This window comes from Candoia aspera, chromosome 2 (assembly GCF_035149785.1).
Source record: "Candoia aspera isolate rCanAsp1 chromosome 2, rCanAsp1.hap2, whole genome shotgun sequence".
NCBI lineage: Eukaryota > Metazoa > Chordata > Lepidosauria > Squamata > Boidae > Candoia > Candoia aspera.
Window position 1 is genome coordinate 211513258 of NC_086154.1, and position 278719 is coordinate 211791976.

The following is a 278719-nucleotide window of genomic DNA, read 5'->3' on the forward strand; positions in this document are numbered from 1 at the left end:
CTGTTGGGATTCTCTGAACTTCACCTTTAGATTGAAAGCATTTTCTTATCCTACTAGGTAACATCATCAGAGCAGGAGTACTGGAGAAATGAAGCTCATTGGCTGGCAAGCAGTGCCAAGGGTACTAAGGGTTTGGGGTGGAGAAGAAGATGCACTTTTTACTGGCAGATTGATTCACAGGTATTTCTCTGGCAGTAGCTAAATTCTGTTCAACTGCAATCACTATCAGGATGCTTTGGCTTTCTGTCTCTCTCTCTCTCTCTCTCTTTCTCTGAGTCCAGCATTACCTAATTATTATATCTGATATCAGTCAAGGAAACGGATGACTACAAACAAACAATAGCAACAGATAGTCAGAAAGTCTGCTTTGTTTAAATAAACATTTTATATAAACTAACAAAAGGAAAAAGAAAAGAGTTATGTACAGTACATATTAGTATTAACTATGTGATACACATTACAAGAAATAGGAAAACAAAGGGAAAAAACCACAAGGAAAATTATATTACAGACAAAACAAAACTCCAGAAAGTTTGCCAAAATGGCTTAAAAGCCCTATTATTTGTTCCTCTGCTCAAAAAATCAAACAAAACAACTCCCCCGCCCACCCCCTGAAGCCTAATTCAAATTAAGGCAAACAACACATATCTACACATTGATACAATTCAGGTATAGAATTCTCCTTCCGGTGCTGTGTAACAATTCTTTTGGCAATTCCCTACGGAATGTATACATCCTTGAAATATAATGAACAGTCTCAAGTCATGTTAATTTCAGTCCAGAGGCTATCCAGACTATATAAATTTAAGTTCCAACTCTTAATAGCATAATAGCAACCAACTTCATTAAAATTCTCTGAGGTGTCCGGTACACACACACACATGCACACACACACACACAAATTCTGTTGCAACAGATCCTCTTATTGCCTCTTTTAGGCAGAAGGGAATACATCCCTCCCAAAAGGAGGCACTGATCACCTCCCATCATTATGGATCCTGATTTCAGCAGGAGGGCCAAGGGCCAAGTAAACAGGCGATGGCTCTCCTCTTTCCATATGCCTTGTATACATCCTTCACATCTACAAATCTAAATTTAACTGTAATCATAATTTCTTAAAGAGAAAAAGGTTAAGTGAGGTTACAATAGTAGCATGATTCAGTGACAACTGTGAAAAAGAGTTTATCTTATCTGTTAAAGAGAACTTAGCAATTTAGAATAAAATTTAATAAACCATTGATTAATGTATCTAAAATGATTTCCCCAAATGTATCCCAAATCGAGAATCCAGTATTATATGGGTAATTTGTTTAAATATAAAGATTTAAAGACCAGCTTACTAAACTACTCTCCCTTTTCTGAGTATTTTATAATAAATCTCAGTACAATTCAATTAATTTTTTGTTTCAAAGCATGAAACCTGTTGTGAAACCAGATATATGTAACATCTAGGAGATGAATGAGATCCATAAGGGGTTAACATTTCTTTCACTTTCTCTTCTAGGGATTTCTCTTTAATTGTTGCTTCTTTTTATAAGACATGTAAGTGATAACACATCCCAGATATTCAAATCCTTTTTAATGTGAAAAACTTCTATCATACCTTGTTCTATAGTACCTGCATAATAAACTATTTTCACTGCAACAAAGTTACATTTGAAAAATATTTGAAGTATTATTTAAATGGTCGGGACGCGGTGGCACTGCGGGTTAAACCGCTGAGCTGCTGAGCTTGCCGATTGGAAGGTTGGCAGTTCGAATCCGCGTGACGGGGTGAGCTCCCGTTGCTAGTCCCAGCTCCTGCCAACCTAGCAGTTCGAAAATATGCCAATGTGAGTAGATTAATAGGTACCGCTTCAGTGGGCATATAACGGCGTTCCGTTTAGTCATGCCGGCCACATGACCACAGAAGGGTCTACGGACAAACGCCGGCTCTTCGGCTTTGAAACGGAGATGAGCACCGCCCCCTAGAGTTGGACATGACTGGACTTAATGTCAAGGGAAACCTTTACCTTTACCTACAAATAGAGTAATGAATTTCATAAGAGTGTGACCCAAAACGTAACATCTCTGCCACATGAAATATGAAAAAAAATATTGTCTAGAGGAAAAACAGAATAAAAGACTGTATTTTCACATTGGAAAGGATTAATGAAATTAAATTATATTTCCTGCATAGCACCATCTGCAGGATCCAGCCATTTTGTCAGTCGTGAAAGCAGTGTCATAGTGTCATGCCAGAAGCTCCACCCCTTTTGGGCACATCCTTGCCACTCCCTCACCTCCACCCCTCCTGTGAATGCCAGTGTCATGCATATAACTTATAAAATATTATAAATGCAAGAGTATAACTCAGGGTGGGGTGGGAAGATATAGATTCAGAACCTATCCAACCACTGACTTGGTTTTATAAACACTGAAAACAGTTATGAGTTTGTCCTGGAAAGTCTATAGTTAAATCATATAAATTCAGTAATGCTAAACTTTGGCTTCCCAATCTAAGTACTAAAGACAGTTTCCTTCAACTGATATTTCTTCTTCAACCATTGGATTAGAAAAGGTACTAAATAAAGTCACAACACTGCTTACATGTTGAGAATTGCCACCTACACATCCCTTCTCCATCCAAGTTTCTTACATATTTTTGGAAGGATATGACTTATCTGTAAAGCAGCAATTTCAATTCCCATTTTCTTAGCTTTGATAACACACATCTGTGTTTAGATTCTGTAAACCACTTAACAATCCATGTTACAAAGGCAGACTTTCGATGCTCCTGCATTGTGTGTTCTCAGCAAGTCACAGCTCCTTGGCTTAGCTTGGAAAAGTTAAGGAGGCTTGGAATTTGATAGTAGGGGGATGGGAGATCATTAGGAAATACCGGGTCTACCTACTAAAGTTAAAGCAAACAAACACCAAGAGGAAGACAAGGACAAATCACATCTATATCATTGATGTACTGCAAATAATACAGGATGAATTTGATTTGAGGGAGTATTACCTTTTTACTGTTTCTCTCTCAACAATGCTTGTTAGTTAACAGACTGTGTTCACACTAAATCCTTGATCAGGTCTGTTACAGACCCAGCAGCGGAATAGTGTCATTAGAGTTTTATTTATTTGGCTTAGCATGTTGCATGAACTCAATCTATTTAGTTTATGGTTCAGTGTAGCATAAGCAATGGGTAATTCAGTAGCCAGGTTGAGCATGTTGTGTGAATGCAGCTGAACAACAGAAAATGAAAAAATACTTTTAAATGGAAGCAACTGCTAAAATAATTAGTCAGTATGGTGTCAGAGCTCAGCCACTGTGGTTTGATTTATATCTAGCACAATACACTAACTCAGTCAGTAACAAGCCATAGTTATAGAAATATGGCTTGATGCAATGTCAGAAGGCTTTCTGCAAAAACAAGTATCTGCAGGATTTGGAGCAATGATTGTATTGATAATACAAAACCAGAATATATTGCCAGTAAAACTACTTCTCTGGTGAGGGCCATAAATTGTGATATAATGGCTACACAGTTAGGAGGGGAAGTGCAGAAACTTCCACAGATGTTTTATAAATTGTAGGTGGGGGCAGGGGAGGGCATTGATGCAATTTGAGGAAGCAGCCATGATGATAGAGTTTGCCAGTTTTAAAAAGAAGCCAATACAAAGTTCAATTATAGCCTATAGCAGGAGGGCAATACCAGCCTGCAAAACATGTGCTCTGTCTGATTTGGATCACCCAGTCAAGGTCTCTTAGGATTGCTGCTGCTAGTTTCAGCAACTGGAAAGGAAGCTCTGGGCTGGAATGTAGTTATGTACTGTCATTTGCTAGGATGCAGCATCCCTGCCTTGCCAAGGCCCATGTAACACTGATCTTTGTGACTCAGGTCTTTATGGCACTAACAATGAATAAGACATGTCTGGCAGTAAATCTCATTGAATTCAGTGGTTCTTATAGGCATGTATTGATATAGTAGAGTTAGGCAGATTTCCTGAATACTACTTGGTTTGAAAAATGTAACCAAATCTAATCATTCTAAAAATCCTTTGTGCAACTTGATTTTAAATTACCTCACCTATTTTCTTAAAGAGAAAAAAAAGGCTCACAATCTATTATTTGAGGCAGGGTTTTATTTTGTTTTTTTGCACAGTTGTGCCTGTTGAATACTGTCTATTATGAAAATGTGGTTAATGCCCAGGAAAAATACTGTGTTAAGAGGCCAGCTTGTAGCAATTTCATTTTCTGCATGATTCAGATTATAAAGCAAGAGCATATTTTAAAACAAATGTTTTAGATTAAGATTCATAATAGGCAGTGTTTTGGTTTTGCTTTCAACTACAGTTTCCTATCAATTAGCTTAATATCATTTTAAAGAGTGGTTAGATTGAACTTGTTTTGGAAAAATGACAGCTCAATTAAATATATTTGCTTTGATAAATTTGCCAGCAATGTCGGTATAATGTCACCTGTTGGGAAGTTGTGCAACTGGAAAAGACCTCTTTATCCATAGTCTTATCTAAAATATTTTTGAGCTGATGTAACAGATCCAACTATTCCCAGAGTGTTGCTGTAAATAGACTTGGAACCAGGGCTCCCACCAGCTTTGGCCAGTTATCTGGCATGATGGAAGCTGTTATCCAAATATCTGAAGGGTGGCTTAGTGGGAAAGATTGATCCCTGGATTGAATAGCAAAATCCAGAAGAAAATGCTTGGAAAAGATGTCCTGATAAATAGCTACAACCTTGAGGGCTACATACAGCCTTGGAGGTCTGAAACACCACATCTTTCCCACTTAACATCCCATGAACTGGCAAACACCTGCGGAGCTGATTCATTGGATTGTGGCCATGCTCTGAAATGAATGAAATTCTCAACTGAAAAATAGATACAGCAAATGTAATAATTAAAATTAATATATTTTTATTCTTGAACCAGAGGCAGCTACGCATATGCCCATGCACGCATCCATGCACAGACATGCACACATACATATGCACACACCCATAACAAATGTGTAGAAACAGATGAATACTGACACCGACAATTTATCTGGAATGCCTACAATTCCGGAGAAGGATTTTGAATTGAATATGTACTTACGTTTTTAATGTAAGCCAAAAGGCTGAAAATCACATCCAGATATCTGATAACAGTAAATAGTGAGTTTTCAAAGGCTCCTAAAACATGGTTGGGATTGTCAGTGCATGAACAGTATTGCAAACAACTCTTGGACATTCACAGCAGTATGTGTGTGTGTGAAACAACAGATCACTTAACAAAAAAGGAGAATAAGACCTGAAGGTATACATTGGCATATTTAGACCTCTCTCCACATGATGGTGCTTTTTGAGATGTACAAATGAAACCTCAATTGAAACCGATTAGTTCCCTTTGAGAAGGAGTTGTAGCACAGATGGAGGACACATGCACAAAAGGATTATGTGAGCATCAAGCTGCCATCTCACAGACTGCAATTACAATTTGTAACTTTCTCCCAATAATGGGACTTGCATGGAATTCTTTTGAGATGTGAGATTATCAAATAAGATTATAAGCAAATATCCTAAGACCAAACTAGTCTGTTACAATAATAAAGCTGAAATGGCAACCATTTTGCTGCCCAAAAGGGTTGCATTGCCTGGGTATGAGAAAGAGACCCATGAATTGAACTTTGATTTTACTGCTAAGAATGCTTGCATTTTATATTTGGTAGTCACTGGAATTTTCTTAATGGCTTTCCTAGTTCTTGCATAAACGTATTTATCACTGCATGACTTTAAGTTCTACTATCAAGCAAGAGCAGCTTGAGAAGACCCTTATAAAACTTGCACATATTGCCAAATGCTGTTTTCAACTGGCAATGAGACCATTCCTCCCAATTCTTGGATCTCTCTTATGATCCAAGAAGGATTTTTCAACCATAGAAGCTGAGCTTGCAATAGGATAGCACATTATGAAGCTGAACATATAATCACACATGCAGAAGCATCACAACTCAGTTGGATAGAAAGAACAAAGAAAGGGACAAATCGTATCTGGAGAACAATGAAGCCCTCAGTATTAGCAATTAGAAGCACAGGATAGAGAACCACTCTGCAAGTGTTAGAGCATCAGGAACCATATGGTATCTCAATGGCAACTTAACGTAAGTTTTCCCAAATTAGTACACTCAGATTTGAATGATTCGTCAAGAAGCAAAATACAACATAGTCCACAAGACTATCAGTTTGGACAGGAAAAAATGAAAAGAGGAATGCCTTTTCAATTATTGTATATTGTTTTGACCATAGATCTTTCCTAGATTATTATAGCATGCTCAAGACAATAGTTAGATAAACTTCTGGCCAAGTTTTAACTGAGTGCATACATAGACTTATTGTCCTTGACAATAAGTCTTCACAGGCACTGAGTTAAAACTGGGCCAGAAAAGTGTCCTTGACAATAAGTCCATTTAGGGTTTGGGTTTTATCATCTTTGAATAAAGTTAATGTTTTGGTACTTCTAACTAAAAATAAGTTGCAGAATAGGTTTATGCACAAACTAAACTGATATTTCTAAATACTTCTTAGATTTTATACACAGTTCATGCAAGGCATGTTTTTTTTTTAAAAAAAAACAACCTCTCACCCCGTATTGAGTTAACTGGCTTAAATCATGCTTTGGAAAGGGATAGTGGGCTTGGACAACTGTAGATGTTTTGCAATTTTCCTGTTCAGTCCCAGAACTTCCCTTTTTATCCTCTCTCATGGTTTACAATAGCAAGAAAACTAAAACCAGAATTCATTGATAAGATCCAGCAGTGAAATTAAAACCAGCAAAACAATAAAATTAATAACAAGATAAATCTCAGGTTTGGGAACCTATGCACCTTGTGATCTCTGCCCAGAAGTGCCCATTCAACTTTCTTTCAATTGTACCTAATGACTAGCAAAAGGCAGAGGTTAGTTTTCAGATTCCAAGTGTGAGATTGGCTGTAATAATGATCTGGCAACTGATGTAGAAGCATCAACAAACAACCAAACAAGCATGACATCGTATTTATTCTGAATAATTTAGAATTACATTTTCACATTTAATTTCCAGTTCTTAAAGTCTCCCTTGATGTCCCAGAAATAATACCTGATGTCAATTGCTGTGTATGCATGCAACATACACAGCTTTTCATTGGGTTACAGATGATTAACTTTGTGTATTCAGTCTAGATGCCTGGTATGCATGGAAAACAATGAAACAACCTGACTGGAACTGTGATTTGATTTAAAAAAAAAATACCACAAAGCACACTGAAATGGCTCTACTTTGGTGATTTCATTTTTAGCTTGATGAAACTCAGATCACTTATTGGAAGGTCCCGGACAATTTCAAAATATTGTGGCAAATTGATGATGACATAAAGAGGGCTTGAATTTATCAGACGTTTAAAATAATCTAATCTACAAAGTGGAATGAATCAACATTTTGGCAACCCTTTAAAACACACAAACAGTACAAACTAATTCCAAAAGTTTGGTGTTGAACTTGCGGAAGAGGAAATTCACTTTTTCCCCCCTATTCTTAGTCCACAACAATGAATTTTACGAAGTTGCCCTTTCTTTACAGAGTCATTTTACTATCTCCCAGTAAGAATGCAAATAAGGAAATTGGCTGAAAAATATCTGGAATCAATGACTGATATTTTTGCTTTTTTGGGTGGCAATCCTCAGTGTACTTATTACAGAGTATCCATTAAACACACTGTAGAGGAACTCCGAGCTATTTTCTTAAAGACTGTGATAGTTAAAATAGAGTCACTATGAGAAAACTTGGCAATACTGTTGTGGAAATAATCCATGTAGATCACCCCCCCCCATAAATGTACTTTAAAAAAAAAAAATGTATGTGTATGTATATGTATATGTGTATGTGTATACACACACACACAGACACACACACACAAACATATAAAATGTCATGTGGGCCAGGGGGCTGATGACACCAAAGAAAGTGAATGTGGGAACATTAATATCCCTAGGCAAGATATTGGAGACCTCAGCATTGGATAGATTACATGAATAAAGCAGAAAACACTACTGAAGTATAATATACCATTAAGAAAGAATAAAAATGCAAATCAAGAAATGTGCTAGAACTAAAAATGAAAATAAGAGGAACTGGGAGCTGGATTCAAAAAAGGATTGGACCAATTCATAGAAGTCATGGAGATCAGTGGCTATGAGTCTTGATGGCAGCATAACTGCCCCTGAAAGCCATCTGCTGGAAGACTAGTGGGCTTCCTAGTGCAGTTGGTTGGCCACTGTGAGAACAGATGCTGGACAAGATGGACCAGGTGTCCAATCCAGGAGGGCGCTGCTTAAGTTCTTACATTCTAACATGACAGAGGAGATTTGGAAATAGACATGGGAAGCAAGTCTTTAATGATTAATAAGTTATTAGGTACCTTTAAGTTGAGTTCAAGTCCTCTTGACTGCATGGACAAATGCTCAGCATTCCAGTCTTGCTCCAGCAATAACCTGTAGCCTTCCAAGGACATTCCAGTAATGTGTTTGATCTCATCCATTCACCTTAACTGTTGTCTTCCTCATCTATTTGCCTCATTTTGCCAAGCATAGCCATTCTTTCCAGTCCACCCACCTACCCCTATTACATGCCCAAAGTGTGTAAGTTTCTGCTTGGTGATCATTGCCCATTGGGAACAGTCAGCCTTTATCTGGTCCAGGACTGATTGATGGGTTCTCCTTGGTCCATGATAACCATATCCAAATCCATAATTCAAAGGTGTCAATCCCTTTTACCTGGATTTTTCTCAGTCTAGTATCTGGTCTTCTCAGCTGTACATTGCCACTGGAAAATTATTAGTTATTCAGTTCTTTATTTTCATTGAAATATCCTTATCCTTAACAGTCTTGTCTAAGATTGTCATTGCCTTCCTCCCTAGGATTAATCTCCTCTTTACTTCTCTGGCACATTAACCATCTGTACCTATACTTGTGCACAAAAACCCCCAAAACATCTGCTACTTCATCTTTTCCATTATTAACTGCAAGACCACTAAGCATGCAAGTTGACATTATCTTTTAAATATTTAAACTACTTAGGTTTTTACCTTTCATTTTTTACTTTCATAACAAGCTTGTCTAAGTCTTATTTTTAACTGTCAGCTAATAGAATGATGCCCTTGTTTATCTCAAGTTGTTAATGTTTTGAACTTAAGTTTTTTATCCTAGCTGTCATCTCTTCCAATCGTATTATAAGAATGAGAGGATTGGAAAAGATGACAACTGAAATCAAAACTGAATATACTTGCTGTTTTAGTTGAATTCAATATACTGAACTACTCGGCTTTTACAAATTCAGTTCTTACATAACTTTTTGTTCTTTGTAAAAAAAAATCTTCAGAAGAACAATCTGGTGTATTGGCACAACCATGAGTCTTAATGTGTTCCACATTCTGTCATGATCTACACAATCAGGGGCTTGACTATAGTGAAGGAAATAAAAGTAATCTTCCTTTTTTATTCTCTTGTTTTCTCCATTACCTGGTTTATGTTAACTATATAATTTCTACCTTTGCTGAAATTGACTTTTCATTTGGCATTTCTCTCTTCATGTATTGCTCTATTCTTCCATGCATATCTTAAGGAAATCTTTGCTTCCTTATGGATTGAATGGACTGCAGTGGTATCTGTACATTTTCTAGGTACAGTACCGTATACGCACCAATGTTTTCTAATTTCTAACCACAAAGTTGTGTTGATATAGAGCCATTAGCATTTTAACTGCCTCATCTCCTGAAGCCTGAAACTGTTAAGTCATTTGCTCCAGGTACTTCCTTATTTGAGAGCTGGGCTGCTGTCTGCCATGCTTCATTTTCAAGTGCTTGGTTCCCAAATATATTTTCTCCCTACAAATGTTTCTGAATTTCTATAATCCTGTTTGTAAAAGGTTTCAATATAGTTTTTCATCTTCTTTTAATTGCATTTGCCTCTATCAGATCTTTTCCACTGTTATTCCTATTCCTACTTTAGCTGTATAATTTTTTGTGTGTGTGGAGGTGCATTCTCTGACTTTCTTAATGCATCTATCATTTTTGTTTTCTTGTGATTGACTTCCATATATTGATATTCTTGATATCTTTCCTTGTCCTTTCTTGCTTGAGGTTGGAAGTACATATTCAGCTGTCATATATTCTATTTCTTGCCTGAGGCTTTCATCTACCATCATTTGATGGCTATCTTGATAGCTTTTGCTAAAAGCCACTAGGATCTTTTCGTCTTTTAAATTTTGGGATTTTTTTCACCCTGTTTTCGTTTTAATAGTATTTCTTATCTCTTCTTATTGCTAAGCATACAAATCTGTTTCTTACATTATGTTGTGATTGCATTTTCATATCTTGCTGGTATACTTACTCTCTTTAACTTTCTAAGTCTAATCCTTTGCTGGACACCAGTAATTCACGACCTGTTTTACAATCTGTACCTGAAAGCATCCTGAATGATAGGATTGCACTTCTCTATTTTCTGCATTTTTTTATACAGTTGATATATTCCAATGTTGTACATCTGGTGATACCCAGGGGAGAGTGTGCATTTATGTCACTTGAAGCAGGTCTTGGCAGTAAAAAAATACTCCTTTGATTAAAACTCTATTAGCCTGCTTCCTACATTATTTTGTTTCTCTAATCCACATTTTCTTTTAATTCCAGGAAATTCCTCCAGTTCTCCAAGCTTTGCATTCCAATCATCCTTTATTAATACTACATCCTTTATCTTAAGTTGCATTTAATACCTCTTGCAATTTGCCATAGAAGTCTTCTTCCATTATACCTGTATACATTTGTGTAACACTGATGTTTATTAGGTACCTAGTAATTCGAACAGAAGTGATCCTATTTTTTATTGGATTATATCCAATCATATCTATATACTACTAAAACATTTGTGTCTGTCTGTTTGTAACCTTCAGTTGGGTGAAATGGTGCATCATAGGGCAACAGTTTTTCAACCAAGACACCTCAAATGGGCTAACTTACAGAATGTTTTTACAGAATGCATCCAAAATCCCATCCCAAAACTTGGCAAAGTTGTGGCCGCTTCAGCGCCACTACACTGCCGTTGCTGCAGCATTGCCACACTGCCATGGTCAGCCGCAGTCACATGGTCATAATTTCCAATGCTTCCTGACAGCTTCCCACAAGTCAGTGGGGAAGCTGGCAGGAAGTCTAGACTCAATTGTGATTGCTGACGCTCCCTGTCAGGTGGGGGAGGGAGTGAGCAGGTGCATGAGAGTTGCAGCGAGGGTTTGGGATGGTGTGCAGGGTTGCGCGAGAAACACAGTCTGGGTCAGGGATGGTTTGTGAGGATGCAGCACAGGTCGGGGAGGGTGCATGAGGGTGTGGGTCAGGGAGGGTGCACTGGGGTATGGTGCAGGCTGAGAAGGGTGTGTAAAGGGGTGGTACAGGTTGGGGAGGGTGCACAGGTATGTGTGAGTGGCCAGTGCAAATGCAGAGGGAGGGTGTGTGGGTGAGAAAGGAAGAGGGAGTGAAGGGAGGGAGGAAGGGAGGGAGGAAGGGAGGGAGGGGGGAGGGAAGGAAGGAAGGAAGGAAGGAAGGAAGGAAAAAGGAGGGAGAGAGGGAGGGAGAGAGGGAGGGAAGGAAGGAAAATTTCTGATGCTTCCTGTCAGCTTCCCACAAGCAAAGTCAATGGGGAAGCAGGAAGTTTGAAGTTGCTCCCACTCCCACTCTTTTTTGCCAGCCTGTGGTCATTCTGTTTCTCTCTTTAGGTATGGAAATATCTCTGAAAGGATAACCCAACAGGTCACAGGTTGCCTAGTACTGAGCAATAACATTTTCAAGTATAGTTGCCACTCCAGTTTTTCATACAGACTCATGCCATCTATTATGTAATTATATGAGTGGCCCAGTCTGGTCATCTGCCTTGTGGATGCATCTTGAGATAAATATGTATAATAGTTTTATCTTCTTTCATTCACATGTTGGACTTCTTGCTCTTAATTCCATCTGATTTCTCTTTAAGTGTATCTTGAATTATTTCTTTTTTCTTAAAATGTTCCTTATTTTACTTGATCTGTCCTTTATACTTGGCATGTATCCAGTTTGTATTTCATACTTCATTATGAGTTTTCTCTTATATCTACTTCCGTTTAATTCAACATGACATTTCATAAACCACATAAACCATTTCTTTTACTTTAGCCATAATTCCACATATTTACAACATAGTGCTTTACATGCATATTTTACACATTTATTTTTCAGTTTTAAATTTATCTCATTAACAATCTGTTCTTTTTAGAAAATGTCTGATTTTCTTAGCTTATACTGTTTTTAATTTCTTCTCTCAAGGCTATAAACTTCTTTAAAAGTGACCAGATGTCACAGGATAAAAATGCTTTAAGTGGAGATATTAATTATGGTAATGACTTATTTTATTAAAAGGATGGTAAATAAAGCAATGGGATTTGAAGAGGTAAGGAGTATTATTAATCTTCAGATATTTTGGTTCTAAAAGCAACTTCATAATATCTGATTTATTATAGCTTAACATTTTGCTCTACAAATAGTATATGGGTGTGTCGATAAAAACACATATATCAAAAACTCCTTCTTTCTATCTCTCTCTTATATACATGCGCACACATACAAAGTGTTTAGCCCATCTGATTTAATATTAAAAAAAATTTCACCCTCTTCAATTGAAAACACTTCTAAAGAAGCTACATATAATCAGGAACAACAACAACAACAAAATGACAGACCTTGCCTTTAGGCTTACAATCTAATGGACACAACACAAATATAGAGCATGAAATCAACAACCTAAGAGATGGCTTTATACATGGACTTCACCAGATGGACAACATCGAAATCAGATTGACTACATCCTTTGCAGCCAAAGGTGGCGGACATCTATACAGTTGGTAAAAACAAGGCCTGGAGCTGACCGTAGTTCCGATCACGAACTTCTTCTTGCACAATTTAGGATCAGACTAAAGAGATTAGGGAAGACCCACAGACAGCTAGATATGAGCTCACTAATATCCCTAAGGAATATGCAGTGGAGGTGAAGAATCGATTTAAGGGACTGGACTTAGTAGATAGGGTCCCGGAAGAACTCTGGACAGAAGTTCACAACATTGTTCAGGAGGTGGCAACAAAATACATCCCAAAGAAAGAGAAAACCAAGAAGGCAAAATGGCTGTCTGCTGAGACACTAGAAGTAGCCCAAGAAAGAAGGAAAGCAAAAGGCAAGAGTGATAGGGGGAGATATTCCCAATTAAATGCAAAATTCCAGAAGTTAGCCAAAAGAGATAAGGAATTATATTTAAACGAGCAATGCATGGAAGTGGAAGAAGACAATAGAATAGGAAGGACAAGAGACCTCTTCCAGAAAATTAGAACCATCAGAGGTAAATTCCAGGCCAAAATGGGTATGATCAAAAACAAAGATGGCAAGGACCTAACAGAAGAAGAAGAGATCAAGAAAAGGTGGCAAGAATATACAGAAGACCTGTATAGGAAGGATAACAATATCGGGGATAGCTTTGACGGTGTGGTCAGGGAGCTAGAGCCAGACATCCTGAGGAGTGAGGTTGAATGGGCCTTAAGAAGCATTGCTAATAACAAGGCAGCAGGAGACGACGGCATCCCAGCTGAACTGTTCAAAATCTTGCAAGATGATGCTGTCAAGGTAATGCATGCTATATGCCAGCAAATTTGGAAAACACAAGAATGGCCATCAGACTGGAAAAAATCAACTTATATCCCCATACCAAAAAAGGGAAACACTAAAGAATGTTCAAACTATTGAACAGTGGCACTCATTTCACATGCCGGTAAGGTAATGCTCAAGATCCTTCAAGATAGACTTCAGCAATTCATGGAGCGAGAATTGCCAGATGCACAAGCTGGGTTTAGAAAAGGCAGAGGAACTAGGGACCAAATTGCCAATATCCGCTGGATCATGGAAAAAGCCAGGAAGTTTCAGAAAAACATCTATTTCTGTTTTATTGACTATTCTAAAGCCTTTGACTGTGTGGACCATAACAAATTGTGGCAAGTTCTTAGCGGTATGGGGATACCAAGTTATCTTGTCTGCCTCCTGAAGAATCTGTATAACGACCAAGTAGCAACAGTAAGAACAGTCCACGGAGCAACGGACTGGTTTAAGATTGGGAAAGGAGTACGGCAGGGCTGTATACTCTCACCCTACCTATTCAACTTGTACACAGATCACATCATGCAACATGCTGAGCTTGAGGAATCCAAGGCTGGAGTTAAAATCGCTGGAAGAAACATTAACAATCTCAGATATGCAGATGATACCACTTTGATGGCTGAAAGCGAAGAGGAACTGAGGAGCCTTATGATGAAGGTGAAAGAAGAAAGTGCAAAAGCTGGCTTGCAGCTAAACCTCAAAAAACCAAGATTATGGCAACCAGCTTGATTGATAACTGGCAAATAGAGGGAGAAAATGTAGAAGCAGTGAAAGACTTGGTATTTCTAGGTGCAAAGATTACTGCAGATGCTGACTGCAGCCAGGAAATCAGAAGATGCTTAATCCTTGGAAGAAGAGCAATGACAAATCTCGATAAAATAGTTAAGAGCAGAGACATCACACTGACAACAAAGGTTCGCATAGTTAAAGCAATGGTATTCCCAGTAGTAACATATGGCTGCGAGAGCTGGACCATAAGGAAGGCTGAGCGAAGGAAGATAGATGCTTTTGAACTGTGGTGTTGGAGGAAAATTCTGAGAGTGCCTTGGACTGCAAGAAGATCAAACCAGTCAATCCTCCAGGAAATAAAGCCAGACTGCTCACTTGAGGGAATGATATTCAAGGCAAAACTGAAATACTTTGGCCACATAATGAGAAGACAGGACACCCTGGAGAAGATGCTGATGAGAGTGGAAGGCAAAAGGAAGAGGGGCCGACCAAGGGCAAGGTGGATGGATGATATTCTAGAGGTGACGGACTCGTCCCTGGGGGAGCTGGGGGTGTTGACGACCGACAGGAAGCTCTGGCGTGGGCTGGTCCATGAAGTCACGAAGAGTAGGAAGCAACTGAACGAATAAACAACAATTCTTAAAATTACCACATTTCCATAATGAAGGAATCACATTAAGTTGGTTTCTCAGCAACTGTCATAAAATTGTCCAGCTTTTCATTTGCTGCTCTGATGCAGCCTAAATTCCAGTACAGCTGCTTTTAAACTAGTGTTGAAATACATTTTCTTACATTCCATCTTAAACCTATACTTAAAAACAGATTAATAAAAATATAGTTATTTATTTATTATAAATCATAATAGTTAATATTTATTTTTGTAAGCCATAGAAATTCCTTAAAGCACTGTTTCATACCACATATTTTATCTGCATCCCTTACCATATTTCATTTGCATCCCTTCAAAAGGAAATACATTTGTTTAGAGATACTGTATATTTTATGTTTTGTAATATCGCTTTTCAGCCTTTTGGTTAAGATCAAGTATGGTATGTTTTGTAATTAAAGATACAATATGGCTAAATATCCTTTTTAAAAAAATCTCTTCTGCGACAATGAATTTTTAATAATAAAGCCAAAATTCACAAGTTTGGGTTCTCCATACTTAAGATTATAAATAGGTTCTAATCATCAAGATAACTTTATAATCTGAGTGTGGGGCCATATGATTCCAACAACATTTTTGATCTGAAAATTGGCACTATCCCAGAATAAATATCTTTTGCTACTCTTTTAAAACAATGCTCTTTTTCATTTTTGAGATGTTTTGTTTGAAAAAGAATGCATAAAAACATAATGCTTATGCAATGTGCATGTGACATTAAGCTAAAGGCAAGTTAAAGTAACTAATTCTCAAATGCAGGGAAAAATACCCGCAAACCAAAAATTAATGTTTCATGAACATAAACCAAAGCTTTTAGAAAATCAAAATATTGACAGATATGTTTGACATTTTTCTTAGGGTTCTAAAATATTCTGGGTTGAATCTAAGGAACCTCAAGCCAATTGAGAAATTATGTCAGTCATAATATTTCTCATATATATTTCCTAATATATTACGATATATTATGACTGACATAATGTTTCTCGCTGCAATATGAGATATATAGAGTACAAGGAAAAACTTTGGCAGTAGTATGAATTTAGTGAGCTTTAAATACTTGTGAACCATTTTGAACCAGACCTTACACAAATGAAAAAAGCTGTGGTCATTTCTTTTATCCAGTGTTCTTCACCTAGATACATACAGCCTTTCAATATGAAAGAACAGCTTTCAATCCAAGAAAATGGTTTTCAAGAAATAATGGGAGTTTCATGTCCAGACCATATTAAACTGCAAATTATTTTTAATATAATCATTGTATATCTGATTTTTCTGCACCAATAATCCGGATTTTATGCTAGCAGAGGGATATGAACAGAACATAAATCTCTGTTGAAAAAGGAAAAGCCAGATTAGCCTGTTTCCCTATGGTGAACAGTTGCAAGATTGCAGGGCAGTCTGCCCATTCTGCAATTAAGCTGGAAGAATAAGCATATCTGGCTTATTTCAAATATGCCTGTACACATTTATATGTCTCAAAACTCTGAAAGTCCACGAATGGCTTTTAACTTATGGTACATAAGTGTAATCTTTAATGGGTTCCAATGTATTATGATGAGAACATTGAAGTCACTGCCAATCTATATATTACTAAAACTCTTGTGTCTGTTTGTCTGTTTCTAACCTTCAACTGGGCGAAACGGTGCATAATAGGGCAACAATTTTTGAACCAAGGTACTTCAAATGGGCTAACTTACAGAATGCATCCAAAATTGTCAACCCATTACTCTCATGGGATTGAAATTTGGTAAAGTTGTGGCTGCTTCAGTGCCATCACATCTTCTGACTACACTTCCCAGAAACCCATAGATTGCATGGCACAAGGGAAGATGGAAGGGGCATATCCCTGCCTTCTTTACCACCTCCCTCTGGACCCTGTGCCCAATCTGCTGGCAGCAAGGCCTGATGAGCAACTGCAATTGGCTGCTTTGGAACCAAGGGTGAAATCTGAAACTCTTAATGGCAGTGGGTGGTGAGGGAAGGATAAGAGAGAGACTTGGATGCCTGCTGGCAAAGTAGGGCTGTCTGGGGGCTGCTGGCAGTTGTCAGGTAAGCCCTCTTGGACACACTGGGATTGGGAGGGGGGTGCAGTTTTCCTCAGCAAAGGTTCCTTTTGTTCGCCCTTACCCCAGCAAAGTGGCAGGCAGTTCCTCAGGTCAGCCAAGGAGGAGGAGGAGTGATACCCAACATTCCCTGACAACCTCCCACAAGCAAAGTCAATAGGGCAGGGAGTCAGAAGTCACTCCTGCTCCCACTGCTGCACCCAATTGGATGGTGGCAAAGCTGAACAAGTGGGTGGAGATTGGAACAGAGGCTGAAATTTTAAATCTCTTAGTGGCGGGGAAAGGACAAGGGAGTGACTTGGATGCCTGCTGATGAGGTAGGGCTGGCTGGTGGCCACTGGCAGTTGATGAGTGAGCCCTCTCCCTCCCTGGAGGGAGGGAGCCCCTGGGGACATGCCAGGATGGGGAGTGGGGGGTACAGTGTTCCTTGCAGTCTGCAAGTGATTTCCAATGCTTTGTGCCAGTTTCCCACAAGCAGTCAATGGGGAAGTTGGAAGTCACTCCCGCCGCCACCGCTTTTTTGCCCTTGGTCATTCTGTTTCTCCATTTAGGTGAGGAAATATCTCTGAAAGGATGACCCAACAGGTCACAGGTTGTCTAGTAACTAGAATAATAGTGGATTTTTGATTAGTAGCACAAAGTCCAAGCAATGATTGAAAGACAACTCTCCTCCTGAGTCAGGCTCTTCAGAAAGGAGAGTTACTTAATAACAGGCTCATTTTACAATCTAGTGTTCAAGTGTATCCATAAGAGTTACAAACTTGTCTTGAGATTGAATAAAAACAACAGTGGCTGCATGATTATTTGGAAATTTCAGATTATTTCTCAATTTTATTGCCAGTGGAGGAACTATTCAGCATGAAAACTCTATGACTGCTTAAACCTGATGTAATCTTAATTATATGAGGAAAGAACCTTGTATTGAAGAGAAAATTATTGTTATGATAAGCTTATTACTTTAGTACATTATTTAAAATGGATGAAGTAGTATAGATAAATAAAAACGGGTGGAATGAAAAAAGTAGAGACAGAAAACAGATACATTTTGCTCCTTTGGTCATTAATAATCTACTGTATCTTTACCACCTACCAAGCCCCATTCCCTCAGTAACTGTATTTTTATTAATGTTATCAATGATTATAAATCAAATTCTGTCGCAATCCTCTCTGTGTTGCTACTCAAAAAACAAGATTCTCAGAGTTTTACAGATTTCAAAAGACAACAGACTATTACAATACTTTAAATTAATTTGAAAGATATTTAATCTCAGTATAATTTCTTATAATTCCTTTAATCTCAGTAAAGCATCAAGAAAACAAAGATAATGACAACGGCAGAGAACGTGCAAGTCAATGTTAAGATCCACGGTGAGGTAATTGAAACAGCGAAGGAGTTTAACTTCCTTGGCTCTAAAATCGATCAAAAGGGTGACTGCAGCCCGGAGATCAGAAGATGTATAGCACTTGGAAGAACAGCAATGCCCAGTATAAATAACATCTGGAAGAATAAAGATATCAGCCTCCCAACCAAATGCAGACTAGTTAATATGATCATATTTCCAATAGCTATGTATGGTTGTGAAACTTGGACTTTGAGGAAGGCAGATAGGAGAAAGATAGGTGCATTCGAATTGTGGTGCTGGAGACAACTACTACGCATCTCAAGGACAGTGAAGATTACCAACAAGGAAGTCCTAGACAGAGTCAAACCAAAAAAATCCCTGGAAGCCAAGATCACCAAACAAAACTGTCATACTTTGTGAGCCGACTCACTCAAAAAGGCAATTATGCTGGGATTGGTCAGTGGTAAAAGAAGAAGGGGCTGCCCTAGGACTCACTGGCTTGTCACCATCAGAAGGGACACTGGAATGACTTTGATGGAACTAAAGGAAGGTGTAAGAGATAGAAAGTCATGGAGAGCATTAATCCACAAAGTGACCAAGAGTCGGACGTGACTGAACAGATAGACCAGACCAGTATAATTCCTACATTTTGTAGAGGCTATATAAGGAGAGTAGCATTTCCACAGGATTTTTTCCCCTGGTCTTAAAACAAAACTAGCACAATTATTTAAAAAATCAACAAATTATACTAGAGAAAATTAGATTACATACCTGATTGCACATGGCTTTTAGCGGTCACTTTGTATGCTCTATGGAAGCAATGGTAGATACAATTTTTTCTTTTCTTTTCTTATAAGAACTTTATTAGATTTTCAAAGTAAAATTAAAATACAGAATACAGAATACAGAAAAGCTAGAATACAGGACTAAAGAAAAAAGAAAAACTAAGAAAATGTAGAAATAGGAGGAGAATGTAAGAAGTGACTTCTGACCTTCTCCGACACAGATATAAATACAAATTTTTGCATTTATAGTTGCAAATTTTTCTGACCATCTCTGTGTCATCATGGGTAATATATAATAGAATCATAGAATTGGGAGGGACCTCAGAGGCTATCTACTTCAACCCCTTGTTCAGTGTACTATGATTGAAGTCACAACATGGTTTCCTAATGAGTAAAACTGTATGAGCTTTGGGACTAAACTAGTGCAGTTGCAGGGAGAAAATGATACAGTTCTGCAGGGTTGCAAATTCTACCTGCTTTAGTTCTGACTTTTCTTAGCATTGGCTGAATCATCACTTATATACTCACTCAAATCTCAGATATTTCATAGACAAACATCTTTCTGCTTCTTATCTGTGGCCTTTCAAAGTAGGGTGACTGTGTTTACTTTGTGTTCAGATCCCAAAACAACTTGGTATATGTAAATGAATTGGAAAGTTCTCATATCAGTTCCATAATGTGGACATATCGTATGATCCTTCCATCTGATATGGTTTTATTAATTACACATTATCAGAATAAAAACAAAATGTGAGTGATTAAAAAAAGTGTTATGTGATTAGTATTTTTCCACCAGCACAATTCAAATGCGCATATTTCTCAGCATCTTGTTTCAGGAGAGTTTCATTACACAAAACCAAAATAAATATTTTTGGTTAATAACCATTTTGCTTGCTAATGCTGAGAGAATTTAGTGCTAGCAGTTCTACATATCAGATTTAAAATGAATAAAATTCAGTATTGTATCTGGCATAAGAACATTTCTGCAATGTTCCTCATTTTTGTTTCTATTAAATTAATATGGCCCATTTGTAAGATAAACTTTGTCTATTAAACATTGAAAATAAAATCACATCCCCTTGTTCCTTCCTGCTCCCATGTTCAGGAATTCTAACAAGAAATGTTCCCTGGGTTTTGGTAGCCTTCAGTGGATGGGCTTTGTGTCTTTGTGTCTTATGGCATTCAACTGCTTTCATTCTTCTTTTTTTCAGCAGATGCATTTCCCATTTTAAACTCCCTTTTCCCTATTCTATTGCCAGGGACAACATTCCACAGGTTCTGAGATGTTGTTTTATCTTTTGTGTCAAAGAACAATCTGACAATCAGAAAACCTAAGACCAATTGCTTAAAAAAAAACTTTGCTATGAATCCAAACCGTCCCTAGTTCTGAGATTTAAAGGCTCAAATTAATCATGAGAAAGGAAAGGACTTAGTGCAACTTCTGTTATTCAACCAGCTATGTAGGCTTCCTGCACTTCATAATAATCCATAGTTATGACAATGTCTATTGAGACATAATAATTGGAATAATAGCAAAGTACTAATAACCTTTTATCAGTAATTTGTATACTCACTAGACTTTATTCTTATAAATTAAAACTATTGCTTAAAAGTGTTATTATATTCTAAGGAACAATTATAGCATAACAAAATATGAATAATCTGTATCTAATGTATAACAAAGACTCTGGGAGAAGAATTCTAGGTCAAGAAGTTTCAAGGTTATGACAAATCTCTTTGTCTTTAACATGTCACTAGACCCTGTAATTCTTAATCCAACTAATTAGCATTATTGTATATCAGGAACTGGCATTAGAAACTATGTCACTGCCTCATGCAAAAAGAAAACTAATTCTCAAGTTATAGATTAGATTTCATACAGAGAAAATAAAATCAACACCTAAACATTTCTGCCATTGCTATCAGTTTCTCAAACAAGGAGATACAAAAAATCTAACCTAATTTTATAGCCATTATTCATACAGATGAATTGGATTACATTCAGTTCTACTTTGTTTTTCCATTCATTGCTTTTCAATACATCTTTACTATGATGACACAAGCATATAATTTTAGTATACTCTTTTCAGATGATTGGCATTAAACAATGAGATAGAATAATGAGATTCTATTTCAGGTTATTCCAGAAATGCTACCAGTGTTAGGACATCTTTAGGAACAGACTGTTAATGAGGAATTGTGATATATGATATAAAGTATTGGCACATAAAGTCACTTCGTGTGTAAATATTACTACTATGGGAAGATGGTTTTGCATTACATTTTAAAGAGAGGAGCCAAGAGGTAAATTTTGAAGATGGTCTGAAAAACTGCACACATGAGGCCGAGTCCAAATGACATGAAAGGGGAATTCCTTAACTCTGGTGTCATCACTGCAAATGGTCAGCTCACCAATTTAACCCATTTTACTAGCGAGTACATGGTATGGATTTTAGCATATGTGTTTCAAATGGATGAAGATGGTCCATAAGGTAGTCTGTCCCAAATAATTTATAGCAGTAGAGGCAGGCTTTTGATAATCAGGAGCATCAAGGGAATAATTAGGACTGGAATTTCCAAAAGTATTTGCGCCTTTTTCAATAGGGGGATGTGGGGGTGGTAGGGATGTTTAAGCTATGCAGAGCCATTTTATTTGCATACATACCAATTTTATTTAGTTTTCTGCCAAAATTAGCAATAAATCCTATTTTTATTTTTAACTGATTTTTTTTCAGGAGACTCTGGTGGATAACAATAAGGGATTTGGAGCTGGAGGTTACCCATCCCTATTTTAAAAGTTATTATGGTCACCATTGGCCCAGAAACACAATTGTAACCAATGTAACTAGCATGGACTTAGTGCAGTACCTTAAGATTTTGTGGCCCTTGCTGGCATCTACCTTTTTGATATACTTTAATTTCAGGATGTTTTCAAGGCAGTGTCATAGTTATAGATAGCTTATAACTTTTGAATTCTTACTTATTCTTACATGACACTGTACCTCATTTAAGGGGGGGGGGACAACCTGTGGCCCCCAAACTTATTTTTATTCCTTACAAATTCTTTGGAGGTGCTATGTCCTCCCTTTTTGGGGATGGAAAACTTAACACCTGTGTGTGTGTGTGTGGTGGGGGGATGCCTTAAAAATATAAAACTATCCCAGGAAAAAGGGGAGGAATACCAGTGTGAATGATCCTGTTTCTTTTGCGCCAATTTTCTAATCTGTGATTGTTTTATCACCTTTTGTATTCCAACAGAGTAGCAGCATCTTTTGCTTTTCTACAAGGGGGTCAAATTAGTGTAGGGGGCAGACAAATATTTGCAGGAGTCACTTCTGTGACTTTTCTTTTGTGAGATATTGTATTAGGACAAATTTGTAAGTGAAAGCTGCATAATTCTTTTTTGGTAACCACAGTTTAAATTGTCTTACGAAGAGCTGACAGAGATGAAGGAACCTTTTAAAGAAAAATTTTGACAGTTCATTTTGTTCTCACCATTGGTATGAGTCTATTTCCTAATTAATGACAATATAATGTATTCCTTACTTAATTAAAAAACACAGTTTTGGAGGGGATGACAAATGTTTACCTTCCCTAAAGACACTGGTTGCTTAAGACATAAACATATCACCAGGATGTTTATGACGTGACTGGCAATTAGATCTCCAATTTCAAAAAGATTTACTGTATTAAGTCTGTGGATTCAGACTGGATAAAAAGACACTGCAAATAATAGTTGGCCCTACATGTATTGCATCAGCTCGATTTTATGATTCTCCCTTCTCATAACAATTGTGAATATAGACTGGTTTTACAATACTGCTAAGCTTTCCTACCAAGAGACAGATATAAAGCTGTCATTTGGCTGCTAATGTTGTCCAAGGTTAGTGGACATTGACAAAGAACATTGCTAAGTCCGAGAAAGCACTGGGTTTTCTTCCAAAGGACAGTGAGACAGGATCTAGACCCAAGACGGCAGAATAGAGTAATTGGCCAGTTTTCTTAGCAGTTCATCATAACCTCCCTGTCTAACAAGCACGCAGGACTGGCAGTCTTAAGAAGGACTTTTTTCTCACTTGTCAACTTGATGGAAGAAAAGATCTTAAAGAATGAACTCCGTAAAAAGCAAATCTGCTGGAAGTCTGTGCATGTAATGGGTGGAGTATGATGATTAGAATGCTAATGTTTAACAAAGCTTGAACGGTTTGAAACACAGTGGAATATGGACTTTATCAAGTTGATGTTTTAATGAGGAGAAGAATGCCACCAGTTGTCCTGCCAAGCCAAAATCTTCCTGCTTCTAAGAATATCATTGACATGTCCCTAGATATAATCAAAGAAACATCTGCACGGCTTTCAGGCTGCTTTTGCTGCTGTTAGAAACCAGGAACCTATTCAGACATATGCAGAAATGGATTTGAATAAATCATCCACAGGTAGACATTTAAAACCTGTGTTTGAATACCCAAAGCTATATTTTGAAAGGGGGAAAAAAAGATTTCTAAGACATCAGAGAAAGATAGTTCTTCTAAGCATATTTGATATGGCCATGATTGTCTAATGCTTTAACAAATGCAAGTCTTTTAGAGTAAAATAAAATTCCTCAGGTATTTTTGCAAACCTCCCATTTGTTATAATTAATTAATTGCTAAAGGGAAGGATGTTTCAGGGTTGCTAGAATTTAGTAAAATCTATAGGATTAATTGCAAGGTTAGCCGTTTATGAACTGCAACTGGTATACGCAATTCTTCAAGGTGTATTAAATTTTTTTATTAAATAGTTTTATGCCTGTCAGCAAAAAGGGAATTGTATCAACAGCTCTGATTTTGAAGTTCTTCATTTTAATGCATATGCTCTGTTAATCTGGAGAAAATCCAGTTAATGTGGAAAAAAAATCTAGTATCCCATTATGCCTCAGAGGATCATTACAATATAATAAACAATTATTAATGGTGACCAAAAAGCAAACATTTATAATGAGTTCCAAAATGCATAGCTGAGTAATACCTTTTTTAGGACCACCAAATTCATATAAAAGGATTAGTCCTAACAGAGTTATCACATCGGGAATTTTTCTTCCATGTACCAACATGGCTGTGATCGTATTTGATTTACAGTGAAGAAAATGTTGGAATGCTATGCAGTAAATAAAAATTGGATTCCAAGGCAAATCTGAGGAACAGGTCAAACAGATTTTTTTAAAGCACAGAATCATCTTTCTAGTTGAACTTGCTTGGAGTCAGAGGATCCTATTGTGAAGGGGTTAAGTCTATTAACAGCTGTTTGACATTATAGCTAATCTCCATGTTCAAAGGCATTTGAACCCAGGCTTGTACTAAATTCCTCTGGCACTAAGTAATTAGTGCACTTATTTATTTGTTGAATTTACATCCTGGCTCTCAATGGAGCTAACAATGAGATTAAAAAAAAATAAAAACACAAATAAAAACATATTGAACTCTTAAAATACTTCAGTAAAAGAAACAGCAGCCAAACAACTGCAGCCAACTACAGCACCAGCCTAGTTTATATACTAAAAGTCTGTCTAGATAAAATGCTTTGCCTTCTGATGGAACAGTATAAAGCTAAGCTGACCTTTCTTGGCAGAGTGTTTTAAAAACCTGGGAACAGCAGCCAAAAGAATTTGTTTATGCTCACAACAAAGATTTCTCTGTTGATGGTGGGATAGTGAAAGTCTGAGCAGGTTCATAGGAAAGAATACACTCTCTTTCAAATACCTGATTTGAATCCTAAAGGACTATGATTTCCTATCAGTTTTCTTTCAGTGTCCATGGCCTCAGGCATCCCTTGGATGTGCCAATAAACTTGGCATAATGCCTGGTAACCTCCTTTTCTTAAAGAGATGATCATTAACAAAAGCATTCTAAGATGCTAGCTTGTCTATGTGGAGATGCAATGTGGAAGCAAGGGATTTTAGACTGATTTTAAGACAGCCAGTATGGTGCAGTGGTTAAGGTGCTGGCCTAGGAACCAGGAGACCATGAAGCTCTAGGCCTGCATTTTTGTTTCCTTATATAAACCCATTAATTCAGTGTGTTATGCACAACCATATCATTAATTTAGTAATCAAGCTGAATATATTGTGCAACCCACCCCCTGGCCATATGGCAGAATCAGAGGTGTCCATAGGATCAAATGTTTTCATCAAGATGAAAGCAGCTCTCTTTCATGTATGTGTGTGTGTGTGTGTGTGTGTGTGTGACATCACTGTGTAGACACAAAAGCAGCTTGAGGTTGTGACACTTCTTTCATTATTTGCCCCTCTCAGCGCCCCTACAGAGACCTCTGGGCAGAATGGCAATGATATACTGGCCCGTGCATGTAAGATAAGCAGTAGTGAGGCCCACTTGCCTTCCACAAAGGTATGTTGATTGACTCCAAACTCCACCATCCTTCACTTATCCCATTATAGCTTTATGGAATGCCTGCTGAATAAGGGCTAGTAAAGGTTTTTGCTAAGAATATTTACAACTTAGCACTATGCTGGCAATGGTGGTGGCTGAAAAGAGCTAGAGAAGTTCAACAGAACTACTATGTCACAGTCATGGTATTTTTATGGGAAGGATATAATATATTACTATGGTTTGCCTTTGAAATATTTCTTTATTTCACAATAAATCACAGCACACAGACACGTTAAAGGGTTTAATGGAAATATTGTTTATTTCACACAAAACAGAACATGCCATCATTATACAATAAAACATACCTTTTCTTTGTACTTCATTCATATTTCAGAATTTTACAAAATCACTGAGAGTGTCAGCTGTTAAAGTGACAACTGTCAATAAATAATTATAATTTATTTGTATGTCAAACTGATCAAAAACTGCAGCAAAAAAGAGAAAAAATGTTTAAGAAAAAGACATCAGAAAAATATCTGCAAAGGAAATTACAAGATAATCCAGTTTTGCTTCCAAAGGCTTCAACTCTGTTTTTTTTGTTTTTTGTTTTGTATTCTAAGGGTTGAATTGCTTCTAGAGCGTGACCCTATGCTTCCATTAAACTTTTCAAGGCTTATGTTTTAATATTATGTAACACAATCTTGAATAGCAATGCTGTGTGAGTTTGCTTGTAACTTTATTGTCTGCCAGGCCTTGTCAGCGAAGGATAAAATCCTGAGAGAAGACCTATGACAGTCAACAAAACCCAAATCTGGCTTAAAACCATGACCCTCACTGATTTAGAAGGTACCATCTCTGGCTGACATGGATTTCTTTCAACATTTCCTAAGAAACTGTTTCTAAAATGTTACTCTGATCAATCTGGTAATCATCCTTTTGATTGTTCAGATCTGGCAAAATCCTACAGCCTTTTATATCCTATATATTAGGCAAAAAACCCAGTCAGTGACATTTATTTAATAATGTTTCAAGTACCTACCATCCATCCATCCATCCATCCATCCATCCATATATCTAGTGAATTCAGGTGCTGAATTATAACTATGTAGCCAGAATGATATTATCAAGAGATGGAAAAAAAGACATCACAATGTTGTTGTTGTTTTAAAGTTTTCAGTTGTACCTTGCCTTTGGGATCTTTATTGGATTTAAAGGACACTAACTGTAATAGAGAGCCAGTGAGGTATAGTGATTAAGGCATCAGGCCAGAAATTGGGAGAGAGTGAGTTCTAGTCCTGCCTTAGACACAAAACCAGCTGGGTGACCTTTGGCCAGTCACTTTCTCTCAGCCCTAGGAAGAAGGCAATGGCAAACCACTTCTGAAAAATCTTGCCAAGAAAACTGCAGGGACTTGTCCAGTCAGTCTCTGAGAATCAGACAAGATTGAACGGATATGTATGTAAGTGTGTATAAATGCTCTAAAGTTTGTAGCATGTGAGCTAAAATGCCAGAATCAATCGGGCAGTTTGGAGTCTGTTCATGGCATGCTGAGCTTCTTTTGTGATGTGTGGAGCAAATGAATGGAATATGCTGAAACAAGATAGGACTGTCTCACCAGGCTGGATAGGAACAGTCCACATCGTAACATAAGCCGCAGGCTTGTTTGTGAACTCCTATTTTGCACAAACCTACTTAAAAAAACAAAAACGTTTTACATTACATTAAAATATATTTTTTTAAAGTTACAGGATAAATTTACCGTATTTTTCCCTCAAGTCAGCTGCCAGCTGGATACCAATTTACCTGTACTAATATTCTAGTAACAAACAATACATAATTGCCTCTGAATAACATCTAACTTGTTTTGGCAAAAATAGGAATCATAACGCCAATTTATTTCATTTTTCAGTCCGGGGTTTAGTAACATCCTAGAAGTTCTCCTTCTCAGGTCCCCACTCCAAATGACATTTGCATGAGGCTCCACGCCCGGCGACCTTACTTTCAGCGCCGGCTCTCGAGCTCCGCATCCTCTGCGCGCATCCCCAGCGGGAGCAACCGCGACCCTCCGGGGGAGGCAGAAAACGGCCCACCCCACAGCTGATCCCGCAGCGAAAGCAGCGAGGCCAGTTTCAGCGCGACCGCCGGCCCCGCCCCGCCTTTCCCACCGCGCGGGTCCGCCCCTGCCAGAGTGTCAGCAGGGTGGGGTAGCCGCGCAGGCGCTGGGACGTCACGGGCGAACGACGGGGATGAGAGGATGGGCCGCCTCGCCGCTGGCTCGCTGCTCCTGTGTCTTCTCTGGGGCGTCTGGGGGCGCCTTCCAGGGGCCGAGGCCGCCCGGAGAAGAGGACCCACCGTGACCGCTAAGGTGACTATCGCCCTGAAGCGGGGAGCCAGGCTGCGGGGCGTGGCAGGCTTTGCTTTGGAGATGCGGACAGTCCGCTCCCCTCCCCACCTCCCCGCCCGCTGCAGAGGCTAAAAGTTAACTTCGGGAGCGCCACGCCTTCCTGCTGCGCGATCCTGTGCCTTGGCTGTGTCCAAGGCGTTTCTTCTGTGTCCCAGGTTGTTTCTTTTTCCGTTTGCTGTTCTTTGCTAAGAACAAAGGCTCTGCCTTAGAACTTCGATTTCTCAGCGTTCTGGCTGGCCATGCTGGGACTGCATCTGTTGCAATTTGACCTGTTGCTCTTTTGCTCAGAACCTTGTTGGCCTTTTTCTCATTCGTGACCTCTGGGGGTTTGCAGTGTCGTCTACAAAACCCTGCTTGGGTTGCAGAAACCTATACAGTACCGGCGAAAATGTTACAGTCCTCTTGCCAATCCCTCTTGTGCCTTCATTGATTTGGTTCCTGATTACTCTAGTCACCTGACTGCCCACCGACCCACCCACCCCTAATGGAGAGCACCTTGAGGCTGCCTTTGGATAGTGTCAGTACTGGGGTAGGGGAAACCACTTTTCAACACCAGTACAGCTAAGGACAACGTGAGACTGGCTCATGGGATGGGGACACAATAAGGGCAATGCCATTGGGACACAACAGGAAAAAGATGCTGCCATGGCATATTAGTACTGTGGTGAAATGCATACTTCTGGCACTTACGCACTTATTGCCACAGTGATAGTTTGGTGATGATATAAATCACTAGTGAGGAAATAGCCATTGTATCCTTCTGTGGGAGGGTCTCCAAGGGGGACTTAGAGAGCCCTTCCTCAAGGCTGTGTTAACATGCATTTTTTCACTCCTTGACCTGGCAGAAAAGTATGCAGGCATTTGCACTGCCCTGATGGCTGAACTCCAGTCTGCCTCAGTACTGGTGCTTGCATTGGTCCTACCTGACCTACTTTACTGTAGGACAATTTAAGGACAGTGATGGTTGGGGTCAGTCGGCAGGAAAAGCCACCACAGAGTGTTGTCTTTAAGGTGTGATGCGATGGGCTTGGATGAGTATGGGTGTCCAGGATGGAAGCTTTGGCCATCTTTCAAATTGCCTGAGAGGTCATCAGTATGGAGGTGATCTGCACCAGTAACCTGCCACTTGATGTCAGCCCTTGAGATAGGCCAGCTCAAGAAACAGACATCCAAAGGATTACAGGAATAATCCTTGGTGTTGTAAGGTATAGTCAGAGAACCTTGTAGTCTGCCAGAATTTTTCTTTGCCCCCTCTTACATCAAACAGAGTAAGGATTATTTTGATTTTCTCACACTTTCCCCTGTTTTAGGACTAAGTTGCCTTTTCTTTCTTAAGGGTTCTTGCATACCTTCATCAGGGTTATCTATGCATTCCTCTGCACCTGGGCTATTTCTGCACATGGGTCTACTGGTCTTGTGGAAGAACAGCAGAGATGTGTCCAAAAATAGTCTGGCTGACCAGGGCAGTGGAGCAGAGGTGGCGTGTGGGGTAAAGCGGGAGGGGCTGTGCTTGATGCATTAGGATAACTTCCGTTTCATTCCAGATAGGTCCTTCATACTGACCTATAGGCTGGGCTGTTTTTGTACCCAGGTCTCCTGATCTTCCTTTCACTAGGGCTACGGTGGGAAACTGGCAAAGCCCTTGTCAATTTCATCCATCCTTCCAAATAATCCTTATCGATACCTATTACAAGGGAATGACAGTTGGCAGGAACTAGCTATGGCCACCGGTGCCTGAAATACCCTGTGGAGTACGCAAAATGACTTCATCCCAAAAGTAACAAATAGAGTAGAAAACATATCCATGTGATGGTTGTCAGCAGGAACAGTAAAAACAGTGTAACACACTCACTAGGGACAGAACCAGCAATACACAGCTGGTACAACCTAGTTCTTCTTCCCAGTTTAATTCAACCTTCCTAGTGCTATTCCTGTTTCTAAAACAGAAAAGTCTACAGCTTTTCCAGTGACAACTATACTTGTGTTAAATGGTTTTCCAGAACACTAGACCTCTGTATATACAGAATCCACGCAATGCCTGAATGGAGCTTTGAAAAGTTCCAGGTAGGCATTACACAGAGAGATGCCTCTACAGAAGCCAGGGACTGGTTTCTTCTGTCGCTCAAGCCAAAATAGCCATGGAGGGCGGTGCCTAGTGACTAGAGGTGGGCGGTGTTCTCACTGCAGCTAAAATTGGCCAATAAAAGCTGGGCAGATCCCAGCCCACAACTTTGTCATCAACTGTTTTATCAATGATACGTTGTACAATGTTCATACATCAAGACTTATATCCAGAGAAGAAGAAAAACACTCCTTAAACCCAGAGCAGCTAAGGATAAATGTAAGCTGCGTCTGTAGTGTTTTTGTCCTGCAATTAGTGGATCAAGAGGATGAGCCCTTAGCACATTCTAGAGTCATTGAACCATCGTGGCACTGAAATTGCAGTCATGAGGACAGGTTTTGCATTACTTTAGTTATGGCTGATGCTATAAGACTTGAAGTCACTAGTGAAGATCCTGGTTGAATATGTTTGTGGAGGAAGGAACTGGAATGAACTTGATATAAACACTTCCATTTCTATAGTCAGGGGAAGACTCCATCCCTGTTGGATACATATCATTGATCTGTGTGAGAGCATCAGTCTGTTGTAGGCAAGTAACAGTCTCAATGTGAACTTAAAGTTGAATTTGGGTTGAAATACACAGGCTTTCTTAGGGCAATGTAACCCTGCAGGTGGTGACTGGAAGATTTACCCCTTAAATGCACATCCCTTAACATTTTAGAAAAACAAGATAATTATGAATGAATGAAAAGTAGGAGGGAAGAACAAAGGTAAATGTAAAATTGATAATTTTAAACTGACTGTTCTCAGATTATTCTCTGGGTGTGCATGTATATGAACTAACAGGAATCTCTATCAAGATCTGTCAATATAACTTGGCTTTTAATGGACATTGTTGAGTGAAAACTGCTTAAGAAGGTGAGAGGAACAAGCTTTTTGCTTCCATGCTTTCAAATTCTGCCTTAAGATGTGCCTCCTTCTCAAGATGTACTACTTCTAAGAATGTTTTTACATGTAGCATTAAAAACAAGAGGCATGGAAAAATCTTGTGCAGCCAAAAAAACTTACAGATAGGTAAGGATTTTCTCAACCTTAGAGGCTAGAAAAGTATCATTCTTTGTATTTCTTAAAGTTTGGTTGCCTTGAAAGAGTAGTGACCCTTCAATTTGTTTTTACTTTATGAAAGTCCATAGTGGAAAGGGAGAATCTTATATGAGAAGTCACTCTTGTCCTGTGTGGATAGTATGATTATTATTCATTTCTCTAGAAGGTATAGTTGCAAGAAACAGACAAATGAAAGGCACTACTGAAGCTATTTATAGCAGAGTAGGGGGATACTGTCTGATGCACAGAATCAGATAGTTTGGTATGTCTCCTCTATAAGTAGCAAGCATGCAGACATAAAAACATGCTGGTTTAAACACATGTCTTCAGCTTGTTGCTGTGTGTAAGCAATCTGCTTATTAGTGCAGAGAAGGCACCTTAGAGTTAAAGTTTGCAAAATGGTACTGGCGAAGTTAGTGTTACAGTTTCCAGGATTGTACTCATGACTTATCTACTTTGACTGAAATTGATTTTGAACCAGTTGTGACAACTTTGGACTACTTGTGACCTGTAACTATAATTGATATAAAGAAGTATCTAGTATTTTAGGAAATGTGCCCACAGCCAGGACATTTTAATAATAGTTTCTTGAACAAACCATAGTTACTTGTTTATTGGATCTGTCTCACCTTTCTGCTCAAGCAAGAACTTAAGGCGGCACACACATAATGGTAAGGCACAATACGTGAATTCATCAGACTAAGCCAAAACAACAAACTCACCACATAATGGTTTAGCATGTGGTGTGAACATGCAGTCCTCAATTATTGAGTATTTGTTAATCCAGAGTGTTGTTTTATGCTCTTTCACAAAATAAATTGTTTGTATACCTATTTAAGGAGACCCTGTATAAGAAATAAATCTATTGCCTTCTTATGTCTTCTCCTAGTACACCATCTAGAACACATGCAGGCAACTTGCCATCAAAATGTCTTGGATTTCAACTAGCAGCATGGCTGATGGCAAGGGATTGTGGACTTGTGGTCCAAAAACGCTAGACGGCACAAGTTGTGTATTCCTGGTGCAATATATATTTCCTTCCTTCCTTCCTTCCTTCCTTCCTTCCTTCCTTCCTTCCTTCCTTCCTTCCTTCCTTCCTTTCTTTCTTTCTTTCTTTCTTTCTTTTTCTTTCTTTTCAAGACTAGACATAGAAAATAAATGCATCAGACATGGTAAACAAAAAGATAACATGACATGAAAATCCTGATCTGGTTAATAGTGAGAAGGAGGTACCAGGTACAGTAGATATCTGGTAGGAATTCTGTAACATTCTTAGAGGTTTCTGATGATTCACACAAAAGAAGAGCAATGATTTCATAATCACAGGAACAATTAAAATTACTGATGATTAGGATGAGTTTCAATCATCATTGGGACATTTTAATAGCATGTGTGATACAGACTCAACATCCATATCTGATCACAGGCATGTATGACTTTTGTATGGGAGGTTAATAGATCTATTGATTGATGCCCTAATGAGTAGTGCCCCAGTTGTACCAAAGTACACATTTGCATCTTGTGGATAGCATGTAAGATATTTAAAAAATAGGGAACAGTCCAAGGAGGGAAGGGGTCTAGTATAATGAAATAGCCTGGTTCACATATCACATTAAGCCGTGGACATATCACACCCAACTATGGCTTACCATGGATATGTGAATCAGGGCACTATGGCTTGTTTAATGTGTCATGGTTAAACAATTCCATGCATAATGCTAAGCCATGAATAATATTGTACACAAATCCATCATGATTGGTTGAACAAGCCAGAAACCATTTGTAGTGAAGCCAAGTAATATTGGCTAGTTTTCTCTCCTTTTTAGCTGCTCTTGCCTTGCACTTCAGTGGATTGGCTAGAGATATGAGTGGAGCACCAAAAGGAATTCACAGATAAACCACGTGTCCCTATTTGTGTGTAATCAGGAAGCTGGTAACAAATATGGTTTCAAAATGTTTTAATATCTTAAACCCATAATTTATTGCTTCTGTTCATAAATCATGCTTGGTGAAAAATTTTACTTATTTGTGTGAACCATATGTGATACAATGCCATTGAATTAATTATTCAAATAATTAAACTAATGGCGTTCTGAATTAAAAAGGAGATATTAGTTAACACAAACATAATTGTTTTTCTTGATATTAACAAGTCTTGGTAAAGAGACCTGAAGTAGCACTAGCTTTTTACTAATTGTCTAAATATTTATAATATTTTCAAATATTGGGATCTTTATCTAGACCATTGGAAAATGGTTTGATTTCAGGTAGAAATATGGGATGTTGCTGTGCCTTGATTATTTAGTTAGAGCAAAAAAGAACAAAAGCCAGGTGTGTTCTAACATTTGACAATCTGCAGACCTTGGCGGGATTTATAATTCCCTTATAGAGATAGTCACTATAATAAATAGCAAGTTACAACAGGTATCAGATCAGGACCAATTGATGAGGAATCCTGATTTTTCCTTTAAATGGCCACTTACGAGAAAAGCATAAAAGAGTAATGGACATATTTATGTATCCTTCTAGTATCACTTAATTTTATGCCTGTTTTGTAGCATATGCAGGTAATGTAATAGTATAACCATCTGTGCTTCCAAGCTCAAGAGCCCCTACCTTTAACCCCAAGTTCCAGTTTTGGGGGAGCCCTGGAAGCTGGATCATTTCACTGCTTTGCCACCCCTCCCTTGTGTTCTGCTTTCCTAATATATTTCTGAAGGCATGCTTTGGACAGATGTTATGAGATCATAGCCCAGTAGAAATTGTGGTCTTAAAAAGATTGGCATTCTGGTATCAATTAACAAAGCTCGTCCATCATGGTTCAATATTCCTCTGTGTTCTGTTTTCCAGCCAATGGGCAATCACTGAAGCTTGAATCTAAATATCTGTATAATTTTATAAATACTTTAAAAAGTTCTTAAAGATGTATAGGATAGAAAAAATGATAGAAATGGTTCTCCCTCTTGTAGAACTTGCATCTTACTGTCTTTAAACAGTGGGTCAGATAAAACAATGAGATTAGATACACGTAGAAGAAAAGGAAAAATGAGATTGGTGAAATTTGGAGAAACAAAAAGGGGTAATTGACTGGTTAACCTTGGTCAGTTTTAAGCTTTATGTGGTCGTGCCTCAGGGCTGACCTAGATATGAAGTTAAACACATCCGTTGCAGTTGATCTTTTGTGTTTTCATTGTTCAGAGCAGACGCTAACTTCTTAACTTTTGTTAGGACCATGATATGTGGGGAAGGCAGAGAGTTTTATGAGAAATAAAAATCTATGCAACATCCTGCATAGTTGGGCAGGATGGGCATTGTTTTGATTGGGTAACTTTGCATATTTTTACATTTTTAAATTTCCATTCTTATTTTTTTTTAAAAGAAAGTTCATGTCATAGTGTGTTTCCCCTCTCCAAAGCATAGCATTTAATCTATGTGGCTGTTGTGTCAAGTGAAAAGTCATTATACATTTATTTTCTACAACAGTAACTGAGTGTTGCTTCCTTTGATAGTGAACTTGGATAGCTTTAATACTGATAGGAGCCAAAATGGAGCCACTGAGAAACACTGAGAAGTAGCTATGGCCATATTTGATGCAATGCTGAAGTTTGAAAAAAATCAATTATTTTTTTAAACTCTTAAGTGAATAAATCTAACACCCCTTACTTCCCAGAAACAGGCCAATGAGAACTGAACATTCTTAATAGCCACATAGTGTTGAATCTTGGCTAGAAAATTGTTGTTTATTCATTTAGTCGCTTCTGACTCTTTGTGACTTCATGGACCAGCCCATGCCAGAGCTTCGTGTTGGTCGTCGACACCCCCAGCTCCCCCAGGGATGAGTCCGTCACCTCTAGAATATCATCCATCCATCTTGCCCTTGGTCGGCCCCTCTTCCTTTTGCCTTCCACTCTCCCTAGCATCAGCATCTTCTCCAGGGGGTCCTGTGTTCTCATTATGTGGCCAAAGTATTTCAGTTTTACCTTTAATATCATTCCTTCAAGTGAACAGTCTGGCTTTATTTCCTGGAGTATGGACTCGTTTGATCTTCTTGCAGTCCAAGGCACTCTCAGAATTTTCCTCCAACACCACAGCTCAAAAGCATCGGTCTTCCTTCGCTCAGCCTTCCTTATGGTCCAGCTCTCGCAGCCATATGTTACTACAGGGAACACCATTGCTTTAACTATGCGGACCTTTGTTGTCAGTGTGATGTCTCTGCTCTTAACTATTTTATCGAGATTTGTCATTGCTCTTCTTCCAAGGATTAAGCGTCTTCTGATTTCCTGACTGCAGTCAGCATCTGCAGTAATCTTTGCACCTAGGAATACAAAGTCTTTCACTGCTTCTACATTTTCTCCCTCTATTTGCCAGTTATCAATCAAGCTGGTTGCCATAATCTTGGTTTTTTTGAGGTTTAGCTGCAAGCCAGCTTTTGCACTTGGCTAGAAAATTAAAGAACAAAAAAAGAAAGGATTTACAGCTTATAGCAGACTTTCTCAACCTTTTGACCCTGGAGGAAACCTTGAAATATTTTTCAGGCCTCAGGGAACCCCTGCACATTCAGGCTCAAATATAGGCCAGAAGCACAATTAAGTACAAGATTATTATATTCATTTCATGTGTAGGCCTGTATATATGCATTAACAGTGTTCTTAAACTAAAAATAAAGAATGAAACTTGCCTCTTTAAATGTGAAATTGCCCAAATTTGAAATAATGCTTTAAATAAATTGTGATCTCCCAGGGAGCCCCTAGTGACCGCTTGTGGAACCCGAAGTTTCCACAGAACCCTGGTTGAGAAACCCTGGTTTACAGTACGTGAAGTATGGTTAGATACTGAAGAGTATTTCTGCTAGGAAGTCAGGAAGTGCTACAACATTTGGTTCTATGACTTACGCATACAGTTGTATTTCTGAACTTCTAATTCCACTTGATACAGTCCTTCAGAAGTTTGATATCATAATATAGGAAGGTTATAAAAGTATAAACCTTAGCTTACATACTTGCATAGCTAGTGGTGGAAAACAGATGTAACTGATATTTCTTTACATTCAGGGGTAGGCAGCATGACAATTATGATTGGAAGTGAGTATTTCTGACCTCCACACTATAAATATAGTCCAGAGAAATGGGAGATAACATTGGAGAGAGGGGTTTGAATGTGGGAAAGGGAATTGACAAACATTGAATCTTCTCTCCTGCGCAAAGATCTTGTTAGAAAGAATGATTCCTTCTACAACCTGAAAAACACATTAGAATCCAAATGTTTTATCTTCTGGTAAGTAGCTAATAAGTAGCCTAGTCTAATGATGATATATCATATTGACAGTGATTCTTTTTTTATTTTTGAAAATTTCCAGGTTTTCTTTGAGATACAGATTGGTGACAGAAATGCTGGCAAAATTGTAATCGGCTTGTTTGGAAAAGTAGTACCAAAGACAGTTGAAAACTTCATTAAACTTGCAACTGGAGAAGTAAGAGCTTTGTTCCCATATTTAAGTGAAAAGAAATTTATGTACTTAGTAGTAGTAGTAGTTTGTTCACATGTCCTTCTTTATCTGATGCCATGTTTTAAAGTCCCTATTGTAGTGACTGATCCATTATTTTCTAGTGATGGGAAAGAGTTCAAGTTTTCCTTTTCAGTTCAGAGTTGGTGTCTTGAAGATCCTCCTCCAGGCCTGGTGGGTTTGGGCAAGGGCAGTAGAGCGAGCTTTTCTATCTAACCCCCAAACCCAAATCTCAGTCTTTTGTAGATAGAAGGAGAAACTGGCTGTTATGGCTTTGTAGTCATCAGAAAAACAGTAAGCCTTTCCCTTTGGTTCCAATGAAGGGATTGTGGCATTTGGTCATTGCACTGGGTGCCTTGGCAGGTTACTGTCAGAAACAATCCGCTTACCTTTCTTAAGTTTGGAGCTGTGGGTTTTCACAGCTGTTCTGAGTGCAGAACCCTTTAGAGAGATGATCTCCAGCCATACCTTTCAGCCTCAGATTTAGAGTGGAAAAGGAAAGGAGGCTATTGGCTCTGACCTCATGTAGAGATGCATGCACAGTCAAGAAGCCTTGGAAAGTGCAAGTGTTGGCTACAGAACCACAGCCAGCCCAAGCTATCAAGATTCTGCTCCTGTGAATTCTTCAATTCTTTTGTAAGAATTTCTTTGATAGCAGGATTCATTGCTCAGTCTGCAGTCCTCGTACCTGACTCAAAGAAGCAGTTGTGTATTAACCATTCAAAAATTTGAACTCCCTGGAGGCTGATCTTTAAAAAAAAAAAAATCAAAGGAGATCATACTTCACAGCCTTAAGCAGCAGTACAATTATATGTTTATAATCTTACAGATGTTAACTCTGGTTGGTTCTTTTGGCAAGGAACCCATAGATAAATTGCTCTTACTGGAAGATCCCTGCTCTAGATCCCTTTGAAGAAATAGTCTTTTGTGTCCGATGGCTGTCAGTGGCACAACATCCAACTGACCTAGTAACGGAGTCAAGCGGCCTTCCAAATCTAATAAAATACAATTAATGAGGGAAAATGGTGGACATTCAAGGTAGAAATCGGAAGCATGGTAGTCTTGAATATAGAAAGGGTGAGTCAAAATTAAGCTGGGGTTAGGTGTAGATCTGCCTATCAAATAAACCAAAGAGGATGTTCTGGTTTTCCTTTATTTAAATTAAATGACCACACACACAACAGTTATTTTGTTGAATATTTAATTGTATCCATTGTTAATTGTAGTAATTTTTCTGAACTGCAACTGTGTTTTAAATTTAGAAAGGATTTGGCTACAAAGGAAGCAAATTTCATCGCGTAATCAAAGATTTTATGATTCAAGGAGGTGACTTTACTGCTGGAGATGGTACTGGAGGTAACAGTGCTTTCTTTAGAGAATATTCATGTTGACAGAACTTTGTGATTGAGCCAATATACCAGGGCCAAATAAATATTGGCAATTAAATACACATTGCAGCTTTATTATATTTGCCACTTCTGATTAATAAAGTTTCCTTCAACAATAATATATAACTCTAGCATATTATACAAATAAAAAAAATCTCTTTAAATATATCACATTGCAAAATGTGTTGAACTTCTGTATTATCCTGCACATACATAATTTAGTGTGTATTAAATCACACACACACACACAATCTACTCAGTCTCATACACTTTAATTTCTGCTTGGCATCAACTTGCCTTAAACTAGCCTGCCTGTTGCAGACTGAAGACTGCATGCAATAGAACTCATTTGCACTAACATCAGAGTAAGCCTAGTTAAGTTGGTTCCTATTCCTTGCTACTTAATGTAATTAATCTGCATTAAAATTGGCAATAAGAATCTTCTTGATGTTGAATCTAGATTTAAACATGCTGAGGCAAAGAAACAGCCTTATGCCTTGATTCAGCAAATACTGACCATTTGTCTTAAACTAGCAGAGATTATTCATGAAAGTAGTGATCAGTCTATCTACTGCTCAGAACTGAAACTGAACATCTACTATTCACAGCTTACAATACAGCATTCTCAAATCCAGTTTTTCAATACATGTGGCCATGCCAGTCATCCTATCAGAAAGGTATGGTGAAGGTATGATTTCCCTTATCATGTTTGTAGAAAGTAATTTTTTTTGGCTCAGAGTCTCTGTTAAAGACTGGAGAGTTATTACATCTTAAGAAAAAGACTGCTTTTTCTTTCAAATAATTATGGAAGTATTTTCAAAGAAGAACATGCTGCAGCCTTACTAGCAGTAGTAGATCCTCACAGTGTAGACAGAAGTTCAGCAAATGGGAGTGATTGAAAGGGATCAGTACGTATCCTGCACGGATGAATCTTCTCATCCTCACTATCTGCATAAAGACTGCTGCATCATTTTGCAGGAAATTTAGACATTTTCTAGACACCATTTAGATGGTTTTGTATATCCAAACGTGCAAAACATTTTGAATTTGAAATTTTTTGAGCCCCAAATTCTCTCTTTCATTTAAGTAGTTGTCTGGGCCTGAAACAGGGTGATCTGAGCTTTCTGAAAGTGTTTGGTACTTGAAACAGTCTTGTCTCAGGGTCAAAATACTGCTTTCAGACTTGGAACACAGCTATTTCAAACAATGCGTTTCCAGAATGGTCAGAGCAACCCATTTTGACCTCAGAACAACTATTTCAGAATCAAATTGGGTAAAATACTTGAACTATTTAACATTTTGCATATCCCTCCAGAGAATGCCATGTTGTAAACCTTTCGAAACAACTTTGACTTTTATAGTCTTGCTTCTTCTAATGTAAACCAATATCTTGTCATCTAGGAACGAGCATCTATGGAGATAGGTTTCCTGATGAAAACTTCAAGCTGAAGCACTATGGCATTGGTTGGGTCAGCATGGCTAATTCTGGTCCAAATACTAACGGCTCCCAGTTCTTCATTGCTGTAACAAAGCCTGGCTGGTTAGATGGTAAACATGTAGTATTTGGAAAAGTCATTGATGGAATGGTAGGTGAAATCTACAATGCTTTTGTACATTAGAAATAGAACAGTATTCTGAGTGTATGTTTCCTTAGTTCTAAAATTGTACCAGTTGTGCACTCTCATGCTGGTTTATAGAATCTAGTTTATATGACTTTGATGGATATATAACATCTTGTATCTTATAAATGGGGAAAAAGTGCTAATATTTGCTTTTAAAGCCATATGAGGGATGCACCTTGAATGCTTTAAGGAATCTTCTTCACATCAGCCTACCTCCACATTGAAAACATTAAAATGATGATGCCTAGAAAAGCATCTTACTGATGGAACAAAGATTGTGTAATTCCCTAGGTGGTGAGAATTACCTTTGTTTTATTTTCAGATCGAGCAAGAATTCCTTACCCTTCTTGCTTTTCAAAATATAAGGAAAGGTTTTAGCTTTTGTTATTTGTCAATAGGACTGTAGTTGGTACAATATTTATATTCTTTTGATGATTCAGCAGTTTCCAAAAGTAAATTTTGCAGAACAAAAAATGGTTTGCAGGATTCTGGATATGGTCCAACCAGAAAACAGCCCTATCCCCAAATGGCTTGAAATGATACATTCTGAAACAGGTTGTTCTGGGAAACACCAGGATGTTCCATCCTCTAGAACTGGTGATTTTGTACATCTTTCACATTTAGGTCAATATATTGCATTTGTTGCAGTAAAACTGAAGACGGTATTTAATATGCAGATCATTTAACACTGAATATCATGTCTTTATTTAATTTTCATTTCTCTAAATGAAACTTCCTGAGTTATTTTTATTCTGCTTTCCTTCTTTGGTATACATAGAGTGAAGTGTCTTTTTAGGCACTGGCTAAAAAATACAGCTTTATGGAATGTCTAATTTAATATTACTGTGAATAAATTCCATTTTTAAGAGGGTTTTATTAATTGTGACTGGGCTTGGTAATCTATTTTCTTCTAGCCAACTGAATAAACAGAAATGAATAGGAGCTCTAATGGAAAAGAAGAGCATATGAGCTCTGAATCTCTGCACATCCCCCTTTTAGAAATGAAATCTGCTTAGCCTTTCCTCACAAATATTCCTACACAAGACTTTCTCAATACATGCAGAAAAATATAAGTGTTATATCTCATGTCTTATACATGATACACTTCTTGACTTTAGAAATGGTTGACCTGCAGCCCAGAAAATGCATATAGCCCCATAGCCTCTTTTTTGCATGCCCGAATCACATTGCCAGATTTTAGTGTCATGATTTTTAGCTATAATAAGGGGTCAAAATAGGTATGTTAAGTCCTATAAAGATTAATGCACTGTTTTATTCCTTCTCCAAACCCTGATGATTATATTTATATTTATATTAAGACTAAAAGTATTTGAGCCTATCTCTCTGGCCCCTGGAAACATACTTTTTAGAAAGAAAAGCTTGATCCTGTCTGATGTGAACCAGGCTTTGATTTTTGCACAGATTCATTTGTGTGTGAGCACAAGAAAACAGGGCACTTCCTTTACAATGCTAAGATAAAATGGCCTGTAGATATAATATATAATATTTCCTGCAAAGAACTCTGCTCAGTATTTCCTTTTTCCAGTGCAATAACTTTGTTACCTTTATCTTAAATCAACCTCTGTACAAGACAGAAAACAGTACCTGGAATGAATGTAAAGTCTGCTTGTTTTTATTCTTGGATATAAATAAGCTACAGAGATGGAGACAACTTTTTCTCAATTTGAGTTTCTTTGGTTCTGGAAGGCAAGCCCTATGATTACATCTGATCATTGCTGGGATGTATAGAGTTGATTTTTTTGACACTGAAAGGGCATTGTATGTAAACAACTTTGAAATGAGGAATGCCTCTGTAAAAGAACAGTTTTTGTATTTTTCTTGTCTACCCACTTTCCTTCTGTGTACTTTTGTTGTTGAAGTCACTAGGAGAGAAAAACAGATTCCGTCCATGGTGATTAACATGTGGAGATGCAAAACCTCTAAAGTGAAGAATCCTACAAAATTTTAGACTACAGTACATGCCTTTTCTGTTGGGTGTTTCATACCTAGTTTTTCCTTTTCAACAAAAGCCTCTCTCTCTTTTTAGTCAGTAGTACATGATATAGAACTTCAGGCAACAGATGAACATGACCGGCCTCTTCAGGACTGTGTGATCATTAACAGTGGAAAAACAGATGTAAAAGAGCCATTTGTGGTTGAAGTAGAGGATTGGACGAGTTGACAGAAATAGGAGCAAATGAGCTGCAACCACTTTTCCTCTGGTTAATACTGTGTGAGGCTTCTATCAGAAAATACTTTTCAGAGACTGCACAACATGAACTAGCAGGTAACAAATACCTAGGTATTAAATGAGGAAATATTAATGCTATGCTATTGCCTTCTGAGGTAAAACGTTTCATAGGTATCGATTTAAAGAGATTGACAGCGAGATGTCTTTATACACTACAAACATCTATAGCTCCTTGCTGTTTGTTTACTAGTATTCACCTTATGAATCTTTTTAATCTCTTTGTCTAGTAACTTTGAAATTTTGAAACTTTGAATGAAAACCCTTCTTATTCAATCAGCACTTCTCCAGCACATATTCTGCAGATTTCCTAATTTATGAATCTGAAAGTAGACAAGGAAGAATTACTACGTTATTGGACAAATTATACTGAATCCTCTACTGATGTAAGAAATACTTTACATAATCCTTTTCAATCACTTTCTCTCTATAGATATCATTTATTAAAAGACTTTACTTCCAACCAGACTTTTGGAATAAGTTTGAATTTGTCAAAATGCAAAATATGTTGTTATTATAGTTACTTATTACTTTTATAATTATCACTGAAAATCTTGTTTACTTTATGTACAAATATTAAACTGCTGATGAAATATATCCTTTTTTAAAGCAATGCTCTGTTTTGTCATGCATGATTTTTACTTAATCCAGACCAATTAGTTTTAAAAGATGTAAATATATTGTCATTTTCTATACCCAACACAACAGTAATAATATAAACCAAGACAAGAGTATTATTTATTGTTATGATTTATCTCCCATATTTCTGCCATAGGACATTCATTATTCTGCATATTTCTGTCATAGGACATTCATTACAGTTAGTAAGAAGCAAAACATAAAACTCAGAATCTCATAAAAACTGTTAACATCACTATTAAACTAATTCAGAGTAAAAAGGCCTGGTTGACCGCAAATGTCTAGACTCATTTCAAGACAGTGGAAAAAAACGGGCTGAATGAAACTGGGGGAATTGAATTTTGTTCAGCATTGGAGAAAGTTCTCTCCTGGGTGACAGACAAATGGACTTCAGAAAGTGAAGGTGTTTTTAAGAAGTTTCCTCCTGACAGGTTCACAGTATTTGGATCTGAGGCTGGAAAGCTGCTTTGAAGAGGATGTGAGTGTGCTCTCTGCACCTGCTGCTGCCTCCTTAAGCAATAATATCTACTGCTTGAGATGCTTTGACAGTATTGCTGACAGAGGAGATGGAAAATCCCCAATGGTGTTCAGGAAGTATTTTAAACACCGGTTAAAAGTTCATACCAGTGGCCAGCCTAAAGCTGGCCAGAGAATGATCTGTCTGTGACAACTGAGATACAGGGAGACACCTCTGACTGCAACTCCACTTGAATGGGATAACCAGAATATGCTCTGCTGCGTCAGATACCACTGGCACAGGTTCATAACTGTTATGGTAGACATGAACTCCTGAGCCACCTCAGTATAGACACTGAAATCCCCCATGTTAAGAAGCATAGTATGTGCTTAGTACAATTCCGTCCTCAATATTATTCAGCTACAGCACATGTACTCAAAATTGGCAAAGTGGTAGATGGACATGTGACCAGCAAGCTGGCATTTTTACAGACTTTCATTATTTCACCGTGCTTTTTTAAAAATTTTGGATTCCATATGTTGGAAAAACAGTATGTTCATTTAGACAGCTGATAGGATGGACAAACCTTTGGGGATGAGGTCAACACTGGAAGGTTTATATCATACGTTTGGGTGGAACCATAATTTTCATTTTTTCCCTGGGTTTGGTGATAGTTTCTTGTGTTAAAATTGTGTTTTAAAAACAATTAAAAACAACATATTTGAAGGGTTTCAACTACATTTTTCATGTGCTTTCATCTCAAAATGATGGGAAACTGCTCAATTTTCAGCAGATAAAATTAGGGGAAGTTCCAGGAGCTGCAAAAAGGATACTCAAGTTGCGGGTTGCCTACCTCTGGACTGGATGGTTATTTTTATTAATTGTGTTCATTCTTATTTCTATTACAAAAGGTTAGAGGTTAATGAACTTGGGAAAAGAACATTAAACAAATGTAGAGTAATAAAAGGATTGCAGCCAAGATCCTGACATAAATTAAAGCTACAACTGAGCCCAATTTCAAGCATATGCATATTTCTGTCCCTAAAACAATACTTATATGATATGACATCAGAAATACTGATACAGTAAGCTTATATTGCATTTCCAGTTTTGGCAGTTATTTCTTAACATTTACATTTTTTAGTCACACATGGTATTATATTTTGCATATCCACTGCCAGCAGTGGATACAATGTTGAGACAAGGATTAGGGTAATCATTTATCTCATACACACACACAATCAAATACACAATGAAACTTGTTAGTATAATTTGGCATTTGACTGCCAGCTGTTTTAAAATTTAAGTATTTAGAGTTTAGTACCCAGTTTCAACAGAGTAGTGTTTTTTTTTCATTCATAATCTTGAAAAGCAGCCATTTTTAGTGATACAATTAAAAAATCCCAAAGATTCCATTTTTGAACTTGGGTGTCTTGCTTCACTTGAGTTTTACTTTAAAAAAAGAAAGGCTCCAAAACCCTACATTGAGGAAAAGGATTTACTCTAATTATTTTCCATCCAAATCCATTTTCTATCTGGGCTGTAGGTGAGGAAAGAACAATCCATGGAGAATGCCTTCAATAACTACATTTGGAAAGTCATCTGGGGAAAAAAGAAGAAAAACTGCTTTCTTACATATGTCAATACAATATAAATGTTTTTGTAGAACCTAACAAGGCAAAGCCTGGTATAATTTAGGATACTGCATCACCACCATGTTTTATCTGTGCTCAGAATTTGCTATTAGTAATGCTGTTTCAGCAGGAAACCCACTTTAGTGTAGCACTGGGCATTGCTTGAATGCACTGCCAGATTTGTAGCTTATTGATTTAAAGGGATGTTCTAATACTTAATGCTGCTAGGCTCCAGCTCTTTATCTGAATCTTTTCTCACAAGGAAGATGGATTACACTGGCAATTCAATTTCTAACAAAATCTCAATACACTTGAAGGAATTCCAAGATTTCTACTGGGAATACTCCACAGCAGTTTTTCCACTGTAGTTTACAGCACGGTTTTGTCCAAGTTGACTGGAAGAGGCTTATGCTGTCGCAGAAAAATCTCTAGAGCAGGAAAACTACAAAGCTCCTAGTCAAAGTAATGGGATAGACTTCTTGGAAAAAGTCCTATCTAGAAAGAAGTTATTCCTAAAGCTAAGCAAGGTTAATCACTTCAACAGATACAAGAATTAAAACAAAATGCTAACAAGAAGGAAAGTTCCAGGAAAAAAAAATAAATGTGACTGAAACATGCTTATTTTATCCTTAGTGCTTAGAGATAATGTTTTTAAATATTGTATAAATATTTAATTTGTATGGCTAGAATGAAGAAATAGCCTATATTTAATATTACCCCAGTATTGTTGTTCAGTATCCTCTGCATGTTTAAACCAATGACCAATGAGTTTTGAATTAAGCAAAGTCTTTCCTGAAACGGAAAAACCACCACCACTACCATTCCATTCTCAAATAAGCTGGAGAAGGGTAAGCAGATTCTTAAATCTTTTAGCTCTAGTGAAGTTGTTCAGATTTTAATCACCTTCTCTCTCCTTTCCTGAGCCTGGCATCTCACCCAGTGCAATCCCATAAATGTCTACTGAAAAGTTACAGGCAAGTAACTGCTCCTACAAAAACAATTCTAGGGGAAACAGAATTACTAAAATGGTAGTATTCAAAATAATCTCTGATTCTTTCACTTCTGCACTGGAAATTAAAAGTACAAACATGGATCTTAGAAGGTGAAAGAAGTACCCAAATTTTCATACTGTGCTAGAGCTTTATGTTCTGTTTGAGTGTTTTCTTAACTTTACAAAAAGTGCTCAGTACAAGGTGATTTGGGAAGGGGCACCGACTTTACATGAGCCAGGGAATCAGTTATTCCAGGTTAACAGTCTCAATTCAAATTTCTGCTCCTTTTCCCAAGAATGGGAAAATATAATGGGCTTCACTTTCTACAGTTAACAGCAACTGGCAAGTTTAATTTGACCAAGGAAACTGCTACAAAAGTGAATAATTAGATCCCCTTTCTTTTGCACTACACCCCTAGCCCAGATCAATCACAGCAGCAAGTGTGTTTTATACCTTAAAGAGGAAGGGATTTTAAGAGTTTTTACACTGAGTTAGTTTGAACATAAACTGTACTGGGGACATCTAATTTTGCCCACTTCACTGTCTGATTCATGAAAACCGGATATCCGAAATATTTTGGGGAAAAAAAAGACTAGCAAAGGTTATGTGAAATAATGTAAACTATAATAAAAAGATAACACATATACAAACACAACAATATAAAATTATTTTTCATCCAACTATTTGTTTTTCTAATTCTTAGCAAAATACTATCAGTGCTACAAGATCCATTCCATTGGAAATTAGTACTGTTTCCAAGAGCTTTGCTATTGATGTAGGAGAGCCAAGATAAGAATGTCTTTGTAATTTTTATTTGTAGGAGGGCTGTCTCTACACAAATATTTCATTTCTCAGCGGTTACTTTAAATAACATTAAAATAACTCCTGGTGTATTGCCAAATTATTAGAATTTGAGCTCAACATATATTTATAACAATGTGGTTTTTGTGGTATAGGGTCAGATCAGTAAAGAGCTGTTAATAGATGACAGGTTTGATTACCATTGGCTGTAGGCAAGACATATGGATCCCTTAGGAACAGCAACACTGGCTGGTGGGACAGTTTGCTGGAAAGGTCAAGAACAGGAATGTCAGCATCGAGGGACACTAAACTGAATACACTACAAACTAGCTTTGATAAAGTAAGGCAGTATAACTGGTTAGGATTACTGCTTGTTTATATAAACCAGTTTTATGGGAAAGTGAAAAAACCCATCAATGAATAATGCTTACATGTAAAAGGTCACACATAATATGAGGAATAGGCATATTTATTCAGAAGCAAATCCAGCTGAGTCCAGTAAAGTTAATCCCTTGCAAGAGGAACAATGATCATGATACTAAAACTGATAGAGTTGTTACACAGTTTGCCTGGAAATAATCTCAGGATAAAGCAAGTAGGTCAAGATTGCATTTGTCAGCAAGTTGCAATGCCTTGTCAGCAAGTTGCAATAGTATAATTTTTTCCCCAGCTGTTACCTAAAATATGTAAATAAAGAAGGGAAACCCATATCACCATATATATCTGTGGGCAAGGAAATGGCACCACAACCTGATTTAGCCACAGTTAAATTTAATTTCTAGGCATCAAAACCAGAATTGTTATGACAGCAGACAGTCTATAGGGAAGTCTAGGTTTTTCTGGTTCAGAAATGCATAATGAGGAAATAGGACAAAAGAAATCTAAATGTAATGCCAAACTGTAAATTCACATAAGATAAAGAAACTGACAAATAAGAGCCGACAGTAACATACTGAGGTTTGCAAGATAAAAAAAAGATCTTTAAAATACTTGTTGGGCTCCCTCTAAAAAATTAGCTGTATGAGGATGAGTACATTTCTTAACCATGCAATGTTAAATGTCTGATTAACTTTAATATATGCAATTTAATCTTTTCCATTCAAAAGAATAATTCAAAACAGTGGCTCTTAAAATGTTTACTTTGGCTGTACTCTGCCTCCTGTTAAAAATGAAAAAAGTGGTATACATTCATCATATATCTTGAAATGCACACCAAAACATTTGCAATTTTGCTAGAATGCAAAGAATAAACCAGGCTTTTAAAACATTCTTAATTATCTCACATTATGTAATATTTATAAAAACATTTCTTAAGAATATATAATGGTGAACTTCTTACCTTGATTCTTCAGATTCTGTTTCTTCAAAAGAACTGAAATATAGTTTGTAAAAAAGTGTTATAATGTATACATTTAAAATATATATTCCACAGCAGGAACAGCAAAACTCTGCTCAGAATCTTTAAAACAGATTTTAGCACAGTCTTATGCCTTCCTGTAGTCAGCAGTCCAGGGGTGTCTGCAACACACATTAAAAAAGGGTGAGGCTTAATTGCACGTTATGGCCACTATGTGGACTTTTCTGATCCTCTCCCTGCAGACATCCCTGCAGCTGTACAAACTATTTTAAAATTATTCTAACGTAAATATTTTTAAAATAACTTCTATTTTATTTTAATGCCAACTGCGTTTCCATTTTCTATGGTAATGAACTTTTAACTCTGCACACCCAATTTCTTCAGTGTCATTTCATCACCATTTCAGAGGTCATGTGCATTCAAATGTCCATAAGGATTTTTAGTATGCATAATGGCATTTTTCAAAAGAATACAGATGTACGTATGCTCCTTCCACTGAAAGAAATGACGGCTTTCTAAGGAAGGGAGCTGTGTTGTCAGTAAAGGTTCTAAACCTGGAGAAACTATTGAATCAGGCCAATGAAAATTATACTAAATACTTAGATATGAAGTCAAATCCTCTCTGCTCAGCATGGTAATGCCAAAACACAATAGTTAAGAATTCCCATGTTTTATATGCAAAATAGTACCCCTGGAGGGAACTTGGCCTTTAGACAAGTTTGTTGTGTTTTGTTTTATTTTAAACTGTATGGATAAAACTCTTACCCACAACTTTCTGCTTTTGGGAGAGAAGGAAAATGACGAACGTTGAGGAAATCAAGAAACATCTTGGGAAGCTCTTCATTTTCTAAAACAATATTCTATAATAAAAACATAATCAAAATAATGCACTTGGTAACATGACCATGTCCAGCAGTTGTTTTGCTAGTGGAATCTGAAAGACATTCATCCATCACATTAGCCAGGAAGAAGTCTTCTGATTATCTGGGACTCTAGCTGGCTTCATCAATGAAAGATTTAGTGTGTGTTAACAAGGACAGGCAAGTGTTTGGTTTGATAGATCAGCATATAACACAGATTCATCTCTAATGCCCTGGCCAAAGTCCTGTAATGCAAGACCAAAACAGTTCTAATATGTGACAATCAATGCAAAGTTCAGTGGAGATTAGATTTGTATATTTCATAAGAAATTACTGATGGTGTAACCCATCATCATTTTATAAGGAAGTAATTAGCAATATATTTAAAGCTGTCTATAGTTGTTGAATACTCATTTATCAAAGAGTTCTATTTTAAGATCATAACAGAATTCTAATTTGGGAATGCTACAGTCAGTAGCTAGCCTTTTGTACTACTATTAATGAGAAGTATATCACACCACAAAGAATATAGAATTTGATATACAGTACAGATTAAATCCTGATAGACCAAGATTTTAACTCTCATCTAAATTTAATTCAAGGGCTAGGAACAGACAATAGAAAAAGGCCCTGGTATAAAGAAGAGATTAAAAAAAAGCCCAAAGGTTTTCATTAAGAGGATGAACTTTATATGTTGGTCTGATTTCCACCAAATTTATACATTTACTAGATTTATATCCTGCCTTCTCTTCAGGAGCTCAAAGTGACAGTTAGAGCACTCCTTTCTCCCATTTCTTCCAACAACAATCCTGTGAGGTAGATTAGCCTGAGAGAAAATAACTGACCCAAATCATTCAGTTACTTTCCATGGCTGAGGAGGACCTTGATACTGGACCTCTCTGATTGTAGTCCAGCATTTTAACCACAACCCCAAGCTTGGCTCTCTTCAGTCAGTGTAAGTCCAAGAAGAAAATATTACAATTTTTTTTTTAATAAAAAACTGAAACATGAAACTTTACAAAATGAACAGTTAATTCCAAGATCACAGAAAGGAAATCACCTAGTGAAAAACGTTAATCCTGAAGCATATCATATTGATTTTGGATGAGAAAACAAAGCCAAGAGCAATAGTAGAAGGCAGTCTTGACCAATACAGTCAAATTATACTGCTGCTTGTAGGATAAGAGCCTTGCAGGGCTCTCGGAAAAGTTCATTTGTTCACACTGCCTATAGTAAGTCAGACTATTATAACCATTCATAACAGCCTTGTTTGGCTGGGTGTCACAAGAAAGAAAAAACAAGTAGAAGAAAGTATACTCAGGAGAGAAAATACATTTCAAATTATTAAAAAAAGTTTTAAAAAGATGAAATCAATATGTTTTGCTTTGTAATGTCTTAGCTCTTGTTTAGATCTAAAATCAAGCCTATTTTTTTAGGAAGATCAGGTAATTATATCAAAATGATAAATTAGAAAGGACAGTGAATGAGTAAATTTTTCCCCAAACTGAAGCCCTCCAGATGTTTGGTCTACATTTCGCTGCCAGTTGGCCAATCTGGTGCTAATATGACTTGTTAGGTTTGCCAGAAACAAATGAAATTAAAGAAGGCAACAGGCAATTATGAAATAGATGTCCATGATGACATCTCCCATTTCTAGTCCCATCCTTAAAAATACACACACAGCCCATCCCGAACCCTAAAAACATTGGCTCTGCTGCTTCTGGACATGTCAACATGTTATTGGATGGCTTCTTGCAGGCCACCAGAGTGTTGGTTGGCTGAGTTGCAGCTTGTATTAGAAGCTGATCACCACTGACCAACTCTTACTTTCTGCTATTTAGAAAGCCTTTCAGTTCACCTTTACATGAGAATTCTACATTAAATGTCTTTTTCATTTGCATTTTGTAAAATCAGCACTCTACTGCTACAAAATTCATCTTGCTTTGCATTCTAGTTATTCATAGAAGGAGGGGTGATGGGGGATGCAAGTTAAAGGATATGTGAACTGAATAACAATACATAGGCTTTAACCCAAGCAAAAGAAAGTCCTAATAGTCACTAATCTAGGTATTGAGGGAAAATATTGAAAAAGCTCTGCAGGCAATTAAATACACTTTTAATACAGTGAGACAAAAGCTTTTCTCTGTAGGTCAATTAGACCTACTGGTGTGTATCTGGGCTACAAAGTCACTATTAATACTTTTTTATTGGCTGACTTCAGAGCTAATCCTAAACTGTACTTCAGAATTCCATGAATGGACTTCAGGTTTGTGAGCTTCCCTTTCTTCTCTTCCAGACGTGGCTTAAAAGCATAAGCTTTGGATTTTGTTTTTAATTAACTATGATGTTACAGCTAAACCTGGATCTATGGTTAATTTTTATGGTAAGTCAGGGTAGGGGAAGGGAACTCTTTTTGGCCTGAGGAAGATCAGCCTTGATATGCTAAGGATCACACCAAAAAGGACCAGAATTAGTCAAGGCCAAGAGCAAAATTAAATTAATAAAATGTAATTCAACTATATACATAAAATGAACATAATTACTATCCATATATGTAATAATGACTTCTATTATATTAAAAGTTGTGATTTGGCAGTCTTCGGAGGGACTGTGGAAACTGCAATGAAGCCTTTGAGGAGCTGTAGGCTTTGGAAGTTTGGAATGTTTGATTTAGCCCAACAAGCCAGGATCTAAAATTATGGATTTGATATTGGCTTGTCTCTGTAAGCAGAGGTGGGGAGGTGGGGAGTTGAACACTCTAAATGTTCTTAGATTTCAGTCCCAGCAGACACTGACAGAATGGCTAATGCTTAGATATTATGGCAGTTGCAGTTTGACATATAGACATACATTGCACATCAATGGTATTGTCAGAACCAAGCCTGCCTCTGACTAGGAAAGCGAAACTCTTTCTGAGTCAGAGGAGGAATTGGAAACTTACTGGGCGGAAACTGGGAAGATGAAACTCCAGGATGAGTCAGCAGCGTGGGAAGAGTCCAAGGCGCTGATTGGCCAAGATCCAGCCTTCCACCTCTCCATTGGCCACCCCAGTTCTCTTTGTCAAAAAGAAATCTGATGAGCTGTGTCTTTGTTGCGATTGTCATTTGAATGAAATCACTGTCAAAAATTGGTACCCGCTGCTCTTAATTTTGGAACTATTGGAAAGGATTAAGGGGGCATGATTTTTCACTAAGTTGGATTTACGTGGGGCCTACAACCTCATTCGGATAAAGAAGGGTGATGAATGGAAGACTGCATTCCACACTCAGTATGGGCATTACGAATACACAGTCATGCCCTTCGCACTGTCAAACGCTCCTGGTGTGTTCATGCACTTCATGAATGATGTGTTTCGGGATCTGTTAGATCGGAGTCTAATAATCTACCTTGATTACATCTTCTCTTTTTCCATGTCAGAACATTATCAGAACGTATGTGCAGTTTTGCAATGCCTTTGGGTGAACCGTTTGTATGCCAAATTGGACAAATGTCAGTTCGCCAAAGATGCCATAGACCTCTTAGGACATCGAATATCCCATGCTGGGTTGGCAATGGAACCAGGAAAAGTCGAGGCCTTGTAATCCTGGCAATCTCCTCGTAGAGCTAAGGACATTCAGAGGTGGTTAGGTTTTGCAAATTATTATAGAACTTTCATACCTCAGTTTGTGAAGCTTACAGCCCCGCTTTCGGACCTGCTCAGAAAAAGATCCTGGTTCCAATGGGGCGAGGTTGAGGAGTGAGCCTTTCAACAACTTAAGGCTGCCTTCCTGACTCAGCCTGTCCTTAGACATCCTGATCCAAACAGACCCTTCTTTGTAGAAACAGATGCTTCTGAGGTGGCGATTGGGTCATCCTTTTTCAAAAAGACACCCAGACTAGCATACAGTGCCCCTGTGCATATTATGAAATGATATCAAGAAAGTTGTCGCAGGTGGAAGGGTCTTATAGTATATGGGAGAAAGAACTGTTAGCCATTAAAGTTGTGTTCGAAGTGTGGCGGCATCACCTAGAGGGAGCATGACATGTAATAGAAGTGAGGACTGATCACCAGAATTTGGAGCACCTGAAAACAGCACGGAAACTGAATCAACACCAAATTCGTTGGTCATTGTTCTTTTTGCGCTTTAACTTCAAAGTCATGTAAATTCCTCGTGGGAAGAACCAAAGAGCCAATGCTTTATCTAGGAAACCTGAGTATGAGGAGGGGGGGCTCTCCCCCTACCGCCGTGTCCGGTAATTCTTGCAGAAAAATTCTCTGCAACTCAAGATGGTGGAGATTTGCTCGTACAACTCCAGAAACAGCAACAAAATGACTCCTTTGTAAAGAAACAAAGAGAAGAACTACCCAAACTTCCAGCTGTACAAACAGCATTATGGAATTGGAACCATGACTTGCTATGTTTCCAAAGTTGATATTATGTTCCCCCTGGGGAACTTTGTGAAAGAATACTTTGTTGGTGCCATGATAACCCAGCTGTGGGCCATTTTGGATTTTTCAAGTCTCTGAACTTCTTGTCTTGGGAATTTTGGTGGCCTCGCATGTTACATGATGTGAAGCAGTATGTTCTTTCCTGTCCAGAATGTCATAGGGCAAAGAATCAGACGGGTAAACCTTCTGGGCTTCTGATGCCACTCCCAATGCCAGAGCAACCTTGGGAGGCAGTATCAATGGATTTTATAACTGACCTTCCAAGATCCCATGGAGCCACAGCTATCCTTGTTGTCATAGATACTCTAACCAAGATGGTGAACTTTATCACCTGCCCAGGTCTATCTACAGCTCAAGAGACTGCACAATTGTACATACAGAACATATTTTGCCTACATGGACTGGATGAATGGATTATAACCGATCGTGGTGCACAATTTACAGTGAAATTTTGGAAGGCGCTTCTCCAGAACCTGAAAATTCAAGGAAATCTTTCATCTTCTCACTACCCCCAATGGGATGGAGAGACTGAACGGGTTAATGCCACCTTAGAGCAATACTTAAGGTGCTACGTTAACTATCAGCAGGACAATTGGGTGGAGCTTTTGGCTCTTGCTGAATTTGCTTACAATAACTCAGTACATTCCTCGATTAAGACCACACCATTTCTGCCCACTTGTAGTTTCCGTCCTAGAGTCACCACAGTCATCGGTTCCTGCTTCTGATTGATTCCTGGAAGAGCTCCAAGCCTGTCATCAGGTATTGAAGAATCAGTTGGAGCAAGCCAAGGACAGGTATAGAAGATTTGCTGACCGCCATCGGAAAGAAGGCCGATTGGCAGTTGGAGATTACATTTGGCTATTAACTCAGAATCTACCTTCAGTACGTCCTTCAAAGGAATTAGACCATTTCGTGAGGCCATTTCCCATCGAAGCAATCGTCAGTCCTGTGGCCTTTCGCCTTACTTTACCCAGACACATAAAAATACACCCCGTGTTTCACTGGTCTTTACTAGTTCCTGCTGTTGCTCCAAGTCCATTGCGAAGATCCAAGTTGGTTCCGCCTGTATACATTAACGGGGAACCAGAGTATAAAGTTTCACAAATTCTAGATTCTCAAAGGAGAAGAGGTAGACTCCAATACCTTGTGGAATTGAAGGGGTCTCCAGGTCTCAAACTGGAACAATACTAGAGCTGCTCTGGTGCTTGATCACTGCAGAGCTGGAAGCTTGCATTGGACTGGAAGCAACAACTGGAACCTCAAAGCAGGACTAGGAACTGGGAACAAGGCTGGACTTGACTAAAAACTCTGGACTAGGTTGAAGACTTGAAGCAAAACTGGAACTCAGAGCAAGGCTAGACTCGAGTGAAAGCCCTGGACTAGGCTGGACACTCTGGACTGGAGACTTGGAGCAAGACTGGAAACCAGGAGCAAGACTGGACTTGGCTGGAAGCCCCGGACTAGGCTGGATTCTCTGGACTGGAGACTTGGAACACGGCTGGGAACTCAGAACAAGACTGGACTCGACTGGAAGCCCCGGACTGGGCTGGAATCCAGATCCAGAACAAGATAGGTGTGAACATCTGAACACGGCTGAGCACATGAAGCACAGTTGGACGGAACCAAAGGCACATGATGGTGCTGGAGTTTCAAGGTACAAAGAAGCCACTTGGATGATCGCAGAGTTTCAAGATTGGAAGCAAAACTGAGACTGCTGGGCTCGGCGAGCAAAGGATCCTCGATGGCAGCAGAAGCAGGATTCAAGTCCTCTTCAGAGCGGAGCAAAGGTGCTGATTCCTCATCAGCAACAGACGCTGCCTCCGATGCAGGTAGGGACTGTTCCATGGATGCTGGAGGCTTGAAGGATCGGTTGTCTCTGGCAGCTCACTCTTTGCACAGCTGCCTTTTATCCCGATCCTTGGTGTGCTTGGACCCTCCTGCAGCCAGTTGGGCTGCTTTGTCCTTCACGCACTTCTCAGCCCATCGTTGGTGCACGCTGCTTGGTGGATTCAAATCCTTCCCCGAATCTTGGCCAATCAGTGCCTTGGACTCTTCCCACACTGCTGACTCATCCTGGAGTTTCATCTTCCCGGTTTCAACCCAGTAAGTTTCCAATTCCTCCTCTGACTCAGAAAGAGTTTAGCTTTCCGAGTCAGAGACAGGCTTGGTTCTGACACTATCCCCCAACTCAGGATTCCCCTCCCTCACAGGTTTGGGGCCTGGTTTCAGGGGCTAGCGTGAATGAAACTGAGCTACCTTTCTTGGGGCGTGTATGTCGGAAGCCAATTCCCAAGAATTCTTGCCTTCACCTTCAGCAGCACATTGCATTCCAGTCTCATCCAGCTTGCAGTTCCAGTTAGAAGTCCTGTTCCGCTGCCTTGTTGTGGCCCAGTTGGGCTCGTAGAACCCAAGTCTCCATTTATCAAGGACTTATTTATTGTAAATAGTTATTAATAAAGAGTATTTTTGATATTACTCTGCCTGGTTGCATAGTCTGAACAGGACAGGTATTTTGGGAATAACTTCTCTGGGCCCTGCCAACTACTCTAATGTTTTATTCTCAAAACATACCCCTGTTAAAGCAACTCACAGATTTATATCAATGCTTTAGGCTGTTTTCTTTTCTTTTTTTCTGCCTGAGACAATCCTTCTGATTCCATTCCCTAAACCATAGGAGCAGCTAAGTATCACAAAATGTGAGTCCAGATGTTAGTGAGAGAAAATAAAATAGTGTCTAGCCTTGATGATGAATAGCAGCTGATTGGGCTTTTTCTGAACTATCTAAAGGGATACTGCTGTAAATCATACTTTTTAAAACAAAGTGTGATGTTACTTAAAGAAATAATATTTAGAGAAGGAAAAAGCAGTAATAGAATTACAACATTTGCGGATTAAATCTGGCAGAACAGTGGGAATGAATTTGGTAGGGTACTATAGGTAAGCAAAAAACAAAAGCTATTCTTTCCAAAATACTCCTTTCTAAAGTTCCAGCTATTTCAAACAAAGCTTTGGGAGGGGCGAGAGGGGAGGGAGGGAGATGGAATTTCAAATTCTGTCACGGAAACATTCCTTTAGAAAGGGTCTGGTTTTGGTAAGTCTGGATCCAACCAAATAGATACATATAAAAATGAAATGAGGTGATTACATAAATTGGTACAAAGAAATCAAATTATAATTGTTTATGTGATATTTTCATTACTTGTTTTATATTAATTATTATTATATAATTATTGTACTTAATTAACTACACTGAAGGATTTTTTTTTAAATCTAGAAATGTTTACTAGAAATGGTGCTGCACAAAGATAGAATATTATATAACAAACCCATAATATCCCAATTTTTCTATCTTCTTAGGTTCATAAAAACATGCTCCCAGAGGATTTTTTTGGTCAGCTGAACATGTTTCCTAGTGACATTCTGAATTCTTAATTGTCAGTTATCCTTTCTCCTTCAGAAAGTGAAATATAGTCACAAAATTGCAAAGGGACTTGTTCTGCCTTAACCTTCGCTAGATACCATCATGCACTAGAAAACAGTGCTAAAATATCATAGGATAATGCTCTCCAGGATGGGAGACATATAAACAGCATAATGATTTCCCATGAGTTTCCTTTTTTTAAAAAAAAATGTCACTAAAGCTAGCATAAATGGTGACACATCTTCACAGAGGACACCATGAAATCGAACTCTGGCATTCTAGTTAGGTCCAAACCTACTCATCAGCCAATTATAACAGTAACTGAACAGCTTGCTGAGAACTTGGATGAGACCACTGTGCTAGCCTTCTGAGAACGCACCAGAGGACTGCATTGTTTTCATCAATTGATTTTCTTTTTAACACACAAAACAGCTGTAAAAATTCATGCCACCCTCCTCCCATCAGCCATCCTATTTCCTCAAGGTCTACAGCTATCTTTTGGGCAGAACAGCCAGTGCGGGATACAGTAAGAAGCCTTCTTTTTGAAGGCTTCAATCGTTATTGCAATCTTTTAGTCTGAAATGCCCTATTGTTAGGGTGAAAAAGTTCATGACAGTTTTTCCTGTCTTCACAAGGAAAGCTGCTTCACAATATCTAATTCAGTGGTGCAGCTAAAATGGGGGAGAAAAAAAATCAATACATTCTAGCTACAAAGAGAAGGCTGGCGCATCAGCCCCCCCGCACACCTCTCCCCCGGGACTTCAACCTGCAGTCTTTATAGAGCACTTTGTAGTATATATTCCTGTTTGCCTTGTCTCGGGCAGTCACTTAAAGGGCTTTAACAAGGATAAAAGAAAAAGTTAGCAAAAGAATATTACTCACTGAAAATCAAGAAGCACTCTGGACTGTTTTTTCCCCTAACCCAAGAATGAACCTTCTGCTGTGTGTGAGGATTTTTTTTTTTAGAAAAGGGAAAAATAGACGTGCCTTCCTAATTCATACCAGTTTTGTTCTTTCTCAGAATAGTGTTGTATTTTTAAAAAACGTTATTCTCATTTCTTCAACAGCATTTTAAGATGCTGTTGGTGGTCTATCTTCTTCACAGGTTAAAAAGTTGATCAAAACACTCACATAGAAAATATTATCACATGCTACCAGCCATGTGTTTGCTGAGTGATGGAACGGAGGGAAGGAAGGGTACGGATGTCCTACAAATCTCCCTTTAAAATAGTCCAGGTTACCCATATTTCAGTGCATATTTCTCCTTTTCTCTTCCTGAGCCAGTTCCTTCAGACCAGCTCCTGATAGATTAGTGAGGGTAGAACCTTTGGAATCGCTCCTTTAAGGTGTTTCCAAAGCCTGAAAGAACAGCTCTGGATGAAGTCTCTTCTGGCATGTGTTGGGTCTTCAGAGAGGACTTAAGGCAGTGTTCCTCAACCTTGGCAGCTTGAAGATGTGTGGACTTCAACTTCTAGAATTCCCCAGCCAGTCTTGCTGGCTGGGGAATTCTGGGAGTTGAAGTCCACACTTCTTCAAGCTGCCAAGGTTGAGGAACACTGCCTTAAGTTAAAGACAGCTTCTCTGCAAAACAAACCAATACAGCCTATGAACAGTTCCACCTAAGCAGGATAAAAAACAGGAAGCTCCTTAAAGTAGCCCTCCTTAAAGTAGCTCCTTAAAGTAGCCCTACTATTTGTTTTGGTAAAACACATCAAAGCCTGAAAAAAAGAATCTGCTTTAATGGGTAGCAGAAAGGTATTCTGCTTGTGTAAGATCCAAAGCATTTCTTCTGTATAATTTTTCAAGCGGGCACAGCCCTACTATTCACTGCCAGGCATTCTAATATCACTAATTCTAAATGTTGCTTAGAAAGGCCAAAACTTCAAACTAGATCGTCTTCAATCTATTTTGACTGTGTTTTGATTTTTTAGCAATCAAAAAATTATTGGTAGGTGAAAACTGAATCCACTTACCTGGATGGCAATGGTGTGAAATCACATATCATGTCACTAGGGAATGCTGAAAAAGATTAAGTTGTTTATAGCCTGGTTTCTCAAAAATGGCTATAAACACTTCATATTTCAGGAGAGGAAGGGAGGGAAGATTTGCATTAAAATGTAAAAATCAATAGCTGCATTTAAGAATAAGTGGCAAAAGTATTAATGTCATATACTGTATCTCATAATAACCAAGCTATACAAGTATGTGGAGAAAGTTTGGTGAAGCTATACCTCTAAACCCACTGCTCTGAGCACTGAGACAGTTATATCTATTGATGGCTTGGTACTGATATTTTAGGTCTGTTCTCAGTTTACTAAGCTTTAATGTCCATTTCCACAGGATACTCCTACTGGAAATCAGGGAAAGGGCATTCAAACAGGTACATAACGGTATGTATGGCTGCCACAGCACTCTGAACCTAGATTTTAGAACGGCATTTTGTGAGGCACTCCTCCAGATGGTTTGTACACTCTCAGTAGCTACACTAGTTTTATCAACATTTGTTGAACTAGCACCCTTCTATAGTACATCAATACATATATAAAAACATTACACCACAGAGAACCAGCATCTTTGAAATAATGAGGAAAGAGAATGGGACCAAACTGGACCTCTAGAAGAAAAATAAGTAAAAAGGTAAAGGTAAAGGTTTCCCTTGACGTAAAGTCCAGTCGTGTCTGACTCTAGGGGGCGGTGCTCATCTCCGTTTCTAAGCCTTGGAGCCAGCGTTGTCATAGACACTTCCGGGTCATGTGGCCAGCATGACGACTCGGGGAAGTAGTAGTAGAAGTGATGATGATGGTGGTGGTGGAGGAGGATCAGCAAGAGGAGCAATAGGAACTGGGGAGACTTTTGCAGTTGGCCTCCTCTTTCCTGAGGAAGAGGTTTTGATCAATGGTGGTAAGGGAGAGGTCCTGTCCTAGAATTGTGGGGTGATACAACCCACAACAATCTTGCCCCTTCTATTCAGCATCTATATGAAACCACGGTCAAAAGTCATTAGCTGACATGGGGTTACTCAGTCATCTAGACTGGGAGGAGCTACTTACTGTAACCCATGCTTTAGTCACTTCTTCTTTGGACCATTACAATGCATTCCACATGAGAATGCCCTTGAGAACCACTTGGAAACTTCAACTGATCCAGAATGCTGTGATCCAAGTAGTCATGGATGTGGCTAGGCATTCTGATGTAACATCTCTGCTTCAGGAGCTGCACTGGTTGCCAGTTATTTTCCAAATACAATTCTAGTTGCTGGTTGTCATGGTTTGGGACCTGGATATTTTGGGACTGCCTACTCTCACTGTATTTTGCCCATCTAATAAGATCTGGAAGAAAGGGTTCTTTTCAGATCCCTTATTTAAGAGAATGCCATCTGCAGGGATCCTGGGGATGAGCTTTCTCAGTTATGGCCACTTTTATTTGGGCCAGCATCATCCCCCAAATTAGATTAATTTCTTCCCTATTAACATTCTGGAAAGCCATTATGGCCCAGCTATTGCAAATGGCTGGGAGTGCGAAAGTATAATATTTGTGTTGTTAGCTTGATGTCCTATCTTTAATCTTCTTACTGAAGAGGGTTTTCTAAGCCACTCTTATTCCATGGATTAGAGCAGCACACAAACCTAGGTAAGTAAATAAATTGGAATTTAGCAGGAATAAGAAAAAAAAAAACCTTAAAGAATTATTGAATGGGGATCACTTTCTCCTTCTGCCTGAAATCTGATGAGCACTGATGTTTCCTATTTATTGGTTTTCATAGTGTGTGCTTCTTGTCTCTTCATATACCCCACAGCCTATATTTTCTTTGATGATGAGGACAAAAGGCTTTGCAGTCATGATAAGAATCATACAGGTGTTCAAAGATGTATGCCAGTTTTAGTACCATTGGATGTAAATTATAAATGCAATTGAAATATTATGAATATATCACAATGACATAGATGAAAGAATTTTAAAAGCTGATTTCAAGGAGAAGATTCTGCACCTTCTTTTTGATTTTCCCTAAATTACACTATAAGTTTGTTCCACATGTAATCAAACTTTATGATATCTTGGAAAACTAAGCAAATCAGAACTAAATGCTAAAAGTCAATTCATAATATTATTTTCATGCCAATGGACACTAAGATCAGGACCTGTTCTTTTCTTTTCTTGTCTGTAAGAAAGAACCACAGAAGATTAAATCAACAGAACTTGGTTAATGTAGCTCATAAGCATCATGACTGTGGTCATGGCCTTTCAGAAGAAGGATTCCAAATCCCATTGGCCTACCCAATATGGCCAATGGTTGTGGATAATGAGAGTCGAACTCAACTTTGGAGATCCGCAATTTCATGATACTTGTTATCTGAGACCAGATAATCATTTCCCAATTCTATTGCTTGCCATTCACTACATTACTCTCTAAAATTGGACAAATGAAGTTAGAAGAACTTAAGAAACAGCCACGAAACCTAAGCATTTATCAAGAATTTGATGGACTGAAATACATAGCTGGAAGCCATGTAAAGTTTGGCTGCTGCATGCCATGTGGGACTATCCTAATTGAGCAGATCTGTCAAATGACACTCCAGAAGCACAAAGGTGTATAGCAATCGCTGTCACATGCTCCCACCCGCATCAGCACACATATCTTGAGAATTATAGAAAACTAGCAAACCTAGGATTGTAATGAAATCCATCATATACACAAGTCAAAGAAGTGTGTGTGTGTGTGTGTTTAATACATTACAAAGGAATCTTTTCTTTTCCTTAAGGAACTTGATTATTGTTAAAATCACAGATGTAGCAATCTTAGATGATCATTTGGCAATTAACATTTGTATTCCTGGACCAAAATAACTGACACCTTCTGCTTTGCTTTTACATTTAAGCCAATTTTCTTTGTACAGCTAGTGAATTAATTTGCAAGCTAAATTTGTCCCTTTTTAAAAACAAGGACACCGTCCATACCCCTGTTTGTAAATGGGGGGGAAAAAGTGTGGTAGGAGCAGTGCACAACGACACCCCAAAACCCACCTGAAACAAGCGTACTTAGTTACGTGCTGTTCTGTAACTATAGGAGCCAATCAATAGCAGCTGAATGCCATCTGCTTTGGGCAGCAGAACAGCACCAAAAGTGTGAGCAATGCATCTTCCCTTATTGAAAGGTTATTTTATGCAAGTAAACAATTCATCGTCTTCTTGCACGCTTGACGCTCATTTACCACTTTTGATCAATAAAATATGCAAAACAACAAAAAAAATTGAATCCTAAGAGTAGTTCTGATGCCAGTGTGATAGCTAATCAATATTCAGGTCTCCACACTTAAGAAGGCAAATGGAGGGAGGACTTCCTTTATAGAAATCCATGAATTTAGGAAGTGACTACTGCTGTTTGTAAAGCAAGATAGACCCCACCGTTTAATTTACACTCAACAAAAGAATAAGAATTAGGATCCACCATATTGTTTCCTGTTCTTTGAATGATCAAGCGTGTATTCTCTGGGTTGGCTTTCAGGTTTTTGCTAAAAACAATCTCTGAGAGCATTTTCTTTACACTGTATTCTTTTAAAGACTACAAATTGCTTTCTTACATTAGGAGGCTTTTTTATAGTTGGTTAAAATAAAATAATTCTTACCTAATAATGGAAAAATATCATCTGATCTATGTTTTGGAACAATGCGTTCCAAAAGTTAGAACTCTTTCCTGCAATTAAGCCAAGCACATAAGAACTGTTTTCAAAAACAGCATTTTCCAACATACACAAGTTGACAAGAATGAGGATCAATTTATTTATGGCTTAGGGGATATATGAACTCAACTACTGTAGAAATCCTACTTAATGGCCTATCATGATATGTGAACACAGCCAATATGTTTTCATGCTAAACTAACATTCAGATGTAAGTCTGGTTGCTTGGGATTCACACCTATTCAGTTTCAACACCCTTGAATTACATGTAAGTTTAAAACTACAGCCAGGAATTGGAAATATTTGAAAAAGAAAAATGATCTGTTGAGTGATTCGAAGATAAATATTAAATATATTAAATATATTAAGACACCCTAGATTTCAAATAGTCTTGGAGTTTATAACAAATAGTTCAGTATTTAAAAATGAATACAAGGGATTGTTATTCTGTTAACCATGTAAGGTAATTAAATAAGAAATTATTAGCTTTTATATTATGTATAGGGTAGGGGGTGGGGTGGGGATGCGGTTTGCAATGGAAGCATCTAATATCAACCTCCAACGTGTCCAAGAGTAAATTCAAATGAACCTGGACAATATTCAGAAGAGTGAAAGTACAAATGATATTCCTGTCTAGAACCTGGTGAAATTAATGCCTCCTCTGATTCTCTGTAGCAATAACAAACATACTAAGGAGTATAAATCAATTTGTTCTATACAGCATATTGGTGTTGGAGGAAAATTCTGAGAATGCCTTGGACTGCAAGAAGATCAAACCAGTCCATCCTCCAGGAAATAAAGCCAGACTGCTCACTTGAGGGAATGATATTAAAGGCCAAACTGAAATACTTTGGCCACATAATGAGAAGACAGGACACCCTGGAAAAGATGCTGATGCTAGGGAGAGTGGAAGGCAAAAGGAAGAGGGGCCGACCAAGGGCAAGATGGATGGATGATAGTCTAGAGGTGACGGACTCGTCCCTGGGGGAGCTGGGGGTGTTGACGACCGACAGGAAGTTCTGGCGTGGGCTGGTCCATGAAGTCACGAGGAGTCGGAAGCGACTAAACAAATAAACAACAATACAGCGTATAGAGTCAATTCGTTTTATAACTCAGTGAACATTCTTTGTTATTCTCCTTCCAAGCCTTCAGTAATGCTTCCACATACTAAGCAAGTTGGCCTTATGCTTCCACATACACAGTAATGCTTCCACATACTAAGCAAATTCCATCCATCCATCCATCCATCCATCCATCCATCCATAATATACAGACACTCCAATATAAATGTATTTTACACATCACTGCTGATCAAATCTATGAAAAGCCTACTTCCTAAAAGATATGTTATACCTGCAGCACATGCTGCTTCACATCATTCTACTGTATCTGTTAATGTTGCTTACAATAATTTGGAAATAGCTCAAGCTTCAAAAATATGGGCAGCCAGCTTTTATTTAACAAGACACAGACCTTAACAGGATGTGTTTTAGCTATCAATTATTACTTCTTAAACTCAGAGCAAACTTCAGTGTAGCTTTGTAAACCACATGATTTTGATAAAATAAATAATATAAAACATGGTCACGGGAAATGCAATAGCCTCGAGTCAATGACCCAACTAGCAGGAAGAGTATAATTTAAAGGCAGAAATTTCCAGTGCATGCACCGTTAGGCACAGTGAACCTGTTACTACTCTAAGGGGAATTGTTTGCCTCTTATTAGATTTTCTACAGCACAGCCATAAGTGATAAATGTACTGCTGTACTCACTGTCAAGTTAATCAATGCTGCCAAAGTTTTGTCGACCTAACAGTAATCCATAAAGTGAGCGGCATTTTCTCTATCTATATGACATCTCAGTCCACAGTGGGAGAGGAATCTTCCAGCAGCTTTGTAAAAAGAAAATCAGACTGAAATAAGAGGCGGAAAAATAAATAAATAAAGAGGACACTTTCAAAATGTTGCATTTGCTTTTAGAGAAGCAGGATTTGTTGCCTACTTGACGAAAAAGGAATGCATAAAAAGAGCCTCTGTTTGTGGGTTCAAATTCTAACAAACTGGTAACTTCACGGAAGATGGACTATGGGGGTCTTTCTTTGTTTGCCAAAGCTGCAGAAATCTCAAGCATTATAGGTGACTATGAAATATTTTTAACTATGCTCACGTACAGAATGATGAACAGCATAAGAAAACTTGACTTCTGTTAGTGGATTAAGGCAGTCCATATAAAAGGAATATTAAATACCAAGAAGAATAACAAAAAAACCCATTCCTTTCTGTAAATAGGAATTATCTATAATAAAGAACTATTTTTATAAAAAAAACTGTGGTCTCTTCCACCAACAATTATAGGCCCATGAAATATGAACTGCAATTGATTTTCTTCTAGGGGTCACCTGGCTCCATGTTTTATGTGCTCTAGTCATTTATTTGGGTGACAAACTGATTAAGTTTTTACAGAGTGAACTGAGCAATGTAGTTCTTGCTCAATCAAAAGTATTTCATTGTAACTCTTGTTCTCTAAAACTTATCCTTCCTAAATTTGTATGTGAAGGATTTTGTGCTAAGTACAAGAAAATGAAAGTACCAATTTAAGAGATCCATGCAAGACTGTTTTTAGGGTACGGTTAAAAAAAAAAAGTCAAGATGACAGCCACAATGGTATGATTGAAGCAGTGAATTGCACATAAAAAACTAGCAGAGCTTCCATCATACCACTGTGGCTGCCATCTTGACTCTTTGGCCAACACCGTGCGGATGACCCTGGGCTGACATAATGCTGCCATCTGACCCTTTCTGTAGACAGGGTTAGACTGGCAAACCACAAATTACACAGATAACCAGCAATTTTTGCCTGATACCATCTAAACTCTTTCCCTATTCCCTTCCTTAAAATAAAACTAGTGAACTACTCTATAAAACTGGCTAATAACTACCTTGATTTAAGGTAGTTAAATTTAAGCTTGCTCTTCTATATACTAAACATTTTCTGTCTAAAAACAAGTAAGAAATTAATACGCAAGCTGGGAGAGCACACCAAGGCCAAAAAAACAGATCAAATTTCCCTTCTTTGCGGCTGGAGGGAATGCTGACTTTGATGGGGAACCCAACCTTAGCATCCTCCTCCTAGCTATTGCCCCTCCTCAACATTGTATTGAGGAAGAACCACTTGTGGGGAACCTAACTCCGAACATCTTTTTTCCTACTACTGTATTTCTTTGCAGCTTAGAATGATTTAATTACAAAATCAGCTGTCTTACAGAATTACTACCTTTAATAGTATTTCTAGAAATGATCCCCCAGAAATGTCCACACACCATGTTCCTAATACAAAAAACAAACAAACAAACAAACCAAAATCCTACCAATGAGAATGTATTGTATTTCATATGTTCTACTGCCAAGGTCTTCCATAGCTTTTCCCAACAAGATATAAATAGCCTAGAATTCAAGCTAAAATGTTCGTTCCAGATCAATGGGGGCTATAATCCTGCTATCTCGAGTAGGCCAAGTTTTGAGTGACCCTAATGACTTTACAGACACTGCACAGAAATCTTGAGACAATCAGCCAAAACACTTTCTTCCTAGGAAACTGCCTTGCTTTGCAGAATTTATGTTAGGTTCCATGCTTTGCAAATTCCTGGATCACCAGGAAAGGAATTGAAAATAAAACTGTCACCATTATAATGCCTTTATAGAAATGTATGGTACCTCTGCATCTGGAACACTGTGTACAGTTCTGATTGGTACATCTGAAAAATGACACAATAGGCCTGGGGAAAGGCAGAAGATGGCACCTGACATGATCGGGGTGGTGGTGGTGGTATCAAACTCTTCCCTGAGAGAAAAATGGGCAATACAATGCTTAATGATAGTAACTGGGACTGGCAACTCCATTGCTAAGTGACGCGGTCGCAAAGCACAACATCACTTGATTGCCATTTGCAACCTCCTGCTGGCTTCACCATTGACTTTGTTTGTCGGCAGCCAGCAGGAAAGGTTTCAAATGCAATCACATAACCACAGGACGCTGTGATGGCCGCAGCTACAAGGACCGGTCGTAAGTTTCCTAGTTCAGCATTGTAACTTTGAACAGTCACTAACAAGTGGTTATTAAATGAGGACTACCTGTACACTCTGGGTTTGTTTAGGATGGAAAACATCTGAGGAAAGAAATGACTGGAGTACATAAAATCATGTATGGAGAAAATGAACAGCAAGAAATTTATCCTTCTCTCAGAACTTTAAGACCATGGCACATCCAATGAAACACTGGAAGATTTAGAAGAAACAAGGGAAAGCACTTCCTGCAATGGGTCCATCACTACAAAGTATGGTCACAGGCATTACTTTGGATGGCCTTAAAGGTGGACTGGATATATTTATGAATGACAGGTTTACTAAGGACATGTTAAGAACAGCAAGAATTTAAATACCAGTTGCAGAGAAATCATGGCAAGGGAGGGGTATGTCTCTACCTCTCTGTGGTGAGCATGTGAGATTATCTGACTGGCCATTGTGAGAAACAAAATTCTGGATTAAGATGGGCCATGGCCTGATCCAGCAGGGCTATTATGTGCAGCTTCCTCTTAGCATGTGGAAATCTCAGTGGAATCTTTTCATCTGAGAGCTTCTAACTCTCACTCTGTGCAAATGTTTTGTACTATATCCTTGGAAGAGTTTTATGTAAGTGTGTTAAACCTATCCATTACTTTCTGATACTTTCATTTCCTTCTTTTTATCTGAAATTCTTCAACATCCAATAAGAATTTTTGATTTTCCAGTTCATACAAAGAAGCTAACCACAGCACAAGCTCTCCACCACTAACTGACTTTCATTTACACTGATTTCACACTGAGTGTGTTTACTTAAATGCCCTACTTTCTCTATATTTCAATTGTATATGTGTTGAGTCTGGAATGGATTGTTTCATTTCAAAAGCAGCTGCTGGATATGTGATTTGCTGGGTAGATCTACCAGGATCCACTGCAGTCAAGATCAGAAAACTCCCTTAACATACATTTTACAGTGTGACTGAGTTCAGTAATGTGTCTAACTGCACATGCTTTACAGTGGTACTTTGTTGTCAGAAGATAAAGAGAGCAGGCCTAGAACATGGCATGGCTACTATGATAAAGCCTTCCCTCCCAGCCTTGCTCTACTTCCCTGAACTTGGAAAGAAAGATTTAGAATACCTTTGGATTTCCTCTCAACTTCCCACTTTCTTCTGTCTTTCAGCTTGTCAGGATGAACCCAGCAGGGCTTAGTTTCTTGAAGTGTCCATGTTAGAAGGTTCTGATCATTCTGAGCTCTGCCCAAGTGGTAAATTAAACAGAATCAAATTTGTGTGCACATGCAAGTTTATTTTGATTCTGACAAGCTGAAACTGCCGAATGGCACCAGACCCAGGATGTTCTTGCTTCTTTAGAAACTTTGGAACTCTTTGGCCTAGGTCCCATAGTTTCACCCTACACCTGCAGTTCCCTGGTCTTTTCTTCATCTACAGAGATAAGGCCTCCCTCCCACTTAGGCATTTGTGGCTTTGACTGGGTTTACCCGAATGTGTCTATTCAAAAGCAAATTGACTCCAGTGAGGTTTTCAATCTGGGCAGTTTGCCCACAAAATCAATTCCCAGGTTCATCTTTCTCAGTCAAAAAGAGTTGTTTTAGATGAGTCTCCTGGAGGAATCATGGATTGGATACAAGTGGTATTACCGGGTTTGGGGGTTATACAAATGCCTGAAGTAGTCTGCATTTTGTCTGCTCACTTTACAAGCTATCACAAATTCCCTACAAGGTCTCCAATCTGAGGAAACTCTTTGGGGAAGGTACAGAACTGTAAGGCCCTAGATAATTTAATTGCAGTGCAGGAGGTGTATGTGCTTTGATTCATGAGAAGTGCTGTTTTTATGTTGACCATGGCAGTGAAATCCAGCAATCCATCTCTACAATCAAACCAGCTATTAAGGTTTTTCACTTCAATTATAACATCTCTGCTTCAGCCTCCTCTTGGGATTGATCTTGGTACACGTCTTGGCTTCCTGACCTTGGGGCTCTAGGGTAAAAGATTATGCAAGGGCTAATATTAGTATTGGCTCTCCTTTTGTTGACCTACGTACTTGTTCGGTTCTCCCTTTGCCTCCGTACTAAAGTACTGAAAGGGACCCCAGGAAAATCCTGGTGAAAGCCCCCCCCACTTATAACTTTTTGATTTCTCCTTATGACGCCAGTGATTATCTCCCCATGAAATCTATCCCTGCTTCCCGTACTCATGGAGCTTTGGAATCAGTTCCTCATTCCAGCTCTAAAGGGGGGGTTTGAAGGAAGAAATCAGATAATCAAATTATAAAAAAGGTATCTAATAAAACAAATCAAATAAGTCTACATGCCAGAGTGCTTGCTTATGAATGTCATAAACCAGCACATGTATTCTTGGGTGAGAACAAGGAAGTAGGTGACCACAAAAGCTGACTTGTGTTGACCTTTGCTATACTAACATGTTTATCCCTACTGTAAGCAGAAATATTTAACAAAATAAAATAAAATAAGTTGATTGATGTATGACATCATAATTAGCGTTTATTATACTACTATATAAAGATGTTTCTGTATCCTCAAGTGGGCAGAACCATGTATTCTGTCCCTAGCATAGCTTCACTAAACTTAACTCAAAGCAGATTGGGTGGTCTCCACTCATAAATTAGGCCTGGAGTATCGATTTTTGCCCCTTCACATACAATATCCTTAATTTCACATGCTAGCAAACTAATGCTTAGGATCATCCAATGCAGATTAGAGCCCTCCATGGAAAAAAGAGATGTCAGATGTTCAAGTTGGCTTTAGAAAAGACAGAGGAACATGAGACTTTATTGATGATGTCTGCTGGATAATTGAGAAAGCAAAAGAATGTCAAAAATAACCCAGTATGTGCTTCACTGATTAGCCACCCAGAGTGATTGGGAGTAGTGCAGCATACAAATTTAATAAAGAAATAGAAAGGTCTTTGATTGTGCTGATATGTCAAGCTGTGGAATAGACTTAGGAAAATGGAAACCCCAGAACATCTCATTGTCTTCATGCAAAACTTATATACAAGTCAGGAAGCCACAATACAGACAGAACATGGCAAAAAAGATTGGCTCCAGGTTGGCAAAGAAGTGAGACAAGGCTGTATACTCTCTCCTTATTTATTCAGTCTATGTGCTGAATATATATTAAAAGAAGCTGGACTGAAAAAAGATGAGAATGTTTTTAAAACTGGAGGAACAAACACAAAAAACCTGCAGTATGCTGATGACACCACTCTGGTAGCTGAAATGCAAAGGATCTGCAAACTTTAGCAATAAAAGTCAAGGAGCACAGTGAAAATAATGAGACTAACATTAAATATAAACGGGACCAGCTAATGACACAGGTGCAACAACCAGCATTAGAATTGGCAATGAAGATACTAAAGTAATAGATAGCTTCTGCCTTTCAAGTTCAAGCATCAAAGTAAAGGAACAAGCAGTCAGGAAATGTGCTGCAGACTAGCACTTAGAACAACCATGGAGGCCTTGGAAAAAGATATTCAGATGCAGTGATGAAAGATCAGAATAGTGCAGGCAATAGTATTCTATGTGATGCTCTATGGAAACAAAAGTTGGACTGTGAAAAAGGAGGATAGAAAGACTATTGAAGATTTTAAACTTTGGAGTTGGAAAAAAATTCCTTAGAATACCTTGAACAGCCAAGAAAACAAACAAATGGCTCACTGAACGAATCAATCCAGAATTGTGCCTCACTCAAGGTACAACTGACCAGGTTCAAATTATCTTACTTAAGATGCATTATCCAAAGACCTAGATCTCTAGAGAAGGCTCTAAGGCTGGGAAAGGTGGAAGGAAAGAGAAGAGGACAACCAGCAGCAAGGTTATATAGATTATAGGTTATAGTGGCAATAGGTACACTGTTGGAAGACCTGAAAGACCAAGTAAGGGACAGTTCATCATGGAGAAAATCTCTATGTGGTTGCTAAAAGTTGACACCGATTTGACGGCACATAATCAATCAATCAATCAATCAATCACTTAAATATATTTGGACCAAATTCTACATCTTTGAGATGCAGTGTCATAATAGTAACCACTAAAACTAAATAAGGGGACAAAAGATAATTTGCACAACCACAATACGATGTCAATGGAATTACAACATGCTTTCCTCTTTTACCAGAACTGAGGGGCTATTGCAGTTAAGGATAGGCTACAACTATGTGATCATTGTTTTATGATTGTGAAGCAGAAGAAAAATTATCTAATAAAGTTTTGTTGCTCTGCGATATCCAAAAATTATTGCATTTGACTACTTTTGTAAAAATACTATTCTAATATTTTTATTTCCAATAGCAATCAGTCAGTTCCCTCTGGGCAGCCTTCCCCAAATGAATTTCTTCCAGAGGTAATTCTCACCATCCCTGCAAGCCTGATTTGTTTGGCAGCTCACAAGTAGGAAAGGGAAACTACCTGCAATGAAGCTGCATGCTGCATGCATATCAATGGTTCAATCAGATGTTCTAACTAGTAGCCACTGATTCTTCATGAATTAAATTAAAACCATCTACAAAAATATAGTGAAACATGGTATCTTACAGAAATAAAATGGATTTATTTAGTGGTAGTTTGGGTTTCCTGGAATACTTTCACCTTTAAGTAAAACACCCATATTTCTATGTGTTCTGATTCATCTCGAAACCCTCCGTGTCCTATTTATGAAAGTTAGGGTCCTTGGAATTAATTAGAATAAAATACAGAAAACTACAAAAGGTGGGATATGGATCAGAGAAAACAAGAAGTATTAATTTAAAGTTGAATTTATGTCTGATAAAGCACTTCCATATGTGCTGGAATGTATCTCAGAATTTCCAACTGACATGGAAATCTGAGAATTCTGGAAATTGTAATGCCAACATATCTAGAGGCAGCAGGTTAGAAAAGTCACTGTTGGATTACAACAGACAACATTCATGAAATATTCAAAGCAATGTTTTTCTCAAAAGTAGCTAGTTGCCTGTCCATCTGCCTATGAATATGTGCATGCATCTATTTAGAGGTGTATACATATGGAGAAATAGCCAATGGTTTCTGTATTACCTTGACACTTACCCATCATTATCAAAGCAAACAGATAAAGAGTATAATTCTCAAACTACTCCTGTTGCACCATTGTCAATGAAGGCAACTACGAAGAGTTTGGCCAAAGTCAAATGTACAGGACCTACACTGGCACTGTAGAAAATTGACCTCTGTTCTCTTGTGTGCTTTGCTGACTAAGGTAATGAGATGGTAAGGGCTAAAATGTTTCTAATCCAAGAAATAATTTATTTTATGTCACATTTGTAGTCATTGACAGCATTGGTTTTGTCTGACTTTTATACTAAGCCTTGAATTAATTGCTCTCAATTAATCTGTTCCAGTCTTTGATAGCTTATTTATCAGACAGGGAAAGATAGATTTAATGGTGCTTGCTTGAAACAGATTCTTTAATTGGAAACACCAGAGTGTTTAGCTCACTTTGTGTTCTAGCAATTAAGGACAATTTGGAGAAGGGGTTCTCCTCCCACTCGCACTATTGTCTCCTTGATTAGATTTCCAAAGTAGTAGACAAAACAAATGACAATACTACCTAGCAATATTGGTTCAAATAAAAGCCAACAGCCAAATTACTTACTATGAGAAATGTGAGCCATCCCCATCCATTTCAGCATTGTCTTATATTTATTTCATTTTATCTTTGTCTCCTGAGCAAAGCACATGGCTACATTTCTTGCAAAATGCATATCCACCACATTCTTCTCCACAATTATGCTTCGCTCCAAATAAGCCAAATCAACAGGAGAAATTATTTTTCTTGATTAAGGGCCCACATTTCTCTTGGGATGAAATGAAACAAACAATTAATCTTTCCTTATTTGTTCTCAGAAAGAGCAACATTCTTTATGTGTACAATAGCCAGGTACCTGTGGCAGCCAGTCGGCAGCAATTAGGCTTGAGCTGAAAATGAATGGACTTAAGTCAGAGAGCCTAATCTGCTGAGAGTTTCTACTAGAGGGCAAGGTTACGCTGGGAATATTCCCCTGTTGTGGAAATACTGTTAAAAAATTACCTCTTGACTTCGGCATAATTAACCAGGCTTGGGAATTTATATGAACTAAGTAATTGGAAAGAATTAGCAAGAGATATATACATTAATCTTCACCAGTTACAAGGTGTTTAATGAAATTAAAGTGCCAGATCTACTTCATGCTTATTTTAGTTTATGCAAACTTTAGGAATTTCACCTGTAGATCAAGAATATGCAAGGAGGCAGCAAGAGTGGGGCACATGCAAGAGAAAAAAGAAAAGCGCCTTTCTTATTGGCAATCCTTCTCGCTATTCCTTCTTTCCCTTCCCATATCAAAAACAGAATCAAAGTACCTTCTGTGAGTTACAAGCAATGGAGTTCCAATATGACTTCAGCAAATCATACTAAATCCAAGTTAGTAAAATATTAAAATATTGAAGAGTTTTTATAATATAGCATTGGTACCATAGACAGCATTTAAGAAAGACAAATTGGATGACTAATTTTTCTCAACACTTGTAGATCCCTTCCACCTTTCAAAATAATTGTTCTATATTTTCTTGGCTAACATAGTGTGAAGTCTGACAACTGAAATTTCTAGTAGTGCTAAACCTGGCATTGTTATGATGCTCCTGCACTCACGTCATCTGGTTAGCCACTGTCAGAACAGAATCATGGATCCAATAGGTCTTTCTTTTTTCCAAGCTCCTGCTATCTAATTCTTATACACTACCAAGCAAAACACACCTTCATAATAATAAGGCTTTCTAAGTTGGCTACAACTTTGAACATTCAAAAGTTTCCTCAGGTAACTCTTGGACAGCAAACAAAGTTAATAACTTTCATGTGCTGACCAGTCAACAAAGAGAACCACAAAACAAGGATCTAATTTCACTTCAAATAGAATAAAACAGAATAAAATATTCTTTTGAAATACTACAGCTTATCATCCATTAAGTTATTTTTCTCACTAGTAGAGAAAATATGTACCTGATCATTTTCTAGCTCAAAGTGCAACACAGCGACACCATCTATCTGAATACAATATAATCTAGCTTTCAACTTAGCTCTGAACTGAACAGAAACTATGTTGGTTCAACCTCTTCTGAATGAGATACACAGAGAGTATAGCTTTGTTCCTTTTCTGGAGGTCTCATTTGCTTCCACTGACAATATCCGAGAGCAGTGTTTCTTAAAGTGTGGTCCAAGGACCCCTGGGGGTCCCCCAAGATCCTCTCAGGGGTCTGCAAAATCAAAAATATTTGCCAGATATTGAAGGTATTTGAAAAAAATTTAAAACAATGTCACTCTTCTCATTATTATTTTTTATTTGTTAAAAAAGTATAGGTTTTCTTTTCATGAAAAGTATTTTATTTATGTTAATATATCATGGGTTTAATACTGTTGTTTTTACATGATTCAATAAATAAATATTCTACAAATGTGTCAATTTTAATTTTTAATATGGTAAATATCAGCAGATATAACCCATACAAACAAAAGCTCTTTTGGGGTCCTCCATAATTTTTAAAAGTGGGAAGGGGTCCGGAGAGCAAAAACTTTAAGAAACACTGTCCTACAGGACAGAGTATCCTGCTCAGTAATTCCATTTCTACTTGGCAAGTATGTTGCAGATAGAAATGGCTGCTTTAACACTGACACTTCTACAATGTTCCAGAGGGTGCTTTTTTTTCCTCCCATATATATCACCTCAACCGGAAACTGCTAACAGTCAATGGATTTGAAATATTGTCATCTGTATGTACAGAAGATGATACTAGATGTGTTTCCTTTAAACCAGAATGAAATAAGGAATGGGAAAACAGATACTTATAATCTGTTTGATGGCAAAGGACTTATTGGTTTCCAGCATAGGCCCTTTTTATTGCCAAATATTTAGAAAAACAAATAACTTCCAACAGTGCTAAGCAAAAGTAGTTCATTATCTCATTTTTCAAGTTTACTTTATTTTCCAGTCCCTTGAGCCACAGCTCAGAAATATCTTATGTTTGCTAGAGATTCCACTATTTAATCTTTAATCCCTAGACAGCTTGTGATTGGTAAAAATAAAATAAAAATAAAGGCCATTTTAAAAAACTTAAAATTAAGAAATTGGAAGCAAAGATCTGAGCTTGGTTCTGCAAGAATTCTGCTCAGAGACAAGTAAAAATTATTGATATTTCTATTATTAATAGAAGTAGTTTACTGTTTCTCCTGTCAAAAAGATACCATTAAATGTTACCAGATGGTTAAAATAAATACTTAATAAAACTTTATTGATGCATTCTAGTGTGATGTGTGTGTGTGTGTGTGTGTGTAGTATACATACTCCACAGAATCTGAAAACAGCTCTTACAACAATGATGGATTTAAGTTATTAACAGATCAAAAAAGATGGATGGTCTTCTGCTTTTCTTAATCTACATCATCATCTAGATCTATTTAAAGATATGTGGTGCTCTAACAAAGTTAGTTAAGGTTTCAATAAAATCAGTAAAATAATCTGCCCTGTTACACTGAGTCTGCATTGATCAATAAAATCACTTGTACTAGGAAAATACTGTTAAACACTGACAATCCTAGTCATTAATATTATTTAACACACTCTTCACAATCTTTAATGAGGATAAAGAACATTTTACACTCTTTACACTTATCATACTGCCCTTTCCAGAGATCCGAATGAACACAACACAAAAGCGATTATTTAAAACTAATCAGGGCTTCATAGGGAGTAGGACATTGAATAATTTCTTCTAAGCTTTCTGTGTGATTGATAGATGTCCTCAGTGGCATTCTTAAAAAAAAAACTGATTAAAACAGAAGCGAAATATATTTGCATGTACGCTATTCTGGATGAACTTCTACAGTTTACACCATCAACATTTCCACAGTCTATATATTTATATTCTAAGACAACAAATACAAGCTCAGAAGCTTTTACATTAAGCCTTAACACATCTGTACGGCCTCAGGCTGAGAAAGGCTAATATATTGCTTGTTGAAACAGTATATTCCTAAATTCTAGGTTCAGTGACACAGAAAATTTTATGACCACAATATTCATTGGTGATAAAAGTATATATGGGATTTCATTGAGTTAGAGAATATAGGTATTAACAACCATACAAAATCATCGGAATCAGGGAACTGAGGTGTCTTAAGTGTGGATTACAACTCCACCTCTTAAACAAAGTGAGGAAGGTAATTTCTGAATAGTTCCTTCTATTCAGGTGGATAAACCTAAACATGATCCAGATAGGAGGAAAATAAATGCTTTTCTCAGATCCTTGAAGCACTGACCATGACTGATAATTTTTTCAGCAAGAATAAGAAAATCTTTCTATGGATGCTGAACACAAGTGAAAAAGATGGGAGATATGTGAATTTCCACATTTATCCAAAAAACTGCCAGTCTAGATGAACCTAGTAGCTTCCTAAGATGTGAGTCTGCAACTTATAGCTAATATGTACCCTTCACAGTGTATTTTGATGCCAAGAGGCTCCTTTTCATTGTATTTTTTTCTTTACCAGTTGTGTTTTTAAAATCTTTTTTAAAAATATTATCTACTTTTTCATTTGGGGGGATAGTGGAAGAATGGTTTTGCCCTTTATTTATTTCCCTATCCACCCACTATGGTCCTGCTGTTCCTATTAAAAAGGTAATGAAATCAAAATGGGATCTCCAAAAATATGATAGACTTAAACCTCAACATTCTGGAATGCATATCCTCTTCATGTATTTGAAAACTAAATGCTTTCAGCAAGAAACAGAATTTGAAAAAGTCATTCTAGCCAGTGTGTCTGAGAGTTATATTAATATTTGCCACTACCTTCCTCAGTCCCTTCTTTAAATCTAGTATGCTCCTATTTATATTGCTGACCTGAAACCGAGAATGGTCAATTGCTCTTGGGACATTTTTTAGAAGCTAACCAAAAGCAAATTACTTATTCAAGCAGTGAACATTTTTATTACATCTTCTGATAACTGCCCCTTATCTTAAAACAGACAGAAACCAATAATAGTGAGGTGTTTCTGCTAACTGAATTTAGTTAGTACCTATTATGTTGAGAGAATATAAACATAATTTAAAAACACAAAACTAGTTGATAACAATATATTATTTTATTATATAAACGTTATCTCTCCTAGCATCCAAATTCTTGTGTGATTACCCTATAACTGTGTTACAGCCAAAATCCCTTGTTCAAACCTTTGAATAATTTATACTGTACCATGACAAAAATTATTAGCTTTTTCCTACTCAAAAATGCCTTTCAGTAATGACTTCAAAGCATGAGGAGAGCAAAATCAGACTCTTATTTTTCAATTACTATATAGATTCACTTTATCAGAAAAAAATAATCTGACATTATATTATTAATTCCTCATATTAGATTGCATCAAGTATTTCCTTCCATTTGCAGTACCATCACTTGAACAGATTTCTGCTCAGAACACTTTCACTGATAGAAGGGGGACGGGGCCATTTTCACAAATTTCTTCTTCAGCTTGCAGGTTCCACCTCTGTTTCTCCCCCTCTCCCACAAGGTTATCCAAAGCATCAAAGATGAGTTTTGGAGACAGAGGAGGAAGGGGGGAAATTAAGAAAACTGCTTCTTCCCCCTTTCAGCACTGGAAATATTCAGCTCTAGTAACAGCCTTTCCCAGAAGAAAATGATGGTTCTTACTTATAATGCAAGTAAAGCTCTGAAAACTTTAATCAGAAGACTACAACAGATACTATAATCAAGTACTATAATAAACCCACTTTGAGATTTTATTCAAAAACATTTACAATTAGATTAATAATTAATGCTTTCAGTGGGTTAGGCATAAGCAGAATACTATGAAGGGCTTGAGCAGGTACCATTTCTGGCTTATTTTGTAGGAACTCAACAGAAGCTACAAATAAGAGTATCTTATTACAGAGAACACACAGACAGGCTAAAGTAAAGGTTAATATAGGGCTGGAGACCCAAAGTATTTATATCAAAGCAACAGTCCAGGAAAGGCTTGGCTGAAAATTTTTAAAAGCATGGCAAGTATATAGGATCTTTTTTTTTTCTTCACAGCAAGCACCTTGACCCTAAGTATAAAAATAAAGAAAGAGACGGACCTGAAGTGGTCTTAAAAGAATTCTTAAAAATACTGTGTTGTTGAAGCATTATTCACTTTTTGACCTCATGAATAAATAGAATACATCAGAAATGGGCTAGCTGATTCTGCCCTCCATTCAGCATATCTGGAGCAGGCCATAGTGGTGTCAGAATGACAACTTACGTATCTTAATGTCACCACACAAGTGACATCTAACACAAGAACATCAGACCCATTTGCATGACATGATGTACATACTGTCATTTCCTCCCCTGCAGATACCGTGTCCTAGTGACTTTTCGTTGCTTCCTACATGGCTGCAGAAGAGAGGTTCTTCTATCATCCAGACACTCTGTCCAAGTTTTTAAGAGTCCAAGAAAATCAGGATTGTACAATCACAGAAACTCTACAGTCCTTTGAGATAGTTATTGTCCCTGAATAGAAGGCAGTGAGAAAGATGAAAAGAAGTAGAGAAATGTTTTCCTTCCATACTATTTCCCCAGGTCCTCCAGCTTGTGTACATGTTGAACAGATTGTAATTTTAATGTTACAGTAGATAAAAAGTATTAAATATATGTGGAGCAATCATATTAATTATCCTTAAATAATATGTTTATTTAAATCAAGTTTAATTTTGCCATAACCATGTCTTTGTCCTTTGCAAATGTCAACCTGGAGTGTCATTCAAAAGCCATATTTATTTAAAAGATGAGACATAAACATTTCAGAAAAATACAAAGCAAGAAACATTTTGCTTATGTTTAAAGTAACAGCAGACTTTAATGATCAGTTTAGGCAGAGCTTAAAGCAGCTGGCATTCAATTTCCCTAATATTGCTTTTGGAGAAAGACTCTTCTCTGTTCATTGTTAAAAACAGCTTACCTGTAGATAAAATTCTAAACCCTGCCGACGCTGTTCCAAAACTTTGGGCACCCAGTTCCTCACATGCTTTGAAGGGATTTCTGGAGTTCTTATGAATTTCTTAAGCTAAAAATATGAGCAAAGAAATAAACTCTCCAATCAATATAACAGATTCTTTAGAAATAAAAACTTACAAAAAGAGAAATAAACAAATTGGGAAAGAAGACAATCAATAAGCTAAGTGTTGTTATGAAAAACCTCTATGACCATAAATGAGCTTATTCAATTACAAAAGAGATCGGTGCTGCACATTTGAAATAAACATTTGTAACAGCTAACAGATTGGGCAATTTCTTAAGTCAGGAACTAAACATTTTGGTATGTCAGCTAAATACTAACCAACCAATCTACAGCTCTAATACAACCTAAAGAATGGAGTTTAACTCCTATTTTAACATGTACTCTTGAGTATTAAGTTTAAAAACAAATCTTAACAACTGTATTATATGCTCAAAATGCAATTGACTTTTTTTTCCATGCAGGATGGGCAGTTTAGAAAACAGCAAATACAGGCTGAAATGAAATATCTATGAAAATACAAATGGTTTGGTTCTGAGAGAACAGCTTATGAACACTGACAAGAATTTCAAAATCTGAAAAATTAGAGCATAGAAAAAAGAAAATGAATGAATGAAGTTTCAGAGATTACAGGACAAGACAGACTGATTTAAGGCCAGCAATCTGTACAAGTATATGTGTTATCATCCCCCTTATTTTTTTCGGTAGTAGAAATTATCCCAATGAAACAATAATGACTTTCCTTTCAGTCTTCTTAATTTGGCAGACTTCAAAAAGGAGCTGGTTAGGTACAGGTGCTTGACAAGAACATAAGAGAAAAAAACAGGCCTGTACTTTATTGCAGGGATCATGTTCACAGATTTCAGATTCAAGTGATAGTCAGAATCACTAGCCAATAAGGGAAGTGTGCATTTCCAGAATTTGCTAAGACTGACACAATATATTATGGATTACAGAGGTGAACTATATTAATCTCCGAAACAAGGGGAAGTTACTCTTAACCAACATGCTATATATTCTTACTTTCCAGTTTTCTGGGTAGTATTTATATTTATTTTTGTAGATAACGAACAAGACATCTGCTTATTCTCCAAGATTAGGACTACCAAAGGTGCAAAAATTTAGACAACTGCTAGACAGCAGCAAAGAGGAATAGAAAACTCTAATGCTTTTTTGCCATCTAGTGGTTGTCCATATTTTTACAGCCCATATATTGTAGTTCTACTTCTGTGTATCTCACAGTGGTGAAGTATGATTGACTAAGGCATGAAAGGATTAATCTTCTGATGAGTACAAAGATATGGCTTTGTTTTGGCTGATTTATAGCCAGATTGATAAGTGAGTATGAACCAACCCCTGTCCACAGTTTATCTTCTTACATTGGGAAGACAGGACATAAATATTAGCAAAATCAATTCCTCTTCTCCAAAAAATTGTAGGGGACCTGGCAATTGTAACATGTCTGGACAGCAATGAGCATCAAGTGGCCTTGGATAAGTTACTCTCTTAGTGCAGATGAGAGACCTATAGTTCCTCTGCTCATTAGCAAGAATAATACCGAGCTGTCAGGATTCCAATAAAGAGTAGCTTGTTAAATATTAGTAAATCATTTTACATGCAAAACAAGCTGCATTAAAAATAAAAATTAAGGCAAAAAAAGATGACCAGTATGGTTTTCCTAGAGTTGAAACAAGGAGAAGGGGGTAATCTCTAGGTATAAGTTCAAAATTTGTGTGAAGGGGTGGAGATGGGAAAGTCAAAAGGACATTCAAACTCAAATTTGACTTTGACATGCAATGCCCACAGGGGTAGACTAATTTACATTTCATCTTTCATCTTGAGGAGATGTCATCTGACTAAAAGCTGTGTCAACAAATGTTTCAAGTCATGAAATTTGAATACTGAACAAAAGAAAGTCTACTGTTCAGGAAAGAGTTTACAGATGTTCATTTACAGTTGCTCATTTAAACCAGACTTCCATAATCAGGTGTTGTTCTACAACTACTAGTTCCGATGGACACATGGAAGGCTCCAATAAGCTAGGGTCCAATGTTCTGATAACCCTAACCAAATCTGAATTTGTTACAGTCAAGATCATGATTCAGCACAGTCAACCTATGGCTCTCTTTCAGTATGAAAACTGGTGAGACATATAGGGATTTGCACTTAAATGGGATATTAAATCACCAATAGATTTCTCAAACCATAATCCTACAAATGCTGGACAAATTAAATGTCATACACAACAGTAGCTGATATTTAAATTTATCTAATTAAGTCTTGTCTCGTTTTGTGTCAGAAGTGCATGAAATAGAAAGGGGGAATGTATTAATTAAAAGTTAAAAAGTTAAAAATATTTAATAAAAATATAAAATTTATATAACTCTAGCCCAATGTCAGGCCACATTGATGGCAGAGGTGCTTCTGATCAATAAGTCACTCTGTGTGCATGTCAGTCCCAAAGGGCACAGTAAAAGATGGGTAGTTGTTTGAATATTGCTGCATTCGCAGCAAATATCCTTGCCCTCAGGGAGAAACCCCCAATATTTCCATATAATCTTTAGTTCTGGTCAAACCAGTGTGCAATCTGTTTAAACATCTCCAAACTGAACCTCTGAACCACTCCTCCTCTGAACCTCCAGGCAACTCCTCAAGTGATTCTATCCAATTAAGATGTTTTACTTGAGATTTCCATCTTTTTAATCGTTCTGTTTGAGGTGTAGTAGCAATCTCCTCAGCGCAGTATAAAAAGCTCCTTCTTGACTTCAGTCTTTTTGTGGGAGGTACTTGGCCAAATAATGGGTGTGCCAGATCGTGTAACACCTTTCCATGTTCCACACCTTGTGCCACACTCCTTCTAATGCCTGCTGGGGCTATTCCTGCCAAGATATATAATTTATCAAGTGGAGTGGGGCATAAACATCCGGTAACAATGCGGCATGAGTCACTAAGTGCCCTATCCATCTGTATAGAGAGCGCAGAGCAGCCCCAAATGGGGCAGGAATACTCTCCTGCCGAGTAGCACAATGCAAGGGTGGCCATGCATAGAGTAGTAGGGTGAGCACCCCAAGTAGTACCAGCCAACTTCCTGAGAAGATTATTACAGGTGGAAATCTTTTGCTTTAAGTTGCAACAATGTCTTTTAAAGGTTAATGTTCAGTCCAGTGTTACACCAAGGTAACATGGTGTCTCACAATGTGCCAGACTCACTCCATCCCAGATAATAGCAAGCCTATGTCTGGCCTGCCTATTTTTGAGGTGGAAAGCACAAACATTAGTTTTTGACGGGTTAGGTTTTAGTCCATTCTCGTTATAATATTCAGACATATTCTTAAGAGCCAGAGTGAGCTTGTCTTCCACTTCCTTGAAGTTAATTCCCTGAGCAGTAAGTGCCAAATCGTCAGCATAGATGAAGGACAATGTATCAGGACCAATGGGTTGATCATTAGTATATACAGTATGCTGAATAACAAGGACATGGGAGACCCTGTGGGAGACCATGCTGCTGAACTCTCCACCGACTCTTTTTTCCCAGGAATTCAACAAAGAATCGTTGATTCTCCAGTATTGCTTCAATGCATTTAGTTAAAGCAAGATCATGTGTAATAATATATAATTTCAAGAGAAGCTTCCTATGATTAACTGTGTCATAAGCCGCAGATAATTTGACAAAAGCAGCTCCTGTGATTAAACCTAATTGAAAGCCATCATCTATATGCTGGATGAGATTAAGTATCTGGCCTGTGCAGGACTTTCCCGGCCAAAAACCAGCTTGCTGGGGAATAAGAATTGGTTCGATAGCAGGAAGCATTCTATTTAGAAGAACTCTATCATAGAGTTTAAAAAGATGGCAAAGGAGGGAAATTGGATGAAAATTCTTTCGGTCATTCAGTTCTTTTCCAGGTTTCAAAAGTGCAATAACCTGGGCTTTCCTCCAGATCTTTGGAATACGATTTGAGGCCACACGTACATTAAGAAGTGACAGCAGCCACTGCTTAGCGAAATCCCCAAATGTTTTTGTTTGTTTGAATATCATCCAATCCCGCAGCTTTTTCATTCTTCATATCTCAAATTGGTGTTTCTAGTTCTTCTCTGTCAAAGGGGAAGGTCAGAGCATGGGTCTCCCCTTCCATTGCCCTTGGAAGCCTGCATTTCTTAAGTCTCTCCTTAACCCTGCTGTTTAACAACAGCTGATGAGCAATTTGGTTTGCCATAATGTTCTTATATTGGCATGAATTAGTTGGATCATTATTTAGATGCTTTAAGAGTTTCCAACTCTTCTGGCTATTCTTTGTCAAATCAATTGAATAATTAAGTGAAATACATTTTAATTTGTAACTTCACAACTTAGGCCACATCCACACAGTAGTTTTTCTATGTTTCCCTGCCATCCTGGAGTTGGCATGAAATCACATGACCCTAAATCTTGCTGCCATCATGTGCATCCTTGCTGAGTTTCCAGGCCATGATTTAAGGACTTCCACATGAACTAGGTCAACCAGCTGACCAACTCACATAAAAAGGGAATAAAAAGTGGCTGTAGAAATGATAGTTTCATTCTTCCAGGCAGCCAAAAGTGAAATGAGGGATGCATAAAGACAAGACCCAAGGGGATAATCCCACAGGAAACCTGCAGAACCAACTGGAGTACCTAATCTCAGGCCCATCAACATGCCCTAGATTGTCTGGACACAGCACCTTGACATGGGATAGGGGAATCATCACTTCTAGAATGTAGCACATTAAGCTTTCCTGGGGCTGCCTCAGCTGTGGGAGAACATTGTAACATAGGCATGTAGACATGTTCTGAGAAAATAGGTAGTGAGCTATCTTTGCACCAGGGTAAGCAGGCTGTGTGGATTGGCCTTCTGATAAGGATAAAACACTGTTCAGAAAAAGGGGATTAGCAGCAAACCAAAGTAGAAAAGCAGAAGTAAAACCTGATGGGGAGAACTTCCATATAGCCTATTAAGTACTGGCCATGCTCAGTGAACATAGAACAGTGACTGCTGGGGAAGGAAGAAGGGGATTAAAATGAAATATCTTTAAACTGGGCAGGAGAACACTACATGTAGTGTTTTGCTGCACATCCCACTTCTTATAGAAACACCTGGACAATCTGAAATTTTTGTGTTGGTTGCAGGAGGAAACCTCAAGTGGCTTGCTCAAGATCAGTGCCTCTACTCAGTACAGTTTGGGCAAGTGGCATGGCACCTGAAAGGAACTCTCACCTCTACCTCACCTCTCAGATAGATAAAGGTACTTCTCAAAGTACACACAGAACTTTCAGCAAGTGACATTCAAAAGCATGTATCTTCCTGCTGCTTGGATTTTCCCTCAGAATGACTGGATAGAGGGAAGCACCAGCTCTCACTTACTGAAAATATGCTCTTCTTCTTTTCTGACTATTTGCTTGCCCCTTGCTTGATGCTTTGATCATCCAGTAGTAGTGAAGGCAGAGAGCGCTAGCCCCAAAAAGAAAGGTGGTAAAAAAGACAAAGACAAAAATAGAGGAGCTCCTTTGCCCATGTTTAGCCCAAATACCACCCACATTTGGCTGAGGGCATGGACTGAATTTTATCTGGGTCCGGGGCCTCTATATGAAAAGAATACCCCATGCTTGATCTGAAGAGAACTGAATGCCTTACTTTCTTTGCTCAGAAAGGATGTCTGTTTTTCAACCCTGCCTAACAATTGTTTAAAAGTGGAAAGCAATGCAAGTAAACTATGAACTTCCTCATTATATTCAGAAATAAAGTGAAGTCCATTACTTGGGAATGAATGGGAATTAAGCTACAGAGAGTATTATTTGAACAATTTACATACAGTACTTACTTTTTTATGGAGAGCATGAAATTCACTATATCTCTTTTCAACAAAATGCTTTCTTCCATTCATTAGTACTTCTATCTTAAAGACCTGTGAACAGAATTAAAAGATTACTTTTATGTATTTCCTGATATGTTTGCTTTGTGATCGATTTCTTTGCTTTAATTACTGTAGCCAATCTTTTCTACCGCTCAAAACCCCATGACACTCAGGAGATACCAAGATGCAACATTGATTAACGAGTACTCCGACTCCTTTAACCAAGTGTTTCTCTAAATCCATCTAAGGATTAAAATGTATAGTCCCAAAAAAGCTTATTTTATACCATCACTTATTCCTAGACATTATCTACATTTTGCAACTGAATATCCATGACTGTATATTATCTGACAAGCAATGTAGTGATGGAATTTTATTTAAAATGCAAAATAAGTGAGAAACATTTATGTATGTTCACAACATACAGTGATAGAGGTATATCCTGTAGACACATACTACTCTACTTTTTATAACTTCACTGCATGAGATATAAATGCAAAGACTACATTATAGGTTAATTTCTGCCCTAACCTACATACTCATCTCAGCTGGACCTTTCTCTAGCATTTAAACTATTTTTAAAAATGTGGTGCTGACTTGTTTTCTTAGCATGATGTGTATGACAGCTTTTGCTGCTGTCTCTAGAAGGTTGAAAGGCCAGAGGAAGCAGCTCTGTAGATCCACTAATTAGTAGCCACTAACATGACATTTTCTTGATTTTCAGGTCACTAGGTCAGATCTTTAGGGCAGGTGACAAGAATTATCTCACAATGCTCATGAAAACACATCCTAGTGAAACTAAGATCAGCAGAATTACATAATAATCAGACAATTTACTTACAATAAGTAAACACTCTTATCTTCAGAACAGAAGAAAAAAATGTTCGAGAGAGGCAATAATAGATACAGGAGAGATCTAAGTCTAAAACTGAGTTAAACATGCTTTTTTGAAAATGAATTTGTGGAATAATGTTGGATAGGAAATCTTTCCAAAAAAGAGATCTATGTAACTTTGTCTGTGACAGTTATTTAGGCATTTTGTGGGTAAAATCACATTTGCTTGGAGATGGAAGCCAGCTGAAAGATTGGCAGGCAATAACCTGCAATGTTACTTGGAATGTATTTAAGCTTGTGGTCTCAAGGAAGCGGACAGGGGTTTGATAAGGCTGCCTCCATCATCTGTGGATTTGATCCTTGGCCTGCATGACTGGTATTTCTAGCACAATATCAATAATTATGATAGGGACCAATTATAGAAAGACTGTATTTCAAGAACCTTTAAAAGAATGCATTTTGCTGCAATGTGCTTATGTGAAAATTTGCAACTTCATTTTTGTCCCCACATCACTCAACATCTGTAGCAAATTAGGCTTACACAATGTCATAAACTGTAATATGGTTTGATTTTGGCTTGGTGTATTCTATGAATCCATCCCAATTTGTAAATCATGGTTTATGACTTAACACTATGTATGAACCCAACCAGCTAGACATATTTAACAAACAGGGCTTAGTGATTATTTGTGAACTGAAACAATAAAGTTATCCAGTGGTAGTTAGGTGGCACCAAGTAATAGTCCAGTAAATGTAAATTCAATTTAGACAAGGCTGATTTTCTTTATATAGGCATAGTTTTTGAACCAAGAAAGTAAGATAAAACTTTTTTGGATGGCGATGAAGAACTCTCATTAAAGATCAAAATCAATGATCAAAGTTCATGAACATTTTTTAAGTTGGAAACTAACTTTGGATTTCAATATTGTACGTGTGGTCTGAAGCTTCTGTATGTCAAGTATTACTTTCCTGAATACATACGTCTTAAATACTACTACCCATATGCTCCTAAACTGTTTCTGAAGTATTTCACTTTTCAAATGCCACTTTTATAACTCTAAACTGCTTGCATTCAGCTTGTAGGGATCATATCCTATACTGAGTCATAATGTAATTTAATTGGCTTTGGTTAATGTGTTATATGAATCTAGTAATGATGAGTAGTTAACCATGATTTATAGTTCAGTGTGTTGTATAAATCCAGCCAATTGTGGTTTGTTCAAAAACCCAGGAATAAAACAAATCATGGGTTAGTGCGATATATGAACACTGTTCCTCTTCTTAGCTATACAGATTAGCAATCAGACCACACCACAATCTGTTTTTCAACAGACAAAATGTCTTTATTGCAATTTTATTACTCTAATTCTTCAGATTTAAGGCATTCTTCCTAGTCATTAAAATTAGCTTTAGGACATTCAAAATTCTTATACTACTGGTCATACTGAAAACTGCATGTTTAAAGAGTCTTAGACATCACACCAAAGCTGTTCAATTACCTGGACCTTGAAAAATAAAGATTCAGCAGTTTTCAACCAAATCACATTTTGTTGAGCTCTTTGTAAATGAAATTATATATTTTGAAGATCTGTACCCAAAAATTCTTTGTTTCTATTCTTTGAACACACATACACAATTTTATAAATACAACATTACGGGTTGCTGTTGAAGTATAAGTTGCAACAACTACTTCTCCAAATGACAAAATAGTTTATTGCAATTACAATGAATTATAAAAAAAACTATTTAGTTCTCTGAGAATGATATGAGAGCTGGAAGAAAATCCCACACTAAGGAATCTCAGACACAGTTACTTACTTACTTATTTATTTATGATATTCCTCTATTCTATAGCAATTGAAATTAATATTACAAATTCATGCAATGGGTCTTAGTAATGTTCACATAGTAATTGTTTAGCAGAAATAATTCGGATTAATTTGATAAAATTTGTAAATATACTTTTTTTCTTATGAGGCATGCACATTATTTCCCATATGAATGCACAATAGAATTACATTCTATTAGAGGTATTCATACATTTTCTGAATCTGCAATGAGAGTTGCATTTGCTCAGGGTTTGCTCCCTGCACACTACCATGCCTGAAAAAAGACAACATCCATATAGCAAGGCATAAAGACTAAGGATGGCTGACAACAAAGCATTCCCATTTTACACTTTTTGAACAACAACAACAACAACAACAACAAAAAGTTATGTTAAAAACATAACCACAGAGATTGAGTTGACACAGTGCACCAAGTTCTTACTTGTTAAATTATGCTGAATAACTGAACCTAATTGGCTAGGTTCTCAGAACACTGAGCTAAAGAACTAAGCCAAAATTTAATAAGCGATTTTATGATTCATATGTTTCTTGTGTTATTTGAATCTAAGCAGTGTGTTAGGATGGAGTGAAAATATTTTCCCACTGTATCAAAGCTGTTGTGATAGTTTTTTTCTCCTCCTTAAATCTGCTTTTTATAGCTTTTCTTCCCAAGAAAAATCACAACCTGAGGCAGGATTTTCATTTGGATAGTGGCAAAGAAAATCTATTAATATCATACACATACAAATGTATATTTCAAACCACAATCTCAGTTCATTTCCTCCTCCCTCAGTGAGTGTAACCTTAAAATTGAGGGGGAAAAAGATTCATGACAGGTATGTACACATTTAACCTATTATCTAATTTGGCTCTTTTAGCAAGGAATAAACTGCAGTTACTATATTCTGCCTTTTAAAGGTATAATTTGTAAATGCAGCAGCTAGAACAGGTTAGATTTATAACTATTTGGCAGTCAAATTATCTTTCTTTTTCTATCACCACAATAAAAGTGCATTCAACTCTCAACAATTTTTCCCCTACATGGAGCCAATAGTTGATAGGGAAAATAATTACCCATTTAACTCATATAAATTAAAAACAGATTGAGTGTGAAGATTTATACTTTTCTCAGACTAACATGCCTAGAAGATGACATTTTATCTCATAACTATCAAAAGATGGAGAAGAAATACTGGGGCCTATTAAATCAAAGTCCTGTTTGAAGAATACTTTGGGGGAAGCCATAACAAAGTTTTTCACAGTTTTGGATCAATCTACTTAACAGATGTCTTTGTTTAAAATGCAATATAATTATATATAATATAACAAATTTGAAAAACAATTTATCTCCCAACACTCTAGTACAAAACAAAATTCCTAATTTTTAAGGCTTTGTTTGGATTTAAGGCCAAGGGAAGAAAACCTGATTCATATGTCACCCTAAACTAGGATTAAGTGCTAAATGGATAAGCTTCTGCAAGCCTGGGAAAATCACAGGGTTGTATAGTCCAACTTTCTTTTCTTCTTTCTGCATATCTTGGAGCAGTAGTTAACAGGATTCCGTTTCGATTTTTACTATTCTACAATCATGATTTAAAACCTGACAACAGAAAAAATTAAATGCATCCAGCTAAATAATGAAAATATTGAACATTATTTGGAGTGAAAGTTTTAGCAGAGAAGCAACTCTGAGCTTGCATTCTCTATCTATCTATCTATCTATCTATCTATCTATCTATCTATCTATCTATCTATCTATCTATCTATCTATCTATCTATCTAATTTGTCATCGCCCATCTCCTCCCACCAGAAGGGCTTATAGCTTAAGATACTTTCAAGCTCAACACCTGGTGCTTGGATCCATGCAGTAGCATTACAGAAGTGATTTGTCCCTGCTTTTTTCTGGATCTCTCTCCCCCCACTCCACACAATTCCTAGTCTAAGAACCCATTCCGCATATAATACTAACCAGTACTAATCAGGTCTGATCTTGCTCATGTCTGAAACTGGCCAAACGGAGTAGGAATAAATGTTTCTTGTGCAGAATTTCAGCACTGGAATCAACTTACTAAAAAAAGGGAGGGGGATTTTAAAGTGTCAAAATAGCAAACACCGAGGTAGGTATGCAGTTACGGAAATATGCTGGAATTCTTAGATATACTGTATATTTGTGTAGTATATACAGTGCACAATTATATTCAATTTTTTAAAAAAAATAAATCTGTATTTCAAGCTAGAATAAAAAGAACAGGGAAAAAAGTGTTGGTAAGAATATAGGGGACACGGTGGCGCTGCGGGTTAAACCGCTGAGCTGCTGAGCTTGCTGATCAGAAGGTCAACGGTTTGAATATGCGTTATGGGGTGAGCTCCCGTTGCTAGTCCCAGCTCCTGCCAACCTAGCAGTTCAAAAACATGCAAATGTGAGTAGATGAATAGGTACTGCTCCGGTGGGCAGGTAACAGCGTTCCATTTAGTCATGCCAGCCACATGACCACAGAAGTGTCTATGGACAAACGCCAGCTCTTCGGCTTTGAAACGGAGATGAGCACCGCCCCCTAGAGTCAGACATGACCGGATTTAATGTCAAGGGAAACCTTTACCTTTACCTTTAAGAATATAGCTAGATGAACTTTAGTCAACTTTATAACATCTTGGCTGAATATCAGTGAAGCTAATCTGCATTTTTATTGGCCACCTGTATCCTTTGTCACAACTAATTCCCTTTAGACCAGAAATTCTCATGGACACTTAGAGAATGCTCCAGCACCAATACATTTTATATTATACAATATGAAGAAACATAGCAGAGTGTAACTGACTGGGAGCAAGCAAGCCTTTTTTAAGTAAGTTGAACTTAGTTATGGTACAACAAAAGGGATATCACTGTTTTGTACCATAAACAGATACATATTGCCAAATATAATACAAAGATAACTTTGTTTTTTTAAGTTAGTGAGTAATGAAATGTCTTGGAACAGACGTATCCACCAATGGAAAAGGATGCATCCAGTAAGGCAAAATTATGTTTTTATCAAGTTATAAACAAGAAAAATCTGGTGCTACTGGATTCATTTCAGAGAAAAGCATAGTGGAGTGATGGACATCTGCACAAGCCGGATTCACAATGGCTATATTCTAGTGACCAAATGAACTGCAGTCTGGATACACATAATACACTGAATCATAAGCTGACCAAATGGTCTGGGATAGCACAACACTTAAGGCCACAAAAACCCTAACTAGAATTAAATTTAACCAAGTTTGATATATTAGGTGAAAAGAGTACCAAGTCCCTAACTGATCTAATTTACACAAGTTGTGTAAGCACAGCCACACTTTTTAACATGGCTTGTTCATACCCAATAGCTGGGTTCATGTATTTCACTAGCTATTATGAATGTTACCATTACCTTAATAAATGTGTATTACCTTAACAGAGTGAAAGGACAAAAGTGTCATCTGCCACCCAACCTGGATATCACTTGGGAAAAAAAAGAGGAACATGAGTCTAGAGGAGGGACAATATGGAAGGAAAAACAACTTAAGTTTCCGCAATGTATATGGAATGACTGACATGTATGTTTCAAAGTCCCTGTTTACAAACAGGCACAAAATCAGAGGGGTCCTTAAAGTCATTTCTAGTTGATAGACAGAATGTGGGAAACTGTTTGAATAAGTCTATACAATCCTGAATCACTGTAATTTTAATTTGAACTCAGCATTAAATACAAAGCCCCTGGCACGGCATGTTAAAACTGGAAAAAAACAGCTGTGTGAGGTTATCTTTAATCTTTGTACACCACCCAGAATCACTGTTGTGAGATGGGCAGCCATTTAAGTTATTTGAAATATATATATTTTAAAAAACCCTTATTTACAGTTTTCCTGCCCTTAAACAGAACCTGAATTATACCAGAATTAGGTATCCTATGCGTCAAGAACATAAAACTCATTTATTCGTATGGAGTGCCCATACTCCACTTTTCCACCCAAATTCTTGAGATGGAAAATACTGTTTGATACAATGAATTAGGAGATGCATGGAAGACAAGAGAATATTGATACAATTTGCCCACCTGCACAGCTATTCCAATTGTCATTCCATGTGGATTTCTTGGCCAAAGGAAGCCTCTGAACAAATACCTCTGGCTCTGAAGTGGTTGCCGGAGCAGCTAGATGTTCATTCTCTTCTTCTGTTTCTGCCTCTCACAGGTTTAATCACTTCAAGATGTTCTAAAACTTCCTCCCATTGCAGTTCTCCAATTTAGCTACTATTTTAGAAAAAAACAGGTACTGATGCACATTGAGAAACTGCACTTCTGAAACTAAAGAAATATATTTGTCCTCTTCTTGTTCTAATTCAACCCAAAGCTTTTTTTTTTTTTTGGAGGGGGGAAAATTACACTTTTATTTGCAGAAAAATATTATCACCCTATTGAATGTCATATATACTTAGTAAGTGCAGATACTGTAATATGATATGTAGACAAATATTTTTAAAATCATAAGACACTATAAGTATTTAAATTAACATCTACTATTTCATTAGTTGTTTTCTTTTTCTATGCAGTTTTTTTCACTGAAACATTAATAAGAAGGAAAGGGAAAAACAGAAATTAAATATAAACAGCTATATTTAACCCAAATTTCTAAAACATCCTCCAAACAGGATTCAAGGTGACAAAATGCTTATTCAAATATAGAAAAAGAAATGCATTTTTCAGACCTCTAAACAACTGATGGAGAGTGTGTCCTAACTGTGTGGTATTAATTTTTTTGCAACCATAAGAGCATTCAATATCCATTTCTATTGTCCTCACAATAGTTTCCAAACTGTTGGCATATAATGGAAAAGAACACACGAATCTCCAAATATCAATGAAAGTTCAGGAACAAAATTAGTATATGAAATAACTTCTATCCAAAAAAGGAGTTATTACAGCACAAAATCATTCTGCATTTTGAGGACTACATCTCCAACTCTAAGCTGGACCCATCAATTTCTTCCTAAAAGACTCATGTTATGTCCAACACATACAACACAATATTCGTTGAATTAACCAGCAAAATGACATATAGATGCCCCAATGGTATTCCACTGATATTCATACACTGGACATTCCAATTCTTTATCCCATGCCTCCCCTTACTCTTGAATATCTAATTTTTCATTTTTAATTTAAAGACACAGTCACTCTATTAACACAATTTCTTGTTTTGTGACATGTCAAACAGAAAATCCTGCAATGCTTCCCACCTCACAAAGATTCAAATGACTTCATTCAAATTGGAATTGTATTAGCCTTTCAAGACAGCAATTTGCATGAAATCTCATATAGTTTCTCTGTTGGTATAAAATGTAGATGCCACTGCACATCAGGCCTGTATTTGACTCCTTGCGTGGACAGTCCAAAACAGTTTTCCTGATCTGTTTCAACTTGAAATGTTGTCAATATATGGATTGTCTTGCTTTCTAATTCAGTGAAAAATCTAGTTTTCCATTAGTCTCTGCCTTTCTAATTTTCAATACAGCTTTACTAAATGTAATTATTAAAGGCAGATTCAAGAAAGCAATTACTGAGCTACTGGTTTGTATCTCTGAAGTCTTAATAAGCAGCAAACCACCAAAGTGCCAGGAATGCTTAAAATCAAATTCTTCTTCATCATCATCATCATCATATATTTTACAAAACAGTTCTAAGTTCAGTTGACCACCAGGGCTGTAATCGAATGGCTGCTTCTGAAACTCTTCCTTTTTTTTTGATTTTTTTTTTGTTTGAGCTATATTTTGGGCTAGAGTGCTTGCTGCTGGAGAAAAAGGACATGAATAGACACTACTATGCAGTGCTTTGAATGAGGCCTTTAATTTTTGTGTATGTTTCAAGCAGACAGTTGGTTACTAGTGGCAATGTATTTTATTTACATGGGATTCAAAGAACTAGACAGTTAATTTCATGAATCTCTGTGTTAATGCAAAGCAGCTCTTTACACCCACATGGTAATCTACCTTTCAGATTAACTGCTTTTGAAACTGGGAGGTCTTTGAAAAGTGATGATTGATTTAATATGAAAATTTGGTTCTAAAGCAGGAGGAGGAGGGTGGCTAATCAAATAATCTATAATGCCATAATCTTAACACAATTCTTGAAAAACTTCCTTTAAGACAGACAGGAAAAATCAGATAAACTTCACTGGACTAAAGTATATGTTTTTTACAGTTTTAAAGTTTACCTCTTTAAACAGATTCTTTTGGGGCTGCTTTGAACAGATTTTGAAGTTGTCTTGCAACATTGTCCATCAACAGTAATCTTGCTCCAGATACATAAAGATGCCATAAAGTTAACAAACATTTTATCTCCCTGAAGTTTCTAGAGATATGCTGAATACATTCTCATGAAAATGTTTTGCACAGCCCTAAAAAAAAGTCAAAATTCTGGTAGGCACATCTAAAGTAATTCTCTAGACCATGTTTTTTTTATTATGCCACGAAGTTATTTTTCCATAAAGTTCTGCAAATGTTACTGATCTTAAGACATACAAGTAAAATTCTGCTGTTCTGCCACACTATTCCACCTCACTGCAGCCTCTGCATCATTCAACATGCTCTTTAAGAGCCACAGTAATATCTGAAATATCTGGGGTGCAGCCAGATATGGCAGTAGGGTGGGAAATTAGCTGAATTAATGCCTTCTATGTACAAAAGATTTCTGAATGACACATTACAGTTAAGTGAGAATAACTGTTGTGTCCAGTTAATGGCTATTAATGATACTGTTATCCTTATTTCCCAAGAAATCTTGTTGTATTGCTGTTGTTCATTCTGTAAACTTAAAGAAAATTGATAAGCAATACAACTGTGTTAAGATATGTGTTTGTAGAACAGATATTCTCAGCTATTTGCTACAGGCTGGTAAAGAGTCAGTTTTGTGGCCCCTGCTTCTGTCAGCTAAGCAAGAAATCTGTAAACAAGAAATTATTTTCTTCTCACTTCGCTCCCCCCAGGTTACTCAGTTGCCTCGATTTATTAATATGGAACATTTGTGGAAAGAAGTTCTAAAAACATGTGATGGTCTTTTGTAATCCCTGTATTCATCCACATTTCCATGTTAATTCAAGATATACTATAACTCTGGTTTTTAAAATTACTATTGGTCTGTAATTCAAAGAACGATGAAACTGAGAGAAATAAAAGGCAGCATGGAATAAGGTTTAATAGAAGTTCACTTCATATTTATCCCAAACTGATTCTATGTGGTTTTTATCTGAGAAATTATCTATTTGCCTTAGAAGCTGATATTTGAATCTATCTTTTACCTGAAGATATTCTTCCAGTGACTTCAACAAAATAGACACCTATGGTCCTCATTTTTTAAGTTGTCATTGAACAGATTCTGATAAAAGATCTTGAAAGTTGCATACTATTTTCCCTTCTTTTTAAAAACAGACTAACCAAGCAATTTAGAAAACCCTCTACATCATGCTGGAGAAGATCTTTTAGGGAATCTGAATTCTTGAAAAGTTCTTACATCCTTGTAATTCATTAGCAACACTTTGAGGAACACAGATCTAACAAACAAGTAATATTTCACTGAGTCCCACGGCTGAAATGCACAAACATTCACAGTACAATAACCGGATGGTAGCAATGAAGCTGATACTTAGATCTGTTCTAATCTAAGACTGAAACTATTTTGGCCATTGCAGGAAATAGATAGAAGGTTTCTGGACTTCTCACAATGGCTTTTGATATCTGGCATTTTTCTTGGGCAAGAGGAACTGTTGGTAAATAGATCAGAGAATGTAGGGATGAGAGGAAAGTACTTTGTCCTATGGTCTTTGACTAAAGGATATCATAAGGTTTAATTGGGTCTCGTGTGCTTTTTAAAGTTTACAATGAAGCTACTGAGAGAAAGCCAATTGCAGAACTGGGAAAAGGGATGGTTCTTCAACAGTTTGTGTGCTGTAAAAATCTGCTCCTAGAAAATTGGGTAATTCTCCAAAGTAGATTTTAAATGCATACAGGGAGAAAAAAAAGTCTGGTTCTGCCAACAGTTTTGCACTTGCATGATACTGGATGTTATCCAATAATGAGGCTTGAAGATCTTAAAGCTGTATCTATATGTTGGGACTACAATGAATTAGGAAGGTATGTAAGGATTATAATCCATGTGAATGGGCAGGATACTTCCTCAGTCATGGTTAGGGTGCCCAGAATCATTTCTACAGACTTTGTTTTGTATTATATACAACCTTCTGGCCTTAGTCTCCTCTAAACAAAATTAGTCTGTTCTAGTCAGTATGAACTGTCTTTGAAGATAAACCAGAAACTTTTTGACTCAAAATACAGTCACCAGAATTTTGATCTCTTAATAAATCAGACCAAATCTCTTCAGTTGCCAGGTTGTTTCCAAGTTCAATTCACTTTTTAAAGTCCTGAACATCTTGGCTTTAAAAAAAAAATCACACTGATTCATGTAAGTCTGCCTGACAGTTTTTCTCATCTTTAGACAAGTTGGTGCTGCTGTCTTCAGAAAAATGGTAGGTAAGAAGCAAATAATAACATTTCTTCCCCTAGGAAGGGGGAATCCCAGTATTTCATAGTTTCTACATATGCCATCTTAACTAAAACAGGCGGGGGGGAGAGGGAAGAGAAAATCTCAGCGGACAGCCCATTGCAACGTCCTATTTTCCCAGGATACTGTTAAAGATGATAATTTTACAAGAAAATAAATACAGCCAGAACTTCTTAGCTTTGGTATAAAAGACCTAGAACAAACTCCCAAGGAACGTCTGCCTGATGAGTCAACTACTTATTTTAGATAAGAAGTACTATATTTCTTTGCTGTTATTTTACTAAGGATGTATTGTTATCTTCAGATTGTTTTATATAAGTTTACTCCTTGATGCTTTTAAAGATAAGGTTATTTGTTTTAGTGATATTTTTGTTGTCAATCACTGGATTTTTTAAAAAACGTATAGCTGATTTATTAGAAAAGTGGGGTATAAGCACTGACATTAATCAGAAAAGAGAAAAATGAATTACTTCATTCAGCCAGTACCTCAATGGAAGAGGTGAAGGCAAGTGTAACCGAGTCCGTGGAACACCAGTTATCCCAGATGGTTGCAAGCACATTGAATGCAAGGACATTATTGATACTTCATCCTTTTGTCCAAAAGGATTAAGGTTTATCAACAGGAAGTGGTGATGGGGAGGATAGTTAGCTAGCCATCCTGCCATGTTTCTTCTCAGGAGACTCATGACAAACTAGTTATAACATTTTATTTAAAATCGTTTAAAATTCCACTCATTTGTTTTATAACAAAGTTAATTATTTAAAGCCAGCTGGGTGACCTTGGGCCAGTCACTTTCTCTCAGCCCTAGGAAGGAAGCAATGGCAAACTACTTCTGAAAAACCTTGCCAAGAAAAGTGAAGGGACTTTTCCAGGCAGTCTCCCAAGAATCAGACACAATTGAACAGATTTAAAAAAAAAATCTGGAAGTGTTTTGTAAACTACTGCTCAAAGTACTGATCCATAAAATAGTTTTAAAGAGTCGTCATACTTTTCTAAAGATTCCAGTTCACCACCTAAGAAGTTGTAACATTAAAAGATAAAAATAGTACATTAAACATAGAAACTTGTAGTTTCTGGAATCCAACTAATTTGAAATTCATTTCCCCCCCAAATAAGCATCAATAAAAGGTGATCCAAATGGCCATCTTGTATTTAAGACTTTTCCCAATTATAAATCAGCAATAAAAGATATAAATATTTATTGTTTTGGCTGGGAAAAGATACAATATACTTCAGGACTTACAAGGTAATATCTCCAGTTTCAGAAGAGTAGAAACTGACTCTCTTTGACAGGAATTATGTGAACTGGGCAGATAACTGAGACACTGCTTTGAGAACTGACTAGACTAAATTCTGTGTTTAGAAACTGAGACCTAATGGAGATTTAAGATGTCCCACTCTCAGTCTCAAGCAAGATTAAGGAAATGGAGAGTCCATACCATCATGTACTCTCATTGGGTTTCTCCTCTTTGCACTGTGCTAATCATGGGACAGTTTCACATCACAATGTTAGGCTGGGTTCATATATTGCACTAAACCTTGCTTTGCATAACTGTGGTTTATTAACTAAACCATAATTCTATGAATTTATACCACAGGCTTAGTACAATGCATGGTTTACAATTCACCACAAAATGCTTCATGGTACATAAAACATGCTAAGCCAAACAAACCACCTTCTGGTAATGTGTTGTATAAATCCAGCCTCAATCTTCGTATTAAAGATTAAAATAAATATGACAAAAATCAATTTTAAAAAGTGTGTTAGAAAACAAAGGAAGGATATTATAGTTAAGCGAGAATAAAACATACTGTATCTCCAGCAAGCCTCATTGCCAATTTCTACAGAAATACAACATATTGCATTTTTTAAAGAAAATGATAACATACTAATTATGGAGCTCTACACACTTTGTGCAAATACTGCACAGCTTTTGCTCTGATGGGGATTTTCACAGTATAACCACAATCTAGGCAATATACTTTTTGAAATAAATATTGCATAACAATTTTTTTGCAGATTGTGATTCATGCATTTGAAGAATTTAAATGTTAACATCTTGAATCATTATCAGGTCAATTTAAAAATGAAATATGTCTAGTGAAAGTCTCAGTATTTTTTGCTTCTTAATAATTACTACAATTCCCTGAATATCATATTCCCAAATGTTCTTTTTAAAAAATAAAACTGGTTAAGAATTTTGCAATACAATTATTACTTGCTTAGGCTTTTCTCAGGTAATGGCAATTTAGTGGCATTTTCACAGACCATAGGGCTCTCGTGTGTAGCAACAACAAATAATTTATACACAGCAGATGTCAACTGTCATCTCTGTCAATTGCACTGGTCTTCCTCTCCCTCCTTAGTCTGGGTGAGCTGTCAAGTTTCTAGTTTCTGATGTGTATTTACATCATTCAATGATACCTGACAGTAGTGAAAGGCCACAGAAAACTGCTTATTGATCAGAGCAAAACTAGTTGATGGAACAGATGATGTTGTATTACTGAATTGCAGCTACACTCAGGTGATGACATTTGGTTCCCCATATACAAGTGTTTAATGGCATACAACTTCATTATATCATGCCACTAGTGCTTAAAACATTGCCCAGATTTCCTGACTGCTTTGTCTATGTAGGACTGAGGACAATCTCTTTGTGCTGGTATCAATGTGTTAGTTACTACATTTGCTCATAAACCCTTGCAAATGGTTGGCTAACTTGCCAAGATGAATATATCAGACAGATACTGACATTGCAATCTTGCCAAAGCCTTATTGAGCTGACCTTTACCTCCCCCCCATTTAAAAAAAAACTCTTTCAACTTAGTTTAGTGAGGCACAACTTCTCAGAATGATACTTTTTAAAACTTTTCCACTGCTTACAGTAGTAAGTATGTTGGAAGTACCAATTTTATTGCCAGGTAGTAGCATCACCTAGGCATAATTCTCTTATCCTCTCCCATTTTTCCAGTCTTCTTACCTTGCACGGAAGAGTAAGAGCAAGGCTAGAAAGGGAGATAGTAGCCATTGGGAAGTAGGGGGAAGAACAGGCTTGCATCTCAATTCTTAATAATATATACATTTCTGAATTTTGGAAGCTCTTCAGGCTGTGGAAACTTAGAGCCAAGTCCCTGCCCAGCCTTAGTAGCACCACTGCTACCAGAAGAAAACAACAGGGTATAACAATGGTTCAGGCAAGCATATAAGTAGGAGAGAAGGCAAGATGGAAGGGACCTCATTCTAAGAAATGGTGGAGATTATAGTAAAATTAGGGTTGAGATAACAAAACTAGTTCTCTGGTTCCCCAGTATAAAAAAGGCTCCTGTTATCACAGCCTTCTCCAATTTGCTGTCTTCTAGAAAGGCTGGGATTATATCTCCCATAATCCCCAATCACATGGTTAGTGTCCATGATGCCTGGAAATTATAGGAACAGTAGTTTAAATGGTCTAGGGGCAGGCTATGATTAACACTACCATGAGATGCACCACTGCTGAATTTTGTTTAAAAAGTTGTAAAAGATCTTTGGTGAACCTCTAAAAGAAGAGGAAGAGAGAATTACGCAAATGCTTTTTCTTTTCTTTTTTTTTACTGTTACTTACTAGCAAGATTTCCAACAGTACGAAAGGCAACAAGCTTATATATTGCACATTAATTTGTGAAGATAAACTCTACTGTAGGTGTATGTACATGTATGCAAACATGCAAAATAAAATCAGCCACCTGATCAGCACAATAGAAGTTGGGCCTGTGTCCTAGTCAGCTCTGAAAAACTGAAGGCATGTAATGAGGTGGATCTATTTATCCCATGCTAAATACTCCTTCCAGTCAAGAGAGATTTTTCCCCCATAAATGAAAGCTGTTTCTGTTTATGGAACCAACCTTTGGATCCAACCTATATAAATTCCTTAATTTTTAATATTCACAGACAATTTTCCTTCTTTTCTGTTGGGATGAGAGTGTTTGGTGAATATGAAATGAAAATATCTGATCCAGAAATCAGCTTTGCTCCCCATCTTGAAAACCAGCTCAGATTTCAAACTTCTAAAACTAAAAAAACATAAACAGATGGTAAAAATAAGATGACAGTACTCTAGGTTGTCATACTTTAGGCCAGTCCAACTGAAAGATAAAACAGAATTATTTGCAATAGTTAACCGTACCATGTATCATTTAAAGTAGAGTTACCAAAATTTGTTTCTTATTTCCCTATTTGTTTTCTATTTTTGCTATTATCTTTTGTGGTGTTATTTTAAATTTCAAATAGCCTTGAGCTTTCAGTTTTTGTTTTTGCAGGATGACAAAACGTAAAGTAAGTCAGTATTGTTATCTCCTAAGCAATTTCTGCTTTCAGAACTGCTGTATGAAGAGACTGTAACGGCCAATAATGATCAGATTTAATGTACAACAGAAAAAGAACATGACTAAATATTTAGACTACATTAAAATTAATAAGCTAATAAGACAAAGATATACTCAATACAACTGTATGTTGTATCTCTGTATTATTAGTTGGAATTAGGCACAATTAGGAATAGTAATTCCAATAATTTCAAAAAACTTACAACACAGAAATGTTTATTACCTGAATCCCTCAATATGCCTTTCCACAGATAGAAAGTAGCATTGTATATTTTAATTTTTTAAAAAAATTACATACATGCAGTACAGTTGTTTGTGTGAAGAAATCTGGATTTGCAGTGGTTAGTGCTCAAATTTTAGCCAATTTTTATGAGCAGAAAGCAATATTTTTGTATTGGTCCGGGTCTTCGCAATATTTTCTATTGGGCAGATTCTGGGGTATGAACCAGGTAAGCAGTTTTTCCTTTTTTAGGGATTCCATCTGGAAAGGTGTATGAGGTGGAGTTGGATGCTGCAGATGTAAAGTGGGAATTGGCAGAAAACTGTGCCCCGATTTCCTCTTCCAGTCCCTCGTGTCTCTTTATATCTTGTCATTTTCAGATTGTAAAGTCTCCCATTGACAGCTTGAAGTTTCTGGGATCCAATTAATTTGTAATTCATTTTCCCCCCAAATAAGCATCAATGAAAAGTGATCCAAATGGCCATATTGTATTTAAGATTATTCCTGATTAATTGTAAGTCAGCAATAAATATATATAAATGTTTATTGCTTTGGCTGGGAAAAAACACAATATACTTCAGGACTTACAAGGTAGTATTCCAGTTTCAGAAGAGCAGAAACTGAGTCTTTTTGACAGGAATATGTAAGCAGGGCAAATAACTGAGACACTGCTCTAAGGATGCCTGTAGCACTACCATTATTTCTTTGGGGAAAAATTCGGTAACTGGAACAACTGAGTTTTTCTGAGACTCAAATGAGTGAAAATAATAGTATCATGTTTGCTATTACACATATAAGCAAAAATGGTCTATTATTAGTTACTTAATAGAAAATTAGTTTTGTAGAGTTTTGGATTTGGAAGAGGCCATGAGATCGCCACACCTGTATGTGGGAGAAAAACACCTCCCTAAGCTGACATGGTTGGACTACAACACCCACCATCTTTTCACATCTTTTGTTTTTGGGAACTATGGCACAAATATATCCTGGGAACAGTTTTTTCCCACATCCCCGTAAAATGGCTTTTCATTTTATCCCCAGCCAGTGAACAGGGTTCCTCATGGCAGCACTAAAGAATTCTTGCCCAGTTTGGGAGCCTACACGAAAATACCTTGGCTCCAGGAAGTGCTACCTGCACTTTAGACTCCTACTAAGCCTGAGAAACAAAACAGAAAAGGCTTTGTCTGTATCAAGAGCCAGTGAAGGATGAGAAGTGGAGAATGCCTCCTTTGGGGCCCCTTTCTCACCCCACTCTCCGCTTTCCTTGTCATGAGTAGCAGGTGAAGTGGGGAGGAAACCCGGGGAAGATGGGTCTACTCACCCTTTTCTGCTGCAGAGTTGCTTCACTGGCTCCCCTTCCCACTACCAAGTGGCTCTGCAGGCTGTCCATTGCCCTCAACCTCCCAAGGAGGGCAGGCTGTAACTGCAGCAAAAGACTTGGCTCTATTTGCTACAATCCCCCACCAGAGGAGTACAAGCTAAAGAGCTACTTAACTCCCCTCCCGCAAGATTTGGCCTTACGGCACTGAAGCTAGGGTGGGACATTTTAAACACATACCAAGCTGTCTACCGTGATATCAAGGTGACTTGTGTTCAGCAGACTTCTGAAAGACATCAGGACACATATTTAAAATGTCCCCCCAGCTAAGGCATTGAAGACCTAAGCTGTGTGTGTGGGGGGAATGATTCTGTGGGGGGAAATACTTCTGCAGCAGCACCCTTGCAGCAAAGCTGGGAGGGCCAGCTGGGAGGGCCTATGTCCTTCCCTTCCTCCTCTTCTCTCACTGGAAAGGAAGAACCCTCTCTCGTCTAGGAGTGCTATGGGCATGCGTTAGGATCAGTTTTGTCCCATCTCAGAATGAAATGGGTTTACAAATATGAAGATAACAGGTAAAATTGCCGAGAATTATTTCTTGCTGAGCAGGTTATAAAGTTTCCTCCTGTCCTAACAGCCAGGAACCACGCTGAGACAAGGAATTAGTCTCTAATGTTTTATTGCTTGTACATAACAGGAATCCTAACAAACTGAAGAAGCGTGGGAAAAACCCAGACATATAAACCCCAAAGGTTAAGGCGGTCCCGATCTGTGTCTCTTTGAATGGCTGCCCAATTCCTCAGTGCTACGCATGCGCTTAACAGTCTGGATGGGGGTCCCCTGCTCTCCATCCTTACTCATGACACTCCAATATTCCAATTGACGGGAAAGGGAATGAGTATATACCTAATGCTTTGAACACTAGTTTAGTTTTAGAACAAATGAAGCTGATACGTGTTTCTTATTTTAAAAAATCTTGCACATCTATATTTTAAAGGTCTTTGTTTAAATGGAAATAAAATCACCATTCTAAGTATAATGGAAAAATAGCTCATAGTGAATTATTAAAGTGGAATTGAAGTCTGCTCCCACCTGCCTATACCAAGTAATTAATTCACTAATTAAATGATAGACATACCTACTGCAGTTATTTGATTTTGCCCTCCTACTATATTTTAGGCTGGCCTCTAATTTTCTCTTTATCATTTTTTTTCAAAAAATGTTGCCTCCAAGTTTGTGCATTTACCCGTTCAATAAACAATCAAAATGTTAACTCTTCTAAAAATGCAAAACTGTTCTAGAGATCAGTCATGTTTTTGATAGTATTGTTGGGTGGATTTATCAATCACTGCTGTGAACTGGGATTGATCTTTTGAAATTACACAATTCCAGGAAGGTGAGAATATATCTGAACTGAACAGATAGGAAACACAGAGGATAATCTGATCTCAGCATTGTGATTTTCATCCTTCACCTGAAATGAAATATTTTTGGAGCATTTTTAATGATATTTATCTGCATAACAACCTTAGTCCAAGAAATATTTTATAAGCATTCCAGAGGCACTCCTTGTTGAATTCAGAATGCATCTGTGATCATAGTCAGGAACTATTTCTATCACTACAGTGCACTCTGTGGTTGAATCAAGAAAAAGGTTTGCATACTTGAATGTCTTCTCCAACACCCTTAAGGTGCTTCAAACTAATGCCTGAAGTATGAGTACTAGAAGTAAGCTCATCTGTAAATCTGATGATTTAGATCAGGGAAAACAAATCTTCAAATAAACACAGATGTCTTCAAGTGTGGGTTTCACCCAAAGGAAGAAAAGAGCCACCTCCAATTTCACCATGGAGTTAATTTTAGCAAAAGGGTGGGGCCAAAGTGCAGTTGCCATTATTTGAATGAGAAGCCACTTATTTGGATGAGAATGTAACAAGCCCTACAGTAAGCAATACAGAAAAAGGTTTAATAGATACTTTCCACCCTTGCTGCCATGCAATGTAGTGAAATCTGCTAACTCGGATGGCTTTAAAAAGAGACTAAATCAATTGAAAGATCGATGCTTTTGAACTGTGGTGTTGGAGGAAAATTCTGAGAGTGCCTTGGACTGCCAGAAGATCAAACCAGTCCATCCTCCAGGAAATAAAGCCAAACTGCTCACTTGAGGGAATGATATTCAAGGCAAAACTGAAATACTTTGGCCACACAATGAGAAGACAGGACACCCTGGAGAAGATGCTGATGCTAGGAAGAGTGGAGGGCAAAAGGAAGAGGGGCCGACCAAGGGCAAGGTGGATGGATGATATTCTAGAGGTGACGGACTCGTCCCTGGGGGAGCTGGGGGTGTTGACGACCGACAGGAAGCTCTGGCGTGGGCTGGTCCATGAAGTCACGAAGAGTCGGAAGTGACTGAATGAATAAACAACAAAAGACTATCAGGGCTACTTCTGCCCTTTGGATAGGAAGATACATAAAGATGCTTTTGACTCAAGCTCAACTCCTAATATGATCCTCAGGTTTCTTGGCAGTGTTACTAAAGTAGCTTCCCTTCTTCCAGGATGCTTGTAACTTCCTAATTTAGTCAAGAGTCTTGGCATGCCAGGTTGGTTTCCCACCCAAGTAGTAACCATTACCAATTCTGTGAAATCCCTGGTGCCAGAAATTCCCCAGCATTTTTGGATTTAGCTTGGTCTAGGATGCTCACAATTCCCCAGTTGAAACTATGGTTGAGTCTGTCCATGTGTTGTGAGTTTTCATTGTGTCTTCTAACTGTTAGTTGGTGTTCATGGATGCACTCTGCTAGTCTTCTGCCTGTCTGTCCTACGTAGTGGCTGTTGCAGTCCTTATACTGTATGTAGTAAGTCCTGTTTTTTCTTCTTTGGCTACTGAGTCTTTTGATCTGCTTAAGATGTTTTGGAGGGCTTTAGTTGGTTTGTGTGCCACAGTGATGCCATGTGGTTGTTAATAGTCTGTTGGTAGTTTCTGAGATGTTTTTGATGTATGGCAGTATTATCCTTTTCATAGCTTGTGTTGGTTGTGCTGTAGTGGGTTGAGTGGTCAGGCACTTTTTGATAAAGTTGCATGGGTATCCATTTTGTTGGAAGGTATTGTATAGGTCTTAGTAAACCAAGCTAAATCCAAAAATGCTAGAGAATTCCTGGAAGCTTGGCATTCAGACAAATCAGCCATCAATAGATACATAGAGATGGACCACATTTACATGCCATTCAAAAAAGACAATAAAATACCTAAGAAGAAACAAAAAGACCAGAACACATCCTCTCCAGCAGCCTACACCCAGAGAAGCAGGGATTAACACCAGACAAACAATCAAGTAGAAAACAATACCCTAATCAAGGAGTTACCAAGGAGAAAACCACACCCCCACCAACACTGGCAGGGCAAGCAACTGTATAAAAACAGGGAGCAAACCCCATACTCACTAGCATTGATGATGCTGCCTAGTCGGGAAATGAAATGTCTGGCAAACAACCAAGCTCAGAGAGGACTCCACAGTTCAACCCTGAACTACATATATTGTCTTCTATTGGAGTACCAATTCTGCTTAACTATTAAGAGTGGCCAAGATCAGCTAGGTGCTGCCCTCTGCTGAGAAATGATTATATCTCATCTTTTATTTGAGAACTCAGGGTGTGGACACTTAGGGGACCTTTCCTAATTTTATCCCTAGAAAAACAACAGTGAGTAGTTTAGGCTGAGAGATTGATTAGGTCAGCATTGCCTAATGATCTCAGTGGTTAAGAAAAGACTTGAATCTGGATCTCTGCCAATTCAACCACAAATAACTGGCTTTTATGAGACACAGGACAGCAGACTAGATAGGCTCCAATATGATTAGCATACCCTTCTTTTTATTCTGATATTTCATGAGAAAATATTATCACACAGATCAATAACAAGAGACCTATAAATGAATCCATTTTATGCATTATTTGCTGTAATATTACTGCATGTAACGCAGCATGAATCAAAATACGAAGATTTTGGACCAGTTTTCATTTTGTAGCATGCTGTCAAGGAGATTAATGCAACCATGTCAAGAAAAGGGAAGATTTAAATTTTTCAGCAGACTATAACAAAAGAAACTGGAAGGCCCTGAGGAAAAAGGAAGGGGGAAAAAAAACTATGATTCAGCTATAGCACTAAACGTCCAGAATAAATGCAGACACCAAGCACAGTGTCAAGAAGATACTGAATATATACTATAAAATACTTGTTAACTAATGTTAAAATCATTTGCAAAATGAGAATATTTGGTTGGACATACAAGAGTTACAATCATGTTCCTGTCAAACATCTACCACTTGCCATTTGAAGAGAATTATGAAGCTAAGCATGACAGAAAACAACTATCACATTCAAAGTGAGAATTGCTAACTCCAAAAAAACATATCCACAACTAAATGTTGCCTTCAGTAGCTCCAATTAAACCTTCTGCCTTTGATTAAGCCAGTTTATACTTTTATCCGTTGCACAATTTTTTCCTTTTCCCATTATTTTAGAGTGCTGAATCCTCATACCAATATCTTTGCATAGCTAAAATCATCAGTGTTAACCTATATTTTTTAAATGTTCCCTTTTTCATAAGGAAGTTATTGTGGATGAATCAGACAGTTGCACCAGATGTCAACAAGGTCATATGGAAAATAAAACTAAAATACATTGACTATATTTTTATTCCATTCATTTTGAAACAGCACGGACAACTTTATCTTATTTATTTAAAACTAACTTGGGATAACAAGTTATAGGTGGCTTTTTCCCCAAAAATCTTTTCTGAACATGCAAGTCTTTAAAGTTAATTTTAAAATGACATCTCGTATTAAATGAATACAGTGACCCCTACTGTTACACAAGTTGGATATCCAAGTAAAAGCAGTGACAACCCAACCTGGTAATTGATTCACTGTAGTGCAAAACTAATTAACCAGGTCAGTCTTGGAGTATGTTTGTTAAGGGTTTTGGGGGGGAGGGGAATTGATAAGTAGAAACGGGAGCATTTGCTGTTCATAATGAGGCCGACAGTAATTACCCAGCTCTTTCATTCTTAATTGCACAATTTTGAATCAGGATTCAAAATAATTGTTGGGGCATAAATTATACAAATTTATAGAATTAATTTTTTTATCACATTGCAAGATCACCAGTCAAATAACTGTAACAAAATTTAAAACGGCTAATGAATCATCCTTTAAAAATACTGTTCCTTAGGAAATTAGCATGTAAAAAAGACAGGTCCTTGGGGAATTGCAAATAAACACTTTACATTTAAATGAATGTTTTCCTTAGATATTTTTTGTTATGTTTATTACTATTTTTGTTGGTACTGATTGTTATCTGCCATGAATCATGATTCAGGCTTGATATAAAATTCAATAAGAAATTATATATAAAGGAAAAAAAAACAGCTTTCCCCCAAAGTATATTGTAGTTAGAAATATACTGTCTGCCTAATACCAACTGGGATATACTATAACATGGATATGCCCAGAATGCACAGATTGTACAACAGCTTCCAGAGAGTTAATCTTGCCAATTGCTTACAAAAAGAAAGGAGACTTGGGGGACCGTATAGAGGGAGAAGGAAGTGAGACACATCTGTAATGGGAGCAATCTTTCTGGATAACAGTCTGCTTCAACAAATACATAAAGTGCTGTCCTACATTGGCACACATGGCTTTGGGTGATTTGTGGGAGGGAAGAATTTTAAACAATACATTTGCTAGAAATAGAAGGATTTAGAGGGCAGTGATCATAACAGGAGCAAATATGACCATTTTAATAGACATACACATGAATTATATAGGCTGCTAGCTTCATGAAAAGTGTGCTGTTCTGCAATAAGGTTTCTAATATTTTTGGAGATGTATCACATTTCTAGTGGAATGAATTAAGTGAACATAAAATTGCATTCATACTGAGTATATTGCTTTAATCGTTTTTTTAAAAAATCAACACTCATACCATCTATCACTAAATTCTTATACAGGTAGTCTTCGCTCAACAACCACAATTGGGACTGGCAATTCTGTCGCTAAGCGACACACTCTTTAAGCCAGACATCACATGACCACAATGGGCTTTCAAACTCACTTCCGCCGCAGACATTAAGCAAATCACCCATGGCTGTTAAGTGAAACATCACATGACTGTGACATGCAATTTTACTACCAGCTTCTTTATTGACTCTGCTTGTTGGAAGCTGGCTATGACACACACAAATGGCGATCACATGACCGTGGGATGCTGTGGCAGTCATAAACACCCGCTGGTTGTGAACTGCCCAAATCTTGATCATGTGACCACAGGGACGCTGCGACTGGCAAAAGCGTGAGGACCAGTTTTAAAGTTACCTTAATAGAGTTTGAACCAATTCGTCTTGAGGAATTGAACAAGCTCCTCAAGGCTGTGATTGCTTGGCTTTCTGGAAGATGACTTCTGGTTGGATCCAGATGATGGTAAACATATCCTTGAGGGATAGGGTGCTTAATTTGGGTATTAAAGAGGTGGGTGGTCTATCTCTCCTCAAGAAACCATCCCTAAATCCAACTCCACTGGATAATTTTTGTCTAGTCTCTAACCTCTCCTTTTTGCACCCATTTCAGTCAGGTTTCAGACCAGCATACAGTACTGAGATGGCACTGATCACACCTGCAGATGTCCTTTGGTAGAACTGGGATGTGGGTGGTATATCCATCCCAGCTCTCTCAAAAGCTTTCAATACTATCACCCATGGTATCTGTGAGCCCTTTAGGGTAGGCCAAGTCAGGAAACTGATACCATGAGACTACTGGAACTCTTTTGTTGTAGAATATAGTAACAGAATCTTGAAAGCTTGCCAGAGTTTCCCTCTGTCCCCTTTTATATTGTATAGATTTAAGGTGGGATTATTTTGAATCTCTTTCTCACACTCTCCTTTTCCAGGGCCAAGATACTGTATTGTTTACTGTCTCTTTTATCTGCTAATGGTTCTTGCATATCTTCACCAGCTTCAGATGTTTTTTCTCTACAGTATCTGTGCCTTGTGGGGAGGTAAGGGGGCTGGAGGTGAGAAGGTGCTATTTTGCTTTGGTTTTCCTTCCTCTTCCAGGGCTGGTTCCATCAGTGTTGGGAGGGGAAGAGAGATCTAGCCCAAGATCTCTACCAAGACCCTGCTTTGTAGGATCCCCCAGGGTCCTACTCTCTCCCTGCTCTTATTGAACATCCACATGAAACAATTGTGTGAGGACCTCTATTGGTATGGGTTCAGTTTTATCGATACGCTGATAATACTCAGTTACACATCTCTACCTTGGGATGACAAGTAATGCCATCAAGTGTCTGGATGCTATGTGGGTCTGGATGGGGATGAATAGGTCTCAGCTTTATCCAAGTAAGACTGAGTGGTTTGGGGAACTTTCCATATTTAGTTCCGGAAGGGGCTGCACTCCCCTAGAGAGAACTGATGCACTATTTGGGACTCTTAGACTCACAGCTCCTGCTGGAAGAGCAAGTGATAGCTGTGACCAAGAGGGCCTTTGCACAAATAATCTTGTGTGCCAATTGCAGCTATTCTTAGATCAGGAAGCCCTGCTCGCAGTCACTTCTGCTTGTTTACCTTCTGTTTGGGCTATAGTAATGCACTTTATATGGAGCTACCCTTGAAGATCAAATGGAAGTGCAATTGGTTGAGAATGCAGTGGCATGGGTACTTATAGGCACATCACAATACAGCCACTTAACAACTTTGCCATCCTATAGTATTCTGGGTGCAATTCACAATTCCTCTTACTACCTATAAAGCCCAGGGACAGGCAATCTGTAGGACCACTTGTCTCCAATTGTATCTGCTTGTCCCATGAGATCTGGCAGAGTTGCCACTGGCAAATTGGGCAGCTAAATGAATAAATCAATGGAATAAGAAATAATAAGTCAAAGAAATTAATGGTATGAAATAGAAAAAGGAAATATAGCAATGTTTACTAAATGTCTACGTTTTACTCATTTACTCTTATTGTTTTACCACATACTTTATCCAATTTCATATTCAAGTTATTTTTATGTTTCTCCTCATATAAGCAACTTCCATGTAACCAAGTGGGAAGAAGCATGCCCTGATACCCAGCCATTTTTGCTACTTTTGGCAAATATTTATTCCTTACAACAGATCATATATAACCTACTATTTTTCTGCTAGCATTTGAAATCTTAAAATTTCTCCATTTTTGATGTTTAGTAAATATTCTACCAAGCTATACAAATTCAACTACTTGCTCTATTTTGTAATCATTTATACCGAAGTGTTCACTCAATTTTCTCTATTAAACAGAATTAGTTTTGTGTTTCCTAAGTTGATTTTTAGATTCATCTCCTTAATGCATCATATGCTCTATATATCATTTGCTGCCAAAAAATTGGGTTCTTAGTCTATAACACAGTATTCTACTCTTATCACTACTGAACACACTAAACACATTCAGAACTTCTCATCATCCTTTTATTCCTCACCAATTCTCTCAATCCTTCATTGTAAACAATTAAATCAATTATAATAATAGATCTATATTGCCATGGGTATGCATGACATGCTTAACCCATATATTCAAAAAGAAATATCTGTTTGGTGTATTTGGTGACTGTTCACCTGACAGCCTCATTCTCATTCATTCTTGGGTCTCTGAATGGCCCCATACTTTTTGCTGTACTCTCTCATCAAGTTCTCACTCATGAGCAGACTATATATTTTTCCTGACATACATTTTGGCCATTTGATAAATAATTAACCTAAATCTTCATTTCCCAACATGCATTTATCAGCGTCATTCCACAAGATCAGACAACTTTCATTCAGATCTATTACAGATTTTTCCTTTCTTTTAGTTTCACAAACATTCAATAAAATCCCCCCCATTTAATTTATTTAATGTTATTTACCATTTATTTATCTTGCACTGTAAGTCACAAGCTTCAATATACTGTGGTCATCACCATATGGCCCACAGATACTGATCTCTGCTGCCCATCAAGGCTTTGGTCAAGGCTTTGGTCAATCAAGGCTTTCACATAAGGCTTTTTAATAAGATAAGGCTGTAGACAAGGTTACAGCTTCAGTCATACCCATGCAACATTCAGCATTCTCTGCTAATGGTAACAAAGGTACTCATCAGTCCTGGAACATTTTTGCAAGTATGACAAAAATGCAACCAACGCCCAATTTCACCCAAGCAAGGGGATAAATTAAAATCTCTAAACTAGAGATTACCTTGCAAGCTCTACTGTTACCTACATCCCATTGATTTGGAATCGATGTTGTATACTGACATCACTCAGGATGCAATTATTTCCAGAAGGATGACTGAGGAAATATCTTGAAGGTTAGCAACATTTTGGAGCCTTAGGAATCCCACTCCAGGAAGACTCTAAAATCTTGCAAGGTTTCAACAATTTTTAATTTTGGAGCACTGTGGTACTTGTCTTGGAATCTGATGGCATCTTGGCACTCATGTGTATTGTGTTGTCAACTCTTGGCTGAGCCCTTAAAAGTGTCTGGGTTTGAATTTCTGTGCAGCTAATCACATATGTGGTGCTGAATTAATTGGCCATCTATTTTATTCTGATAGAAGTCTCATCTTTTAACTGCTACATGGCAGGCAGTTACAACATGGAGCCTTCTTCAAACCCCAGGAGTCCTGTAGATAGAACAATATATTCAGGAATAACAGGGAGAGGATATGTTAGCAGTTGAATCATCCCCATACTTCTTAATAATTCAGTGTATTTCTTGCAGTTCTCATGAACAATCCTAAAAATAAAAAACACTTAAATTAAGACTGAATACAACATATCTTCTCACCTAAAGAAAAGTCTACACTGTATTTGCTTGTGTGCATCTTCGTGTATACACGCCTGCATATAGGAAAAATGCTCCAAATAAAAGATGTTTCAAAACAGATAGTCCCAAAGGCTAATAAAAAGAAATAGTCTGTGTAGGCATACTTTTTTTGTAAACTTCATGAAGATATAGTTATGAATATTAAAAGAAAGTTTTTTTTAAAAAAAATGAAAGCTACAGTTAAAATATTAAAATCCACACCAAGTCAGTATACAATGGCTAGTTGCTTCCCCAAGTGCTCATAAATGCATCCCTAAACACTTCTTGATAAATCAACAGTATCTCAAAATATGATGAGTTTATGCTCTGACAGCTTTTATCTATAGTTTTGAATGTTTCTTAGATGAAATCACAAACATTAACTCCTTTACGGTAATCAATTAATGTCAGCAGAATTTTAGAGAGCTATGCTGCAGGCTCTGATATCACAGAAGTAATCAATTAAGGGGGTCAGTTAAAAAATGATGCAAAGATCAGAGATGTCAACAGTAAAACAATCTCATCTTAGGGTGTCAAAAGCAGAGTAAAATATGCCATTTATTTCATAACACAGCTGAATTATTTTGCTAAGGTAACCACACACCCACTTTTTCTAGACAGTAACATTTTATTTATGAACTATTAAATTACTGATTTTATGAGAGAAATATCTGTTTTGAATGATGTTTTAATGACAGTGGGATATCATCTGTAACAAGATATTATGTATTTCAGTCAAGATGTCTGAAAACCTTTTGAACTATTCAGTTAATATGAACAGCAGAATTCTATACATTTCAATAGAAAATGTACACTGAGGTTTGCAGAACTTCCTTTATATCACTGTATTTAGGAAAACAAGTGAGCTTTTCAAGATCACAATGTAGACAGTTCCATTATCAGAAAAAAATACGAAATATAGCACTAACTTCATTTGATTCTAGCAAGGGTTTCCCTTTTTCATAAGTAGAAACCATCTCATATTCATCACTACATTGTAGCAGAGGATGACAAAACTATAAGAAATGCTGAATTTCAGAAATGGGAATAATGAAGTCTTGAAATTTCTCTAGAAGATTTGTCACAGCTGATGCTGCATTTGTCAGTACAAGCTTTTAGCAAAAGTGTACACAATAGTTTCATTTCCTCTGTAATTTTTTTTAATAAGTACCACCAGCATGAGGCCTCTGTTACACAACACAGAAAGAGACACAAAGTGAAGCAAGCTATATGAATTCTTTACTCCCAGAAGCAAACCATCAGAATCTATTAAAATTACCTCAAACTGATAGCACTAGAGACATGACAAATCACAGGCCGAGAGTCAGATACCAAAGAATGTGTATCAGGGCTTTGGGGCCAGGCCGATTTGCAAGCAAATGATATTGTATAGAGTTGGCATGCTCGGCGCATGACAAACTGATGCAATTTCAGCACTGTCGAAGAAATGGGGTGAGATTTCTGAGATGCTGGCCAGGCTTAGCTTAGAGAATTGTGCAGAGTTCCCAGATTTGAATCACTTGGGGCCTGAAAGGGCGTCCCTTGACAAGCCACAAATAATTACACTGCACTCTTTCCATTGTACCTTATTATTTTGTCCTTCTTATCTCTAGACTTTGAACACTTGTGAACAAGCAAGGTCGCCTCTTATTTTGACCACAGGATAGCAAAACATTGTTCTTTTCTGATATGATAAATAAAACAAGGGCCAAGGGACTAGACATTTTTATCAAATCTATTTTCTACTTCTATAAGCAAAAGTAACTTTCCTTGTGACCTAGGAAGAAGGGCTGAGACAAGAAATATTCGTGGAAGTGGGTTCATGAGCTCTTCACTTAAGGGGGTTATGTAGTTATCTAGTAAACTGGGGAAAAAAGTGATATTTTAGAAACAGGGCATTGGGTTCACAGCCCCCAACAGATAAAGCTATCTGGAGATTATTTGAGTAGTGTTCCCTTTTCAAATGAGTGGATTTTGACAATTCAGACTACAAGTAATTAAAATAGATTGAGAATCTGCTTCTTGCTGTCATTTTCTCTCAGGAAACCAGTAATCTGTCTACTGAGCACTGTAAAACATTTCCAATAACTAACAGTAATCTCCAAAGGCAAGGTATACATACTGAAATTAATAATGCAGAAATTAAAATAACATTCTGATAATTCCTGAAGTTCAGAGTAATAGGAAAAGTCAAAACAAATACGATGACTTTTTTCTCCTGTTTTCAAACAGAAACACTATTTTTTTTCCCCTGTTTGCTTTATAATCTATTTCTGATTTACCTCTGGGACTTTCCAGATATGTTAAGATTAGAACTCCCAGAATTATGTGAACTGTAGTCCCAATACAGCCAGAAGATAAGATAATTAATGTTGGTCTATTCTTTGGCCTAAAACCAAATGTAAGCAAGTTAACTGTTTAAATCAACTCTGAGATTTCATGACAAATCCTTTATAAAATATCTTCTCGTTCTTTTGTACCATTTCCTGGTAATTGTCTATTTTTGGTCCCATTAAATAATTTAGGAGTTATGCAGGCCAAATTTATTTAAAATGCATTCAGTCTGTATAAAGATTATTCTTTTAATCCTAAACCAGTATTCTGAAAGACTCATTTATACTATAAAATCCAACTTATTCAAATAGAGGCAAATGTATGTACTGATATGCAAGGGTACACAACATGTGAAGTCTAATTCTAGTTTACATATCATAATTGGATCTGTAAATGGAACTGGTTCACTATTAGTCTAGGAGCAACTATCTGAATGGATGTAGAGCTAACAATGATGAGTTTATTTATTTTGTTTATATGCCCCCCATTCCTGAATGTTATCTCTGTTGTGTCAGTTTAAAAGGTAAGTGTGGTATTTAGACTGCATGGTTAATCCCACCTTAGTTTTGAGGCCAAATTCCAAAGAACTAGAGAACTAGTATACCCTTAGTTAAAAAAATGTGTATGATTTCCAAATAGCAGTTTTGAAAGCATCTGTATATTGCTTGATCAGGGGAAATTAAGCTATATAAATTATATATAGATTGTCATTATCTGTCTTCAAGTCTCAACTTTCAACTCTCAATGAAACTCATGTATTGTATACATAGAAGCACTATTTCACATCTAAGGTTTTGAATTATTTTGTTTTACACAATTATTGTTCCTCGAAGTCAGCAAGAAGATGCTGTATAAAAATAACACGTGCAAAAGAAATCTAAGCAACCTGAAAAGTTAATTTACTGCATTTGTTGCACAGACTAGATAATATAAATGCATACACTACTAACAGAATTAGCAACCTGGACGAAAAGCTTAAGAAAAACAAGTGTGCCCATTTAGCACTACAATTGCTGGTGTACCAGTGTGACTTTATATATGTTAACTCATATATAGCTTCTAAGACCTGCTGTAGAAAATACCGATAATTAAGGATGTTCTTAGGAAATTACCTTCCAAGGGAGGAGTTGCTACAGAAGTTTACCCCACTGATAAATACAACATTTTCATCATTCTTAATGGGTTTGGAGTTAGGCAGCACCTAAATTGAATTGAATGAAATAAGACAGAACACCTTTTCCACTGAAGGGAATAATCAGCTCATTCTACCTTTTTTGAATCCATTCCCATGAATATATTGAACACATTAGTGCTTCTAACAGAATGTTTTTATAGCTTTAACACAGATTTGTTCTAGATGAAATTCCAGTGCAATGTTTTTAATTAAATATTAAACCAGGACTAGAAAAATCTCAAGTTTGGCCTTGTAACTAAAAATTTAAAGTTAGCATCCATAACTCAGGATATTTTTGTCCAGCTCTTAGCTTTCCTGTCTCTGACACTTTCTCTTTAAGCACACCAAAAACAATAAGAGAAGTTAAAGCTAAAGCTAAAGCACACCAAAAGCAATAACTGCCCAGAGTCCCCTTTTCGGGAGAGATGGGCAGTGATAGAAATTTGAAATAAACAAACAAACAAACATATAAATAAACAAATAACAGAAGTTAAAGCTAGGACAAGATACTAAATTAAGGAAACGGATTATCCAGACCCGTTTCAGTCAGGTTTCAGGCCCAGATATGGGACAGAAAAATCATTGGTCACACTTATGGATGATCTCTGGCAGGAATGGGATGGTGGCAGTGCATCCATCCTTCCTCTTCTTGACCTCTAAGCAGCTTTCGATACCATCGACCATGGTATCCTTCTGGGGCGGTTCAGGGAGTTGGGCGTGGGCAGCATGGTTTTGCGTTGGTTCACTTCATTCCTCCAGGGCTGGTCCCAATTGGTGGTGATAGGGAGCGAGAGATCCAACCCTTGGCCCTTCCTTTGTGGGGTGCTGCAGGGTTTGGTTCTCTCTCCGCTCCTCTTCAACATCTACATGAAACCACTGGGTGAGATCATCCGTCACCGTGGGGTGAGGTATCATCAGTATGCTGATGATACTCAATTATACATCTCCATCCTGGGTGAGATAAGTGATGCTGTGACTGCCCTCTCTCGGTGCCTGGGGGCTGTGGGGGTCTAGATGGGGAACAAAAGGCTTCAGCTGAACCCTGGTAAGACAGAGTGGCTGTGGGTTAATGGCTCCTCTGTATCTGGGAAATTGTTATCTTTAGATCTGTATGGGGTTGCACTGCCCTGGACAGACCCGGTGTGTAACTTGGGGGTCCTTCTGGACTCATGACTCCTGCTTGAAGAATGGGTGGCAGCTGTACATGAGGCTACTGTTGAAAAGTATCCAGAAACTACAGCTGGTCCAGAATTCAGCTGCGCGGGCTATCCTTGGCGCCCCTAGAAGGGCACATATAACACCTCTACTATGCAAGCTACATTGGGTATCAGTTTGCTTCCAGGTCCAATTCAAGGTGTTGGTTATCGCCTTTAAAGCCCTACATGGCATGGGGCCAGGTTACCTGAGGGACCGTCTCATCCCCATGACATCAACCTGTCCCTCCTGGGCATACAGAGAGGGCATGCTGCAGACCTTGTCTATAAGAGAATTCCATCTGGCGGGATCCAGGAAACTGGCCTTCTCTGCAGTGGCACCCTCCCTCTAGAACATCCTGCCACCAGAGGTCAGGCAAGCTCCATCCCTTCTGGCCTTCTGAAAGTCCCTGAAGACTTGGCTCTGCCGCCGTGCTTGGGATGGGGAGGGGGGTAGTCATTCTTGGGGATGGCTGGCACCTTAGAGTGCTCCCCTCATAGTTATCTTTTGTAGCCATCTGAATTTTTATTTTTACTTTTATATTGTATTGTATTATATTTTATGCTCTATTATGATTATTGTTTTTAATCTTTTAACTGATTGACTTATTGTAAACTGCTCAGAGTCCCTCTGGGGGGAGATGGGCGGTAGCACAAATTTGAGAAATAAATAAATTGCTTTAATGTTCACTCAGTAATAATTTGAGTTCACCATTTGCAGTACTAGGAAGGATTTTAGTTTTGGTGTAGCAACTGAGGCAGGTGGAATGGAGATAGCAGCCCTCAACACTTTTACTGCTTGCTACTTTTAACATGAACAACATTTCTTTCCCTAACTAACGGAACACCTTGATTTTAAAAGTGCTTAGGACAGAGAGTGCTTAAATGATGCTAAGTGAATCTACCAAGATTGGCAGGTCTACCAAATTGCAGCAATAGCAGCAAAAAGATTCTTCTTCGCTATCTTGTACTATCTCAATGGCATCCAGAGGGATTCTGCAGGCAGTTCAATACTTATTGGCCCAAATGTAGCCTGCCAAACAAATAATCTCTGGCCCATTATGAAAGCTTTGCACAGCTTTCTAGATGAGATTTGGACAAAATCTTCCTTTCATATGAAAAGATGGGGATATACGGTAATGTAAATGGGACTATCTTATGTATAAACTAATTGACCCTACTGGTCCACCCAATTGTATGGTGGCCCATACAATTCCTCAACTGTATTGAATGTGTGACTGAATGATCATCACTAACTCTGTTGGCTTCATTTGTTAACAGCAGACCACAGTTTTGCTAATTCTGTATTAATGTATGGTACTTATTCTGACAATGCCCAGAAACTTTCACTTAAGAGTTTCCATTTTATTCAGGAACAAGTGGTTGAAACAGGAAGTTTGCACAACAGTTAGTCACAAGAGAAGTATTAAAGGTATTGTGATCATTTGTTGCCTTGCTGTGTATTTAATATTTCCAGTTTACAACAAGGATTGACCCTTGGACTGCCTGGTCTCAAAGTTTCTTTGCTACCCCTATACAGTTCTGTCTCTGCTTTTGTCTGGTTCCTAAGTCTCATTTCTATGATGAAAATCTGTTCCTCCCATGAAGAAGCTCGTAAGTGTTTCAGTCTAAAAACCGAAACACAACCATTACTGTTTAGAAAAACTACTATAAACCCATTGTGAGCCCATGTGGTAGAAAAGAGATATAAATCAAAACAATCATTGTTTGATATGTTCTTGAATATATCACGATACAAATAGATAACATGAGTTACAATTAAGACATAAGAGCATCTAAAAGTATTTGAAGATACTTGGGTACTATGGAAAGCAGCATTATACAACTGAGGCAATAACTTAGTAATAACTGAAGTAATAACTTTAGCACTGAAATCTATATATCTTGATCCTAAACACCATTAAAAGCAGGTTCCACTAATCTTAATGTATTTCCCAATCACAGAACCTAAGAAAACTCATCTGAATGCAGCAAGAAAGAAGAAAGCAAATCAGCTGGAATGAATTTGTTTACATTTTATAAAAGCAATTTTCCTAATCAATACATACTTACTGCTATCTTATTGATTATTTTACCACACAATCAAGCTCCTTACTTTGTGATTATGAAAGGAATGATGAGGAGGCATTGGATTTCATTTTTATTCAGTCTGAAGATCTATTACAGCATATGAACATTCTGTCTGGCTTTTAAAACTGTGTTTTTAAATAATAATTTTATTACTAAAAGAGCTAAACAGGAAATAATTGATCTTTTAAAGTGGAAATTTTATTTAAACACAGCAGCATATTTTGAGAAATCATCTATTTCAACTATATGGGAATGTCCAACAATTAAAGCAGGAAACTATATCTATGCAGTGTGTATATCTACTGCAGAATTCAAAGCAAATATTGGATTTTGTTTCAGGCTCAGAAATAGACCTTCACTTAGGAATAAGGAAACCTGACAATTTCAGATTCAGTTTGTTAGTTCATTTCGGCCTATTTCTAAGATACTTTGCAATTTTGACCCCAAGAACTGCAATATACATACATGTACATATGTGCATGTTCATGTACATGTACATTCTGTTATATCTATTTTGCTATGCATTTTTCCAGGTGGATATATTTCTGGAAGTGATTTTCCTTAGTACAATTTATTTTTATGGACTCTCTTTCATTCATTCATTCATTCATACATACATACATGTTGTTTATTCATTTAGTTGCTTCCGACTCTTCGTGACTTCATGGACTAGCCCACGCCAGAGCTTCCTGTCGGTCGTCAACACCCCCAGCTCCCCCAGGGATGAGTCCGTCACATCTAGAATATCATCCATCCACCTTGCCCTTGGTCAGCCCCTCTTCCTTTTGCCTTCAACTCTCCCTAGCATCAGCATCTTCTCCAAGGTGTCCTGTCTTCTCATTATGTGGCCAAAGTATTTCAGTTTTGCCTTGAATATCATTCCCTCAATTGAGCAGTCTGGCTTTATTTCCTGGAGGATGGACTGGTTTGATCTTCTGGCAGTCCAAGGCACTCTCAGAATTTTCCTCCAACACCACAGTTCAAAAGCATTGATCTTCCTTCTCTCAGCCTTCCTTATGGTCCAGCTCTCACAGCCATATGTTACTACGGAGAACACCATTGCTTTAACTATGCGGACCTTTGTTGTCAGTGTAATGTCTCTGCTCTTAACTATTTTATCGAGATTTGTCATTGCTCTTCTCCCAAGGATTAAGCGTCTTCTGATTTCCCGACTGCAGTCAGCATCTGCAGTAATCTTCACACCTAGAAATACAAAGTCTTTCACTGCTTCTACATTTTCTCCCTGTATTTGCCAGTTATCAATCAAGCTGGTTGCCGTAATCTTGGTTTTTTTGAGGTTTAGCTGCAAGCCAGCTTTTGCACTTTCTTCTTGCACCTTCATCATAAGGCTCCTCAGTTCCTCTTCGCTTTCAGCCATCAAAGTGGTATCATCTGCATATCTGAGATTGTTAATGTTTCTTCCAGAGATTTTAACCACAGCCTTGGATTCCTCAAGCCCAGCATGTTGCATGATGTGTTCTGCGTACAAGTTGAATAGGTAGGGTGAGAGTATACAGTCCTGCCGTACTCCTTTCCCAATCTTAAACCAGTCCGTTGTTCCATGGTCTGTTCTTACTGTTGCTACTTGGTCGTTATACAGATTCTCCAGGAGGCAGACAAGATGACTTGGTATCCCTATACCGCTAAGAGCTTGCCACAATTTGTTATGGTCCACACAGTCAAAGGCTTTAGAATAGTCAATAAAACAGAAATAGATGTTTTTCTAAAACTCCCTGGCTTTTTCCATTATCCAGCGGATATTGGCAATTTGGTCCCTAGTTCCTCTGCCTTTTCTAAACCCAGCTTGTACATCTGGCAATTCTCGCTCCATGAATTGCTGAAGTCTACCTTGCAGGATCTTGAGCATTACCTTACTGGCATGTGAAATGAGTGCCACTCTTCGATAGTTTGAACATTCTTTAGTGTTTCCCTTTTTTGGTATGGGGATATAAGTTGATTTTTTCCAGTCTGATGGCCATTCTTGTGTTTTCCAAATTTGCTGGCATATAGCATGCATTACCTTGACAGCATCATCTTGCAAGATTTTGAACAGTTCAGCTGGGATGCCGTCATCTCCTGCTGCCTTGTTCTTAGCAATGCTTCTTAAGGCCCATTCAACCTCACTCTTCAGGATGTCTGGCTCTAGCTCACTGACCACTCCGTCAAAGCTATCCCCGATATTGTTATCCTTCCTATACAGGTCTTCTGTATATTCTTGCCACCTCTTCTTGATCTCTTCTTCTTCTGTTAGGTCCTTGCCATCTTTGTTTTTGATCGTGCCCATTTTTGCCTGGAATTTACCTCCGATGTTTCTAATTTTCTGGAAGAGGTCTCTTGTCCTTCCTATTCTATTGTCTTCTTCCACTTCCACGCATTGCTTGTTTAAAAATAATTCCTTATCTCTTCTGGCTAACCTCTGGAATTTTGCATTTAATTGGGCATATTTCCCCCTATCACTGTTGCCTTTTGCTTTCCTTCTTTCTTGGGCTACTTCTAGTGTCTCAGCAGACAGCCATTTTGCCTTCTTGGTTTTCTCTTTCTTTGGGATGTATTTTGTTGCCGCCTCCTGAACAATGTTGCGAACTTCTGTCCAGAGTTCTTCCGGGACCCTATCTACTAAGTCCAGTCCCTTAAATCTATTCTTCACCTCCACTGCATATTCCTTAGGGATATTAGTGAGCTCATATCTAGCTGATCTGTGGGTCTTCCCTAATCTCTTTAGTCTGATCCTAAATTGTGCAATAAGAAGTTCGTGATCTGAACTACAGTCAGCTCCAGGTCTTGTTTTTACCGACTGTATAGATTTCTGCCACCTTTGGCTGCAAAGGATGTAGTCAGTCTGATTTCGGTGTTGTCCATCTGGTGAAGTCCATGTATAAAGCCGTCTCTTAGGTTGTTGGAACATACATACATACATACAATTTGTAAATGCACATTCCTTAATATAAGCATGTTGATAACTGCCATAAGTTTTGATGAAATGTAGTATGCAAGCTTTTAAATAAATGTTGTACCTATGCCCCAGGAATTTCTACAAGAACATCCTCACATAACCAATCCTGCTAGTTTGAGGAGGAAAAGAAAATTACTCTCCTCAACTGAATTTTGTGACAAGCCAAAAAGCTGCATATAAGCACAGCTGGATTAAAAGGTTATGTAAGTGCATTTGCAACAAATATACATTCTTTTAAAAAACAACAGATGACTTAATTATATTTAGAACAGGCCTATTGACCTCAATGATTACATTCTTAGTAAAATAATTGGCATTAATAATTGTAATGTTCAAGGGGTAATGTTTAAATATGATATTGCTAAGTAATTTTTTTTAAAAAAATAAGGCATATACTTAGCGATTAGTCTTTCTCTATCAGCGTCAGACCAGTAATTTTATGCTGTGTCCTATGTATTCCTTCATTCACAAAGGAAGTCAAAGGATTGGACCAGAAAATTTCAGAATTAGAAAAGAACAATTATAATATATACTATTGTACCACCTCTATAGTGGCAATGCAGGGAAGTGCCACAAAATAGAAAAGCACATTCCAATTACTTTTAAAGATATTTTGTTATTAATCTTTGCATGATCCATTAGATTTTGAACAGCTACATTTAAAGTATAATTAACTTGCTTTTATAAGACAAGGCATGTGGCAAGAGTAGGACTAAGGATGGTAACCTTATCTTACTAAAAAGTGTTAGAAGAAAGCATTACATGAAGGCAATTAAAAGCTAGCAGGAAAGGGGGAAAAACTTAATTAAGAACACTGTAAGCCTGTCAGTCAAATATGCCCTTTGCACTTTGATCTACTTAAACACATGTCACCTTGACCTATAACATACCAATAAATGTTTTTGGTCAATATAAATCAAGTGCAAATTAATTTATTCAGCTGGTTTCCTCATACTGGAATCAACATTAGAAATCTAACTAGTATTTACTCTTCTGTCATTAGCAAAAGAAGCATACTTAAATGATAACAAGTGCTCATGGGTGTAATTTTAAAGTTAAATTGTTCCCCAAGGATATGTTCACAAAATGTCTACATTTAAAGGTTATTCACTACCAAATTATGAACAACTGTTGCATTTTTAAGCAGAGAAATCGATAGTTTGGAGATCCACTCATCAATTTAAAGTGTTAGTAAAAAGTTTAAATGTTGACTAGTATGAATTGAAGAAAACATATCAATAAACCATCTTGCCACATACAATATAGGGTGAGCTTGATGAGAGGACTGTATGTGAAAGTTTAACTTGGTGCCAGGTTTTTAATGTTTGTGGTTTTAATACATATATATTTATGTTGTTTTAACTGTTGGTTGGGAACCATCCAGAGTTTGATATAAGATGAGCGGCTATATAAATGTTTTAAATAAATAAATAAATAAATATTTAATTTCCTTAGAAAGTCTGAATAAAATCCCACTGTCAAATGAAAAGGCACCAAAACCATCTCTCTAAAAAGTTATATTGCTGTAATGAAACTGAGAATGCCAAGGATTAATGCTTTGTTTAATAAAAATAGTAGAAAGTGGTGCACCCAAATCTTATACTGTATATCATTTCATTTTCAAACCTTGGCTTAAATCTCATTACCAAACAATGATAAAGTGATAAAAGATAGCACGAACTTGGATGAAGTCTTAAAATGGTCTGTATTCCCAAAACCTAATTAAAGTACTGGTCAGTATAACACAAACAAAAACAATGAGATGAGAGAGTTGAATGCATGTTACTAAATTTGGAAAATATTTAACTGTACAGTGTGCTTTTCCTGTAAAGTTAGTTTCTACTCAAGAGAATCAGCCGATAGGTAAACAATTTAACTTTAGTACTTAGTTTGGACTAGTGCTGACATGGTATAAGTCCTCTATTTGGGAACTCAAATCTACTACTCATAGAAACGTTAATGTCAGGTAGAAAAGAATTTACCTCTACAACCTTCTTCCTGTCATTCTTTTTTTAATCTGTTCAATCGTGTCCAATTCTCAGAGACTGCCTGGACAAGTCCCTGCAGTTTTCTTGGCAAGGTTTTTTTGGAAGTGGTTTGCCATTCCCTTCTTCCTAGAGCTGAGAAAGAGTGACTGGCCCAAGGTCACTCAGCTGGCTTTGTGCCTAAGGCAGGACTAGAACTCAACGGTCTCCCAGTTTTTAACCTGACGCCTTAACTGCTACACCAAGCTGGCTCTCACCCTTTCATTTTAGGGGCTAGTTTATGTTATTTTATTTTTATGAAAATTTATCTTACCCTTCTATCACAAGAGCTAACAACACTTGAAAGCAGTACAAAGTTAAAAATGTATAGGAAAAAAACATACAGTAAGATTTTACACTATGTGATAACGAATGTCTTCCTAAATAATAGGGCTACTAGATCTATGACCATGAGATGGCAGCCAAAAAGTTAGAGAAACTCTAACTTTTTCATGCCGCTTGTGGACATATGGATTTTGTAGCCCAGATCTTGTAGCCTTATAAATAGGAAGTTCTTAACCAATTGATGAAAGGCCACTGGAGAAAGTGCTGGCCTGGCTTCCTGAGGCGGAGAGTTCCAGAATTTAAGTGTAGCTACTGAGTACTCCTTTCTGTTGTCTTCATCAGTCATGAGTCTGCCAAGAGAAGGGACTCTCCATCAGATTTTAATGTACAGAATAATAAATAAATTTTAGGGAATATAATATGAAAGGAAGTGATCCTAAGCTATCCTAGAACTAAAGCATTAAAAGATAACCACTGTAACTTTGAACTAGTTACAGGCACTAGGCAGAAGGCACAGTAATCAGTGGAGTTGTATAATATGGTTCCATCTCAACACCACCCACCAGCATTCTCCTAGACCAACATTTCCAAAAAGAAACCCCAGGTAAAGCAGGTTGCACTAATCCAGTTTAATTTAACTAAGGCAAGAGGCAGGTCTAATTCTTTAGGAATGGATGCACACAGCTCATCACTGCCTTAAATCCAGTAAAGGCACTCCTGCCTTCAGAAGAGCCCCTAAGGGCAAAGCAGAATCCAGAAGTATCCCAACAGGAAATCAGATTTTTTTAGATTAAGCACCCCATCCAAAGCTGACTCAATTCCCACTGCAGCCTCCTGACAAGAAACACTTCTATCTTATTTGAATTATATCTCAGATTTAATTCATCTTCTTCATGCATGAGTGAGAATTCAGTGATTTTTTTTACCCTTCCCATTTAAAATCAGGATTCAGCAACAGCATGGCTTTAGCATCAGCTCACATATTACAGAGAGAAGTGAAGGATAGAAGTTTGATTAGTTAGCAGGGAACATTAAAACAGCTTCCTCTATGTTTAACACATGACTTGAGAGGAACCACCCAGCAGAATTTGTATTTGTAAGTTGGAAGTTTGGCAGGAACTGATGTTGGACAACAGAATATAATAATTAGGCTACAAGTAAAATAGCACCCTAAATGTTTCACTCCAGTAGAATCCATCCACTGTTTCTTCACTTAAGGCAAACAGCTGCAGCTTTCAGACACATGCACTGTGTGGAGCAGGACCCAGAAATATCAGGCCACAATTCAGTTAGTACGCTTCAGCAGACTACAGACAAGGGAAAAAGCATTCATATCATAAAAGCAGTTTACATCTGCTGTGGTACATGCCGTCTTTTGTGTGTATGGGTTCTGTGTATGTGTTGCGTTATGGATTCTCTCAGGAACATTGCACACATGTTCAGGTATAACTTGTCCTAAGACCCAGAATTGTTATCAAGAACAAAATCTGATCCAAACCTTCCAACATAGCCCTCTTAGAATCTAGCTACTCCCAGGTCTTCATGTAACTATGTAGCAACGAACAGGTACAGAATGAACTGTTCAAATGGCAACCCAACCACTTGCTATACTTACATTCTAACCCAGTGTTTCTCAACCTCAGCAACTTTTAAGATGTCTGGACTTCAACTCCCAGAATTCCCGCCCAGCAGGGGGTTGGGGAATTCTGGGAATTGAAGTCCAGACATCTTAAAGTTGCTAAGGTTGAGAAACACTGCTCGAATCAAGAGAAGCTTCGTGCTAAAATCTCTCGCCCTTTTCTCGGCGATTTGGTTCGGAACCGGAGCTCAGCGCATCACTACTGCAAACCCGTTCTACTTAGGAGCACTGCCTATGCGCTCTCTTTCTGGAGAAGGCAAGCGACGCCCGGCCCCGAGCTGTACCATCCCTTCCTTTTCGGGGGGAAGGGAATTAATAGCTTCTTCCTTGCCCACCACTCACCGTGTAGCCTCTCTCCAATTCGCTCTCCTCATAGCGGAACGAAGGAATAAAAACCTCCATGGTACGGTCGGTGCGCGAGCGCAGCCCCTGGATGGAAGCGCCACGGTGGGGGGAGGGGCATCCGTGGGAGGCTTCGCAAGGGGGGCTTTACGGTCCTTGGGCAGCGCAAAGCCTGGCGGAAGGAGCCGTGGGCCAGTGAAAATCACATGACTAGCAAGGGCAACCTTTTTCCTATCTCTATGGGAACAGCAGCCTCCCGCTCTTTCCCCACGTGATTCCTGGGGCAAGATGGACTGGGAAAGGGAGATGGAGGGGGAGGGGGAGGTTAGAGGGAGAGAGGGAGGGGCTGCCTCCGCTGCTCCCACCTCTCCTGCTCTTGGGCGATAGGGAGGGCGTTCTTTGCCCTTCTCTGTGCGCCAGGGGGACCGCCTTGCGGAAATGTTATCTGTGCTGCTACTGCAGGCTGCGGCACGGAGCCAAGAGGAACAATTGCTAAAAGCAGGGCAAGTGTATTCATAATTTTACTAATAAAGCGGTTGAGGTAGTGTTGCGTAAGGACAGCCCCCTAGGCCCCCCGCCCCTTTTTAATCGTAGGCTGACGCAGGGGGAACGCCTTTTTTGGAATGCGCAATTTGAAAAGTCACCCAATAGCATAATGTAAAGGGTGGACGTAAACAGAAGAAGAAAGAAAGAAAGAAAAATATCTGGGCTGCAAATTGTAAAATAAAATGCAGATTTTATTACGCAGACGTCAGCTGCTAGGTTGCTTGACATGCTTGAAAACGGCAGACTCCTCGACTCTGCGCTCATATTCTTTGCTGCCTCCTGTTTGCTTGAACTCAAATACTGCTCCATCTAAAGAGATGAAACCCTTTTTTCCTGTACACATGGCTAATTCTGTGTCATGATATAAAGCTAAATACATATGAAATAGGATGCACAGGGTGTTTCCAGATGTGTACAATCTGTAAAAGAAAGTTGAAATGCTGTTTCTGCTGCTGTGGACAGTATTGCTGTAGGAGAGAACATAACTGGCAAGATTTGAAATGCATTCAATGAGTTTATTCTTGGCACTACAGCAGGTCTTCACAGATAAATATCCATACATACCTACAATCTTGTTAATGTAATACTGTCAAGCTAATTTTTTAAAAAAATAATTAAAAACTGCATTTATAACATGTTATAGACATTATTTCTCAAGGAAGTTGAGATGGCCATTAAATACGCCTTAGTGCTGATCATACCCTAAGCAGAGAGAGGCACCTCCTGGACAAATTTGTCTGGCTAAACAAGTTTGGGCTTTGTTAGTGCTTGAATGGAGACCACCAAAGAATACCATTGTGTAGGCTAGATTGAGAGGTTGAAAAAAATATTTGAGAAGAAGGCAATGACAAATCATTCCAGTATTGATGCCAGGAAAACTCCATGGGTATTAGGACTCAAGCTTAGTTCAGAGACTTTGCTCTCTCTTCAGTGTTGATCATTTTAGCATAAAAAAATAGGGGAACTTTCAGCTAAGAGGATAATGGTTCACTTTCAGTGACCAAATCCATCCATCTACATCCTCCAGTCAAATACATATTTCATGTGAAATGGACCATTCTTACTTCCTAAAGATACCCTTTTAAAATAAGGACTGCTGAATACAGCTGTATGAAAGTATGTTCCCTTTTAAATTTTCTGAATGTTGCATTATCTTCACTACTGAGTATTATCAGAGCTGCATATTAGTTCTATTGATACGAGAATCACAGGGAACCATTAACACCATGGTTTTGTGCTTGCTTTGTTTATTTGATAAATAATGTCTTGAACATTGATTTATTCACAGATGAGAGGGCAGACCTGGCATATATTACTGAGATCTGGCTGGGTCTGGAAGTAGGGATGGGTGGCCCTTTTGCATATGTGCCCAGCTGGGTTTCAGGTACAGCATCAGCCAAGACTCCAGGGTAGGGGTGGAGGTGTGGCAATTGTCATCTGGGAGTCTCTTAAAGCTTTCAGGGATGCTTCTCCTCAGGCTGTGAGATGTGAGACCCTGTTCATTAAGCTGAGCTCTAGGGATCAGTTGGGACTTTTGCTACTGTACCAGCCTCCTGCTGTGGAGCAATCTCCTTGCCCGAGCTTCTGGTTTCCCTTTCTGGGTTGGTGGTGGAGTTCCCCAGACTTAATGATCTTGGGGGACTTCAGTCTGCCTTCTCTAGGTGTGGGGTCTGAGATGGCTCAGGAGTTCATGGCCTCCATGACAGCCATGGGCCTATGCTAGGTCATCCATGGCCTAACATGGGACAGTGGTCACACACTGTGTGATGGAATGTCTCCCTGAGGAGGGGGGGGATGTGATGGAACTTGGAGCTGAGGGGGGGAAAGAGTGCATTCCAGGAAGACAAGCATTCTCACAGCATTGGGAGGCTGGCAAAGAAAGTTAGTCTGGCCCCGCCTTAGAGTCCCAGGAGTATTTTTCCACTTAGATCAGTTAGAGTACCGTTAGTCTGGCAAGATCCTTCACTGGGTAGGAATAATAAAGAAACTAGAGTGTAACTGAAGCTCAGCATGGTTCTTGCCCATTTTCCTGACACACTGATTTGATTTTCCTGTCAGAGCAGTGGCAATATGATCTGGAATTGAGGGAACAGTTGGCATCCCCCTTGTCATGGTCAGATCATACCCTGATTACCATGAGGTTCTCCGGAGCCACATCCACTGCAGGGAGGTAGGACCTATTAGATCACATTTTTCCAGATTGAAAGAAATTTTTATGGAGATCTTCGCAAATTTCGTTTGGGTAAGAAATCATGTGGAGTCCTTGGTGCTCTCTGAGTCTTGTTGTTTTCTTGCAGACGTTTCATTTCCAGACTAGGCAACATCTTCAGTGTGAAGAAATTGTGTAGCGAGAACGTCATTGTGATGACAGGAGCCAAAGTTTGTTAGAGTTATATAGTATAAGACCAAATCAGCCCCATTTATTTAATGAAATTCTCACAAAATTGGCCCTAGTTTTTCCTTGAGTTGATTGAAGGCGGGGTGAGATGGAGATTACCTTTTCACACTAGCACGCCAAAGGTTGGATGGCTTTGTTTATGAATAAGCACCAAACTTTATTTGTTCATTTGGATTCCCTTTATATATCAGTATAACTCACATGAAGAACTGATAACTGAGTAATGAAGATATTCGAAAATTCAGTACGTAAGAACATAAGTAGTGCCCTGCTGCATTGGACCCCTGGCCGACCTAGTGCAGCAGTCCATTTTCACAATGGTCAGTCAACTGCACAAGGAAGCCTACCAGCAGATGGCCTTTGAGGCAGTCACACTGACATCAAGGCTAATAGCCTTTGATCCCTATGATTTCCATAAATTGGTCCAACACTTTTCTGAAGCTAACCAAGCTGGTAGCCAGCCCCACATCTTGTGGTAGTGAATTCCAAAGTTTAACTACAATGTTTAACTACATGTTGTGCAAAAAATATTTCCTCTTGTCCGCCTGATTCTTCCAGTATTCAGTTGCATTGGGTGATCTCTGGTTCTAATATTTTGGGGAAGGGAAAATAGCTTGTCTTTGTCCACTTTATCCAGATCATGCACAATTTTGTACACCTCAACCGTGTCCCTCATTCACCTCATTTCTATACTTAAAAAAGTCCCAAGTGTCACAACCTTTCCTCCAGCCTATTGATCATCTTAGTTGCCTCCTTTGAACCTTCTCTAGCTTCACCATATCATTTTTCAGGTGTGGTGACCAGAACTGCACACAGTATTCTGGATAAGATTACGTAACTGATTTGTGGTATCAAAGGGCGTTATGATACTGGCAGTTCTGTCTTCAGTACCATTTCTTATCCCTAACACGCTGTTGGCCTTTTTTTACAACTGATAGACACTGTGTCTACACCTTCATTAAACTGTTTACATTATTCTGAGATCTCTTTCCTCATCAATCGCTGCTAGCTCTGATCTCATTAGTTTTTATGAGTGGTTAGGATTTTAGGCACCAATGTGCATCATTTTACACTTGCTCACGTTGAATGACATCTGCCAGTTTGATGCCCACTCCCCTAATGTGTGGAAATCCCTTTGGAGCTCTTTGCAGTCCCTTATGGGTAGTCCTTGCTTAACGACCATTCATTCAGCTATCATTTGAAGTTATGAACGCACTGAAAAAAGTGACTTATGACCTTAAGTTACAGCTGTTGCAGCACCCCTGTGGTCATGTGATCAAAATTTGGGCGCTTGGCAGCCTGCCAACACTTAAACTGCAGGGGCGCTGCAACTCCTCCCAACTGCCTATCTCCCCACCATCTATGCCTTTTTGGCTCCCTTCCACCCTGTGCTCCGCTGCCCCAGCTGACCTTGCTGTCTTGCTCCCACTGATGAGGCTTGCCCAACCAGGCTGCTGGGCTGGGCTGGCTTCAGGTGCAGAAAAAAAAAACAACGCTAAACGCAGCCCTTTGCAAAGAGCTCTTGGGTGGGGCTGGGCTGGCTTTGCTTGACAAGAAAAAAAAAAACAGAACAGTCCCTTTGGAAAGAGCTGCTGGAGGGGCTGAGCTAGCTTTGCCTTCTAAAAAGAAAAAAAAAAGGCTCCCCCCCCTTTTTTGGAACACGAAGCTAACTCAGCCCTGCCCTGAAGCTCTTTGCAAAGGGACTGCTTTAGCCTTTTTTTTTTTCTTTTTCTGCACCTGATGCCAGCTCCAGCCCTGCCCAGGAACATGGCAAAAAGTGACATTTTGGCATGCTGCCATTCAGGGGCTGCCTTTAGTATTTTTTCTTTTTCCACAGTCCAGCCTGGCTTGGCCCAGCAGCCAGGGTGGGCATGCCTTGTCAGCAGCAGGAGCAAGACAACAGCAAAAGTCAGCTGGTGTGGCAGAGTGCAGAGTGGCAGGATTCTTGGAGTGCAAGGGCTATTGTGGCTCGGACTGGGCTGGGGCAGCTGCGGCTTCCCAGGGTGTGGCAAGCAGCCTCAGAACCGCATGGTTCTGGGGCTGCTTGCCACCCTGCAAGGCAGGGTGCAGGCCAGCCGAAAGGGCAGAGATGTGGGGGAGATAGGCAGGTGGGGGGAGCTGGAGGCAGTCCCTTACATTACTGAGGCTCAGGCTGGGAGGCACCAAGCCCAGAATGGTTTGGATTGGAGTGGCTGCTTGGCTAATGACCAATGAAATTCTCTTAATGACAGCAAGAGGAATTGCCGGGATTGCTGACACTAAGTGATGTGATCATGTGACATCTTGCTTTATGACTATCATTAGCAACAGAAATCCTGGTCCCAATTATCTGTTGTTAAGTGAGGACTACCTGTATTCTTTTACCACTCCAAACAATTTAGTGCCATCAGCAACCTTGGCTATTCCATTAGTTAATTCAAATGGGGCAAATAATTTTGCTGTAGTATAGCAGTAGTAAATTATGTGGGTAATTATTGCCATTGAAGGATAACATTAGGAAAAAAGCTGTCATGTAGCAACACAGTAGTTATTTTAATACTTTTCATAGAACAAGTATGGAGATTCTCCACTTTTTAATGGGAAAAATGCATCCAAATGATACGGCTTACTAGGATGTTTTGTTATCTTCTATGTGGGATTCCCACTTTAGGAATGATCCATAAAATCTCCAAGCAACTGTTACATGCATGTTTATATTCATGTATCATGAGGAGGAGCAAAAACATTGCAACCTGGAAATAATGCAACTAAAATTGCCGAAATACCTGCCAGCTGTACGTAGCTAGAAACTACATTTCTTTGCATAACCATAGCATTGTACTTCTGTAGAATTACAGACTTGAGGATATTCCAGTGAACCATTTTGCTTTTTTCAGTATGATCTCCTGTGCTTGATCTGAAAGATGACATTCTGCAGGAGCAAGTTTTCAGAGGGAACAGCAGTTGGCAAAATCATGTTTCCATTGAGACAAGTATCCAAAATCATAGAATTTAAACATCTTTCAGGATTAGGAAAAAAACCAGAACTTTTTAAAAAAAAAAATACATTATTTTCCACCAAAGTAATACCATTTTCCAATTTGTATAGTGATTTACAGAAAAAACCTAAATGATATATCTGGATGTTATCTGACTGATTGAACAATCTGGCTCCACAGAATTCTACAGAAGTAGAATCAGAAACTATTTTCAACAGCTCCTCTCTTCTTTTCTGCCCACTGCAAATTGGTTTTTAAAAACAGGGAACTTTTAGAATACCATATGATGTTAAGTAGAAGAGTGTTGGGTCTCCAGCTCCATTCTCTTCATTGGATCAAGGAGCCTTTTGTTACTAGAATATCAATTTGATACAATCCAAACAAATTGATTTGTAAGTTGTAAGTTTCATGGGAAATGGTCTTAACAAAATCTTTGTTAAGACTATTTCCCTAAAATAAAGGATATTCAAATACAGTGGGTTAATTTGAAAATACTTGTTTTTTGACTGAATTGTGTTAAAAATGCATAAAACTGAGAGAACTACTAAATATTATTTCACCAGGATTGTTGAATGAAGAACAAAATAAACACAGGTGATGATTAATGTTGCACAAGATACATCCCTTTATTACTGTAATCACAAAATCTTGATTATGTACAGGAATGTGTATGTGAACATTAATAAATGCATTTTGTTTCATAAAGATCAAATAGACAGAACTTATAGTAAAGAACAAAAATAACGTTCTGGCCTTGCATTGCACATCTTAGTGCAAGTATTAAGACACAATAGTGTTCAATTCGCAAGTATTGCAGAATGTCATGCCACAGTCCACTTCAAAGAGGGTCAGGACATGCAGCTGTTAATAAGATGCTATAGTATATAAAAAGCCACATGTTAAATTCATAAAATATATAGTGGTTTATTTGGATGATTTTAAAGTGATTTCACTGTGGAATTTAATTCAACTGGGACAACATCCAAAGAATCTTCATATTGGAAAGAGTCTTCTTTCTAGGCAATGGCTTTGGCTTCAGGTAGGAATGCTTCCCAGTATTTTATCAGCTAAGGGGGGAAAAAAGAAAAGAAAGTAGTAAGCAGCATTTCATGTATATACGATTAACATTTTTTTATTTTTTTGCACCAGGTAGTTTCCTTGCTTAATTGCAGAGTGAGGTAAACACTAGTTTGAAGTAGGCTACTTCTTTCATTTCTTTGAGAAAATGAATTCTCACAGAAGTCACTGGACTGTGAAGTCAGGGTATGTAACTGAGCCTATATGTTGGTTATGTTGATTTGTGATTGATTAGTCTGTTTTTACCCTGGCTGCTGTTTCTGTATGTACTGTTATTCTGTTTTTTATTTTTTTTTAATTATATTTTCTGCTTCTGGTTGGGAATGGCAGACTGAGTGGCTGTGCCCATGGGCTTAGCAGGCGGAGCTGACAACATGGTAACTTTTTTCGGGCTCAGGCAGGTTCTCCTGAAGCCCAGAAAAGTTCTCCGGATAAAGGAGAACACTTGAAATCACCCCGTCTGTCCTCCAGATGGCTGCTTGCAGCTAGAAGATCGCAAACAGTGTTGCAGCCAGAAGATCGCAAAAAGAGCTAGCTGGTAGGCAGGAATGTCATCACTTTCCAAGCCACGCTGTAGCCTTAAAGGGATACTAAGAACGGCCATCCCATTTCTAGATCACCAAATTTGTATTTTTTTTCAGGTATAAGAAAAGGAGAGGCTTCCTATAGCAAGGAGAAGCTGGCTTTCTTGGTGCTTATTGTTATTTTTGAGATTACTCCTTAAATTTTTTTTTTAAGTTTTGGATTTCATTCTCCTTCCAAATATAAAGGAGAATTGAGAGTAAACAACTGTCTTCCTGTTATTATTTCTATATTAATTTTGAAGATATTAGCATTTTCCTACATGTTGAATCAGCTGATTTGAACATTCAGCTTTCTGTTTTCACTTTCCCTTGGGAACGGTCTCCTTATCTCACTTTCGCTTGCGTAAATACATTTTGGAATGTTTTCATATCCTCAGCTTTTCCTGGTTAAGCTCCTAGGGAGCATCATAATCTACTGCATAAGACATGGAGGATATTAAACAGATTTTTTCTGATTTCCACCAATATTTTAAACAGATTTCTTCTGATTTTTACCAAGCTTTTATGCAAGATATTCAGGACATCGTGGAAAATATCAGATTTAAAATGTGCCATCAGGTTGGGTATGTGGTAGATGAAATTGAGGAATTCAACAGTAATAGGAATTGTTTCTTCTAAGAGTGAGATTGGGATTTTTATTGAGATGCTGGATGAAGATTGGATAGTGGACTTGAAGAAATTTAAGGGAGAGAGATCTGCGAGCCACAAGTGAAATTGACTTTCTGGTGGAATGCCATGAAAAGAAGCTGGAAGTTTTGAGGGGGGCAGTCGGGCTGTTTGATTCTTTTAAGAGTAAAGCTCTGTGCACATTGTGGAGATATGTAAATGTTCTAGTTTATTCTGAAGTGGTATTAGAGTTAAAGAATGTTTATCTGGTTCGCTTTTTTGCGTTTATTAAGATTAAGATTATTAAAGCTGTTGTATTATTAAGTATAATAGCAGACAATCTATGTGCTTTTTAATTTGATTCTTATTTTAGTAGACAGAAATGTACAGAACAGTGGTAGGAAGGGAATATTAAATATGTGCTATCTTTTGGGGGGAGAAAACTGGAATTTTTGAGGGGGTCAGTGAGGCAGCTGCCTGGGGGGGTGGGCATTCATATAACCAGGAGGTTTATATGATTTTTTTTAAAAAAAATAATTTTAATATAAGGGGGAGGTGTAACTGTACTTAGTGATTTTTATTATGTGCCAAAGTGGAATGATTTATAGAAATAATGTGGTTTTGGCTTAATATAGAGTAAGAGACTGATTATGGAAAGTTTTGTTTGTTTGTTTATTATCCCGCCTTATTTTTATAAATAACTCAAGGCGGCAAACATACCTAACACTCCTTCCTCCTATTTTCCCCACAACTACTCCTCTGTGAGGTGGGTTGGACTGAGAGTGGCTGGCCCAAGGTCACCCAGCCAGCTTTCATGCTTAAGGGGGGACTAGAACTCACAGTCTCCTGGTTTCTATCCCATTGCCTTAACCACTAGACCAAACTGGCATATCCTTGCGGTTTAAAGTTGGAAGCCACATCTTTTTGTAAATTTGAAAACATTTTCTCTTGTGTTTTCACACCTTTTTAGTTCTTTTTTCCTTCTTTGTAGTTTTTTGTTTTTTTGTAGTTTTTACTCTTCTCTTGAAACTTTATTTATTAAAAAAAAATTTTTTTATATTTTCTTTTGATGTTGTTAGCTGCCTAGAGTCATGAATTTAAGATGAGTGGCCATATAAATGGAATGAATGAATGAATAAAATGTTATGTATAAGACCATTTGAAAACAAAATTAGAAACTACTGATACTATAATTTGCCTCATTAATATTTCCAATTAATGTTCAACTCATACAACCCAAACTGTTATTTACTGAACTGTGCCATTTTAATGTTTATTGGTATAAATTAGAGATATGCAAGAAACATCAAGAAGATCAACCAGTCTCTAAAACAAAAGCATTATTCATAGATAGAAAATATTTTATATAAAGTTACAAAAACAAATAAAATGCTACTTTGCTTTTGCTTCCCAAAATAAGTTAAACAGATATATTATATACAGGATTACTATCGCTATTGTGTGTATAATCAATAATTTCAGTCAATGAAGTAAAGATGTACTTCTATCTACAGTATTTCAATTTGATATGTGTTGGCATCTAAATTTAGACAGACAGACAGACGACTATCCAAAATTCGCTTAACGTAAATGTCTAATACATTTATTTCATTAGGAGTAAAATTCTCAAACGTGTTATGAATATCTGAAAATAATCTTACCTGCTGTTGTGTTTGCACTAATGATTCCAAGTACTTGATTATAACAGTTTTGAAGTCTCTCACTCGTTCTTTCTGACAGTAAAACAGAATTAAGGTATTCATTCATTGAACAAGCTTGCCAAAGTTTATTTCATTAAGATTCATTTAGTAAATATTTTCTTCAAGACAAGAAAGTGTAAATACATGCCTCAAATCTTCCTACTTCTTTGCGTATTGTTTTAGAGATTTGTTCAAAATCCCTTTCTCCTTGTTGAACTTTTGTTTCCCACTAAAAGTTTAAAAAATGCATATAATTTAAACACATATAATACTTAATACTTAAGCATATAATTAATATTTTTTTAAATAAAAGAGTGAATATAGCATAATGGATAGTAATGTAATGTGAATCAAAAGGTTTCTTATTCAGAGTATACCTTCTGTCATACCTATCACATTAGGGCTGATAATGCTGATTGCGATTACATATTCTTTATTTTTCAATGTGAAAAGATAACATATATACCTTCCAACAATATAGTATGAAGACTTTCACAGGCAGTACCATTCAAAACACATATTCCCTTTCAAAATTATCAGTACATTTGGTATTAATCCTTAAAGGTCCTATTATAGTTCCAGAAGAGAAGAAACTATGCCATTCAAGTGATTTTCAGTAAGGCAACAGCTAATAATAAAAGACCTATAGCATAAATCTGTGTACATATATTACATAATAGGATTAATTATTCCTAGATTTAATATTACTAAATGTTCAATCAGTCATTCATTTCATCTGTATATTGCACTCAACACATACTGTGTAAAATACTCTAACAGAAACTATGGTAGTCTTGGAGTTAGATACCCTAGACCTATATCTTACATTGTATACATTTATTATGTTAACCAACGTCTTTAACAACTCATATATAAATTAACATAAGGTATTTGGAATTGTTCTCCCTACAAAGGTTCCTTCCACTAAACAGAATAAAATTAAAGATCAATTAAATAATATAGTGATTGCAGTGAATATGTCAAATTGGCCATTAAACGCTTCCAACTCAAATGTCATTATGGAAGAGTTTTCAAACACAAGGAAACAGTGGCAATGTATGGAAGAAAGTTGATACATGGGAAACTTGACAAAAGCAGTTTAAATCCAAACTCATTTAAAAAGAGAAGTCAATCTGTTAGGATTTTAATAACAGATATTTAAAAATAGTCTTCAGAGTTATTTATTTATTAAATTTATGGACTGTGTTAATAAAGAACTGACTCTCATAGGAAGTATAATTTTAGGTACTAGAGATACTTAATTCTACAATAGCTCAAACCTTAAGCCAAGTCATGTATGAAAAGGAAGATATATTTTTACAGGATATATATTCTGGTTTTCTGTGGCACGCAACCATCTGATAATGCAAAGAGCAGCCAATTATATGAAACTACATGTAAAACGCTGTCATTAAACAATGAGAGGAACAGCAAACTGGCTGATTCCTCCTTATGCACATTTTAACTTCAAGTTTATGCTACTCTTATCCTTAACAGTTAAAACCAGTGGGAAATAGGTAAAAACCACTAGTCCGTTCTCAGTGATTTAATCCTTGTCACACTGCTGGAATACTGTATGCTCTCTTGATCATCGAGCACTTTTGTAAAGCTTTAAAATTTTCACTGAAGACAATATGCTATTTTGTTAAAAAAAGTATATCAAGTATTTCATAAAAATGTATAGCTTGATTTGCTTGTTAATAAACATTAAGAATTCTTATTCAGTGTAAAAAATAAGAACAGGAGGTGTATGTTATCCTACCTCTTCGATTTCCTTGATGAAGCATGACAGAAAAAAGTGCAGAGATTATGATACCTTCCAGCTCTTTTAACTTTCTACTGATGATATATTATGCTATACAAGCAAAAAAATACGTATATGCAGCTGTAAGTCAGGCAATTACAAATTTGTGTTTTGGAAATGAGTGTTTCATATAGCAGAATATCAATTGGCCTCAGTCTGAATGCTTTAATTTTTTTTTTTTTTTTTTAAGTGGCATTCAGTTTGTAAAACACAAATATGAATATACATTTGGGAAAATGTATGAAATTACTGTTATTCTAGTAATGGAACAAATAATGATTAAAACCATATTTGAAAAGAAATGCACTAAAGGCAATGAATACAAAGAACAAAACAGCTTTTTATGGAAAAGGCACTGCAATACAAAATTTACCTCTCTGATTTCATCTTTAGCTTGCTGTAATTTGTCAGGTTTGTTGGCAAGCTGAAGTTTAGCTTCAGCTTCTCGTTTTTTCTGTAACATGACCTGAGCATCTTGCCATTTCTGCCAACATTTCATTCGATGATCAAACACACCCTATAAGCAATGTGGTAAAAAATAAGATGAGTAAGCCTATTCAAAATCTGACATTTCAAGAAAAAAGTTTTTCATCTTACAATTAAAAAGAGTTCTGATCATCACTAAGTGTTTAGCGTAATGCCTGTAGTTATTCATCTACAAAATAACTTGAATCTAGTATTTAATCTGAGGTTAAAATTGCAATTTAAATTAGGCCAAGTATCTGATGCATTCTGTGAACCGCTCATCCAGATCCACAGAATTCACTTTTTAGATGTAGATACTGCATTCTATTATAACACTATTAGTTTCTACATGCTTGAAAGTAAAGTATAGGTAGTCCTCATTTAGTGACCACAAGTGGGACCAGCAGCTATTGTTAAGCAAAGCGGTTGCTAAGTGGGAAATAATGCGACCATGACTATGCTTTTCTTTTCCCCATTCCCCCACCCTTCCAAATGCTCACCCCAGTACTGGGATAGCCAGCTCACAGCTGCTGCCTGTAACTGACAAAACTAATCAGTTTCACACTTTCTGCTTTTGTTTGCCTCCTAACCACTCCCCTGCCCTTTGAAATGCTCACCCTGGCACTGGGATAATTAGCAAGAAGAGAATTGTTTGTATTTACATTCACTGGAGAAGAAGGGATTACAAGAGAGTGAGCAGGCACACAATGGAGAATATACATCAAAAGGAATGTGCTGGTGCCAGTAGCCCCAAGCACACTTGGAGCTGTGAGTGCACTATGCAAACAGCCTGGTGTATTCCCCATTGTGTGCCTGCTCACTCTCTTGTAATCCCTTTCTCTCCAACCTTGCCACTCTGCAAAGGGAGGGAAGGAAAAAAAAGCACAGAGCAAGGGAGAACAAAAGAAAAAAAAAAACTAAGTGAGCTCTGTAGGCAATTTCTCCTGTGCCTGGCTGGTTTTTTTTTTCTTTTCTTTGATATGCATTCCCCACTGTGTGCCTGCTTACTCTCTTGTAATCCCTTCCTCTCCAATCTCTCTGCTCTGCAAGATGGGGGGCGGGGGGAGAAAAACAACAGAACAGGCACCAGACAACACATACTGAATATTATTGATTGATTGATTTTGTCCCCACCCATCTCCTCCATAATGGCGATCATGTCACTGAGAGATGCTGTGAAGGTCATAAATGTGGGCATTGGTCACAAAGTTATTTTTTCAGCACTGTCATAACTTTGAATGGTCACTGAACGAGGCAGTTGACAAGCAAAGACTACCTTATCCTTGACTTCATGGACACATCTATTCATGCAGTTTTCTTGGAAACAACACAAAATGGTCTGACATTCTGTTCTTCCTTGTTTTTGTTTTTTTTGACATCCCAGTTTAGTCTGTAGTAAAATTCCCTAGTGGTACCCCATACAAATACTAACCAGGCCTGACCCTGATTAGTTTTCAAAGCCCAAAGTCAGCAAGGTCCCAAGATCTTGTATGGGAGCCTGCTAGGTGTAATGGTTAAGGTGCTGGACTAGAAACTGGGAAACTGTGAGTTTTAGTCCTTCCTTTAAGTGAAAAATCACATGACTGCCCTGCTTAGCAGTCACATGAACATGGGATGCTGCAACTGTTGTAAATGCACAACAGTTGCCAAGCAACCAAATTGCAATGTTACCACAGGGGTACTGCGACAGTCATTAAGTGCAAGGACTGGTCATAAGCCACTTTTTTCAGCACAGTTGTAACTTCAAACAGTTGCTAAATGAAAGGTCATTAAGTGAGGACTACCTGTGTATGAAGTTTTGGACATAATTAAATGTGGGCTTACTTTTACTGCACCAATAAGACGAATATAGTCACTGAGTAGCTCAGAGAATACATAGAAATCAGCAAAAGCTTGTTCTTGATGCAACTGGTCTATTTTTTCTTCAACTTCAGCAAGCTGAGACAAAGCTCTTGATAAAGCAGTATGGTCTTCTGAGTTCCCTAACATGGCAGCACTTTTAGCAAAGGCAGCTGTATTGACTGAAAGTTCTGAAACAAAAAACAAAAAATCCAGTGGAAGCCAACACTTGGTCAGAATTCTTGATTATGACTGTATGAAAATTATCCAGTGTCATCCAGTATAACAGGACTTTAAAAAATTATTAGAGAATACTGCTCTGATATGAGAGTTGGAATTAAAGAAAGAGTTGAATCATAAAATGTTTAAAAGAATTCCAGGTTTAAAATTCAGATTTTGATTTAAAAATTGCAGAATTTGTACTTAATCTATATAATGAAATGGCTAAATATATGTCAAACAACAAAATGTATGGGGGATATCCAACTGAATACAAGGTTCATTGTCATTTATACCATTTCATATTAAGCCTGTTTAAATCTGCAAGACAGCGTGGACAGTGTGTTATGCAAGCCTACTACTTCAGGAGGCCCATGAAGCAATCAGCTTACTTCCAAACTAGTATGCTTAATTAAAAAAAAAAACATAAATCAGTTCTGTGTGAACTTTTTTTTCACTTAAGTTACTTATTTATTCAATTTTTTAAAATAATGTTGCTATTTCTTCTCCTTTTCTTGTTTGGTTTTCTATGTACTTGTGTTTCTATTGTTCTATAATGCAGTCTATTACAGTTTAAAATGTTTACATAGAATATAATGTTATGGTTAAGAGATTGAGAAATGACATTGGTTTCAAATAATAAGAATGCAGATATGCTTTGAGAAAATGGGACTGAATTAGGAAGTATACTGAAGCTTCCACAGATGCAAACAATCACTAATTTATTCATTGTAAGTTACTGAGCTCAGACTTCCCTCTAACTCTTATCCTTCCTCCCCTTGTGTCAGTGAATTCACAAGCAGTTGAGATCAAACCAAAGTCATCTAGTCCAGCAATACCAGCAGTAGCATTATTACTGTTAATAATTTGGCTGACCAAAGGCTAATGCGAAACACACAGAAGCATCCTTCTCAATTTGCCTAGCAACCAGGATTCAGATAGATTATAATTTCCAATTCTCCATAATTATATGTTTTTAGCTGATTTTGAACTCATTATATCAAGCTTCTACACCAATAGTCAATTATTTTATCTACTGTTTCAACCATTTTTAAGAGATTACAAATTCTGCCACTAAGAACATGCTATACTCACAAGAACTTTGTATGTTACTCCTGAAATGATAGTATGCATGGTATGAAATAATCTTATGTATCACTAGAGCTATTTCAGAGTAAAAATGTGTTTGTTGTATTACTACAATCTCTGGTAAAGTTTATATAGCAAAGTATTGGGAAATTGCTGCCAATGAAGTAATGTCAGTAAAACAAATTTAGTCTTGTGTGTTGTAATGCAAAACATGTAAGGATTGGATGCTAGTGTAATTTACTCTGTCCTGGTAAAAAGACTGTATCCTACACTATAGATTAGATGAGGATCTTCAATATCCAGTCTAGGGTATGAAAAAAAAAATCTGAACATCTTATTGATCTAATACAAAGAGTACAAATGTCAAGAAGAACTCCATTCTCCATCTTATACATATCCCATTGATTGCACTGGAAGATTTATGTACCTGATTTAAGCACCTGATTAGCTCCAACCCTGGTTCACCCCTTTCTATCTATTTCTATGAAATTAGGAAAGACTCCTGCAACTGACAAATTTCCAATTAACTATGTTAGTTTTTGTTTTTTTTAAATCTCCCACTTTACTGGTGCTGTACACTAAGGTTCATATAAGAGGTCTTGGGAAAGGATTCTATGCCCTATTCCAATCACAAATGTTAAGATTTTGATAGCTACCTTGGCACAGAGATTTCATCTTTTACCCTCTAGTATTGTTCATCCAGTTCCTCGTATTTTAAAAACAATTTTTCTTATAAGTCGGCTGCAAATGAAAATTTCAGCTAGTCCACTTAATGCAAGGTTAATGTATTTATAAGCAGAACACTGTTTAAGAAACCTAAGTATTCAGTTACTACACAGACTGAAATTATTTGGTAAGAAACATTCACTGAAAAAATGATTTCCCAGTTTCTAAAAATCATCAAGATTTTTGTATGAGATGTATTGTACACAGCAAAGCTCAGCTTTCAGCTAGCTTCCTGTCCTGAAAATATTTAAGGTTTCTGATCAGAACAGATTTTAAAAACACTTAATTCATAGTTAACTTTTGAAAAAGTAAAAATCTGATTAACATATCTACCTTTTCTGTGACAGACCAAGGCTTCTACACTACCATGAAGTTTCCGAAGTTGCTGATCGAGATTCTCAAATTGTTGTTGCTTTTCCTCAAACCACTGGCAAAATGAAAAAGCAAACCTTTACCATTTATGCTATATTGCAGACCACAATTCCCTTCCTAAGGCAAGAAATTAACTCAGTATAAACAGGTGGTCAACTGATGCAATTGAGAATCCAAGCCAATAAGTAAATTAATATCCCATTTTCTACTCCTATGGTTTTAAAATGCAACTGTTGAACCTCATTAATTCATCTCATTATTCAAGTCGAAAAATCAGCTCTTACTGCATCCGATTCATTCATCTTGATCGTCATTTTGTTGACAGCGTCGGCAGCCTTGTTTACCATCCTCAATATTCCTGCTCCACTCAGAGCCTGGGTGTTAACTGCTCTCGGCAGCTGGAATTGAATGACAAATAAGGGCAAACAAACTGGTTAAAAGGCTGGAGGTTTAACTGGGCACCAAAGGGACTGAAAAGGATGTAGTGTTTTCTTCCCCCTCATACATTTCAATATAGTGGAACCTAATTTCTTAAATTTACTACTTTTACATCCTCAGAGGAAAACTTAAAAAAATAGCCTTTCAATTTGCTTTTCTTCTGCACCTTTACATTTAGATGGAACACAGAGACCATTTGTCAAAAGTTGTTACACGGCCGCCAAATGCCTTAACTGGCTACTTGTACACCAGCAGTGGGGGAGGCCTTTAAGAGCAATACTGTGCTACTGCTTCCATATAACAAATGCACTGACAACATTTTTTTGTTCAATACATTTCAAGTACTAATGTATAACTAGGATATAATGTATCTTATGCTATATGTTATACAAACATCATGAGCTAGTGTGTTTAATTACGTTCCCTAAAATACGTGAACACTAGCTTTAGCAATATATTACTAGTAACTATGAACCCTAACTATGTAGATGCACATTTCAGTAGAAGATTTGTTCTTCCCTGCACCCACATATTTACAGAAAGAGAGAGAGAAGAAAGTTGGCTGCAGAACTATTAAATATACCTCTTTAGGTATTATATTAAAATAGTTTAGTTAAACATTTCACATCAAACACATTTGATTTGTCTGATATATAGAAGTCACAATAGGTGATTTCTTTGAACAGCAAGGAAAAGGTCTGGAATGCTGGACAAGTTCACACAGTTAATATGATATGTTAATAACCAGCTAAAGTTCCAGCATTTTCTTTGCTCAAACAGCAGCTTGTTAGTCCTTACAGTATCATCTTAGGACACACTGAATTATTTGGAAATCTGTACCATTTATTAGCAGGAAAGTTATATCTGCTATATATTAATAAAGCTAGAAAAGTTTCTGAATAAAATTTTCTACTTCTAAATGAAAAGTACCAAATTGACAGCACTGGTGACTGAAGTCCTCTGTGGACTAAGTGATTGCAAGCTTTTTTGTTCTTGCAATACAAGGATGTAATCCAACACCACCTACTACATTTTGAGATACAGACACAACAGCATATGCAGAGTTAATCAGATTGCTTTTCAAATGCCAGCAAGAAAAGAGGGTTTCACTTGTCTTAGCTTTAAATAATGGAAGTTCATTAACAGCACTGAAGTTATGCACAGAACCAGATGTCCACCTATATAATGGTAATGGTTTGGTGCACAATATGTAAAAGTAAATTAATGGAAAAATAGAAGAATTAAATACCTCAGAACTTTCCAAGAACTGTCTTAAATCAGGATCTTGTAACAAGGTTGGATGCTTTACCGTTCGCTGTAGATACCTATAATTTTAAAAGTTAGAGAACATTTAGTGTTCTTGAGAATATTAAAAACATTTGCCACACACAGAATGCATATATTGCTGCAACCCTGTCAGGGAAGACTGCATACTTTAAAACTTGCATTAAAAATAGGTAATTCTAAGATATATAGGACAGTTCAGTCTCAATAGCCTTTAATATCTTTTGTCTTTCTATTGAAACAACCAATTAAAGATAAATGTTTATGGATACTAGAAACCCTAAGCCATATGGTGTTATATTGTTCCCTATATAAAGATTCTAGACAGTTCCTTATATATCCATTACTGAAGAAATTTCCAGGCAGGGAGAGTGACTTCTATCTAATGTTAGTTCTTTCAGACAAGGACCCAAAAATATCCTCCCAGGTTGCCCAGTTTTACGCTACCATCTGCACAATATGCTGTACCATCACTTAGATTTTGAATTTCTTAACATAGCATTTTATTTCAATTCATTTTAGTATTTTCATTCTTAATTAATTTTGGATTGTAGTATATTAATTGCTTTTGTTTTTATATATATGTATTAATTAAGATGGTTGCTATTGTATAGTTTTATTGTGCCTGGCCTTGTAATAAACGTGATGATGATGATACTAGAATGGAGAAAAAACTGAGTAAAACTGGCTTGTTGATGTAGACCAGTGTTTCTCAACCTTGAGAACTTGAAGATCTGTGGATTTCAACTCCCAGAATTCCCCAGCCAGCATGAATTCTGGGAGTTGAAGTCCACATGTCTTCAAGTCGCTAAGGTTGAGAAACTCTGATGTAGAGTTAACCAGTTACAACATGTAAAAATAACCAAGGAGTACTATCTTAATGACTGAAGCTATTCCTTCTGGAAGGAGCTTAAGAATTCTAATTTTCATTAGAAATGGAAAATTAATGGATGTAGTCTGGTCAGTAACATGTCACACACCATTCTTCTATTATAAATCAGTGATCACTCCTATAACAAAACAAAAACACAACCAATCTCCTATGCAGCCAACACCACCATCTTCAGGCTCCAACCTCACTCTACCCATGCACTTGCGAGAAGAGCCAGCTCTTTATGGCCTTCTGAAAGGTTAAGAATATGGGGGCCTGCCAGATCTCTAGGGGAAAGGGTGTTCCACAGGGCAGGGCTTCTACTGAAAAGGCATACTTCCTAGGTCCCACTAGAAGGCAACATTGAAGGGAGGGGACCTGGGGCTTTCCTACTCTATCCAGTCTGGTAGAATAGGCAAATACCCTTTTCATATGTTCTGCTCCAAAGACAGCTAGATACCATCAAGTTTTATATTTTATTATTGTTGTGTCACTTAACTAAAATAATGCTTTCTACTGTAGAACATACCAATTATAAAGAAAATGTATATTTTATATAATCTAATTATATAATTTATGTATTTATATAAAAAGTATATGCTAACTCAGTATAATCCCACAACATTAGTAAGGATTTTAACTGGTGAAGTACTATCTTATTGTATGCTTGGTAGCAAGCAATTTACTAGAATATTACAAGAATCATATTTCTACACTGTACAGGTACAGTATATGACTATATGCAGGCAGATCCACCCATCCACTATAACTGGCCTAGCAAATACAGAAAACAGAATCCATCTTTGAGCAATATATAAGTAATAGTTCCTAGATTGCTAAAGAATAAGTCCATGAAGGTATCAATCATTGGCTTATTGTGCAAAAAAAAAAGTCCTAATTCCCCCCAAATTTCTGTAACAGAATTTCAAGAAGTTAAAGACCCCCAATTTATTTTTTAGCTTTTATTAATATTCCTAGGGTCACACCCATGGGAGAACTTCCATCCTCTTGCCCTACAGATGCAACACCAACAACATATCTACAAGGCTAAGCTGTTGCTTTTGGATAACTGGAGGAAAGTTGCTCCTTATCAATGGAGGAATTGCCAGGAGTGTAGATATGTCAATTTTGAATAGCTTTATTGTACAACAGAATCAGGGGATGTGAAAGTTTTTTTCAGATACAGAAAAAAAAATCACTCATGTACCATATGGGCATGACATAAAATGGATTATTCCAGCAACATCCTAAAATCATTTAGAGAATCAAAATATAGTTGTTCAGTATTAAGAAGCAGGTGGGAAAGGATTTTAAAAATGATCTAGTCTTGAATGTGATCTTCAGGGGAAGCCAAATGTTCATTCTAATGAGAAGTTACAACTACTGTATACTAGATAATTTCTCAAACAAAAGATCAGTCCTAGGATACTGATATGCTGGTGACCCGCCTTGGAAACAGGAAAGCTTCCATTAAGCAACTGCTACATAGAAACATTTTGACACATGACAATTTTTCATACACAGTAATAAAGATAGCATGAAAGAATGTCAGTCAAACCCATCTTCCATGAATATATTATAAATATTTTCATAGTAGATGTCATTTGCAGAACCACTCAAGAATGAAATCTAGAAACTGAAATCTAGATCAACCCAATCTAACTTTTGAAGTTTTTCAGGGGGCTGTGTTAAAAGCTAAGCAATACTTAAAAGCAGACTGAATGTTTAAACGCTGGACATTGAATTATATTTGATTCTGCTCCATCTATAGCATGCCCAACATCTTGTTTGAGAGAAAAGATACTTTTTGCCTTACATATGTATATACACACAAATAGTCATATATATATATATGCATACACACTTCTATATGGTAGATTCATACCTAAATATTGTTAATATGTTTTCTACTACAGATTAAGGTTACTATGGTAACTAATGATTTTGGCCGGGTGAAGAGGTTGAATTTAATTGTCCCCTTTTCAGTTGTTAATCGTTGCACTGGGGGGGGGGGGGAGAAGAACTTGCCTGGACTTGTTTTAGTTTCAGTTTTCCCTTCTGTGTAGGCTTGCAGAGAATATGCAGCTGAGAGAAATCTCTCCTCTCAGCAAACAGCCTCTAAAAATGTTTGTTTTCTGTAAATAAAACTATTTTTATAGAAATGCCTGGTGTGTGACTTTTCTGATCTCTCCTGGGCCAAATGCTTTCCTAGCAATCTGCCAACAAATATACCATTTTCATTATTTAGACTGTTTATTTACTGCTCACATTTATATGGCTGCCCATCTCACACAAGGTGACTCTGAGCGGCATACAGCAATTAAATAAAAACATCAGTAAGTAAAAAACAATAGTGATAAAAAGATAAAAGTAATTATTAAAAGGAGATTATATAAAAAATTAAAATATACCAGCTCCGTGGAGAGAGCAAGAATTTAATATCAACTTTACAAGATTTTATTATAAACTGTTTCTTTTACACAATCAGCATATAAAATAGTCTCCGAAACAAATAGAACTGTATATATACTCCATACACATTCATGTAATAATACCAGAGGTAAAAAATTACCTTTCTAATGCTGCTCTTCTTTTTTCTACAAATTCTGTAGATGAGGAGTCTTCCTTGCCTACTTTTACCTTGGTCATGCCTTTGAAGAAAGTGACATAATATTCATTTTTTAACCTAATGAAATTCTGAATTTTGTCAAGTTCATACCAAAATGTATATTAATCTGTTAAGGTCACATATATGGTAACTACAGCAAGCTATTACATGCACAAAGATGGAAGATTACAGAAGCATTCATAAAGGAAAAAATGATTGTGAAGTGGCCAAATTTGCAGAAATGGCTAAACTGACTTTTTGATTGAGGAGGGAACTAACTACTTTTATAAAAGATTGGAAACCCTACCTAGACTTTTTCTGAAAATGGATAAAAATGAGCTGCTGATCTTGGGATTTAATTGATTAAAAAGGTTTGTTTATGGGAACAAGAGAACTATGATATGCAATATGTGTGGGTGGAGACAGTAATTGCTACGTTTGTAACTGCTGCAAAGATAATAGGAAGTTGCTCCTTTAGATATCTTTTTCTTGCTTTTTTGTTATTCTTCACATTTTATTTTACCTGTTTATAATCTTTTTCTTTTTCTATTTCTTCTATGTTTCTGTAGTTTTTAAATCTTTGTAAAATCTTTTAATAAAAAATATTCATTAAAAATCCATTAAGATCACAAAAAGACATTTTAAATTTGCTGTAATTTGAACATCATACTTTTCCGTAAAACTCAGTTTGATCTTTTTTGTATGAACTATGATATCATAATTTGGAGGGATATGAGGTGGCCTGTTTTACATAATTATTTTCCTTCACCTAAACTTCATTGTTTAGATGAAAATGTCAGACAAATAAGAATGTCTTCAGTTTAGTTTTTAAGACTTAGTGTCCTGTGCAGAAGTTAATATGCTAAGCAATTATTTTTCTTGAGACCTTCCAGGCTCCACGCGTCACCAGATTTTATTATTTTAATTATAAAAAATTAAAATTCAACACACTGCAAAGCAAAACAGCTGCCTCAATAATTATATGCATTACCAAGAACGCCTCTGAACACATAGGCACTCCTAGAAAATATAAATGGTACTAGCTGCACTCTAGGGCTTTGTTTAGAAATTACTTCATTTACTGCCCCCAAAAAGGCAAAGATAAGCTAAGGTGGGAAGAGTATATTGAGAGATTAAAAAGGTAATTGAGAATTAATTCAAACATTTGACTTCTGGAAAATGGGTGTTTTTTGATTGCTAACCCATACATTGCAGTCATTTTGGAAGAATATCCGTAACATTCTTCCAAAGTTCCAAAAGGGCCCACTGATCTAAAAAGGACAGACTTTTGGCTACTATTTTAGCAGCCTATAGAAGAGAAGAGGGAGTACAGTGCAACAAAAGGAGCTTATTTCTGTCTTTTTTCACTCACATATAGACCTGAGGGGGGGGGAATACAGAAGCATAAAACATGATGATCAAACAGACTGCGCAAAGTAAATCAGCCATTATATTTGCAGTCAGCTGGATAACTAGCAGCAATGAGTTGTTCTCTAGCCAGAAGACTCAACCTAGCCCTAGCAGTCTTAGCCTAGATCAGTTTCTCAACCTCGGCAACTTTAACATGCGTCGACTTCAACACCCAGAATTCTCCAGCCAGCCAGCCATGCTGGGTAGGGAATTCTGGGAGTTGAAGTCCATACATCTTAAAAGTTGCTGAGGTTGAGAAACACTGGCCTAGATTAACTACTGCTTATCTGGAATAATCATTAAAAAGTCCGATAAACTTTAAACATGAATAGAGTTCTTCATAGATGCAGAACTTCATTCAGCTACCACTGTACAGCAGGAATATTAGCATCAACATTAAGAAAGATTTACATATACTGTAGTATGTTCCTCTTTTGAATATGCCATGAAAAATAAGAGCATTTCAAAGGACATTCCTCAAATCCAAAAGAGAAAAACAGTCACCCACAGCCAAGGGTTGTGCACACAGCAAAAACAAATTGGAAAGTGTATGTTTGACCCTGACAGAAGTGCAGCACTTCTAAGAAATCAATGTGCCTCTTAAAATAGCAGAAGCTTTTTTTTCCAGACTCAACTCATATTGAAGCTTGAAAAAAAGTCAGGCTGCTTAATGAATAACAGGAGTGCTGTACTTTTGCAATGTCCAAAGCACTTCTTCCAAATTATTTTTGAAACACGCAATGGTCAGCATGAAACACTCAGATAAATAAAACTGTTTAGTCAGAATTCTGCTCAAGCTTTTTTAAACCAAGTATTAGTCTTCTCAATTATACCAATGCTCTGTATTGTTTCTCATTGATCTACTCCATTTCTCTTGGGAAAAATTCATGTTCACTATTAGAGATACTGATTCCCTTGATTAATTTGAACACTGTACCAAAGGGTTAAAAGTGTTTTATACCCATTCTTATCCTATACAAAAATGGGTAAGCTTTCTTCAGTTAAGAACTGTTAAGAAGCAAATTTAATTATGTTGTGATTATACAAGCAAAACAAAAAAAAAAACTTGAGAGATGTACTCCCTTTCTCTCTAAATATATTATTTCAATTTTGAGGCTGCCCAACTCCACAATGACTCTGAGGGGCTTATAATAAAACATTAAAACAAAATATATCAAGAAAAAGACAACTGAGTGGAAGACAAAACCCAAAAGACCAAACAGCAAAAAACCAAACCAGAAGGGCTCAACCATCATCCTAAACCAAGGCCTGGGAGAACAACCAGGTCTTTAATATTTACTTATTACATTTATAACCTATCATGATTCCACAGAACTGTACTTTACAGAAATACAAATATTAAAACATCATGATCCAGTAAGATCCAAAAGACATAAAATACTCTAATAAGTCCCAAACACCCTCTGGAAGAGCTCTAAATGCTGGCAGTTGATGGCTAATCTAACTTGCAGCCATCTTGGTCACGGCTTCCACCTTCTAGTCAAGGAGTTGTGAGTCCAGGATGATGCTCAAATCACAGACCTACTTCTTCAGGGGTAGTGCTCCCCCATTGAGATACACCATTGGAGCCACCAAAGTACCTTGATGGATAAACAGTAACTCTGTCCTGCTACAATTCAATTTTATCCTGTCCTCCCCTATCCAGACCTACATAGCCCCAGACACTGAGACAAAACCTCAGTAGCCTCACCACTATGGCCCAGGGTAGAGACATAAAGCTGAGTATCATCAGCATACTGATGATCAGTATATGATTAATAGAGAGATTAACTGAAATAATTTTACTGTCAATTTACCACAAGATTGAAAAAGTAGATAAATGCTCCAAGACCAAGTGATAACTAAGTAGACAATGGAAAATATATTTTATCATTCAAATAAATTATACTTTTCTTTCAAAAATATTTAAATCTATTCTCTTACATATTTCCATTTCTTCTTCTTTTCTTATCTCAAAAGCAGACCCACAACCTTTTTGTGCCATGAACCCCTTTGGGAATGTGTTAAAACTTATTGACCCCTTCTCAGAAAATTAAATTTAAAGGCATAAAATAAAATATATATTGACTGTAATACAATGGAAATCTATTATGTTCAAATTCAGTTATCAAATTATTAAAAAATAAATGTATAACATAGTAATATATGTGCTTCTTTATTATTCCACTGAGAGCCAGTTAGGTGTAACAGTTAAGGCATCAGGCTAGAAACCAGGAGACTGTGAGTTCTAGTCCTGCCTTAGGCAGAAATCCAACTGGGTGACCTTGGGCCAGTCACTTTCTCTCAGCTCAAGCAAGGAGGCAATGGCAAACCACTTCTTGGCAAGGAAACTACAGGGACTTGTCTAGGCAGTCGCCAAGAATAGGACGCAACTGAACAGATTAAAAAAATCCATTAATCAATAACAAGAAAAGCTAAGTTTCAGTTAGAGGTCAGTGAAAATAAAGTTCACTAATAAAGAAACTATTTTATTTTCACTAGCCTGTAACCACTAATAAAGTAATTCATTAGTGGTTAGAAGTTAGTGAAAATGAAGATATTTTTTTTTTTCCCATCCAAGTTCATAGACCCTCTGAAATCTAAATACAGACCCCTTGGGGGTCTGTGGATCCAGGGTTAAGAACCTCTGCTCTAGAAGTAAAAATTGTCAAATAGATGTAAAAATAGATCTATATGATGCTACATAATTTGTACTGTCAGAGCAATAATTTCACAATGGAAGATGAATGTTGTTTTTCATTAGCTACACTTACCTACAATACTCTTTTCTGGAGCTGGTGGTACAATGTAACCAACATGCAGATATTTTGATGCTAACTTGCCATACAAACCAAGGAAATCACTGAATCTTCTTTTAACAGAGAATTCATTTTTGTGAAACATAGTTAGGGAAGTCTAAAAAAACAGAAAAGGGCATTTTTAAAATATGTATTTATATAATGCTTAACACTCAACATTTGTTTAGTTATCGTGTAACAAGTTACCTTTGTAGTGACTCTGTATGCCATGTAAGCATTCATGCCATCCCCTGTATGGTACATGAATAAATATATGTATTTAGAGTTATCTACTGTTTGTATAATTTATTAATATTAGAGTTTTTATACATGTGAATTAAATGGATACATAAAAGTTCAGCTATAAACTAAAGTAATAGTTCTTTAGTTAATACAGCAATTTTCAGACTCACCAACTTTTTCTGGATCTGACACATTAATTTCAATATCAAATACATCCCCATTTGTTTCTTCTTCAATCTAGAAAAAAAACATGTAATATAATTAGCAAGTACTCCTTCCAAGAATCTAAATTTAATGCCCAGTCGCAAAGTCTAAAAGATTAAACAACACACTTTGCATCTGTGTAGTTCAGCAAATATCAGAAGCCCAATCACAGCTCACTAGATTCTCAGTAAGGTAGTCATTTGAACAATTAAGATCAGAGAAGATAAAGCACAATGCATCTTATTTCCAAAGAATGTTGGAATTACAGTTAATGCTCATTACCTCATGACTGAAAAGTTTTCATACAAGGTTATGACTTCTCAGCACTAAACCACTTCCTTTAGCATTGAGAAAGAATAAAGGCTACTTGAATTTTGATAAAAATCATTCCATCAAATAATCCCAGTACTACTATTATGACAAAAATTGCAAAAACTATTGGCATCCCTAGAAGTATTTTTCCTGATCACCACTAAGGATTAGAAACAGTTCCGCCGGACAACCTAATGAAGCAGATTTAGGAATACTATAGCAGATATGTGGTAGATCCACAGTGGAACAAATACTAATCAGAATAAAATCCAGCTAGATTTGGCTTTCCCCCCCAAAACTTTGTGGTCAGGGATAGACAAGGTAAGTTAGCCAAAACAGGGTAAGTTACCCTGTTTTAACTTTTAGAAAGTCTAAGACACAGAATTGCAGAGCTCTTTGATAAGATGAAAGGTCTGCTCTGGTGCTTTCAAGATTCATCATGTGACAATGCACCATCATTTTGTAAACACTATAGTGCAGGGGATAAACATATTCCAATTTTTAAAAGCAACCAGGTCACTACCTTTGTACTTTTTTTCCCTTTAGATCTATAACTCATTTTAGAACCTTTATTTCCAAGCAATGCCTTTAATTAAGACCATTACTTTTCTCATTTATAATTACTTTTCTCATTTATATTTTCTATTCTAGATAGGAGAAAGGAGAATGCAGTGTTCAAGATTTTTTTTAATCCTGTGGTATGCACATCCATTTCAGAACTGTACATGATCTGTTTTAACCAAAATAATTAAAGCCAGAGAAAGGATATAATCTGAAAAAAAAAAAAAAATACTGCTATCCTTTTATTTTTCTCTTTTTGAAGTAACTTTATTTCTCAAAGTGGTGAGCCATACATGACTTTCATATAGAATCAAATGTTTAGCATCGAGAAACAAATGCTATTTGTCCACTTGGACAAAAGTCTTTAAAAAAAAAAGACTTTTCCTTGGACTTCCTTGATTGCAAATAACTTCAGCTTCATAGCTGGACTAGTCCCATCTCCTTGCTCATATTTTATTGGATTACTAATATCTGCTCCACCCATATACATTGATTCCCCTCTGACTGAAAATCAGCTTTCAAGATACATAGTTCTAAAACACCTGCACCAATTTCAAAGAAAACTGGAAATTCATAATACCATGTTTGAGAAAGTCAAGCCACTGACTGTTGAATGGTTGAATACAATTACAACTATGGATACATTTACCATATTAATCAAACAGAAAATGAAGCCCTGTTTTAACAATAACTGGTATTACTTTGGTCTTGCACCTAAACAAATCACATTATTAAATTTGAGAGCAAAAGTTGAGATGGAAATCAAGCAAATGCATTGATTCGTTTTTGAGAAATACAACTACATCATGACTGCATGATATATCTAGGATAAGAGTATGAATTAAGGTAAAAGAAATCTTATTACTATATAGTTCATAATCACAATCTGAGCAGTTTAAATTGTTAAAAAAATTGCTTGAAGAAAGCCCTACTCCAGAATCTTTATTGCAATATCTCTTGAGTTAAACCAAGATATGGACAAGCATTATGTTGCCATACCTTTCTGTTCTTAGCATGCTGCAAAGAGCCCAAAATCTTGATTGTGACTGTGCTAAGAAATTATGATCAGGATAAACTAGATGTTCCAATCTAGTGAGTATATAACAGAAAATTTCAATTGTTTAAATATATTCTGAGTTCAGTGTGCTTATAGGAGAGAGAGGATAAATACAATATAAGGATAGGGAGAACAGATACAATACTCATGTCTATCTCTGCTTGCTTAGTAGACAAAGATACCTCTGAATCAGGTCAGGATATTAAGTGGGTAATTGCAAAACCATTTAAAAGCTTTTCAAGTTCTCTTAATTGGCAATAGCCATTGTTTGTGTTAAAATCTTTATTCCAATATTCATTCAAAAAGGCTCCGACAACTTGTATGCAATTAATAAAAAAGCAAGACAGCATTCATTGCAGAAGTGACCACAGTTATGGGAATTGTAAAACCAGTCCCATCATACATAAATTTATCATAAGAATAAATATCAATTTCTAAATAAAGTTAACTATTTATTCCTAAAAAATATATTTTATTGTGATCATTGCCAAAATATTCACATCTACTTTGATTGTAAATTATGTCCCCAGCTTGATAATTGCCGCATTAACTTCATCAATACCTCTTCTCTGCATCTGTCAAAATCCACAGGGGCCACTACTGCTTTTGATTCCATTCTTGGTGCTATTAGTGTTGTTGGGGTAACAGGAGTAATAGCTGGAGTAGACTCTGAAGAAAGTATTGGTTCCCTTTCTGGACTATCCAAAGAAACTTCTTCTGTAGCTTCTAAATAAAAAAAGAGAGAACTATTTATGCACTATTCTGAATATTTTGATACATTTGTGCACAATGAGAGGGACTCATTTTTTGGCACTATCTTTCATTTACTCCTGTACAGGTCACTGATCCTCAGTATTATTGCGAAAAGTCTAGAATTCAGAACAAGCTTAATTTAAATTACGTGATACATGATTTATATTTGTAACATACTCTTTAGTTACAAGAAACAAAAACTTATCTATTAATGCTAAATTATGACCAACTGCAAAAGTAATCAGGATACTATTAAAGGATGGAAGTTACACTGAATATACTTTTTACTATCATCCATTATCTAGTAGTTTCTGTAAAAGATATATATAAAATACTTTCCTATAGCACCGAAAAGTATTCTGGCTGTGGCCAATGTAAACCCAGTGGGCTTCTAGGGAAAAGCAGATGACACACAGGCAATTTAATAACTGTTCTTTTTAAACGCTTCCCTCTCACCAAAAGTTGAGCCATAATTTCAGGCATTATTAGTATAGATTATAATATCCATTTGTTTAATTTATACATCTAAGTTATGAAGAGATCAGATAGACGAAATGAAGTAGAAAAGTATTCATCAAAAAGAATTTTATTTTGCTTAAAATATATATTACCAAATAGTTAAAGTATTTACTCGATTTGACAAATATAACTAACAATAGAATATAACATAGTAGTTTACTGATAGAATCTCAAAGCACCTTAGATTGGATATATTCTACATGTTCTTGGATTCAGTGCATTCCAAGTACCTTATGAACAGTGAGCTGTTTGGATGCTGTGCAAGAGAAAAGCTGCTGATCCAATATATTTTTATTCCACTATGATGGCTATAATTATAATCCATCATTATACATTTTTTAAAATAACATTTAATAAATGTTAAGCTACTGATATGGGAATGTAACATCAAAACATTTAAAAATACAGGTACAGGTAGTCCTTGACTTACGTCCATTCAGAGTTACTGTGGCACTGAACAAAGGGACTTACGACCGGTACTCAAAGTTATGACCATTGTAGCATTCCTGCGGTCATATGATCAAAATTCAGGTGCCTGGGAAGCCCACCAGCATTTATGAGTGCAGGGTTACTTCAGCATCCCCCCACCCGCCTATCTCCCCGCTGCCCCCAACTCTGCCCTTTTGGCTGCCTTGCACAGCAGCATTCTTTAGTGGCAATGCGGGGCTGAATTAGAGACCCAGGGTCTTCAGCAGGCTCAGCCGGCCGCCACCACCACGCCTCTACTTCAGTGCAGCTGGCACTGCTGCTGAGGAGTGCCGCCTCAAGCCCTGCGCCTTGGCCATTCACCCCAGTGCAAAGCCCCAGCCACACCACTGCCCTGTGCTCTGCAGGCCCTGCAGCACCCAGCTGACCTTTGCTGTCCTCTTGATCCTGCTAATGAGGTATGCCTGGTCTGGCCCTTCATACCAAGAAGCCCCATGGTTCTGGGCCAGGCTGGGGCTGGGCTTCTGAGGTCTTCCAAAGTATGGAGGGAACAGGGCGCACCTGCCATTCTCCAAATAGCAAGCCTTGTTCCCACGATACTTTGGAAAACCTTTGGAAAGTTTCTAAGATTTTCCAAAGCGTCACGAGAATGGGATGCACCTGCCATTTTCCAAACAGTATACCCCATTCCCATGATACTTTGGAAGATCTCAGAATTTCAGCACAGCCCAGAAGTGTGGCACAAAGGGGCTTCTTGGCATACTGCAGCACTGAGGCTGCAAGAAGCAGCCCCTGAGCCGCAGCGCGAAGCCCAGCCGCAGCCCAGCAGTGCAGCACAAAGGGGCTTCTTGGCATGAAAGGCCAGGCAGGGCATGCCTTGTCAGCAACAGAAGCAAGAAGATGGAGAAGGTCAGCTGGGGTGGCAGAGCGCAGGATGACAGGGGTCTTAGAGTGCAGGGTGTCAAGGATGGCTGCGGCTGGGAGCGGGCTGGGGCGGCTGAGACTTCACACTGTGGCTTGGGGCTTTTTGCAGCCCCAGAGCCATGGCGCGCCAAGGAACCCGAGCCACAGCATGGCAAGCAGCCCCAGAGCCACACAGTTCTGGGGCTGCTTGTCACCCTGCAAGGCAGGGTGCAGGCCGGACCAAAGGGCAGAGATGGGCGGGAGATAGGAGGCTGGGGGGAGCTGGAGGCAGTCCCTTCCCTTACTGAGGCTCCGGGCTGGGAGAGACCAAGCCCAGAATGGCTTGGATTGGGGTGGATCCTTGACTAACAACTGGTGAGATTCGCTTAATGACAGCAATGGGGATGGTCAGGATTGCCATCACTAAGCGATACGGTCACATGATATCTCACTTTACAACCACATCGCTTAGTGATGGAAATTCCGGTCCCAATTGTGGTTGTAAGTCGAGGACTACCTGAGGTCATTTAGTGACCGTTCACAGTTACAACGGTGATGGAAAAGTGACTTTATGACCAATCTTCACATTTATGACCTTCGCAGGCCTGTAAAGCAGAAGGTAAGCTGAAGTAAGATCATAAACACAGTCGCAGTTTCACTTAGCAACTGCTTCACTTAACAACTGAATTCTGGGTCCCACTCTGGTCACTAAATGAGAACTACCTATAAAGGGTGAAGCAACCTTAGATTCTTATATTTAATTACCCTTTCTTAAAGCATGGTTTTGATTACATAGAATTCAGGAGTTATAACATTCTTTTGGCTTGCAGTAGTAAAGTCTCTGCCAAGTTCAGATCAGCTCCTGGTAACTTCATACACACATTCATGTAGTTTTGTTAGACAACAATACAGAACTGCTTTGTCGCTGCCTTATCCTAGGATTTTTTTTTCTTACATGCCAATCTAGTCTACAGTCCTGGCATTTCCTGGCCACGCCACATACAAATACATGGTCCAAAGTAGATCCAACACCACCTAGCTTTTCAAGATCAGCCAAGATTGACTAGATAAAAAGAAATTCTGTACAAAGTTTTTCTGCACTGTTTCTTTTTCAATGAAAAGCTGTCACCTTATGAAAAAGGACTAAGACTAAACACACATAATATTTTAGTCAGGTGTGGCTGGGACAAACTTTCTACCTTTTTAAACAAGCACTGACTGTTCGTATTTTTAAATAACTGCCTCCCCCAACCCTCAAGAAATTCTGTATTTGTTCTTGAAATAGTTATTTAGTTTGCTAGAGTTCACAATCCAAGTTAGGTTATCAGTGTAACTTATCTAAAAATTAGCACCAAAACTCCCCATAAGCAACTAAATAGAAATAGCAACTGAACAGAAATACGTATTCAGTTGTATGAGTAGCCCGGTGAACAAACCTCTCATACTGTCTGTAACCTTGATTATATTTTGCCTTAAGGACAAATTATCATAAAGTTGAAGTACATCAACTGTTGGATCTTGGAGAGCAATTGTTGGAGAACTTATATTACGGGGCTCTTAGAAATCTGCTCTCATTGGTTGTATTTTCTTCCATAGCAATCCAGCACATGACAAAGATAAAAGGAAAGCCCACAGACTGTAACTTATGGTCTGAGGAGAACTGAAGCAGTGCCATGCAACTGAGTGACCATTTCTTGAACATCATTTACAAAACCATGTCTGTCAGTACATATGCACAAATGAAGCTAATTTAATTAAGCTATGTCCTTCATGCTAAACTACTTCAATTACTGAAACAGTTTCAGTAAAACATATTCTGCATTATAATTTAAGCCAAGAGTTTGAACACAGGAATTATGGCTTGCCTTGTTAAACTTAGATCAAACCATGATTTCTCAAGTTGAAACATAATAGGGAGCTATTAATATGCAAAGACAAGCTTTTAATCTTTCAATCTCTACTGTTTATACAAAAAAGGAAGAAAACATATGTATTAAGGCTAATGAAGGCCTGATCTTGTAACAAGTCATAATTTCACATAGGAGAGATTTATCTGCTTGCTACCCATTTATAATGCTATAGTTATTCAGACCAATTTTATTTAAATGTTAAAAACTGTTCCCATGTATTTTAAAGTAACTGAATGATGATAAAGGATGCAAAACAGATCACTGAAATTATACAATATAAAAAAGTGTGTAAACTGAAGTTGTTCCAGTAAATAACTGGTTTTAAAAAATGTGGAAAGAAAATTACCAGCAAAAAGATCTTCCCTGTCATCATCTAGTAAGATTTCTGTAGGCTTAGGACCATTTGAATTTGTACTGATGTCTTCTGCAGGAAGACTGGCTGGTTCTGGAGATGAAGGGCTTGACTAGAGAAAGGAACAAATAGTTGAGAAACACTCAGTATTTTTTTTCATAACATTCACAAGCATAGAACTTGAAAAACAGAATACATATATACTGATGTCAGCAATTTCCATTTCCTTAAATTTATAGGCTAAGACACTAAAGAACCATTAATCACTGTTTAGCAGGATATCTTCGCTATTGTTTTCACTTTGTGATATTCCAATATATTTTTCATTCATATGTACTCAAATATCAATCTAAAATTTAATTGATATTTGTTAATCCAATTTAAATGTACATTTGTTAAATTTGTTAGTCCAGTTTAATTGTTGACTTTTAAAGCTTCTATTTTTTTTTAATGTAAGTATATCCAAACTTAAACCTCTTAAATCTAATCATATGAAGACATAATTAAATTAAATGTCATTTAATGCAGTTGAATGTCTGGATTCATCTACATAGGTTTATCTGTAAATGATTAAACCACTACCACTTAAAAATCTTTTTTTAAATCTCAAACCTTAAAACACGACAATGTTTTCTAAGTGACTATGCAACAGTGCTAACACTGATTATCCTTCCATTTTTCACAAAGTTAAAAAACATTAAAATACTTGTTTTATACACTGCTAAATGCAGCAGAACAAGTCAAGGGCTGGGCTGCCAATGAGTGAACCATGAAAGGCCAGTAATACAATTTCTTGTGGAGCTAGCCCTAGGATGACTCTAGGGTAGTCTAACTATTTTTATCAACATTTTACATATCAGTTGGATAATATCAGATGAATACATTTTACGGATGTAAAATTAAGGCCTGATGGATCAGGCTTGCCTTATTCAACAAGTTTCTAGCAGGATAAGTGAAAAACAAAACCGAAGCACCACAGACCCCCAGCAACAATAGTGTTTCTGAACAAAAAGGTTCCATTTAGTTATTAAAGTAATATATAATACAAAAGGAGTAAAAAAGAAAAAAAAACAGTCTCTGGAAGGGTCACTCTTTCATTCATTCACTCCAGTATCGAGTGGCTAGGTGCTGTTGGAAATTGGATGACAAATCAGATGGGCGGGATAAAAGAAACAGATCTCTACTGTGTGTATGTCAATGACTCATTCTTGTTTATTTGCTAAGGCTTAAAAACTGCTTCAACTACAAACAACTAAAGCTACCTAACTAGAGTTCATGAACATTTTGTGGGCATGGATTCCATTACTGCCCATTCATTTTAGTGTGTGAACCCACAGTCTACTGGTAGAGCACTCAGCTTTTGAATATCAAGTGCTGACACATACAGTATAATCAGAAAAGGGAATATAAATATTCAGGGAAAATGGTAGCATTAACATGATTCTATTTGATTCTAAGGATAACAGTTACGCTTGCAGCTTATTCAAGGAAACCAAACTTTGGACACCAAATACAGCAAGCTGTTCAGATAAAGGACATGCTACAGGACAACAGTAAAAAAGCCACCTATTAGATAGTTTCTGGAGGTGTACAAGATGTTTTGAATTTGAAACAAGCTGTTTGGACCTCACAGGAAGTGTTTCTGAATTTGTTTTGAGTTTGGGATGCTTCAAGTAAGGTTGATCACAGCCTATAAGGTTGTAACAGCTCAAAATCAGGCACTCTGAAGTCAAAATATTTTTCACACCTGTACTAATTTCCCTGGGGTGATTACACATAATAGGTAGTTTCCCTGGAGAGATTACTGTTGATTTAAATTACATGGAAGCCTCTGTATTTAGGCAGTAGAGGATGCATCTGAGCGTTTGTGTACTATCTGCCAGAGGAAACGATGTTGAGACAGGAGAAATCATTTGATAAGACACTCTACCTTTGGAAGATAACATTTTAATACCCTATGTGACTTCACTAACCCATGCCTTTTAACAGTGCAGAACACAGCTATGCTGCCTCAACAGTTAAATGGAACCAAATTCAGGGGAAATGGTTATTTAAAAAAACAAAACAAATAACTAATGTTCTATAGCTCTGTAGTTATTTGAACATTTAACTTTCAACACCTCAAAGTAAGTAAAATAGTGATTAAAATAGGGTCCTCAATCATATCAGAGTATTATACTATCTATTGTGGGGTATCTATTGTGTTTTTATGGTTTTCAATTTTGTAAGCTGCCCAAAGTTACCATGTGTGAGTCGGGCAGTCTTATAAATTTGTTTAATAAATTAATAAAACAAATCCACTCTGAAAAGCAGCAGTCAAGTCCCAGAGTAGAGATAAAACTTGTGACAATAATTTTATTATGTAGCAAAGTTTTAACCAAAGTTCCAAATTCATCTCTCATGCATTGAATTGCTGGGCTCAAAAACTAGTGGAAGTCACTATGGCTACAGTAATTTAGGCTACAGTTCAGTTACAAAATCAAATTCTGCAAATGTCAAATCTCCTATTTATCACTGTTACTTTTACCTTAATGGCCAACTCAGTAAGCATTGATTTTATTTCATTGCAGATATGAACATTAGCCACAATTTCTGCTGTTGTTTCGGTCTTGATTTGTAGTTTGTTCCAATAAAAAGCTACTTTGGCTGTCAGTTTCATCCACAGCACAAGAGTAAGCAATGTATGAGAAATACGAATATCTGTATAATTAGATCTAATACCAACAAATTGTTTCTAGTTGCTGTTTTACTTTACTTTGTGGAGCCATATTTTACCTTGAGCAGTTTAAAGGCAGGAGTACTGAATTCAAACTTTTTTTTTTCTGAGAGTATATTTCCTTCATAATGTACTTTGTCGCTGAAGGCATTCACAGGGGGAAGAATGTTACCGACTCACCATAATAAGCTGGAAGTTAAGGGTAGGAAGGAACAGCCAGCAAAACATCAGTACCTCCTTCCTGTGAAAGAAGGCTTTCTATACAATGCTTTTATCTATCATATACTGCAAACAGGTAGTAAATGTGGGTTGCTTACAAATTATATCAAACATTTTGATTTACAAATGTTTTGTGTTTGTATGTTTACATGAGACTAGTCACAACCAAGCTTCAGTTATTAAATGAATCTAATCGTCGCATTCAAGAACACAAACCAGTACTTGATCCCAATAAATTTCTATCAATAGTGCAGGACATTAGTACCTAACAAACAAATAAAGGCCTATATTGAAAAATAAACACTGTGTAGTACCTCCCTTCAACTTCTTATCAGTAGCTTTACAGCAGAATCTTCTACATACCAACTGAAAAGTTAACCCATTGATTTCACTGGGACTAACTCCCAGCCAAACTTCGAAAGTATTTTAACATCTTCCAGTAGCACTTTATTCCTCAGTTAGCAGCCCTGCCAAATAAAAGTTAAGAAAGTAAGAGCTGAGGAATATTTAAGTCTAGCAGAACATATGCTTTACCCATAGAAAGCCGTTTTACAGGCATTTTCTTCATGCAGCACTGCAAGGAATGCTCACCCTCAAACAGCTGGCACACTGAGACCTCACTCCCCAGGAGAAGCACCCACTACTACATACACCTTAGCTGTACAGTAGTTGAGGAAATCACTCAGTGGCTACGTCCAAAGTGGTGAAGATAAAATCACTTAGTGCTTTAGAAAGTGTCACAGCTGGGAGTAACCAAGAGGTGGTGTACTGTATTTGGACTGCGAGCCACGGGCCAGGGAGAGGCAGCGAAGGAGGAGGCAGGTGCCACTCGCAGGACTGAGCCGGGCTTGAGGAAGGGGGGAATTAAGTCAACGCCTCTTGGACGGAGGACGGACAGCCATGCCAAACCCAATGGCTGCTGGTCTGTCAAGAGAATTGGGAGTTCAAGAAGGGAGAAAAGTGGAGAATCGACTACTAGTACTTCCCTACCTCCAGGGTAGACACGGTGCTGGTAAAAAGGTCCTCCCCGTCCTCCAGCTCCTCGAACTCCGTCGGCTTGCCGTCCCCAAAAGGAGGGGGCTCCCTTTCTGTCGCCATCTTTTTCCCCCCCTCTTCTTAGTGGCGCGGGATTTCCGGCAGCTGCAACCAGTCAGATGACGAGTACAAACCACACCCCCTTTTTCCTCTCACGTGACGATCGCTATGCCCTGATGCGCGAGATCCTCCTCCCCACTACACGAGGCTGGAAGGGTGGAGCTAAGGAAGGGTGATGGACAAGCCTGTGGAACCAGAGGAGGGTTGTGGACCAGTGGGCGGAGGGGACAACGCTGTGGTGTAAGCCGCTTTTGCGCTTTCTTCTAGGTGCTGGGAACTGGCTTCTGGCGTGTTTATCTCCTGTTGTGTTCCATTCCCCGAGAGGGAGCCCCGTGGGATACAGCCGCTTCTTTTAAAAAAGGCGACGTGCCTTTTTCTTTTTTCTTTGTCTTTCTTTGCATTTTGTATTCTTTTTCTCCTCTCTCTCTGAGTTTAGTTTGTATTTGCTTTTCCTATTGTAACGGATATACATATACAATAGGAAAAGCAAATACAAACTAAACTCAGAGAAGGAGAATATAAATACACATACACACACGCGACCTGCCCCAGCCAGATTTAGTGGGAGGGAAAAGCCGCTTTTGCTGGTAAACAGGTGCAACCGAGCCTGTAGCAGAGGTTGGAGAAAAGCAGGAGGGAGCCCCCTCCCAGAAAGACCCCTAATCCGCCCCTTATTCTTTAGGGACAAAACTACACATCTTTGGGCAAACCTATACACTGTTCTGATATTCTAGAGGTGATGGGCTCGTCCCTGGGGGAGCTGGAGGTGTTGACGACCGACAGGAAGCTCTGGCGTGGGCTGGTCCATGAAGTCACGAAGATTCGGAAGTGACTAAACGAATAAACAACAACATAGACTGTTCTCTCTCCTCTTTTCCCCACAAGCCAGCAGTGAGCCTATTCCTTGTTGCCTTTAAATTGCAGGCCCTGCGGTAGGAGCCTTATTGCAGATTCTGGGCCGCTGCTGCCATCCTTCTATCCGTGGCATGCCCTTTTTGGAGTCCCCTGGTTGAAGCTTCCTGCAGTTAATGCCCCACAGCTCTGGCTTCTCAGTTACCCAGTGGTTCCACAGACATTTCTCTCTTTTTTTTCCCCTAAGCTTCTCACTGTACCTTCAATTGTGTGTCCTGATGTTGCTCCAATACCTCTGATGCCACCAGCATTTTTCATTGCATGCTGTGTCTAATGGAAGCAAATACTAATAGCCCTATCCCCCTGACCTGGCCTATCTCAAAGGAATAGGAAGTTTCTTGGTTTATACCCTCACACACTTACTGTGCAGCTGCCTGAACCACAAGTGATGGTGGATTTCCTACTGGCAGAGGGATGAACTGCCTGGCTCTGGCTTATGCAAGGGGAGGAATGTATTGCAGCTGGTGCAAAGAGCATTTCTGCTGAATCAAATTTCCCCTTGCCCTAGGAGGAACCATTCTTCAAAGTCTGACAGCACCTGTGTTCTTACTTTGTAGTAGTTGCCCATATGGACAACCCATCTCAAAAGAGAATTTATTTTTTTTATGAGACTTATATGACCACCCATCTTATGTGCCATAACTGCAGGTGGCTCACAGCAACACTGAAAAGAACATAATAAATAAAGCATTAAAAAACCTCCCAGAGCCCTGAAACAACACTCCCCAATACACAAAAAAGCACAGTCACTAGGCTCCAGCCTCACCCTGTCCCAACACTCCAAGCCCACCCCTGCCAAGGGACAAACACAGAAATGGAAAGGGTTTGCCTTGGCAGATGGACCTGTCAAAATGAAAGAACTTTGTTCTGTGGAAGCAGTGTACTCAAGGTAAAACTTTTTGCCTGTGTACCCCACGGTAGTTGCGTGTGGGATTTTACTGTTATGGGTGGATGACTGTGCAGAGAAGAGAGGGCCACAGTGTTCATCCTTGTAGTAATACTTCCTGTAGTACTACTCAGGGAAATAAACATGACACTAACAGACACTGCTCCTGCTCCTGTACTAGTATAGGCACCTAGTCCTGTGGACTCAATAATCCATGACATCATAAAAGTTGGTACAAGGACACTGGTCAGCCAAGCAGTCAACTTGATGACCACCCAAACTATATGGATAGAGTAATTATTGAATGCAATTCACCCCATGTGCCTCCTTCAAAATCTCCATGAGAAGGCTGAGCAGTGAGCTGCCATTCAGTTGTAGAGCTATGACTTTGGGAAACACCCAACTAGTTTCTTGCCCACTTCTTGCTACAACTCTGACTGCTGTTCTATTGTCAGGCATGCAGCATCATGATGTGCCCAGCAGAAAGTACCCATACCCTGGAGTAGGGCTGAATAATAGGGGTAGGGCTGAATAGAGTCTTCAGCTTTATAACATGTTTTATTAGGTACACTGCCCAGAGTCACTATGTGAGATGGGTGGCTATACAAATGTGACAAACAAATGTTGAAGCCTGCAATGTGATGGAATGTTGTTTCCTGGTGAACAAAGAGTTACAGCACTGTTTTGGGCACACTCATGGATGAGCTACTGTGGAAGTTGAGCAAATAGGGATGTGTTACCCAGGTTACAATGCCTTGACTCCAGGAGTATCTCTTCTACCATAACTTTCAGGTGGTCTTGGGAGACATCATGGAAAGACAGGAGGCACCACTAGACCTTGACTAGTACATAAGTATCTGGTAGGGCCATATCTCCATGCTGCCATAACTCCCTAGCATTGATGAATCAGGAATCTCACTTTGGTCTGTAAGATACTTACAGGCCTTTCCAACAGTGCCCTACCAGTGCAGATGACTAAAGGTGGGAGAGTCAAGGCCGCAATCTACTGGCTCCATGGTAGATGGCCACACAAGCTGTTTTCCTCTGTATGGCTTGCTGGCTGGAAAGATGTACAATATGCTGGCAGCTGATTGTTCAGAAGAGATGGAAGGCAGCATGCTTTGGCTAAGCTCCTCATCCAAGTTGTAGTCTAGCACTTTACTTGCTCCTCCTGTGGTGGATTGCTGGTTCCTCAATAAGTAATTCCCCAGCAGGGCCTGGAATGCAAGATTAGGTTTGGCTACCAATGGGCACAATTGATTGGCGATTGACTGATGCTACTGCACCTGCACAGAAAGGCTTTGACAGTGGTTCATTGTGTTTCCCCATTGGCTCTGTGGGTGGCATATTGAGAGAAAGTATTGTGGTCTGGATGGTAACACCAGTGCCCTGTATTAGTATTGGGTTGCTGTGTGTCCTGCCCAATGTGGCTAAACTGTAGGAGGTCATTCACAAGTTACATTGCTGTCTTGGTTGTGGGCACAGGTCCTATATCTACCGTCATGTGGAAACCCAACAGTTTGCCTCCTTTCTCAGCTGCTGCACAAGTGCGTATTGTTTGCACACTCAGGAGCAATCTCCCTCAGCAATTGTGTTTGCCTTTCCTCCGTGCAGTGAATGAGGGACTCTATGATTCTCTCAGCCCAGAATTGTTGCCTCTTCCTGGATCACAGCATAGCCAATCTGGATATAGCAGACCTTGTTGCAGGGACCCACAGTGCTTCCGAGAAGAAAGGAAGGAAGGCCAAAGCTGCAGGAGAAACAGAAGCAGTGTCACTCAAGAGGCACTGGCACTGTGCAGTGAGAGAAGACAGAGGGAGTCAGCAACCCAAGCACGGTTGTGCAAACCCCAAGTGGGAAATGGTATGTGTCATTGTGCAGATTGCAAACCGACCTCTCGGTGAGTTGTAATGTAATGCAAAGAGTCATCAGTGTCCTGCAGATGAGACTGATCTCAGTGGATCCCCCTGCTACAGGGAGGCAATGGCAACATTAGTAACAGAAGCAGCACCCCAACCATCATCATCCCTGTACCCTCACTCCTGTTCTCATTGCCAATCTGTATCCTGCCCTATAGTCTTTGTTCCTTATAGCCAAAGGCGATAATGTGTATCTTGACTTCCCTCCAAGATAATGTTTGATACAACCTGAATAGATTTTAGACACCTTGAGGTTGCTCTTGGATGTGTTGGAATAAGCCGGAAACAATCCTGATACAGCTAAGGTCAGCTTGAGCCTGTCTCAGTCATGGTCTAGAGGTGAGCAGAAGGCAACATCATGGAGACTCAGCAACATGGTTGCCAGGGCGTGTTTGTGGCATGGTTAAGTGCAAATGAGGATAAGCCTTAAGAAACAAGTGCTAGAAGGTATTCAGGTGACACATACCTTCTCACAGGTTCAGGGACTGTGGCTGTATTACAGCACACGTAATTACCCAAGTTTCTGAATTTACATAATGCACTGAATCGTAAACTAACCACATGATCTGCATTTGCATAACAAACATTTTCTAAACACATGATTTGTTAGTTTATGTGGTTCATGGATTGTGTGAGGAAGCCTGTCCTAACAGCCAGGAACCACGCTGAGACAAGGAACAGGTCTCTAGTGTTTTATTGCAGCTACATAACAGGAAAATCCTAACAAACTGAAGAAGCGTGGGAAAAACCCAGACATATAAACCCCAAAGGTTAAGGCGGTCCCGATCTGTGTCTCTTGGAATGGCCACTTAATTCCTCAGTACTACGCATGGGCTTTACAGCCTGGATGGGAGCCCCCTGCTCGCCATCCTCACTCATGACAAAGCCACACTGTGTCAGCTTTTGTCTATTGTTTGTTTTCTGACCTATTTTACAAATCATGTTAAGCCATAGTGTAGCTTGAGTTTTAATGCTCAAACTCAGCCTATTATGGCATAGCCAATATATTGCGATTCAGGAAATCATAACATGATTATAAATACATGAACTCAGACTCTCTGCCTCCTCTTGTTCACCGTAGATGAACACCATACATCTACAAGTACAAGACTTTCTCCATACCTTGTTCTATGCAGGTCTCATGAACAACAATAATCTGGATGCTTTGTATGTTTTCTATGACGTCTCTGTCTTCCTTTCAAGATTCCTTCACCCTTAAACTGATCTGCACGTAAAATCTATTTCCCATACCCTTGTAAGTACTGGGTGTCAGGAGGAGCAAATGACTCAAATTCATCTTATGGCTATCTGTTCCTATGACTGCATGGTAAAAAAAAACTGCTCTGATGTCTGCAATGTGGCTGAATGTGACCAAGAAATGTCTCCTTCCTGCACACATAGACAGTGTTTCTGGCTAGGCACACAGAAACTAAATGGAGTCATATTTATTCATTCAGACCATAATTTATATGCAACTGTCTTCTGCTGAGCTTCAAGACTTCCATCTTCAGTTTCTTAACTCTGCATCTGAGTCACTAGAAATTGCTGCTGTGAATTTGGTTGTGGCTTCTTGTGTGGCTTGTCTTAGGCTGCTCTTTTTCTTGCTTGGCAAAACGTCAAAAGGTATAGAATCTCCAAAGGCAAGCTTCAGGTCATCTTGTCTGCCTGCCTCTCTTCCTTCCTGCACAAAACTGAGCATGAGTTCATGCTAATAGAGACAGGATATAAGGGGTTCACTGCAAGGGACATTAAGCACAAACACATACCAAGGATCCACTTCCCACACTGACACAAAACATGGAGCATAAAAGATGAGAGTACTGTTCTTTCGTAAATTATTGCCAGTTTCCAAGAATTTTTCTTAAACTTCCTGTAATCTGACTGCTAGAAGGAAGCTAACTAGCAGAGATTGGTGCAGGATCATTACAGCCCTTTTAGAGAATGGATTAATTCTCTTTCTTATAACTCAGATTTCATAAACTGATCAAAGCTGACTGACTGGAGTGGCATAGAAGCTTGAGAAAGAAATAAACAAACAAATTCTCAACTTTCTAAAAACTTGCTAATTTCAGAGAAAAATACCAGGCTACAGATTAGTTCCAGTGGGAGATATGAAGGGCTAAAGTAGTTTATTAATCAAGCACATACTTTATATGAAAGAGAGGAGAATTATTAAAAGGTATCTTTTGACAATACATCAGTGAATCACACATTTGTTTTTAGTACTCTCTTGCTTGTTAAAATGCTGAACTGAATTACTGAATATAGTAAAATCAGTCCATACAAGGAGAGACTTGCATTTTCTATGATGAACCCCTGCTTAATAAGCACTATATCTTCTCAGGGTTTGTTTGCGTGCTTGCTTGCTTTTTAATACTTTGTTTTATCAGGTTGAATACAGCCTTTAAAAAAAATATCAAGAAATGCTGTAGCTGTTAAACTGCAGAGTGAAAGGGCAGCTTGGTCTGAAATATAGAAGTCACTAAGATATGGTGAAGCATTTGTGCATGTGTATAACTATTGCCCCCTTTCCCCCCAAGTCCTGCTGTGCTGCCTCATTGTTGCAGAGGGAGTGGGGTGTTCCTGGGAGGGAAGAGTGAAAGAATGTCAGGAGTGGATGCCCAGAGTCTATATTCCCAGCAGGGTCACCCAAGGTGTGAAGCTCATCCTAGCTGCCCAGTTAAAGCAAGCAGGAGCCTATATTGGGCAACAGTGATATAGGAAGATGCCAGAGGCAGATGATCACTTATTGACAATGGCAAAGGCATCAATTCTTACTGCGTGGGAGAAGGTAATGGTAAATCACTCCTGTATTTGTACCAAGAAAACCACATGGATAGAAAATATAAAAAGTTTGGCAATATAGTGCCAGATGATGGGTCTCTCAGGTCGGATGGCTCCACATGCTACTGAGGAGGAGCTGAGACTGCCACTCCAATGATTTCTTCACAGCTAACACTGTCTTCAAACAACCAGAACAATGCCTCTGCACATGGATATCAACAAATGGAGTATATAGAAATCAAATTGACTACATTATTGCTAAAAGGATATGCCTTGCGTGATGCAGAGTGGTAGACGTCAGTATTGCAACCGAAACTCTCCCCATGACCCGAGTTCGATCCCAGAGGAAGCTGGATTCTCGGGTAGCCGGCTCAGGTTGACTCAGCCTTCCATCCTTCCAAGGTCAGTAAATGGCAAACCACCCCACTATAGTCTGCCAAGAAAACGTCGCAAAAGTGGCATCCCCCCAAAGGGTCAGACATGACTTGGTGCTTGCACAGGGGACCTTTCACCTCACAGTGCTAAAAGGAGGTGGAGGAGCTCAGTTGTAGCATCAAAGACATAGCCAGATCCTGACTGTGGAGCAGATCACAGACTGCTCATGTGCAAATTCCAAGTTAAGCTAAAGAAGAAGAAAGCCAACCAGTTTCCATAGTATGATCTTCTGACAATATGTTAGAACAAACCATGGAAATTGCCAAGAACAGAAGAGAAGTCAAAGACAAAAATCTCAGGAAGGAACTTAATAAAGAGCTTCAGAGAGCTGTTAGAAGAGCAAGAAGCAGTATTACAACAATATCTTGTAAAGACGTGATGTAAACAGGCAGGGAAAAACAAGGAAAGTCTTCCAAAAAATATCTGAACTCAGCAGGAGGTTCCAACCTTGAATTGGTATGCTACAGGACGCCAGTGGACAGGTAGTACCTGATTCAAAGATGATCAAAGAAAGATTGAAGGAGTTTATTGAATATTGTACAGTAGAGATGTCAACATTCAAGATACCTTAGAAGATATTCTATATTTACAAGAACCTCTAGTACTAGAAGATGAAGTTATATCAGCATTCTGGTCCTTACCAAGTTGGAATGCTACAGGAACTGATGAAATACCCAGAGAAATATGGCAATCAACAGAAGAAGAATCAGTAATGGTTCTAACCAAGTTATATCAGCAAATCTGGAGAATAACACAGTGGTCAATAGATTGGAAGAGGTCAATCCAATTCCAATACCAAAAAGATGATGACGATGATGATGATGATGATGATGATGATGGTGATGATGATGAAGCAGCAGCAGCAGCAGCAGCAACACAGTGTGCAAATTATCGTATAATATCCTTAATTTCACATGCTAGCAAAATGGTGCTTAGGATCATCCAATGCAGATTAAAACTCTACATGGAAATAGAGATGCCAGATGTTCAAGATGTTAGGAAAGGCCAAGGAACACAAGACATTATTACTGATGCACTGAAAGCCAAAGAATATTAAAAAGTCAATGTGTGTTTCATTGACTATAGAAAGGCCTTTGATTGTATTGATGATTTCAAGCTGTGGAATGTGCTTTGAACAATGGGAACCCCAGAACATCTCATTGTTCTCATGCAAAACCTATATACAGGTCAGGAAGCCACAGTATGGACAGAAATGGGGACCAGAATGGCTCCAGGTTGGCAGTTAGACAAGGCTGTATACTCTCCCCTTATTTATTCAACCTATAAATAAAAGCCTGAATATATTTTGAGGGAAGCTGGATAACAAGATTCATGTGGTTTTAAAATTGGAGGAAGAATCATCAATGACCTGTACTATGCAGATGGCACTACTCTGATAGCCAAAATGGCAAAGGATCTGCAACCCTAGTAATAAAAGTCAAAGAGAACAGTGAAAAACAGTGAAAAAAATTGGACTAACCTTAAATACAAAGAAAGCCAAACTAATGACTAACAGGTACAATAACTAACTTTAGAACTGATATGAAGATACTGAAGTGGTAGATAGCATCTGCCTTGTACTGCCAACTATCAACAGTAAAAGAACAAGCAGTCAAGAAATATGCCACAGACTAGCATTTGGTAGAGTAATCATGAAGGCCTTGAAAAAGATGTTCAGATACCATGATGTGTCTATATTTACAAAGATCAGAATAGGGCAAGCAATGGTTTTCCCTGTGACACTCTACGGAAGTGAAAATTGGACTGTGAAGAAACAGGCTAGAAAGAGGATTGACCATTTTAAACTTTGGTGTTGGAAAAAATCCCAAGAATTCCATAGACAACCAAGAAAACACAAATGGATCATTGAACAAATCAACCCAGAGTTCTCACTCAAGGCATAAATGACCACATTCAAATCATCTTACTTCAGACACATTGTGCAAAGACCTAGTTTTCTGTAGAAGGCTACAATGCTGGGAAAGGTAGAAGGAAAGAGAAGAAGAGGACAAGGAGCTGCAAGGGGGATGGACCAGGTTAGGGACAGATCGTCATGGAGAAAATCTACTGATATAGTTACTAAGAGCCAACACCAACTTGATGGCACATAATCAATCAGTCAATCAATCAATCAGTCAATCAATCATGACTGTTCTTTGGATAGGGATCTAACCTGAGGAAGGATTAGTCACACAGATTTATAGTTTAAATTTTGTCCTTGGTTTTCTTTGTGATTTTCTTTTGTTTTTGTTGGTAATTTGGTTTAAGTTGTCGTTTCTTATTCTCCTTTCCCTCCTCCTCCCTTGTTCTGTTGTTGCTTGATATTTAGAGTCCTTTTAGAGACTCTAAATATGCCATTTAGAGTCCTTTGGAACTGAGGTGGGAAGTACTGTAAAATATAACTTTTAACAGAAAGAAAGGTTTGTTTAAGGAAATGAAGTAAGGACAGGCAAAGGCCAGTACTTAGCTAACACATCTCTATCTGGAAAGTAGTCAGAGAGAAAAAGCTCCTTGCATGTGTACCTGAGAACAACCTGAGAAGAGGAACCAGAGATTAGTAGTTTTACAGACAAAGAACAGGAAGAATGAAAGACAAAGATGGGACACAGAGCAAATCACCAACTAGCTCCCGTGGTCTGTAGGTTGCAAGATGTTGAAGAGCTAGTGCTGCTAGAGACACACTCCAACATTTTGGCTGCTGTTCATACATGCATCCCTTAATTGCTTTACAGTGAATGAATGACAAATAGTGTGAAATGATTGCATTCAAATGCACTGCAGTGCCATGACATAAAGGTTAAAGAAATGTGAGGGACCTGACTCTGGTATTATTTTTATTCATCTACTCTTATACTTCTACTTTAATACAATTTCTAAGAAGGTTTATTGAAGGGCTAAGGATATATGTCATACAATGAACAGCAGGAATAAAATTCCATCTTAAAAATTCAGAAAATTAAGCTTATGAAAGGGCTTCTGCCAACTGTAAAGCTATTCTTTCAACCGAAGTGCAATTCCATCTAGCACATAATGAATATCACTCCCCCTAAGGAGATAAACCATTTCTCTACAGTATCTTCATCTTGTCTGGATTAATTGACTTTTTGTTAATGATTCTCATTACTGTGGCCAGATTCTGACTGAGCACTTCAACCTTTTCAGCCAAATTCTTTGAAGCGGAGAAATAGATCTAGGCATAATCCATGCATATATGATTCTTCATCCCAATATTCCAAAAATATATTAAATAACATAGGGACAAAATGTGAAAGAGATGAGCACTAATAACCCAGAGCTACATTTCAGAATTAGCTACTTCACTAGGGATAACCAGTCCATAAAAATATGATGCTCATTGGTATTCATCTACAGAGAAGTTAAAGAAAATCAATAGTCACACAGTTTTCATCTTTCTTTTGGCATAGATGATCAACCAGGGAGACCAAAAACTGTCTTAATGTCCAAAACTAAGCCTGTTGAAATTGAATTAGAAACTGAAGGTGCAACCTTGTAGACAGCTGCAGGGGGTACAAATAAAAAAGTCATTATGGAACTATTTTATCCTTTCTTTTTTAAGTGATTATTTTCAGATAAGAAAATGTGAAAGAAGTTATAAATAGAATACAGTATCACCTGGATCCTCTCATTACCTGGAATCACTACAAATCTTGTCCAATAAAGTCTGGCTATTAGAGCAACTACCCACTTACCTAGGAAGTGGGTAATTGCTATAGTAAAAACCAGTCAATGATTTATAGTATTTGAAGTATTTTGAAGGTTTTGTTTTCTGTAAAAGAGGCTTCTCTTTTTCTACTTTATTCTTGGGAGCTTTCCAGAATATCAGGCAAAGTTTTTTTCCCAGCTATGATATCTACTTGTTATTTATTTAATTGTAGATATGGAGGACTGGTTGGGACTGTGTTGCTACAGAGTCTGTGGCCTTCTAAGATACTAACCATAGCTCTAAGCAAGACTGGAGCAGAATATGCAAAAGCAGGGAAACAGAACTAAAAAGGAAACAGATTCCAAATCTAGGTTTCCTGCCAGGATACAAAAACAGATAAGACATATGCTTTAGGAACAGAAGGTCATGATAAACAGGACATGTGTATAGCAACATATTTGAAAAACAACAGCAGACGAGTTTATATAAGGTTATGCATCTCCAAATTTAAGGATGAAAAAAATCTCAACATTTTGTGTGCATGACATAACCTTTGCTAAACTGGCACCCTCCAGAATTATGGACCAATACTCCTGTAAGTCTCTGCTAGCATGGCTGAGCACTCTGACTGGATGCCTAACCCTGTTGGCCTTCAGGAAAGCAGTGAACACCTGGCTTTACCCCCAAGCACTGGGGCCAGGAGGTTGATGAAGCTGGCATGGGGTGGTTGATGGATGAATGTGAGTCATATCAGGGCCAATTCTGTTATTCTGGTTGCCACCCAGAGTTCCTTCTAGTAGATGAGAGGCTTTATAAAATTGTTTAATAAATAATAAATAAGTCTAGTGAACACCGGTCAGGTTGAGGGAGCCTGGTATAAAGTGACATGTTAAAGAGAATAAGAAAGGCAAAGAAAACAAAGGTAAAAAAACGGCCAAGTGTAGGGAAAGAGGCAGGAAACCAACAGCCCAACATTAAGGAAGGAATACATATGTAATGATTGATTGATTGATTAATTAATCCAATGCAATAAAGCTTAAGAATCAGGTAAAATTGTAGCCAATTTGCCACTACTTGTCTAGAAGTATTAGTTCAAGTATTCCAGTGTTTATGTAATGGTTGGAGCTCCCCTGAGCACTGTAGGATTCATCTTAATGTTTCTGCTTTCTTCAGTATGTGGTTAGCAACACATCTGGGTTTCATGTCAGCAGGCTGTGCAGTGGCATCTAGTGGCTTCAATGGTTACTGTAACTCTGATTGGTTGAAGTGTTTCTGAAAACGTTCAGGACCACAAGGTAGCAAATAATATATTTCTATATGGAATGTCTATCACTGTTCCTTTTGAACAAAAAAATAAGAAAGTAAAAGAATTTTGAAATAAAATATGCTTTAAAATGCTCCTTATTATTTTATATTTAATAGATGGATTATAAATCTTAATGGGATGTCTGAACTTGCAAGGGATGACACATTTTATCAATGAATAGAGTGAGACTTGTTAAAGAAAACCTTTAAACATTCAGCCTATTTCAACATATGGTCTTGGTTGCTGTATTGGGGAAACATATGTTGGGGGAAAAAGGGAAGAGGACCTTTAGTTCCTTCTCATTTTAAAGCTTCTATTTTCTTAGTTCTTCCAGTGAGCCTTTTTTTTCTCTAAAAGCCCATCCACGCCAGTCTTCGTGCCCTATCTTGAAGACATCCCATTTATCTTTTTTCCAAGGACAAGTCCTTACAATGGAACCTCCATCTCATAGCCAACTCACTGCTGAGACAGACTGAAGCTGATCCAAAGTGTTCCAACTTGAAAGTGGCATTCTCCATGGGAAAATAAAAGAAAACCTTCCACGTGGTAATTCTCAGTCATGGGAGGAAAAGTCGTTGGTGATCAGCAACTTGCTGGATTCCAGTTGGCCCACTGCAGCACTTCTCTCTCCCATCTAGATGCTAGGCTCAGTGCTTCTGTGGCCATTTGTGCTCTGGCTGCCAGAGACAGAAAAGCCTCACTCAGCAGCTTTCCTCCCTCCCTCTGGTTTGATCAGGAAAATATTAACCTCATTGCTGAGGCATGGTAAGGTTGGGCTGTGGGCAACACTTTTTATATGACATTTTTTTTTCACTATGTTGCTGCATAGATGTGCCCTAAGTCGTTTTAATTTGATGTCTGAGGAGAGATCTACTGACATTTCTTCTTCATTTAAGGATAAGGTTTTTGGGGGGAGTGGTATAGGTGGGCTTTGAAACCTACAATAAACATTCTCTTAGGGCTTTGGACCAGCTAATGAAATTGTTCAGAGACAGCTGTGTTCCCACAGAACATACTTTAAGAAACACTGGTCTGCGGAGTTTTGTGAATACGAAGCCAGGGCATAGACATGTGTGAAAGGATTAACTAATACTGTGTGGAAAATCAAAGAATATTATTGCACTTATTTACTCTGAATAAAAATGTGTATGTGTATGTGATTTGGTGGGAGGTACAGAGGAAGAATCTTGAGTGATCAGGAGTAGCAATCCTATGGAGGAAAAACTGCAGCTATGTTACCTCAAGTAGCTTTAGGGTTTGCTGCTATGCACAGAGGTCCAACTAAGGGATTACAATAATAAGTAAGTAATGACTGGTAATGAATCATCAACTTCTTTTGAGAGAGCAAAGTCCAAAATTGTGGAATTAATATATCTTTGTAGATTATGAAGCTGTTAAGATTCAGTTTATGTTGAAAGAAGATAGCCTAGGAAATATGTCTTGAAAACAAGGAGATGGGACCATTTTATGCAGCAGATGATACTTCTTTAACAACAGGCAGAAATGGTCAGGTAAAGCTTTTCACACTTGTGAAGTACAGTAATGTGGGGAAAGAACTTCATTTTTTCAATAAATCCCCATTACGCAACCATTAAAGCCACAAAGCCCAACTCTTTAAAAAATGACAAAAAAAGTGGCGGCCATCATTTTTGCCTTTCTGCAAGGAGGATTAGAGAATAGAAATGCAGAGCCAGAAAATCTGGGCCTTCAGAACTTGTATCTTTCATTCTACTTGATGCTTTTGTGAACAGTCCTTATGATAGCTCTGCTTCAGCAAGGATAAGCAGAGACGTGGGGAAAGAGAAATTGCTTACATCAACCCTTCGGTCAAAGCAAGCCATATCATGTACTGTAGTAGGTTTAAATGACCTCCTATCCTTGGGGAGAGGGAATAGATGAAAGCAGGAATTGCTGTTTGAATGGTGCAGCAAGTTCTTTCAGAATGTTGAATTAAAGTGTGTGTCTATGTCTGGAGAATCCATTTGGATTCTGTCTTGCTTCAGGCAGCTATAAGGCTTGCACCAATCAAACCAGAACTTCAGAATGATATGGGTGTATTGCGGTCTATTTTGCCTTAGGATTTATATCCTATAGATTGGCAGGGCATTGCAGGTTCTGGAAAGAAAAATAATAATCAGCTTGTGCTTTCATGTCACCAAGGAACAGTAGAATTAAACATTTTGTCCACTAAGCTTTGATGACTTCCTTCCAAGGATCCGAATCTGTTTTCAAGCAGATCTAGAAATACAACTTTTATGCTAGGATTATCAGTTTCTGTCTCTCAATATTTCTGATATGTTGCCAGACAATTATAGGTAATAATATATTTTTTTAAATGACATTTTCCTTGTTTTCGTTACAGATAGAACAACAGAATAATAAATGCAGAAAAGAAGGAAGGGTGAAGAGTTGTCATCTACTTCCACAATTGTAAATAACTCCAATATAACTTTGAATAATCAAATAAATAAATAAAATATTTTTCTGCAAGGGAAAAACAACTTCTGCTATTTTCTAACATGGCCTCCCAATCTGGTGCCTTCCCAATTGTTTGAATTCCAGTTCCAGAATTTCTAGCTGGTGTTTCCGGGAATTCAGGGAACTAAACTCCAATCCATCTAGAGGACATCAGACTGAGGAAGGCTGTTCTCAGGACTTTCATATCTGAGGTTCTTCAGATCAAAATCTTATATTACTCGCTGTTAATTTGGATGAAATTTTATTAACTTTAAATGGTGCCTGATAATCCTATATTTCAGATGCCATAGATAAAAGAGGGTAATCTCTTACACTGAGATGTGAGCAGAGGGGAAACATAAATATCAAGCCATTTCATGAATCCCATTTCACAGACTCATGTGACATGCTTATCAGGAAGCCTGTTTGTGGTCTGCTCTTCTCACTTCATATTTTTGTGAAAATTTAGTATTAAAAATGTGACATGAGAGGTATTTCTTGTGTTTGGTATGTACCACTGTTGAATGATACAAAGAAAGCTGATCTGTTTATCCTTTATCTACACTTCATGATTTTAATGTTAGCCATATCTGAAGAAAACAGATTTGAATGGCAATTTTAAAAATGGTAATAAAAACACAATGGCAGTTGTTTTTATTTGAGCAGTTACATCAGTCTATAAGATAAAGATAAAAATATATAGATTTGTACATCTAACTGATCATTCAGTTTTATTGATAGAAATGGCAAGAAATCCAGCCCTCTTTAACATAATATCAGCTGTCATGCCAGCTGAGAATTCTGGAAGCTGTAGTTCAACACATTAGAAATATTGTTGTACACCACTCAGAGTCACCTTGTGTGAGAGGGGCCACCATATAAATGTGAGTAATAAATAAATTAATTAAACAGCGATACTGTTTCACTACTTAAGAGATAGAATCCTGCTATCAGTTACCCTTCCTTAAACTCATTTGTGATGTTCTCTACTTCCCTCAGTCCTGCAGTATCACACATACAGCCTCTGGATCCAATATTATCTGTGATGCCCATGTTTCAGTAATATGTCTTCTTTATTCTTTATTTTCTTGTTTCCACTACCAGAGTCTTGCATATTTTTCTTCCTACATTTTGCAGTATATTTTATTTTCTTTAGACCTTAGAAATTTCCTTTCTCCAAGAAAAGAGGAGATAGTTTTATGATTGACACAAATGCCATTCAATTAATGCTCTTCATAGTCTGACTTTAGAGAAAGTGGGGATGGGGGCAGATCTATGATTGACAAGAACCAGTGAAGCAGTATACTTAATGCAGTTGTTTCCTCCTGAGAACCAAATAGGTTTTCCCTAAGTTGGGCTATTGAAAATGGTATGAATTGTGTTCCCTCAGTGGATCAGAGCTGGCCCAGCATATATGCCAGGGGCAAAGTCTACTCACCCAAGTCAAGAGAATAGTGTTTAAAACCACCCAATTTATTCTGCCCCCATAAGACGGAAAGTCCAAGTGACCTGTTGCCTCACCCCCGCACAGCAAAAATAAGAAAGAAAATTGGTAAAAAATCACTTTCTTGAGGTGAGGTGGTAGCTTCACTCTGTCAGTTATTCATGAGAATTTGTATTCCACATTTTGCTGGATGACAAAAATTAAGAACATGGCCAAAGAGCTCTTTAAAAACACATTAAAGAACAAGAGCCTTTAGTATTCCCTTAATTTAGCCAGTGTTAAAACCTCAAGGACAGATGAAAATAAGGAAGTTCTTGCCTTCCAATGGAAGAATAATACAGAGGAAACTAACTTAATCCTTCCATATTATGAATTCCTGCATGATCTTCCAGACATACAGTACCTCTGATGATGGCCAGACAGAAAGGAGAATTTTTCCTGAGGATCCTCATATTGCTAAATATTACTGCTAAATCATCATCATCATCATCATCATCATCATCTATTAATAAGGGGGGGGTATTATCTTTCAAATAACCTGAAACCAAGTTTTATATAAGGTTTTATAGGTCCTAATTATAGGATGCCTCAGCAATGGGTTTACATTAGAGACATCTATAAATACTAACACTTGTAATATGAGGTTGTGTTTAGAATCGTGGTCCGAAATCATCAGTAATATAGTGGCATCCAGAATCTGAATAAACAGGAGTGCAACTTTTTATGGTAAAATATGCATCAATTTTGGTAGCAAAACACAGAATCACATAGGTGCTTGCACTCATGTATGATGGTGTGATAACATTTCCTATCTGGTTATCTATTAAGGAAGCTGGATCCTCACTATTCTTAATCAAGGTTCCTTGCAAACATTTCTCTACATTGTACAGAAGAAGTCAGGATGGGTTATGCAAATATATATATATATATGGCACTGCTATACTCTTCTTGGTGCTTTCAGTAATAACCTTCCACTGTTTGATTATCTGTTCACAAATAAATGGTGATAAAATTATTTACTTAATGGTTGGGAAGAAAGGATGGTATATATTCTGGAATAACTCTTTTTTAAAAAATAATAATAGAATAGCTCTTTGCAAAATTTCACATTAATATGTGAATCTGACTTTTTTGACACTGAAAAAATTAAAATATTGGCTGCACCATGGCTCCATATTGCGGTTCTTTAATAGAGATGATTGCATCTCTCAGTGGATTTTAAGAACAAGGTAAGGAAACAATAGACAGTATTCCATTCATATTAGCAACTTCACGGTCTAGCTTAACAGACCATCAATAAGCATGTTGTATTAACTGGTAGGTTTTGGTTTTTGCTTTTTACTTTTGCTCATTTCTGTAGGCTTTGAGCAATTCTGTTTTCTGGAGGGGGAAAAAAAACTCATAAAACTGCAGACTTCTGAGTGAAGCCCCTGAGCAACAAAAAGGAATTTGATTGAAACAATGGCTTGATCAGCAGATAAGGTTAATAAAGCTTTTTGTGGTACAGTCCAATTTGAAGTAATGACATCTACAGTCTTGTGTGCAGTATATAGATCTCTCTTCAATAAATGAATTTCTCCTAATTACTCTTTCTAAAAACCTTAGGGCAAGAGGAGGAATAATGTTATGCTACATGAAATCAGATAAGAATTTGAGTTTACTGACAGAGCAGCCTGAAGAAGTTGTAGCAAAGTGTAAAGAATTGCACTTTGCTCTAACATTTGATCTTCAAATGCAATAAATGATGTGTGATTCTAGAAAGCAGTTAACATTTAGGGAGTGCATTTTGGTAAGTAAATTCCCAACCTCTGCCCACATACCCTTTCTGAGCCATTGTCAAAAGCCTTATTTTAGATACGTAGCTGCTACCAAGAACAAAATAAACCAGGTTGAAAATGTTTGTGTCTGGAAAGTATCTTGCGACAGCAAAGGAATTAAGTAACTGAAGAGTAGGATCAGCTTTTCCACTGCTGAATTTGCATGAGGAATTTGGGTTCCCATCATTCTTGGAAGAAAAATCAGTTCTAAGAATGGAGAACCCTACTAAATCCCAACTCGCCAGCACCATTGTTAGCTAGCCACCATTCATTTCAAATGGTCCTGCATGGAATCTCTATCCAAGGCCCTGCAAGTAACGATGGAGGTTGTGCAACTACAATCTCCAGGTAATCACTTTTTTTGCTTGATTCTAGTTTTACCAGGATAATAACCATGGGATGAAATGTAGACTTTTCTTTCAAGAAGAAGTGTCAAGTGTTTTCTTGTTATTATCTCCAAACTTATTCTTTTTAATTTACACAGTCCCCATGGAAACTCTCTGTTGACTTTTTTTTGTTTTGTGGATGGCATAAATGGAAGACAGATTTTATATTTGCTCTCTTGTTGCTGAGCTTCTCTCATTAAAAATGACTGATGCTCGCTTACAGCCTACTTTGTACGCCTTAAGCATATATCACTTTCCAAAATTTGTAACAACACAACAGAAAAGAAATAAGTGATACTCACACTGATGGGAGATAGAGCTCATGTTCATATTTGTTTTTATTTCAGCATTGTCAGAAGTGTGTTAGCATCCACATAGCACAGCTGTACAGGTTTAACAACAAGGTAGTCATCTCATTTTAATTTTGATTTTTAAGTGGTTAATATGCATTGGAAAATAATTAGTGTGGCTTTGGTGACAACTGCAGATAATTTATTTGAGTTGTCATTAATTCTTTACTCCAATACTAGAGATGTTACTAAAGCGTTTTGAAATGGAATCTGCAAACAGATTTGTAAATTACAGTAAACAATGCACTCTGTAAATGTTCTGGAACAAATTAGTAATATTTTCCCCCTGCTGCCATTAGTTTCTTGAAAACTTCTCTGGAATGCAGGAAGGAGCTCCTAGTCCTGCCCCACAGAAAAACCAACTGACAATGTAGTGTAGCAATTAAAGTGTTGGACTAGAAACTAGAGCTCCAGGTTCAAGTGCACATTGATCTATGGAAGGTCACTGAATGACTTTGGGCCAGTTATTATTATCTTTAACTTGTGGCTCAAGCTACCTAATAGGATTGTTGTGGGAATAAAATGGAGACACCTATGTAAGATTTCTTGAGATCCTGGAGAGAAAGTCTATAAATTGAAGAAACCCACCAACCACTTGCCCCTCTGTCTCTGTCAAATAAACACCAATTGGATTCTCCCTTCTTTCCTTTCCCTGTACCAGGTGAAAAGATAAAAAGCATAGCATGAAGTTAAGTAGGCTTGAAGATGACAATATGACAACCCAATCCACATCTGTATCATTCAGAATGTGAATGGTTTACTGGTTTTAATGATAACCAACGATGAATGGGATGGAACAATTAAGACAGTCCTTAACTAACACCTGTTCTTTTCCTGTGACTAGGTTCATATGACACATAGTTAAGTTAAACCATGGTTTATGCAATTATCCCAGTCCTCTGGGTTCATATGACATTATGAAATATAAATTAATCACATGGGCTGGGTTTACAGAAAACATCAGGCTAAAATATGATTGGCTTGTTTGTGATTCTCTGTCATACCAACACATAAAACAAAATCAAGAGTCTAATTCTTAAAAGCCAAAGTGAAAACCCAGCTGACAAAGGAATTTAAAAGGAGAACAGTATCACAGAACTAGAAACAGTAGAGAATATGTCTCAGTTTTAATGACTTTTCCCCTTTCTTTACAGGGTCAGTGGCCTATCACTGTGCTGAACCTAATAGATCCCAAGTAGTCTCTTTTTTTAAGCTAACTCCAGACAAGAGGATATTCAAGGCAGCTCACTCAGCATTCTCTAAAGGTCTTTCCACACTTGTACCTAACCATGGCACAAACATGCCCTGGCAACTGTCTTTTTCTGCTGTGTCCCCTCTGACATTGCTTTCATCTTATTTTATTTATTTATTTATCACATTTATATGGCCGCCCATCTCACAAAAGGTGACGCTGGGTAGCGTACAATAAAACTAACAATTAAAATAAAATATAAAAACCAGTTAAAACAATTAAATAATTAACATGAGAAAAAACAAGGTTGGGAGGAGGTTAAATTAAGAAGTTATACATGGTGCAACCAACCCATGGGCTTTCTGCTGCCAGGCAATCCCCAGGCCTTTTGGAAAAAACACATTTTGGGGGCTTTCTGAAAGGCCAAAAGGGTTGGGGCCAACTTCAGCTCAGGGGGGATGATGGTCCAGAGGGTGGGGCACCACAGCAGAAAAGGCTCGTCTCCTGGGTCCCATCAGATGGAACTCCCTAGCAGACGGGACCCACAACATGCCTCTCCTGCTGGACTTAATGGGATGGGTAGATGTAATTGGGGTGAGGTGGTCCTTAAGATAACCTGCTTTCATGCCAAGGAGGGTTTAAAAGGTAAAACCAGCACCTTGAATTGCACCAGGAAGCAAACTGGTAGCCAATGCAGATCACACAGCTCACACAGCAGAGGTATAAGGTGTGTCCTTCTAGGAGCACACATAAATGCCCATGCTGCTGCATTTTGCACCAGCTGAAACTTCTAGATATTCTTCAAGGGCAGCTCCATGTAGAGCATGTTTCAGTAGTTCATTCAGGAGATGACTAGGGTGTGAGTAACTAAGCAGAGTCTCACGATCCAGGAATGGGTGCAACTGGTACACAACATGAAGTTACACAAAGGCCCTCCTGGCCATGACCACCACCTGCTCCTCAAGGAGGAGTCATGAGTCCAGAAATACCCCCAGATTGTGCACTGGGTCTATTTCTGTTTGGGACAGTGCCACCCCATCCAGTATCAAAGATGGTACAGTCCCAGATTCGGAAGGCTCTAAAACCCAAAGCCACTCAGTCTTGCCAGGGTTCAGCTGAAGCCTGTTGTTCCCCATCCAGATCCCCACAGCCTCCAGGCACTGGGACAGGACATCAACAGCATTGCTTAGTTCACCAGGGACAGAGATGCACCGTTGAGTATCATCAGCATACCATACTGATTAATAGGGTGAGGATTTCTATGACACGTCATATTTTTTCTGGAACCTTTATTTGAATTTATAAGTAAGTTAGAACATGTTTTAGAGTCATCTGGTGGAAATTTATTTTGCCTGAACAGTCATATTTTGACTTTTTAAAGGTGTTATGTCATATTTCTGCTTAATTTTGTACCAAACGTCATATTTTATTCATATTTTGGTCATATTTTGGTCATTGGCAACCCTCCTGTTAAGCCAGGAAGTTTGAGCCAGCAAAGAAAATGAGAATTTGCCTGTTATTTATCTTTTTCTTACTTGCTCCCCAACTCAGGGGTGTGTGCGAGGGAGGAAGGGAAAGGGAAAAGGCTTCTCCCTTGACCAGGCCTGAAAAAGAAGGTGAGAATTTCCCTGTTTTTTCTTTTTCTTATTTGCTCCCCAACTCAAGGCTCTTTCTTTCTTTCTTTCTTTCTTTCTTTCTTTCTTTCTTTCTTTCTTTCTTTCTTTCTCTCTCTCTCTCTCTCTCTCTCTCTCTCTCTCTCTCTCTCTCTGTGTGTGTGTAAGAGAGGGAGAGCAACCTTTTTTAAAATAACTTCAGCAGGCAGAGGCTTCTCCCCTGACCAGGCCTGAAAAAGGTGGGAATTTGTCTTTTGTTTTTTGTTTTTTTATTTTCTCATTTGCTCCCCAACTCAGGTGCATGTTTGAGGTGGTGAGAGCTGCAATCTGATTTCAACATGCCTAAACGTAGATGTTCAGCGAGTATGAAATTATGGCGTCTTGTTCAAGAATTTGGAGAGTGATGGTGATATTTTGTTTGGTAAATTGTGTGAAGTTAAGGTATCGGTGTTTTAATATTCAACAACATTGTGATACTGCGAAACACAACAGTTGTTTAGTCAGATTTACCTTCACTGAGAACAGGCAATATCTCCTTTTCGAGAGAGCTTCTTCTTCAACTGCAAGTTCATCAAATACCCAGTCAGAATTTTGTAAGGATCTCTGTACAGTGATGGTTACTTCAAATATTCCCTTAAGGAAATTAGGTAGTGGTAGCCTCAGGCATTTTTTGGAGAAGTACACCAGTCACCTGATTTCAAATGAATCAACTGTAAGGAAAAATTACACCTCTGCCTGCTATGAAGATGTGTGAGGAAAGATAAGATCTGCTGTTGACAACTATAAGATATGGGTTTCAATAGATGAAACAAGTTATGTAAATGGAAGATATGTAGCCAGTGTTATTATTGGCACTCTGAAATGTGACAAGCCTGGTGAAGTATTTCTTCTAACATGTGAAACTCTACAAAAAGTAAACAATTCCACTATTGCTATGCTTTTTGACGATCTATGAAACTACTCTGGCTGGATGGTGTAAATAGGGGAAATATCCTTCTCTTTGTAACAGATGCCGCTCCATACATGACTAAAGCAGCCAAGGGACTTAAACTTCTTTATCCAAAAATGATCCATATCACATGCCTTGCACATGGTTTTACACAGAGCGGCCAAAGAGATTTGAAGCAACTATCCTGATGTAGATAAGATAATTTTGAATGGGGAAAAAATGTTCATTAAAGCCTCACTTTGAGTACAAAAGTTCAAAGAAATTGCTCCTACTTTGGCTCTCCCTCGCCAACCTGTCGTGACACGTTGGGGGACTTGGCTGGATGCGGCTATGTATTATTTCACAAATTATGCTTCCTTGCAGCAGATAGTTAAATAATTTGACTGTTGTGAATCTTCCTCCATCAAGATTGTGCAAAATTCCTTTTCTGAAACCTTGGCTGGAAACTTAGCATATATAAGATCTATCTTCAGTGGATTATCAAGAACAATCACCTGCCTTGAAACTGCAGGAATGGAACTTAGTGATGCACTGAACATTGTAAAACAAACTGAGAGTGATTTAAAGCAAGCAAAGGGGAAAGTGGCTGAAAAAATTAGTGATGAACTACAAAGAGTATTGCATTCTAATCTGGGTTCTTCGACACTTTGCAAAATAAGTAACGTTCTAAATGGACTCAAAGCAAAATTTGAAGACTTCGAGCCAGAATTTTCTCCACATGAGTTTGCTTTTTTTCAGATTTGTTCCTATAACCTCTTGTGATGTTGAACAGAGTTTCTTCAGATACAAGAACATACTGGTGGACAACAGAAGGAGTTTTGAGTTTGATAGCCTCAAGATGCACGTGGTCCTCCAATGCAGTTCTGCTGTTAATGAAAACTAATCCAGGGATGACCATTTTACTCTCAAAATGTTCATTTGATTCCTTCAATACTAGCACTTCTACACTGGAAGTGAAGAAGAATAAGCCTTTTAATTTGTGTGTGTGTGTGTGTGTGTGTGTGTGTAAGCACAGATTTTTAAAAATTGGGTGCTAATTTCAGAAAAATTGTGAAATCATATTTTTGCTGTAAAAGTCATATTTTTCGTTTAATTGGTCATATTTAAATGGTTTTAAGGTCATAAATCCTTGCATATTTCTAACATTTTTAGGTCATAGAAATCCTCGCCCTACTGATTATACTTCACCCCATGGTGACGGATGATCTCCCCCAATGGTAAAACAGAAGTGGAGAGAGCACCAAACCCCACGACACCTGATCAACACTGACGGGTACTGGCCCCATAGGAAGGAAGTGAAGCAGCATGGTACAGTGCCACCCACTCCCAATCCCCAAAGCCAATCCAGAAGGATACCATGGTATCCTCAGTGTATGAGTGGCAAAGCACCAAACCTTAACTTATACTGATGATAACGTATTTCCTCCTCAGTCCAATTCATTTAAGTGCAGCTACAAGGTGTATACAATCTTTTAGGTTTTGTCACCATTATTTCAGAGATAATTCAGGTGACTGCAGTGACATGGGACAAAATCATCAGATTTTTTTCTGGGATATTATATATTTGTTTGTTTATGTTTTACAACACTGATATATTGATTTTACATTGGAAGGGTATTTTAATGTTTTTCTTTTACAAGTGTAAGCAGTCTAGACACTACTAAGTGGCATATAAATATGTATAAATAAATATATAAATGAAAAAAATAGGGCATCAAGATGAGTTTTACTGCTGAGATGTGGTAAAGATTAGAACCTCACAAGACCAGTCAGTGTCATGGTAAATTGAAAAAGGTTTAAAATGGATCTTTCTCTTCTAAAATGGCACTTTATCAACAAAATACTATTAAAGTGTTTTAAAGAGAACAAGTGGCAGCTGTGGCTAACAAGGCCTTTGCACAATTCCACCTTGTATGCCAATTGTGCCCTTACCTGGAGTAGGAGGCCCTTAAGGCAGTCACTCCTGCTTTGGTCACCTTGTGCTTGGACAATTGCAACATGCCCTACATAGGGCTGCCCTTGAAAACACTCAGAAGCTGCAACAGGTCCTGAATGCAGTATGCACAGGCAATTAAAGGCATGCTTTGTCATGCTCATGTAACACATTTGCTCTGTGCACTGCACTGTTTACCAGTAGGTGCCGTTCAAGGGCCTGGTTATCTAAAGAATCATATGTCTTTAGTAGTTTCTGCCTATCCTATTTGATTGTGCAAAGCTGATGTGCTCCAAGTCCTGGTCATTAAACAGTGACACTTGATGGGACCTAGAAAGCATGCTTCTCTGTCACAGCATCTGCTCCCTGGAGATCATCCCCTATGAGATATGTCTGACCCCTATCATGGCCAGGCTTTAAAAGAACCCTGAAAACTTGGTGCTTCCCCCAGGCTTTGAGTTAGAGTGAGTGGTGGATCCTTTGTGTTTTATTGTTTTTAAATGGCTGTTTTTCTTCTAGTTCTCTAGGGTTTTAATTTATTTTAGACTGATTTATTGAATTCTGCCCAGAGTTGTTACAGAGTTGAGAAGCTTTATAGATTTAATATAATCAAATATTATTCTTACCTAGATGGTCTCAAGTGGACCCTTGTCCTCAAAATCTCTTCATATTTATATTGTTTCTTCAAAGAGAATGCAACTCCTCCTCCCCTTAGTCTGACATTTGATTAAGTTTACAACATGCCTTTGAAACCCACTTTTCCCAGTCCACGTGAAGTGCAGCCCATCTCTTGCCAGAAGTCCCTCACTGAAAAATTCATCCCATCTTAGAAGAATTAATCCATCTCCATTTGCATCATCTGTGTAGCCAGTTGTTCACTTGAACTATTCTCATCCCTCTTCCTGAGCCACATCCTTTGACAAGAAGAAGTAAAATAAAATACCACATGTGCTCCCAGCTCCTTCATCCTCCTGCCCAGTGCTTCATGTTTTGAAGGCTGTGTCAATCTGTTTCATTTCCACAAATATCACTAGAAATTCACAATTATTGGTGGTCTTTTTATCCCATCCTGAATGTGAACCACATTTGTTCTGATAGACTATCAGGCCAGCAGATTGCTGGTTTGGTACCTCTCAGTAGGGAGTCTCTGATCATCACTTCTCCTGTCACTTTCTCTTTCCTGAAGGGGCAAGAACCCTTCTGTCTGCAGAGCTGGTAGAGACTTTTGCTCCAGTTCCTGAAGCTTAAAGCAGTTGCTTTATCCAAGGAGTCAGAAACATAAAGAACAGGGAGGCTATGAAATCTATTTTGAATCTCCTAATAACTTTTCTTGTCAGGCTCTGACTCTGAGTGACACGTTTCTCTATTTTTCTGTTCCTTCTGCTTGTCTATCTTCTATCTTCTAGGAGGCTTCTTCATACCATTGTCCCTCTGCATGTGCTGCTTCTCCTGATTGAAACATTTCTCATCTTCCCTCATAACCTGGAGAGTTGTAGAGGATTATGGGGATGGCCCTGAAGAAGGAATTCAACTGCTGTTAGGTAAACACCAGATTAGCCCTGGAAGGGAGGAGGAAGTGAGAAAGAAACTCAAGATGGCACTGCCTTGATTCTCCTTGGTTTAAGAGGCAGGAGACAGAATTTCTGCAGGTTTTCAAGATTCTGCTATTATACCCTTCAACTGTGAAGTAGAATTCCAGTAGTTCTTATCATGTCTGATATCATGGCCAACTTTGAAGGGCTGACCATTAAGGACAGATTCATATCTATTACCTTCACCATTTTTTCCAGGACAGCAGTCAACATGCACTTGCATCAAGGGTAATTCCTGTCATTTTCAGGAAACAAATGTGGCACATCCCACACGGTCAAAAGAGCAGTCTCTTCATTTCTATGTTCCTCATATGACCCAAAGAAATAAAATAAACTCTGCTTTGGTAGAAGCCCTTGCACGCTCTTCTGCAAAATGCCCATACAAAAGCTTGGCTGTCCCTGGTTGCTGAATTCCCAGAGAAAATGAGAAAGGTGGACTTTTTATTAGGTGACCCCTGTAACTTCCTTATATGTCCTTTAAAGTTGCTTCAAATAACTGCAGAAAGCAATGCTCCAATCACACCCAATGGACAATCAGCAGCACTTGGGAAACAGCACTCAGGAGTCAATAATCATCAGCAACTTAGTCAGCAGCCTCTCCCCTGTCTTGGCTCTTCTTCTCACTTCAGTCTCTTCCCTTTCTTTGGTTGAACTCCCTGGCCAAATACCTGTTTGCTCTCCCTATGATTTCATGGACTCATTCATGTTATTATTTTGGGAACAATATGGGAGTGGTTTGCCATTGCCTCATTTCAGAATGTTTGTTTGACTTCGGCACAGCTAAAAAAAAAAAAAGCTAAATGTGATTAATATGGTTAATATTTAGCAGGAGGATCATCAGCAGGAGATCATCAGGAAATTCCAAAACTGTAGACCAGAGTGGAAGTAAAAAAAAATTAGCAAAGGCAAAAGAGAATTAGCAAAGGCAAAACACTTTTATATGGTTGTGAAGAAAACAATAGTCTAGTTGCCAAGAGTGGTGCTTTAAGTTCTACTATAGTGAAAACCTTCACACACATATATTAAATGATTCTTCTGAATCTGTGCAACATTTCTTCCATACCACAGATGAACCCTTGCCTGAGCTTTTGGAATGAATCTCTCAAATGTTTGGGTATCAAAAAGAATAAATGGAAAAGTGTGTTTTGCATAGATATATATAAAACTTATTCTTTTTAAATTGTAAAGAAAGAAGTTATTTGGAATTTTTCCATTTTGAGCTTGTGTCATACCAAGAAATGTTCACAGACTCCAGCCCAATCAGGATGAAATTTTAGCACTGTAGAATATAGGGCTGTGCACACTTCAGAATAGATTCAAAAGGAGCTCTCTGCTATTCGTCAAAGCAGCTGCCGCCTTCTTTCCTATGGACCTGAAAAAAGATCCTGCTGCTTTAAGAGTCACTTTAATGAGCTGAATCCTTAAATGTGTCATGGAAGCCTAAAAAAGGAAATGCTACCTTAATTTGTAGCAGACAGGTACTGTACCTGTATGTGGTTCAATTCTTCTGAATCATTTTTCAGAGTGGGCACAGCCCTAGCAGAAAAAGTATTTGTGACTTCATGTAAGTATTTATATTATTATTATTATTATTATTATTATTGTTGTTGTTGTTGTTGTTATTATTATTATTATTATTAATGATAGCTTTCTATTACTTTTATACAGGTAAAATTTATTTGCTTGCTTGCTTGATTATTTATAGATATCATTTTGGCTGTTGTATGAGCCACAATGACTTGAAATACTTGCCTTCTCTTTGGATGAAAAATGAAGTTTGAAAGAAAGCTCATTAGTTCCATGGTATGTGTTGACTCCATGGATTCTTCACCTGACAAAGTAAGAACTCTGGGTTGTGTCTCATCCAGAGACTTCTGGTAAGAAAAGTAATTGATCAAATCAACTCGGCTGTAATCCCACACAGGCTGCTTGCCACCACAGCTTGTTAACCTTCTACGCAAACAGTTTATTTAGCTTTCAGAATGACATCATGGAAATCACCTCTAATACATCAAATGGATATGAGCAGAAATTCAAATGCAATCTGTCTCAAAGCTCTGTTATTTTAAAGATTAAAACTCAGGACTTTTAGTGCATAGTGACTTTAATTTATATGAAGCAGGCTCTTGCCATTAAAAAAAAGTGTCGCACTTTCTATAGGGCGGATTTGATATTATGAATCTTTCAAATAAATACAAATTCTGAGCAAAATATTCCATAAAAAAGCTAAAGGATATGTTTATTTTAAGCAAACATATTGTTGTTTAATTGATCCTTTCTAAATTTACCTTTAATTGCTTATTTGGAAATATTTGGAATGCCTTAGATAGATCTAAATACTATAAGGCCTACAGTATTTTGGCTTTCTTAAAACTAGAAATACCATGATAGTGTCAGTGAGTGGTTCGGTCCCCATCATCTGATATTAATTAAGGTCAGTTATAGAGTGTACATATCTAAACTGCAAAAGATTCATGTTCACATTGAAGCCAATGTAATGTATGTACAGCTGTACACATGAAAGCCTGTAGTTTAAACATCTGCATAACATCAGATGGGGCTTTTTTTCACAGATATCACAGGTCTGACTTGTAGGGAATTGGACATGATCAGAAGTTTTGCATTTTCATTATGCCTCTATAGTGTTTGCTTTAATAATTTACTTTGTGATTATCAGGATCAAAATTTAAATCTTTTATACTGTCAGACTTGGTACCAGTCAACCATGCCTGAGTAGCAAAATGTGACAGTATCAGTACAAGTGGAAGTGAACTAGGCCGTGGACAGCAAATAGAAAAACTGAGCACTTCTCTAACTGCACAGAGGAAATATACAGGATGATGGAAAGGTGTTCAAGAAGGGTGTCTTTACAGACATAGAATGAAAGAGAAAGTGTAAGCATGGTGCATGGTGCATGGTGATGGAGAAGTGAAGTTGGTAAATACAATAAATTAACATGTTCAGTTTAAACTAATCTGGGCTGCTTTGAACTGAAGGAACAATGGTACACACATTTCTAAATGCCTGCATTAACTGCTGATTGCTTGTTGGCACAATTTATCATTAAAAGGTTGAAGACTTGACAGTTTAAGGCCTGACTATCTGAGAAACTATGTCAGTTATGATGAACTTGTCAGGAAACTGAAATTTGGAGAAGGCGGCTTTCTGAAAATGACCTTATAAAGGCCCTTTCAGGTTTATGAGACAGAATCAATTTTTGTGTCATTTACAAACTGTGGAACTTATGCTTTTTAGAAGTGGGTTTGGCCTACAGTTCCCTGTTTTTGGAACTGAGGTCAAGATGCTTTTTTTTTAATTTGGTCTTTTGAATTACATTAATTATGAGTTTTTAAAATTGTTTTAGGTATTTTAATGATGGATTTTAACATTAATTTCTTACAGATAATTCTGTAATCTTAAATAGAAAAAGAGGATAAAAAGTCTATAGGTAGAAAAATAAGATATAAATCTACGAGGATAAATAAATTCATATGCCCTAGTCAAAAACGTCACAATGTGTGAAATCTGAAGATCTGAAAGCATGGAATTCTATATTTATTACTGAAATTAAATTAATAAGTGATCTTTTTACTGCACCTTATGACAGTTCCTTTATCTCTCTATGATTAAGAAAGTGCAGTTAAATGTGAAAGGTGAGAGCTCATCTTTCTTATTTTATTATGCAAATTAACAGAAGAAAAAGATACTGGCTAAAGATGCCTATGGGGAGAAGAGGGGGCAAAGAGGGCAAATTATGAAATGTACATCATGACAAGACAAGACAAACACCACAACTTACATATTTATGTACAACATCATGACACAAGTATGAAAGCCTGGCATTTGTGTTGCTGTTGTGACATAGTTTTATTAGTTCTTCATCACTGTGGTTTGTAGCATACACCTATGATAAATACATATAACTGCATTATCAACATAACTTCAAAACTAAAAAATCATGATAATAAAAAAGAAAAAAAAATGATGGTTGGTGAAGAGCCTGGAAAATTATGTGATAAAAATTGCTGCCAATCAGGTGCAGACTTTGCCTTCTAATATTCTGTACTAATTTTCTCAAACCACACTGATTGCTCACACAATATATGTATTATGGCTTAAGGTGCATAGGAATTCAGTCTATATCTTACATAAATGAGTATTGATATAAAAGAAAAAGATGCTTCCAGTCCAGTTTGACTTTTGGAGATTACAGTACATGGACAGCTGATACAATAATGTTGGTCTTAAAGGTGGCAGAAGGCTATAGCTTTTTTGCTGCAAAATACTAACCTAGCTACCTCTCTGGAGCCCACCCCCTTCAAAACCAAACCAAACCAAACGAAATCAAACAAAACACAACCCCTCCCCCCAAACCGCAGCAGAGACCTACACCTGTTATTGAATAATTGGAAATATAGGTTTTAGTGGGTCTACTGAAGAAAACTACACTGAGTACAATAGGAGTTATTCTCCGGTAAGTTGTTTAAATGATAATGAAACAATTCACATGAGAAATAATCATTTGATTGATTGATTGATTGATTGACAGACAGACGACCATATATCACAATACAACATAATGTACATAGCCACCACAGAAAGCCTCATAGAAAGCTTAATAGAAAACCTAATAATTAATGAGAGATTCATCTGGTTTAATCCTTTTCAAGTCAGTGGTGAACATGTGAAGTCCAAATATTTCTTACATTTAACAAATTCTGATATTTGTAGTATAGATACATAGTAATATTTATACTCTTCTGGACGCGGTAGGAGTTCCACTAGTTTTGCTTCCAAATAATATAACAACAGTCAAGATCATTCTTTTCTATTTGTCTATTTATTATTAATTTCGTTTAAATCTACCATAGAATGATGCAACAGCTAATACCCCCTAAGAAATATTTCTCAAAATTAGAAAGGGGTATTACAGACTTCGTAGTTTTCTGCAGTATGCTGTTTCATATATCCTTTCAGTTAATAACTTATTCTAGGTATTAAATCTGTCACATTCCTTTTACTTGAACCAGTGCTGAAGAATTTATAGTAAAAGGCCTAAATATGACCTAGCAATTTGGAAACTTGTCAGAAATATGAATCCAATTAATTTCTGTCCAAATGCTGACACATATACTCTGTATCAAAATGTGACATCTGAACAAGTCACATTTCATACCAAACTCAAAGTGATGGCAAAAGTTACTAAACACTCACTCTCTGATAACAATTCATTCTCGAAAAGAGTGTCACCTTGCTCTGTTGGTTGAGATGCCTGGATAAAATATTATCTGAAATGTCTAACCAAAGAACAGAAACAGTGTTTCCCAATGTTTTGTTCTGATTTTTTCTCCACTTCAATCTACAAATATGTCACCAAGAAAAGTGCCTGGATTTGTCTATATAGTCACCAGGAGTCAAGACTAGCTCAAGGGCACAAAAAAGCAAACCCAAACAAAAAATCCCTATCCATTATTCATTATGAATAATGAATTTGTACTCTTAGTGTGGTTATTTATATACCCTCAGTGGTATCAGCTGTTACAAAATACCTAGCTTTGGCTTATAGTCACTCACTCCACTCATGCAGCCTGTCAAGGTGTGTGGATTCTGTAACTCCCCTTGCTCTCTACCTGAATGGTCCAGATAGGTACGGCTAGAGCATATGGAACATGTAGCCACAAGTGACAGCAGGAGACAATTGGAAACACTCACAAATCACTTTCAACCAAATGCTGAGGCACTCAAAGTTATAACAGAATACACGGAGATCCATCAAATTTAAAGTGGCAGCAAAGCTTTACTGATTCTAAATAAGTGGTAGTTCTCACACTCAGCCCTTCTCACATACCCACCCACTTATCCAAATTCTACTCAACTAGACTGGCCAAACACTAGCTGCAGAAATGGAAGCCACAGAGTCCTGACCCAGAATGACTCAAAGAGATACAGTACATGCTTCAAGACCCCTTTTTATCTCCCGAAATCCTCACTTCATTGATCTGTAAATTTGGAAGCTATTAATGAGATTAGGATTTCCTTGTGCTCCATGTTTAGCCTCTTTTGTCCATTTTCTGATGACATTTCTTTTACATATCCTTTGATTCCTAATGACTTAGTTACTTCTTATCTATTTTCTGAAGGCATCCTTTTGACAAGATTCCTACCTTTGTCCTCTCTGTGTACATGCTGAGTCCAATTTTAGCTTCTGGCCACCATTGTCAATTTCAGCCTAGTTGCATGTTCTCACACAATCCATGTTCAAAGGTGAAGTATCAGCAAACCTCACTAAGGTTTAAATCTTTTAAATACTAAGATTTAAAGAAGTTCAAATATTGTGAAGCGGGAGGGGGGGAACCATTGAGGTCTAAAACAGCTCAGTGATGACTGAGATGTTCAGAAAGCCCAGAAGAGTGATTGGACAACAGTACTCAGAAATAACAGTTCCATCTTAAGAGTTTAGCTTGGTGAATTTTTGTATCTGTCTCACCACAATAAAACTCAGGTACTGCATGTAAACATAATGATCATTATGAACTGTAATATTCATTCTATCACTTGAAAGTTCCCCTCTTCTAATCTAGTCTACAAGTCACATTTCTCTGTATTTAGGAGAGTAAGAACACATAATTGTGTCCTAAAATGGCCCAATGGCTCTACTGTTGAGAATTCTCATCTTTGACTTGATTTTTATGACAGCAATATGGATCGACAACAAGGTAAACTGTACTAAGAGATTGTCCTCACCATCACAGGAAAACAAAATTTACAAGCTTCTGAAAAGGGAGGGAGGACTGGTGACACTGGCAAGCAGCAATAGAGGAAAAACCTGCTGTGAAGTATTTCATTTTTGTGAGTCTTTTAACAATTTAAAGAAGAAATAGCACATAATGGAAGTTTGGCTTTCTTAAGGGAGTCATAAATAAATAGTGATATAACCAAAAGGACAGAAGAAGAAAGACATGTCTGATATTTAATTCTTATTTATGTTCCCCTCCATAATTTATGACTTGCAGGCAAACATGGACGGTTACAAAATACAATAACTCAACCTTCTGTGTGTTTTCCTGCTGCACCCTGGCTGTTAAAGCCTTCCAGAGCTTGAACCTGCTGCTTTAATTTACTGCTTTCTCTTCAGTGATTAAAGTGGGGTTTAAAAAGGTCTTCAGAAAAAGTGGTGAGCTTTTGATAGGATTTGTTACCAGAGCTTGTTCAGCTCACTGATCAATAGCCTGCTGCAGTTTAGGTCTCAGGTGTGGCCTCCTGAGGTTGCAAGCTTGAGCTCAGGGAACTTTTCAATGATATCATCTCAGAAGGAGAAGGAGAGATGGAACAGGGTGCATTGTGTCTTACATGTGTGTCTGGGTATGTGCATGGTCGCCAGATATGTTGCATTGAAGCATAATAATCTTCCTAGCCATGGATTTTGTACAGTGGCCTCCACAGATAATTTAATATTCCAGATACAAAAGGAAGCTGCTGTGTATTAAATCAGAACATTAATCCACATAGCTCAGTATATCTACAATTCAGAGATGGCAGGGTTGACAACAAGGGAGGGGTCAAAAAAGTTAAGGTTGTGGTCATGACCACACAATAGAGCCCTGTTCCTTTTTTAACATATTGCACACATGTAAAAAAGGGGTGGAGCTTCAATTGTACAGTTACAGCTGTTGTCCTTACTTTTTTGAGCCATCCCTGCCTATTACTCTTGAGCAGTTGGGAATATTTTCTTCTGGGGACACTTCCTTATTTTTAATTATTATTTTTAGCCTTTCTGGGCTTCGAGGGATATTGTGGGAGATGTGGTGTGATGGTGGGATCAAGCTTTTTGGCTTGTTATTTTTTTCCTCCAATTTTGGGAACAGAAGGTGAAGATATCTATTTAAAATTATAAAACAGAACAGAAAACATCCCACAAAAACTGTGGCCTTGAAAATGGCTATTTGCCATTTTTGGAAGGCTCTATGGACATAAAAATGAGGCAAAGGGGGCTGACTGTGGCCGAAGTGAGGAATTGCCATCTCTGGCTTACACCAAATGAGGCAGGCCCTACCATTAGGTAGAATGAAGCAGTGGCCAAGAGACATTACCAAAATGTTTACTAAGAGAGCTGTGTACCACATGACAAGTACCTCTTAGTTGTTGTCTTCAGGTCTAATGGGGGACACTATCCCAATTCCAAGTGCTGAAAAAATGTTTTTGCCTGTTTAATTTGGTCCATACTGTACATGTATCATTCTGTTCTATGGCTTAGGTGGGAAAATGCCTCCGATAGGCCCTGATGTTAACTTGAGAGGATTTTAGGATATTTTAACCTATTTCAAGAGAAGCTTGATTCATATTTTCCTGAAAATGTCATGAAATTCATTCAAACTGATCCCAGCTGCAGGCAAGAAGCATATTTATAATCCCTTTCTACCCTTTAATTTTAATGGCAATTTCCCCCCAGCTAGTTCTTTTCTGGTGCTTGAAATAAAGATCCTACAAGATCATTGTGAAGGAAGACTAGCCCATAAGTTTAATTTTTTAAAAAAACCAAACATGTCACCAGCTTTCACAAATAGAAAAACAAATCTTCAGAATATTTTTTTTTTCCTGGAAGGCAGTAAAAGGGATTATTTTGACTTGTTGATATGGCTTTGGTCCAATCTATCTTTCCATTCTGTGCTATGCTGCCTTTTCCCTCCCTATAGAAATATTTGTGCAAAACTTTCATTTTGCAGTTCATTCACCCAATGAATCACTCCATAGCCAAAGAAATGTTATAAAATGTACCTGTTTTGCTAACAGTTGGCTCTCACTATAATAAATTCCTGAGAAAACAATAAAAAAGCATTCATAGCTACAATCCTAACACATAATTTTTCTTCAAGGTTTCCAGGGAAATTACCTTAGAAAGGTAAGACTAATTTCACATGGAAAACAAAGGAGGAGATTGTAAGTAGCTGATGTCATTCGGCTGAAAGCCCTAGAATGTAAACTTGGCAATAGAAAACACATCTATCTATAAGTATTTATCAATGTTCATACTGTATACATTAATAATACTAATACATGTATGTATATTGATTGGGAAAATACATTCAATTTTTGTATATTATGTATAAAAATGAATTTTGTATTTCATTTTCCACAAAATGCAATTTATGGCATAGTAGTTTATTAGACAGCCAGTTTGGTGTAGTGGTTAAGGCACCAGGCTAGAAACTGGGAGACTGTGAATACTAGTCCTGCCTTAGACACAAAGCCAGCTGGGTGACCTTAGGCCAGTCACTCTCTCTCAGCCCTAGGAAGCAGGCAATGGCAAACCCATTCTGAAAATGTTGTCACGAAAACTGCAGGGACTTGTCCAGGCAGTTGCCAGGAGTCAACATTGACTTGAAGGCACAAAAATAATAAGTTTACTTCAAAGAATGGGGACATGCTATTAACAGACCATAATTTTCCTACCTAGGTATCTTCAGGAAGATAAAAACCCACTTTATGTTCTGGGGCTAAGCAACTAAATCTATAGCTGTGAACTGAAATTCAGCATGATTTTTAATCCAAATTTTTATAAGAAATGAGAAGATGGCAACTAATTCATGAAGTGCTTGGGCTCCTCAAAATATGTCTTCTACTTTCAGCCATGTTTATATTTACATTTGAAAAAACAGGCAGTGCCAACACTCTTCTCATAGTTTGTTTCATAGAAGTCCCATTCTGGAATTAGAACATCTTATGACATGGTGTTTTACACACTGGTTTCATGAAGGAGGATTGTGCAGTTTCTTGGTTTAAAGCTGAGTAGTGTGGAAAAAGATTTGTGATACACAGGGTGTGTTGGGCATTTCTGAGATGTACTCCAGATTCCTGTGGATTTCAACACCACTAAGGTTTCTGGGGTGGGTGTCCTGGAATGCATTCTGGAAGCTTCCAGAATGTGCTAAATTTCCATGGTACCCATGCAATATTTCTCTGGCAGGTGCTGATGTGGAAAATATTACCTGGAAACTAGAAATTAAAAAGCCAACTAACTGGTATCCTCCAGCTTTGGGAGATTACAGCTCCTATAATTCACAATCATCATGACCATAAATTACAGGTTCTATAGACAAACATATATTGAGGGCACCAGGCTGGAGAAGCTGAGCTAGCCTGTTTGATAGGTGTATTTATGCCTGAAATAATGCTCTAAAATGAACATACTTTAACCAGGACATTTTTGGTGGATCACTTTAATAGCACTTTATTTTACTGCCTTAAAAACAAATAAAATAAATAATATTAGCAAATGGGAAACATTTTTTTTAATCTTTTCTTTGGACAATTTGATAAACAGCAAACACAGATGACAGACAGAGATGCAGGATGTGCCAGAAAAGGAATTATCCCTTAATGCAGCTCTGCTTGCTTTGCTCTTCAAGGCTGGGAGTGAAAGACACATAGTCTTATTTATTTACATTTATTTTCTGTTTTGAAAGACAGGCCAGGAAGCAAAATAATATGAAAGCCTACTCAAATACCTGCTAAATTTCCCCTAAATTGAATTTCTCATTTTATCACAGAGCAATACTTGCACTGATGTTAGACAGACTGCTAAAAGGTCAACAAGTTCCCTTGGTTGCCTTTTGTCAAGGGTTTTTGACTTGTCTGTGAATAAAGATCTCCCAAAGGGAGGCAGACCTGAATTTCCTGTCATCCTGAAGACAGCAATGAATTTGAAAATGTTACAAAAAGCATAAGGGACTTCCAACCCACCTTCAAATGCTCTGTTGATGCCAATAGCTTCTCATGTAAACATGCATACAGAGTTGTTTTGGATTTGTTCTGTCAACTTTTGGTTGTGAAACAAATTGTACAGCTGCCCAACATGAATACAGAATGAACCCTGAATGTTTTTCATTACTGTGCAGAGATGGATAAGAACATGGGGCACAGCTGTACAGGGCCAGAAGCAATGGCACTGTGCTTCTAGTGCAATGCGTTCTCTGCACCCTAAGGCAGCCTAAGCCACTGATGGAGTATGCTTGATCTTATGGACCATTTTCAGCTGGTAGTTATCTATAGTTACTTTTCAAAAGACAATGTTACAACCGTCTGTTGGTTTTTTTCTTTAATTTCCCAGTTCTCTACAATAACAACTCATACTCAAATTATGCATCATCACATCTCAGTATTTTGTTGCTAATGCATTATATCTTCCATGAAAAGCCTTGTTTTGAACACATGTACACTCTACTGACATGGATTGCTGAGAAGCCCAGTATTCTATCTATGCATACCTTTAAAAAACTGGGTAAAATAACTTTTCTGTACCCAGTGCCTGCCCTGATCCACTCTTGTTTTAACCTGTATACCAGAGGTGTATATATCAGAGCTACCTGTGGTCCTCAAAAGCCTTAGGAACAACTCCCAGAGACCCACAACCTTGTTACTGTTGGAGTTTTTAAAGGTTGATAAAAGAACTCCAAGCAGCAAACAGCAATCTTGCAGAGTAGAAGCATGAACCAAAAAAGGAACTTGCACATTAAGCTTAATTACGTTCAGAAATAAATTCAGTCTTCACACTGTAGTTAGATGAAGAAAATAGAGATAGCTTATTTTTATTCAGTAGATCTGGATACAGGTAGGTTCATAGTAGAAAGCACTTAATCATCACTGGTTCCTTGTAGACACTTCCTATAGGGAATAGAACGTCTGCGTGCAAGCAAGATGGTAGAGGGAGGGCTGAATTCCTGCAGCACCTCCTACTTGCGTGTGTGCCAGAAGGGTAATGGAGATTGTTAATCCCCAAGCCCAAGAAATCAGGTACCCATGTGACATCCCACAAGCACAATAGAGATGCATTTGCTAGAGAGATCCCCTTATGCTTATGAGACAATGCTGAGTTCAACCCTGATAATCCTAACAGTTACCAAATTGTAACAGAAAGAGGAAATGCTTAAATACATGACTGGAGGGTAATCATATTATGTATTTAATTTTAATTTAGTTTAAATGAAATGGATTTTGGCCATTATTTTTTGGAGTGGAACATCCTCACGTATTCAAGGCTGAATTCAATTTCAGCCTAGAAGAAAATGTGCATCCCTATTCTAAACCCATATATTTATGCAAAATAATTCCTGATCTTTAGCTCTAAAAATCAGGGTTGGGAGGAGAGTAAGAGCATGGACATTCATCACAGCGATGTGCCATGGAGGAAACATAGTAACTACATGGAAGTTAAGGTTAGGAAGACAAGATTGTTATGATCATTATAATGTAACTGTAAGGTTGCCAAGCCTGGGGCTACAGTATAGAAGCCACTGAGTTGTAGATCTGCATGAAGTAACTTAGAATGATTTCAGTGAAAGGGCTTCATACTACAAAGCGGATTCAATTCTTTTAACAAGGCAAAGAGACAATGTGATTTTTTTTTCATCTTCAAATTTATTAGTTTTATTAAATAAAAAGTTTGAACATGAACTTACATATGAACACAATAACACATTACCATACTATTACTTATAGAAAAACAGAAAAGAGGAAGAAAAAAGAGGAAGAAAAAAGAGGAAAAGAAGAAAGAAAAAGAAAAGAAAGGAAAGGAAAGGGAAAAAAAAGAAAGAAGGAGAAAAAAAACAAAAAAACAAAAACAAAGAGACAATGTGATTGACTCAACAAAGCACTTCTCCTGACCTCATAGCCTGGTCTTCATCTCTTACCTCCTCTGCACATTCCCCTTAATCACTTGCAAATTGGGAGAAGGCTTCTGCATCAACACAGGTCCTTCCAGGTGTTATAACCCTTGCAAGTGGCAGAAGAGGCTTCCGGGTTGCTGGAGATGGCTGTGGAGACAGCACAACAGTGTGGCCATTTCTCTGCTCCAGGAAGTGAGAGAGCCGCAGTGCTTCATAAAACATCTTTAAAGGTTGCTTTGCTTGTGCCTTTGAAGATTTGCACAGCCATACCAAGTAGTATTGTGATTTATATTCTAGTATGCTAACTCTACTAATGTAAATCAGAGTCTGATATCCTGTACTTGCAGTGCCTATGCAGCTATTATGGAAATGTGTGGAGGCAGGAATGCCCTATAGGGTGTTTTTCCAATGCTTGATCTGTAAATGTCAATTTTTTGGTCAGATCATCCTTCTTAGATTGCCTGCATTTTCTGCTCAGAGCTGCCCCTGCACACAGTAACTGTTTTCAGAGTTAAATCTTACAACAGGAATGAAGACCAAGAAGAAAAAGCTGTTTCATCCATTCAGTGTGTTAATCTTCCCAAGCAGCTCATGAATTACATTCACCCAAAAAGAGACAGGACAAGATTTATTGTTTTCCTTAATGCCTGGGGGAAGTTATATCTTTCTGAGAGAAAACTGGGGATGATTTTCTAATAATTCATTTTCATTTCAAAATGTATAGTAGTCAGTTTTGTTAATTAAATGAATTATAAAGAGGCGAATGAACATGATGCAGTGTTCATCTGAAGCAGAAAAATAAAGAGTGTAGACAAAAATGGGAGTGGGGGAGAGAGGTTATTTGTAGCTTTGTTCCAAAATACTTTAGACGTTAGATCTGGCTAATATTTGTCTATGTTAAATGGACATGGAGGAGAGGGAGGGACAATGGTCTGCTTTCCCTAGATAGTCATGGAAGAATTTTGAAATTGGTGACAAGTGTCCTGATCAGCATTTACACAGAAATAAGCCTTACTGTTTTCTTCCAAATCAAGCAGCGATGCTGGCAGCAACAGAGGAATGACATACATTGCTAAAGTTAACGTTAACATTTGCAGTATGTTCCAATAGCTAACAAAACACAACTATTCTAATTCCTTCTATGCTCACAACCTTGATATGAATAATTCTATCACTACTCCTCCATGTGAGCCTGGATCATGGGGTGAGGCCTTTATACACATGCCATTTAAAACAGCCTTGTCCATGTTAACTGGGAATTCCTAACATCTCAAGGATATTAGGTTCAGGAAAGTGATATAAAGGACGCATGCACTGCTTCTGGTGAACCCATAGAATAATTCTTCTGACTGTAGGAACGTTTTTAATGGCCTTGTCTCTTAGTCCTGAAAATAGGGGAGGTATAATTCTTGCTCACCTGCATCATAAAGTGTTGGGATGGATTGTTTTCATAAAAAAGAAATACCTTAATATCATGTGTGTCTGAAGCTTTCCCAATCTGGCCTTCCACTGTGTTTTGTGTGTGTGTCTGTGAATCAAGAAAGGGTCTGTATGGTACACCTTAATTTTTCTTAGATAGGTACTTAGGTGTGGCCCAAGTCCTCCACATATTCAGTTATAACTTCCTGGTGGGAGTTGCCATGATCCCATTGAGGTGTGTTGCTCTCTGAAGTTTTATTATTTTATTATTTATTTATTTATTTCCTTGCTTGTTTGTTTATTTTTACTACTCTGCTTGCTGCTTGGGCTTTTTCCCTGACATTTTATGAGTGTTTACTTATTGTTGCTATTTTGAGGCCTTATTCTTACAAGGTGATTGGATGAAAAATAATAGTCATAGCAGCTGCCTCCAAGAAATATCTTCTGCATCTGTGCTGGGGTAAATTTTGGTTTCCTCACTTCATAGTTCATATATCGATGGTTCATTTTTGTTAACATGTGAACAGGGCTAGTGTTAAAACATTCTTAGCTTAAAGAGGATATTGTGAAAATATCCAGTTTCTGGTGAGGAGACATTAATAGTAGGAGATGAGGTTAAGTCATTATTTGTCATCTTCAGATACTACACACCTCTTTGCACACTGTAGATATAGACACATAACTCCCACTGTTTTCAGAAAATATCCTGGACCTAAGAAAATACAAAGCAAAATGCAAGAAAGCAGTCAGCCATTATTCATATTGAACATGCATCTGGGTATTATGTGACCACATGATGAGTTGCCTGTGACTATATTAAATGGCTCATCCACTGCAGGTATTTGGATTAAGCAAACCTCCTTTATGCCCAATTCCTCTTCTTCCATCAGATCCCTTAAATTGTGAACAAATTGTATTGGTGGAGCTGTATACTGGGAAAAGCTCTGGGAAAAGCTGAAACTTTGTGACAAACCACTTGCTTTGTATGCAAAACTAGACAGAGAGGAAAGAGTTCTTGTGAAAATCCAGGGGAACTGCTACCAGTTAGAATAGTAAATAATTTTGAGTTAGGAAGCTGCCTTTTTACTTCTTCTGTGTTTCCTCTGAGTCTTCAAAGAATGTCTGTTCCATAGAGTTCTTAGTAGAAAACCCTTGAAACTTGGGGAGCAAGGTGGTTATACCCCATGTCATATTCTATGAATACAACTTTCACCCAATCTGGGAACTGGTCCAGGATAAATGAGAGACTATCCAAAAAGACACCCCATTGATTGCAATCCTTCAGGGTTCTGCTTTCAAGGGAATAGATTCTCATTGATAATCTATTTATTACTTTTTTCATTGCAATTATGTTGTGCCCTTCTTTAAACCAATTCCTGGAACACAAGGTTCTCTATATGTGCACAATATTGAAAACTATAAATTGCAGAGGACCATCAAAAGAAGTGCAACTTTATGTTAACAATGAACTATTTTTGCATATATAAATAAGCAGTAAGGGTTTGATTTTAACTTAAGCTATGTTTTTTCAATATAATTTCAAATAAAAAGGCATTTCTACTGTTGAATATACATTTCATTGAGCTTTCTGCAAATGTTAGAATAAGTGATCAGGACTGTTTGTCATAAGCCAAAATTATTCACATGGCATTTGAGATATTCCATCATGACAAAAGTGTTCTAGGAAAGAGCATTTCGATTCCTTTAATTTTATTCATTATAACAACTGTGTCTACAGCAATATGGTAGAAGAAACATCTAAAAATTATCCTGCAATTTTTGCAGACAAATAAGATTTTTATCCAGTGTATAATTTGATTCTGAAATGCTAGATTTATTGTATTAATATGTGCCCTGACTTTTAAAAATTGTGATCTGTAATCTAGCCAAACCTGATTTTATCAACATTTTGTTGTAAAGCTAAGTAAAATGTGACTCTGAAAAATGCCCTGATCCTGTTTAGTCAGGAACCTCCATAGCAGAGATGCTATCAGGCCAGAGAATGATAGAAACATTAGTTACAACTTTTTTTAAAAAACAAACCCTATAAAGCAAAACGAACCTGAGATTATTTTTAAAGATACTGTCTTTTCCAGCCTTCCTGTTTTTTGTTTTGTTTTGTTTTAGAGGCAAGTTCTTGGATCATTACAGAATGGGAGATTTGATAGGCTAGGATGAGAAGAACATGCTCTGTGGTTTAGAGGGAGTTTTTTTACATGCTAAAAGGTAACCCACAGAAACTCCTCAATCAATGGCATCTGTGGGGCAGGAATGGGATCAAGTGGCAGTTGATCAAAGCCCTGCCCCTATATTTGTGTGATATCAACTTATATATGAAAGGGGCAGGGCTTCAATTGCATGGTCATGACCGCCCAACTTGGTTTTTTATACACCACCCTATAGATACAACTACAGCTTAGAGTTCCATAATGTCAGGGCTAGCCCAAGAAAACGACAAGTCAGTGCATTCAAACTCCAGTTCTTTACTGCTCTCACCATACAGACAGAATCTTGCCAGACTAAAGCTATCCTAACTAACCTAAGGGAAAATAACCTAGGGGGCTCTAGGGCAGGGCTACTCTGACTCTCTTTGACTCCCTGCCAAGATTCTCCAGACAGTGAGTCCTCTTAACTCCTTGGAATGTGCTCCCTCCTTCCTGAGAGTCAGTGGCAGCACTGAAATCCACCACACATAAACTGTGTAGTTTTCTGTTGTGCCATTATTATGCCGCTGTCCTGTCCTGTGACCTAAACAACCTTAAATCACATTCTAGTAGGATTTCTCCTGAATGTTCCAGAAATACTGCTGATTTCAGTTTCCCCCATTTTCTTTGTTGCTTTTGTCAATATTCTTACAACCATGCCAAGTCCTAGGCTAAAGTTGTAATTGGAATTTTTAAATGTTCCTATATCACATAAACTGTACTAGTTTCCTTTTTTGATGTTTATATTATTTTGCATTAATCATAGTTTTATTCCCTTTAAAACTAAAAGCAACCTTGTAAATCCATGGTGTGATGGCATGTGGGAAAGAATAAATTTTCATGCCACAAGTATCTAGAAGAGCAATTATTCCTGGTGTTTTATTACGTTTTAGATGGCTATGAGATTTCTGAAGTTCTGGGATGATTACTGTCCATTGCATCAAGCTGAAGTCTTGCTAATAAGATCACAGATGTCTTGTCTTGTAATTTCTTGTGATGATACTTTTATATTATGCAACATTTCTCATTTGGTAAGAAATACCTGATGTATTAGGCATATAGTATATAAAGCAAACCTCACTGAAGTCCATTTACAATTAAATATGTATACTTGAAGGTGATTCTGAACATCAGTTTCTTGAAACAGAGGCATGGAAGTATCTTTTGCTCATGAGAGGATTCTCAGTTTATGTTATGGTACAGGGATAGAGGAACTTACTATCAGAAGAGCATCCTAAATTTTGTTTTTTAAAACTTTTCCCTGCTTGTGTATACCAGCTACTTAACAAGCTCTGATTCACATTTCCAGTGTTAGTTTCCTTTTCCATCCTGCAACATCATTCAGCCATATCTTTTGAAGTTTCCAAAATTCAGTGTGGCTTACTCTCAGGTGAAGTGACGGAGAATTGCAACATAAGATTTCTCAAGAAAGCAAACAAATCACGCCAGCCAAGAGATGAAAGGCCTTGTTCCATAACATAACAATGTAAAGAAGGGTTCTTCAGTTATTTTTCTGCTATTTTTATTACGTTTGCATATCTACTGCAACAGGTCCTAAAAGTAGCAGTGGTTGTAAGCAGTGGATGTGATGTTGCTGTGGGGTTTTGTGGGTTATATTTACTTTGATTTTATGGTATGTTGTGTGAGGTACGTAGGGTTATCATGCATAAGAGAGGTGGCCATGTAAGTTTTCTGAATGAATGAATAAACAAGGTTAACTTAAAATAAAAGATTATATTATTGCCACCCTCCCTCCCCAATCAAGCACCCCCAGACTACAAATCCCATCTTCGCAGGCAGCATGACCAATGTTTATGGGAAGCTGTTTTAATGCACATGGAAAGTATTTAAATAGTATTGTTTCCAAGCATAGAATACTGGTACTAACTCTATACTGTTCAAAGAAAAATGATGATTATCTCATGCCTCTTCTACTTTCTCCACAGCTAAGATGCCATTCTTCTCTTTCTTATAGTGTTGGATGGCTACATGAGCATCACACACGTTTATAATGCTTCTGTGGAAAAGGTCACTTTTTCTTCTTTCTGAACACTTCCTTGCTATTTTTGCTCCCAGAGGTAACCTAGAATCAGCAATCAATAAGGGAATATCATATAACACTCTGACATACCTTTGAGAAATATCCATTAGGTCAACACATTTTACCAGGACTGAGAACGATTTTTGCAGTCAGTTAGCTATAATAGCATTCCCGAATCACTGACGAACTTTTCTTTAAATAACTCTTAAGACAGCTCATTCATTTATTTATATTCCTTTCTGATGGCTCCTTAACAACCCCCCCCCCACAAAAAAAACTGAAAATGTTTCATCACAATATTTTTGTCTTTCTACTTATTTTCTTGTCTTTTCTTTTTTTTCATAGGCTAACATACCGCTTTGATAAGTCTTTGCCTTCAAAATGGATAGAAACCTAATATTTTGAACATAATTAGGAAGCAGCAAAATATTTATATCTGCTCCCCTACTTGTGAATTCACAGATTTGATCACACTGTATTGTACAGTCCCTTACTGTGACAGCATGGTAAAGGGCTTATGCCATCTCCTGCTCTCCCTACTCTCTGGATCTTCAACACTCTTATTTATCTTTGAGGGACAGAGGAAAGATACATTTGAAGAAGCTCATAGTCTTCATAAATGAGACAATGGGTTGGTCGCCAATGGTATCAATGGGCCTATTCTGACTAGTCTGTATTTAACACTCCCTCTCCAGTAAGAATATTGTTATCATATTTAATTCATATCACTTAAATTCATGAACTTTCAATTGTATTCTATCTAACATTTCTTAAAGTATATTCCAGTAGATACCTAAATTAAATTACAATCCCTAAATATAGGACAGCATTGTCCTTGGCTGATGGTGATGCCCTTCCTACTGCAGTTTTAGAAGGGAGATACAAAGGTATCCCATTTGGACTAAGGTTTTGCCCATAGAGCAAAGGGACCACCAAAACGGTTTCACCCATTTTATTTCTATTGCCCATTTTATGCTAACAGATGGTCAGGGTTGATAACCCCACATTTGAACAAATGTCCTGGTCATTCCAATCAATTTTACTTACACTTTTTACTCTCAGAGATTAATGACTCTGTTACCCTAAATGCAGCTAGGTTCTGCTACATCATATGCAAAGTGCACAGCCAACAGATTGAAAAAAAAGTTAATTTTGCAATTTATTCTTTTTGATATATAACTTGTTTTTTAACTACTGAGTTTTATTTTGTACTGGTCTTCAACTGTAATAAAAAATACTTGTGCTGAATGTTTCTGCTATAAATTAAAAGCCTCTTTGTTTTTGCATTTCTTTTATTTCTTCTGAATATCCTTTCAAGAGGTGTCCTAATTATTGTTTATTACATTGTTGGATTTATTTCTTATATACTTACATTTCATTCAATTTTCTGCATAATATAATTATTGTTAATGCAGACTTGGTCTTTTAAAATAAGTATGCATATAAATATTTATTTATTTATTTATTTATTTAATTCTATTCTATTCTATTCTATTCTATTCTATTCTATTCTATTCTATTCTATTTATTAATTAAATTTTTATCACCGCCCATCTCCCCCCAAACTTTTATATAGCTGCCCATCTCACTTTTACATGACTCTAGACGGCTTACACTAAAACAAATAAAATACATAAAATACACAATGTAAAAAAAAAAACACATACCACATAGCAGCCAGGCATAATCTAACCTATTATCCACACCATCAGAAGATGGGCTCTAAACCACAGACAGGGCCCCAGGCTTGGGCACAAAGCCAAGTTTTCAAGGCCAACAGGGATGGGGCTAATCTAATCTTGGGGGGATGAGGCTCCAAAGGCTGGTAGCACAGCAGAAAAGCCTCTCCTTCTGGGCCCCACCGGCTAACACTTCCTAGCCAACAGTAGCCAGAGCGGCCCTACCTGCCAGATTGGGTATGATGGTTAGAAACAACTGGGGAGAGATGGTCCCATAAGTGATATAGCAAATGAATGAAGACGTACTACACAGTTTGGTTTTCATTGGCTGTTTTGAGTTAATTTTGCTTTGATAAGATGAACACCTCCATGTTAGTCTTTATTTCTGCCTTCTGCATAACTAGGAGGCCATGTATTTCATACCAGAGACAGAGGTGGGGGCAATCAGCCTTTATGATTGTGAAAAAGACATGGCTTTCTCACTTCTGCAACCTCTATCATGACACTGGGTTGAAAACATAAACGAAGTTACGATTTTTGAACAAAACTTCTATTCCAGTTTGATTCTCTCTGTTTACTATCTACATTTCATTACTTAGACCAATGAAGAACTTTTGGAATACTCAAAAGCTTGCACATTCTTTTGTGATGCTGTGGTTGGTCCCAGCAAAGGCATTGCCAAAGTAGGGAGTGATAAGACAATCATTACCTACGAAAGCAGAGTTCTCTTATCTTCATCTTTGTTTCGTTCCCATTTCAGCCTACTGTATATTCCAGATCAAATGACATGTGTACATAAGGATGGCCCGATGACATCATCAGATCTGGGATGTGATAAGGATGTGGGCAAGAGTGCAAGCATGGTGCTAAGAAGAAAGGCAATTCCTTAGCTTTGATTTTAAACTTTAAGAGTAGGGAGAACTGTATTTTATGTATTGCACCATGTGGAATTACTGCAAACATAAAAAAACTTACCCAGTATCTGTCTTCTTTCAAGTAAATTGTCAACAAAGGGAAAGAAGAGGGAAAACTTTGCAAGGGAGGGGGGTTAAGATTTCAAGACAAACTGTTGCTTAGAATCTTGACAGCCCAGAGTTTGACACACTTCTGTGCTTGGCAAGCTGATCACGGCTGCAGAACTGGGATGCCACAGCTGCTCGCCTGACCTGACATAATGGGCAGCTATTTACTGCAAACAAGGTAGATGGGAAAATGTAGACATAAATGATGCTCTAGTGTAAGAAGGAACACTTCCAGAAAGTGATTTCTCCCTGCCTTTGGGGCTGCATGTAACCCTATCAATCATGCAATGTTGCCTACAAACCAGCTCTTATGCAATGCAGAGTTTCCAAACTTGTGATTCCTCACCCCTTTGGAAAACCTGCTTGAATTTTCTCTTCTTCACTTCAGTGGCAGATGAAACTTGCATTCCAACAACTTCATCCTGTGATTGCAAACACTTATTTTCCCTTTGGAGTGATTGCCTCTGTCATGGAGGAGGAGAAAACACTTCCAGAGGGTCAGATATGAAAGAGTTAATCAATCAACCTAGCTAGCTAGTGGGCAGAAGGAACTCGAACTCTATGCAACCCATCAGGGTCAGAAAGGCTTTCTCTTTCTCAGGTGAGGTTTTAAAAAAGAAGGAGGGCAGCTCCATTTTGCCTTTGTTGTTTATCTTTATCAGGCCAGGAGCAACTCTCTTCCAGCTGGTTTCTGCCAGGGAAGGACCAACTACCCCTATCCTGGAATGAGGCTTGATGAATCAGAAGAAAAGAGCCATCTACAGAAAACATGAAGCCAGGTGCCATTAGGAGTCTTTTCTTTTGTGGACTGATCTGAGTTGTTCTTTGTGTGTCCTTGCTACCATTTTATTCTCTCGGCATGTATGTGAGTCAGCAAGTGGGCATGAGTGGATAGGTCCTTGCTTCAGGCAGGAATCCTGATTTCCTTTTTCCCTTCCCCATTGACCTTTTAATGCTAAATTGGTCCCCAGCTGTTCATATACGTTGATCAATGACTATATATCTGTTCATACTAGTACAATCCATTCTACCCAGTAACCTAATGCATTCTGATCCTATAAAAAGAAGGAAGCAAAATCAGGAGGATCTTCTGTTTTCTCATAAAGTAAAGCACAGGAGAAATCTTGTTCCTAAATTAAAGTGATGATGGAGCCTACAAGATGGACACAACCCAGATTGTGGGCAATTGTCACAGGATTCTTTTTGAACTGGAGGTGTATTTTGCTTTGCAAGGGTGGCAACTGAGACAGAAACAAGACAGTGGAGGCTTTTATGCTTTTTATTATTTACAGTGAAGGTATTTACATCAAGTATTTACAACAGATATGTACAACACAACCTGGTGTTCACCCAGTGTCAGGTTTCCTCCTATGTCTCCCTCCCATTGACTATCCCGATCTAGCTCTCCTGTTTCCTCCCCCTTCACTCCATCTCCCTCCCCACTTTCTGGGTTTATCAAGAGAGAGTGAAAAGAAAAGAATAGGCTGGATTCACTATCATATGCTCGGCAATGGCTTGACTTTCTCCTGGATCTGCTCATCCAAATCTGCTTCTCTGTTAGGGGAGGGTCTTCTGCCCCTTCCCAAGAGACCAGAGCTTCACCAATGACTGACGATCCCCTCCTTCCCATCTTGGATATTGCATGAAGAACTTCTCTGTCTGGGTCTTCACTTCCCTTCTTCCAGGAAAGTCACCGGTGGACCTTCTCCCTTTCCAACCAGGAACCAGCAACTACTCTGCACACTCATGTAACTTTGCTCTCCAACTTTCCTCTCCAGCCACTCCATTTCACACAGTCTTCTTCTCTCCTCTCCTTCTCTCTCTCTCCAATTTTTAGTCAGATCAGCAGCATTTTCCCCAGCAAACTGAGAAGGTGGGTGCCCCCCAACTCTAGTCCCCAACACCTATATGCCAGGCTGGACCAATGGGACTGCTGTCTCTACATCTCCTCACAAGAGCCCTGGCTAGCCTCCAGGTTAGCTGATCAGCCCTTGTTGACAACACAGCTTCCCTTCAAAACCAGAACTGAGCTTCTTCTCCCCTTTTCTCACTCCATATGCTGACTGACACCAGCATAACAGCAGCCATGATAGGCCACTAAAAATCCCTGTGCCACAGAGATTGAAACAGGAGGAAGTATCTCCACTTGAGGAAGCCAAAGAGACCATCCCATCACATCCCTGTGCATATGTGCGTAAGTATATGTCACATTGCAGCCTGTCACACCCCCTGCCTCATAATTCCTAGATAACATCTTGTTTAGTCCAGCTAGAGAAAAATCCTCAGAATGTGATTTTATTGCTATGCTACTTGCACATGGTTTGCTGCCCCACAATACATTCAGGATTTGCTAGGATAACACATTTTAGAGGGCTTGCTAGAATACAGCCTGCAAGATTGATCGAGTGCCAAGTTAACTGAAGGCCTTTGAGGCTTCTCAGTGAATTTGTTAATAGTTTCAAAAATAATTCTTCCCTGACAAATTCATTAACTATATGTTGTGTGTGAGTAGGAATGCTGGAAACATATTTACTGTTCTTTCTGTGAAGAGAGAACAGCTGTTCATTAATTCACAAAGCACTATAACATTTTTTGATAGTACACAAAGCAATTGGCTAGAGTGAGCACTGATTGGCTGGTGCTCTCTATACTTAGCTATTGCACAATGCATTAAAATAGCTGCAGCTTTTTTCAGGCTCAAGCAAAAGCCTAGGGTGGGGGGTGGGGAATCTGGAATATGCCTTTTAATGAACAGCAGAGAGGTGCTATGCTCATGGAGGATCTGAAGCATATCCTCCCAATCATTCTGAATGTAAGCACAGACCCATGTTCCTAAAGAGGGAATATCTGGGTATATAGGCAAAACCATTTATCTAACATCATTTATTTAACTAATTTATAAGCCACCATGACTCTAGGTGATATACAACTAATTAATAAACACATTTTATAGACATTAGGGAAAAAGCTGTTTCAAAGAGTAAAGGTGGCCGTAGAGAAGGCCAGTCTCTGAGCTCTCACAACATGAGTTTGTTTTATCCATAGTACCCAGAGCAGGCCAACCTGCCTGATCTTATAGGTTAGTAATAACAAATGGAGAGAGGCAGACCTTCAGATATCCAGATCCTGAGCTATGAAAGGCTTTATAGGTGTCAACCAAAATTGCACCCAAAAGCCAACTAATATCAGAGAAGCTTGGGAAATAGAGATGTCATGCAGGTGAACTGAGGTGAACCCATAACTTCTCAGAGTGCCACATTCTGGACCAGTTGTAGCCTCCAAGAAATCTTCAAAGGTAACCAATGTAGAGCACATTGCAGTAGACCAAACATCAGTTGACTAAGGCATGACTGGCTGGGAGAAGGATCTTCTGATCCAACTGTCCCTTCTCATTGAGCAAGAGCCAGGAGTCCAGGAAGATCCCCAAACTGCATACCAGATCTTTTTGGGGAAGTACAACCCTATTAAGAACTAAATTTACTAGCAGAAAGTCCTTAAAACCATAGCCATTTGGTCTTGCCAGGGTTGACCCTAAGCTGTTTTCCCCCTCCCCCACTCCAGACTTGACAGCCTCTAGTTGGCAGGACAGAACCTTAAGCATCACTTGGTTGGCTAGGAGTCAAGATATACAACTGGATATTATCCACATATAGATAAATACTTGACCCCATGCCATCAGATGGCATCACCCAGTGGCCTCATGTAGACATCCAACACCATGCCCTAAATGGGAAAGTTGGAGATCAATCAAAGTTTATTCAATATTGCTGGGTCCACTACTGTTCCTTCAAGACAGGTGGAACCACACACTCCTTCAAGATTGAATTCACCATTCCTTGGGCCCAGCTATATATCACTTTCTGAGTGGCCTTCATCAACCAGGAGGGACATGGATTAAAAGTACAGATGGTCGTGATCACAGCCCTGAGAAATCTGCCACTTCCTCAAGACTCACAGGCTGAAAATCTTCCCAGGTAACAGGGCAAGAACCTGCCCAGCCAGAGTCAACTCAGAACAGATCTGAATGATTTTTTTTTTCCTGTCAGCTGCCTAGAATATTTCTCACGGCAGTCTTTAAGAAGTTCTTTTGCCCCTCCTTCTCAAAAAGGGTCAGGGTTCCCTTAAAAAGTGCTGCTGGTTGGCCCTCTGCAGAAGTGATAAAGCAGAAAAATAATTACATTTTGCCACTCATATTGCCACAATGTAGACCTTAAAAGCTTGTACATGTATTTGGTCAGAGTCACTCCTCCTCTTTTTCCAGCACTGCTCTAGGCCTCTCTTGGGATGTTTCATCTCCCAAAGTTCTTCATATGCATGTAGGAATGCTTCAATAAATGCTCAACCTTTTTTCCACACATTTCAGTCGATACTTAGAAAACTTACTTACTTAGAAAGGTTCAACAGTTAAATGATATAAAGCCCCTAGAAATCTGGCTATCAAACCTTTTGCATAAAACATATATGTCTTTATAGCAGGTGTTTGAAGGACATGGTAGAAAAGTGTTTTAGAAGAGGATATAGTTGATAAGCCAAACATATTTAATAGATTAACACTCTGGCAAAAAATAGAAACCTCCAGTATAATTTTTACATACCAGGGCAGCATTTTTAAATAGAACCAGCTTCATGGCTGTCCTGTACCTTCTGTATACATAGGAGATGTTTTAACAAGCACAGTAGGTTTGCAAGAGGCTAACAATATGGGGGTTCTCTGCAAGTCCAACCTATAAAAGGAGGACTTTTCTATGCAATAAATCACTAATACAAAGTATCTAAAAATAATTTAACTATATAAATATATTGAGCCATCTCTGGGAACAGAGATGTAACATGATGGCAAAAGAATGAGGTTCAGGAGGATATATATTTTTAAAATATAAAACAGCTAACTTTAACAATTAAAGCAATTTTAAAAGCCCCTTAGATACCAAAAAGGGACCATAATTTCATTCTCCCTGTGTCCCCGAACCCTAGTCCTCCAAAGCTAACTAAAACAAAAAGGACAGCTCTTGCCTGTCAAAAAATTCCTCCTCTATAGTAATGCCAAAGGATAGGCTCCAAATTCATTCCTGAGACCACTTTCCCATTTGTCTATCTGCAGGGAGGTAGAAAGCTTTTAGTTCTGCTTTTAAACACAGCAAATGTTCCAAAACTTGAGTTATTTACAGTTAGACAGATTGCATTTTGTTTAAAACCTATGTCATTCTGTAGCTTCAGCTGTTGGTTTGTTGCGTATTTTGATATAGTGAGGAACTTTGGTTTATTTAGAAACAATGTAAACATTTCCAAGGGAATGATAAGGTAAAGCAGCACAGGAGCCAATGGTGTTGCAGATACAGGCCTGGTTCACATGACACGCTAAGCCATTCATGGCTAGATATTGCATGTCCACAGCAAAAGGTAGAACAATCTGGAAAAATGAATGTTGAAGGACAAAGAACCTCAGGAAGATAGAATGGGGAGCAATTGTAATCTTTAATAAAATTACTATATATAAAAAAAGGAAGATAGAATGGGGAGTACATCTTGTGCCATGCAAATGTTGTACTATCAAAAGCAAAACAAAATCACAATGGACACTGGCTGTGGACTGGCTAAGTCTCAATTTTTAATGTCACTGTGAATTATTTTTACAGGAATTCAGTGGAGTACCTACAGACTACAGTACTTTATTAGTCCATAATTCTGCATCCAGAAATGAAATCACAAGTTCCATGTGTTTAGAGGTGATAAATGATGCTAGATTATTTATATTAAAGTAGTGAGTGAAATATTTTTAAGATGAATTTGCTTGAATACATACTCAAGAAAACTGGTTAATCTAATAATGGTCCCATGAGATATCAAAAAAATTAATTCTGAATAAAAACCTAATTAGCCATTAAAACATGCTTTAGCACATTACACTCTTCATTATCCATATAAAAGAAATAATAAATGTTCAGTCAAAAAGAAATTAACCACTTAGCCAGAAAATGAACCAGAGACATAAGATTTTCAAAGGATCAGTACTTGCAGAAGCCAATAAGGATTGCAGAAATATTTTATTATTAACAGGCAGTAAAAGCCTATACAAATGTTCAGTACTTCAGCACACAATTTCACTTTTCCTAAGATTACAAAAAACAATTGAATTGCCAAGCATTATATCTTTTACATTTAATAGCTTTATTCCTTTTTAAAGGTCTTCCTAGCTTTTTAATTTTAATTTAATCTTTCGTTAACCATGCTGAGAGTACAACTTTATTCTGAATGCACTCTGTGCACAAAGACGTTTCTTCATAAATTATAGTAGCAAGCCAACAATTTGGAAGCAGTTTTTGTTCCAAACCCTCATCTGAGCAAACCCTAATTTGTTTATTAAAAAAAATTCAATTCTTCCTAAAACTAAAGATGTAATTGCAAGTAAGGAAAGGTAATAAATAAATGAATATGCATGTATTTTTAATATTAAATTTAATCTGTATAGCAAATAACATGATAGAATGTTGCAAATTCAAAAATAAAATCTTTCTTGGAAATAAATAAGAAAACAAAAAAGTTTAAAACCATATTCTTAACAGAACTGATGAGCTGAGTTAGTTTGCATAATTCCTGAAATCTGAATTTATTTCTGAAACAACCACTCTCATTTTTTGTCCAATATTTATTTTGGATTAATATTTGCTCTCTATAGAAACAACTATAAAGAACCCCAAATTGGTGGTTGGCTTGTCCAGGCACAAGGGAAGTGATTTTGTCAGAACTTGCTCTGGGTTTTCTTCTGGACAAGCAGTCTCCTGGTTTGAAATCCAAGGGGAGTTGCAATTTTTGGGGGGATTACACACATGCAGTTCTCTGGGTGGGAACTGAGATAAGTGGGCTGCTGACATGTCTAGGCAGAGACGGAGCAAGTTCTGACAGTGATCCAGCTTGACATATGCAAGCCCCTGCCAAATTATGATTCCCCCTCCCCAGTTGCTCACAATCCCCTAGGGGCTGATAACTCAACATCTGAGAAATCCTGGAACATGCAAGTTGGTTCTATGTATATGAGTCTAGTGAATGGCTGAATCATTGTGAACATATGAAAAATAGAAGAGAAGGTTGAACTATGGAGTCCTTGGTGCTCTCTGAGCTTGGTTGTTGGCTTGCAGATGTTTCATCACCCAACTAGGTAACATCATCAGTGCTAGTGGGTGTGGAGTTTGCTCTCTGTTTATATGCAGTAGCTTCCCCTGCCAGTGTTGGTGGGGATGTGGTTTTCTCCTTGGTAGGATATTGCTTTCTGCTTGATTGTTTGTCTGGTATTAAAAGAGACAATAAAAAAGCTAAGAAGGAAACAAAAAGATCAGAACACAGCCTCTCCAGCAGCCAATACCCATATAATCAGGAATTAACACCAGACAAACAAATGATGTTACCTAGGAATGTCTGCAAGCAAACAACCATGTTCAGAGAGCACCAAGGACTCCATATGAAAAACACCATTAACATATTAATTGCTAGTATATTTCAAAGACTTTCAGAAATGGAATTAATTCAATGGAAGCAAACATCTTTAAATTTAGTCAATCCACCCTATAGCCCTGGTCATCCCTTCTCCAAGCACTAACCACACCTGATGCTGCTTAACTTTTCAAGATCAGCCAACATTGGCTAGGTTCTGCCACCTAGCTAGCAATTCAGCTGAAAAGCAAATTTTATCTGGCTTCATTTTTTTTTAAATATCCACAGAAAGGTCAAATTCTTTAAAAAAATGTAATTTGTTTAATTGCTATGCATCAATGAATTCATTTGTATCTGAACAAAAGTACTGGTGGTTGCTGCCTTAATTTTGCTTTTGCATTTGTGCTACATTCTGATCTTTAACAAAAGTAGAGGTTATGTTAATACTGAGCTATAATTTGCTGGACTTAATTAAAAAAAGAGTTTCTGTATCCTTGGTGGGTGGGGTGGGGTACAGTGATCAGTATCCATCATCTTTCCAACTGCCTTGTCACAACATCAATTAATACAATTGAGTAAAAAATGTCACAGGCCTGGTGGAAAAACCTTTTCACAGCCTTTCAAGAGGAAGTTTAGTTCCCGCTTTTTCCCCTTGCATTAGCTCCTGTCATCCACAAAACAACAGAACCCAGTGGTGTCAATTATATTTGATTGACTGAGTAAAGCACACACACAAATAAGCGAAAACAATGGACACAAAAATCTATACATGACTCCCCTTGTCAGGGAGAATGCTTGCCTCCTCCATTTTCATGCTGCATGGTGTCCTGCTGCTACGGGCTTAAATGTTTCTTTCAGCCCCCAAACTATCACCAATTAAGTTAGCAGGGTCTTCAAAGGTGTCAAACGACTCCCTGGGCAATTGGCTGTAACTGCTGTTCAATAAATGAGGTCTAATTTATCAGTTTAACTTCAGTTTTAAAAACCTAATGTCTCAAGGTTCCATGTGCCATTTGCCAAGAAAGTGAAGAGAGGCCTGCCAGCGTGTGGCTTGAAAGTTCAAGGATGCCCTTGTTAGCAGCCCTCGCATTCCCTCCCCCTCCCTGTCATGCCTTCTTGCCTCTTGCTGAAAGATGTATCTGAATAAAATATACTCATGTAGCTCATAGTTATACATCATTGGGTCTTACTGAAGCCTTCAGGTAGAAAGCAGACAAATAAAAAACAAATGTGAATTGCTGCAGACTTGGGCTGTCTTTGGAACAGATTATTCTAAAGGTGTGGGGATAGCCAACAAAGGGATGAAGGAAGGGGATTTAGCCTCCAATCCCAACTAGGACTGTGTTGCATTTGTGGCCAGTGAGTCACTTTGGAATAAAAATCAGCAACTTTCACAAAGTCCTCTTTCTTTCCCCGGCAGTCAAGGAATTGATAATAACAATAAGACAAAAGGATTGATATCATTTCATAAAACACTAAATTCACTGCTGATAACATGGCTGATTCTATGTGCCTAACAGAACACCTTGCCTTGCAAAGATAATGCTTAATTAGTGTCAAGGTTCATCCAAAATCAGTTCCCAATTAACGTAAGAGAATGCTAAATAGAGCAAATGCCTTTCCTCCCACTAAACAGGGTTACTCAATTAACTGGAAGACAGGCCTCCTGTATTGTTAACAGTAATTTAGGAGGGAGTCAGCCAGTATATGGAACTTGTCCTGGGATTATGGCATGCAGGTAAGAAGTTATATTGTGCAGTAAGGTTTTTTTATAGAAATGACAGACACAGAATTGCTGTCTTTTCTGAAATCTGATAACCTCCCTGCTAACACTGCAAGGTGGTATGAATCAGTGTAGGAAATGTCTCTTGTTTGCAAGAAAGTCTAGAAAGATGAAATATTTCCCTTGGTACATAATAGCACAAGATAATGGCCGGATTTCATACAGAACAAATCTAAGTGAAGATATCATAGAGGTTCAGGAACCTAATAGCAGCCTCTACCCTAGCAGAGCTGGCCTGGACTTGAGACAAAAGTCCTGCTTTCCATTAGAGCAGAACTGATTATAGATGCTGGGCCATTCAGGTATAAGTAGTCTTCTCTAGAGTAGCCCATTATTCCCAGGGAGTCTTCAGAACTCTCTTTAATATTCTGGCTTTTGGCTCACAATACATAGGGATAGCATTATTCCAGACCTAGAGGCCATGTTGCAGTCAGGACCCAGTTTGCAGAATTGAGTTCCGCTGAGGCCTCAGAGATAGGCCCTGTTTTCTTAGGATCAGGTTCAAAAGACACTTTCTCCAGCTCTTGCTCCTTCAGATGAAGAAGTGTCTGAAGTGAGTGGGGCACAAACCTTAGGCTAATGTCTACAGATCAATGGCACAGGTAAAGATTTTCATGCTTGTTAGCACAAAATTAAAAATAAATTCCTTAGCTGCTCCAGGTGATTAAGGTAGCAGGTGAATTCAAAGGCAATATAAAAATCCACTTTCAGGGAGTTTTATGCATAAACATGTCAATACCAAAATGAATGTAAATTTAAGCATATGGTAGAAAGTGTTCCCAAATATTTATTTTTATTGCTGCCTTATCTATTTTTGCTGCATTTTAACAATTTTCTATCTGCTACAGAAGGACATAAAAACAGTCCTGCAGAATCTCTGGAGCTCACTAACAACGATCTGGAATCTATTTCCTGTAGCTGGGTCCTGGCATAAGACAGAAAAATATTTCTGAGCCTCTGTATAGTACAGGTTCCTTAACAGTACTGAACATATGAAAACAATTGCCATTGTAGAATAATCTCCCATTTCTGATGTTGCCATTTCCCCCCTTGTAGTGCAACCTGAATTACCAGTTCTCCTGGCTAGAGGAGGCTAAGGGGCTACTAGGGTCTCTTTCCTGGTATCCCAAAACCCCAATTTAAGCGGGAATATGTTCTCTTAGAAGTTCCTCCCCTCAGAACTAGACCTTCTGGGGGTGGCCAGTTTTGGATATACCAACCAAATCAACCTAATGTCTCTCTTGCTGTAATCAGTAAGAGTAATATTTCCAAATTCTGCTGAGAGGGAAACAGGTTCTCCTATACTGTATCCTAGCTAACTGTAATTAGCTGGGATTCAGAATGGAGCTGAGACTCTGGCAGATCTCACCTCTGGCCAACTTTCGGGATTGTTCTGTTTCACCACAATTTCTGCTCTCTAATTTACTAATACATCTTCCTTGTCCAAACCTCAATGCTTATTTGGCCTGTCCTATTTTTTTTTCTTGCACCTTCTCTTTCTTGAAGGTCGAAAAAACTTTTGTTAAAATTTGCCTTTCCTAGATTTCAGAGTTTAAATTCTTGACCAGATGCCCTCTTACTTCATTTCTGATCCTTCATGTTAAACAATGACTTTGACAGTTAACAATTCCTTTTAATAGCTAAACTAATTCCTCATGCGGGTTTCATGTGGGCATAGTCCTGAAGCTCGTATTTCTTATTTTAACTATCTGCAGAAAATCTTACCTAATCCAAACAGTGCTTGGAAGAACTCTCAACATGGATTCTGAAGTCTCTCTTTAAATGTCCATGCCTGAGTTTAACATATAAAACCACCAGCTATGGTTGAGAGTGAAAAGGTGAAGGTGAAAGGTCCCCTTTGCAAGCAGTGAGTCTTGTCTGACCCTTTGGGGGGATGCTGCTTTCGTGATGTTTTCTTGGCAGACTGTATCGGGGTGGTTTGCCATTGCCTTCCCCAGTCACCACCTTCCCCAGCAAGCTCGGTTCTCATTTTACTGACCTCAGAAGGCTGGAAGGCTGAGTCGACCTGAGCCGGCTACCTGAGAATCCAGCTTCCACTGGGATTGAACTCTGGTCGTGGGGAAAATCAGCTCTTGTCCTGTTGGGGGCCACTGCCCCCTAGAGCCCTGAGACAAGCTTTCCAGTTCAAGAGAAGCTGTCTTTCATTCACCAATGTATAGTTTGGGTATGCAAGTACCACTGGGCTGTGGGGAGGGAGGGAGGGAGAGAGATAAATTTTTGCTTAAGAAAAAACACCAGAATGCTTGGCTGTCTTCCAACACTTTCTCCACCTGCTTTTATCCTATATAAGAGCAGAGTTTTGTGGGTTTTGTTTTTGCCTTCCATGTAGATTGCCCTTCTCCAGTCCTCTGCATAACAAACGCTGGAGTACTTTAAGTCTCAGGCAGTAATTCCTGCCTTGGGGCTGAGCCAGAAACCAAGCTAATCTCAGTCCATTAAACTGCTGATGCTTATCTTGACCTTAGGACTATTTCAAATACTCTAAGAAGTCATTAGCTCTTATTGGTACCAGTGACTTCTCATTCCCACATTCTTCTATTAATTCTTCTTGCAATTCAAGTGAGGAATTGCAGGTACAAGATATTTCTGCCTTTTTTTTTTAAGGGGAAGAGAAGTAGACTACTAAAGCATTCATTTAGCATAAAATTAAACACCACAACAGACCGTGATGAAATACAAAGGGCAGAACCTGTGAGCAAACACACAGCAGAAAAACAGTCCAAAATAGACTGTCAGTATAAAATTGGCTAAGGACAATATAATTGCCTTCTTTGAGTCAAGAAACTACATAAACATTAATTGAAATAGCTGCCTTTTATTATTTAGGAATACCACAGGGGACCACAATTTCTGTGACAAAATATTTCTCCAGTGGGATATGCTCAGTTATTCTACCACAGTAGCACCTTGGAGGAAAGTCCAAGGGCCCAAACAATCAAATGAACAGTGCTGGCTAATAACATTTTGAAATAAGCAAAATAACTTACATTCTCCCATAAAGATTAATGTGAATTCAGAGAAATTTCAGAATTCAGAAAAACTTTGAAGAAGCAGGAAATGAATTGAAATAGTATTGATGCTTTTGAATTTTAGTGTTGGAGAAGACTCTTGAGAATGCCATGGATAAAAAACAAGCAAACAAACCAATGGATTATAGAACAGATCAATCTAGGCACAAATGGCCAGACTTAAATTATCATATTTTAGATACGTTATGCAAAGACCTAGCTCTCTATAAACATGGGAAAGGTGGAAGAAAAGAGAAGAAGAGCAAGGTGGATAGACTGAATTACAACAGTGATGGATGCACTATTGAAAGACCTGAAGGACCAGGCTGAGTACAGATCATCCTGGACAAAATCTACACCAACTTGATAGCACATAATCAGTCAGGGATGGGCAATCTTTTTAGCTCTCTCCTGCACATAGCATAGTCATAAATTAAACATGCATGCAGAGGTTTTTCTATCTCCATCTCTTTCCAGCACTCTAGGTGTAGCTACAGTAAATTGCTTATGAAGGCAAGTTAGCGCACAGAGAGTCAGACTTCCCAGCTTCTGATTAGAGATGGCTTAGATCAAGTGCTGGACCTTGAAGAAAAATGGTTTCTAAAAAAATCAGCAACAATTACAGTATTTTTCAATGAGGTGGGAAGTTAAGTGAGAAGTCACAAGGGGATCTTAGGGACCAGAAGAGAGCTGTACCCAAAGCTCTGAAGTAGTGCATGCTGCCAGAAACACTGAAGTTAACCACTGCTTTCTAAGAAAAATAAGGAGCAAGTATAAGAACTGTTTACAGCAGCTGGCAGCCCTGTGCAAATAATCTGATGAGGTCCTTTGGCTGAAGTGCTGCGTGAACCTGGTTATGATTTGTAAGACATTTTTAAGCCAACTGTGTTTTATTCAATAAGCCACAATTATGCAAATCCTGTCTTAGTATTATAGGCTGACTTCTGTTTTCTGAAAACCTGCATAAACATCTGGCCAAGAGGCATTCTCTGTCTCTGCTAGAAACCCTGACTATTAAATTGTCTAGGAACCTTTTTGCATACTCTTTCTCCCTTTCACCTCATTCTTTTTGCCCACTGATCCTGTTTGCTTGCCTGTTTCACCTGGAAGAAAGAACTGCCATTTAGTAATTTGAAACCCAAGAATACTAAGCCCAAACCAGATTTATATCCACTAGAAAACAATGACCTTTTCTCCATATTTGCAGTTTAAATCTATAAATATATGATCTGTTTATGTAGCCAGAAATAATTCATGCTTTTCGTTGTAATGAGCATTTAAAGGTATTGCTTTTGAATTAGAACTTGTCTGCAGATGCTTAAATACTCAATAAGCCATAAATTGCTCAATTCTAGAAGTTTTATAATGATTTGTCCCTACAGTCTATGTCTCAACATCTGAATCAATTTGTGGTTTGATTAGACTTTGCCACCAGCACTTGAGGGATTAGTGTTGGTGGATTGTGATTTTTACCAATTAGGGAAGCACCAGATGTTTGATTATTTTCCCCTCATATTTTTGTCATGTTGACATACCATGTCATAACTATCCTGTGATATTTTTATGCTGTCAGATTTGGTATTGGTTTACTATATCCAACAAGAGATGTTTGATGGAATGCTCTGGTTCTCTTGTCCTTTGTCTATTTTTTTGTTTTGTTTTGTTTTGTTTTTTGTGGTTCTTTAAAAGCTGGACTACCTATTTTAACCTACTGTGGAACAAACAGAAAGAAATAATCCCAGTTTAGGACCTATCTATTATTTAAACAAAATAACATTTATCGGGAACTTAAACATTTCCAGGCCTTAAGCATTTATTTAAAAGGAAGCAACTGAGCTCCCTAGTTGGAAAGAAGGAATTGGTCTCCAGTACAAGTTTCTTGATTCCCATCATTTCTCTACACCCCCCCCCCCCAAATAAACAGTCTCTGTTGTTTTACACAAGCATTTTGGCATCGGCAGTCCCAAACTGGATCCTCAACTCACAAACAAGCAATTACAGATTGTTCCACTACCCCCAGGATATGCCCAAATTACCCCTAGTTTAAGAACCACTGCCTTAGCACAAGGTGAACTAAGCCATAAACTAATCAGTTTGACTAATCTGTCCCACTAGTGTCAACAGACCCTTTCTAATTTTGTCATTGCATATGAGATCATATACACACCTGTTAATATGCTTATCCCATCATACTGAGCTAAGCTTGATAAGAACGCTTACAGCAAGATGAAGTACCCTTGCATGACCAAGTGATGTTGGGCATTTATATTATTTTATCCACTAGAAATAAATTATTTCCTACACTAAGTTCAAGAACTGGAGCTGGTAATGGACCTAAATGACTGTTCATTGAAGAAAGATGAGGCAAGAATAAGCTATACCAAAGCCAGGATTTTTTTTTTTTTAACTCCAAAGGGTTAAACATTTTTCTCCTATGCTGCAACTTCTGCAAAATTTTGTTTGTTTGGTAGACAAAACAACAAAAGCTTCTGTGGGTAGATGTGGGAGATAAACGTTATAGAATGTCCTGATGCATTTTGTTGATTTTTTTTGTTTAGTATGATACAGTTTAATAACAGAAGAACACATTATTTGGTGTCATTCTGGAACTGAATTGGCTTCAGGCAGCTGCTAAGTTTCATCTTTAGCTGGGTCAGTTTGAGCTTGATTCACAAAGATGACACAATTTTTCTTGTAAATGTTGAGGTATTCTCTTTTTTAAATAGTATTTTTATTAAAGATACAATTTACAACAAAAAACTAATACAAACTAAAAAAAATAAAAGAAAAATTAAAAATAGAAGGTGCAGAAAAGAAAAAAAATAGAAAGAAAAATAGAAAAGAAAAAAAATAAGATTATAGTAAAAAAAAGAAAAGAAATATATAAGGAAGTGACTTCCCCCTTCATCACAAGTATAAACAATTTTTGTAACTTATCACCTTCTCTTAAAATACAACAAATGATCTCTTCTTCCCATATCTCATCTCTTATCTATAAACAAATCCATAAAACCTCGTCATTTCAGTCCTAATGTCAGCAAAAGTCCATTAAGAGTTACCAGAGATAACAACATATCTATTTTAATCTTGATCAAATAAACCGACTTTATATTCCTTCCTTTTACTTCTAACAATCTTGATCTTTAGTCCCTTCAAATAATGTCCTAAACTTGATTTCTTTTCATTTTTTCTTTGTCCCTTCTCACAAAATTCTTCAAAGCTTTAACAAGCCTCTTTTATAAATCCAATATAGGAAAATTATCCAGGTCACTCTCTTGGTTTGTTATTTATATATCCCTTTTAATTATTAAGACATCAGCCTGTTTCTTTCTGTGTAACATCTTTTTTCATGTCATTCTTGTAGCCTGTCATTTTTATACCCACTTTCATATCAGTCTCAATCATGTCAGGTAATACTTGTTCCTTTTCCATAGCATCTTTTAGACATAGTCTATCTATAGACAGACACTCTTAAAATTAACTTCTGGGTCCATTGTTCAAAAATATCTTTCAATATATCCAATATTAAAATATTTTGCTTCATTCTGTATGAGTAAGTTAAGTCTGAGTATTATTCTCCTTTAACTGTAATCTTCAGTTCCTTTTAGTTCCCTCTAGTGTCCAATTTTTAAAGTCTTACCTTATGTTTTTTTAAAAGAATTCAAAACAAAAGCATTTTTCCACAGGAATGATTCTTTATAATTAATTCCAAAACTTTATTTCAAATTTATTTGGATCTTAGTCCATTTGATTTTAGAAAATCAAAGTTTTAATCACCCTTTTGCTGTTTATCCCCCCCCCCCAAAAAAACCCCTTAAACTTGTATTTTAAAATTCTTCCACTAAGAATTGAAGGAAACTCACCTGGTGCTGTCAACCTGTCGATCCAAAGGTTCCTAATAGCTGAAAAGTAGTTAACAAACAATTTCTGAAAGTGAAAAGAAAAGGAAGTATGCAAACTCAGTGTCCTTTTAAAGGTGCCAACCACAAGATGGCTATTCCCTCGTCTCCCAGAGCAATAAACTCACTGGAGACCGCTGTCTTGTGGTCTCCTTGTGAGGAGCAACTGCCTGGAGCACTTGTGGGCAATTTCAAATCCTCTGTTTGTATGGAGAGGAAATTATGAAGAACCAGTCTATTCCGCCATGGTTGTCAGTGCATTTTGTTGGGGTTTTTTACTAGAAAAGCTCAGCAACTCCAGAGGTTTCTTGGTTAAATGGTTGTGTCTGAGAAATTACCCTATGGGATATTAATTTAGCTATTGTGGTAGCACTGTATATGTATATGTATATGTATATGTATGTATATATATTCTTTTTATAAAACATGAAAACTTTTTTTAATAAAATAGGTAGCTCAGAAAGAGGACTAGGAATGTTTGTTGACTTACCACCAAAATCTGCTCTGAAGTAGCTTAAATACCAATCAATGTTTCATTGGGGTTTGTGTTTTCATGTATTAAAAAAGTTCAGAGTGAATGCTTTAATCTCCAAAGGCTGTGGGGAAAAAAATGAAATCTTTGTCTCCCAGCCCATCGTGTGGAGAAATAAATTAGTATAATGATTTATGTTTACGGTTTTAGTCAATTCTGATAGAGATTATAGAGACAAAATGACAAACTGCTTTTGCAGTAAACTTAAATCATGTCAGCCAATCTTTAGTTTTTCCTTACTCTAATTGCTCACCCTGTTCATTTATCTTCCTAGGCAATCTTTAGAAGAAATAGTAGTTCAATCAGTGCATGTGCAAACCACCAGAGATAAAAAGTTTAGCCTAATTTGTCTCACTAAATTGTAATGCCTCTAGTAAACAAATCGTAACTTGAAATGGATCAAGCAAAGCTCAATGGAAGAACAAGGTACAAAATATTTTCCCTTCTATAGAGGTGCACAATGTTATTCTAATGAATTTTTCATTACATTACCCCAATGAAAGGATAAAACAATTTTATATTACAGCAGAGAGTACAGCTTGTCTCATAAAGAATGTAGACTTCAGTGTTTTAAAGCCTTCTGACTAAAGAAATACACTCTCATATTCACTTGCAACATGTAAATGCTGTTCATTCTGGTTAAGGGAAGCTAAATAGAAGCGATTACATTTGTAATATTATAGTCTATGATATCCACTATTGCCATTCAGTCTCTGCTTGTGCTGTACATGAGCAGTTTTAATGAAACTCAGTTTAGATCTATATGGGTTGCATAGTAGACCTGCTTAGCAAATTGCCTCATTAATACATGTAAGACGAAGGACTATAAAATATGTAGAATGTAGGGACCATTCTAGAGAAAAATGTGGAAGAGTGCAGTGACTTGAATGTGTTTGCCGGGATTAAGCCCTCCTGTATATTCCTAAATTGGGGTGGGGAGCACCATCCTCTGGGCTGCATATCACTAAGTGCTATTTTTTGCAATCAGCAGAACCCCCAAATTCTGCAGCAACCCATCAAGAAATAGAACAATTATCTGCCCATTTTCAGTGGAGAATTAATTAAAAAGGATAGTTTAAGCCTCCAATAAGTTTAAAGCTCCTCCAAAAGTTTTAATAAAGACCTCAAGAGGGAGCAATGAAAATGGCATCCCTGCCCCTCCAGTGATGTCTGTACAAAACTCCTCCACTCACTCCAGTCTGCAGCATATTTTTTGCATGTTTTCCAAAAATGTGAAAAATGAAAAGGCACTGCAGAAAGTTGATTAGTGAACTTCTGTTCAGATTAGGGGTAAAACTGCCAAGCAAGGGATGGCAATCCTAGGTGCTTCGTACCAAGTTCTGTTCCCATAAGGGAGAAATGGAGACACAGCCTTGAGAGGCAGGTGAAAGGGCAGGCTTGAGGAAAGCTCCGACTGCAAGCCGGGGAATGCTTTCCCCATCAGGGAGATGGAATCAGGAATAATTGTAGGGCGGTGGTAGGGTACTATTGACTGGATATTGATAATTTATAGAAATGGGTGAACCTGTGTCAAATTTCCTTTTCTTCTGATAATTGCCAGTTAATCCACTTTCTGACAATACTTAACTCCAGACGTGTCTGCCGGTGTGAACAAAACAGCCAAGATGACAGCCATAAAGATGCGACTGGAGCTTTGCCTTTTTTAAAGTGTGCATTGCCATAAAAAGCAGCCAATGGACATCCCTGATTACCTTAGAAATTGTTTGATATTATTCTGCCTCCCCATTGAAGTATTTGCTTTCCTCCTAACTAGCTTTTAGTGTAACAGATTGAATCCCAGCACTAACCCCACATGTTGTGTATCCTCCTTGCTGTGGGGGTTATTTCCTGCTGTTCTGCTGCCACCTTCGAGAGTTCAGAAATTCTAAGGTGACATAAGTGGGTGGGATGTTGGGGAGATACAGGATAGTGCAGATGTTTGGTTAATAAAAAACATACACAAAGAAATGAACTTTTATTAAATAACCAAAACATAGGTTATTCCTAACCCTATCTCCCTAACAGGGGAGATATTTCCAGACTCTGAGCCTCCTTAAGACCTGTCCTTATACCTGTACCTCTCAATTCCTTTTTCCAGTTTTCCTTCCTCTTCTGGACTATAACCTTATAAATCTTATTTATATTTATATAAATATAACATCCATACGAATGGATTATGGAACCTCTCCCAACAAAGTCTGCATATGACCGTAAGACTATGACTTAACTCAAAACATATTTGATTTCAGTGGGAATCATATACTGCATCCATTGAGTTTTTAAACTTAAAGTAGATTATTTACAGTAAATCTATCTTAAGAAACCTAAGATCATGTTATTTTATTCACCAAGGCTTAACAGCTTTTGTTTACATGATTAACCTTCAAAAACTCATCACACAATTAAAAATGGACCATGTAATTCTGATATTAACTATGGAGGATTCCTTTTACTCACATTCTATTAAAATTAGATAGATGCATATGGCAATGGAGTAAAGGACAATGAAAAGAGTAGATCATTTCTAACTAAACCAGCTAATTAGATTCTTAATGTCATTGATTTTGGGCCATCAAGTTGGTGTCAACTCTTAGCAACCTCATAGACAGATTTTTCTCTATGCCGATCTGTCCCCAGCCTGGTCTTTCAGATCTTCCAGCGGTGCTCCTATCACTGATATAATTAAGTCCATTGTGCCTCGAGGGAGAACTGTGGTTTGATTTGTTTGATGATCCATTCGTTTGTTTTCTGAGCTATTCATGGTATTCTCAGGAGACTTTTCCAAAACTAAAGTTCAAAAGCATCAATATTCTTCCTATTCTGTTTCTTCAAAGTCCAACTTTTGCTTCCATAAAGTGTGACAGGGAAAACCTTGTAGATTCTTGCCTTGCAGATTCTTCTTCCTTTGTTTGGCATATTTCTGTAGTTATCCCATCATTTCCTATAACCTTCCAACTTGTTAATGACTTGAGTGCTGATATAATTTCGTCCTCTAGTACCAGAAGTTCTTGTAAGTATGAAATATATTCTAAGGTATCTTGGATGTTGACATCTTTACTGTACAGAATTTCAGTACACTTATTCCATCTTAATTTGATGTCCTTGGAATCAGTTACTATCTGTCCATCGGCATCCTTTAACATACTAATTTGAGATTGGAACATTCTTCTCAATTTGGAAATCTTTTGGAAGACTTTCCTTGTTTTTTCCTGTTTGTTTCCATCCTCAGAGTCTTTACAGGTGTTGTATTACTGCTTTTTGTCTTTTCTAACAAGTCTCTGAAATTCTTTGTTAAGTCCCTTCCTCAGGTCTTTGTCTTTCCTGGCTTTGCTTTCTCTTCTTGGCAATTCCACCATTTGTTCTAACATCCAATTTGCTTTTTTTCTGTTGTTTTTTTCACATTCATCCTTAACAATTTCTTTAATTTCATTCCACAGTTCCTCTGGTTCTATATCAGTGAGGTTCAGAATTTGTGTTTATTATAACAACAACAACTTAACTTTGTACAGGATTGTTTTTTAAATATCAAAGTGATTCCTGATTAAAATGGTGGGATATATGCCAAAGATCATATCATGGAAATTGGTTGGCTTTCTTCTTCAGCTTTACTTCATTAATTCTTAATTAATACATTAATTATTCATGTTCACTTTGGTTATTAAATGTAGTTGATTGGAAAAACAGGGGCCTTTCTATATAAAACATGGACACTTTTTAAGATTAATTCAAGATTCTCTTAATGTAACCTTGCAATAAAGATAGAGTTAGTATTCATTGTTGTGCTTTTTGTCTGGACTACCTTGAAGGGCTAACATCAATCTTGCAAGTCTCAAAGTATTTCTCCCCTCCTTTTACTCTCTGGAAAACTAGGGAGGGTCCCTTCTGAAACGCTTCCCATGCCCCCTTTCCTTCTGTGGACTGAGATGGCTTTTACATGCTGGCTATCCTGTCTGCAGCTTTTCTCCTGTCTCCCAAGGTCATTCCCACATACCATTACGTCTACTCAGATATTTTTAATTATTGTCTATGAGACATGGTAATAAAATGTCCTTTTCCTTTTCCTGAAACCTTCTGTAAGTAATAGTCATTATAAATGTTTAAGATGAGATGACAAGAAAGGGAAACACTTTGAACAGGGATATGCAGTAAACAATAATATAGTAATACAGGTTTGGTTTTTGGATGAGTACAAGTGGAGCTCTTTGCCAAATACACATGCAGAGAGCAGAATGTATGCTTCCTTTGTAATTAAGAAATTAGAGAGTGAAGATAAAAGTGAGGGCATTGGCCCTCCTGGATGAGAGACACATAACTCATGCCAGATGCCTGAATCCTTATCACTTTCTCATTATGCCCATCTATCATGGTCATTCATCTACTTATCAGGTCTGCATAATAGTGCAAACATCAAAAGGCACAAAACGTCAGAAGACCTCTCTGAAGGAATTACTATGTGCCTAATCTTTCAAAATGATTCAGCAAGGAATCAGGTTCTTATTATCACTCTGCTATGATTGAAATTACACAAATTAAAGACAGCACCAAAAAGTGGACAGAATGAGATTTCTTTCTTGTAGCCTTGTTAGAGTTTTCATTCATTTCTCTAAAGCTATGAAATGTCAGAATGCTTTCTCCTTTTATTAAAAATTAACTTAGCTCTTCACTTCTGTTCTTGCACTGATATGCTCTAATGCAAACCAAATGCAAACATGATCAAGTTGAGCCATTTCCAAGAAAGAGTTAAGAATTAGTAAAAAGCCTGGAAATTATACTCTGTCTTTCTTGATGTATCTAGACATGAACTGAACAAAAAGTAATCTGTTCATGGGTATTGCCTTTTTTTCTACAGGAGAATGATTTTAGAAAAATGGAAAAAAACGTAGCATTAATAATAAAAGTATTAACCGTTATTAATAAAAACAAAGTATTTTTATTATACAGTTACCTTTTTACTATAGCTTTGGCACTCATAGTATTGCATGTGGAATAAAAGAAAATATAAAAGCTACTAAGATGTCTGAAAGTTTGATTCAAAATATGTAATTCGTACTTATTACAACAACAACAACTTAAATTTGTACAGGATTGTTTTTTAAATATATTGCAGATTTAAAGTAAACATCTCCATAACTTGCAAGCTGCAGAAGAAAGATGCCCAACAGCTATACAGCTGGGAGAAAGTTTTGCTGTGTGTTGCCACCGTTAAGAAAATCATCACCAAGAGATTGTTATAGAAGAGTAGTAGCAAGTGGAAATGGCAGGTGGAGGTTATGTTTCACCCTTTTCCTGACTAACATTTACTTCTTTCATAGCCCTCTTCTCCAAGATCTTTTTCTGCTTTGGGAAAAGAAAAATAGAAGCTAAAGAAAAGTTTGTGTTTCATCCACTTTACTTCTCTGCTATACGGTAGTCCTCAACTTACAACCATTTGTTTAACAATGGTCCAAAGCTATGACAGCTTTGGAATGGGTGCTTTATGGCCTGTAAAGCATTTCTAAGCACTGCAAAATGTCGCACCACCCCCTGCGGTCACCAGAACACATTTTGGGTGCTTGGCAACTGGTTCGCATTTACGACTGGTTGCAGTGTCCCTCAGTCACTTGATCACAAAAAACACCTGTTGGGGAAGCTGGATTCACTTGACAACCACTGTAAAAATAGTTGTAACATTGGATCTGGTCACATGGTGACTTGACTTACAATAGAAATTTCAGTCCCAATTGTGGTTGTAAGTCGAGGACTACCTGTATATCGTCCTGTCCCAAAGTTCATTTAAAATGGTTGAGTCCCTTACAAGTCAGCTTCCAGATGGACAGCACCAAGCATTGCCAAAAGTGAGAGACATGGTGTCTTTTCCAGCTTGCACCTATCCTCAGCACAAACATGCCCTGGCAATATCATTTTTCCTACCAGTTCCTCATAATCTTTATTATTGTTTGTTAGGTCTGAATCCAGTCTTTGATTCAGGAGTTCAAGATAGTACTATTCTTCTATTTTTCACCACAAGAACAATCCTGTGAGATAGCTAGTGCTGAGAGAGTGTTTGGCCCAAAATTACCCAGTGGACTTCCATGGCTGAGGGTAGACTTGAAGCTGGATCTAACACCTTCTCTCTCCTCACCTCCCTCTCCGGCCATGACAGGATTAAGTCATCTTTAGCTGTACTAATGTTAAAGTAGTGCTTTCCCCTTTAAGCTGACAGGATCCAATGACAGCTACAATGTGTGTAAAATCTGTTATGCATTACATTGGAGACAAAGTCAAGTGGTCATCAGTGGCTGGGGTCAGAGAGGCACTTACTGGTGTTTCCATGTCAGTTTGTCCCCTCCTCTCTGGTCCATAGTCAGACTTACTCTGTGTTTCTCTAAAGAACTGGAAAAGTGGTGTGAAACATAATGAAAATTACTTGCTGAGGCTTTGAATAGCATGACAATAACAATGGCATAACAGTGAAATATTGAACCCTGACATTAGTAGGACTTTTCTCACCAGCTAATGATATGCAGAAATAGAAGGCAACAAAACTAGAGGAATCAACTGTTTTGCTTATCATGTCTTGCACACACAAAATCAGGACAGCACCATTTGGCAGTTAGGGCAGAGGCAATAAAGACAGGATAGAAGTCAGCCATGGGAATGCAAATATGCTGATAGTTCTCTCCAGATTTGAAGATAAGTGAGGGTTTTTTTCACAAATTATTTACACTATCACCCCAGGCCTATCCCCATGATATGGAATCTATCTCATCTCCAGACCATTATTTATTTATTTATTGTAACGATTGCCTAAACCCAAATACTCAGTCTCACAAGCTCGGGCTTAAAGATAACTGATTTATTAAAGGAATAGTATGCAAATACAGAGAAAGCTGAGAATGAGCAAAAGCGCGCCAAATACAAACTTAAAAGCCTTGCTTGTGGGCCGGTCCCGCCCCGTCGCCCGTCAGGACGCTCCCCCTCCCAGGTGCTGAAAGCCGTTAGACGCGCCTGGGAAAGTAACCTTGAACAGGAGCGCAAACCCAAACATGCATTCCAAGCCCTCAAAACAAGGGAGGGCGAAAGAATGGAAAAACCCCGGGTGAAAGGATACGGAACAGAGAATGACATGTGAAACGTTACAATGTTAACCAGACATTAGAATGAGAACATGACATATTGCCCCCCCAAAGAAAATCAGGGAGCCGGTTTATTAGGATAGGCAGAGTGAAATTGGGCTACGAGACGTGGAGAATGTACGTGTGGAGCAGCAACCCATTCAGGATGAGGGAAATGTTTCCAGCGGACGAGGTACTGTAGAGCGGAGCGCAGGCGTCTGGAATCGAGGATAGATGTCACCTCGAAGTGTTGCTGGTTGTCAATCATGAGGGGAGGTGGAGGAGTGGGTTGCGGATGCCAACGGTCCGACGACAGGTAGGGTTTGAGTAAGCTACAATGGAAAACAGGATGTAAACGTTTAAGGTTGTGAGGTAAATCAAGTTTAAACGTAACAGGGTTGATCTGAGCAACAATTGAAAAAGGACCGACAAATTTAGGACCAAGTTTTTTTGAGGGTTGTGAGGACTTGATAAACTTAGTTGATAGGTAGACTTGATCCCCGACCGCAAAGGATGGTTCTGGGGAACGCTTTGCATCGGCATGGCGTTTATAGGTAGCTTGGGCATGGTGGAGAGCGAGTAGGATATTAGACCATGAGTCTTTGAGAGAGTCTGCCCAGCCAGCGAGGGTGGCTGGGAGCGGCTGAGGATGAGGAAGTTCAGGGATCGGAACAAATTCACGCCCAAAAACTGTTTTAAAGGGAACTTGACCAGTGGTTTGATGAATGGAATTGTTGTAAGCGACCTCAGCAAATGGGAGGAGATCGACCCAGTTGTCTTGCTGGTAGTTAACAAAAGCTCTGAGGTATTGTTCTAATGTAGAATTAACCGCCTCTGTAGATCCGTCCGTTTCCGGATGCCAGGCGGTAGAAAGTGATTGTTTCGTACCCAAAAGTTTCAGAAATGCCCGCCAAAATTGTGACGTAAATTGTGTGCCTCTGTCACTCACCAAACGGGCGGGGATACCGTGGAGGCGGTACACGTGGATGAGGAAGAGGCGTGCCAGCTGTTGTGCGGTGGGGATAGAAGCGCATGGGATAAAGTGGGCTTGTTTGGAGAAAAAGTCTTTGACAACCCAAATGACGGTTTTTCGTTGACTAGGGGGTAGATCAACGATGAAATCCATAGAGATATCCTGCCAAGGGACAGATGGAGTGGCCACGGGTTGAAGGAGACCCTGGGGCTTGCCCGGTTTGCGCTTTATCGCCGCACATACAGGGCACGCAGTGACATATTGCTTTAAGTCTTTGAGTAAAGTTGGCCACCAGAATTGGCGGCGAACGAGGTGCAAAGTTTTCACGTAGCCGAAATGTCCAGCTAGCTTGTCATCGTGGCAGCGCTGGAGTATGGTTTTCCGCATTGGTTCGGGTACATAGAGACGATCGTTGCGCCAGGCAAGATCATCGGTGAAAGTGAACAGGTGTCTATTGGCTTGCAACCAAGTATCCGTTTTAAGGTGGGAGAGCAACTGTTGTTGCAAATCGGAGGTAATTGACAAGAGAGGCGGGCGGCTGGAAGGCGGAGCGGCTGGAGGCGGAGTTGATTGCGTTCGGGTCTGGCTGCGAGTCACCGCTGCCAAACCTAATTGTTTGTCGGTCCAGACGGTACCTTGGACCGTTGGCCCTGGGCCAGCATCTTGGGGTCTGCGCGAGAGGGCATCAGCTAAGAAATTTTTCTTGCCTGGTATAAATTTAAGGGTGAAGTCAAAGCGGTTGAAAAACTCAGCCCAGCGCAGCTGTTTGGGACTGAGTTTTCGACTGGTGCTTAAAGCTTCCAGATTTTTATGGTCAGTCCAGACTTCAAAAGGGTGTGAAGTGCCTTCCAATAGGTGTCGCCATGTCTCTAACGCTGTCTTTACAGCAAAAGCCTCCTTTTCCCAAACATGCCATCTTCTCTCTGTTTCCGTGAATTTGCGAGAGAGGTAGGCACAGGGTTTTAAAGAGCCAGATTGGTCAGCTTGTAATAGAATTGCTCCTATGGAAAAATCAGAAGCATCGACTTGTACCACGAAGGGTTTAGAGGGGTTTGGATGCTGTAAAATCGGTTCTGTGGTAAAGATTTGTTTGAGCGCTTCAAACGCTTGCTGACATGCGGGAGTCCATTTAAGGAGCGCGCCTGGGTTCTTTGAACGTCGCGTATCGCCCTGTCCTTTAGTTTTTAACAGTTCAGTAAGGGGGAGGGCGATTTCCGCAAAATTTTGGGCGAATGTTCGATAGAAATTAGAGAATCCAAGGAAACTCTGTAATTGTCTCCTGGTACGGGGAGGTTCCCATGCCACGATGGCTTCTACTTTTGCAGGGTCCATTTCAATGCCCTGAGCTGAAATCCGGTACCCTAGGTAATCAATTTGGGACTGATGAAAGGCACATTTTGACAGTTTTGCATACAGCTGTGCTTTTTGCAATTTAGCCAGTACCTGACGCACCAGGTGGGTATGTTCTGACATGGTTTCAGTATAAATCAATACATCATCCAAATATACCAGTACCCCCTTAAATAGGTGGTCATGCAAGACCTCATTGATTAGTTGCATAAAAACCCCAGGTGCCCCAGATAACCCGAATGGTAAGACTTTATATTGAAAAGCCCCAAGAGGACAGTTGAATGCTGTCTTCCACTCATCCCCTTCCCTTACGCGAATGCGAAAGTAGGCTTCTCTCAAATCCAGTTTTGAAAAAATTTTGCCTCTGGCCAGATGTGATAACATATCTTTGATCAGGGGCAAAGGATATTTATTTAATATTGAGACCGCATTGAGCCCGCGGAAATCGGTACAAAGCCTTAATGACCCATCCTTTTTTGGCCTGAATAGGACAGGCGCTCCTACCGGGGAATTTGCCGGCTCAATGAAACCTCTAGCTAGATTTTTGTCAATGAACTCCCTTAGCGTGGTAAGCTCTTTGGGAGACATGGGGTATATTTTTGGGTGAGGCAATTTTACATTTGGTAAAAACTCAATGGCACAGTCCGTTTTTCGGTGGGGTGGCAAGCGATCTGCTTCCTTTTCCCCAAATACTTCAGCAAAATCTTGGTACTGATTGGGTAGCCCCTCAAGAGGTTGAAGCGTTTGCACAGTGGTATACGCTACCCCTCCACCCTCCATGTCCTCCAGTAGGTCCTTTTCGGGTACTTTGTAAAATCCATCTGCAAACGTCACAGTTCTATGCAGCCAGTTGATAAAAGGGTTTTGCTTCACAAACCAAGGCATCCCCAAGATTACCAGAGGACCCCCCACTGGAGCTACCACAAATGGCAGCTTTTCCTGATGGGAGCCCATCTGCAAGGCGACCAGTCCCGTGGAAAGATTGACTGCTTTCCCTCCCGCCATAGTTCCATCCAATTGGGTGAAAATCATGGGTCTTGGCAAAGGGAACGTGGGCAGTTCCAGAGCCGCTACGACATCAGGGTGCATCAGGGAACGGGAGCAACCCGAGTCTAGCATGGCCCACACTTCCACCGTTTTGGTTTTTGAGCTTAGTTTAACTTTAACAGTCAGTGTGGGGAAATTTCCACTCACCGAATCATGGTTACGCCCGGTTTCTTCCACCTGCCCTAGGGCGCCCTTCAGGGCAGGTGGTAGGCTTTTCCCGCCGGCTGCTCGAATTGCAACTCTTCCTCCTCTTCACCGAAGGGAAGGTCTGGGGGGTCCAGTTCCGCGAGGGCTGCCTTCAGTTTTCGTGGTGGAGCAGGAGCAGGCGTCTTTACTGTAGGTTTCGTCTGTCGTTCCTCTGGACGGCGTCTTGGGCACGAAGTGGCTCGATGTCCTTCTTTCCCACATCTGAGGCACTGACCCTTGGAGAACCGTTGCTCCCTCTCTTCTTCCCAGGTTTTTGGTTTGGGGCGGCTGGCAAGTCCAGATGTGCGCGCTCCTCTAGCGAGACGTGTTTGTCTAAGCTCTTTGGTATGGGCATAGGTTCGTAGGGCATTTTCTGCGCTGCCCGCCAACTGAATCCACCCATATAGCGTTTTAGGATCATCTCTGCCCAGAGCCCATCGAAGGATTTCGGGTTCAAGCCCCTGCTTGAACAATTCGATGATTGTTGGCTCAGACCAGTCTTCCACTTTTCCTGCCAAAGCTTTAAACTCCAACGCATATTTGGCAACTGGGAGGGACCCTTGGTAAAGTTTCCGCAGGTCATTTTTGGCCGTTTCTTGAGCTAGGGGGTCTTCGAAATGCTCTTTAAGTGCCCACAAAAAGTCATCGAAGTCCTCTAACTCAGTTGCCTCAGCTTGGCATAGTTGCACATACCAATCCGCTGCCTTTCCTCTCAGCTTGTTGGCAATGAAATTGACCTTGCCATGTTCAGACCGAAAATTTCGACCCCAATCTTCTATGTAGTGCTTGGCATTAGTAATAAAGAAGGAGAGCGTGGTGGGATCCCCATCGAACTTCACTCCAAATGGTGGGAAGGATCTTGCCGGCTCAGCTGGCTGTGGCGGTGCCGCTAATGTCAGCGTGCGCCGAGCCCCCATGGGTGGTCGATCCCTAGGAGGTCTTGCCTCTCGCTCCCCCCCTTGACGGGCTGATCGAGTCTTGCTTCTCCCCCGGGTCACCATGGTACTATGCCTGGGGTACTGTGACGGCTCTTCCTCCCAATCCTCCGGGGTGGGCTCTGCCTCTCCGGGTAGATCCTCTTTGGGTAGATCCTTGAGGATCGTCACAATTAAATCCATTTTATCTTCTAATGCCCTCATACGGGCCGGAGTGACCGGCTCCTCCGAGGGTTGGTTGGTTACCACCACCCTCGGTGACAAGGGGACTTCGTGCTCCCAGGTCAATTGTGGAGACCCCCTCCCCTGTGCTCTTTCCATGACAGTTCTATGTTCACTCCTGAGACTCTCCTGCATGGATATCAGCAGCTCGTCCAATTGGATATCTCGCAACTCTCGACGGGCTGCTCTTTGCGCTCTCGAAGTTAGCACTGGCCGGCTTTTGACCGCCTCCCGCTCTTCTTCGCTTCCCTCACTTGCGCGAAGCTGGGGTTGAGTTTCTGTCATCGCTAGCGTTCCCTCTTATCCAATGATTGGATGGGGCTAGCGGAAAATGGGTAAAATGATTCTCAGCTTTATGTAACGATTGCCTAAACCCAAATACTCAGTCTCACAAGCTCGGGCTTAAAGATAACTGATTTATTAAAGGAATAGTATGCAAATACAGAGAAAGCTGAGAATGAGCAAAAGCGCGCCAAATACAAACTTAAAAGCCTTGCTTGTGGGCCGGTCCCGCCCCGTTGCCCGTCAGGACGCTCCCCCTCCCAGGTGCTGAAAGCCGTTAGACGCGCCTGGGAAAGTAACCTTGAACAGGAGCGCAAACCCAAACATGCATTCCAAGCCCTCAAAACAAGGGAGGGCGAAAGAATGGAAAAACCCCGGGTGAAAGGATACGGAACAGAGAATGACATGTGAAACGTTACAATGTTAACCAGACATTAGAATGAGAACATGACATTTATCAAATTTGTCACCACCCATCTCCTCCCATCCCAAAAAGACTATTTACATAGTCTTTATCCTGCCCTTTCCCATACCACAAGATACTTGGCATCCAAAACTAGGATAGTGAAGAAAGGCAGGCCAATGCATCATTGTTCTGACACCAGAATAAGGACAGGGAGTTAATTCATTGTGCATCTATTCCATTAGTTCCTCTCTGCTGGGAATTGAAATAGTGTGACAAGGAAGAGAAGATTGGTGGGAGACTTATAAGCTAAGGACATTATCTGGACCTCCCTGCCCCTCAATAAAATACTGAGAACAAAACAGTGATTGCACAACAGAACACGCGAAGCATCCTATCTATTCAAGTTCAGCAGGGTTTATTTTGCTAGTGACTAGGTTATAAGTAGAGATATACTTCCAGAAAGGAAAGGGTCATACTTTGAAATAGCAAGCATAGGATCAAGCTGAAAGTAAATATTCATATAGGGTAAGTGCTGTAAACATACTGTTAAATTGTAACAGTCATAACTGCACCTGATTGATCTTAGCTGATCCTGAGAAAGCTAAGGAGGGCTGCGCCTAGTTAGTACTTGAATAGGGACGACAAGGAAGTCCCAAGGCTGTAGACCAGACTGGGAAGTGGGGCAGGGGGGACTCTTCAAGAAGAAACTTCACACCAGACCTCAACAATAAATCCAGGCACTTAACCTTTTATTCAGGAATAGAGTTAAACGCCAGAAGACACTCATGAGATGACTTGGCTAGAAGAGGTTCTTTATTGCAGACAAGATTGAAGCCACACACAGAGAAAATTGCCCCTTCAAACATGCCAAAGGCTATATATACTCTATATTGGCCAGTTCTCCCAAGTTTCAAAACTAGCCTTTTTCCTTTTACCTTTTTGAATTAATGGGTACATAGTGGTTTGCTTGGTGGGCTTGAGTAGCTGAGACAGGTTTACAAAATGCAGCTGGTGCTACTTCACCAGATTCCACCCTTACAAAAGAAATGACAGACCATTTGCATATCATTGCTCGTTAGGCTACATAGATATGACTATGAAATCACCAGGAATTGATTTCAACCTGGGGGAGTCTTTATGTTTACCTTTTATACTGGGACAGCTCCTTGCCCATACCTAGCTGTATTACATACAGGTCTTTCCAAACAAAGATTGTCTGAAAATGCATAAAATAATTTGTAATCTATAAAAAGCACAATGTCTTTGGGTATGAAATTTTAAACACCAGATTCATGCCTGGAGAGTGCATTGGGAATATAGAAGGTAAGGAAATTAAAAATAAATGTTATTTTGGCTGATATCTGAGGCTCTCAGTTGTTATGAGAAGCCAAATGGCATACCAGTATAGACAAAACATGATGGGGCAACAGATCACAGTAATAACATTTACAATAAACAATAACAGAACAAAGCAGACTTCTATAAAAATCCCACAAGGAATTTGCCTTATCCATAATTTTTCTGTACATTTGAGGAACTGTGTCAGAAAAGACCATTATGTTCAATGGCACCAATTAATTTCTTCAACTTTTAATGACATCTTCCTGAGTAAAAACCTCACCTAATATCCCAGGCACATGATTGATGACAGCTTCTGTTTGATTTCTACTGGATTCCTGATTTTTTTAGTATTTTTAAAGAGTCCCACTGCAGCCAATCAAGCAATCAACATGAAATACTCAGATCCTTTCTTGAAAAACAGAAGAAAACCAAACACCAAGGTGCCTCCTTTAGCTGGGCTGACAAACTAGGGACGATTTTCTTTAAGTAATTTTCTAGAAGATGGATTACAAGAATTTTTAGTCCAAGACAGAATGATAGCCAAGGGGAAATGTCCCATGTGCTTTCCATATAAAGTATTGCGATGTTCTTTACATAGTTGTTGAAATGCGGACATGAATATAGTTATTTCTGAAATACATAATAACAGATTAATATTTTATTTTCCTACTCAATTATTAGTTCATAATTTTTAATTTAAAAAGAGGCTTTTCATATTTTGCCTTTAGCGGGCTTTTAAGCATACAGAAATTAGAAACAGAAGATTAATTCTGAGAAGATTCATTGGATGTTCCACATTTAACCATTTTGTTTTGAACAAAGTTGAGGAGTTTGGGGCATCCAAAAATATAACTATTTTGCCTATATATCTCTTTCTTTATCTCTAGTAATACTTGTTTTACAAATGTATACTTTATTTATTTATTTATTTATTTATTTCTGACATTTAGCAGCAGCAGAGTGAGTCCAAGATGCCTGAGCATTCAGCCACCCTGGCCCAGCTTTGGAGCCACTGGATTAAAAGTAGGGAACTGCAGCAGTGTGTGGATCCCTTTCCTCATGTAATGACCTCCCTGGTATTCCTTCACATATCTGCATTCCAGACTCTGTAAAAAAAAAAAAAGCCAATTTCTTAATTTCTTAAGCCACTTCTTTGCCCAGGCTCATCCTGCCTAAGATCCCATTTCAACACTTACCACATATCCACTAGCTACATTGTGCAGGCCTGGCCTAGCTTCTAACATACCACCTCCAATAGCAATCCCTATCAGGGTCACATTTATATACCTCATCCTAACGCCAGTCCCCTCAACTATCACACAGTTATCAACACCTATGAAAACTTTTTCCCAAACCCACCATCTACTCCATGCATCCTACTACCCTGTCCAAGCCCCTCCCTCACCAGAGTGCATAGCTGGAGCTCCGTCCTGCCTGTTCCCTCCCTCTGGAGAATCTCCCACAAAGCTCAGTGTAACAGCCCTATACCACTGCAACTTCCACTGCACTCAGAATCCCCAGTCACTTGCGTCCAATCTTTTTCTACCAGTCCTTATTCTAAAGCTTACTGTAATGACAGTAATTAGTAATTGAAAAAAATAATCTAATCTAATAATTTGAAATATATTTCAAGTGGCATGAGGAAAGGAACCAAAGTGACTTACTTTCTCTTCATATCATAGACTTGCAACTTCTGTCAGCTTGAGGACTATACTAGGTTTTGTGCAGCGTATCATGTGTGCTCCCCACTTTTGGGAAGGGCTGTCAGAAGTTTTAAGGGGTGAAGTTGGAGCCTTAAACATCTTCAAGGCCAAAACCACCATTTTGCTCCTTAAAATGCCCCCTCCCAATGCCTAAGGAAGGATGCACATTTTTGGTCTCACCAGTTCTAGTAGCCCACAAAAGAGGGCCTGAAGGGAGCTTGGGCCACAATTTTTACACTGACATCATAGAGCTTATTTACATAACAGTACCCTTTGGGTACAAACTGTGGCAAATTCTTAAAGAGATGGGAATACTGGACCACCTTACCTGTCTCCTGAGAAACCTGTATGTGGGTCAGGAAGCAACAGTTAGAACTGGACATGGAACAACCGATTGGTTCAAAATTGGGAAAGGAGTACGACAAGGCTGTATTTTGTCACCCTGCTTATTTAACTTATATGCAGAGTACATCATGAGAAATGCTGGGCTGGATGAATCACAAGCCAGAAATAAGATTGCCAGGAGGAATATCAACAACCTCAGAGATGCAGATGATACCACCCTAATGGCAGAAAGTGAAGAGGAACTAAAGAGCCTCTTGATGACGGTGAAAGAGGAGAGTGCAAAAGCTGGCTTGAAACTCAACATTAAAAAAACTAAGATCATGGCATCTGGTCCCATCACTTCCTGGCAAATAGAAGGGGAAGAAATGGAAGCAGTGACAGATTTTATTTTCTTGGGCTCCAAGATCACTGCAGACAATGACTGCAGCCATGAAATTAAAAGATGCTTGCTCCTTGGGAGGAAAGCTATGGCAAACCTAGACAGCATATTAAAAAGCAGAGACATCACCGTTTTATTTATTTATTTATTTATTTATTTATTATATTTTTATCACTGCCCATCTCCCTCATACGGGGGACTCTGGGCGGCACCATGCTGACAAAAGTCAATATAATCAAAGCTATGGTTTCCCAGTAGTAACGTATGGCTGTGAGAGTTGGACCATAAGGAAGGCTGAGTGCTGAAGAAGACTCTTAAGAGTCCCTTGGACTGCACGGAGGTCAAATCAGTGAATCCTATAGGAAATCAACCCTGATTGGAAGGACAGATACTGAAGCTGAAGCTCAAATACTTTGGCCACCTAATGCAAAGAGAGGACTCACTGGAAAAGACCCTGATGTTAGGAAAGACTGAAGGCAAAAGGAGAAGGGGATGGCAGAGGATGAGATGGTTAGATAGCATCACCAATGCAATGAACATGAATTTGAGTAAACTCCAGGAGACAGTGGAGGACAGGAAGGCCTGGCGTGCTATGGTCCATGGGGTCACGAAGAGTCAGACAAAACTTAATGACTGAACAACAACAACCCTTTGGTACTATTGAGGTAGTTTTTCAATAGTCAGCTGTTAATTTTGCTTCCAAACAACACTTTATATAGTGCTATATTTTCTAATACTGCCCATTCCAATAGTCAAGATCTTTTGTACTCAGCAAAGGCCCTTCATCCTTACAGCTCCAGCTTTTGATCAGTCAACACAGAGTAGCATTAGGGATGAATTACCATTTAATTGTCCCCTAATTAGTTTCTGTTTCCTGGAAGCTATGCTGTGAAGTAGTGTAATTTTTATGCGAGTGAGAGGGGGAATGAATTATGGAAACCAAAGGAGAAATTAAATACATACAGCAGAAAACAGGAACTGCCTAATTAAGGACCAATTCAGTAATGTTGCATCTTCACTGAAAGTGAAGCAATTAGATACTCAAGACAAAAAGAAGTTTCTAATTAAAAGCACAGCAGGTCTGAAAATGTTCTGTAGAACTTTTCCTGTAGGCATTGCACAAGCTGATGTTGTATTGTGCTTTAAGTGAAGAATGGGAGCAAAAAAAATAGAAATTAAATTTTAAAAAAAGATGAGAGGACAATCCAGAAAACATTAGAAGCAACTAGTTAATAATAGTGGTATTTCAGTCTGGATTTTATGGTTAAAATTGATAGGAAAAGGATGGAAATACTAGACTAAGTGTCTACTGTAGAAACAGCTATTTCTCTACATCACAGAAATATGTACTGTGCTTGCAAATTTCTTTAAAACAAAATGGGGGAAAACACAGCCATATGTGGTTTTTCCACACTAATCAAAGGGATACCCACATCTCATTTCAGACTTGTTAGACTCCAAACTGAAGGCTCTGATTCACTGAACTTGGCCACTGAATCATACAGTCAGGGCATACCTCTATTACTGTAAGTCATTTCTGAGAATGTTTTTTTTTCCCCAAGCAAAATGTGGGAAGCTTCATCCAAAGATTGTATTAACTGACCTTCCTGCAGTTTTCAATAACATACCTCGTAAAATCCAAGCTGAAGATGATCAGATGTGCTAAGAGAGAATTATTTGCAGCGGCTCTGCATTGTTTTACAGGCATAACTCAGATTGCCTGTGTGTGTGTTTGTGTGTGCGTGTGTGATGACTGAGTAAATGAAATCTGTCACTCAACAAATTTTACAGCAGAGCACCTTCAGCTAGATTCCAGAGGGAGGAGGTAAGGAATGGAGAGCAGTCCAAACCTCAACTGTCATGGAGAAGAGAAGGAATTCAGGTTTGGGGAGAAGGACATGTCAGAGAGAACTTTATTTTCCAGCAGAGAGAGTGACTTGTATAAATAACAGTAATTTCAATTACAGAAGAAAAAACTTTTGTTCAGGTAGATGCGTTAAGTTAATAAGACATAAGATGTCTTATTAACAGCAAGCTTTTCTTATTCAGTGTAGAGGAATGCAATTTTCAATCAACCTTTTAAAGTTGAACTATAAATGCTATTTTGATTCCTGTTTTGAAACTTTATATCCATATACTGAACCTATCTGTATTATCTCCACATTTAATTATTAAAAGAAATAGAAGAGTTCCAAACTGGGGAAAGATTTGGTGGTAACAGCAATACCAGAGGAATGTTACATAACTCCCGGAGGGACCTATTTCCTAGTATTTCATAAGGAATACCCAAACAGCTATGGCTTCCACAGGGTTGTATGCAAGGAACAGTCAAAAAAGTGAAGAGGGTGTCTGAGAGTGCATCAGTATAAAGATACCTTTAATCATTCCCTTTGCAATCACTGGATAATAATTCCACCACGGGAGAGCGATGATGGAAAAGGAACTTCATTCACCAGGGGTATCTTAGGAAGCCTTTCATATGCTAAGTTATGACCAGGCAGCCAAAACAATAAGCTCACATATATTGGGCACAGAGTGGCAAACTAATTCTGCCTCCTTACCCAAATACAATTTTTAAGCAGCTTTGCTCCTATGTGGAAACTCCCTGAGACATTAGGAATATCTAAAAGTAGATTTTTCACTCTCGTCTGTTGTGACACCTTGTCTATTGCTGACCTGGAAGGGAAATGTAAAACAGTCCCTTATAATGACCAATTATGCTCTTGTGGGTCAAATGAAGTGGAATCCTTAAGTCATGTTTTACTATATCTCCACATAGATATTCTGCACCCCTTTAGTGGACTTTCCGGGATGTACAGACCATTCAGCTATTGCTGGCTGACCAGTATGATTCCACATCCTTGTTGTTTATTCGTTTAGTCGCTTCCGACTCTTTGTGACTTCATGGACCAACCCACGCCAGAGCTTCCTGTCGGTCGTCAGCACCCCCAGCTCCCCCAGGGACGAGTTCGTCACCTCTAGAATATCATCCATCCACCTTGCCCTTGGTCGGCCCCTCTTCCTTTTGCCTTCCACTCTCCCGATCATCAACATCTTCTCCAGGCTGTCCTGTCTTCTCATTATGTGGCCAAAGTATTTCAGTTTTGCCTTTAATATCATTCCCTCAAGTGAGCAGTCTGGCAGTCCACATCCTTGGCAGTGACAAAATTCTGTTACTCTGCTTTCAAGATCAAAACTCAAATTTTGGCCCAGAAAGATAAATACCTTTGTTCCTGGATGAGAATTTTATCTCTTTTCTTTTTGTCTGGTTTTACAATTATGCTTCACCTATAAGATACATTTTCCCCCTTCCTTTTCCTTTTGTCAGATTTGGTCTATGACTATAAATTAAACAAGCAACCAACAATTGCATAATGCAGAACTTCCAAACTTTCTTAGTTCATGGCACCCTTAGTGTCTCAGTGATTTTTTCACAGCACCCCCGGCCAAAAGATCATCAAAACTCCAGCTTCACAAATGGACGGTGCAAAAATTTAAAATATCCTGTAGTGCCTCTGTGAATGTTTTATGAGCTCATTTATTGTTATCCATAATCATGCCTATACATTCTAACTGATGAGATGTACAGTATTTGGTGTTAATCAACCTGGAGAATATCTATGTGGTCACTAAGAATTAAAAGTGAGCATCATCAGTTCATGCAGAAAGGTCTCCTTTGCAGTTATAAATGCCCTCCTACCAGCAAGCTTTTTCCTGGTGAAGCAATACTTCTGGAATATCCTAGTGGTCATTCAACAGACTGTAAGATTGCAGCCAAATACATGTATTCATCTCAGGCCCTTTAAAATTGAACAGTTAAGAAAAATACCATTGCATATGGGCTTCTACTTGAGTTAAGTTTTCTCTATCTCTCCATCTACATGAGTGTTACAGAACCCTATTAAAATGAAGATAGGAAACCAAATTTCTTGTGGTACTGCAAAACAAACAACTGTTCTCCCAATAGTAATCTATTCTTTCTGCTTGTATCTTTTTTTTTAAAAAAGAAACAACCAGAATCTGAAAATTCGTATAATTGCCACAAGACTGTTACCCCTTGCCGGCATCTGTCTGTCTGAAGAAAGATGAGTGGTTTCTTCCTGGGGTCTAATTCAGTAGATTTATCGGCTCCAATTACAGGGCTTTGATCACACCAGAATGGGTGGTGCACTGCATGGGGTGCAGTTGTCCTTTTCCAATTCACTCTTCTTATCAGGATACATGTCTGTTGATTTGTGGGAAGCTGGCTGTTTTTCGTTCCTGACAAACTCCAGTGATTAAAATGTAGTGGCTTGCTCTAGTTTCCCTGATAAAGGTGACAGCTGCCGAGTTTCCAGTGTTAGTGGATATGGTCCATGCAGATTGCTTTTTAATGAAAGCAATACATTATCTTACCCATAGACCTTGCCGCCTTTCCACCTTAATGTATTCTAGCTTGGCACCACATTAATCTATAAATTAGGTATATTAAAGATACTTCTTAGTATTTAGCCTAACTTTAAACAGGTTTTTAACACTGACCTTTAACTTTTTTTCTCTTGGCAATTCCACAATGAATGCCCTGTAACCAAACTTGGATTTTTTCTTTATGTTACGTAATATCTTCCCAGGCCCTGTCTTAGCTTACAACATGACATTCCTTGCAAGGAAGCCATTCAGATTTGTTTGATATAGTCATCCAAATGTTGAATAATATTGTACTGGCAAACATGGAAAAAGTTTTCAAATTGAACTGTAAAGCGGGGTTGTGGCATGATTTGGAAACAATTTAAAAAGAGGTGCTTGGGGGAACATGAGCAATTATCTCTCTAAAGCAGCTGTACCTTTTTTTAAAGCTTTCACCCATGTCTAAGAAAAGATATAGTTGCTTTAAAGAAGTGCTGAATTCCTGTGCATTCCCAGATAATCTCTTCCACATCATTTCAAAACATCCACATTCTACTGTAAAATACCCTTCTTCAGAGGATGCCTTTCAACTTTAGCATCATCACAGACAATGGGTGATGGGAATTTTAAGCTGATAGCTAGAAGGCAATAGGGTGGGGAAACTTGCCATAAAATTCAAAAATGAAATACAATTAAACTTCTTGGAAAATGTTTATTTATAGAAGTATTTAGCTGATATCTGCTATACTGACATATCACAGGATAAATTAAAAGAAATTCAGGGCACTTTTGAACCTGTATTTTTCAAACATCAGTCTTTCATAGACATGAACATGCTGTTGCAACTGAGCAGCACACATTTCAAGAGTTTGTGATATGACTGGCATAGCTGCTTTTGAAATAAAAAATAGGCATTCCATAAGATTTTGGGCACGTACGCTTGCTTTTTGAATGTTAGTTGAAATCTAAAGCTTCATTTGTTTCATTGTTCACAGCAACAAAAGCTTATAGGATTAGTTTTTGAGTGGTTTAGTGACCTACAGGTCAGAGCAAGAAAAAAATGGGCACTGTAAGTTCTGATAATGTACAATATCATGCGAAGTAATTTATTCTCATAAAAACATTTATAGATGGGAATGTGTGACCACTGACAATGATGCAGGTGAGCTTTAGAAAAAAAAATGTGCATGTAGTACTGTTAGTTTTAAAGTATATACTGTACGCATGGAATCCATTGCAGTAAGCTTGCCTATTAGACCTAGCAGGAGATTTATTAGATATTATTTTATCAGATAAAAGCTCAATACATTCCCTTATCAGCTATGATATAGAATTTAAAAATGACATGCTAAATAATCTAGCATTGTGATGAATAGCTTGAATAGCTCAGCATGTAAAATATATAGATTATTTGGCCTGCATCATAGCTGAAGTGGTGGGCTTGACATAGATGGGAGATGTTACTCTGACCATTTGGATGTGGAACTTCAACCATATAGAAGACAACTGAGTTTTTGTTTGCTTGATATTGTTAGTTTTTATTTTTTTGGTCATGCTTGAGTATGAGGCAATCAGAGCTAAAGGAAGAATTTAAGCTTTGTCTGAGTAATTGTTTGAAGGGGTTGGATACACTGCTGGGGTGTTCTCCAATCTCTTGAATCCAAAATATCTGCTCATTCTTCTTTAAAGTCGTAAAACAAACACTCTGACCCTTTGTGTGGTTGTCCAGATTTTTTTGCTGCTTTGGGAAGTTTGATACAGAATATAAAATTAATTACACTGGAAAAATTATCTAGCTTCACCACCTCAAAATATCTGTTAATTAGGTTTAAACAATAAGTAATATTTTTTGTTAAATGGAGTGGAAAATGTATCTTATTATGTCTGATACCATTTGAAAAAGGAAGATGAAAAGCCAGATGCATAATTGGTAGCATTTAAAATATTTTTCCCCTTCTAAATGAAGTTTTGCTGAATTAAAACATCTATATTTTTGTCACATTTATTTTTGTTTCAGAAGAACAGTAAGTAAGGATTATGAAAAGATAAGGCCATTGGTTTACATTTACTTTGAATATCACTGCACCAACATTTAAATTCTTTGCAAAAATAAGATACCAAAACTATTGATTTCATTTCAATCAAGTTGGAATCCTAGTTTTCTTTAAAGATTGGCAGCCAAGAGCATCCCACAAAGCTGATCACATCAAAAGTTCTTACACTTTTGTCACCTCGAGTAAGTGCAGGTAAAAAATTAGTTTAAATCCTATACTGTTTTCCTGTATTTAATATTTATAGGCCATTCTAACTTATCCCAAAAGTTTAATATTGCAAACTTAATCATAGTTATTTTTCAGCGTGTTTCTGATAAGCAGATTTTAAAAAGTAGAACACTTTTTAAAACCTAAAACACTTCATAATATTGTTTTTGCATTAAAAATAGGCAAACCAGTTTCCAGAATATCTGTTTTAAGTATTCCATCTAAATTTCTATCCTTTTCTAATACCCTAGAAAGCCTGCTGGAATATTTTGAATGAAATGAATCATCGTCATAATCATCATCAGTGTTACTTGTTTTTAACACCATTACCATACAACATTGCCCTTTGCAGGATGATTTTTCATATGGAATGGGCAATCTCATTTTGTGTAATGGCACTGACTAAACAGAAATCTAAAATTCAGCATATTTTGATGATAATTTTCACATCAACAAGACTTAAAGCTTTTCTAAGCAGATTTTGTCACTGTAAATATATGTGTCTGTGCATGTGTGTTCTCAATTCAGCATGGGGTAGGGACTGGGGATAACCAGTGCTGATTTTAATCACATAACAACAGCTCCCTCTACTGTTTTTCTTTGTAGAAATTTATATGAGGATTTTTCACTGTTCCAAACATCAAGCATTTGAAGGGCCACTTTATTTTGGAACTGTCAGTCTAGAACTTGAACAGCTTCAATTACACATCTGAGATACTGTAAATTTCATTTCATCCAGTTTGTCCTCTTAAGGCCCCAAATGTCTTTATTGCAGTCCCTGCCTGGCATTTTCCAAATATGCTAGGAGTGCATTCTTAACATTGCCAGTTCCTACAGTGATGGTTGGGGACTCTGGAAGCTGCAGTCCAAACACATTTGGAACACACTAGTTTGAGAAAGGCTGAGTTAGGAAAAGGTAAGCTTTCTGCATTGCTGAGTTCCTTCCTTTGATTTTTTTTTTTTTTTTGCTGGAGGATTTCTTTAACTATTCCAGTATATAAGACAGAAGATATTCCAGCTGCAAAAAAAAAAAAAGCCAGACAGACAGATGAAGGAGGATATAGGGAAGCAGGTTAGAATTGAGGAAGTATGGAGTAATGTCCTTGCCACTTTCAACGAGCTCCTGAACTTGATGATGCAGTGCTTGAGACCATTTTAGTGCTGTTTTAGCTTCCTGCGTACACACTCTTGACTGTTGTCTCTTTGTAGGTTGAATTTACTAAGGAAGCATCAGCACTCCACTTGTTTGCCCAAGGGCCTTTCCTGATCAAAGATATCAGGAACCAAAAACTACCTGCATCACACATGCCACAACCCTATCTTTGATGTAGGTTATTTCCATTTTCCAGAACGTTGAGTTTTTACTGCATCTATCTGTTGCTAATTGATGTCACTGTTATTTAATTATGTATCTTTTGTTTGTCAGTTTTAAAAAGTAAGGTTTCCTTCAAGTTGAGCATAGTTCCTGGTGACTTTGCTGACATATTCATCCTGTCAGCTGCAAAGAAGGGGTTTGTCACTGCCATCCTTTGGGGGGGTGGGTTTGCTCCCTCATCAAACCTATAGTCCTGGGATTCCCCAGTGGCCTGCTATCTGTTTAATAGCCAGGTTAAAATGATGGCTTCTTGGTGTTGTATAATTCACACATGATGCTAAGCCATGATTTGCTTAAACAATATTTTGTTGAGGAAAGGCATTCTCTTCTATTGCATTCCACTACCACCACCACCCCTTTTTGTGTATAGGAAAGGAGTCAAGGATTTTTCAGATCAAACTAATCAAGTCTGTTTTTATTGAATTTTATGTTTCATTTGTATTGTTAGCTACCTTGAACATCCTCTGGGCATCAAGGCAGCATATAAATCACAGCACAAATAAATATTTATATACACAAGCCAACAATGGTTTGCAAACCACAATAATTGGATGCACCAATCATGGTTAACCAAAGCTAAACAAACCACATTTTGGCTTAGCATCCTTTGTGAATCTAGTCTGCTCATCACAGAACCAACATGTTTTTTTGTCATAGGATATATATATATACCAGTTGGAGAGATTTCTGCTGCATTTCTGTTAGGCTTCTCAGTGTGTGCACATATAATGTATGCAAAGTCAGAGATGGGGGTTGGGTAGTTGGAAACTGATCTTTGCAGTATGTGGCTCTGGAGAGTCAAGCTAACTCTATTTCAGCATTGTCACTCATGGCACTTTTCAAAGAACACCAAATGGCTCACCATCTAGAAAAGGGACTATGGATCAAACTGGCGAAGGAAAAATCTTGAGTTGTGCAGTACTCAAGAGGTAAAAGATGCCAATTTGGATGGAATTCACTGCTTTCCCACTTCCTGCTGTGTTCCCAGCAACAGAGGGAGAGCTGAGAATGTTCTGTGACATAAAGGGATTCTCACCTAATCCAGTTTGGAAGATTCCAAAACCACAGACACACTCAAGGTCTACTTCTTCTTCCTCTTACTTATTAAAAACCCTTACTTCCCAGTCTGCAAAAAGAGAACTGTACTGCCTTGCAAAACAGACTACATGGATTGGGCACTCGCTGGAGTCAATGAATGAGTCTTCCCGCACTGTACATTTGATTATTGCTTTATAGGTTAAACTTACTAAGGCTACATGACCCATCATTATGCTTCTCTCTTACAGTTGCTATTTGGAACTCAGTATTACTTAGCTTACACATGAAAATCCTGTGATGGCTGTTCATTTTTTAAATCCAAAGTATGCTTGAATTGCCCACTTCCATTTTCCCCTCCCAATAATGGGAGTTAAATTGACTACTGGGTGAACTTTTAAACCTAAATGACACAAGCAAGAGCGCTACTGTGCCTGATTTTTGTAGGACAGTCTTTTGAGAAACTCCCTGTGCTACAATGAAATGGAGGGACAGGTAAGAAAAAGGTATCTGATAACCACAGGTGCATTTCCTTATGCTGTATAATACTGAGGTGTGGTAATTATACTAAATTTCATAAAAGGCAGTGTCCCCCCCTCCCTCCCTTTATCTTAGTGAGAACTAGGGAGGGTCTTGTCTGAGACGCTCTCTCAGGTTACAGCTCCGTCCCAGACTCAGGTTTCTGATATCTGATCATTGTCTTGGTTCCTCCCCCGTTGTTGCTGCTCTTCCTCCTGTTCCTCAAGGTCATTGTTTATACCCATTATACGTTAAGTAATTATCTCTAATAATTTAATATGATTGTGCCTCATCTGTATGCTTAATATTCATGTAGGGAAATTTGGAGTAGTATGCAATACCCAATCCTTGTTTGCTGAATTCCTCTTTTCTTGATATTTTGACTCTGTCTTCTCACCTTTCAGACATTTTTTTTTTGTTTTTGCCAGCATAAAAATATGAACAGGTTTGAGGAATAAATTATGCAATCTTTTTGGCAACTGATCTTTGGCAGTTCCAAACAATTAGAAATACTTTATGAAGTGACTGCAGAAAGTAAAAAGTGTGGATTTTATGCATTTATGCAATGGAGTCCAAAATACCTCTTGGCAGACTGAGCTTCAAGCCTTTTCTGTCCAATTACATTATTCTGGTTTTCTAAAATGTCTGCAGGAATCAACCAGGCATGTTTTCCTTGGTGGCCTGGTTATACAGGAATAGGCTGGGTGAATGATTTCTGTAATACAAAGTTCCCCTCATCAAGAGTGTACTCAGCTCTCTGGATTTCATTCAACATTTCAGGAAAACAGAGACTGCAGCTCTGCAGAACCCTTTCCCAAAGCCAAGATTGGCCAGTTTTAAGTCTCAAGTCCAAACATTGGATCCAAAGATTTGTCATTTCTGAGTGACTGACCACTTCTGCCTGATAAATGTCCCTGCACTAAATGGTCACTGCTTCCCTGTGGCCACTATATTCCCCACATCAAATGGAAGGACTATTTTAGCAGGTCTGTTTTTAGCACTATGGCACTGTAAAACAGTGGTATCATGCTTTATTTATTTATTTGCAACCTGGCTCTGCTATCTATCTGTTGATCGATTGATTGTCCTTTAAAGGCCACAGAAAATGGCACTTGATATGAAGTTATCATCAAAGGAACTGAACTTAAATTTTGAGGGCAGTTTTTGGTTTCTTTTTCTTTTAGGGGACCAAGGAGTTTTTAAAGGCCAAACAAATCAAATGAATTACCATCATCATTATAATCATCACTATTATTATTATTATTATTATTATTATTATTATTATTATTATTATAAATTGAAAAATGGTACTACCACAAATCAGTAATTTATAGCTAATTTTCAGGATCAGAGTTGCTGGGGATGAATTCTCAGGGCTAAAAAATGTAGCTGGAGAGCCCTGCAGCTTGCAGGCTGTGGATTATGATCTCCTGCTATACACAGTAGAAATTGTAATGGGTAGAAGGAATGACCTTGAGGAATAAGAGGAAGAGTCGCTACAAAGACACAGATAAAGAAACCTAGTCCAGGGTCGAACCGTAACCTGAGTAAGCATCTCAGATAAGGTCCTCCTTAGTTCTCACAAAGATAAAGGGAAATTGGGAGGGAATAAAATCTTCATACCTCAAATTACTTGAAAATTGATTAAACGATCACACCTGGACTAATTTTTTAAAAAAATTGGGAGAAGCTAGCTAGCTCAAGAAAAGGAAAATAGTATTTTTAAAGCATTTTTTCAGTGTTTTGAAACTAGCCATCTTATACATGCTAGGCAAATATCATAACGACTGCACTCTTTCAGCACTGTTAGTAAAAGGAATTATAAAATCTGTACTTGATAAACATTGACTCACCTGAAGAGCTGTTTCTTTGCAAATTAGCCAATGAACTACTGGGGTTAGCCTGAAACAAACCGAAATTCCCTGTCCCAGACAGAAACACTGGAGGTAATGTGGAAAAGCGTACTTTAAAGTGAATCAGATTAATGCACCTTGAGATCCCTTGACAGTAAAAGGGGGATAACAGAAAGTGATGTCCATTTCTGCCTTCCAGAAATGGTTGGTCAACATTCTGGTAATTGGGCCCCTGGGTAGTGTGAATAAGACTCTGTGCTGGTGTTGCCTTCACTTGTAGGTTAAAAACTTTAAGCTCTTGCCATGCAGAGAACATCAAAACATATCTGGTTCTTTGGTTAATATGTGCTTTTCTTTCACTTGATCTGCCTCTCCTGCCCTGTTCACAAACCGATGAAATAGAAAGACACAATATTTGGGGACAGGGGGCAAAATTGTATTTGGCTTGTGAATAGTGTCCAGAAACAAGAAGGCTGCATTTGAAGAAGTGAAATTGAGTAGTGGCTAAAGCCAGGGCCACAATCAATTTTGCTTTAATATAATTTCAATTAAAATATATTAAAATTAAGTTAATGAAATACCAATTTAAATTAAGTCAATTAAATACAAGTAATAGAACAATCACAGTCACTTGTTTCAGAATTGCTACTAAGGGGAGATGTAGAAGCTATTAGAGTGCAAAAAGGTAGAAGGGAATTTTCATTTTAAAGATAGTTGTATATGTGTATATGTGCATGTTGATACTTTTATCTTGTATGTATGTATATACCCACAAAATAAATATGTATGTCCAGGAAGACCCAAACAAAGGAAGGAAAATGATTTGCAATTGTTTCCTGTAACAAAAAGGTGAGAGGCCACAGCAGCAACAGGAGGAAGTGGTAGCTTGTAATCCAGACTGAATAACTTGCAAATTGTTGCTACAGTGTCTCAGAACAAAATTTTCTTAAACCAGCTTAGAGACAAACTGGCATGAGGAGAACATAGGAGCAGCTTAAATGTGAGGATAAGACTGCCTTGTTTCATTTTCACAAATCAGATCAATCCCTATTTTCTTTCTTTTTTTATCACATTGTTAAGGCTGAATAACACTTTCACTAATTATTACCCTATATTTACTTATTCCTTTTTAATATAGAAAATACTTTGTGATCATTATCTAGGTCATTGTTTGGTAACTCTGAGAAAGCTTTTGCCCCACACTTGCGAGATAAGAAATTGCAAGTGACCTGATGAAAACAACCCATTATTTACTGCTATTATAATTTTGTCTTTTAATTATTCTTTAGAATCAAATAGAATGTCTACTAATGACAGTCTAGCTTGTATGAAATAGAAAGTAATTTCTATAAATGCTTCATATGATCAAATATCTTTTATATAGGACATTATGAAACAACATAAAACTATTTGATGTAAAAAAAATAATAATCATTTCTTACAAGATGGTTTGCATTTCCCTCCTCTAATTTAATGGCTGAATTCCGATCAGGGCTATTATTCCTGAATTTCCTTTGCCTGTGAAAACAGGATGTGACAACCTCCTAATATTATTAAGCAAATGTTTTAGCTGCTTGTTACTGTAATATTGCATGAACGATTGAAATGCTCCAGCCAATTAGCTGATTCTTGTCAAAGGTTAGAGAACAAGTAACCGGGGCCTACAGTAGCCAAGTGTGAAATAACACGTTCTGGTGCCAATAACTCTGATTGCATCTACAGGGAGAGGGGAAACAATGCAGTTTATGGAACAAAATCCTTTGTTTTGGGTGCTGTTTTTCATCTTTCTCTATCAAGAGAATGGGCTGCCTGCCTCAGAAGGTCTTCCAAGCAGAGATTACTGTAGTGAGGAAATCTGCTGTGAGTCTGAAAGCTCAATCCACAGAAGCCTGCTTAGCTGAATTATCTGTCTCCCCTCAGGACCATATAACCATCTGCCCTGCCTTAGTACGCTTATTGGTTTTTAAATAACATTTAATGTGTTTGCATTTCACACATAAGGCAGTTTGGGAGGATTCACATACTGAAAAGTAGGATGTAAATAATTGTGATAAAGAGTGATAAATAAATGTTAAACAAGTATGGATCCCATTAGCATGTTTTATGGACACATCCAAACAAACACAGCATTAAGACTTTTAAATACCGATTGCAGCCATTCGGTTGCCTCCATCAATCAAATTTACTTCCATGACTGAAAGATACATGGGTCAGAGCGCCCCTCCTCCTATGGTTGCAATGAATTAACCCAGGTCTGTGCAACAAATTGGAAAGGCAGAGAGAGATTCTACTGTGTGGAAGCCAAATGGGATCTTCTTTTGCCTTCCTAAAGTGCAAGTAATTTTGTGGGTGGCTGGCAGAAGACTTGTAGAAAGTAACAATCACTTATAGGGAAATGCTGACCTTCTCGCATGTTAAGCATAATGTTTTTTGTTAGGAGATTGAGTATATTGGCTGCCCATGTGGTAAGTTAGAGTAGTTGCTAATTGAGAAATAATTGAGGCATTGCAGGTATAAAGAAAGGCTTTTACTAGGTGTTACAGGGCATCAACAGACTCATCTGTCTTTTCCCCTTGAAGGACTGTGGAAATGTATTTTCATGTCCTGAGCTACATGCTTGAGATAGATAAATACCTAGCTGAACTAGAAGCACATATGCACACACATTGAAAATGCCCCATCGGTTGATTTATGAAACCAGAATTTATCATGACAGCCCTAGCACTAGTAATATTAAGGGTTAGTTGTACAGACGCTACTAGCACTACAAATTCTGCAAGTACTTTTAGAAATGTGGACACATCTTACTGTTATGTGGCAAAACTAATGAAGATCTCTGTGGCTTCTTGAAATTAAAACATCCACTGTTAACAGAAGCCCTTTGGACTATTGTAGCCCATGAAAACACCTGACATAATAAGGCCTTATGTCATGAGTGAGGATGGCGAGCAGGGGGCTCCCATCCAGGCTGTAAAGCACATGCGTAGTACTGAGGAATTAGGTGGCCATTCAAAGAGACACAGATCGGGCCCGCCTTAGTCTTTGGGGTTTATATGTCTGGGTTTTTCCCACGCTTCTTCAGTTTGTTAGGATTCTCTGTTATGTAGCAGTAATAAAACACTAGAGACCTATTCCTTGTCTCAGCGGGGTTCCTGGCTGTTAGGACACCTTAACTTTTAAGGTGCCAGAAGGATCTTTCTTAGAGTTGTAGGAGCAGCATAGAAGGCAATGTTCTATCACATGCATTTAGTCTTGTCCTGAGAGTAGATAACAAATTTCTCCTCCCAGACATTGATAAAATGGGGGTGGGCGGGGGGATGGGCGGGGCATGGAATCATAATCCAGCCGTTTTCCCTGCCATGGATTAGTACTGCTGTATTCTAGCGGAAATGTTTCCCTGGACAGCATGGGCAAGGCCTGATCTATATGCGTGCAGCCCTTTCATTCAAGGAAGCATTAGTATCATCTAGCATCCTTCTTGTCTACCTGAGAAGTTATCTAATCATGGAACAGAATATCCTGTGAACTCTTTACCACACAAATTGTGATGGAAACTACTCATAGCTGTTCCTTCTGCCTTTCTGGTGTGCAGTGGCAGCAAAAGAACAAGTAATCACATGGCTCTAAATTGCCACACCCCCTGCATGCTTTCAACACACGCAGGAAAATAGTGCATATCATCTTTTGTAGTACGTCAGCGAAATAAGCTGCATCTGAAGAATTCTACCTTCAATGACGTAATGAGAGATATGGGAACTTTCTCAGGGTCTAAATCAAGGAGTTGATATGAGATTCTCCACAATAGGGTTATAGCATGCACTTAATGTTGCCCTACTATTAAGCTTTGTACAGTTTTTATGGCAAGAGGATTAGGCTGAAGTCATTATTTCTTTTTATTTCTCTTGTTTCTTTATAAATCTGAGGAGATTTTCTTTCAAGATTCAGTAACACAGAGAACAGTTAGTGTTGCTTTTCCAATCACTGGGTCCATCTGCAGACCAAAGACTCTTGCCAGGATTCCATCATATATTACTCTTGTACAGTTGTAATGGTATGTAGGAATGATCTTGGGAGACAGGAAAAAGAGACACAGCCAAGGGGACGGTCAGATAAAAGGCAACTTAGCCCACAGCAAGAATGTGGACAGGGCAAGTGGCTCAGAAAGGACCCTCCCTAGTTTCTTGGTACAGCTGTAAAGGGGATGGGGGGAGAAATGTACTTTCAGACTTGCAAGATTCTGTTAGTGTAACCTTACAATAAAGTAGAATTAGGTCATCTGGCCGTGTTTCCTGTCTGGCCTACCTCGGAAGGCTGACAACAGTCAAGGAAACAAAGGCAAGGGAAGGAGTATACAGAAAAGGAATTAGAGGGTCTGTCAACTGCACATCCCATTTGCGTTAATCACTGACATTTTGTCAGTTATAAACAGTAGTTGGGAGACCATTAAATGTCTATCTTATGAAGCTATATCAACTGTGTGAAATTATAAAGCTTTACCTCTGTATTTCAAACAGTGCCATATTTCTTAATCACTTCCTAATAAGTAATGAATAGTCATTGTGTTGCTTCTTGCTGACGGCCCAGCTCAATACGATTTTGTTCTGATAATTGGGAGTGAACTGTTGACACCTGAGTGAACAGACTTCTGTGGGCCTTTGTGTCTGCATTGGGACTTACTCCCTGGTTTTTGTTCAGAAAAGCAAAGGGTTAATTATATAGATGAAATTTTCTATCCACCTAACAGATTATTTCAAAAGCAAGGTGAACATCAGATGCCTCATGATGGGAAACTGTTCTGTGCAGTGTTGTTCCAGAGTCCTGATGGCATATTTGGTCTACCAAAGTACAAGCATAATTAGATTCTACAATTGCCTTGGTAGCCCTTTCAGTCTGCTAGGAATTTTGGAAATATTTCCCCCGCCTGTCCTTTTGAAAGGCCAAAAATCTTGGAAAAATCACAAGCATGCCTTTTAATGCAATTTATGAGAGCTGGCTCAAGACAGCCTAGCATTTTATTTACTTATTTATTTATTTACTTATTTATTTATTTATCTAATTTATCCCTGCCCATCTCCTCCTGTCGGAGGCCTCTGGGCAGTTTACAACAAGCGATTAAAACCATCAGAATAATACAAAAAATAAAATACTATAAAAATACTATAAATAGAAATAAAAAGAAAGAATAAAAAATCCAAGTGATAAAACATCTAAAACAGTCCAAGTGCCATTTTCTTGGCAGTTGGTTACTTGCAAAGCCCATCGGCATTTTAATTCTTATTTGACAATGTACTATCTTATTTTCTCCTTTCCTCAGCATTGAGGAAATGTTTGTGTGCTTTATCCAGTTCCTATTAAAGCTTCATTAAACACCAGCTTGCTTTCTTGCTCAAGAAATATAAGGGGCTCATTTACCTTTTACAGAAACAAAAACTGAAATTATTGATTACCTGTTTCCTCCAGGGCAGCATTGTTAAACTGCTTCACTTCCAAGCTGGAGAAATTGCACAAAGCAGAAAATCCCCCTGAAAATGTAAAAAGGTCAATGGTGCATTTGATGACATGTGTGCTTATGAAGCCACATAATTCATCATTTGTTGCGACAGAGCATGCTCCTGAGGGGCTTTACATTTGCCAATAAATATACCATATGCTTGATTCTGTATGGAGATCTTTTTAAAAAGTTACCTTTTGTAATCATTAAAGGAATCTCATGAGAACTATGAGTAAAATGGATCAAATCCACAGGGATTCTCTGGACCTGTAAGGTCTGTGAGTTAGAGGGTGACATCATGTCTTCCTCAGAGTCCAGGAGTTCAACAAAAATGCATACTCTTAAAATAGTTTGCTTGTGTTTTTGTCTTGCAGCCAAATCTCCAAACCCAAGGAGGTCAGTGAGGAGAGAATGCACCTTCTGAATTTCTCCTCAGAAGCAAATGTAAGGGAAGAAAATATGGATGCACGTTTCCTGGTTTCTTCTTTCCCTTCCTGGTCAGAGAGTAGCTAGCAGTTGTGTTCCTTCCAGAATGATCATTGTTATTTTCTATGGATGTCAAAAAATAATAGATTAGCATTTGAATCACAGTTAAAGGCAAACTAGACCTTATACCACCTGGACTGAGGTAAAGAACATAGTTTGGGCATTTAAATCTTACCCCTTTTCCCTAGTTTCCAGTCAGAAGTTACCCTCCTGCTATTATTCCTGAAGGTGTTGGTTACTGTAAATAGCTTCTGGGACAAGTAGAAGTTAATAGTGAAACAGAATAAGTGTCAGATCCCCCAATCAAAGGTTTCACAGAAACCCTTATCAGGGCATCTCCCATCATTTCATTCTCTCATGTCGCCAGATGGGAAGGGGTGTGAAGTTGGAGTGTAAAGTGGTTTATTATGGCTATGGAGCACATCAAGGTCATGGGGTTGAGATACACCAGGAATACCATCTGGATGGGAGGGGAAGTGACATGCTTTGTGGGAAAGGGGACTAACTAAGGGGATGTAGTTTTAAATTAGGTTTGAGTGGGAAATCTTTATTCGCAGCTTGCCTTCTGTACCATTCATTACGCTTCATTGAAACAGTTAAAGGAAACCCAGCCTCTTGACTGTGTATGTGTGAATGCTTGAATGATCAGGTGCTGACAATAAGAAAGAACAAGTTACCAGTCATATTTCCCATGTGTCATGTCCTAATCTGGATTGGCGACCTGCTTGGAAGCCTGTTCACCAAACAAACAAACAACAAAAAACCCTGACAAGAATAAGAAAATATAATTTGGCCATTAGTTTGTTAGAAAGTGAAAGTCTTCCCGTTAGTTTCCCAAGCCAGGAAAAAATTGAAACCTCTAATTGGCTGAGTCAGAAATAATAAGTTGATTATTATACAAATTGCTTTGTGTAAACTTATTTATACATTTAGACAAAGCAATTCAGAACAACCCTGTATATGGCAGCTGCACAATACAGAGAGATCATTTAGTATTTATACATCTAATGACACATGAATACATTAATTTCATTTCCCAATCTGCTTTAATCTAATTATCATCCTAATATTTTATGTAGTAACTTCAGTGTGGGTTTGGTTTGAAATAAAATACAGTTCCATATCAGTAGAGTAGAATGCACCATTCATTAGTTCTAGTCAACTTGTCTGAAGCTAACCTTGAATGTATTACGGGTATTTCAATGGAACAGCATATTCTTTTTCGCAAATGCTTATCTAGTCTCTAACGTGAGGGAAAGGCTTGTTCTGAAAAGGTTCTAATGCCTCTTGTTTCTAGCAGCTAAAAATTCTTACAAGTTGAAATGAGACTCTGAGATGCCCTTTTCGTGAAAAACTCTAGGTCTTCAAACAGGTGACTAAAGATACCATAAGGTAAAGGTAAAGATTTCCCTTGACATTAAGTCCAGTCGTGTCCGACTCTAGGGGGCGGTGCTGATCTCCGTTTCAAAGCTGAAGAGCCGGCGTTTGTCCGTAGACACTTCCGTGGTCATGTGGCCGGCATGACTACATGGAATGCTGTTACCTGCCGCCGAAGCGGTACCTATTAATCTACTCACATTCGCATGTTTTCGAACTGCTAGGTTGGCAGGAGCTGGGACTAGCAACGGGAGCTCACCCTGTCACCCTGTTGGATTCAAATCGCCGACCTTCCGATCGGCAAGCTCAGCAGCTCAGCGGTTTAACCCGCAGTGCCACCACATCCCTAAAGATACCATACAAACAAACAAAAGGCATTATGCAAATATTCTCTTTTTCTTGCTTGGAAAAAAAACTTAATAGAAAGAAGGGAAAGAAAAAAGGGTGGACGTAAACATGGGCAATAAGTTGGTGTTAAGGTCCTTAGGTTTTACTTAAAAAAAAAAACACTAGGAGATTATTTTAGAGGAAGCCTGTGAGCAGAGAAAATAATTAAGGAGAGATCGGGTATTTTTTTTTCTTTGATATAGCTCCTACTCTTTTAAAGTAATTTAAAAGATTTCAGTAGCTCTTCATTACTGAATCTTTTCTATTAAATGAAAGATGGTGTTTTCACTTGGAGATAATATAAAGTCAACCAAGGCTGGAGCAGTGAATAGTAGTGTAAAGAAAGTGATTTACTCCAAAGTTGTTACTTATTTAAAATAGTTACTTATTTAAAATATTTTTATATTGCTCAACAGGTTCAATAAATAAGTAACTAAGTAAATCAGTAATATAAGAATGCAGCTAAATGCTCAGCATAAAATGCTTAAAAGAGCAGCAAAAATAAATTGGTCAGCCTACTCTTCCCCTGTCCTTATGTTGTGACACCACAACTCTGCTTGTGTCTACTCTGACCCTTTTTCACCCCTCCCCCCACCCCGCAATGTTGCTGATTGTAGGGTAGTTTCTTTGCTCTGCTGAAATCAAGGTGCATTTTATTGCTTCAGTATTTCAGAGCCAGTTTGGCATAATGGTTAAGGTGCTGGGCTAGAAACTGGGAGACCATGAACTCTAATCCTAATTTAGGCATGAAAGCCGGCGGGGTGACTTTGTGCCAGTCATTCTCTCTCACCCAAACCCACCTCACAGGGCTGTTGTGGGGAAAATAGAAGGCAGAAACATTAGGTATGCATGATGCCAAATATGAAGTGGAATGATGATGGCAATGATTTCCTATGGTCTGTTAAGGAACTTACCAAATCAAAAATGGAAATAAAGCTAATCTTGACAAATCCACCTCACTACATGTAATTACTGCATTTTCATCTCTTTATGAACTGCTCTAGAATGTTCCCAAGCATCAGCGTCAAACTAACTGGTCTGCAGTTCCCTGAATCTCCTTTTCCCCCATTTTCAAAAACAGGGAAAACATTTCTCCTTCTCTAATTGCCTGACATTTTACAGTTCTCCATGATTGATCAAAGATGATATATAAATACATGACAACTTTCAGTTCAAGTCTATTATTATATTATTATTATTATATACACAACAACGTGAAATCACAGCTGCCAGTTCTTTAGCTGGTGTTGGTCTTCATTCGCATCAAGTTCTTCCCAAGAACCTAGGATGCCAAGCTATCCAAATGTGCATTTCATCAAACACAAATTGATTATTTGGGGTATAGGATTTCAGATAAAGGCATTGAAATGGATCCTGCCAAAATTGAGGCTATTTTAGTATGGGAGCCCCCACGCACACGCAAACAACTACAATCTTTCCTCGGATTTGCGAATTTCTATCGTCCATTTTTAGAAAAATTTGCTGAGATTGCCTTACCCCTAACTGAATTACTCAAAACAAAGGGTGTGGGAGACACCCGCAAATCAAAGAATCCAGGGGCACTCCTAAAATGGACGCCTGCTTGTCAACAGGCGTTTGACCAACTCAAGCGACTGTTTACCTCTGAACCAATCTTGCAACACCCTGATCCTGACAGACCATTTGTGGTGCAAGTCAATGCCTCAGACTTTTCTATTGGTGCCCTCTTATTGCAAGGCGATGAGCAAGGACAATTAAAGCCTTGTGCTTATCTGTCACGTAAATTCTCTGAGACAGAGAGACACTGGCATGTTTGGGAAAAGGAGGCTTTTGCGGTGAAAGCCGCTTTGGAGAATTGGAGGCATCTATTGGAGGGGGCGGCACACCCTTTTGAAGTGTGGACTGATCATAAAAACTTGGAGTCCCTTACTGCCTCTCGTAAGCTCAGCCCTAAGCAAGTGCAATGGGCTCAGTACTTCAGCCGCTTTGATTTTAAACTCAGATTCATTCCAGGAAAGAAAAACTTTTTAGCTGATGCACTGTCGCGCCAACTCCAGGATTCAGGAACAGCCCCAGATGTGGTGGGAACCCTCTGGACAGATTCCCAAATGGCACTAGCAGCAGTCACTCGCAGTCAGACGCGAGCGCAGCAACCTGACACTCCTGCCGGTCCTAGCGCGATACATGTATCCGTTCCTGCAGATTTGCAACAAAGGTTTCTGGCAGAGTTGAAATCGGATACTTGGTTGCAAAACAATCAGAGCGAGGTTACTTTGAAGCAAGGTTTGGCATGGAAAGATGATCGCCTCTATGTGCCTGTAACCTTGCGCAAAACCGTGCTATTCAGGTCTCATGACAATAAAACAGCTGGGCATTTTGGCTTTACAAAAACTATTCATCTAGTGCGCCGACAGTTCTGGTGGCCAACCCTCCGGCGAGATGTAAAAGCCTATGTCAAGTCTTGCCCTGTCTGTGCTACTGCAAAACGAAAAAGGGGGAAACCCCAGGGCTTTGTGCAGCCAGTGGCCAATCCCTCCCACCCCTGGGAGGAAATCTCTATGGATTTTATTGTGGATCTACCTCCTAGCCAGAGAAAGACTGTCATTTGGGTTGTTAAGGATTTTTTCTCGAAGCAAGCTCATTTCGTCCCTTGTGCGTCTCTACCATCTGCACAACAGCTGGCACGCCTCTTTCTAGTTCACGTGTACAGATTACACAGTAGCCCCACCCGCTTGGTGACCGACAGAGGAACACAATTTACTTCACGCTTTTGGCGAGAATTTATGAAACTATTGGGCACTAAACAGGCACTATCCACGGCTTTTCATCCCCAAATGGATGGAAATACTGAGGCGGTTAATGCCACGTTGGAGCAATATTTACGTGCTTTTGTTAATTATCAACAAGACAACTGGGTAGACCTCCTGCCATTTGCTGAAGTTGCTTACAATAATGCTGTGCATCAAAGTACTGGGGCGGTGCCCTTTTGTACTGTATTCGGCCATGACTTTGTCCCTATTCCTGAATTGCCTCCACCGTCTACCTCGCCCACCTCCCCGACCGATTGGACCTCACAACCGGCAGATTCCTGGCCAAAACTACAGCAAGCTTTAGCCGATGCTCAAGCCACTTATCAACGACATGCCAACGAAAAAAGGGCACCACAACCTCTTTTTCAAATAGGGAATAGAGTATACCTTTCCACCAAATACATCAAATCCCCTCAACCATCCAAAAAACTGGCGCCCAAGTTCATAGGTCCATTTCCTATTGTTGCTCAGATTAATCCTGTTACCTTTAAGTTGGACTTACCTCACAATCTCAAGCGCTTACACCCTGTTTTTCATTGCAGTTTGCTTAAACCATTCGTGGAGTCTACCCATTGGCATCCTGAGCCGGCTGCACCTCCCCCCATAATGATTGATGGTCAACAAGATTTCGAAGTCAAGGAAATACTAGACTCTAGACGTTTCCATTCCACTCTGCAATATCTGATTCGCTGGAAGCATTTCTCTCATCCAGAGTGGGTCCCTGCACAACATGTGCGCTCTCCCCACTTGGTTGCTCAGTTTCACGCTGCTTACCCTGATAAACCTGCGCCTTAACAATTAAGTTTTTTTTTCTTGGGGGGGGGGCAGTATGTCATGTTCCCGTTCCGATGTTTATGGTTCCTCGTAACGTTTCACATGTCATATCTGCAGTTGCGTGCCTGCCTGGCCACGCTGGTAAATTTCCTTTGTGCTGACTTGTAATCTTCTGGTATGTATGTTTGGGTTATCTCTGCTGTTCAAGGTTACTTTCTCAGACCGATTCTAACGGTTGCTAGCATCTGGGGGGGTGGTTGCTATGCTAGCCTGAGGGGAGGGTTCGCAACAGGAGCAAGGCTTTTTAAGTTTGCATTTGGCGCACTTTTGCTCATTCTCAGCTTTCTTCGTACTTTGCATACTATTCATTCAATAAATTAGTTTTCTCTAGTAACTACTGATGAGACTCCTTTTATTGGAATAGGCAATCATTACATGTATCAGCATAGCATATGTGCAGATCCCAGCTGTGTGGCCTTTTGTAATCGACAGATGGAAATGTTGTCAATGTGCAGATTTTCTAAGCATCACCCAAGACTTTTTAGTATGGCACTCAATGTGCCAATAACCACTGGGACCACCACAGCCGGTTCATGCCCTAATCTCATTATGTCATAATCTCAGTATGGCATGTTGTTGTTATTGTTGTTATTATTAATATTATGTTTGGCAGCACTCTCTGACACCCTGGAGATCTCAAGCTACAGTGCAACCATCCTGCTCTTTATAGCTGCCTAGAGGGCCACCTACTCTCTTGTTGGAAAAGGTGGAGCCAAAACAGAAGGGCTGCCCTAGAACTGCCTTTTCTTGTTATGTGATAGCATTTTGCTGCTTTCAGCAACTGGCCTATTGATTATTTTCTCTTCTTTTTAGTCTTATTGTTGTTTTTCACTGATTTTTGTACTCCCTGGGATTTTGTTTAGGAAGAGAACAGGGAAAAGAAAAATTTTTGGTCTATCATAGTGCTGGCAAGGAAATACGTATTACTGTAGAATTAAATTATTTATAAAGAGGCATATAAAACCAACAGCTTCTAAACCTTTGCTGTGTGGAGGAGTGAGTGATGCACATTTTTACTGTTGATGCCATAAAACAGGACCAGGACCTAATTTGGGTCCTGAAATTATAGTCATTTAATGGTAGAGTGCTTTTTCCCATTTCTGGATGAAAAGCCATTAGACAAAGATGCTCCAGGCCAGACACAATTTCTTCCTATTAGGCTCTCTGAAAACAATCTCTTTTACTACTAAATATTGTCAAGGAACTTTGAGTAATCTCTTTATCAATCAGCTACGATAACGTTTACAAGAAAGACAGGTTGGACCCACTTTATATGTATTTTAGTACTTCCAAATATAATCGTTCACACACTAGGTTCACATTTGTGATAAGACATGGTTAGCTTAAACTTTTTTTTAAAAATAGCCACATTGGCTAGGTGTACACAGCGTTATTAAGCCCAAGCAGATGAAGCACATTTTGGTTTAGCATGATGTGGTTAATACAGTTTGTTTGTGTTTAACATACTTGATGGCTAATGTCAGAAATTAACCAAAGAACTTTAATGTTTCTTTATATTATGGAATACTTACCCATCTACTGAGATGTGATACTTATCAGTAGTCTAGTGAATTTACCTGCTTGAATTTACCTATAGAGATTGAATAAGGTTTGTAGGTTGACTGGAGTTAGGTGAGGTATTTTGTACCAGAGTTGGTCTAGTTGAACAGGGGTGTCTGCTGGGAGGAAAGGGGTGTCAAAAAAGTCAAGATAGCAGCTGTGACTGCATAATCAAAGCCCCAGCCCTTTTTTATTTGGTCATGACTGCTATCTTGACTTTTTTGATTACCCAACTCCTCCTTGCAGATGATCCTCTATCTGAGAATCTAATGCAGAAACAGAATTGGTGATCACTGCTTTAGGACTTTTCTCCTAAAGTCCAACTAGCCCCCCTAACTGACAATTGTGGGGACAACAAGGATATGTGTGAACAGTATGTGAGAAAATTGGATAAGAGCAGTCTGCTTATGTATCTTTTTACTTGGTTCTCTCATCCCACCAAGCTATAATTTCATGTCTTGTTTGATGGAGTTTTTAAAGGTTAGTAAAAGAACTCCAAGTAGCTAACAGCAATCGTGCAAAGTAGAAGCGTGAACCAAAAAATGGAACTTGCACATTAAGCTTAATTACGTTCAGAAATAAATTCAGTCTTCACACTGTAGTTAAAGGTAAAGGTAAAGGTTTCCCTTGACGTAAAGTCCAGTCGTGTCCGACTCTAGGGGGCAGTGCTCATCTCCGTTTCTAAGCCTTAGAGCCGGCATTGTCCGTAGACACTTCCGGGTCATGTGGCCAGCATGACGACACGGAACGCCGTTACCTTCCCGCCGAAGCGGTACCAATTAATCTACTCACATTTGCATGTTTTCGAACTGCTTGGTGTGCAGGAGCTGGGACGAGCAACGGGAGCTCACCCCGCTGCGCGGTTTCGAACCACCGACCTTCCGATCGGCAGCTCAGCGGTTTAACCCGCAGCGCCACCGCGTCCCATCACACTGTAGTTAGATGAAGAAAATAGAGATAGCTTACTGTTATTCAGTAGACCTGGATACAGGTAGGTTCATAGCAGAAAGCATTTAATAATCACTGGTTCTTTGTAGATACTTTCTATAGGGTGAGAGCTGCATCCTGCAGTAGCTCCTGCTTGCAGGTCTGCCAGAAGGGTAATGGAGATTGTTAATCCCCAAGCCCAAGAAGGAGGAGGAAGTGGAAATCAGGTGACCAATGTGATATCCCACAAGCACAATAGAGATGTGTTTGCTAGAGAGACCCCCTTACTATGCTTGTGAGACAATACTGAGTTGACCCCTGATAATTCCAGCATTGTTAACATGAACTATTAGCAATGTTCATATATTGTGCTAAGCCATGACTTAGAAACTACAGCGGCTGGGTGCATAGCATATACTACATTATGAACAAAGTATGTTATAGTTTTTATGTGATGGGTAGGGCCAGCCACAATGTTTGTGATTGTATATTGCAAAGCTATAATCTTGTTTGGGTTCAACCTTTATTCCTATATATTTAATCACTTGTAGAAGTAAAACAATAGTGTGAGAAGTAGGTGTATATTTTCTTATAACCCCCCACCCATAAATTGGTGCAATTGAGCCACAGGCTTTAGCAAAATTTTCCAGTAGTGTATTTCTGTTTAGAAAATGTGATTTCTTTGCAGCAGATAACATTAACTGTTTGAAAGACATTTGGATTCCACATAACATAACAAACTCACATTTGTTGCCCAATAAAATAATAATTGGACAAGCTCAGAAGACAGCACTGAAGCTTCCCAACAGAAGTGGGTTGATCAGCAGCCCCCCACCCCCACCTCCATCTGTTTGGCTCATGTCAGCTGTAGCCTGGTTCTAATCTGGAAAACTGCTTAGAACAGATTCCACATATGTTAAGCATATCCAGTTTGGGGCCTATAAATATTCTGCCAGAATAGAGGTTTTTCTAAACCCCTCATTACTGAAAAGAGCTGGAACTGGAGAGGAAAAAATGATGATTTTTTATAGGGACAACAGTTTGTTATGGTATGTGTGTATGTGCACATGTTTGTGCATTACCTTTTCCATGATGGCTTGGGGAAATGACTAGATATTCATTTCAACTGAAGTTATATCTGTTTTTCTGTCATATCAGGGCAGGAGCTCAACAAATGCCAGATTCTTTGAAAGACTACCACTCCCAGCTTTCTTGGAGAGGGGTTTGTGGGGGATTGGGGGATTGTGGACTCAGGCTTCACTTCACTCTGCTCTCTGATTTCCTTGTGGTCTTAGGGTTTGTCAGTTCTGGGGCTCGCTGGACTTCAACTGCTGACCTTTCATTAATGGGAAAAGCTAGTTCAAGACACATTGATGTAGACAGAAATGTGCAAATCTAGTGTTGCAGCCTGATGTTTAAGTATTTAGACAAAAATTTACTAGAGTTTGCTTGTTTCTTTTCTTGTGATTGTAGAGCTCTTTTAAGGATTATAAGATCACTTCTAAACCACCACTACTTTCATTCCCAATGAATCAGTGATTTGTTACTGTCTTTTCCTAGGATGTTTTCCAACTTCCCATTCTAACCTACAATCCTGGACTTTCCTGGTAGCCTCCCATTTAGGTATTAACCAGGTACAATCCTGCTTAGCTTTTTCAAAACCAGCCAAGGTCAGTTAGAAGCCGCCAGTTGCAGTGACAAGTGCAAGCCATTTCTATATAATTTCCTTCAAGGAAATTACATGACTGCGTTGATGAAGTCATTAGGAATCAAGCTTGATTTGAGAGAATCTTTGTCTTAATTTGGCTTTGAATTTTCTTGCAGAAGTTATCTGGAAACTGAATATAGGCTTGCTTTACTGTTGGTGGGGAGAAGTCTGCTGCTTGCTTTTAGACCTCCACTTTCACCATACATTTCTCTATGTTGCTTCTATATTTTTCAATTAAAGTACTGGCTGGGGAATTCTGGGAGCTGAAGTCGACATATCTTAAAGTTGCCAAGTTTGAAAAACACTGCTCTAAGGAAAACCTTCTCACTCCTGAAAAGGATGGCACACTAGTAATATTTCTGCGGGTATAAAACTTTAGTTAATGATTTAGCATCTTTATGTTCGGAGATGATATTATTGGACAAAATACACTTATAAAAACAAATTAAGTATTTTTATTCCAATAGAAGAGAATACATGTAGCTCAGGGTTGAACTGTGAAGTCCTTGGTGTTCTCTGAGCTTGCTTGTTTGCTTGGAGACATTTCATTCCCCAACTAGGTAACATCATCAGTGCAAGTGAGTGTGGGGTTTGCTCCCTGTTTATTTTTATTCATTTTATTTTATTTATATTATTACTATTTATTATTTATTTATTTATTTATATTATTTATTATTTAAATATTTATTTATATTATTTATTATTTGAATATTTATTATTTATTTTTATTCTTTTCAAGCCAACAGAATGTTGGGAAGAATTATGTAGGGGTGCTCAGGACTCTGTTCAACAGCATGATAATACTCCAAAAACTGAACAAATGAAATTGGGTGTGAGAGGAAAAGTAAAATCAAGTTTGAAAATGGGATTAGGCTGGGAGTGCCACAGAAAAACATTCCGGTATCCCTGCTGGAGAGGCAGGTGGGCAGTAGATCAGAATATTGCTGACTGTTCCATTCTAAGCACCCTCCTGGTCACCTGACCCAGAACAGAATGTATGTAGCCCACCCTGTGCTTCCCATTGGACACCCCCCCCTAAAGATGCAACAAGTTATTTCATCACACAGAAGAAAATACAAAGCCCTCCTATAGCTGCTACTATTTATGTATTTGAACTTCAAAAACATTACAGTTAAAAAAAAATAAAGCTACCTTATGATACAAGGGGAAAGCTATAAGCGGAGAGGGAGAGAGAGAGAGAACCTTATACTAAACAACCTAGAGAACAAAAAATAAAGGAGGAAAAAAATTAAGAAATGAGGGAAAAAAATAAAACAAGAATGAACACCTGCATTAAAAAACACAATGGCCACTATTGATAAAAGTGTTATAATGGATTCTGGAAGTTATACTGTGCTTGCTAGTCCTACCTTGTTAATTAAATACATATTGAAACTAGTGTTATTAATGTTAAAAGTATTGACATTTATAGAAAAGAAGCCATTTCAATCTATTCATGTGTAAAGATTCAAGAGTCTTTCAGCTCCTTAAAAACTACCTAGAGGCTACTGATTCTGACATTGGTATTTCTGGGTTGCAGTTCATTTCACTGGCTGCATTAACCTAGACAATCATACATGAAAGCTTATGACGGTACGCCCTTGCAATACCACAAGATTCTACTGAATAATGTAATACTTTCTGTAGTTCCCCAAATGTGCTATTTGTACTGATGTTACATCATCCAAATAACACATTATATGAATACCAGTAAGTGGATCACTTGTTAAATATGCTTTTGAGCAGGCAGGGATGTGAATTTAGAAACTCCTTACACTAAACTCATCCTTACCTCCATTGTGCAGCAGCTGCAGAGCTTAGCCACATGATTCTGGAGAAGGGTGTGTCTAGCTTAAGTAGTTGCAGACAAGTGCTGCATTCATTCACACCACTGCATTCTCCAAGATGGATAACTCTAATAAGCATCCTTTGTGTGTGGTCGCTTAACCAGTTGCAAGTCCACTGTATTGCAGTATCCTCTGGCGCACATTGATTCACCTCGTACACAAGAACATTATCCGAAACGCTGGCAAATGCTAGACTGAGATAAAGGCACACTACACCCATAGCATTCTCTTTGTGTATCAGACTAGTCGTGGTCGTAAACAGAGACAAGATTAGTCTGACATGACTTCTTCTTGACAAATAAATGCATGCTGGCTCCTAGGAATGAGAGCATGTCTTTCCCCACATGCTCACAGGCTATACCTTGCCTGATAAAGTGTTAAGTTAACTGGTCTGTAATTTCTGGGATTCTTTTCCTCTTCCATTCATTCTTTTGAATATTGAGATTATGTTTATTCTTCTCCAGTCTTCTGGCTGGTCAGCATTTCTCTGGGAGTTTTCCTTTCCTTCCTTAAAGAAGTTGAAGGAGTCAATCTCAAAATGTGCTCCCCCTTTTTCCAATCATGTTAGAGAGTATGCAGAGACAAAAGGCACAAATAATGTGTTGAGAAGTTCTGTCTTCACCCTATTACCCCGATTACTTCCCTACCAAAAAGACGGATAGCCTTCTTAACTCTTCTTTTACTGCCAATCTCTCATTAATTTGAGATGCTTTGCCAGCCTCATCTCTTTCTGAGGTCTAGCCTGAACTGCATTTTTACAAGCCTGAGCTACCAGTTTGTATTCCTCCTTTGTTATGAGTGTATTTTCATATACAGTACCTCCTTTTTTTTCCTTTTCTTTTCCTGCTCAGCATGACATGGTTGCTTTCCCCCATGGAGCCTGACAAATTTCAGTCCGCAGATCAACTCTTCTGTTCATCAAAGTTGGCTCCTGAGTAGCTGACCCCATTGTTTCTTTTTTTCCCCCCAAGAAATCCTTTTTATTAACTGGATTAAAAAAACAAACAAAGAAAAAGAATATACAAAATTAAAAAGAAAGAAAAAAAATCTAAAAAAAAGAAGCAAGAACATACAAGGACATATTCACAGACACACCTACTTGAATAAAAATTGTACAATAAACATTTCAATGAATGGAAGCCATAATTCATTATAATCTTCCATAGCTAATCTATATTGATAAGTTATTGGTTCATACATTGCTGGTAACATCAGTTCTGTAGTCTGCCAGATAGCTGGGGTCAGAAGTTTATCTTTCCAATGCTGAACAATAACTTTTAGCTATTAAGTAAGGTACCGAAAAACACTTGCTTAGTTCAGATGTCAACTTTCATGTGATAGGAATAAACTTCAAAAGAATGTGAATATCTGAAAATATTGAATCTCAAAATTGAGTTCTTTCCCAAATGGAACAATTGTTGGACACTGTAGACACATATGTTTAAATGAAGCATTAATGTCATTGCATCTCCAACAACGTAACCATTTCTATACGCAATAAATTTGAAATATTATTTGTTAGAAAAGATGTAATCTAAGTTCTATTGAAGTTTTTGGTTTTTTTCCCAACATCTTCATTAAAAAAAACATGGAAAAAAAGACAGAAAAACAAAGAGAAAGGAAAAGAATTCATTTACATACATAAATGATGGTTATAAAAAGATTTTTCAAAAAGTTTTTAGAAACGAACAAAAAAGATTTTAAAAAATTTAAAAAGGGGCATTGTGGTAGTCCTCTCCTTCTTTTCCCCAGCCACAAATTGCTGCTTGAATATTTTTATATTATATGTACTTTGGGCAACTGTGATTATTATTCCTTGTTCCTTTTTTTCAACCTCCTGAAAAATGAAATTGTCATCAAACAAGGTCAGAAATCTGTTGAACCTCCTCAGAAAGCTCTGAGTTATCTTTCCAGCATTCTCAAGGTAATTGAAGCCTTCTATTACCATTATTGCTTTTGATTTGGGAAAGCTTTGCTAACATCCTTTGCATATGTGGCCTATAGTAAACTCCACAATGGTACCACCTTTGTTTCTTACTGTGAGGTTTCAGCCCACATCTGACTGAAAACGAAACTTATCCAGAGTCAGAGGGGGAAACCGAAACTGCTCAGGAGAGGGTTGAAGAAGCAGAACCAGGAAGTGACTCAGCAGAGGGGGAGAAATGGCAAACAGGGATTGGACAAGCTCTGGTGGGGAATTTGAACTCTCCAATCAGTGCGTGAGACAGGACAGCTGAGAAGCGCATGAACCAGAAAGCAGTTTGATTGGCTGCTGGAGAGAAAAGGCGCAGAAAGGATCAGCATAAAAGGCAGACGCACAAAGAGCAAGCTGCTGGAGACAACTGATCCTTCGAGCTCACAGCCCTTGCGGTGTTAATGTTTTCTACTACAGATTAAGGTTACTATGGTAACTAATCATTTTGGCTGGGTGAAGAGGTTGAATTCAACTGTCCCCTTTTCGAATGTTAATTTTTTGCACCTGGGGGGAAAGAACTTGCCTGGACTTGTTTTAGTTTCTGTTTCCCTTCTGTGTAGGCATGTAGCTGCTTTCACTGAGAGCCTGCAAGAATGCAGAAGCTTTTAAATATGTTTTGCTTTCTGTAAATAAAATTATTTTTATAGAAATGCCTGGTGTGTGACTTTTCTGATCTCTCCTGGGCCAAAGGCTTTCCCAGCAATCTGCCAACAGGTTATGCGCCCAGTAAACAGCCCAGTAAGCCCAGTAAAACCCAGAGAGAATAGAGAGATTAGCTCCACGCCTCATGCACAATTTAAAGGCAGGTAGCAAAGACCTGTGAAGATTTTCTTTGGAGCCACCTGGAGATTTTCCAGCAACTGCCAGTCTACAGGACAAAGAAGCCAGCTGAGGTGACTTGCAAAAGAAGGAAGAAGCCATGGCTACCTCCCAGCCCTCAGCGATGCCTCTGGAGCGCCTATCAGAGACCAACTATTTGAATTGGTCCCTGAAGATGGAGATGTATCTTCGCAGAGAGAATCTTTGGCTGCCAATTGGTGAGCAAACCCCCCAAAATCCCAGTGCTGAATGGCTTAGACAGGATGAGCGGGCTAGAGCCACCATTATCCTGGGAGTTGAGGACAATCAGCTAGTCCACGTGCAAGGTATGCAGTCTGCAAAGCAACTTTGGGATGCTTTAAGAGACTTGTATGTAAAGGCAACAGCAGGGAGTAAAGTTACCCTGACAAAAAAGCTGTACAAAGCCTACCTTGCAGAAGGAGATAGCCTTCCTGAGCACCTGCATTATATTCAGCAGCTGTTTGTTGAGTTGCAGGAGAGAGGAATGGAATTTACACCTCTCACAAAAACCTATATCCTCCTGTCCTCACTGAATGAAACGTGGGATACACTGATTTGTACCCTGGAGGCTATGCCTGAAGCAGACCTCACCCCATCGTATGTTACACAGCACTTACTCGCTGAATGGGAGAAGAGAGAGGAAAGATCCCCCCCCCATCTCTTCTGGAAAGCTGCAGTACCAGAAAACAAGGGAAAAGAAGGGAAAGCAAACTGAGGCCACAGCACTAGCCAGACAGCGATGCTTCACTTGTGGTTCAGCTGGACATTTGCAGAAAGACTGTGCCTTGAGACCCAAGAGTAGAAAGACAGAGAAGAAGAACACAAGGGCAACACAGAAGAAGGCTCTTCAGACAACCCAAATTGCACAGGTTGCTGAGAAGGGTAATTCTGATGTATGGGTGTTAGATTCTGGAGCCAATTGTCATTTATGTAATTGTAAAAGCTCTTTTGTGTCACTGTCTAAAACTGAAAGACAAAGTGTATCTTTGGCTGATGGGTCTGTGACCAAAATTATGGGACAAGGTGACTTGTATTTATCCTGCTTGGGAGAAACTGTAAAAGGTGTGTTGTATGTGCCAAATTTGCAATCAAACCTTTTATCTGTGGCACAATTGGCTGCAACAGGGTATATCATAACATTTAAGAAAAATGGTTGTGAGATACGTAAAAATGGAAAATTGTGTGCTACTGGTATATTAAAAGACTCCTTGTACATTGTGCAAAATGCAAGGAAGCCAAGCTGCAAGGCTGCAATTGGCAACATGCCGTATCATGACCAATGTGTACAATGTGTACCTGATGCACAGGAGATTTGGTCATGCTAATTTCAAGTATATAGCACAAATGCCACAGCTGTGTGCTGACCTAAAGATAAAACCCTGTGATAAATACTTAGATTGTGTAGTTTGCAAAGAATGCAAAACACTAAAAGCTCCTGTGAGTAAGCACAGTGACAGAGTTACAACTAGACCTTTGGAAATTGTACACTCTGACATTATTGGTCCTTTTGCTCCAAGTCTTGGACAAGCAAGGTATGCAATGACCATCACTGATGATTTCTCAAGATACACATTTATCTACATCTTAAAACATAAAGATGAGGCATTTGAGAAATTTAAAGGTTTTGTGACATGGGCAAATGGAAAATTCCCTAGGCCTGTATCTGCACTCTAATGTGATAGAGGAGGAGAGTACCTTTCTCACAAATTCAAAAGGTTCCTACTGGAAAAGGGGATAGAACAAATTCTTTCTAACCCTTACACCCCTCAGCAAAATGGTGTTGCTGAAAGAAAGGGCAGAACCTTGCAAAATGTGATGGAACGTATGCTTAAAGATTCACATTTACCTTTTAAGTATTGGGGAGAGGCAATATCTACTGCCTGTTATGTACAAAACAGATTGTATAACTCTGTGATTCAGGACACTCCATTCCATTTGTTTTATGGTGTGAAACCAAAGGTAAACCACCTTAGAGTGTTTGGTAGCACTGCTTGGGTTCATATTCCAAAACAACAGAGAAGGAAAGGAGGCCCCACAACAAAGAAAGCCATCTTTGTTGGCTATGAACAAAGCCAAAGGAGCTACAGGTTCATAATGGGAGAGAAATTAATAATTAGCAAAAGCGCTTCTTTTGCTGAACAAAACTGGGGGAGATTAAATTCTAGCTCTCCAGTTGATCTGACCACCACAAGAGAACAGCAAGGACTTGCTGATAGTGATCTTTTGCCTGATGAGGACATTAAACCAGAAAAGCAAACTGAAGATCTGTCTGATGAGACAGATGCTTCTCAGGAAAGTGATAGGAGTCAAAATTTAAGCCCTGTATTACCTTGCAGATCTCAGAGAAGTAATAAAGGTGTTTCTCCATCACGATTTCAGGCTGAAACAGTAAAGGCTTTTCACATATTCACAGAACCTGAGTCTTTAGAACAAGTGAATGCTTTGCCACCTGAGACTGCACAAAATTGGCATTCTGCCATGCAACAGGAATTAGCATCCTTGAAAGAAAATAAAACATGGAAACTGGTAAATCTACCTCCCAATGAACGCTGTCTGGGTTGTAGGTGGGTTTTCAAACTGAAAAGGGATGCTGATGGCAAAATCCAAAAATATAAAGCAAGGTTAGTTGCAAAAGGGTTCACTCAAAGGAAAGATTGAGACTTTGACAAGACTTTTGCACCAGTTACTAAAGGTGAATCAATTAGATTACTGTTAAAAATTGCTGCACTCAAAGGAATGTCAGTTCACCACTGACATTCAAACTGCATTTCTCTATGGTGATTTAGACCACAGATTATACATGCAGCAACCCCTTGGCTATGAAAAAGGGGAGAATCTAGTCTGTGAACTGCAGAAGTCAATCTATGGGTTAAAACAAGCTGCTAGATCCTGGAACCAAAAATTAGATGAAAAACTAAAAAAATTGGTTTTGAAAAAGGAAAAGCAGATCTGTGTGTATATATGAAGAAAGACAAACAAGGCTGTATGTATCTGTGCATTTATGTTGATGATTTGCTGCTGTTCACACCAAGAGAAAAACAAAGGCTTGATTTTGAAGCCTGCATGAAAAGCCATTTCACATTAAAAAGCCTTGGAATTATAACAACCTAGGTTTGGAAATACACAGGAAGAAGGATGGTAGCTTTCTGTTAAACCAAAGGGGAGATAACGTTAAAATAATGTGAATGGAAAGACAGAGTTGTCAAAGAAAATTGGTTTGCATCTTATTCTGTAGTATAAAAAGGGGAGTGTTAATGTTTTCTACTACAGATTAAGGTTACTATGGTAACTAATCATTTTGGCCGGGTGAAGAGGTTGAATTCAACTGTCCCCTTTTCGAATGTTAATTTTTTGCACCTGGGGGGAAAGAACTTGCCTGGACTTGTTTTAGTTTCTGTTTCCCTTCTGTGTAGGCATGTAGCTGCTCTCACTGAGAGCCTGCAAGAATGCAGAAGCTTTTAAATATGTTTTGCTTTCTGTAAATAAAATTATTTTTATAGAAATGCCTGGTGTGTGACTTTTCTTATCTCTCCTGGGCCAAAGGCTTTCCCAGCAATCTGCCAACATGTGGAAGAGTCCTTACCTGCATTGGAAGCGTTGCTTGTAGCCAGATTGGAATCAGTGCCAGCATCTTCTACCTCTGAAGATCTGCCTTCTGCACAGGCTGCTTCAGAGGATCCTCCTCCTGCCATCCTGGCTGAGCACAGTCTCACGTCTAGCTCAGGACCTTGTTGCCACATTTCAACATGAATCAGGTGTGCATCCAGCCCTGCTTCTAGCCCTCAGCCATGCCTAGGATCTCCAATCCAGTCCAGTCTTGCTTCCAAGCCCCAGCCTTGCCTAGGATCTCCAGTCCAGCCTTGTTTCAAGCCCGCAGTCTTGCCTCGAGTCTCCAGTCCAGTCCATCCTTTCTTCCAGTTCTCAGCCTTGCCTAGAATATCCAGTCAAGCCCAGCCTAGCCTCCAGAGTTAAGCTTTGTCCAGTGGTTCCAGTTCAGTCTCACCTAGCCTCCATGTGCCAGTCTGGTCCTATCTGTGTGCCAGCTCACAGACCCTTGCCTCCAACTTCTGCTTTGCCACACACTCTAGCTTCACCAAGCCTGACAGCTTCAATCAGAGAGTTAGCTGAATTCTGCCTTGCTGTTCTGCCACAGTCTGATCCTGCAGCCTTGCCTGTTCATCTGTCATTGCCTGAGTGGTCTTGATTAGAACTACCTCGCCTTATTCACCAGGACTCTATTATTGTAAATAGTTGTTTTAAATAAAGTGTTTTGATAATAATTCTGTCTGGCCGCCTCATAGTCTGAACAGGACCCTCACATCTTTTAATTCATTAAGGTGCTTTAGTGTTAAATGTGATAATGCATGAGGATCAGTGCCCTATCAACCACTCCTTCATGTTAACCAGGCTTACTTTAACTTTTTTATCTTCCTAATAATTGGATCCATGATCATCTATACACAGTGGTGTAGTGGAATCAAAACACTACCTTTTACCTTTAGAAAGTATAACTTATCAGTGAAGATACCCATTAGCACCCACAGTTATAAAATCAGAGTTTAGTGCCATGTCTGAATGTAACCAATCCTTGAGTTGTGCATTGTCTAGTTTTTGTTTTGGCTGAATATGTTCCAGTATGTGAAAGAGCCATTGTAGTTATAGAAACAACACTGTATATAGTAATTTATGGCTTAGTCTAAGTGATAATTTAGCCAGTTGTGGTTTATTGAATAAACTACAGTTTGATGTAACCATGGCTTAGAATGATATGTGAACTGAGGCCATTATTTTATCAAACTCAATGTTTATATTGAATGACAGTAATGTTTTTCCTAGTCTTATACAGAATTCCCATGGACAGTAAGTGCATGACTAATACTGACTATCATATCACTCTCTCATTTGGGTAGGAATTAATGCAAATGCTTTTAGGTCAGCTAGTTTTAAGAAGAGCCAGTTTGGTGTAGCGGTTAAAGCACCAGGCTACAAACTGGTGGACTCGAGTTCTAGTTTCGCCTTAGGCACAAAGCCAGCTGCGTGACCTTGGCCAGTCACTC

The 278719-nt window shown here is 38.3% G+C and overlaps 3 protein-coding genes across 3 annotated transcripts; 1 reads left to right on the forward strand and 2 right to left on the reverse strand.

The window, feature by feature from the left end:
- The first annotated feature begins 27890 nt into the window (after positions 1–27890).
- PPIC (peptidylprolyl isomerase C) lies at positions 27891–42590 on the forward strand. The gene is made up of 5 exons (XM_063295284.1): positions 27891–28043; positions 36605–36718; positions 38014–38107; positions 39541–39725; positions 41809–42590. Exons 1-5 carry the CDS (start codon positions 27933–27935, stop codon positions 41941–41943), a joined length of 639 nt encoding a protein of 212 aa, XP_063151354.1. The 5' UTR covers positions 27891–27932; the 3' UTR covers positions 41944–42590.
- A 203-nt stretch (positions 42591–42793) lies between these two features.
- On the reverse strand, positions 42794–125603 carry SNX24 (sorting nexin 24). Its single transcript, XM_063295285.1, has 7 exons — positions 125331–125603; positions 84257–84340; positions 78365–78469; positions 48655–48749; positions 47872–47904; positions 46733–46797; positions 42794–44707 (listed from the first exon to the last, which is right to left on the reverse strand). Exons 1-7 carry the CDS (start codon positions 125388–125390, stop codon positions 44637–44639), a joined length of 513 nt encoding a protein of 170 aa, XP_063151355.1. The 5' UTR covers positions 125391–125603; the 3' UTR covers positions 42794–44636.
- A 6250-nt stretch (positions 125604–131853) lies between these two features.
- SNX2 (sorting nexin 2) lies at positions 131854–162481 on the reverse strand. Its single transcript, XM_063295297.1, has 15 exons — positions 162308–162481; positions 158377–158494; positions 154082–154245; positions 151556–151622; positions 151350–151393; positions 151119–151260; positions 146899–146977; positions 143421–143496; positions 142018–142131; positions 141695–141788; positions 139313–139518; positions 137397–137540; positions 135364–135448; positions 135181–135248; positions 131854–132319 (listed from the first exon to the last, which is right to left on the reverse strand). Coding segments are annotated over exons 1-14 (1443 nt in total). The 5' UTR covers positions 162416–162481; the 3' UTR covers positions 131854–132319; positions 135181–135246.
- Positions 162482–278719: the final 116238 nt, after the last annotated feature.

Excerpts from the sequence above, each read along its gene's own strand:
- PPIC (XM_063295284.1), top strand. The coding sequence starts at position 27,933 with ATGGGCCGCCTCGCCGCTGGCTCGCTGCTCCTGTGTCTTCTCTGGGGC. Across the intron at positions 36,719-38,013 it reads TTAAACTTGCAACTGGAGAA|AAAGGATTTGGCTACAAAGG; the intron begins GTAAGAGCTTTG and ends TTTTAAATTTAG. Across the intron at positions 38,108-39,540 it reads TGCTGGAGATGGTACTGGAG|GAACGAGCATCTATGGAGAT; the intron begins GTAACAGTGCTT and ends CTTGTCATCTAG.
- SNX24 (XM_063295285.1), bottom strand. The coding sequence starts at position 125,390 with ATGGAGGTTTTTATTCCTTCGTTCCGCTATGAGGAGAGCGAATTGGAG. Across the intron at positions 47,905-48,654 it reads CCAAAAGCAGAAAGTTGTGG|TTCTTTTGAAGAAACAGAAT; the intron begins GTAAGAGTTTTA and ends ACTATATTTCAG. Across the intron at positions 46,798-47,871 it reads ACAGAATCTGAAGAATCAAG|CAAACTGTCCCACCAGCCAG; the intron begins GTAAGAAGTTCA and ends TGACCTTTCCAG.
- SNX2 (XM_063295297.1), bottom strand. The coding sequence starts at position 162,415 with ATGGCGACAGAAAGGGAGCCCCCTCCTTTTGGGGACGGCAAGCCGACG. Across the intron at positions 151,394-151,555 it reads GTCAGATCCAGAAAAAGTTG|GGGATGGCATGAATGCTTAC; the intron begins GTGAGTCTGAAA and ends TGTACCATACAG. Across the intron at positions 146,978-151,118 it reads TCCAGAAAAGAGTATTGTAG|GCATGACCAAGGTAAAAGTA; the intron begins GTAAGTGTAGCT and ends CTTTCTTCAAAG.